Source organism: Anolis sagrei, chromosome 2, assembly GCF_037176765.1.
Source record: "Anolis sagrei isolate rAnoSag1 chromosome 2, rAnoSag1.mat, whole genome shotgun sequence".
Taxonomy (NCBI): Eukaryota; Metazoa; Chordata; class Lepidosauria; order Squamata; family Dactyloidae; genus Anolis; species Anolis sagrei.
In genome coordinates, this window is record NC_090022.1 from 260,015,900 (window position 1) to 260,236,944 (window position 221,045).

Here is a 221,045-nt window from a genome sequence, read left to right on the forward strand (position 1 = left end):
ATTTGGGAGATGTAGTTACTGGGATTTGTAGTGCACCTACAATCAAGGAGCATTCTGAACCACATCAATGACAGAATCGGGGCAAACTTCCCACACAGAACCCTCATAACCAACAGAAAACACTGTGTTTTCTTGTGGTCTTTGGTGACCCTTCTGACACCCCCTCACAACCCCCCCCCCCAGGGGTCCCAAACCCCAGGTTGAGAAAGGCTGCCTTAAGGCCATCCAGTCCAATTCCCTTCACCAGAGCAAAAAACATAATCAAAGCCCTCCTGCCAAAGGGCCATCCAGCCATCCACACACAAACATGTATGTATATGACAGATGCAGTTTCAGAGATTTGAAAGGGACTCCTAAAGAAGGACAATGATATGTTGCATGTTTCAGAGTAGGCAAACCAGACAATCTCCACAACACTGGCAAAGAAACAGCAAGAAATACTGTTTACCCACAAGCATAAAGACATTTTCTCATTACTTTATTTCCCATATCACCAGACTGGGCCACAGCAATGAGTGGCAGGGGACCACTAGTAACTAAATAAATATTAAATAAATAAGTGCATCCAGCACTATTGAGCATAATGCAAGACTTTGATGAGTTTTCAACAGTTCTGCAAAACAGCTGTGGGTAAACATATACAATGATTTTACATGTGGACTTAGGCTATAGGACAGAGATTTTTTTCCCTCTTAAATGTTGTCAAAATGTCTAATGCTCTTAGTTTCTTTATTTTACAGGTTCCCCAGAGGAACATCTGGATTCTCGGGCCTAAATCCAACCTCTGGTCCCAATGAATCAATAAAATATACTATTCCACTACTGAGTCAGTAATTCCTATTCTAAATAAAACTACCAATAGCCTTGCTTAGTGTTTCTATTATTCTACAGCATAGGCTTCATTTTCACATTATCACCCATACATGGAACTTGCACATACATAAGGGCTTTTATTTATTTCATGATTTCTGTTAGCATTAGAAGTGCACACTGGATGTTCCAATATATATGGACATTTACTGGAGAAGCATCAGTAATATAGAAACCAATGTTAAGGTCCAACATTGAGGAATGAAATCAAACAGAAAAACATCTAAACAAAAACAATGCCAGCCACCTCTTCAAAGCATTTCTTGAGGATCTTTTCACTGACCTTAACCAATAAGAAGGTTAATAATAGGCCATATTAATACTAGTATCAATGAAATAAAAATAAACTTTGGACACAGCCTGACCGTCAGTCGATTAATTGATTTTGATACATGGCCCAGACACGTGGAATCATTGGCAATGAATGCTCTCCATTATTAATGAAGCATAAACTCTTTTGTTGGATTTCACTAGCATTAAAAATACAAATATACATGTGTTGAGGTCATTGCATAACAGAGGTTTCCTGCCTCAAAGAAGTCAGGATTGACACATTGCAACAGAAAGTACCACAAGCAATTGACAGAGTTTGGAACTGGTTACAAATAATACCTTCGTTTCTCATTAGTTCCTTTTTCCAATAACTAAGGCATGCTCAAGTCATATTACAATTACTATCTAAGAAGGATAACATTGTACTTATGAAAGCATAACTGTTTTGATTACTTTGATGTTACTTTTATATTTACAGTGGGGAGGGCTGATTCTTTAGATATGCTTTCTATTACAGGGTTGTGGCTTATAGCACTGTGGTATTTTAAAAAGTTACTAAGAGGTACTAATGTATTTTTTTTCTGTTAAATGACAAGATCAGAAAAGTTAGTTTTAAAATTAACTGTCCTGTCAGTTTATTTACAACAAGTCTTTGATATCTACTGGGATTTGGTTCCAGGACACCCACCTCACCCAACCACACATATCAAAATCCATGGATGCTTATATACAATAACATACAAAGAATAATAGCATAAAGATATGTTTGCATTTTAGATTTTTTTTAAAAAAAAGATGTGGATGGCTGAATTTGTGGATGCAGAGTCTATGGAAATGGAGGACCAACTGCACATATGATTTAGGCCATTGCCCTTTTGACCCACATTCTTCCCACAGATACAACTAAAATTTTACTTATTTCACAGAAATTTACAATATTTAGTGTCATTATCTTCCATTCGTATCCTTCCACCATGTATCCTGGTCTTGCTGGTGGTCCTGATAGTTGTATTCCAAAGCATCTAGAGGGTACCAGGCAGAGAAGGAGGCTGAGGATCACAGGTAAATGATGTCATTGTCTTCCATTTATAACTTTCCTGTGTTTTCCTACCTTCTGACACACACATACACATAGATAGGAAGACACTTGGAAAAAGACCAAATATATGCGCAATGTGTTTTGACTGCAACTTCTGGCACCCCATTGACAAACCACTCCAGAAACATGGGATGCTATCCAGAATGTTAGCAGCTGAAAGAGGAAACCCACTGTGTGTGCCCTTCCATGCCCATGTGGATGAAGCCTGTTCTGTTCAGACAGAGAGCTCTTTGAATCTGGATAAAGTAAACAGTCTACTGTGGCTGCAGTCAAAGTGTTCTTCATTCCCTCTTTTTGGAAAAAAGAAGAAAGCATAGTCAAATATGTTTATTGAAGCTTGACACAGCCTTCTGAAAACTCACACTTATATGCATCTTTCTGTAAGTTTTAAATAAAGTGCAGCAGTTGTTGCAAGTCAAGTAAAGGCCATAACTCAGTAGAATTAACCAGAACCAAGGAAAGAAAGCACTGCCAGATTATTCCAATAAGCCTCAGACTACATATGTCCTGGTCTTGCTGGTAGTTAAATTCTAATATATCTGGAGGGCACCAGGCAGACAAAGTGGTTAGAGGTCACTGGTAGAATGCCTAGCATCCTCCACAATGGGCTCAAGTACACTGGGCAGGTTAATCTACTAAACTTCATCATACAGAGCTTAAACAGGTGGCACATGGTAGTTAAGCCCTAGGTCAACCACAGAGCCGACCGGCTCCCATCAAACGATGCAGATGAACTTCTGATGGGGCTCTGTGGATAGTTCTAGGACAGAGCTGGCACATGCCACCACCACAGCAATATGGGAGGCTTCCCATGTTGTCATAGGAAGCAATGAGGGGAAGCCATTCAGTCGACGATTCCCCCATGGGATCTGCTTCCTCAGGAGCTGGGTGATGCATGGTATGGGCCTGTGCCCCCCCCCCCCCAATGAGGATCACCAGAATCACCACAATGCATGGTGATTCTGTTGGCCATGTGATGAGGTTGCAAGTATTAATCTGGCTCAGAGTAAGGTCATTTTCCAGTCTTGCAGAATTACATAAATCCTGTTGGGCTGTCACTTTCTTCATGCTGCCACTACTCTCATTCTTATATTGTCAAGGTGTTGGCTGCTTCGCTACCACTGTCATGTCTACTGAAGTCAAAATGGGGTGGCCACATGACCAGTAAGAAGAAAAGGTTTGATCTTCCTTCCTTCTTTTTGTTTAAGTAGGTGGTGGGGAAAACATAGGGAAACAGTAATGGCAGTTGTGTGATTCTGGACACTGGATTGGGCTAAATTGGACCTAACTCAGCTGCCCAGATTGCCCCAAAGCTCTGGGATACTCAGAAGTTTCAAGCAAACCCCGGAGTATCTTCTGACTTTGGCTAAAACTGGGCAAATTCCAAGCATAGCTTAATAACCTAGGATACTCACCAGAAGCCATTATGAAGACTGTCATCATTTTTGGCCAATGGACTCAGGTCCTAAATTTCCCATAATTGACAATCATCATTGGCCAATGGGCAAGGATTTGGGGGGGGGAGAGTTGTTTTAAAAATATCTAGAAAGCACTGAGTTGTCTTTCAGTAGAAATCCATTTCTTTCTTCTAAAGATTTGTCATTTACTATTATTTACTATCATATGAATATATATATATATATATATATATATATATATATATATATATATAGCAGATAGGTTCCCTGAAGAGGACACTTGGAGGACCCTGGACCAGTTCATTACCTTTCCACTAACTTTCCTTATGTTTACTATGAGAACGAGTTCTTTTCATAGGATTACTGTTGAAGTGAAAGAATAGAAAAAGACTTTGCATACAAATATGAGTCTTTTGTGAAAATAATCTTTTGGGTAAAGATGATGCATATTTACTTGACCAGTAAGTAATTTTAAAATATAGCAAAACAATGGTATTACTCATTAAACTATGGACTCCATTGCGCATTTTATTCCTATGAATTCACCCTTTAATCTACATTCCAAAAGACTTAGAACATTGGTTTGTATTTCTGAGTAATTAATACAAGTCTTCTCCCCCTCATGTGTTTCACGATGATACGTTACCCAAGTAAACATCCTTCTAGTGCCCTAGAAATGTTACTGACATCCAAGAATCTTGTTACCAGCATATTCTATTACCTATCCATTACACATTTGTGGGATTGCATGCTCAGCACAGGTCAGTGTTTCCGATCACAGCCCTGACTTTATAAAGTATTTAAATATTTTATTAGAGTATTTCGGCACAGAAGATACTGCTTTTTTGTTGTTTTTGCTTCAAAGAAGTGAGCATGAGTTAGGAAAGAAGACAAACCTGCATAGTCTACTTCAATATTGTAGTTTCTCTCACTGTAGTTAAAAATGCAATGGCTCTCAGTCAGCATTCTGTTCCTAATGGTAGCTGCATACAGAATTTTTTGTATGAAATACATGCATGTGTTCTTCAAATACATTTATTTATCCCAGCTACAGGGCACAGTTTTGACAAATGGCATAATATGTCATCTCATCCTGTTTAGGATAATAGAATAATAGAGTTGGAAGAGACCACATGGGCCATCATTCTAGTCCAACCCCCTGCTATGCAAGAAAACTTGAAAAGAGAACTTTGAGGTTGACTGGATTGTGAAAAATGTCTACCTTTGTGTGAGATGAAATCGTATGCATCTTTATTCATAAATACATCTCACTATGTTAAATGGAGCTTTCTCCCATGGAATATGTTGAAAGATGGTTGGCTCGGTCACGTCACTATTAAGCAAAGCTCTGAATTCATGTTTCCTAGTTCAGGCCCAGCACTCTGTGCATTATATTACACTGAGTAAGAGTTCAGGCAAGCCCTGATGTTTGAAAGCTTCATAAGATGCAGATGTTTCCCAGATGTTGCTTAATCTAGAATCTTTACTGGAAAGGGAGTTCTCTTTTTCCAGTTATTTTCTATAGAAATGCTGTATCAAATTGCAATAACTATTTAGTGTGTATTTTAATTTTCTTAATGGTTTAAAAAAGACATTACATTGTAGTGTTGTGTTTTTATATTTCTGCCATTAGTGGGACATGCTCAATTTATACTGAGGAAACAAGATTCTAGGGATAAATAGTACACTTCAGTCTGAACATTTCAGTCTGAATTAAGGCAGACAATGAGCTGTGTGAAAGAAAGGAAGTATTAATGCCCCAATAAGCCCTAGCTTCCATATATTATCAAGATAACATTAACACACCCTATACTGTATTGAGAGAGTCAGCACAGTGTAGTGGTTGACTTAAACTACAACTCTGGAGAACAAGGTTCAGTCATGAAACCCTAGTGGGAAACCTTGGGCAAGTCAGTCACTTTCAGCCTCAGAGGAAGTAAAAAAAAATTGCCCAAACAGTTCTATGATAGATTCATCTTAGAATCACCATAAGTCAGAAATTACTTGAAGGCACAAAGTAACAGCAGCAACAGCAACATGCTGCCTTGAAAGGCAACTAAGATGTTGTGACCTGCTATGTGGACAAAGAAGAAGGTCAAGTGACACTGGAAATCTCCCCGGCGCTGCAGGAGAAAGGTCTAACAATGGCCCCATTCACATTGCAGAATTAGAGCACTTTAATCCAACTTTAGTTTCAGTTTGAGGAAACACTAGAGAGAAGAGGTTCTCAGCCTTTTATACTTCAACTTATGGCCAATAAAGACAGATTCTGCGCTATGAAATCCAAAACATCAGAAGGACCAAATGCACTGGACTAAAGGTCCCTGGCATAGAAGTCTAATGAAACTACAGTTCCCAGGACTCCATAGGATGGAGCCATGGCAACCAAAATGGGACCAAGAACTATACAGCTGTGTGGAGTGAAAGGCACACACTGACAAACACAATGATTTTGTTAATCACATATGTGCTAGATCTTTTTGCCTCATTATAGATGCTTTAACCAGGACAGAGGTATTCGCCTGTATGTGCAATTCTCTTTGTGTGTATGTGTGTGCCTTCCCTGTGCCGCACTGCTGTTCCCTGACTCATCCAGTGCCAGTTGAAGACAAAAGAGAGTGCAAATATTTGAATTTGTCCTATCTGCAAAACAAGCAACTTTATGAGTTCTCTGACACATAATTTCATCCCATGAGAACATTTTAGGTTAGAATTTAGGATCAGATCCCAAGCTCAATTGCAATAACTGAATAGCTTCCATTGTTTGCTTTTACTGAAAGGAAGGTTGGAGTCATACACATCCTTCTTACTGTCCAACACATCGTAAAGATTTGCTTGGTCATCTCAGAACAAGCTGGCCAGGCCCTTGAAGCCCTGATGGGCATGTGTCAGCACAATCTGAGCCAGAAAATAATCCAGAATCATGTGTTTAACATTCACCCTTGGAACACATGAAGTAAAAAATGAAAAAGACTTGGCATGTTCATTCATTTACATCACATCTTTCTTTCCTAATGGAACTCAAGAGAATTTCAAATGCATTTTAAATCCAGGCATTGGCCAAGGTTGCTGTATTGACATGCTTTTGGACCATGTCCTGGGTGTTCCTCTGAACTTGTGATACGCAATGTCTTTTGCATTGAATTATCATAAAAGAACCACACCTGTATGTGCAGGAATGATACCTGCACTTTCACTCACCCACATCTGACAAAATTTATATTCTCCAGAATCTTCTAGGTCCTCCAGAGTATCTCTGTGGTAACTTTTGGCAGAAGTAATTCATTTTTTGTTCTACAAAAAAGCCCCGAGTTCTGCATATTATATAAATAATATTAGTACATCTTATTCCTACATTTTTTATGTACAAGTGTTCTCCCCTAGTCCCTAGCTCTGGTAGAGAACAAGAGAAAAACTCAACCAAATTCAGCCAAGCATTGCAGTGTGTTTAGATTTCCAGTCCAATTAAGTCTCCTATACATAAGCAAACACTTCTCTTCTTGCCAAGAAATAAAAGCTTTGATTGTCCTTTTGTTTCTGCCACAGAGGCAACAAATGAAATTAACAGAATGTTTGATTGTATAAAGAGAAAATGGCATCAAGATGCAACAGGAAATGTAACTATAACCAAAATGTCTCTTGTTTTTCCACCAACAGTCCCTGAACTTGGCAGGAGGCTTCATCATACCACTAAGAAGAATTTCTGGAAAGCTCTTGGTCCCTGATTATGTAAAAGGGATGATGTTTTTGTGTAACTCTTTGCCTTCTCTTACTTATAGCCACATTTTCAAACATACCCAGGAATGGTCGACCAGATTTCCACAATTGTGCCAAGGGCCCTCCAGATCATTTTGGTTATTTGTTGAATTCATAATGTCTTACTCCAAAGATGGAATTTAAGGCAGCTATATGGTGGCTAAGTCAGGCTATTCATATTAAGGATAATTAAGCCTGTGTGGCACACTATATTCAGAAGATGTAGCACATTATATTCTGTTAGTTTCCTTGATTAAGGAGTGGCAGCTTCTCTACAACATATGATACTTATGATACTGTAAACCACCACCTCCTCCTGAGAAAAATGTATAATATCACAAAGGACTACCACCTCACCCGCCTCATAGGAAACCTGCTATAAAACTTGCTATAAAACAGGAGCTTTTTTGTTGAGTTTCAGGGCCAGAGTAGCAGATGGCAGAAACAGAAGATCGGCCTGCCTCAGGGGAGCGTGCTTGCTCCATCCATGTTCAACATTTACACAAACGACCAGCCACTGCCAGAAGGGACAGAGAGTTTCATCTGTGCAGATGATCGTGCCATTATAGCTCAAGCAGGGAGCTTTAAGATAGTTGAACAGAATCTCTCCGAAGCTCTAGGTGCTCTTGCTGCCTATTACAGGGAAAACCAGCTGATCCCTAATCCATCTAAAACGCAGACATGTGCTTTTCACCTCAAGAACAGACAAGCATCCCAAGCTCTGAGGATTACCTGGGAAGGAATCCCACTGGAGCATTACAGCACACCCAAATACCTGGGAGTCAATCTGGACCGTGCTCTAACCTACAAGAAGCACTGCCTGAATATCAAGCAAAAAGTGGGCACTAGAAATAATATCATGTGAAAGCTGACTGGCACAACCTGGGGATCACAACCAGACACAGTGAAGACATCTGCACTATGCTACTCTGCTGCTGAGTATGCATGCCCAGTGTGGAACACATCTCACCATGCTAAAACAGTAGATGTGGCTCTTAATGAAACATGCCGCATCATCATGGGGTGTCTGTGCCCTACACCACTGGAGAAATTATACTGTTTAGCCAGTATTGCACCACCTGACATCTGCGGGAAGTAGCAGCCAATAGTGAAAGGACCAAGGCAGTGACATCTCCAGCTCATCCCCTGTTTAGATATCAGCCAGCACGCCAACGGCTTAAATCAAGAAATAGTTTTCTAAGTTCTACAGAGACACTCGCTGGAACATCTCAGCAAGCGAGAGTCTAAAAGTGGCAGGCTCAAACCCAGAACCTCAACCAATGGCTGATACCAAGTGAGAGACTCCTCCCTGTGCACACAGAAAACTGGGCAACTTGGAAGGCACTGAACAGACTGTGCTCTGGCACCACGAGATGCAGAACCAACCTTAAGAAATGGGGTTCCAAAGTGGAATCCGTGACATGCGAGTGTAGAGAAGAGCAAACTACAGACCGCCTGCTGCAATGCAACCTGAGCCCTGCCACATGCACAATGAAGGACCTTCTTGTAGCAACACCAGAGGGACTCCAAGTGGCCAACTACTGGTCAAAGCACATTCAATCAACTACCAAGCTTGCAAACTTTGTGTTTTGTTTGTTTGTTAAAAAATGCAGTGCACTTGTCTGGTCTGCTTGTGACACGATAAATAAATAAATACAACATATTTTAAATCCTTTTTCTAAGCACTCATGATAAAAAATGGAAAAAGAAAAACTTAAGGCAAACATAGACTGATTGATCTATCGATTTATCAATCTATCCATCTATTGATCTATCCATCTCTCATCTCTCCATCTATATCTGTACAATTTTACTAGAAATTTTAAACCCTTTTATATTGACTAAGTAAGCCTGTAATATAGCCATTAAATGTTTCAAGATGAAATTATTTTTATATTTTATTCAGCACTAGAAAAAGGCACCTCTGTGTTGCTTTACAGTGAAAAAGGATGTTTTATCCTCAATATTGCAGTGAGCTTTCTTTGGTGACATTTTCGACATTATTGGGTTCAATTTACTTTGGGCTAAGGAACAATTTTGGACCAGGATCTTGATTCAGCACTTGGAATAGTTACATTTTAAGACCCTTCCCAGCTAGAATGTGGGAGTTGGAATATAAAAAAAGCATTTTCCTCCAACTTTGTTTTTATGAAATTATCTTATTGACTTAAAAAAACAAAGCATTTTTTTATTATATGGTGAATGAGAAGTGTGTTTACACTGAGGATGCTTCTATACTGTAGCAGCTTAACACAACTTAACTGCCACAGCACTGTATTATGGAATCATGAGATGTGTAGTCTTACTAAGTCTTTTGCTCTCTCTGCCAAAAAGTTGTGATACCTCAACAAACTACAACTTCCACGATTCCACAGTATTGAGCAATGGCAGTTAAAAGGGTGTCAAACTGCATTAATTCTGCACTTTTGCTGCAGCCATTGACTCAAATTGCCTAGAATTGTCAGAATACCAACAAATGGCCAGGTTCATTTCTATATGCAGTTGTTGAAAAATACTAGATTTGAGGAAAGCAATCTCATGCATGGAAAAAAAAATATTTGTTTATCTTATAGTTGATTAAAAGAAGTTTCAGTTTTGATTAGGAAAATGAAGCCTCTTAAAAATGTCTCTGCCTGTCTTCCCTTTCTTTCAGAAAACGTGAATTTGCTCCAGTTAGGAAATTTGAACTCCTACAGATTTCAAATGATGAATCAAACACCTTCTTTCTTATACTGACTGAATAAGCTACATAAACTTGTTCTTGGCAAAAATGATTCCAGCAGGTTAGCCAACAAGCAAAATACAGTCACAGTGTGTCTTTGTCCTCCATTTTCAAGCAAACATCCAAAATAACGTACCACTTTCCTCAACATATTTTTAGGGTGTGTGAGGAAGGTGATTCCCTTGCCACACCCTTAAATAAAACATTTACACAGGACATTTCTGCCGTTACCTTCAAGAGACATTTTCTAAAACTATTTCAGACTAACTGTGGTAGGAAAAAAAGCCCTGAAACTGTTTCCCTTGACATTTTTGGCTGTGATCATCATGGTTTGGCTTGGCGTTTGCAGCTGGTTTTATATGATGTGGATGTGACCACACAGTGAAACCAATTAATCAAAAAATTACTTTGTCTTCACAATATACCTCTCTGTTCCACTTCCAGACTATCTCCATACAGGCAAAGTAAGACAAGATGTTAAGCCTGGGAAGCTTTCTTAAATAAGACTCAATGGCTCCGTTTGCTGACCTGTAAAAAGGTTGGGGCTGTGAAAATTCTGTAAGAAAGAACAGGTTCCAAATATAGAGGACATAAAAATCCACTTTTTATGTGTTCACAATTCTTTATTTGCTCATAAACTACATTTATGACATACTGCAGGCAGCTTAGGTTTACCCAGGACTTTTGCTATGACAGTCAATGAAGACTGCTTTTGTAAAGGAACTCAGGAAATGTTTCCAGTTTGCCACCTAAAGCATCACCCACCCATATGTCTTATTGCTCATGCAGTCATATGGTAATGTGCTATTTTGAGGCTTGCAAATCTTTAACAAGTTTTCATGTGTTCTAATGAAGAAAGAAACCCATCATAGCATGTTGTTTGTGTACGGCATTGCAAGTCAGTCTCCATTTCACCTGAATATAGCTGAAATAGTGGCACCATATTCTTTTACTGTGTGCCCGTCCAGACAGTACCTGTATCCCAGGAGCTTCTGCAGCAAACAGAAGGATGGCCAGACACCATTCCCTGTAAACTTTTGTAATCACTACAAAAGACAAAAACCGCAAAATTTTCAAGTGTGGAAATACAACTATTTTGAGCCGAATATCTGTATCTTTGAATGTCTATATGTCCTTGCAATTGGAAATCACTGGATTTTTTTTATCTGGGTTTGTTCCCAGGTTTTAGTTGTTTGTTCCCAGGCCTGTAGCCGGGGGGGGGGGGGGTGTTAGGGGTTCAACTTTCCCCCCTGAAATTTTTCAGGTTAAAAAAAAAACCTGGTTTACTCATTAATTTTAACTGGTTAACCAAATCCCCATGCTAAGTCTATGAGACACAAAAAATTAAGAGTCCCTCCAGAACTGCAAGCACTATCTCAAGCAAATATTGACAATTTATTCACACTGTCATTACTTGCAGCAATAGCCGATGTAGTGAAGCAACCAAGTTGGGGGGGTGGGTGTTGAATGCTCTCATTAAGGAGGCTAGACTTGGTGGAGGTGGTTGACAGGGGCGAAGCTGCAGGCTATTGAAGGCTGCTCTGCCCCCTGCTGTGCTCTTTGCTTCAGCGTGACCCCTGAAATTTTCAACCCCCCCCCCCCCCCTGAAATTTTCAACCCTCCCTGAAATTTTTTTCTGGCTACGACCCTGTTTGTTCCTGATTGGTCAGTTCCTAAAAAGGAGATGACACTTGGGTAGAAGGCAAAAACTTTGTGTGCCAGAAACTTCATGAAACCTGTGGAAAGCAGTTTCTCTAGCAGGACAAAGAATGGAACTTTTGCAGTGATTCACTGCAGTGACTCTGCATATCCGCATTTTGATTTTTTTAAAAACTGTTGAAGTTTCCGGTGGAAGTCCTGCAGTGGCCATTTTGGAAGCCTCTAAATCTTCCAACAAAGCATCAAGTCTGGGCAATGAAGGCAGAAATCCCAGGACTGACAGGGTCCTGGGTCTTCTGAAGTCCTGGGATTTTTTGCCCCTGTTTAAAACCTGTGATTTAATGCTGTCTGGAAGTGCCCTGTAACAACCTATAGGAAGGTTTTGCTTCTGAGTATATGAAGTCTGGATTGAATTTGGTAAGATGCAAGTTCAATGCCTCATCTTGAGATTAGAAAACATAGACAACTGTAACAAAGATTTACCAACACCAGAAGCATGATGGAAAAAATGTGAGGAAACAACCGGAGCTTGGAAAAGTTACATTTGGGTGCCACCATTCCCATAATCCAAATCCTTATGCATAGTGACCATTCTGGTAAGGAATACTGGGAGTTGTAGTAAAAAATAATGGCTAGAAGCCTGCATCATCAGCCATCAGATATAACAATGGTGCTTTACCATCATAACTATATGTCTCTGTTCAATGCCCGTCATAACCCACTTAATAAGCTAGGCAGATATAGCAACAAGGAGTTCTGAGACAATGAAGAATGGGCATTATAGGATCACACTGTCAGCCCACCTGCAAAGTATTGTGTAAATCAGCATTGGCAGGGGCACATGTGAGGTCATGTTTCAAGACTGTTTTCCACACTCCACCATGCTAATGCAAGGGTGATGGAAATATTATCAATCAGGGCCCTTCTCCTCAGAACTCTTTCAGTTGATTCTGAGCTGAGTTTGGAGAGACATTTGTAGTCATGGCAATGAAGCCACAACTGTAAATGTGAATTGGAATATTTACAGTGTCATAAGCCTGCTATCACATCATAAACTTTAAACAGGATGCCAGATGGATATGTTTTTACATTTTAAAGACAAAATCAGTGAGATTAATGTCTTAGAAATACATTTTGTTATACTGACAACCTCTAAGACAGTGCCTACATGCCCAAAATAAAGTGGACTGACTGTTCAGCTGCTATGGAGAGTTCACAATGTACAGCTGGATTCACAACAAAACTGCTGCATCCCACCATTAATTCACATCTATGGTACATGGAATATACTTCCTGGAAGGTCCAGAGTGATTCTGCAGATTTGGAGGTTTGAGCCACTGAATCGAGATAGATCCAGCCCAATCCACCTTCCAGGCCAACAAACTGATTGATGCATTACCACCATCATGTAGTTCCTTTCATGAGACTTTCTGGTCATGTCACATTTCTACTGATATAATTTCTTGTGATAAGATATGTGACCAGAAATGCAGTGTCACCAACAATCTTTTGAAAGAAACCTGCTTGCTGGCAGCAACTCAAGCTCCTTCCAAACAGCTGTATAAAACCCACATTCAAAGCAGATATTATGGATTATCTGCCTCGATATTCTGGGTTATATGGCTGTGTGGAAAGGCCCTCAGCCCCAAATGAGCCCTCTAATAAGCCAGCCATGTGGATGGCCAAGAGGTTTTGGCTGCAATGGAGCAGCTCCAGAATGTTTTATGCCAGATGTGTACAGTAGGTGTAGATGCAGTCTGAGCTAGGAGCTGGTCAGTAAATATTACAGTTTTCTATGAATTAATTTTGAAAAATAAATACTGAGCTTCCATCGGACCTACATGAAAATGGGGACCTTTTTGTCAAATATGTTTCTCCATCTAACATGACATCTGAAGCACCAGCTGTAGTCTAGCAGCTAATGTTATTCATCTTCTTAAAATGCCTGGCTTCCTTCTCCTCGTAACATTATCCACCAGTAATAAATTATTGATTTGATTAAAGAGCTATTTTATAAGTTTACTTGACAGAGAAACTGTTCTGCGGTGCCTTCAGGCAAAGGCCATTAATGCCTAACTTTGTTCTCCATAATCAGATAATTTATACATAACCTTTTAATATTCACATATAAAGGCATGTTCCTAAAGGTTACAGCATCAGTAATGGAGCTCTCTCTCTCTCGCTCTCCCCCCCCCCTCTCTCTCTCTCTCTCACACACACATACTTACTTACTTTATGTCACAGCTGTGTAGGGTTATAGGGCCATACAAAATCAAGTTTATAGGTCACCACTTTATAATCTTTTGTTGGACAATATAAAATTAATCATGTCAGAATCAAATGTTACACATACAGAGCTTGCCCTTTTCATTTGTACCTATGTAAATTCAAAATCCAGACATTAGTTTTCACTTCACTTTTTAAAATACCTATTCCACAATTGAAAGCAATACACTTTATTTTATATTCATTACTAAACCCAGAGAGTATAACAGAGATTTGAGTAAATTAACTAAAAACTAATAAACAAGGCGGCAACCAAAAACATAACAAAAGGAGGGAGAAAAGCTAGAGAATTTGGAACAGTCCAAAATCTACTTGAAAGAGTGTCTTTCCTTAAAAGCAAACATGTTCACTTTGTTTCAGACTTGGAGCTGCAAACTGTACTTGTTGACAATATTATTTTGAAACATCAAGTTTGTGTCCCTGGGAGAGTCTGGCTGTAGATGTTGGAAAGCGAACAGAATCTAACTTCAGACCCATTAAAAACTAGCAAAAGGTATTCCATGGATTCTGTTGGGACCCTTTAAAAGCACAATTATCAATAAATGTAACCATTTTTCACTCTATAGAAAAAGGCTGGCACGCACATCTCAAAGCAATCTCCCAACAGACACAGTGCAATAAACTACTTGTGTCTGACACCTAGTGGTTGTGTGTTCAAATTACAGTTTGTAGAAGAATGATATGTTGTTCATTAGGCCTGGGTAACAACGGAAAAATTTGTTTCTAAAATCGATTCGTTTTTTTTGGGGGGGGGGGGGGGTTGCGTTTCGATATTTAAAAGAATTCCGAATTTTTTCTTTTAAAAAGTTCGATATTTACGAATTTTCGTAAATGTTAAAAAAATTATGAAACATTAACGAAACAAATACGAAACAATAACGAATTGATTCGTTAATGGCGGACGCGACCACGCAATACGCTAAAAAACCTCCAAATGGGACAGGGGGAACTTCTGAAGCTTCCCTCTCCCTCTGTTGTTGACTGTTGGTGTGATATTATAATTTTTTTTCACTAATTAAACAAAAAACAACTATAAAACTTGCCCCAGACATGCGGAAATAATAACGAAACGACCTCAAACTGATAACGAAACGAATACATAACAAATCCAAAGCATTTACGAAACGAATTTAAAAATTCATTTCGTTTTTAAGTTGCTCCAGAATGGTTAGTTATCACTTCGTTATAAAAAATAACGAATTTTTAACGAATTACGAATTAACGAAACGAAATCGCCCAGCCCTATTGTTCATAATCATGTTTCTAGAAGGGTACAAAGGGAGAGAGGACTTACATATAGTAGATCATGTTGCATGAATGGTTCTTTTATTCTGCCTTCATAGTCTGAGATTCTATATCAAATTGTTGGACCATAACATTCCACCTGTGCAATTCAATCTCTTCCCCTAGCTGTTATCAAACACAAGGAGGTGTCCCTGCTGCTTGCTGTGGAGAAGAAAGGGGGGCAATTCAGATGATCCAAAACTAGCTGGTTTCAGTTTAGAGGAGGAAGGATGGAGTGCACCTTCTTTTTTTCCCCCTGCTCAGAGTCCAAACCACCTGCCTTTAACCCAAATTGTTCCTTCACCTCTCTGTTCCTACCAGTATGAAGTGATAGCAGACACCATCAAAGCTTGATAGCTGCTGGGATGAGGTTTAGGACTCACTGCAAAGGGTTAGAGCATAGGTCTTAGCTTCCCATTCAAAAAGAGACATTTTCAAGCATACTTTGCACTGCCACACACTTACGTCACTAACTATATTATTGTTCCTATGTGCCTTCAAGTCATTTCCAACTTATGGAAACCTTACTGTGAACCTATCATGGGGTTTTGTTGGCAATATTTGTCCAGAAAGGAGTTATTTTTGCCTTGTTTGGAGTTGAGAGGGTATGACTTGTTCGAGGTCACTTTGTGGGATTCCATGGCCATTCTTAGTCTCCAAAATTGTCCAATGCTCAAACCACTATACACTATGCTGACTTTGCACTAGCAGAGTATCACTCATAAAATGCTGAACAATATTCCTCTTTTATATGTTTATATTTTCCCCCTTTTTACATTCACAATAGGACTTAACAGAGTGTTTTCATATGCTTCCTTTCTGCAGGTAGAACACTGCAGGGTTGTACGTATGTAACATTGAACAAGTCAAAGGTTGATCTTGGCATGTGCAACATCCCACTGTACTTTTCCCATCCCACAATACAATTTTCCAAATAACAGATGCAATATAGATTGATGGCCAGCTGCAAAGGAGGGCAGCTGTTTCTAACAGTGATTTCAGCAGGTGGACCTTTGCAGTTACCTTAGTTTAACAAGGTGCATTGGTGAAAAGTTACTTCCTCTTCATAGCCTCTACATACAGGAAGATAGCAACTCCCTTCTTTACATCAGTCACTTCCAAATCACGCCAAAGTCTTTCAAGCAGAGTTTGCAAATGTGACATGTTTGGATTAAAACTCACAGAATTCCCCTTGCCAGTTGACCACAACAAGTTTTAGGAAAAGGTCCAAATAAGAGGACGTTTTACAAGCTTTTCTCCAAAACACATGTAGCCCAAGATTTAATATTACCTTGGGGACCATCAGTGCCCCTCAACTTAGAAAAGTGTGACAATAGTTGGAAAGAAACAATTTTATCCTGGAATGAGGACAAGATGGATTACCAGATGGAAAATCTGACCTCTCATATGTCTTTGTCTAAAGGTTATGGAGACAAAGGCTCCAACTAGAAGATGGTCCTTTAAACCATTCTTCTAATAGTCAATGTTTGGTTGCTAGCCTACTGAAAAAAATTGAAGCATCACTTGTACAGTACAATGTTTTAAACACTAATGGCAACCATATGCTGTAATGTTTCTTGGCTTTCATTCTTTGCCTTGGATGCATAGAGATTACATTTGGAAGCGACTTTGGCACCATAAATCAAAATGTCATCAATATATTTGAAAACTTCCTTATTAAACTTGGCTTCCCCTCCCTTTTATAACAACAAACCTTTTTTATATAAAAAACATGAGGGTATAGGAATGATACCATTTATTTTCCCATACTTTGAATGAAAAACAATGTCATAGTCTTATTGAGTTAAGCCATAGTTGATTATATTATAAACTATGGTGGTCTTGAATTTAAGAGGCAAATATAATCGTGTAATCAATACTTACTTTTTCAAAGAATCAAATGTTATCTTGGAAGGGGAAAAACTGCAGCTCAGTGGTAGAGTATATGTTTTGCATGCAGACTGTTCCAGGTTTCAGTTTGGCAGATCTCAAAGCATATCTAAAAGTTCAGAGAACTACTTGATTCTCTTTATCTCCAGATTTTGTTCTTAGATGCCTTCAGTTGGATTTTCTTAGCAGGATAATTCAGAGGTTTACCATTGCTTTCCTCTGAGGCTGAGAGTTGGCCAAAATCACCAGTCAGATTTACATGACTGGGTGGGAATTTGACCTTGTCCTCCAAAACCCTAGTCCAGCACTCAAACCACTAATTGCACTTGTATTCCTCTTGTCTAGATGAGGAAAAAAATCTCAGTGAACTACACTGGAGCAGGAGGGTTTATGTAGACTAGCTTTAAAGCATGGGTAACCAGCTCCACTTATTTCCTGCTGGCATCAAGGCTCTGTTGCTCACCACAAAAGTGTTCCCATGTCTGTTGTTCTTGAGCATCAAAACATTCACATTCACCCACATGCACACAAAGTAGGGCAAAGGGGGTGTGTGTGTGGATGCATGGGCTTAGGCCCATAACACCATTTGGAGCATGGTAAGGGTCCCAGGTAGCACTGCGGCATACGAATCTTTTTTTTTTCTATAACATCAGTACAGCGTCTGGACCAACAGCAACCCTTTCAAACCTCTCAGTATCATCATGAACTCTGGGGAAAATCCCTATGTGTTATGTGTGTTGTAGGTAAAGTCACTGAATGCAAGGCCTACTAGCTTGTATCATGATGCTGCTAATAGACACATTTTTCCATCTACTCAGGCACCAAAATGTCCTCCCTTCCTCCCAGCACCCTAGGTTGCCATATTACTTTATTAACTAGATTTTACTCTTAGAATAAAAAGGGAAAGCACTTTGAAATGTCCAAGAACCTGCAATGAGGCGGCTCAACCTTCCCCTCCCAGCCTTAGTCCTTGAACAGAATTTTGGACTGCTCCCACCCACCCCTTATCGCAGATTCAAATATTTCCAGCAAGAAAAAACATTGTCATAGGTGGAGATTGAGGGATACCTGAGAACTGTCTGGCACATTCTATAGGCACATTCTCTGGGACCACTGGTATACTCCCAGGTGGTCTCCAAATATGTCTTGTTGTGCATCTAACTATAAGACATGGGATGACCTATATCAAGGGATGAGGGGCTACATGAGAAAGGCGGGTTTTCAAGGATTTTTGTTTCACACACAAGGAAGAGAATTCCATCTTTCACAGTGACAGTGAAAGGAGACATAAATTGGATCTAAACTTGCATAGGTTGCTAACAAGGTACCAGTCCACATGGTACTGAGAGAAAGAGAGAGGGTTGAATGTAGTTTATGCTACTGGAAAAGCAATAACTTCCACAATCTTTTGGTTTATACATTTTATGGTACATTTTTAATTTTTAAAAAAAATAGCAATCTCAACACATAGCAGAAAAGGAGTTTGTATATATAAACCTCTACTTCTTGGAAAGTCCTCAGCATACTGAGAAGCCAGATGCAACTTAGCAATCATGGTATTCTTGACATTTACGCCTTCCATGAATATATTTATCTATATAAACCTTTTCCTTGTGGTGTAGTTAAACTGTGAGATGGCACTGGATTACTATTGTGATTTAACATATAATGTGGAAAAGAGTGATTGGCTATTAACAGGGAAAATGTTGACCTCTCACTCTTGTTAAATGTGTGGGAGGCAATAGATAATGTCATCCTCAAATGAGATGTCAACACAAAAATTCTAGCAAGCCAATTTTTATTTTCAATAGGCTGTCACATCATTAGGACAGTCATCTAGTTGGATCCGGACTTATGAAGCCATTAAACTTAATTCGGTTTTGCAGTTTCCTAAGAAACAACAGATTCTAAAACGTTGAAACCCACTTGCATACATGTTTGAAGGCATTTTGTTTGGTGGAACAATACCCAATAAACAAGAAATCATCACTAGATCCAACAATTAACTTTTAATGAACCTGGAAATCACTGCTATTTATTCTGGTACTGTTCCAAAAAAACACTGCCCACATGTTTGCCCTTTGGTGCTGTTAATGTGAATTTAATTCTTTCAAGTTTTGCTGTCTCTGCATGTTCTCTAGAAGATCAACTGCCCAGTTGGGAATTAATAGATTTTGCCTCTAGTGTGCATCCTTATTGTTTACCATCATGTGGCTGCTATATATTGTATAAGAATTATATTAGGTTTCAGATTTTTCTGAGTATGCATGGAATTGGACTTTTCCCACTTGCACTTGCTAGATATATGGCCTGTCTTGCATGCATTTGATGTGATGTTTGGAAGAGCTTCCCTGTGTTACTATAGACTCAATCCTGATTTTTCAAGGATTCCTAGTTGTTTATATGATTTTCCACATATGACACCAAAAATGCACAGAGCAGAGGCACACAACCAGGAACAAAAATTGTACAATCATGCTTCCTTCTCTAAGGAATTAAGAGAATATATATAGCTTCAAATTTAGATTCAGTTTTTAAAAATATTTAGATGTCTCTTAGTAAAGATGGAAAAGAAATTTGTACTTTTTTTTACAAATTTATTTCATAATTGACGGTGATGATTGTATGCAGTGGAGATCCCGCATCATCAATGCAACGATGACAATGGAGTCCCACAGTTAAGTCATAGTGATGCCACCGCCGCAAAGAAACCTTTGTTTCCTGACAGCACTCTGACCAAAATATTTGCAAGGCACTGAAGAGTGGGGCACTGGAGTATTTTGTCTATAGTACCCTTCCAATTGTTGGCCACATTGATGGCAGACAGCAGTAGAGATGAGAACACTGTAGGCACCCTCCTATAGTGCCCTGATCTCCAGTGCCTCAGAAACATTCCAGCAATTGTGCTACCAGGCTGTAAAGGTGTTTTTGATGTCACATTCAGCCATTCACAACTGTAAATATGAATTACCAGCAGTTACAAAATTGTAAGACCACCTTACAATCTTTTTAGCTGCTAAACAAAGGTGCCAGAGGTGCATTTCTTTGGGGTTGTACCAGTTTCTTCATTGGGTGGGAATCACAAGCATCAGTTTCATCTAAAAATAAATATTATAGAACAGGGAAAGATGCAAAAAAGAATAAATGATAAAGGAATTGACAAGGTCCCTGTAAGGAAATGTCATTGAGTTTGAGGCAGTTTATTTTAAACATAAGGTCAAGTCAGGGAAGACATGATAGAGGTTTATAAAATGGTCCATGGAATAGAGAAACTGGACAAATAGGTCTTTGCTCCCTTTCCCATGATACTAGCACAGGGGTTCTAGTATTGTGTGTTAAATTGGAAGCATAATCCAGTGCTGCCTCGTTGTTTAATTATACAGCAAGGAAAGGATTTGCACATGTAAATAAAACAGTGAAAGATATAAATGCCACAAATTCCATGACTTGTGAACTAGCACTTGAGTTCCCAGTATGCAAAAAATCTTTCCAAGAGAGAGAGAGAGAGAGAGAGAGAGAGAGAGAGGTCCTTCTTCTACCATGAATTAAGATTTATAAAATAAATATTTCTTTGAATTAAAAATCAAAATAAATGGTAGGATATTAAGAATACATAGGCAAATGGAGCCTAACTACACTATTGAATTCAGTGCTGCAGGATACAGTTACATTGCCAGTTACATCTTAGAAAACAATACTCTTGGAGGACCATCATCCTCGAGCAATGAGGGCTACAATGGCAACAATTAAAATTGATAGAAAATGGGATAAGATTGTTTTTGCTGCCCCAGCAACCAGAACATGATTTGATTCAAATTTCAAGAAAAGCATTTTCATGCAAACATTAGGAAAGTCCTTCTGACTGAAAGACCTATGGGTCAGTGGGCAGAAAGAGCTATGGGACAGTGGCATGGACAGCCTTAGATGATCTTTAACCAAAGCTTGGATAATTATCACTCAGAAGTGTTTATTCCCGGTGTGGTTTATTCCCACATGGCAGGATTGGGACAAGATGGCTCCTGGAGTCCCTTTCAAATTTATTACTCTGATTCTAAATCACCTTCAGTATCAGAGGCCACATAACTCTATATATTAGTTATCTGACAGTGCAGTTTCAGGCTTCTTACTGAACTAGATATGCAGTCTAATCATATATTTTCTCTTCATATAATCTTTCTTCTTTAAATTACATGCAAGCAAATGTAGGTGACTGAAATGCTAAAAACACAGTAAAATTCATAATTAATAATGTGTACAGAATAAAAAAATGAAAACCAAATTACACACAAATTTTCATGTAGGAAAGAAAAAAAGATCTTGCCACTGAGTAGATAACTTAGACAGGATAAGAATAATGATGGGAATCTAAGAAATACAATGAAATTAAATCAAAGATTTTTACCCAAACTCCTTAATGAGTACTGGTAATATATCTTGTAGCAGTATGCATGTGGAAGACTTACAGAAAGATTGGCTGAACAAATTCCCATCAATTCAATAACTCTATTCTACTAGGGACTAACAGTTGCATTTAAACCAGTAGTTCTCAACCTGTGGGTCCCTGGGTGTTTTGGCCTACAGCTCCCAGAAATCCCTGCCAGTTTACCAGCTGTGAGGGCCAAAACATCTGGGGACTCGCAGGTTGAGAATCACTGACTTAGGCCAAGCCAGATGCAAAAGGCAAAAAAGTTCTCCTTTGCTAAAGAGTATATAAGGAAAGGTACTGGTTTATTGACTGAATCTTGAAAGGTGTGATATACATTTAAATAAATAAAATATGAATAGATAACTTTTATTCTAGAAAGACGATGTCAGTTTCCAAATGCTTGAAGACTCCTTGTGACATTTATTTAGCTGAGATGCCATTCAGCAGGTCTTTGATTCTCTTTCTCTCACTTACCTTGTTTTGACTCCCAGCCTGCAAAGCACGAAAGAAAACCAGGAGGAGCATGTGAGCCAGTATCAGAAAAAACAAGATGTGTATTTTGCACAAATGGTGAAAAAGAGACATACATCCTACACTGCCATGGTTTTTTTATACAAAATGATGTATATATACTGTTTATTGATAATAATCTCTTTACACAATATTTGTTATATCTATATATAGGTGGTATACTATAAAACAGGCTTCATAAATCATCTGTATCTAATCGGCTGTGATCAAATCAATTTCTCATTCAAAGTCTATCCAAAAAGTGACCCTGGTTAATCAGCTAAAAAGTTATTATTAGAAATGTTTAAAAAAATTATAAAAGTGTTTCCATCTTTTAGTATTTGCTGTTCTCAGTTACGTAAGTTGACTCATCAGCAGAACATGACATTACATAGACTTAAATGTGAAGACATGCAATAAACAGGACAGGTCACAGTAGAGCAAAACAAGGTTTCTTTGGTGAGCCAGAAGCCAATATATAAAAAGTTAACAGCATTTCTAAACTTTCTTTCACAACAATGAAACACTCACATTACATACTATACAAAACAGAATACACTGAGTGGCAAATTATTCCATGTAGGAAAGGCAGGAATTATAAACCAAAACAATGCCTACTTTATCTAAGAGACTATGGCAGGCCACAAAGAACGGGTATAGTCCAGTTCTTCTCAGGGTAATTTCACATTTCACAAAACTAGAATAAAATTGTTCCAACGAAGGCCCCTTCCACACAGCTGAATAAAATCCCACATTATCTGCTCTGAACTAGAATATATGGCAGTGTGGACTCAGAAAACCCAGTTCAAAGCAGATATTGTGGGATTTTCTGCCTTGATATTCTGGGTTATATGATTGTGTGGAAGGGCCCTTAGCACACACTGGCCCATTTCTGCAAGGATGAAATTAACATCTGTGTAGCCAAATGACAAGATTCCTTAATATCTTCATTTTACACCTTTGTACAGTAAGCTCAACCACCATTAATCAAATAACAGCATTTTATTTTAAATGGAAGATTTATTCAATTTCACCAACAAAATAGCAAGGTGTTTTCCCCCCTTTGCTTATCACTTTTTAATAATAATAGTGAGTTTTGTTTCTCCTTAAACTCTGGCTTTTGGTTTTTGTTGCAGTCTTTAAGCAAATATCAATGTTTGGCTATTTCATATGACGCAATTCCCTTTTTTGTATAAAATTATTGCATAAGGGCAAAACCGTTGCATGAAATCTCATAAATTCACACAATATAAGATACATTGATTTTCAAGTCATCTCAAGTCAACACAGAATGGGTTAATTTGGCAAAATGAACCATTAAGTGATGAGAAAGTGTATACTGCATACAGAATACCTGCCAACATCAAAATGAACCCTAGTTTGGTAGTTGCACATTTGAGGTTGCCTTCAAAAGGAAATACTTGCCACACAGAATTAGTATGACATGTAAAATCACCTTGTTTCACCCATCAGAGCCAGGTCCTTGACATGTGAAAGTATGCATAGGGTCCGTTCACAGCTACATCTATGACATATACTAAAAACACATACTGAATTATATTATAAAGAGGTCCGTCTACGAGCTAGCCCTTATTATCTTCTACTCTTCTTATAAACTTCACATGCACTGATACAACTAGAATATTTTTCTTCTTAATGGTGTTCTAACGCTCAAAGCACAGAACATTTGAAATCTTCCCTTTCCAATTATGCTTAAAAAAACACAAAGAGGTTATTGATAGTTGGGTAGATTTAGGATGGATTAGACAATACTTGTTGGCAAATATATTGTGGACACCTGGCAGATATAGGGTCCTAACCCACCAGGTGTGTCTATCCCATATTTAACGCCATTATCAGAGACCCACAACAATGTGCAAATTCAAAGTGGGTCTGTGCATTTAACAACTAAAATATATAAACCTATATCTATGAGATTAACATACCAGGAAAAGCTCCAGGTATGATCCGGGCTTATTTACTGCATGAAAACACGTTGGAACATTATGCCAGTGCAGAGATGCCTGGAAACTTCAGCAGAAGGCAGGCATGTCAAGAAATGTAAAGGACGAAGGCTTACTTGCCACCCATCAAATATATGAGATAGGTCCAGCAATACCACATCCAAACTGTTTTTTAAAACTACTATTTTCTGCAGCTATGATTTTCCACCAGAGCTGCATCCTCCCACTCCCAATATACACATCCTCAGTTGTGTCTACTATGAAGAGAAAACTTACAATACTTCTATGGGGGCATAAATATTATTCACAGATAACAAAGTTGATTATGTACAAGATACTCAGCTCTCACTCATGTCCTGACAGACAAATGATCCCATTTATTAGTCCCCTGCTCCCAAGCCAAAAACATTTGAAGTCAAATCTGATTCTTTCAAATGTATCACAGGAACCTGGTAGCTATCAATAAGCCACCTAGCTATTTCAAGATAAAAAGAACATCCAATAAATTATATCAGTATGGCTTACTTCATTTATTTATGTACGCTTCACAGCTGCAGCATCCATACACAAACATTCATTACTTTATAAAAGGATTAAAAATGGTTATATATATTTATATATACAAAATTATTTACTTTTTATTTTATTTTTCTATTTTTTTTTACAAAAAATGTAGGCCTATCTGTCTCCATCTGAAAATGCAGAGAGCTGTAACATAGACCCACGGTTAGAGTTGTAAAAGTTATCTTTTTAAAAAGTGGCCCTGGTTGAGAATTACTGTATTAGCACTTTATTATTGTTACTGTTATTCCTACGGACCCTCCTTGTCATTTAAAAAGAAGACAAAATCCTTCAGGCAAGTCCCTTTCAATCAATGCCAAAGCTGGAAAGGGAAAAAAAGTCAAGTTCCATATCGCAGTCCCTTGGTGAGAGTTGTTTCCATTTGTCATTCTCCTTAAGTGGGTTGACATCACATGGTTCTCTGTGGACCTCAGTTGGGGAGTAGCAGTGTTCTTCAAGCAAGATGCCCCTTTTGTTGCTCATCTTCACACAGATATAGCCATTTTTTCTCATGTTTATGAAAAAAGAGAGCAGACAACAACTTAAAACTATTCCCAGCTTGGTGATGTATCTCAAGACAAACAGAATAAATGACCTCTGAGGCCAAATAGCCATAAATAAGCCTGAACTTAATGTGACATCTCGTTGTATATACAGGGTTTTTTTTCTTTCAAAACAACACACACTTAAACACCATTAAATCATCTTATTTACATTATCATTGGTGCTAAATGGAAGAGTTTAATTATTATAGGATGCTGGGATATAGAATCAACTGGTCCCTCACAAATCATGTAGAAAGTAATGCACTAGATAGGCTGGAAATGGCTTTTCAAAACTTTCGTCTGTAGCAATCACTGGCATGTACTGTGAATACTGAGGTCCTTACGTTTTCTCCAACATGCTTGGTAATACTCTTACAATTGATTTTTTTTTAAAGGCACGGTAAGCTAGGACTTTGGCTAGCATGGCAAACATCTTGTTTTAACCAGAGTGCATTCAGCGCCTTGAATCCTGCCATGTCCTGATCCAACGATGATAATGTTTTGCTGAATTTAATGAGTTTCCCTTTCCCGGTGGAGAATGTTTATAATAATATTTCTTAGAATAAGTCCTTTGGAATGAAGATGCTGAAAACAAAAGAGAAGAAAGAAAAAAAGGAAAGTGTTGTAAATGATCCAGCAAAAGGACAAGCAGGATGAATGGATACAATAGGTTAGACTTATAGAATCAGGTGATGACATTCACTGATTTAGGTCTCCATGCACAGCCCCATGTAGAACTTAAAGTAACTAGTTATTTGTAATTCATTCATTTCCCCAAGAACTGAAATATAACAACATAATGGAGCAGGGTACAGGAAACGTACACTGCAGCAGGGTACAGGGAGTGTACAACCCCCTTTTTACACCAGCTCCACTGGCTGCATATTAGCTTCCAAGAACAATTTAAAGTGCTGGTCTTGACCTATAAAACCCTAAATGGTTCCAGCCCAGCTTACCTGTCTGGATGTATCTCCCTCTACAAACCCCCAAGGCCCTTAAGATCATCTGGAGAGGCCCTGCTCTTAGTCCCACCACCATCGCAGTTGCGCTTGGTGGGAATAAGAGACAATACTTTCTTGGTGGTGGTCCCTCAGCTGTGGAACACCCTCCCTAATGAGATCAGATCTGCCCCCTCCCTCATGACCTCCCGGAAGAAGCTCAAACCCTAGTTATGGGATCAAGCATTTGCAGAGTAGATAGTTTTAATGGACTTTTTAGCTGACAGCAATGAATTGATTTGGAAGACGACATGAAACGGCACACTGTTTAAATGTATCTATAATTGTTTAAAATATAGGTCAATTGTATATTACGCTTGTTTTATTGTTTGGCACCCAATGGTGCCTGTTGGTAGCCATCCTGAGTCCCTCTTCAGAGGTGTGAGGGACAGGATAGAAATGCTCCTAGTAAATAAATAAATAAAGTTGTGATAGCAAGTTAACAAGAAATAACTTCACTCCTGTGGTGCAACGAGAATTTTATTTTAATTATTTTTATATTTATGGGGTTGAGCTTATTAAATGGTGGAGGAAGAATATCACCAGGTTTGATTGCTGACTCCTGCTTTATTTTGGGTGTGGAAGCAACAATGAGGTGGACATAGACAAGAGGCGAAGTATTTTTGTACGAAGTGTAATTATGGTTGTAACCTCGGGGAGATCAGACCTACAATTGTAACGAGTAATTTTTTCAAGGCAGCTTTCCCAAACTCTTATCCCAATTACTCAAGTATGGAGGCCAGGCAGTCTGTGTGGAAACTCACTCAAATGGCCAGTTTTCACAGCATTTCCACCTCATATAATGCATGGATAGCAAATGAGCAATCAAGATGTGTCTCTCATTGACAAAGGAAGACTCTTACCAGGCTGGTAAACACCTGATCTGAATCTTTGTAAATCATAGATTTCTTCTCAAAGGAAACTTACGAATCATGCAGGTAATTTTAGGCAAATCCCATCGACCATTTCCTTGGCAGCGGATGACTGGAACATGGCGTTGGATAAACCCATCTTTACAGTGGTATCTGATCAGTGAGTTAATTTCATAACGAGGCTTCATCTTCCCAAAAGTCTTTGCATTTTCTACAACAGGCGGCTGGCCACAGGCCACTGGAAGCAGAAATATAGGCTTATTGTTAATTTTCCCTGCCCCAAACTCTAATATACTGGATTCCAAATAAAAGAAAAATACTATATCCAGAATGTGTACTTAATTTCTAAAAGTTAAACAATTTATAAAAATGGAAAATCTTTATTTTTCCCGGTTTGATTTTTTAAAATTTTATTGCCATAATAATAATAATAATAATAATAATAATAATAATAATAATACCCTGCTTTATCTCCCCAAAGGGAACTCAAAGTGGCTTGACATAAAAGCATTGGTATACAATTTAAAATATACAAATATACAAACCTTAAAATAGAATTAAACGCAAACATCACTAAACAATTCACAGTTAAAATCCATCAAAAACATATTCAAAGTTTAAAAACCACAGCACTCCCTGACTAGATCTTAAACACCTTCATCTTTAAAAGCCTGCCTGAATAAAAAGGTTTTCACTTGCTGCCGAAAGGATAGCAGGGAGACGGCTATTTTGGCTTCCCTGGGCAAGGAGTTCCAGAATCGTGGGGCAGCCACTAAAAAGGCCTGCTCTCTCATTCCCACCAACAGAAGCTAGTAGACAAAAATTCATAAATACTTTCAAACTATAACATTCTAAAAGTCATATACCATATGATAAATCAACTGAGCAAACAGTGTGTTGATTGTAGTACACAAAGATTTATGGATCTATCTAAGTTGCTGCATTTCAGAATAAACAGCAGAAGCCTGGTGTCCCTTTCTTATGTAGGATCGACCCTTCTAAGACCAAAGCAAGATCCACCTTTGGAAAAGATGATGTAACTTTGTACAATGTTTTCTTCCCACCCTATGGAAACATTTTATTAATTTCTTCTCAAATGAAGCTCATGGTCCTTCTCAAACTAATCAGTAATCTATGCTAACCCTAGTATCAATGTGAATCATTAGAAGAAAACATACCATTTAAAAATCAAACAAACAAACCCACAGCTAGATACAAAGAAAAGGAGCAAAACCCTCAAGCATTCCCTGCCTGTCCACAATGGCAGCTAGTCATATCCATATGAGTGAATCCATTCTGGGTTTTAGAATAAGCTTTAATTGATCTTTTTAATGTGCACTGTGGAACCAATCTAAGGACTGGGCTCTGTTTCTTCGTACAGTTGGGAAAAAATCCCAACAAGTTTCAGTTCATTGATATGGTCACTGCAACCGAACCAGACACTTGAATATGATAAAAGAAGAAATAAAAGAAAACAACTTTGAAATGATCAGGGTATCATCTGGGAATATGTATTTTAAACATATTTTACAGAGTAGAATGTTGAAGATGGACTTGCAACTAATCAAATGGATTTTCTCTCAAATCTGGCAGAAATATCAGTCATCCCTGCTTAATTACTGACAGAATGACATCTTATGCCCCAAAAAGTAGGTACGGGACAGTTACAAACATGACAGGAGTGTCACAATTGTCACTAATTAGTTATTGTAAATATGGAACATCTGTAACTGTTTTGTATTTGTAATCACTACTTAGTCATGATTGTGACACTCTTGCCTCAATTGTAATTCTGGAGAGAAGGAAGTAAATGGAGAACAGGAGAATGATGTTTCCATCGGGGGAGCGGGGAGGGGGTGGGGTCAGGCCAGAAGAGATAATTTAATTAAGTAAGCTAATAAAGAGTATAGACCATAATAATTTGGATGCGAGGGTTTCTAAGGCCTGAAAATTATTTCAAGGATTCCTCCAGGGTAAGAACAATTGAAAAAGGCTACTGTAAATGCTAGTTGGGGGAAGCAAAATAGCCACACAGTAAAGCTTTTCCTGTGTATTGGCAATGATAGAAGGAAACAGTATCCAGAGCCAGAAAATTATAAGAGGAAAATGCAGGAAAGTTAATATTATAATTAAATATTCATTTGAGCATTTATATATTTGTTTCAGAACAATTTTAACAAAACAGCATAACAGGTGCATTTGCATAGCAAGGGCTAATTTATTTTTCATTAAATAAACATTACTGCTGCCTGTGGTGCAACATGCCACTTTAGAGGTACAAAGATTTGAAGTTTGTTAAAACTTTCCTTCTGTATTTCCAGTGGCAATTGCTGATTCCAGGATGAAATTCTTTACCTGTGCCTTTCTTGCAAGTATAGGTGAGATGATAGTTGCATGGTACATCATTCCACTGGCCATTTTCATGCCAAATTATAACAACACAGTCTTCTCCGGAAGAAAAGAAACTGTCTGGCTGGTTTGGCCTCCAGTTTTCATATTGCTACAGAAGAGAGAGAGAGAAAAAAAACACTAGTCAATGGAGGATTCAGAAAATTCAAATTTCTGTATTTCAACTCAGAACACTTGGCATGGTATAGTTATTAGAACAGTGATTTACAACTGGAGACCAGGATTTGAATCCTGCCCATCCATAGAAACCTATACTCTCAGCTTCAGAGAAAGGCAACCCCCACCCCCGTAACAAATCCTGCCAAAAAAACCCCTTATGATAGGACTGCCTTCTAACTCATAAACAACTTGGCTGCATACAGCAATAATTTCTATTTGCACTAGTGAAAGGTGAACAAGGTCCAAACTGATCTGGATCAGAGCAGAGCAGGAGGATCCTGCATATCTATAATTTAGCAAAAAAAAAAAAAACCCCACAAAACTCCATAGAAACTTTCCACTCTTATCCTTTTTTTTCTCATTTGTTACTGAGATTGTCTGCTGAGAAAATATTGGCTTTACAACAAAACAATTCTATTTCTTGGTACTCCTTGATATATTTCCAAATTCCCAGCATCCTTCCAACTGGCTATAGTAGCTAGGTATGCTGTAACTGGCAGACCACGGGCCTTTTACTCTGACCACTAATGCAGGCCTGACGTGGTATCTCAACTGCTCAGTCATACCGAACATGGTTTGGCACCACCAGGGAGTCATCCTAGGGGTATCTCCAGCCCCTGTGTTGTGGTTGTTCCCAGACACTACACACCACGTGGTCGTGAGTGCACTAGTTGATGTCAGCCAGAACACATGGGAACAGGGTAAGTGAGGTTTTGTGCTGGCAACATCCACAACTTGAAAAGGAGAGGGCAACAGGGGCCTGCCATCCCCGGACAAGGCCACCTGAGCCCGGAAATGTGGGATAGCAGTGAAAACAGGTAAGCATTCGAGTTTTCCCTCAAGTTTGCTTAACCTAGGGCAAGGATGTGTTAAGGTAGCCTTGCCACAGGTTAAGCCAGAGTAGCCCCATGTGGCATTTAACTTCCACAGCGGTGATCCAACTACACACCAACCTAAGTAGTCAGTGTAAAAAAACCTTCAGCATGACCTTCAGGGCCACATCTGTCAGTCTTTTTGTAAAACATATCTCTGCAGAATCTATTATTTATATGACTGATTTTTAATTACTTCTTCATCTGCTCAGGTTCAAAAAGCAGATGCATAACAGATAAATTAATGTTTCAAAAGATCAAAATGCCTTTAAAAAGAAAAAAAAGAATGACCTTTCTCTGTTTCGGGTTCAATTAATACATATAATGTTCAAAATCTATACCAGGCCCTATGGAATTAAACAGGTATGTTCTAGAGGAAATGTCACTGCAAAGACTTCTTCGCATTATTCTTTCAAGTAAAAAGAACAGAACAAAAGAGAGTAAAAATGCTTTAAATTTTGTTTACCTATTCCTTACAATGTTACACATTTTCCTTTGTGAGTAGATTTAATAGTGGACAGATAAAATGAATGTCTAAAAGAGCAAGAATTCATCTTAAATGTCAGCACTTTCCAGCCAATCTGTCCCTTAAATGGTCATAGTTCCCAAGGCTTTTACTTAATTTCAGTGCTTATGTCTTGGAGCTGATCCACTTCTGTGCTTATAAAAGGTACAAATTGTTTTGCTTCAGTTCCTTAAAAAGTAATCCAAACACAGTCTCTCTGAACATATTTTACCACTAAAATTGATGTACCACACAAATGTCCTGCTTATTTAACTCAGAGCCCAGGAAAGCTGAATATAGCACTTGAAGTTTTTCCTACACAGTGTCAACTTATCAATCACAGTGTTTTAATTATCAAAGCAAGTGCTCTATAACATTCTAAATTGGGGTGCATTAAAATTATTGTCAGTGCCAGACAATAAAACATTTTTATTACAGAAAGACTAGGGCTGCAGTGCTATGTGCACTTTCCTCTGTGTATGACCTATTGAATTACAGAACCTCTCCCTTCTGAATAAATATACATAGGAACAAACCACACAATTATTGATATTGTTTATTCAATGCTGGATATATCATATCAGTGACCACTTAGCTCTTATAATGCCTGATCATACAAAGTGGTGTGTGTGTGTGTGTGTGTGTATGTGTCTTATATTTTATTTTCTTTGGAGCAATTTTGGAACTAATATATTAGCAGCACGCAATTCTTTACTTATTGGTCATAAGGGTTGTAAAACCATGAGCTTAGGGATATTAATGTTTTGCATGGAAAAAGGGAAGGCTTGAGCAAAGCTTGATTATGAGAAGGCTGAGAGGAGATATGATAGCCATGTATAAATATGTGAGAGGAAGCCACAGGGAGGAGGGAGCAAGCTTGTTTTCTGCTTCCTTGGAGACTAGGACGCGGAACAATGGCTTCAAACTACAAGAGAGGAGATTCCATCTGAACATTAGGAAGAACTTCCTGACTGTGAGAGCCGTTCAGCAGTGGAACTCTCTGCCCCGGAGTGTGGTGGAGGCTCCCTCTTTGGAAGCTTTTAAGCAGAGGCTGGATGGCCATCTGTCAGGGGTGATTTGAATGCAATATTCCTGCTTCTTGGCAGGGGGTTGGACTGGATGGCCCATGAGGTCTCTTCCAACTCTTTGATTCTATGATTCTATGATTCTATGCAGAATTGATCCTGGTCTCATCTAATCCCATCTACTATCTGGATGAAGTTTTGTAGTCAAGGAAAAGGAAGAGCTGTCACTTTCCTGGACTTTTAGAAGATGCACTGGAAACCAGAGACTCTGAATGTTCTCCTCTCTTCTTCCAATTGCAAACCCACAGCTGTATCATGTATAGGAATCTGGCACTTGCACAGAGTTTTGGCATTACAAAGTATCGGGTCGCTTTTCTGTAATGACCCAAAATGGAATGGGAAAATTAGCACACATCACCAACCAAAGTCCAGCTTAAATTTGACAGTTTGAAGAGAAGGCAGGACACAGACAGACTGTGAGTGCAGAACACCTCACTCAAATGCAGGCCCGTAGCCAGGATTTTGATTTTTTTTTGGGGGGGGGGGGGGCTGAGTCTGAGTGAAAGAGGGTCTACCCTAGCAAACCTTTTGTATCATTATCCCAATACCCCATGCATATGAGATATATTGGGCATGGTGATCAGATCATGATATGAATAAACATAACAGTTTAAATAATGTACCAGTAACGCCTTTTCGCAGACCACCATGATAATTTCGGGGGGGGGGGGGGGGTGAAGCCCCAAAGCCCCCCCCCCCCCCCCAGCTACATGCCTGCTCACATGCAACACTCAGTCCTCATATGTTTGAGCAAATGCCTGATAAAGGCTAAACTGAATTCAGAATGCTGAGTGAATAAACCAAATGATCTGTGAACTAACAAAAGCATGTTAGCCACCCAAGGCTTATACCACTTCAACACACCCATGATGAAATCACATTTGAATACTCCCTCAGTTTGCAAATATTAACATAAGACTAGAAGGATCTGTTCTGGATACAAAATTCATAGAAGATCAAGTCCCATGCTCTAGTTGTATCCCTTTTATAAAATGGTAAAGATCAAGATTTTCCTTTTAAATAAAAATATTTTCGAGTTTTGGGTGGTTGAATGTGGATGTAGAATACATGGAGGATTGACTGTACCTGGATGCAGAGAACGATTACATTCGACAGAAAAGATATACACTGTGGAAAGTGAGATTCTGAGGGCAACATTTAATCTCATTAAAAGAATTCTAGACCTACAGTCAAAATGAACAATCTTGAATTTTCTATACCAGACTTACTTAATTTTAACATTTATGTCAGCATAACCCATTTGATTTCTGCAGAGATGCAAAATTCAAAATTAACAAGAGGCAAAAGTTTCTTTGCAAGTCTCATCCAAAACTACCAAATGACTTTTTCTGCTCTACAGCCAAGCCTCTAACACCCTGCTCTCCTAAACACTGGGTTCTCATTTTAGTCTCCGAATTCTAGTAAGGGATGCTCGTGGTTAGTTCCTGGCAGAATTCAAAGCATTGAGAATTCAACCTATTGCTCTTGATCCAGCAAAGGTTCGAGACATTTCAAGAGCTTGTAATAATAGCTGAGATACCCTGGCTTGCCAACATTATTGGCAACGGCTTGTGGAATGGACTTTGTGGTTTCGCAAGATTGCACCATATCCCCAGACATGAGATGCTGTTGCCTCACATCTGATATCATCATTGCGCACATTTACTTTGGCTTTCTGACCCTTACATTGCTTTTTACAAATGCCAGAACCACTTAACAGAGACTCCTGGACTACTTTTCTTAACTCTCCACCCCACACACATTCAAGTTTTTCATTTCCTTATTTAGGCAAATACCACCAACTGGGAGATCGGCTTCAAAAATGGTTCTTGCAGCCTGCAGCAAAGTACAGCAAAAACAATACATTGTTGAAACACAAGCAGGCATTTTAAAATAAAACCTTTGAGCAGGAGCAGTACGAAGTGTTCCTCTTTCTGACACAGGAGGTCACACTGCATTGCTTCCCTTTAGACTTCTCTCACCACTGCTTCCTTCTCCCCAAATGTCTTGGATATTTTGGTCTGGGGAATTTTTCCTGAAAGTGAGGCACATAATTGTTCTCCATCATCCCAGACATGCTTAAAGGCCTTCCTGAAGTCCTCTCCATACAAGATGCATCAGGTTTTCTCCACTGCTTTCTCCCCTATCATGAACAATCTAACAGTATCAACAACAAAACCACAAATCCACTATTTTTGATGCTGAAATACCGTGAATCAATTACTCTTCTGTAGAAAGAGATGGAGTTGGTGAAATAGTCAGAGATAGGCCCTTATACCTTGGCACTATAACTATATGGCATTTCAGCCAGCCTCAAGGAGTCTGCTGGATCTAAGAGTATCACTAAGTACCAACCTGGTTTTTCAGAAGGAATGTAATCTTAGTCAGAATAAATTGTACATAATTCTAGGCTGATTTATCTTCTACCCTAGATGGTCTCCATTCTTGCTTCAATTTGTTAATGCCCTTTCTAAATCCTCAGTATTTCTTTCATACTACTGCTCCATACTCTTGGAATTGTTTCTCTGAACATTTACAGATTCCTGATTTCTTTGTTATTTTTCAATCTCAATTAAAACATTCTTGCTTGAGAATTTTAGTTCAATATATCGTCTTGTATATTGTTCATGTAGTGTGTATACCCACACACACACAGAGGCACACACAGAGGCAATCCCTGAGTTGCAAATATCCGACTTACATATGACTCACGGTTAAGAATGGGGATGAGACAACATGAAGTGAGAGGAAATCTACCCCTAGAAATTTACTCCGGAAAGAGGTACCATGGGGAAAAGATGTCTCCACCGAAGCTTTATCACCAATCCTTGTTTCCACGACCGCCCAAATTTTTCAAAATACATATCACAGGGAAAGAAAGTGAGATGAATTCTTCTGAACAGGGGAACTGGTAGCAAAGCAAATGTTACAGGGGTTTTAACCCTCCCCATATGCTATCCAAAGACAAGTAAAATTGAGGGGCTGGAGTTATGTACCTATTCCAACTTACATACAAATTTGACTTTAAATTAAACCTACAGAACCTTATTTGTAACCCAGGGACTGCCTGTACATAGGTCATGTTGTATGTTGTATTTTTCTCTATTTTTATCTGGTAGATTTTTTTTACAATTGTATATTTTATTCCTTCCTTTTCTCTGTGAGTATATATATATACTTACATTTTAGACTGAAGGCTTTTGGCTATATTACTTGTATAACACCATGTACACTGATTGTGCTATATAAATCAATAAATATACATACATAATACTTCAGGAAATAAAACCTGACTGCTCATTGGAGCAAAGGATAGTAGAGGCAAAGATGAAGTACTTTGGCCACATCATGAGAAGACAAGAAAGCTTAGAGAAGACAATGATGCTGGAGAAAATGGAAGGAAAAGGGAAGAGAGGGCAACCAAGGGCAAGACAGATAGATGGCATCCTTGAAGTGACTGGATTGACTTTGAAGGAGCTGGGGGTGGTGACGGCCAACAGGAAGCTCCGGCGTGGACTGGTCCATGAGGTCACGAAGAGTCAGAAATGGCTGAACAAATGTACAACAACAATAATCAATCAATAGCACAGGACCTTCAGTGAACTAAAACTGTTGTGGAAAGCTACTTCATGCCTCAAATGGAAAAGTGAAGGCTATTACAGGACCTAGAAGTAGCTGTTGTGGGCAAGAACAAACACATGTGGGTTGTGTATGATGACCTAAGTCCAATAGCAAGAAAATTATTGTATTTACCTTCAAGTACTGAAAAAAGACATTTTAGTACTCCAGAAAGTAATGTTTTGTTCCAGAAACCACAGAGAACTAGACTTACAATGTAAGCAACCATTAAGTTGTTGTCTGAACAGTTGTAAATAATGCCACACCCAAAATCTATTGCATTTGGGGTATCTTTTTGTCCCAGATATGCATCATAGAAAAAGGGCCCTTCTTTTAATGCCCAAAACATAGAAGTACACACTCTTATCAATAGGTTGGTCCTACTTGGGTTTTAGAATTCTCACTGGAATTAGGAAATATGACATTAAACCTTAATCTTGATCCTATCTATGTCACTAAGCCTGACACTCAATATACTCAGTTCAACCCAGCTTACCTGTCCAAATGTATATCCCTCTATGAATCATCACAGAGATTAATACCTTCTGGGGAGGCCCTGCTCTCAGTCCCACCTCCTTTGCAGGCGTGGGTGGTGGGGATGAGAGACAGTGCCTTCTCAGTGGTGGCCTGTGATATTCAATCAGCTCCTTCCCTCTTAGCCTTCAGAAAGCTATGGGACCAAGCTTTTGGAAGATAACTGCAGTGCAATAAATGCATGTAGAATCTGTGCAATGACAATTGGAATGGCTTTGGACTACGACCTTGGATTATGTGATTATAGTAATAGATGTAATTGTTTTAGATGTATTTAATTATTTGGTTTTTAATGTATATATTTACCAATTGTATGTTATTTTAAGGCATTGAATTGTTGCCAATATGTAAGGCCACTCTGAGTACTCTTTGGGGTTCAGAAGGGTGGGGTACAAATGTGGTAAATAAATAAATAAAATAAATAATAACTACATGGGACAAAAATGTTGAGGGATAGTTTTCATTTTTTTTAAAAAAAACCCATATTTAATTTTATTGATTGTGAACATCATCTCTTGAATGAGATCTGTAGAAGACCTTCCATGTGCTTTGCCACAATTCCCATGTGTTTGCACTTTTAACTTTATTCCTCTTCTCTATTTCTGAAATAACACGATGCAGAGAAATAGAATATTACGTTTTCAATTGTTGGCACAGCCAAATGTCTCTCTCTCAGACACATACACACATTCTTGTTCAGTTTTGCCAACCAAACGAACAGGCGAAATTTGAAAAAACACTATCCCTCAATATCTTTGTTCCAATTACTTTCCAGCACAGTAATATAGTCACATGAAAATTTGTACTCTGTAGATGAACTGTCAATTAAAAGAAGTCTCACTTTTACACTTAATCATCCTGCACTTAATCACCACAAATGCAATCCAGGTGTAGTGGCAAGATTCCACATTGTAGATCACTTTGTTGAATACATTTTGCTTGTGCAAACCAGTGCTGCATGGCATAAAAGTGGGCAAATAGGGGCAGAAATCTTCCTGCATATAGTTTATACTACATCTGGCATTTCTAAAACTTTAATAGCCTAAGGACATTTGCCTCCTAGCCTAGCCCTCCAATTGTTGCACTTTCCCTGGCTCTACTTAAGATTGGTGGCACTTAGTAATTATGAACAGAACCCAGTACTTTATTTGCTCAGCTATGATAGCTTTTGCTATCATGCATGTGTCATGGTACAGCACATTGCTGATCTATGACATTTACTGACAAGAGAGCCAGAGAGTGATAGCCACCAATTTGAAAATTTTCAAAGGAGTAGACAGTAAGACAGAAATTATCAATGGTCGCTTATCAACAACCATTGATAACTGACAGTAATATATATGGCTATATATTACTCCCAATTCCAGAGTTAGAGCTTAGAAGTAAGAGCTTCGAAATAGGGACTTAAATTTTAATATCTTGTGAATATTTCAGTTCTTGGCAGAATTGTGGGCAATAACCTTAGTCTTTGATCTTAAGAATGCCTTTGCCTGAAACTCTTGATTAAATGAGCATTATAAAACCGATGTTTAGTCCTGTGCACTAAATGTGGTGGAAGAGGAGTAGGGTTGTCAGTTCAGAATTTTCCAGGTCTTGAGGTTTCATGACCAAAATCTGATACCTAGGGATAGCTCCTGGTAATGTCATTAAACATTTTGCTTTAAGTACTAACAATGGCTGCTCAGAGCTTGTCATTCAAGAACGCATATGGACAGAACATATTTTTTTCTGTTTGGACATGAAGACAGAAATCTTAGTCGAAGGGCATATTTCCCAAATCAATGTGATATGAGGGATTATTCTTTCTTGCTTACTTATTAAAATGGAATAAGAAACATTTAATCTAGGCAACTTGCTTCTAACTGGAAGGTAGATGTAGAGAAGAGGGGAGGATGAACAACAACTAAGAAAGTAGGAGAAAACTAACTATAGAGAGAGCCCCTTGGAGTATCTTTGTAAACTGCAGCAACAAGTCAAGCCTTGCAAATGGTAGACACTGTTCTAGATGAACTGGAAATTTGCACACAGCTCTTTACTTTTGCCCAAAGGTGAGCCAATCAAAACCAAAGAATTTACACTGTCTCTTGCCTAGAAATGACCCCAGAAAACCTGGAGAATCATACTCTTGAGATCTGGTAACATTAAGAGGAAAGAAGATAAATAGGTAATCTCAAAGGGTTTAAGTGCTGCATTTGAGGCTCTTTCCATACTTCCTACATATAGAACCAAAGTATAATATCTAAACGATGACATATAACTATAAATGAAAACCATTAAAATCATACATTAAAAGCATCATTAAAAGCATCAAACATAAACAACATTCAGACAATGAAATAGAAAATTAAAACATCTTAATATTAATATTAAACATGGATACTTGGTGCCAAATAAGGGAAAAGTTAGGGGAAAACATGAAATCTACCTGTCAAATTGCAAGCAGTATATATATATATATATATATATATATATATATGTGTGTGTGTGTGTGTGTGTGTGTGTGTGTGTGTGTATACACACACATACACACACACACACACAGAGAGAGAGAGAGAGAGAGAGAGAGCAGCGAAGTATGTGAAGATTGAAACTGGGAAATCTGTTATTTCAATACTGCCATTATATCAGTTTTGATAGGTATCATTGTGAAGCCAAGACTGGTGAATTATATATTGAAGTTCTCTAAGCACATCTCCCTCTCCCTCCCTCCCTCTCTCTCTCTCTCTCACACACATACACACACACAAATATTAATAGATATATAGTTTCATTATTAATTATCATGCATTGCTTTCATCACAATAATTGTGTGTAGTAGGATACACTCAGAAATATGGGAACTACAATTAAACATTGGAGTCCAACTGGGTCCCCAGGCATGCCATGCACTATGCTAGACTGGCTGTCAAAGAGATGTTCTTGGCCAGAGTCATTACAGAGTTACCACTGGGCAACAACGGAACTATCATGACATTGAGATTTGAGTGCTGGACTATGACTCCAGAGACCAGGGTTCAAATCCCTCCTTGGCCATGACAACCCACTGGGTGACATTGGGCAAGTCTTACCCCCTCCGCCTTTGAGGAAGGCAAAGGCTAACCCCCTCTGAACAAATCTTATTAAGAAACCCCTTGTGATAGAGGTCACCATAAATCAGTACAACAACAATGTAGCAATTGCACTTGATTACACCTGAGTGTAATCAGAATTTTCTGATTTATTTTAGAACATAGTGGGCGTTTATGTGCTAATCCATCATTAGTCATATGACTGTATTGGTAGTCATGGATTGTCTCACTATCCATTTTTATTGGTTTTAGTACATTACTTTTTTAAAAAAGAAGATGAACAGAAATAAATTAGTTTTTGTTAGCCATTTGCTAGGTTTGTCATTCATTAATAAGACTAATCCAAAATATACAAAGCAAGCTCATTTATCTTGAGATCTTTGCAAACATCCTAACATGATCTGGTTTCAAAATACCTTAGTTACTTAGGTAACTAATGAGTAATCCACATGGTTCTTTTGGTGTTTGGATGCTGACAAAGAAGATATATCATGAAGAATGCAATGGGCAATGAGTCATAACATCTATCCTTTTTTAAATCTCTGAAATATTCATCAAGTGTCTGGGATCAATAGTTGAGATCTCACATTTCAGAACAGTCAATGGGGCACCATGTGTAGTGAACCTCAACTAAATCAACTGTTGATACAAAGGAATGATTATTTGATCATTCATTGTGTGAAAAAGTCAATAATCCCTTCCACTGCTAAGGTCAAGGATGCATTTACTATGACTAAATTGAAAGATTAGATATATGGGTCACTTAGTGTTCTGCATTTAGTGATGGGTCATTAAGAGGAATGAGGTTTCCATTCTCTTTTCTCCTCTGTTCCAGGCAAATCTTTGTCAGTGGCAAAAGAGGATATGAACCTTTCATAAAAACATAAACGTACATTTGAATAGGCTGCATAGTTTTTCAGTTCTATGAAGTAAAGTAAATGTAACCTATAGGCAGGCTAGTTAAAAAAAATGCGCACCAAAAACCTCAATTATGCTACAACATTCCCTAGAAATTGATTGATTGATTTAACTGTGTTCTGTTTTATTTGATATTATAAACAACTTAAGGTCTTGCACTAGGAGCAAGGTAAGAAATTAAATAACACAAATAAACTGACACATGAAGAAAATGAATACATTTGAAATTTGTACATTGCATTGAATGGAGCAATGAGTGAAAATATTCTGAAGTAATATGCAGACTTATGTGTCAGTATTCTTAGGTCAGAATTACCATCAACTAATAGCAGATTTTCTTACTACTAAAATGCTTTACTAATTTTTCATTGTTAATTTTCATTTTTGTAATCCAGTTCTCTGTAATAATTTGACTGCTTTGTGTTTGGAAATATTTCTTGCTTGCTTCCAAAAAACACTTCCAAAATAAACACCAGACAAATGTATCCTTCAGCATTACAGAAAGATACCTTATATTTCATTTTTCTACTGTTTGATGCATTATCAAATCAATTTTCAGGTTTTAAACATTTCTACATACAAGACAAGCACATTTTCCAAGACAAATTTCCTCCAATATATACCTTTTAATGAATTTCTGCTTCATGCATGCATTCTGGCAAGCAATTTCCCCTTATACCATGCATTGTATATTATTCTTATGTACACATTTTGTGATTTTCCCATAATATGTGAACACAATGTTCACATGTTTTCACCTTCAGAAATTTATCACAACATCCAGAGAAGTGTGAATATTGAAGACGGACTGCATTGTGATTCATGCACAATATTGGTTCTGAAATTGCAGGTTAGTTTGGTTTTTTCTTTAAAATGAAAACTGAATTAAATTGTTACCCAATACTATTCAGCACATATACCTTCCATGGCATATTCACAAAATGTTTGGCAAAGATTTCCCGTTATTAAATAAATAACTGCTTTATATAGGAGTATGCAATTATTAATATTTTGATAATCGAAAAAGACATACTGTACTGTAGGATAATAATAAGATATTTGAAGATATTTCTTTCTCAGCCTAACAATACAGTTTCAATGGCAAAAAGAAAAAGTTTGTCTAGCATCCTAGGAAAAATTCCAGTAGGTGGAGCTGTTTAGTCATTACCACATCAGGATAATAAATGTCCTTGATTAAATGAGGTTAAACTTTTTATTACACCGGAAAAATGTGATTCCTTTAGTGCTAAGTACAAATACCAAGGAAATCAATCACAAACTTCCTATTGACTTCTGTGAGCTTTGTCTACTGAATGGTATAGTGTCTGCATAGAACAGGAAGAAAAGATAAAAAACAAAGAGTGAAATGGGCGGAGAGTGGATTTTTAGGACAATTTACAGATTGAGATACTACTATACTTTTTTTGTATTGCTTTGCACAAAGCTTTTATATTGGAAGTGCAAAGTATGAAACTCACATTCTGAAAATATAGGTCATGTCTTAGTATTTAAAATGACAGTTTATGTGTCACCTATTTTATTTTATAATACTTACTTCATGATACTTGACAAAACAAGGGTAGGCCTCCAAATGCTTTAAAATCATAGAAAAATTACACAATAAAATTAAAAGGTCATAAAATGGAAAGGACTATTAGGAAAAATCAACTGTACATGTTATTTGCCTTGTCAACTCTAAGCATATGGCAATCCTCTCATAGGGGTTTCTCGGCAAGATTTATTTGGAGGACTTTTGCTTTTGTCTTCCACTGAGGCTGGAGGAGTGTGATCCGCCCAAGTTGGTTTCTATGAGGATTTGAATGTTGGTCTCTGAGAGTCCTAGTCCAACACTCAAATCAACACACAACAATGGATCTTACTAACATGCAATAAAAACAATTAAAGGCAAAGTGAAATAATATCAAGAATGTTTCAACTTCCCATCTAACCACCAGAATGTCTACATCTAAAACCACTGAAGAAATTATACAGTTTAGCCTGTATTGCAGCACCTAACATCTGCCATGAAGTCACAGCCAATAATGAAAGGGCCAAGGCAGTGACATCTCTGGCCCATCCCCTGTTTGGGTATCTGCCAGCATGCCAATGCCTTAAATCAAGAAATAGTTTTCTAAGATCTACTCACAGGAACACTTCAGTAAAAGTGGCAGGTAAAAACCAAGACCCTCAATCCGTAGCTGATACTGGATGAGAAACTCACTTAGCCACTGAGATTTCGGGAAGTTTCAAAGATTTTATAAACATTTCAAAAAGAAAACTACAGCAGCTATCTCCTTGAATTTTCTATACAATGACACAAGATATTTCCCCAACTTGCAGAAATATTCCTATATCTACTGATTTTAGGGAATTTTTGAAAGTTGTGACAAAAACGTTTTTTAAAAAAAAATCCAAAAAAGCCACAATGACTATCTCATTGGATGTCTCTCATATAACCAATAGAACTTCTGTTTAGGGATTTCTTCCCAGCCCAGCATAGAGATTTACTTACTAGAAGTATTTATTTATTTATTTATTTATTTATTTCACAGTTTTCTATACCGAGCTTCTCAACCTCATTGAGGGACTCAGCCCGGTTTCCAGCCATAAAAAACATATACACTCATTAAAATATCATATATCGCAATTACAAAAACAACTTTAAAAACACTATATATAAAACTACAGTGGTCAGTCGTCCTATTAAGATGGATCTACATCAACTTCCATCCAGGGTCCTATGGTGTTGTCTCATTCATCGAAGGCCTGACTCCACAGCCACGTCTTCACCCGTTTCCTAAATGTTAGGATGGATGGGGCGGTTCTGGCCTCCAGAGGGAGAGAGTTCCAGAGTCGCGGGGCCACCACCGAGAAGGCCCTGTCCCTCGTCCCCACCAGGCGCACTTGCGAGGCCGGTGGGACCGAGAGCAGGGCCTCTCCAGATGATCTTAATAATCTTGATGGTTCGGAGGGGAGAATACGTTCGGAGAGGTAAACAGGGTCGGAGTCGTTTAGGGCTTTATAGGTCAACACCAGCACTTTGAATTGTGCTCGGAAGCTAATTGGCAGCCAGTGGAGCTGGCGTAACAGCGGAGTGGTGTGCTCCCTGTACCCAGCCCCCATTAGTAATCTGGCTGCCGCACATTGGACTTGCTGCAGCTTCCGGGCAGTCTTCAAAGGCAACCCCATGTAGAGAGCATTGCAGTAGTCTAAGCTTGATGTAACCAAAGCATGTACTACCGTGGCCAAGTCAGCCCTCCCAAGGTACGGACGCAGCTGGCGCACAAGTTTTAATTGTGCGAATGCTCCCCTGACCACCGCTGACCACAGTCAGATCTCATCCCTTTATTGAAACTCTGACTGGCTGCTGCTATGGAAGGACAAATCTCTCCCTAGCCTGATTGGGGCTATCTGATGCTGAGCAGAATTCTGGGAAATGTAGTTTAGGGTAGGGACTTTTAAATTCTCTGGCATCAGGCTCCTCACCTTCCCAAACTACATTTCCCAATGAACTCTGCTTTCTCCCTGCTGCTTCCCTCTCCTAATGGCAAAAGGCCATTAAAAGAAAAAAGGCAGCCTTTTTGGCTTTGTATTGCTCCCTTGTGCTGAAAGTGAGACTGACTTTGGGAGGCTTCCAAGATTTACAAAATGCAAAAGAAAAAGTATTGTATAAATTTCAATTCTTCAGTTTTTGGTGTGGGCCATGCCTACTAATATAAATAGTGGGAGCTGTATATTTGAGAAAATTATGGTAATTTCATAAGCTAATTCAAAGATTTTTGTGAGGTAAGATTATAAACATAGTTTCTCTATGTACAATATAATGAGACAGGGGGATTTATGTCTGCTCACAGGGACATGCTTTTGAGAGATCTCACTGCCAGTTCTTACCCTATTTTATAATTTCTTCCAACTATTATTGCCAGGTTTTGTTTATTTTTTTAGCAAAGAGTTCCAAGCCAAAGACATTTGTAAAGGTTCTCATAGGCAACAGTCCACTTTGTTTCCCTAAGCAAAATACAAACAAAACTTTGTGTGAGAGGCCTCCTTATTCTTTGAGCAGGGAACATGATTTTGTTGTTAAACAATATATTTTACAGTAATTATAGCAATAGATTTCCCTCTCCTCTTTGTCAGAGTAGGTTAAATGGGTATCTTAAATAGAAGCTGAAACAACTGAAAACCAAAATATTTGTTAAGTTTTTAAAAAATCTTTTCATTCTGGGATCCCAAGGGACACTTGCACAACAGGCTTTTTGTCTGCAGACCACCGCACTCTCAAGCCCGTTTTGTTTGTTTTATTTAACTCTCACAGGCAACTTTCCTCTATAGCAGGCTCATGGGTTCCCCTTACTCACAAACCTACACTGTCTTTGTGCTCATTCTGAAAAAGGGAACAGACAGAGATTTGTGTAAGGGAGATAAAGCTAAAGAAAGAAAGAAAGAAAGAAAGAAAGAAAGAAAGAAAGAAAGAAAGAAAGAAAGAAAGAGCTTTGTTTTTTGCTAAAGCAGCTTCTCTATTTTAACACTGCCTCTTCCCATTGACACATAGAAATCACATATTACAAACACATGAAATGTGTCTATATGGAAGAGAAGCAAAATGAGAATGGGTCTCTGGGTAGTTTTAAAGTGGCAAACGGCCTGTTTCCTTGCTTACAGCAAGCTGGGAGCATGGAACAATCCTACTGTTGAGACCAGCAAGCCCGTTTAATAAAGGACTAATCTTGTGTAACATGAGTGAGCTCACAGCCATATAGAGTACTAATTATCAGCAGCATTTTCCAAAGGATATGAATAACTCCCCCTGTGAGAAAGAGACCCAAGGCACAACCCTGAGTGGCTTTAAGTGCTTAATCCACATCATGAATGGTTCCACTGCACTCCTTTACCACTCTGCCTGCTTGCAAAGGTCTTGAATAGAAAAATGGTAACCATCCAAGTTCAATGGGGAAAGTGCCAAAAACAATAACTTTCTTTTTTTTTCTATTTACATGGTTAGGCTTTGCTGATATCAAACTTGGCACTCACTGATCTAATTGAATTATTTGAAATTCAATTTCCCTACAAGGTTTTCAAACATCTCCTAATGATGTCTGAAGGGTTGGATTTACTGTGGCATGTGCATATCTTTTTTAAAAAGGCTTTAGGTAATTGAAACTGAGGAAATAGCTTCAGCAGGACTTTAGGAAATTAACCACCAGAATAGGAAGTGTTTGATTAGGGGATACACTCCATACTGTACGCTCATGATATTTATAGATATATAGATATAGATATTGCTAGGTTTTCTCCAGCTTTGGCAGCAATCCACCCTTGTCAAATTGTGAACCATAATTTCCCCTGTGATTCTAAAACAGACTCAGTGGAATTAAACTATGAGCAATTCATTAATTCACTGTTATCTTAATGGCCTATTTTGCACATAATGCTAAACGTAATTAACATTGGGGTCATGTTTACCCTTCCCCTCACTCTTTCTGCATGGTCAGAAGCTAAGCTAACTAAACTAGTGCTGTCCTGTCAGTATTTGGACCAAAGTTTGAGGTTTAAAACAAAATCTAGTTAGTTAAACAAACAAAAAAAACAGTTTGAAACTTGCCTATTTTTTTCTGAAACTCGCCAGGGTTTGTTTGAAACAAAAGCCTATGGTTCAAACATAAGGACAAACCAGTTTTCATATGAATGGGAACAAAAGTTGATAGAAGTCCTCCTCCTGGTCATAGCAAAGGAAACAGTAGGTGGGAGACTGGGAGTTTAAGGCATTGCTCAAATTTAGGACTATATATACTTGATTTTTCTAGCCCTCATTTGGGTAAGGAGAATATAAGTATAATGCAGTGGTTCTCAACCTGGGGTCCCCAGATGTTTTTGGCCTTCAACTCCCAGAAATCCTAACTGCTGGTAAACTGGCTGGGATTTCTGGGAGTTGTAGGCCAAAAACATCTGGGGACCCCAGGATGAGAACCACTGGTATAATGCCTTGAACTGGTCCTATTAACTCTGATTGACTTCCAAATGCCTTAAGAAATAAACAGTGTACAAATGGATAATTGAAGCGTGTACACACATATACACTCTATATAACCCACTCTTGTGTTTTCTGCTCCAAAAATTCAACAAAGCAATTAAAAGCATGTGTGTGTGTGCTTTAAATTGCTTTGTTGAGTTTCTGCACTTTTTACGATGAAGCAAGATACACAAGAATCGGATACATAGTTGATATTTCAAATACATATTATGCGTGATGTGGGAGAAATACTTGTTCACTAAATTTACTGTTTCAGCACATGCCCAATCTGGATTACACTGCATGTAGCCATCATGCCACATGACAGCCAGCATGGTGTGGTGGTTTGAGTACTGAACTATGACTCTGGAGACCAGGGTTCAAATCCCCACTCAAAAACCTACTGGGTGATATTGAGCAACTCACATGCTCTCAGATTTAAAGGAAGGCAAATCTCATCTGAACAACAACAAACCATACTACACAGAGTCACACACTGAATATGCATATTTAGATCTGCCAAATCTCTTTTCTATAATAATATTATTGTCCTTTATATTTAAGCAATTGACATCAAGAGTGCTTCAGGGAAGTATTCATTCCAACTGGAAGCAGATTTGCTAAGCTTGTTGAGAAATCTTAAGACATATGCAATTGGATAAACCCATTCTTATATCTTTCTACCAACAGGCAAACACCTTTGAGGAAGGATGTCCTGTATTTTTATTCTCATATGCTTTTAAATAGTTTTAAATTATTACTGTGTAATAATTTGTTTAACCAATTTATAAACTTTTTTTACAATCACTTGGTTGTAGCTGTATTTTGTTTTAATCAACGCTGTTAGCTACTTTAGTCACTTGTTGAGACAAGATGGATGGATGGATGGATGGATGGAAGGAAGGAACAAATGAACAAAGGAGAAATACTCAAAAATACTTACCAAGAAACCTAATTAATTTTAACCCTCAACCACATTGATATTGATACATTCTTTGGCACATTAAAGACAGGCCAAAAGACAAGAGGCTAGAATTCTTTCTCATGCTTCTAATTCATTAATAAATTTGTCTAGATTATTGTTACAAGATTATACTAGTTACTAGGCTTGGGTAACCACGGAAAAATTTGGTTCTAAACTCGTTTTGTTTTTAGGGGGCCCTTGCGTTTCATTTTTTTTTAATAATTCCGAAATTTTCCTTTTAAAAATTTCGAAAAATATGAAATTTCGTATAATTACGAATCGATTCGTTAATGGCGGACGCGATTGCGCAATATGCTAAAAAAAACCTCCAAATGGGACAGGGGGAACTTCTGAAGCTTCCCTCTCCATCTGTTGTTGACTGTTGGTGTGATAAAACAAACAACAACTATAAAACTTGCACCGGACATGCCAAAATAATTACAAAATAATTACGAAATAATTACGAAATAAATTGAAAAAATGTTTCGAATCTAATTTACTCCTCACACTATTCCTGCATGGCTCAATATTGGATCGTAAGCTAATTTAAATACGAATTAATAATGAATTACGAAATTAACAAACGAAACCGTCCAAGCCTACTAGTTACCTCTGCACAGCTGAATGAATTCTGAAAAGGCTTGGCCTCTCTGTCTGCATTTCATTGAATTCAGTTTTCCATCTACAACATCTGAAGAAATAAATCTAGACAGGCCTATCTGGTAGTTCTAATAATACCTTGGCTCACAATTTCCCCCCTCTTCCAGGATGACTTCAGAATATAAGTCCCTGTGTAAATGATTCATTGTGTGGACACTTTGAAGGTCTTTTAACAGCTTCTTCAACATATGAACATCAACGAGTTCTGTTCCAAAAATGTTTCCACTCGATGCAGTGCCACTTCATGTACATCACATTAGTAAGACAAAAGCTGTCAGACTATAGCTCTCTGCAGGGACATGGTTATGGAAAGAACAAAACAAGGGTATTGCCCATCCCAATAAGAATTTTGTCCTCTAAATGAAAATTTCCTTTACCACTCATACATCTAGCACTATACTAAGTTAAAACTTCAGTTGAATATTGAGAAATACATTTTGGGCATCCAAAGAAAAGGGGCAACCAAAATTACCAAAGGAATGTGAACACAGCAGATGTAAGGGTTTTGAATGATTTTCAGTGTTTCACTCTCCGCAAAGTTAGAAATTTGGGGACTAAAAACCATTTGGGGGAGGGTCAGAACTTTATTTTCAGGCAACTTTTTTGCTGGCTTTACCACAGCAGGTTAATCATCAGCTGCAGTAAATTTTGCCAACCGAAAGGTTGACAGTTCGAAGCCAGGTCAGGGTGAACTCCTAACCTTTGGCCTAGCTCCCTGCCCACCTAGCAGATAGAAAACAGCAATGTGAGCAGATGTATAGGAACTACATTAAGTGGGGAGGTATGTTAGGTATGGCATTTCATTCAGAAAAAGGAGGAAAGTTTACAAACAAAGAAAGCTTTTCAGCAAGGAAATGGAACTGAGCACAGCCTCCAAAAATGCCAAAAGATGGGGAAAAAACTATTTATAAATCTATCTGTTGTCTGTCTTGTTATTGTATAATTGGCTTTGAATGTTTGCCGTATATGTGTTCTGGGATCCACCCTGAGTCCCCTTCAGGGTGGGAAGGGTGGAATACAAACACTGTAAGTAAGTAAGTAAGTAAGTAAGTAAGTAAGTAAGTAAGTAAGTAAATATCCACATTTCTTAACAACCAACCAACCAGCCACCCCCATAGCTGTATTCCTGGCCCTTTGTTATCTTTCTCTTAATTGTTAGCAATTCTCCAGAGTTTTTTGCCTTTCACATCATTATGGACCTTATCCTACTGGGGTGTTTTTAGTCACTTACCACACTGAGTTTGCTCTTTGCAACTATTCATGATGTGGGTGAAGTGACAAAGAAGTGTTGGATTTTACTTCCTCACCACCACAATAAGCCTTGCATCACATTTTTCAGGTCTTTCCTCTGTCTGATGGAAGAAAGGACTATGTGGCAACACGCATTGCCACCCTTTCCCCTGTCATATGGGGGCAAGGACAGGGTGCCAATGTGCCTTGTCCTGATACCCCCATGTGATAGGAAAAGGAAGGAGGGTATGCAGGTCACTGCAAGGCACCACATGCACCTTCCATTTTGCTGGCAATTGCTTGCAAAATGGAACTGGGTGGCCCATCAATATGTTGAGGTTCTTGATTCTTTTCAAATAGAATAAATTTACATGGTGAATCAATAAATGTCACAAGTATGAAACTGGATCTTATAGAACTTTAGAAATTAACTGGGAGCACAAGCTTGGTAGCATAAACATTTGGACACTAAGTCTTCTTCCTCAGACACATGGAGTGAAACAAAATGTACATAGGTGTTGCTTTATCATTCACTGATTGGGTCAATTGGTCACTTCAGTTATACCTAATAGCTGGATTGAGAACCAAAGATTGAACCAATGATGTTTTAGATCCAAAGGCGGTAAATGTATACACCACATTTCCATGCAGGAATGTAATATATCCAAGTGTTTGTTTTGTTGAAGATATTAGTGACAACCATTTCTAGCTGACAATGATAGTGGTGCATGGCATGTATGCATGTCAAGTAAGAGTGTTAGTCTTGAACACATGGATACACACAGTAGAGAATCAGTAGCCAAACAGAGCATCTTCCTTGGAACCCCGCAAGGCTGGAACACTTGTGGACTTCTAGGAAAAAGGATGCTACAAACACATATTAGTCTTTGTAGATTTTAAATACCTGAACCTGGTACAATTGTATAACTGAAATTTTATTTTGAAAATTATTAATGGATTACTGTACTCAGGGCTGCCTTTGAAGAATGAGGCTGGCTGCAGGGAACACACAACTCACTTGTTGCAATGGCTCCACTGTGTGTAGACATTGAGATTCTCTCTCTCTCTCATTCTCACATGACTTCATAAGATTCTTTTAAAAAATATAAAAAACTATTACTGAAACTTGTAATACTGGACAGATGGGTGAAAATCATTTTGCTTGGCCCATGAAGAATGATTTCAGTATGACAGCTTGCAGTTGGCTCTGCAATGACCTCAACATTATTTCCCCCCGAAGCTTTGCTTGTCAATGAGTCCTCATGGATTATAAGCTTACTCAACTTACTGGAACCATTTTTGTTAACTTCATATAGTATATGGAGGAAATGCATTGCAACGTCTAGTATTTTTACAGTTGTTCATTTTGACAAATTGCCAACAGCTGATCATTTTCCTGGGAAAAAGTAATGTAAGAATTCTGAAAATGAGCAGGTATGCTCTTAATGCTACATTTCACCTAACACATTGCTTAATGAAGTATTCCTTGAACATCATAACAGTATCATTATTTGTGCAAAACTTTATTTGTACAAAGAAATGTTCAATTGAGTTCTACTGTATGATCACAATAGATTCTTTTTCTCTCCCAGATAAATTTGTCTAATTTAATGCATTAGCACAATATGTCAGCTAACAAAATAGGACAACATGACAGGAAACAGAATGGCTAATGAACAATGGCTGTCTCTAACATCTGGTTCATTAGTTGAATAAAACACTATTAATACATTTTCATGAGAAATAAGACTAATTCATATGATGAATTGTTCAACTCCAACGAGGTTATATTTTTATTTCATTGTTCAAATTACATTCTTTGTATGTAAAAGTTCAGATTTAGACTTCTGTCTTGTCACTGTAGATCATATACTGTAGACATTGTTGAATATTTGTTCCAATGTTATTTCCTGCTGAGTCTAACAAAAACCAATGCAACTCCAAACTATGATTCTTCAGGTCAAAACTTAATTCCCATCCTTCTCAAACTGTTTCTGGTACCCATTACTGCAGTTACAGATTTATGATCTAGAGTTACAGTTCCCTCACTAATCTGTATTTAGTAAGACTACATAGGCATGTCTTTGGGCCACATCCCCTGAATCACTCCAGAAATCACTCCTGGATGTTCACATGCCATTCAGGGACTTCCAGCCCCTAATTCCAGATAAAACTGATTAACCCAAATTGTACCCTGCCTTAACAGAAATCAGAAGCTCTGGAGCACCATTGCTTTTCAGGGTTGATGTGAACAGCTGGACTGGTTCTAATTTGAATCAGTTTAGATGTTCACATGGATTAGTGCTAACATTTAGTATTCCTTACAGTCCACAGCACAGGGAAAAGAAAATGGCACTCTCCTCCTTCTACCATCCTCTACCCAGGGTCACATGAGCCCCACTAGCTGGTCTGGACCCTGCTCCTGTCACTGCCATGGTTGGCAACTGAGTGTGAAAACACCTCTGTGGAATCCAGGGCTGCTTCAGTCTGGCCTCGGACATACATGCCCATGTAGATCAGCCTCAAGCATCCTCAAACTGCAAACCTTCAGCTGTTTGAGCCTTCAACTCCCAGAAGCCCTAGCCAGCTTGTTCAATGGTCAGGAATTCTGGGAGTTAGAAGTCCAAACAGCTGGAGGGCTGTTGTTTGAGAATACCTGTGTTAGCCTATGTACATGCCACCCTAGTCTGCCTTAGGAGCAAGCTGGGCAAAGGAGATCTTTTTAGCTAGTAATTGGGACACCAGATGGCATTCCCACCCTTCCTTCCAATAATGGCTGTAGCTATCAGAACCAAGAACCCTGTCACAAGTACTTGCCAAAGACTTGCTCCCTGAAATGAGATGGAAATTTTGACCTCCATACACCTTGATCATGAATTTCCATTCTCAGATTTTGAGACTGGCTCTTAGGGTAGACTGAGAGGTTGGGTTGAACCAATAATCATTACTTAATATATATGATTTTCACTCTGTCATCAGATCTGAGGTGCAAAGGATCAAATAAGTGATCATAATTCAGGTAAGAAAAAAAATAGAAGTTGTTATCCTAAAGCCATTGTAGGTACTTAATTCTACCTTTTTGCTAGATAACTATTCTGGTTAATAACCTCTTGAACACCACATCATTTTTGTTTTATATATGCTTTTAAAATATGACGGCCTATATATAAAATGTTTCTACATTTCTACATATATGACAGACTTTTTGCTCATTTGTTCATCACCTATCTATACTTGTCTCACATAAGACTTCACCAAGAAATAACATGCCAGATGGATGAAAGTCATTTTGCTTGGCCTATGAAGAATGATTTCAGTATGACAGCCATGTACTGTAGGCTTATTTCACATACAATATAGCTTAATTTAGATTCAGTGATTCAGAGTCTTCCATTCATTTAGCCCAGTAATGTCAGTTCTGATTCTCAGTGCCTCTCTAAGGTTTAAGAAAAAAAATGTTTCCTAGAACTCTTTGGAGATCTTTTGTATTCCATGATTGTCTCCAATCCAAGTTTTAACTAGGCCTCATAATGGTTTGGATCCAGGTGCACTTAATATGACTTGATGATAAATTGGAGTTTCCATCATGGCTAGGAAATCTATGTCCTTCCAGATGTTATTGGACTTCAACTCCCATCAACTCTGCCAACATGCTCAAACATCAAGAATGGTGGCAGATGTTTTAAGAAGACCACATGCCCTCTACATTTCTAATCAAAAACATTCTTTAGAATGATGATAATCTAAACCAGATATCCTATGATAAGTTATAGCTGCTTCCTCCACATGGTTTACCACATGGATGGAGAAAAGTGGAAATTTTCCATTGAATAAAGATTTAATATATGATGTGTTTCAATATGTGTATCCTTCAAGAAGCTCTCCTGTTTCAAATAACTCATTTTTCCAAGGTCTGATTCTAAGGGAATTTCAGGTGGAAACAATTTTTATCACAACAATGCCATATGGAACAGGGCTGGGATGCACACAGACTTCCTGGAACATTAAACATCCTCAAAGTATCCCATTATGGGCTCATTTTCACATGTTATTTTAACATGTTATTTACAAACTGCATTTGAGAAAACAATGAATGAAAATCTATCTATCTCTATCTATCTATCTATCTATCTATCTATCTATCTATCTATCTATCCTAATAACCTTGGATCAAATTATGTTTCTAAAGAATTACTTTTTCATGTGACGTGGAATCAAGATGATTTTTTTTCTAGATGTGAGGATCAGGCTACAGTTGAAAATCAGATATTGAACATTTTGTGAAACAACAACAACAACAAAGCAATTGCTCTTGAACTCTCTGCTATGCTTCCCCCCCCCCTCCCAAAATGTTAGCATCTTTTTTTGCAATTGGAACAAATCTTTCTTATGTAGTATTCATTTAATGTATTTATTGTAGTATTTTTGGATATCATCAGGAGCATGCAATCAAAGCATTCCTGATAGATGGCCGGCCAGCCTCCACCACACTCCAAGGCAATCTATTCCACTATCAGGTAGTTCTTACAATCAGGAAATTCTTCCAAACATTTTGGTGGAATTTCTTTTCCTGCAATTTGAATCTCTAGAGCAACAGAAAAAACTTGCCCCCTTCTTAATATGATATAATTTCAAATATTGAAACATCACTATCATGTCTCCTCTCAGCTTTCTCTTCTCAAAGCTAAACATACCCAGTTTCCCAGGTTGCTTCTCATAGGAAAGTTACCATTTTGGTCAACTTTCCCTACACATGTTCTGTTTTGTCCATATCCTTCTTGAATTGTGGTTTCCAAACTGGACACACATTATTCCAGGTGAAGTTTGACCAAATCAGAATATAGGACTATTATTTTCTTCAATCTAAACACTATATTTCTTATTGATGCAGCCCAGAATTCCATTGGGTTTAAAGCTGACACATCAGACATCACTGTTGACATATGTTCAGAGTTTGGTCTACTAAGACTCCTATATTCCTTACACATGGATTGTTTTCAAGCCAGGTATCACCCATCCTATACCTATTCCATCACCTGTCAGGAGTGCTTTCATTGTGTATTCCTGCATGGTATTGGGGGTTGGATTGATCACCTGTGATCACTTGCAATTCTATGATTGCCCTCAGAGCCTGATTTTGTGTGAATATGAAAGAGAAACTTCTCAAGAGTTCCTCCCAGGACCATGAAATCCCTCACCAAAGGAGACAAGGCCCTCTCTACTGTTCTTCAACAGCTGGCAAGGAGATTTATAGGGTATTTCAGCAAAGTTTGTTATTGATTATGATTGTAAGTTGCATTTTAATTGTATCTCATTATTGCTGGACCTTTTGAATAAAATTTTATCCATTTATTGAATTTATATTCAATATTAATTCAATAAGAAATAAATAGTAGGTCTTTTACTTGAATACCTCCTGAATATCACAGACCGAAACCATCTTCATCTCTAAGTTCTTTTTGAAAAAATAATTGAGCTAAGTAAACTAATATTCTTTGAAGCTTGTGATAGTTGGAATTATTAACTCTTTCTATTAGAGTTTTGAAACAGGCAAGACATGCAAACACTACATGTGTATACTGGAAAATCATTAAAAAATAAAATTTAATGCTAAATACTTTGCTAGCATGTATGCTTTGAAAGTTTGCATTCTGATTCACTGTTTCACAGTCAGTCCACTTTTAAAAGAAGCATTTATGTTAATAAAGGTGTTATGTGGAGTAATATTTCTTTAATGGGCAAATCCATAAATGGTTTAAATCAGGTGCAACAATGGAAACTTAGAATACAAAGAACGAGTAGAGAAATGACATGAAACTGTTTCACACAAAGGCAGATAAACTTAAGGAACAATGTACCATGTAAATCTATTGCAACAATGAGTACAAGAAAGACCTAGACTGTTTCCTTAAAGAGAAGTGGCTTTTAAAAAAACCCAAGGAAAATGGGGTGGGTATAAATCAAAAAGAGGTCTGCTGGTAGCTGCCTTTCCTGTTCACAAAATGTTTTCTCTTCTTCTTCCGCAAGTGAAAACATTTAATGTCACAAACCCAAATTAGGATTTAATTTCCTAGAGTCTGGAAGTTGGTGTCATGTGGTTCTTCACTCTCAGGCACTGAGGTTTATCACATACTTAATATTGAATAGTTTGAAAACATGCTGATCTTGCAAATAGAAGGAGTGAGGCACTAGAATTCATTTGATCACTAAGGTTGGCGGAGAAGATAAATAGGGTAAAAAGAGTATTAACAAGCTCCCTCTTTCCATGCTCTAAAAAAAACTGTGCCGCTAGGCATAATAAAGCGCATTAGTTCCAGCCATAAAGTACCCCAACAAAATGAGAAAGACAAAGTCCACTTGTCCCCAAAAGAACCTGGAGCAGTAATCAACCAAGACAAATTATTCAGTAACTTTTTTCCAAAAATGCCACGTGCCTCATGCAAAACAGATTCTTGCCTCTATTTATCTACAATACACAGACCATATTTTTTCTGGATTCCTAATGGTTTAAAAAGAAATAATATACAGGGTTAGTCAAAATGCATAGGCCAATAAGCCATTCAATTGAATGGCAGATTGGCCTATGCATTTTGACTAACCCTGTACTTAACCATGGCATCTATGGACATTCAGCTGGTTATAAACTACCCCATTTCTACTTTGGAAGCTTGGATCAAATTGTAACCAATAGTAATGCCAAGTAAGGTGTTTTATTTAGCTTGTACTTTTCACACAGCAGCCTTAGGTAGCAGAGGCTGGGCAGGTGTGCAGGGCCTGCAAGACACAACTTGGTCTGCATATCTAAGCTAGGCTCCTGCCCCTATGATGTCTTCACAGTGTCAGTATTAAAGGACTATGACCATTCTTGTGTGAGCACTTTCATGAGCATAAAGACAGCAGGTGAACACTAGCAAAAGCTATCTCTATCAGTGCAGGTAGGTTCCTGCCATCTGCTGAGGTACTTGGGAATAGGCATGGTAGGTTCCTCTCCTAATGGGAATGGTTTCCACTGCTGTTCCTTCTAGTACACCTGCTGGCTTCTAGTGCTTCCTCATGTTGACATGGTTGTGCGAGTCAACAGTTTGATGGCCCCAGTCTCTCATTGCCATGGTTTCCCAACAGTTAAAAAAAACAATTTTTGTCACATATTCAAATATCTGCTAATATTCTATCACTCCTTAGCTTCAGCACAACTACTGAGCCTTCAATCCTGCACCAACTTTCCAAGGAGTAAGCCTCATGTAATTCAGCTCGGCCTGCTTCTGAATACACATGGATAAGGTGCACAACAAAGAGTTAAGGAGGGGGTGGGTGACATTTGGATTACAGTTTGAAAAAAGAGAGATTGTTTAGTGCCAAGGGAGTGGGATGAAAGTTATTGAAGTTGTCTACAGACATTATAAATGTGACACTATAAAAAGTTCAAAACCAGACTAATCCTGGCATTTCTATTTCATGCTGTGTATTTTAAATGAAAGAAAAAAATAGGCATCTTTCCATTATGAAGGGGAGGCAGTAATGCGTTATATCTAGCTAGATCACATCTTTCCATTGTTCCTGCAGTCTGACCTATTTTTCTTTCTTAAAAGCAATGCCACATTTATAAAAATAGTTTCCAGATATCTCTTATAGGCCTCTTACCAGTACACTGCCATCAGTCCAGCGGAAGTCACTTTCATACATCTTATCATTCAAGCCAATCCACTGGTAGTCATGTCCTAAGCCTGGACAAGGGAAAGGACAAGGGAGTCTTTAAGAAAGCAACAAACATTCCCATAAAAGGGAACTGTCTCAAAATGAAGGCATTTTTTATAGAATGAATCAGGTTTCCTGTGTGTTCTTCAGAATAATTTCACATATATATTTGCAGAGCTTTTAGTTTTCAGACAGTTGTTTGTTAAAAGGTTTGTACAAACAGGAACAAATTTCTTTAATTTTAGTAATACAATTTAGTGAAAGAGTGTCATTTTGTTGCCTTGTAACAAAATCATATTTTCTAGGAAAGCAGAATGCAAGACCAAAGTTGGCATAATTTAATAGGAAATGCTCCTGTTTTATGCCAATCCTAAGTTCAGTGGTAACATTCAAAATAATTAACTAGTTCTGCCTATTATTTTAGCAAAATGTGTACATGTTAACAGTATATTGTAAATTATATAATTCATAATTGGAAAGATGTATGTAGATTTGCACTTCTCTCCAGCTGCAAAAATGGGAAATATCAGAACCAAGCACTCTCTGGATGACCCTACCTATATTTAGCAGCAGACTCTCTAGTCTGTAGCAAAACCAGGGATGGTCAGGAAAGCTTTTAACTTGCTGTTGCTGCCATTATTGGAGAAGGCAACCGAGAAAGACTCAAAGTGCATCCTAATTAAAGAAGAAGGCACAGCAAAATGTGCCTCAACAGATGGTTTGAGGAACCTCCCAAAAATTAAGAACTGGGTTGGCTGAGCTGGGCAACCCTGCTGAGTAAAACACCACTACCTAAATCCTAAAAAGTGAATTTCCACAAGAAAGCAAAGCATGCAGGGTGTGAATTCTTGGCTCTGCCTTTTCCTCTCCTCTGCTTCAGCCCCCCCCCCCCCCCCCCAATTCATAGATTTTTCTCAGTAGTGTAGATACCTTCCTTGTATTAGTTTTTGGGTGGAGCACAAAAAAACCCCAGAGGCCAGAATTAGTTGGTCTATTCCATTTGTCTGTATAGAGCTCTCTTGCTGGACTCCTCCTTTTTTTACAATAGAGCTGCAGAGAATACTGGCTTGGGAATTGTCTGGTAATCCTAGGCTGAAGCAATCCAAAAACAGGCATCCTTACACCTGCATTCAGCAGTATTGTTATACCACCAGTCCAAAGGACAACAGAAGCTTGTGACCAGCTTAAGTTTCGCAAGAAAGAAGATCAACATCGTTTATAATAATCGCTTTGCACCAGAGGCAGAAGACTCCAGAAAGATGACTGCAACCAGCAAAATCTCCTTTTGTAATGTATTGTTTTAAGTTACCTTATGATAGTCCCGGGTGGAGTTAACTCTTTATTCATCTTGTTTGCAGTAAACTCATTTTGGTTATCTTTTCACCTTGCCTAAAGTGCCTCTGTGTGCTAAGGGTCTTGATCTTATCAGAAGGTATACAGACAGCCCCTGAGTAAAGCCAGAAACAATAGTTTTGACAAAGGCTCAGCCCCCCTGGCAATGAGATTCCAGGGGGGCTTCCAAAAGTGCTATGAAAGGAAATCTTGTTTCTGAGCAAAGGTATGGATGGGTTCAACCATTAACATTGCACAAATAAGTGAGGGCCAAAAAATGATGGCAGTTATGATGCCTTCATCTGACATAAAACACTTGCAGAGTTGATGAAATAAAGCTTCAGATTCAAAAGCACTGTGAAGTGTTTAATCTTGGCTAAAATGTGACAGAAACCTTTGTTAATGAAACCTATCACAAGTATTAATGTTATTTAGATGTAAAGTGCAAGAACAGAAAATGTGACAAAGTACAAAATAACAAACATTGTGACCACAAAAGTTCTGTTGTAGTTCTCCTATTTCTTCATTACCTATAATACTCAGCTATGCCATAGTGTGCACCAATCTGTTCAAGGACTGTCCTTATTGGTGACATCATAAAAATGCTCAGAAACATTTGAAAGGATCAAGGTGACAAACCCGCTAGCAAAAAAAATCAACAACCCAGAGGATTTATAGAAGGCGACCCAGATCTGACATGAAGAAATAATGTCTTTTTTCCAAGAAGATATTCAGGCACTGAACATGTAACCCAAATATTAGTACTGCTAATGAAGGGTATTTGGAAACAAACCTTATGTGCATTAGTCTGGAATGTTACCTTTTCCCTTCAAGTATCATCTGAGACTGAAATAAATGTCAACTACTCCTCACAGAATATAAAGTAACTATTACTGCTTTGCTAGTAAGGAATAGTATTACTAAATTGTCTGGAGATGAGATTGTCTAAACAGGAGGCTGAAAAATCCAAATAAAACACCTTACTTTGGTTTTCTCTTAATCTCTTTTACTCATGAACCAAATTCTTTAGGATTGTAAAATACAACTTTTTTCAAAGATCAGCAATTTTGTTCATCCCAATTAATGAATACAACAGACCATGGGGCTAAAATGAGGGAATAAAGTAGTCAAGGACAAGAGGTTCTCTAATAATAAAGGATAAATGATAGCACACATTTTTGAAAGCAATATATAAAGAAAATCCTTAGAGGCCTAGTGGGTTGCATCTTTAAGTACTGTATTGGATAAAAATGCCACGTACGGTTCACAAAAATCTGCTCTTCATGGGAGAGGATGCTTGTCAGATGGGCTCCCTGGAGGCGGCATTCTCTCTCAGCTGCATCCCATGTCCGCCGATGGGCAAAGTATTTGTAGCACTGCCCTTGGAACTTGTGCCACCCATAATCACAGGTTTCAGTGTCTGGAACAACCAAGCACAGAACTTTTAAAATTAAACATAGGTTGGCAAAGCTACCAAATGAATATATCAGTGTCAAAAAGAAGTCAAAAGGAAGCACTCAAAGACATGACAATCCAAGAAATATCAAATATGCATACAAACAAACCTAAATTGACAATTTATAACATTTATGTTATTGTCCTTTTTGCAATTGTGCATCTCAACACTTTATCCTTTATTGAACTAGGCTTTGTTGACTTGATGGCCAGATTTGTTGATGTGATGCCCTGTACTCATGTTTGGAAAATAAAAGCACATCATATAATGCAACCAGAAGCTTGAACTCAAGAAATCTATAAACCTGTGACAAGTAGCAACTTACATGTCATCAGATCTATTTTGGAGAGGAGACATGGCTCAACACCATGAATAGCTCCTCTGAACTTCACACTATAACCCACTGACATGGAAACTGTCAGCTGCCACTCATAACATGTTGGTTTGGTACTGCTGGGAGCAATCACATTAAAGTAATACTTCCAAATGCTGATAAACATCACAGACCAAAGTATTTGCCATATATTCACAGGCATCAGCTATACTGGTCTTGGAAGGTTTTATGACAGCAACAGGCTCTCCCTGTTTTAGAAACAAGGAATATCCTAATTGGAAAAGGGTATAGGCTGCCACTTCAACAGAAGGAGTTGTGGCTGTTAAATCTTCAAAGGAATCAAGATTTATATATAGCTTTTTTGGATTAGAGCCACTGTCTGTATGTTTTCCAAATGCATATCCTTAACTATTAGTGTTAGAAAGCAGAAAGGGAATTCTGCTACACCAGATGCCAGATACCATATTCCATATGGAATGGAGGACGGAGAACAACCCTGTCAATGCCAGGTAAAAGCTAAAAGAACGATAAGGTTTTGTTAACAAGCTCCACTACAAGGAATCATCATAACTCACTAATTGCCAGGATGAATATGTTATAATTTATCCAAACAGCCAACAATAACTTTCCACTGATTCTAGGAGTGTGTGCTTCCAGACTGGTGTAAAGACATATGACTTTTCACAATATAGCTCCTTAGGGTTTTGCCAATGTCACTTACACATCCACTAATTACATTCTTTGAATGGGCTGCTTTTAGTAATTGCTAGAGGTGTTCCAAAAGTTGGTTTAAACAAGATGACACTGAGATTACCCTAATTTAGGAAGACACATTTTGATCCTCGTTTAAATTACTTTTTCTTAGAGTAATAATATTATAACAATTTCACTGACAGACTGATGGACAACAACACCATAACACTAAGAAAATAATCATAAGTTAAAAGGAAATGTGGAGAAGAAAATGAGCCTCTCTTCTTGTTTTGGAATTCATGAGAAATAAACTTTAAGGAGGGAATACAATACTGCAGCTGGTGCTGGGAAACAGTTTGGGGAAACAGAAGCATCATTTAGATACTTTTAAAGCCCTAAGAAGTATGGCAACAAACATCACGATGTCTTAACACCTTATTCCCATCTAGAGGATACCTATATAGAAACAAATCAAATCAGTGTAAAATTCACCAAATTGACTTTGCTTTCTTTCACGTATTTCCATATAAACATAAGATATCCCCAAATCTTTATTTTTAAATGGGAAGAGAACAGATACGTGGATAAGATGGACCTCATAGAAAGAAGTAGATTTTGAGTTAGTTTGACTCTGTTCCACTAGTTTCATGAATAACTTTAGCTGAGCTAGGGTGTGTGAGTTTGATTTTAGCACACGGCTGCAAGGCACGTACATTATAAGTAGGGAGAAAAATTGAATCCTGCTGGATTGGTGGGACCTAATATGGAAGTGCCTCCTACATTTTTCCCTCCCACTGCCTTCATTAAAACATTTTTGAGTTGCTCATTTCAGCAATGTGGTCTGGAAGAACCAATGACTGAAAACCACCATGAAAGAAAAGAATTCTCATTATGCTATTCACAGATGTAAAGCTGATGTGCTACCTCAAAAGAGATGAAGACTAGCCAAATTATTATTATATATCCCTAAAGGACAAAATTATAATAAACACAAGATCTTATTTGCTGAAGGCAGCTGTAAAAATGGAACATAAAATAATGAAATGCACATTGACGGATTATACTGATATGAATGCACAGTAATGAAGCATTTGTACCAGCCAATAAATTATCTCTGCTAAAGAGAAGCAAACATAAAGCTTGGAACTGGACCATTTTTAATTGGTTTGTGTCACTTGCAAGGAGGCATTTTGCTAAAATCCCAATATTCTTTTGAGTTGTTCCTATTGCCTCAGGAGATGGACTTTGGGATGGGACATATTATCAGACCTGACTACAGACTGTCACTATAGTTGTTTTTAAAATATTATTTTATATATTTATACATGGCTTTTGTACTGGCAAATACTCTATGTAACTACACACAATATACATATTTTTAAATGCACAGCTATATAAAATGGCATATTTTTACATCACCCAACCTAGCTGGAAATCATGAATGTGGTTATTTTCCTTGCACACCACTAACTAACCAGTGATATTGTGCTGCCTGGGAAAACCGTTAGAAATATTTGACAAATCCTTGCATAATCAGCATGCAAAGTACTTGTGTGGGTGTCAATTTAAATCATGAAAGGGAGTCTAGCCTGTCTATTGCATTATAATAATATTGCAAACACTGAAAGTGTTGCTTTCTGTTTTATAGAGAGCTGCTGGTTAGTTGTATTTCTGTAAATGTTGTGAAATTCTTGTGGCATTACTTCCATTGACATCATTCAATTACCGGCAAACCTGTTGGTAATTACCAGTAAGGTTGGTGTAGTGTAGTCAGTATAATGAAATGTAATAAATGTAGTCATGAAGCTAGACTTGACATAAAAGTGGCTTTAGACATCAGCACATTGGCCCACTTTCCCAGTCAAGGGGAATTATGTCTAAACTGGAGCCCCTGGTGGCACAATGGTTTAAACCCTTGTGCCAGCAGGACTGAGACCCAACAGATCGCAGTTTGAATCTGGGAAGAGCACGGATGAGCTTCCTCTGTCAGCTCCAGCTCCCCATGCAGCTCTTTGGGTTAGAAATAGGGATGAGCACCATCTCAAAGAGTTGGACATGACTAGACTTAATGTCAGGGGAAACCCTTACCTTTAGTTTATATGATACTTATGAAAAAGGTTTTCCCACAGAAACCTTATGTATAATGCCCAAAGCCCTCTGTCTACTACCCAATGCTTGTCTCTGCCTCCTCCAGTGAAAAATCTTACTATGTTCCTGACAATGGCCTTCATTTTACAAGCATGTAAGCATAAGTTGCATGCCATCTATTAAGATTGCCGTACTACTAAACTTCCTGCAATAGTAGAGGATTGAACTAAATGGCCTTTGAACTTTTTTCAACTTTTTCTATGGTTTCTATGGTTTGTACAGATTATGAAACAAGCACACAGAGGCCAGGAGCTGTCTTGTTTTTACCTTCCTGGTCTGATTATAGTCCCCCTGTAAATCCTATTCAGAGCAAGCCTAATATCAGATTCCAGAAATGGCTCCACCTTGTTGGTATTTTAAATAAACAACTATAGCAAGCCAGTCCAGTCTCTACAGAATTCAGTCCAGCCACTACAGAATGACAGAACTTTTCCTGCTCCTTTTTCATCTAGTTCTGTTCAGCTGAATGGAACTCTACTGGAGATTATTGACAGTCAGAAGTTTCTTTCCTTCTTTAACTGCAATGATTTATAGGACAACACAATGGACAGAGGGAACAGGAAATAAATACTTGGTCTTTCTCATAAACTGATCTTTAAAAAAAACAGTAATGCAAGAGTCATTTGGTTTGCTTAAGAAAGACAGAAGAATAGAGGAGAAGAGAAAGTAAAACCATGGATAGATATATTGTCCCAAAGAGAAGATTATCTGTGCACAACTGCATCTGTGAGCTTCTGGCAATAGGTTCAAATGCACAGCTGCATTTGGTAAACATCTGCATTTGCTAAGAGTATGTCTGCTGGGATTTGGGAATGTGATGGTTCAGCTTTAACATTTAGTTTAAAAGATGTGAGACTTGGAAGCAAATAAACGCATTAGACTGCCAGGAAGAAATAGCACCAAATAGAGAAACAAAGATAAAAGGGTGAAAGAAAGCATTTCCAGTCTAAACAATATGTTCTACTCAGGTTCAAGAATATTGGACTGTTGATCAGGCTACATTTTCTCACAGCATACTTTCTCCAAAGACCATTAAACTAAAATAAAAGAGATTACGTACAGCCCATTAGTTCTTCGACTGTAAATCAAGTATGGGAATTATCCAGACCTGCAGATAGTGTCAAATTGCAAGTCTCAGCATTACTCAGTGGCTAAGCTGACAAGGGTCATTGAGAGATACAATACAACAACATCTGGAGGACTGCACAGCTTCTATCACTGTTGTAAATAAATGGTTCAGTACAGAAATTTATTATGGCTATAATTTTAAACAGCTCACTCCTATGAGGGATTCAGTAGCATCTCTTCATTTACCCTGCACAGGATTCATATTTTGCAGATTGTTCAAATGACCACACACAAAGATCAATGTTTGCCCTGTGCACTGAGTAGGGTCAGATGAATCTGATGACTTGCAAGGATTTCCCCCTTAGCTTCTTACTCTTCTAGTCTTACATTTGTTCTATTTTGATTCCATGAAAACTCTGCTTGAAAGTATTGCTTTAATGCATGCCGTTCTGCTGGTACTTTCCCCTCAAATAATGCCTGGTTTGTACTTTATATTAGTGTTATGTGTATTCCAACGTAAACTTTGCCAAAATGAAATGCATTTAAGTACATGCATTTTATGGGTACAGCACTGCATGGCAAAATTTGGAGATCATGTAAAAAAAAATACCAAAGGATAACTGTGTTTTGGTTTCATATTGATTTGGGAACTGGGAAATCCCAGTAAAATGCAAACCCAGATAATTTATTCTCATACTTATCTCTAAGCAAGCATATGCCACATCTGTTTCTAGCACCACCTCCACCTTCCTATGCCACTCAATGCACGTAATTGGGCCACAGTAGTTCAGTTCTTTAAAGGAAAAAAAACATTTCTAACTGAATAAAAAATACTGTGTTCAAAGACACAGCCCCCATGGTAGGAATATTCTACCACATCCATTTCTACCAACAAAGGTCTTCCAGGAAGAGTGTAACCAATATTGGTAGTTTTCCAACAAGCGATCCTGGAATTTGGAGCTCTATGCAAAGATGAAGTACTATGGCTACATAATGAGAAGACAGGAAAGTTTAGAGAAGATAATGATGCTGGGAAAAATGGAAGGAAAAAGGAAGAGGGGCCAACCAAGGGCAAGATGGATGGATGTTATCCTTGAAGTGACTGGCTTGACCTTGAAGGAGCTGGGGGTGGCCATGGCCAACAGGGAGCTCTGATGTGGGCTGGTCCATGGGGTCACAAAGAGTCAGAAGCGACTGAATGAATGAACAACAACAACAAAACATATCACCTTGTTGAAAAAGGCACTTCCCATGAAGTTGCAATAGGGGCAAGATGAGGCTTAGGACTACATTGACCTAAACAGTTAAAGCTATTACTTCCTCATGAGTTGTAGGAACACTATTTGTGAACATATACATACATGGGCACATGTTCAAGACACCTGTCAACTTATGAACACCCCATTTATTTGATAAAGTTTTATTTGGCAAAGAATACTCATAGGTGGTTTTACCAGTTCCTTTCTCTGAAATATAGCCTACAGCACATGGTATTCACTGTTGGTTTTCCCATTCAAGGGCTGACACTGCTCAGGTTCCAAGGTCAGACAGAATCTGCTACCTTTAGAGTATTAAGAATCACTGGTATAGATTGGAAAAAAATTAGAAGTCATCTTCCATGCACACTACCTCTACCCACTATTGCTATTGGGAGAATGGATAGACGGTCAACAGTTTCCTTATTTTAGTTCTGCCTCCATTTCCACCATGGAAATTAGGTTTAACTTATCCCTGACTCATTTTTAATTCTTACGTTATTATCGATTTAATGTAGAAAGTATCAAAACTGGATAAATGTCAAGTGTCTGACAAACAGGTATCTTGTTTTACTTGCCTTGTCATAATAAATGAAAATTTTATAAGTATCTCAAATGTTATCCAGAGAATGACCCCCCCCCCCCCCAAACACCATAAGAACTAGCAATGCATTCTGGAAAATATCAGACTTGTGAAAAAAAGTATTTATTTATTATTTATTTACCACATTTGTACCTCACCCTTCTCACCTCGAAGGGACTCAAGGCAGCCTTACAACAGGCAGCAATTTGATGCCATACAGTATTAGGTACAAGCATGTTCATTTTGTGGTACAGAAAAAAAAGAGTCTTCTGTCTTTTTGGCTAAATTTTAGCTCTAATGAAAGCCAGTTCAATGGCAAGAAATTGAAACTGCTCGCTGGTCTAGTTTTTAGAAATTGTCTGGTAGAATGGGAAAGCTGGCACTAACCATCTTCCTGTGGTTCAAACCACTAAAGGACTGTGAGTGGAAGAAATTAAGTTTCCAGTGCTGACTGAGTAGAGGTCTGCTTCTTCTCAATCTCAAATGTACTCCTTAGTGGATTATAAAATACAAGTTAAAGCTATTGTGATTTTCAGACCATTTCAATGTTGTGGATTTCTTGGGAATATATATTTTCAGAAACATCCTTCTACTACAAAAACATTATCAAATTCTTGCATTAAAAACTGATTTCAAAAGGCTTTTCCAGCCTATGCTTGTCTAGTGAAAAATTTAAATGTAACAAAAGCTGGATCTAGCCCTATGTCTGAGGTTTCAGTATTAACAAAACAGAACAAAACTAAGTCCCTTCAGGCTTCTGGATGTCTTTAAAAAGCACTTGCAAATTCACAGCCTTTCACCCAGTAGGCTTAGGATGAAAGAAAAGCCTGAAGCCTTCCAATATTTATGTAATTATTTCTGGAGAACACTCTTGTTTGAGCTGTGAATAAATCTCCTCAAAGTGCGATGGAAAAAGGGAAGCAAAGTATTTTCCTACTTTTAGGATTATAGGTAAACCTTCTACAATTGAGGTTGAGGGAAATTCTGTACAAGTAGAAAGTTTGGTTCATTCTACTTGGAAATTTCCTTATTTTATTTGGATAGGACTTGAAAAATCATGCTGAGGACCTCATGTTTATTTGGTAATACCACCTTTCCAAGTATATGGCAAGGAAGGTGATACTAAAACAGAAACCAATCCCACAGCAATAGTGCTACGTAATTAGCATCTCCTGAGAGTCATTAGGTTTAACACATGACTGCTGGACCTAAGACCAGACATAGGAGGAAATAAAATATGATGTCTGTTTCAGAAACCCTTTTCAGTTTTGTTGACAACTTTCCCCCCTCACTTTACATGTGATAAGTTTATGTAGCAATGCAAGAATAAATGTTCAAAACCAGGGCTATTAAGAGTATTCATAAATGTTATCATACTTAAGGAGAAAGACTGTTTAAACACCTTGATGTGGGGAATGGATAAATTTACAATTGGCATGTGATTGCTTTTGTCACTATAGGAAGGGAAAAGGGTTAACATTTATTTTGTCTAAGTATGCACAAAACCAAAAAATATAAACCATTGCAAAATGCAAAACTTAACATCTGAAAAAAAATATAGCGATTTTCATGGAAGCAGAAGAAGAAAAGTTGTTTATGTACAGTATTTATATGCCACTTTTCTCACCCCTGGGGGGACTCAAAGCAGTTTACACAGAACCAGTTATTCTTTTCTATACATGAGAATGAAACAAGTGAAGGTCCCTACACTACAATCACTCTGTTTATGCTGTAAAAGGAAGTAGCAAGGAAGTATGATTCACTTCAAGCACATAAAGAAGAAGGAGTGGGGAGGGGAATAAATGAAAACTGAATGCTTGCTGTTGTGTGGTCATTTGGCAGGAGGAAAATCAAGGCACTGAGGAGGTCATTTTTTTAAAATCAAATGTATGATATTCATTAGGGCTGGGCAGTTTCGTTTCATTAATTCGTAATTCGTTAATAATTCGTTAATTTTTTAATTACAAAACGATAACGAACCATTCTGGAGCATTTTTTTTTAAAAAAACGAATTTTTAAATACGTTTTGTAAATGCTTCGTATTTCGTTATTGTATTCGTTTCGTTATTGTTTTGAGGTCGTTTCGTTATTATTTCTGCATGTCTGGGGCAAGTTTTATGGTTGTTTTTTGTTTAATTAGTGAAAAAAATTATAATATCACACCAACAGTCAACAACAGAGGGAGAGGGAAGCTTCAGAAGTTTTTGGAGGTTTTTAGCGTATTTCGCGGTCGCGTCCGCCATTAAAGAATCGATTCGTTATTGTTTCGGAAATTGATTCGTTAATGTTTTGTAATTTTTTTCACATTTACAAAATTTCGTAAATATCGAACTTTTTAAAAGGAAAATTTTGTAATTATTTTAAATAACGAAACGCAAAAACTCCCCAAAAAACGAATCGATTTTAGAAACAAATTTTTCCGTTGTTACCCAGGCCTAATATTCATTTATTCAATTACTGTACTAATTGCAATTAACTATCAGGATATCAAAAGAAGGTGAGATTGCTGGTCCTGGAGGCTATATTATCTGCATATTAGCTATAATTCTTGAAGGTAAATATTTGGGATGCAACATGACACAGAATCAGGCTCAAAAGAACACATTGGCTTTCTCAGTAATAGAGACTGTGGTTCTCATTCACTCACCCCATTATGACTTATCATAAGGAAGGAGAAAGCCAAAAGAACACAAAAGTAAAAAAATAAATCCTATTTAATAGATAAAAATTCTTACTCTGACATTTTGACGTGTACATAATGTCTCTCCCTTTGTTTTTTATTGTTCTTGTCATAATATGTTATACTCACACAAGAGTTTAATTGCATGCTGCTCCAAAAGTGATTCATTGAAGGATGACAATAACATTTATTACACTAACTTAACAACTAATAAAATGTGTTCAGAAACTCCTGATGGACTTACTTGTTATTCTCATTTTTCATTACGCAGACAGACACAATTGAAAATAGTCTCTCACCTTTTTCACAAAGAGCCCCAACATAGCTTGGAAGGCAAAGGCAAGTAAATGTATTTAGTCCATCAATGCATGTGGCTCCATTTCTGCAAGGGCTGGATTGACATTCATCAACATCTGTTCAAGAAAATGACAGGTGTATTTAAAATTAGGTTATTTCAGTTGGAAGTTAAAAAGCATTGTTCACACATATTAAGCATGTCAAGTCAGAAGGCTCTCTCAGTAGATTTAAAGTATCTAGTAACAGGTTCCTCCAATATATGCACATAGTGCTGATCAGCATTTACATCTCAGAATTGTGAGAACACTTCTAAACTAAAAACACACACCTTTACTGTCTTTTGGAACTATCCTACTTGACTGCTGGGTAACACATCCTCAGTCTCTACATGTCACAACTTGAACTATTTAGGGAAAGACCATTGTAATTCTTTAAAAAAATTATGGATAATTAACTATAGCTATTAGGGCTGTGCAAAAAATAGTTTGTTCATTGTATGTTGGATCTATTTCATAAGATCTGTACATATGATGCAAATTTCAAACTGCGGTGCCCATGAAATAAAATTACAATTCAAAAATGTAAATAAAAAATAAAATCTTTTTAAAATTCCCAAAAATCAGTGGATGTATAAAATGTTCTGAAACTTGGAGAGGAGCATAACAGTGGCAAATGTGTTCTACAATAGTAGCAAGTTTCATCCCGATAGCTCTAAAAAAGAGGGAGAAAAAAAAAGCCTCAGAAGCTTCGACACTTGCGCAATTACATAACAAAAAAGTAAGGAAAACTGTTATATCATAATAGTTACAATAATAATAATAATAATAATAATAATAATCTTTATTTATACCCCCCTCCCCCCACCATCTCCCCAAGGGACTCGGAGCAGCTTACATGAGAACAAGCCCGGCAACACATCAATAAACAAGAAGCAATAAGCAAAAAAAAAATACAATTAATATAACTCACATATAAACAATAACACACAAAGATTTAAAAAACCTATGGCTGGGCCAGATGTAATCGTTTAAAATTTAAGAAATAAACGCTGGACATGAACAGAGGTAGGATGTATCTGGTTGGAGGGCTTTAAAAAAAATGAAGGGAGAGCAACCCAACGAGTAGTTAAAAGTGCTTCTGAGGACATTATGCTGGAAAGTAGATATTTTAGAAACACTGTAGAAATATTCCCCCTCCCCAGTTTAGTAATGAGTATTGAACATTTTTTTGTTGTTGATCGCACACCCCTAATTGCTATAACTATGAATCACTGAACATTTGCTATGATGCATACTTAAGGGCTATAGATACTGCTATCTGTTCCCACTGTTCTTGCTTCTTCCATATCTTTTCGGTGATCGGGAAGTTTCTAAGATAGAACTTTACACATATTTCAAAATTAAAACCAGGAGACACATGACCAAACAGCACCACAGTATGCTGGCTCTCATGTCCACTTATCGCAAATTATCAGGAGCACTATACATACATTTCTGTATGTATTTCTGTTTGTTAAATCTTTTTTTGCAGAGCTGTGTCTAAAGACAGCTTACAAAGTTAAAATAAGTAGTAATGGAAGTCTACATCATGAAAACATATATATATTAAAATATAATTAAATCATACAAAGAGAATTTAAACCAATTTGAAAACATGCCCATTAAAGAAACAACTACAGATAATATATCACACCATTAAAGGTTTTCTCCCACTTTGAGGTTAATTTTTTCCTAATACCAAATGAAATTCGTTTTCATTGGCTTGCCAGTACATTGTATTGTTGTTAAATGAATGTGCATGTCTTACCCTCTACCTGATAAGTTCAGTCTGGAGCTCCTTCAGGCCTTGCTGTGCATTACTGGAATAACATTTCCTGTTCTGCACAAGGAATAATTAGACACTGAAATGTCAATAAAGCATTTGCTTCTTACCTAATTCACACTGGTCACCACTGAAACCCGGCATACAAGTGCAGATGTAGAAAGAATCCCGTGGGTAGCAAGTGCCCCCATGTAGACATGGGCTGCTTTTGCATGGATCTTGACCTGTAAAATGAGTTCATTGAAAATTGCTATATCCACAAAAAACATTTGCTGGTTCTGACGGTTCCTATGCAGAAATATATTATCTGCTTTCTAGTCATCAAAACTGCTATTGAATTTTCTGTAATTACAGCTTATGCAGTAAAACTCCCCCAACACAGAGAGCAATTCAGTATATTATGCAACAGCAACATTAAATCAATGATCACTTTTCCATGTTGGCAACACAACTTTAATCACTAGTGAAATCTTCCGCAAATGACATTTTGTATATTTTTTGACAGCTGTGATGTCTACTGAAGATTTAGTTGGCATGACATGACAATTAATTATAGCCAAAACAGTTAAAACATATGTGCACAGTGAATGAAATATGCATTTATCTGAACAGGGTTAGTTTATATGCAATGATTGGGTACACAGAACACACACTCTCATACCATATTTTTGTCTGTCATCTTTCTGGGTATCCTCAATGAGCACTGCATTACCACAATGTACAATAATATATTTCATACTATTATTTGTTTTCCACCAACTATATTCCCATCATTTTTCTTGACAGATTTATTAATGGACTAACTGAATAAGAGGCCAAAGTGATTTGGGCATATGTATGTAATATACCTGTATGTATATGCATACATACACATACATAAACTTAACTTCAGCATGGGTCACAAATATCTAGGGGCTCTTATGTTTTTAATAAAAGGTGATGCAATACACTGATTATAATATTGCATATATCAATAGTTCCTATGTACAATATAAAATAAGGTTTAACTTCTTTAAAATATCTCACACAACTACTGTAGCCTTTAAAAAATATCACATTTGAACTCTTGCTGTTTGAAGACATAGTAGCATGTTACCTATGGAATGGGCAGATTCTAGAAATTCAGGAACCAGTAGTCGTTTTCTGGAGTCATCTTGGGTCAAAAAACAATTGGTGAGCATAATTAATTTTGTTTGGTCACACCAAACAAAAGCAGAAGTAACTGGATGCCCACTTTCAGGAAAATAAAGCAAAGCACTCTGGGTGCATTATAATAAAGAAGACTGCCCAATTTGTAGGTTTCCAAGAGTAATTTTCCCAATTTACTACTGAAAAATCATCTTTCTGGTGGAGGCAATCCAGGAAGAAATCAAAGGGGTTCATAAGTGGTGGCAGAGAATTGGATTTATGTGTCATGTGTACAATATGATTCACATTTCAGCTATAAAGGCTGCAATAGAGCAAAAATCCCACATTATGTTCTTGTCCCACACAAAGTAAATTCATGACCAAATAATAACATTCACACAAAAATAGTCATGTGAATCCACCCTGCAAGAAAAGAATATGTCATGCTTCAGAGTGCCTTACTGCATTTTAAATACAAATACAACATAGAGGTTCTGTGCCCTGTACTTGTTTATTCTGTGTCACGTGCCTGAAATAAAAGATAACCAAAAATCTCCCTCTAAGTTAGTGGATTTAAAATAAGGAAAAGTCAATCCTCAGAATGATATCACATCCCACATACATTGACGATCTGTGGAGTACACAAAATTAGTCAACTACCTTTTTACAATAGTACAAAATATCCTTTTATGGGTTCTCCTTAACAGTGGGAACTTCTACATATGAAATGGTTGTACAGTCTTCACAAGCCCACACTAAAATACACAAGCAGTGCAATCTGATAAAAAAAAAAAGCAACCTCTTATGTTTGACAATGCTTACTCCCAGGCAAATTATGACAGGACTGCAGCATGTGTCCCTCTACATATGAGTAAAAATTTTAAACAAGGGGACCAGTGCAGATTTGGCAAGGGCAGTGGTGGTTGTTCTCTGTTTTCTGCAGTCAGTTGCAGTGTGGATGGAAATGTGAATTACACCAAAATGCAGCTTCCTTTTGTACATTAGGGTATCTTGGTCAAACCATACATTTGAATCATCATGAAGCTTGCAACTACAGCAACTTTAAAACATATACTAATGTCGATATGATTACAATTTCATTACTATTCTATAATTATTTTATCATATAACTAAAAATTCCTGGGCTGGCTCACACAATATTTTTCCCTCATTCATGCCATGTTATTTTTTTCTTAACACAAATTTGAAAGGATAAATGTAAGATATGAACCAAGGAAACACGCATAAAGCAACAATAATTTCCAGAGAAAGGGATGTTGTTAGAAACGGTTACCCTTGACATTCCAAATTCAAATATTACACTTTTCCAAGAGGCTATTTGCCAAAAGAAATTGGCCAGACATGAAGGAAAAATGTATTGTGTGACTTAATATTATAATCTTTATATTTTTCATATACATCTATTTAAAAGAGGAAAGAATGCAATTAGACAATATAGGTCTTACCTGGGATCTGAACTGCTGTGCCTTCTACTGATCCCTCACCTGTGCCCATCAGGAAATTTGATCCATTAGTAACATCCAAAAGCAAAAATGGTGGAGTTACAAGTTCACTTGCATTTATATCCTCTGTATTTCTTGCCTGCTTGTTATAGTCAGGTATGCTTTCAGGGCCAGGGGTTTGGGGCACATCATTAGATGAAAATGTCGGCTCCTTCTGAGTAGACTGGGGTTTCACAACTGTATCCACAGATGGTGGGGGTGAAATTGGCCATGGGCCTGCTTCTCCATCAGTACCAAAGACTCCACCAGTTTTACTTTCATGCGGTACTGAAGATGGTGTGGTGTGTATCCACAGCAGATCTCCCTCAGCACTATTTTCATCTAGTTGATGTAGCTCCTTCACCTTCTCAAAAGAAGTCCCTTCTTCAGAGCTAATTTCTACAGTTTCACTGCCTGAAGATATAAACATTGTTGGCTTTTCTTCTTTTGAAAGATATTCTCTCGAAACATTGCTTTCTTCTTCAGTAATCAGTTCCTCTGAACTCCCTGGCTTTTCTTTTGTTTTTGCTACAGGATCATTAAAAACAGGTGTGTTTTCAGTGAGTTTGCTCTCAAATTTCCATTTGAATGAAGATGTTAATGGAAACACTGTGTTAACTGAAAATTCATTCATAGAAGGTTTGTAAGTTGCTGCAATATCAGCACTAGCTTCTCTGAAGGTTTGTACCACTGATGAATCATGCTTATCAAAATCAGTTGATGATGAAGTACTTGGCACAATTTCTTCAGAGTGCTCAGAAACTCCATTGAGTAAATAAACAGTCACAGGCAACTTTGGTGTATGTGTTACTAGTAAAAAATCATCAAGATCATTTTCTTTGGATTCTGTGGTTGCAGTCTGCATATCTTCATAAGACTCCTCGATTGTTTCTTCAGAATTTGATACACTTTGGGACACAAGCTGTGTAGAAACAGTGTTCTCTTCAGATTTGTGAGTGGTCAGATCATGCTCTGGTTTAAGAGGTAGGTGTAATAGAGTGGGGGATGGTGTCATGTGTTTTTTCTTTATCAAATCTATGTGTTCTATTCCAGAAGTTATGTTCATAGGAGCAATTTCACTTTCATCAGCTATTGCTTGGTTGTCTGATAATGTTTGTAATTCAGAACTGTCTTCTATTGTACTTTTGGATTCTTTGTCTTTAGTTTCAACTCCCTTCTCCTTTTCATCTGCACCAGAGCTTGTTGGAATTGATACAGTAGAAGTGATTAGTAATGATATTGTTGGAAGTGAAGTAGATATCTGAGGTAGTTCTTGAGAGATGGGGAATTTTATTGTGAAAGGTAGGCTATCTCCTGACCCCATAGAATCTGATATTGCTGTGTGTTCAGATATTATGGATTCACTGTTTATGAACTTACTGGTTACAGAACTTCCTTGGATATCTCCAGAGACAGCAGGTGTATCATTGTTCAAAGTACCTGCAGGTGTTGCATTCTGGATTTCTATTGGTGATGTATAAATATCATATATCGAATATGTTTCAGAATCAACAGTTGTTCGGCTGCCTATGTCTTCAATATTTGATTGCAAATTATCAGCATCTATAATTGTTGTTTTATCAGCTATCATTCCATGACCTTCTGCAATAACATCAGTGAAGCTAGAGATCTCTCCAGAATAATTTCTTTTGTCGTCAGCTATTGGAATTAGTTCTTCATAGTCCTTTATGTTGTTTGTAGAACTTTCATCTGCAAATGTATATGGGAGGTCACTATCTGAAGATGGTGGTGTTTCCTTTTCTTTTCTCTGACTGGGTGATGATACTAACAGCACCCATGATCCATTCATTGCTCTATCAGGATTCACAACATCTGAACCGTTTTCCTGAGGGGTATGAGAAGTAAATGATATTTCCCTTTTTGGCAACTGAGTAGGTGATTCAGAATGTTTTTCCAACTTCTCCAGCCAGCCAGAGCCTTCTCCAGAACCATCATGATCTGTTGTACCCAGTACTGTGGGGTTTGAGGTAACTTTGGGTGTTTTAGTGGGGGTTTCAGTAAAAGAAAAAACAGTGGTTGTATGTTCAAGTTTTATCACATGAGAGGCTTCCCTTTGAGAAATTTCATCAGTAGCAGCCAGTATTTTTTCTGCATTTTCTTCCTCTTCAAAGGCATTCTTATGGTTTTCATCCTTTTCACTAATGAACTGTTTCCAGGTAGATGTTTCAACATTAGTCACCCTGGTAGTGAGGCTGGATGCAGTCGGAATTCTTTTGTCACTTGCTACAGGAAATGCCTGTGTCGTGATAAAAGAGTATTTAATATCAATACCAGAATCTTCATTTGCTTCACTGTTGTGCCTGTCAAATTCTTTCATAATATCCTCTGCAAAGTTTGTTTCTGAACTTTGAGAAGGAAGCATATAATTATTTAATGTGTTTGACTTTACAGCAGAATTTGCATCCACAGTAGTAGATTGGACAGTAAAAAAGGCATCTCCCGAACCTTGTTCTGTGAAAAATTCAGCGTTACCAATTACTGGGCTCACTGGTTTATACTCTGTAGATACAGAGAAAACCTGAGGGCTACCTTCAGTAGAATAAACACTTTGTTCCAACTGGTTTTCTTTTGATTCAAATGTAGGTGAAATCCTTACAGATTTATTTTGAAATGTTTGGGGTTTAACTGCAAGGGTTATATCATATGATTTAGTGTCAGAAGTGACATAAGATTTTATGTCTTCTACCCATGGTGTAACTGGAGAAGCTCTTCCTGACTGTTCGGTTGTAGTGTCTATACCTTTAGTGAACAATTCTTGTATGATCACTGTAGAAGTATGTGTCATTTTTTCTGGTTTTTCAGAACTTTCTTCAGCAGAATTAATTACATATTCCACAGGTGAATTTGTTGTAAAGTCTTTCCTCTCCAGTTCAACTGATGTTTCCCTTTCTATGTCTGATACATTAGAAACCTGTCTTGCACTTCCTGTATTTGTTAAGGGGATTATAGGGGCACTACTTATATTTAATGTTGAAGGAATGTCTGTAATAAACTGATCCTCTGATGTTATACTGCTCCTACTTTTTATGGTTTGATCTCTAGGTCTTTCTGTCAAAAATTGTGATAAAACTGTTGTTTGTGTAGGAGAATCTGTAAAATAGTCTATGTCTCCAGAACCTTGTTCAGTCAGTGAAACCTTAGTATTCATTATTTTTTCTGTGGGACCATCAGAGACTAGTACTATACTATGCCCAACAACTCTTGATTCTTCTCCTGAGCCCATATCTACAAGGCTAATTCCATCTGCAAAAATAGTTGTAGAAAGATGATTTGCGTTTTCTGGTTGAGCAGATTCCTTTGTTTCAGTTATGCCAGATTTAGAGCCTCTTTCAGGCTGAACGGCATTATCTACCAATATTGGAGAACTACTGGTAGAAGTTATATTATCATTATTATACTTTTCACTTAATTTGGTTGCTGACTTTATTGTTCCACCGCTGTGGGCCATAACAGTGTCAGGAAACGTGTTTGTCAAAGTCTCCATGGATGCTGTCAAACCAGATGTTGCAAATGCATCCATTTTCCTTCCCATTGCTGTAGATGTTGTCACTTCTTCACTTGATACCACAATAGACTTTTCATTAAATGTCTTCAAAAGAACTGCATCTGAGTCATGTTGTAACACTTGCTGGTTATTAATTGTACTCTTTGATACTTGATTTTCTGTTCCAGTTTCTATGGCTTTCCCGTCTGATTCATTACCTATTACTGGCATTGTAGGATCAATAACTATTGCATATTCTGAAGGTGATGCCAGGTCTAACTCCTTTACTTGTGTGTCATTGCTTCCAGACCTCAGTGGGAATGAACTTTGTGTAGTAGCTTCAATTATAACATCAATTTGTCCAGAACCTGGATCTATAAATGGGGCATCAGTACTTACCACTATGCTTGTGGGATCCCCCAAAAGTATATCGATGTCATATTTCTTCCAAACATCTGTAGATCCATCCCCAGATTCTTCGGTTATGGATGCCATCTTATCTGTGTCCTCTTTGACTTTTAAAAATGAAGCATTTGTTGTTGATATTGTTTTGATGTGGGTTTCTTGGCTCACAGCCCTGATATTGTCTTTTAAATCATGACTGAATGGCACCTTCTCAGATCCAGCAATTGCTGAAGAAATTGTGTTTGTACTATCTTCCTTATTATTCTCCACTTCTTCTACATTTTTTGAAGAACTTAAAAGTAATTCAGCAATAGTAACAGTTTCTACGGAACTTTTTCCAGATGTAGAGCTAGTAGTTTTGTACAATGAGGCATTATGGCTACTTTTCGTAGGCATTTGTCTTGCATCATCTGAGAAAATTTCCTGAACAGGAATCTTTTCTGTTTTTATTACCATAGCTGTAGATTTTGAATTCTCTTCTGGATCATCTCCTGAGCCTTGTGGTGTATGAACTGGGAATGAATGAAATGACTTGGGACTTTTTGTTGGTTCCAATAAACTCTTAACAGAAGAAAATGTATTGAGTGTAACTCTTAATACAGAATCATCTTGTAGTACAGAAGCTTCATTTTTTGGTGATGTGTTGTCATCTATGGCTATGGCTACAGTTGTGGAAGGAGGTAACCTACTTGAAGTTGACATTGTAGCAGAAAATATTTTAGATTCTTCTTTTAATGTTGGTTTACCTGTGTGAGGAACTGCATAATTGTTTAACACAGGCTTGGTAGTAAAATCACCTGAATGTTCTGCATTAAGCAAAGAGAAAACATTAGGGTATTTACTTAAGATTTGATTAAGATCTGTTCCAAACTGTGTTGATTTCTCTGTTGCGTCTGATAAAGATTTACCATGTAAAGATGTGACTTGAAGCATTTTATCTGTAGTAGATACCTCTGAATCCCCACTAAAGGACAGTTCATTTATGAGAGATTCTGCTATTGCCTTTTGGGTAACCAGTGACACAGGTTCTCCCATTATTTCTGTAGATTCATTAGGCTGTAGTGTGGCAAAGACCTCATGCTCAGATGGTATATTAGTTTCATTGATGTGGGGAAATGTTATATTTTTTGAATGTGCTAGACTTTCAATTTGGTCACTCCTTGCTTCTTCAGCTTTTGTATCTTTTGGTGCTGTAGTCACCTGTTGTTTTCCATTGATGAACTGCAGAGCTGGAGGAGTTGTGACATCAGTAGTATTTTCACAGTTTTCATCAGCACCATCATCATCATCCTCCTCCCCAAGATTGTACATTTCTGGGTAGAGATGGTCCAGAATTAAGATTTCTGCAGACTCCTCATCAGGAGTTGCTGTACAGGGTTCATCAGATGTTGATTCAGCATCTGTAGTGGGTTCATCTATTTCATGTGGATGAACTTGGTAACCAAATAAATCCCAAACTCCATATAACGGATCTGAAAAAAAAGAGAGCTTTTAATAATCCTTTTCACATACGATTCATTATGGGTAGTATCATCTGTCATAGCAAAAAAAAAGTGTACTGAAAAAGGAAACAGACTAAACAATCAAAGTTCATCCATTAGAATCTAGCTATTTAAGCACTACCAAAATGTGTGTATTATATAGGTTGTAGTAAGTTCTTTTCCGTTTTATGTTATGTTATCATGAAATAAAAATCAAACAGCTATGTCAGGCCATGTATCTAATCAGAGATTCTATAAAATTGATGGATATATTCATAAATTAGGGTTCATAAACTAGATGTTGAGAACCATACATGCATAGCTTCGGTCTGCCCAGAGGAGAGGGAATACAAAAAATTTACACCGTGTACATTAAACATCCACACATGAGAAGAATTGGAAAGAAGAGATACCTCTACAAATGAAGAGGGAAAGGGCATCAACTATCTAAAATATACAGGGTTAGTCAAAATGCATAGGCCAATAAGCCATTCAATTGAATGGCTTATTGGCCTATGCATTTTGACTAACCCTGTACATCCCAGAACTGCCTTTTCTTCTTCAAACACTACCTCTAGCTCTTCTTTTTCTTCTCCTTCCTGCTATTTCTAGCATATGGTTGCGTAATGTATCAACAGTGTCCCCACAAAAGAAAAACTTACTCAGATGGCTCAGCTTTTGGATGTACAAGTGGAACTAGTAAACTGAAGATCAGATGGGGCAGAGCTCAAGATGCAACCACTTCTTTATTATTGTTGCTATTTATTTAAAGAATTTATGTATAGCCATTCATATAAAAAGCTTTTTTAAAAAAAAACCCCTTTAAAATATTGTAAAAACAGACAATTAAAATAGAACAGGAATTTTAAGGATCAAAGACCACAAGCAATACTACTGTCTTAGCTGCCCATCAGAAGCTTAGAAGAAACAGATCCAGTCTACTATCAATGAAAGATCATAAGGTGTTGTTCTTAATATGTTTCATTGGAGTGAAGAGTGATTGTGCTGATAAGACAGTTACTATGAAGTTTGTTATTCCTTGAGTTCCCGGTTTCCATGTCAGCCAGAATCTGGGAATTATAGTACAAATAGATAACTTTTAGGAACTCTGATTGAGGGCAATAAACTATGAAAGAAAAAAGTTTAGTATTAAGAATTTGCTGTATTTAAGCAAGGATGGTCCATGAAGCTTTTGCACAACCTGCTTCAAGGGCTCAAAAAAAACCCCCAACCTTAAGTAAAAGATATAGGACATATTGCAAGAAGGATTTTTGATAACAAAATACTTTTATCTAAATTTGTTTTCACCATACAATATGGCCCTCTTATCTATAGTTTTGATATCCACAGTTTCACTTACCCATGAACCAAAAAATCTCCCCACCCACCACCCATCTCAGGAAGTGTATGTGGGTCTCTCTAGATCCCCCGAAAGTAATTCAATTGTATGCTTCCAGCTCAAGTATAGTTAATATATAGAAACTTACAATGTATTCATAGGGTTATATTGTATTATTAACTTAATACAAAGTCTGGAGAGCTCTTATTGTAACTGCAAGATCATAAAATGAAGGAAGAAGGTCTGGTAGAGTACAATCACAGCACAGATGAAAATCCCCCAAAATATTAGTGTTTTGCCACCATCCGGGCTCTAGTTTTAAACATAAAAATTCTGCTGAATCAATGCGACTTATTCATGAGTAGACATGCACAGAATTGTTCTTTGAAGTAGTTGCATGGAAATTAAAATAGTACTGTCTTGTGGTGCAGCATCTGAGATTATTGCTATTTCCCATGATGCCAGCAAAATGCTGCAATTACCATATGTGAAACACTTACAAATAATTTTCTGTATCAGGAGGAGCTATCAATAACTCCTGAAAATGCAGTTGGCAAATGTATTCATCTAGCCTTGCTCTGATTAGGATTCTGTCAAGGATGTTTTTGTAGCCCTGGATACTTCCTGGGATTGCCCTGATCAAAGAAAAGAGGCAACTGCTTCTCCTGGAACCAGTTATAGCACTCTATTCCATTTTAACAGCTATGGCTGCATCCTATGGAATCCCGTGGTTTCTAATTTACTGAGAATCCAAAGCTCTCTGGATGAGAATCTGAAACACCTCTCCTTATTCTACACTATCAGAAATCCAAAGGATGGAACAGGAAGTTGAAATGGGGTTATAATGTTAGAACTGTGCAGCTTGAAAGGCCCTAGTAGCAATGCTCCTTTTAAATATGTTGCTAGCCCTCTTTTCATTAATAAGAAACACTGTTTTCTGAAGTTACCAAACAATCTTCTAGCCATTTTGGTGGGAAAGGTTTGATTTATTACAGTCCATTCAAACCACAAAGAATCCTACAAGATCCTATAAATTAAACCCTAGATACTGCAAAGCTGGCTACCTCTTCACAATTTTCTGCTGCTGCATTTATATATACTCACAGTATAGTTCTATATGTGTGTATTTTGGAGTTTAATAAAGCTTACTCTTGAATAAGTAAGGCCTAGAAAACAGAAAAATGGGGGGACAGATTCTTTTTTCTGGAAAAACTGGAAAAAATATAGAATATGTTCTTTTCCAGTGATAAATATCTATGACGCAGTATCCAAACAATATAATATGAAGACCTTAATGAAAGATTTCTGAGACTTTTTGCTTCTACACACTCCCCCCCCCCGCCCACCCAAAAAAAAATTCTCGAAAAATTGCTTTGAAAAAAAATGGGATAAACCCAATTTTCTGGTTTTGTCCAGGCCTTCCCATCTCTAACCAGATGAAGATACTGAGTTCTGAAAACAACATACAACTGTCTGTTCAGTCATAGCACAGCTTCTCTCATTGGACATTGATGATCTTCCAGTTGAGACTGAAATGTTTTACCTTATAACATTGTCCTCATGATCTTACACTTTCTAAGTGTCTATCAACCATTTTTGTTCCATTGCACTAGATTTTAAAAAAAGTCATCCTGAGAATGTGGTTATTGCTCTCTTACTTGTCAACTATGCTATATGGTTAGTCTCTTCTAGTACATGATATTGGCTTTCCACTGACTAAATTATTTTCTTATCCTGCTTCGTTCCCTGCCATAGATCACCAGAGTCTTCTCACATTTCTTCTTCTACAACTGGTATCTAGGCAATATGTATGATAGGAAGCTGGTGACAAAAACCAAAAGAGTCTTGTTGAGTTTCATACAGCTCACTTTCCATCTGTCATGTTGACAACTTCAGGGAGTGGCACATTTTTGCTAAAGCAGAAATGGAGAACAGATTCATAAACCCACATTCACACCATATTTAATGACAGGAAAATGCTTGTTTTCTTTCCACTGATTAGAAGAGATGGTTAGAGAGGTTTTAGATTCCCTTCAGTTTCAATCTCCTGCCCACTTCTCACTTGCATATACACTTGGTTTTTGCACAAAAAGTAATGATACATTGCCAAGCTCAGTTTCTTGAAGGCAATCCTGAATAAGAAGGGGTTTTTTTTGTACAGCTGGCTTCTAAGGAAATGAAAATCAAGCAAGTTGGGTGGTCAGTCTGGTATTCAAGTCTTCTGATTCAGTTACAGATCTTGAATTACAGCATGTCCCTGTGTGTATTCCAGTGGAGGACTAAGGGGAAAGTGCATGTTTCAATTAGCAGAATCTTCTCATATTCCAGGTCTTTTATGAAGTCCTCCTTTAATTATTTGGTTAGACTAGAAACATCTGTGTAGAGCAGAATTCACCAAAAGAAATATGCTCACATACTTTGGTATTCTGATGGTTTCTGAGTCCTACAGCAGTATTGGCAGTGAACCCAGGTTTTAGTCTGAATCTACTGTCCGAGGTGCTGAATGTATTTTGAAGCTAGAATTCAGCACCCTGGATAGGTCCTTTACAGATGACTGACTCAGAGGAATTCACTGCCTTCCCCTCACAATTGGAGCCACCAGCCATAATAGTTTTCAAATATATCTTCAAATTCATTCATTTTAGTTGAACACATTTCTGGCTGGTATGTAATCTAGTTATCCTCTAATATTATTAATTAGTGTATCAGCAATACCTTAATTCATCTCTATAATCTTTACTTCATAGGTGCTAACATTTGCAGCGGAGACCTAATGAACAAGAAACCTCCAAGTTACTCTGTCATTAACATGCTTGTAAACATTTTGGAAACTCAAGGTTGCAGATCCTTGACTGTGTCTATCCACTTGTAATACAGTTTTCCTCTTTCCCTACTACCTTTTATTTTATCAAGCAATATTGTATTTTTAATTAATCATGTCATCTCATGATATAGCCAAATGTTGACATTTGTAGTCCACACACCCCCTTTTACACAGAATGCAAAGCTTGTTTTCATTCATTTGATAAAAAGGGAGATTCCAATTAAACATTAGGATGAGTTTCCTGATGGTAAGAGCTATTCTACATTAGAATAGACCAGTGGTTCTCAAACTGTGGGCCCCCAGATGTTTTAGCCTTCAAAACCCAGAAATCCTAACAACTGGTAAACTGGCTGAAATTTCTGAGAGTTGTAGGCCAAAACACCTGGGGACCCACAGGTTGAGAACCACTGGAATAGACAACTTCAGATGGAAATGGACTCTCACCACTGGAAGTTATTAAGCAGAGGTAGGCTAGGATTTCTTAGGGATGCTTTAGCATGGATCTTGGCACTGATAAGGAATTGGACTATATAACTATTGTGTTCCCTTCGATAACTTTATGAAAAGAACCAATCAAATCCCTCTGTGTTCCTAGATACCTCAATATTTGAAAAATCCTATCATAGAATGCTCCCATCCTCAGAATAAATCCAACACCTTGAAGTGGTCTTTTAAACATCAGTCTAAAATCTAGACTGGATTCTATCTGACATCAGAGTCACCAGCCTGCACTGGTGCAATGCAGGTTGAATATAGAGCCACAAATGGACTGTCATCTTTTCAGTTTTAGATATATCTACAAGTTCATAACAAAAATCACAATGAGTTAAGACAGAAGACCAAATCATCAAACAGGATAGATATTCAATGCATGGTTAAACATTATTTACTTCAGATTCTAAAGAGAAATTTATTTTTTATTCTTGATTTAAGCATTTTTAACGTTTTTGTTTCTACTGTGCTATATGTGATTTGATGTAGACTTGTTCTATACTGCACACTCCTTTTTGGCTGTGCATATTCAATAAGACTGTAATATTTTCTTGGCTTGGGTATAATGGGGTTGCACTAGATCTAATATATATTTCACTGATGTTCTAAGAACATTTAAATTGATGCCACACTTGCTAAATATTGTTGATGGCAGTACTACTTTCTTCCTGCAGCTTTACTGAATATGCAGCTGTCCAAGATATTTTTATCCTGTGACTGAAATCCTAAAACTGCTTACTGTGAAGTAGTGCCATCACACTTAGTATAGCTACTCTGTAGAAAGAAATTTAAGTAGCAGCTTATAGTGTTTATTTAATTGAAAGACATCCTATTGATGAAAGAAAGTTATAAAATTAAAAAGTAGCATTTTTAATGAATACTCTGTCTTTGGATCTATCTGGACTCATGTAGAGATAGTGTTATACTTTGAAATTACTAGCATATGTTGCTAGTAATGCTAGTTTCCAACAAAATTGATGAAAAATAAGTCTGATATGCGTTCTCACATGTATGAGACACTGTGCTGTAGTGGTTCCAGTCATACCTCTTGGGCAGGTTCCAGATGTGGTGCTAGAGAATAGCTGCTCCTTAAAAAAAGAGCTGTCAACTGGCCTCCAACAGGGTGCCATTCTGTCCCCAATGCTTTTTAACATTTACATGAAAACACTGGGAGAGATCATCAGTAGGTATGGGGCGGGGTGTTATCACCATACCAATGGCACCCAAGTATATTTCTCAATGCCTTTCAAAACAACCCTACCTAAGGATAGTGTTTCCCTTTTGAATGAATGCCTGAAGGAGGTAATGGTCTGGATGAGGAAAACAAATTGAAACTGAATCCAGACAAAACAGAGGTGCTTGCTCTTTACATTGGGCTACCTTTGTACCAAGTTCAAAAACTCCAGTTGTTTCAAAACACAGCAGCCAAATTGATAACAGGAACATCCAGAAGTGACCATACTGCAACTATACTAAGGTCACTCCACTGGCTGCCAATTAGTTTCTGGGCAAAGTACAAAATGTTGGTTTTGACGTTTAAAGCCCTACATGGTTTGGGTCCATGTTACCTACAGGAAAGCCTTCTTCCATACAATCTATCCCAAACACCTAGGACCTCTGGGGGGGGGGGGGGGCTACTCCAGCCTGCCAAACCCAACTGAACACTGCAACCCAGAGGACCTTTTCACCGGTTGCCCCACGACTGTGGAACAAGCTGCCAGAAGAGCTTCAACAGCTAGATCGGCTGTCAGAATTTAAGACATAATTTAAGATCCTTCTCTTTCAGCAGGCATACCCAGCCAGTTTTAATTATCAATTTTAAACTCTTGTCTTGTGTCCACTATGTGTTAAACATTGTTCTCTCTCCCTCTCCCTCTCTCTATATATACACACACACACAGTAGAAATACAGTTTAATATGTGTATTTTATACTATGTTGTAACCCGCCATGAAGAGAGGCTGGTAAGAAATAAAATGGTGGTGTTGGGTCACATACAACATCAACTGTAGTTATAAGACTAAGAGAGTCCCAGACATTCTTATATAATATTAATTAACATGTATAAACTACTTGATTACTTTTTTCAAGATGTATCGGGTCCTCTTCCAGTGCAATTCTATGTATGTCCACACAGAAAAAAATTCCACTGAATTCAGTGGAGTTTGTTACATGATAAATTTCTAAAAGGCCTTACTTGCTGATCCATTTGTGAGTAGATAGGGTGACCACTTAAATATTATGGAAAAAGAGGAGGAAACGTTATCACCAAAATATTACGTTAAAACTGGAAGTAATATAATGAGCAACCTTTTAAAAAAATAGTCTCTAATAGGCATTTTAGAGGCATTTCAGGAAGTATTCTAGCCTTTATCAATTTTCATTTCTTACAGAAAAATAATGGAAAACAATAGAAAAGCAACCAACAATGTAACTAATAGTACTAACAAGTTACATGGCCAACAGTAAAACAATAGTAAAACAAGAAAAGCTTCTTCTGAAATGCTGCATGAGTAATGGGAAGTCATAACTTTAAAAAGTAATTTCCATGCTGTGATGTATGCATAGTTGGCGACTTGCCTTGTTTCTAGCATGCTCTTCTTAACTTTAGGTTCTTAACCATTGTTAGGTTACAGAATAAATTAAAGAGTCAGTTAATGTTTGCTCTATTTTTTAATGAATAGTTCCACGATGCCTTCCTCAAGTCATGGGAATGCTCCCATTTCTCATTCCCATGTCTGAAGATGTAAAGGATTTGCCCTGGAAATGTTGTATATGAAGCCTCAAATTACCTTATACATTTCCTGGAACTTTGCTTCTTTCAAAAACTGTTACAGAATCATAGAGTTGGAAGAGACCTCATGGGCCATCCAGTCCAACTCCCTGCCAAGAAGCAGGAAAATCACATTCAAAGCGCCCCTGACAGATGGCCATCTAGCCTCTGTTTAAAAGCCTCCAAAGAAGGAGCCTCCACTGTACTCTGGGGCAGAGAGTTCCACTGCTGAACAGCTCTCACAGTCAAGAAGTTCTTCCTAATATTCAGACTGAATCTCCTTTCTTGTAGTTTGAAGCCATTGTTCCAAGTCCTACTCTCCAGGGCACCAGAAAACAAGCTTGCTCCCTCCTCCCTATGACTTCCTCTCACATATTCATACATGGCTATCATGTCTTCTCTCAGCCTTCTATTTTTCAGGCTAAACATGCCCAGCTCCTAGCTTGTGGCAAGGGATTCTGATTTACAACAGAAATCCCATAATGTGGAAGTCCTTTTTAAAATTATTCCTTCAGTCTTATTAATAGGCCAAAAGCTATTTTCTTATCATGCCTTCCATGAAAAAAATAGCTTGCCATCTTTGGCAAAAGAAATATTGGTAAATATGTATCCATATGCTCATGTATTTTGTGTTCTGCCACTCTGGCAGCTAAATAGATGGCCATAAAATAAGGAAGCCAGAGTTCTTGTAAGTTCTGCATCTTTTGTATGATATTGATTCCTCTCCAGCACTTCTCCTAGGGACTGGTAAAGTGAGATAAATACAAGAACGATTATCTTGTTAGAACAGGAGAATTCCTGTTATAATGAAGCTTTAAAGACCAGTGAACCCAATAACAGGTCCAAAATCTTTACACTACTTTCTCCACTAAACTCATTGAATTCCATGCTTGAGCAAGCTGGTTAGAGAGGCCTGCTCCATAATTCCCCCCTTTGGTTAATCATCCCCAGAGCAACAGTCATTAAACAGTGCCATAACATAAGTCAAAACAAAATGCAGGAGTGTCAAGACAATCAGTTACTTTTATATTTGCTTTAGATTGGAAGTAGGCTGCTTACTTCTACAAGATGAAAAAATGCTGAGAACTGCTAGCCAGGTTAAAGGAGAATCCTAAACAGCTTGGTTATCTACTGAAAGAGGAAGGAAGTCGGAAATATATCCTTTTTCCAAATATTACCTGTTGTTAATATATCACTAAAGTAAATGATATAATCAGTGTTGATGACACTAAAAAAAGTCTTAAAAACCTTTCCAGTTTAGCATTTAGGCAAACTAAGGGTCCATTCTATTTAGTTTCCAAGTAACTCATCATGTCCCTATAGAGATTAATTTAGAGACACTTTTGATGAAACTTACAGAATTTTACTAGACCAAAAGAAAAAGCCTTTTAAAAAGAGACCTTCTCTCTGGAGTGGCAAGTCCTAGAATTTTGAAGAGGAAAATATCAGACAAATGGGTCCTAATGTAAAACCAAGATGGTGAATTTCCCATGAGAACTTTACTACCTTGGAATTGGGCCCAAGATTTTTAAAAAGAAACTTTTGATAAAAGTAACTATAATCAAAGATAGGCATTAAAGAAAAAACATCACTGAAGATAGTGCTCTTTATAATGGTTATATTCATATTTAGTAAGGACAATTGGTGTCTAAATATAGCTTGCTGTGACTAATTGGAACATTCTTCATTCTTAACAAGACTACATATTCCAGTAAATTCCAGCAAAAAAAAAAAAAAAACAGCCATGCCAAGCAGCACTTTATCTGATCAACTGCGATACTGGCTGCTAACTGTAAAACTGATTGCCTTGTAAAAGTAACTTTTACATTTAGTATAAATGACTAAAGTATTCTTGCATTACCAAGAGCCAAAAAAAAATCATGTGGATCAGAATTCTCAATGTTAACAAGCTTTTAAAAACAGTATAAAAAGTTAAGAAACATTTGATCCCTTTAAAATCATAACCAGAGGCACAACTATATAATTATTTAGCATCGATATCTAAAGTTGTACTCATGATCATAATACAGTCTGCCTTCCATGCCTATGGAGTCAACCATCCACAGGTTGAACGTATCCTCACCCAACAACATTTCAAAAAGCAGATCTTGATTTTGCCATTTTATATACAGAAAACTATATTACTACACCAATGCATATAATGAGATTTGAGCATGCACATATTTTGGTATCCTTGTTGTTGTTGTTGTGTGTGTGTGTGGGGCGGGACTCTAGAAGATATCGACAGTCTATACCAGTGGTTCTCAACCTGTGGGTCCCCAGGCATTTTGGCCTACAACTCCCAGAAATTCCAGCCATTTTACCAGCTATTAGGATTTGATTTGAAGGCTAAACCATCTGGGGACCCACAGGTTGAGAACCACTGGTGTAGACTGTTGTTATCTTCTAGGATTTGGTTCCTAGACATACACACACTGGTGTATTTTTATTCCAGATTGCTTACGGTTGACTTAATTCCTCTGCTTCGCCACCATTGTGGTCAGAAATTATATTTTTAATTAGTAAAAGAAACAGTAAATTGGCAGCAAGCCCCCAAGTTTTTAATGATTCTAAATATAAGCCCTGTAAAGTACAACCAATTGTTTTTAATGGTTCCCAATATAAATCCTATAAAGTATAACCTATTGTTCCACTCCACAGCCCTGAGGTATAATCTAAGTACAGAACAATCTTAGGTCTTGTAATCTGAAAATGTTCATATAAAAAAGTACCAAATGTATCAAGATGCTGGGCTCAGTCGTAGATGTATCACAGACCTCATCCTCAAAACATCTCATTTTCACTCATTCATCTTCCTCTCATGTCTTGATCCTTTGAACCAACCCATAACAATACATTTCTGCTGCCACCCTCTGGCTGGTTTAGAAGTAATGTACAAAGAAACTTTTTAAATGTGTGCTTTACTCAAAGAAAAAGGCAACAATTTCCTTAAATGGGGATCCATAGTATGGTTTTCTTCCTAGTAGACTTTACAAAATGACGTGTGATAATTCTACTCCTGCCAGTGGCTTAATCCATCAAGACAAATTTTTGCACTTTCATGCTTCTCAACATCATCTTGCCCTATTTTTTTTTACTGCTTCATGATTAGTTCTGGAGAACTGAAAACTTATACATTGTATTTAACTTATTCTAAATAAAGGTACTGCTTGTCTGTAGCTTTTTATTTTCTTATCCTATCACCTGAAGTTATGCAAGTTGGGCAGAATATATTTTTATTTTGGGCTGTATCCCTGGAAACAAAACAAAAAATGACAAACACACTTTCTAGGCTGTCCCCTAGCCACAAAGTCTCAACTTTCCAAATGTTCCTCTTGTTGTTTTTGTAACTTTCTTGAGGAACATGTTAGAGGCTGATGAAATAGATATTTCATGTAGGTGTGTAACCATCATGTCTGTCCTAACAAAGACTCTGTGGACTTATTTACAGATGCTTGTTTCCTTGAGTGTTGAGGGTGTTTCTTTACACTGTTTATCCTACAATGTTAAAATGTCCAAAAAACTTCTGACATTAATCACATCCATTAAAGTTGTGCACATTTTTTGAAATTTCCTTGGTTCTGTGAGATTAGATATATCAGAAAGGTAATCAGAACACCTTTATTAAGGGTATATTATAATTAGAGTTGTGTGCGGAAATCTTTCCTACCATTTCTACCATTTCTTTCATGTCTTCAGGAGCACAAAATGGGAAGCTCCCTCCCACATGAAAATCTCCTTGACACATAAACCTGCTTTTGTCTGCAACCAAACATTCCTCCTCGCCTTGGAAAGAGAGTGCATGTGTGGTGGGGCAGCAGGCTCAGAGCTCGGTTGCAGGCATGCTCCGGGCCTGCCCACATGCCACGCAACACACACACTCTCTGAGAGTGTGTGTATGGCAGGACATGTAGGCTCACCCAGAGTGCACCTGCAGCTGAGCACCTCTTACTCTAGAGTAAGAGACACTTGGCTACAGACACTGATAAACAAGCATGTTTTCTGAGCCTTCCTGAATGCCCCACCACACACACGCTCTTTCTAAGGAGAGTGCATGTATGACATGGCGTGCAGGCAGACATGGAAAGTGTACATGCCTGCCAGTGCCTACAGCTGAGTGCCTCTTACTCTAGAGTAGAAACAGCAGGTGCCAGGTAAGAAGGACCAAAGCGCATGCCGGAAAGGGGAGCCAGTGGGTGGGAAGCCCCCCCCCCATAATGGTCCAATTTTTGGGGGCCCAAACTGAAAACAACCATCCTGGTTTCAGGAGGCTTCCCAAAAAATGGTTCAAGGACCCAACAAATGCCAGAACATGAAACGTGGCAATGTTTACTCCAAAAGCTTATGGATCATAATATATACTTTAAAAACCCTGTTTGTTCACCACTTTGAATTTTGTCTGAAAAATGACGTTAAAGAAAAGAAAGGATCATTATCAGCTTCTGCTTACACACATCTATTCATATTTATGATGCCAATGCTACATTCATTCTGTATTTCATTTTATTAGTTTTGTCCCATTTGCTTTGAAATGAAAATTCTCTCTGTGTCCAACTGCTTCTCCTGAGGTAACAATTAAACAACATTTTAAAGAGTTGCACAATATTCACATCTCATCAATGCATGGATATTCAGATAACATCCTATTCAATTGTTCAAAAAGGAACAGCTTTCTCAAAACAATATCTAGAACTCTAAGTAGTTTCACCTGTGGAAAACACAGACATTCACTATCAGTACAATCTCTAGTCTACACAGACACTTTTCTCTGTGTGCTTACCACTGGAATTTGTTTTAATTTCCAGACAATGACAATAAAAATAACACAGAATCTTATTATAATATAATGAATGAAATTTATATTCATTTGTTCCCTGAATATACAAAAATAAACCTCCAGTGTAAAATCCCTGTGTGTGCAATGCCACAATGTTTCCCTGGTAACAGTGCAAAAAGCCACAGAGAATGTGTACACATCATATGAAACAGTGTGCAACAGAAGGATGTTGTTTCCTAGGGTTTCGGGCTGTATGCGAAGGAATGTGAGGAAAGATCATCATTCTATAATAAGCTTCTCAGAAACAATTTACAATGAAAGCCACCAGAGTCTTTAGCCAATTATTTAAGCTCATAAATATCTGGCTAACTATTAATATGAATTAAGTTTTATTACCTACAGTTCACACTTTGCACAAGGACCTCAAACAGCACACACAACAGGTGCATCTTCTTGGTAACAAAGACCCAAAACATTTTTTTTTAAATCCCAACTTTTGCCCTTTCTGTCCTTATAGCCAGGGATATGATCCCAGGTTATCTGCTTTGAACTGGATTATATGAGTCTCCATTGCCATATAAACTGGGATAATTAAGCAGATAATATGGGATCAAATCCTGGGATATAAGGACAGTATAGAAGGAGGCTTTGTTTATATTTTGTTGAGAAAGGCACCCATAAATTAAAACAAGTATAGCAATCTCCGGGTATTAAAAATAGACTAATTTAAAACAAAGTACTTTCATTTAAGCCAGTAAAAATTATGTGAAGTGAGTAACAATTAGGAAAGTAGTTCAGCCAAGTTCAAATGTCTCTTCAGAACAGACTGATAGTCATGAGCCCCTTCCACACAGTTATATAAAATCCACATTACCTGCTTTGAATTGGATTATATGGCAGTGTGGACTCAGATAATCCAGTTCAAAGAAGATAATGTGGATTATCTGCCTTGATATTCTGAGTTATGCGGCTGTGTGGAAGGGCCCTTACTCACCCCATCAAACTTTATTCTGGTTTTTGTTGACTTTTGAAAAGAAATGTAACAGTCTGCTCTCACATTTTCTGCCTTTTCAAAAAATGAAATCATGAAAATAGAATGTGTGTAAAGTGAATGAAGACTAGAATCATAGCAACAGCCCTACCCCTATTTTTAGCTAATTGTCTCCATGTAGTAGAGATGATGACACCACTGAGTAGTATGAGTTCCTTAGCTGCTCCTGCTGAGTCTTTGGTCATTCCCTTCTCCTGAAGGATCAAGTTTGGTCCTTTAGAGCCAGTCACACACATTTAAATCTCTCTGAGATGTGATGGGCATGGCTATCCCATCATCAATATACATGTAAAATACACTTCATGTACAATGAGGAATTGGGTCCCATCTTGCCCTGCCTCAGAAAGCAAAATGCCTCGGATTGGCCCTCGTATGATATTTGTACAACTATAGATTCACACAATTTCTTTGGGAATCTTGGGACTGCCAGTGATGGAAAGTAATAACTACAATTGCTGCTATTAATACCATCATCATCATCATTCTTGGAAATGATGGGAACGAAATATGACACCAGGCTGCCACTTACTGCAACTGCATCACTGCATGAAGTGAAAGCAAAGTTCATTTTCTTTTCTCAGAAAAGAAAGACACAAACCCTTTGGAACCTCATCTATTTTGTAAAGTCCCAGCTCTCTCCAACACATTTTTAAAGATTTCATTAAACCCCTCTAAAGATTTTCAAAATGCCTCCCAAAGAACTCCATAAATGGGAAGGAGTGGGGGAATATATCACCCAACTTTATGCAAATAGGAGTCTTACAACAGCAGGGGAATTTCCAGGGAAAGCTTCCAGCAATTAAGTCAGCAGCTAGTCATTAGATTGTCTACACTGAGGAGATAATACAGTTTTCCTCATTAACAAAGAACAAGAACAGAATTCTTCAGAATGTGAAAATCACCACAGCTGTCCAAGTGATTAACTAAGATATTAACCTTTCTCTGACAAGATGACAACGTAATTACCCTTGATAGAGTAAATCCAAAAAGCAGCTAAAGGAGCTATACAATTTTCAGGCATAGAAATGTCTTCGACTATTAAAGGGAAAGCAGTATTTTGTTTTTTAAAAAAATCTGTCAGGCAAAATTAAGCTGATCAGGAACATATAATATCAAAATATGCTTCAATATCCATTTTCCCCCTGCCTGTGCAAAGTATGGAGACAAAGAATTGAGCCTTTCGATCTCTCTCTTATTTTGGTTTTAAAATGGCAGGAGAATTTGACTAAGAATTTTTTTAATCCATGTGCCTCTTGAAATAGTACAAGGCAGGAACATGAGCAACTCTGAATGTGGGATTTCTTGAGCAGTAAGACTTTATTTTCAACTTCTACACTTTGCCCCTTGTTTCTGAAATTCTTCATTTTTTGCTTGAAATCTTGAACAAAATTCTCAGTCATTTCCTTCCACTTTTTGTAAAATTATGATTCATGTGTCAAAAGCTCTGGTGGTGGCCAGGTCAATTCAACAGATTAAAATCCTTCCCTCCACACCAGTCTTGGAAATGGTTTTAACATTGATAAAAGAAGATATTTGTCCATCCATTATATTCATGGAGGAGCCCCATGTTAAACCACTGAGCTGATGGAAGGTCAGAGGTTCAAATCTGGGGAGTTTCAAGAGCTCCCACTGTTAGCCCCAGCTCTTGCTAACCTAGCAGTTTGAAAACATGCAAATGTGAGTAGAACAATAGATTCATGTATGAATTAGTTTTACATATGATTAGAGTTCCCCTCATGTTGAAGAGCTGCATGTATGTTATATTAGTATGAGTGTGGGCTCATTTTACAAATTAGCCACATGTCAAAATACATTGGAAGGTTGGTGGTTTGAATCTGCAGATGGGGTAAGCTCCCATTGTTAGCTCCAGCTTCTGCCAACCCTGCAGTTTGAAAACATGCAAATGTGAGTAGAATAGGTACTGCCTTGGCAGGAAGGTAACAGCGTTCCATGCAGTCATGCTAGCCCCATTATTTTGGAGGTGTCTACCAACAACACAGTGGCCCTTATTTCTCATGCCAGTAAGGTAATGCTCAAGATCCTGCAAGGAAGACTCCAGCAATACATGGAGCGAGAGTTGCCAGATGTTCAAGCTGGGTTTAGAAAAGGCAGAGGAACGAGAGACCAGATTGCCAATATCCGCTGGATAATGGAGAAAGGCAGGGAGTTTCAGAAAAACATCTACTTCTGCTTCATTGACTACTCTAAAGACTTCGACTGTGTGGATCATAATAAATTGTGGCAAGTTCTTGGTGGGATGGGCATACCAAGCCACCTTGTCTCTCTCCTGAGGAATCTGTACAAGGACCAAGTAGCAACAGTCAGAACTGACCACGGAACAACAGACTGGTTCGAGATTGGGAAAGGCGTACGGCAAGGCTGCATACTCTCACCCAACCTCTTTAACTTGTATGCAGAACACATCATGCGATGTGCGGGGCTTGATGAATGCAAAGCTGGGGTGAAAATTGCTGGAAGAAACATTAACAACCTCAGATATGCAGATGACACCACTCTGATGGCCGAAAGCGAGGAGCTGAGGAGCCTTCTAATCAAGGTGAAAGAAGAAAGCGCAAAAGCCGGGTTGCAGCTAAACATCCAAAAAATCAAGATTATGGCAACAAGAATGATTGACAACTGGGAAATAGAGGGAGAAACCGTGGAGGCCGTGACAGACTTAGTATTTCTAGGCGCAAAGATTACTGCAGATGCAGACTGTGGCCAGGAAATCAGAAGACGCTTACTTCTTGGGAGGAGAGCAATGTCCAGTCTCAATAAAATAGTGAAGAGTAGAGACATCAGACTGGCAACAAAGATCCACCTAGTCAAAGCCATGGTATTCCCTGTAGTAACCTACGGATGTGAGAGCTGGACCTTAGGGAAGGCTGAGCGAAGGAAGATCAATGCTTTTGAGCTGTGGTGCTGGAGGAAATTGCTGAGAGTGCCTTGGACTGCGAGAAGATCTAACCAGTCCATCCTCCAGGAAATAAAGCCCGGCTGCTCACTGGAGGGAAGGATACTAGAGACAAAGTTGAAGTACTTTGGCCACATCATGAGGAGACAGGAAAGCCTAGAGAAGACAATTATGCTGGGGAAAGTGGAAGGCAAAAGGAAGAGGGGCCGACCAAGGACAAGATGGATGGATGGCATCCTTGAAGTGACTGGACTGACCTTGAAGGAGCTGGGGATGGTGACGGCTGACAGGGAGCTCTGGCGTGGACTGGTCCATGAAGTCATGAAGAGTCAGAGACGACTGAACGAATGAACAACAACAACACCAACAACACTGTCTTAGAAATAGAACTGAGCACCACCCCCAGAGTCAGACACAACTAGACTTAACGTCAAGGGGAAACCTTTACCTATATTCATGGAATCTTTTTTAGGGTGGGAACTTGGACTACAGCTCCTTATGTCTAACAGCCATTCTGACTTTGTGTGCTGAGAGTTAAAATCCAACATTATGTTGGGAGTCATAAGTTTCCTGGCTCAATCTAATTGACTTGGCCACCACCAAAGCTTATGACACACGAATAATTCCCTTCCTCAGTCTTTTGACTCAAGTTTTCACATTTCTACTTGAAATCTAATATTGATTCATGTAACTATTAAGTGCTTGCCATCTGGATTCTAAAATGAAAGGCATATTTTATGCAAGTAAACATAATGTCCAGTCTCAACGAACATTATGAATTGTAAAGAGGACTCTTGTTCTGTTTATTCTAAAGCTCAAGGCTGTGTTTAATCTTTAGAATCTGAAAAAAGCAATAGTGTTCATCAAAGTTTCACATCCTTGCAACATCTTCGAGCCAGGAAATATGCACAGTAAAAACGAAATGGCATGTTAAGTAGTGTTTAAAAGGTTGCATTCTGTATTCATAACATGTTACAGTCCTAATGTGATGGCTGTCTTAATGTCAGACTGTCTGAAAGCTGAGGGGTCAAAAAAACACCCCTAGCTGGTGTGAAACTAGACTCCATCAAGAATGGTAAGTAAACACTCTAAAATGCCTCCTTTAAGATGCAGGTGTGCAAATTATTTTGAATACAGACAGAAGTCGTGTTCTTGGTATCCCCACAACTGCTGTTAAACAACAGTCTCACCTCAGTCCCCAGTATTTGTCACCTCATAAAAGCTTTATAAGCTGGATAAATGTTCCTTTTTCTTTGGCTGGTTCACTCTTGCCGAGCTCTTGAATCATAACTCCCCATGACTGCTTCTTTTAAGTCATTACAAGAGAAATCCCTGTTTTCCCACTGTACTAGGGCAACACTGCACAATATGTAAATATAGGCTCACACTGTGAGAGGGTTGACTATTCCTTGGTCATATGGTTATGTATTTTACAAAACTGCAACAGCAGAAATAGGGAGTCCTCTGAAAAGAAGTAACAACTCAGATAATGCAGTAATAAGCACATGTATGAGAACCATCCAAAAAGGGAAGTCTCCCCATGCTCCCATATTCTTTTTCTCATTAATTTCCACACCTGCCCTAGACCTCCCCATGACCCACAGTAATAACAAGCTTTATATTCCTCATTAACTTGTACACCTGCCTCAAATCGGTTCTTTAGGAGTATGTAGGTTGCTTGCACAATACATTTTCTCATGGAAAACTCTGGTATTCTTACATACAAAATGCAATCATTTTAATCCTTTCAGTGATATTCTCTCCCTTATCAACATTTTTGTGACACTGCCAAAATAAGACATAATGAGCTTGATCTTCAGCCAAAATTCAATCAGGTCCTTGCTTCCACAAGTGGAAATCCACAGCTTCAACAGAATTTTTGTCTGAAACAATATTTGTACTATACAAGGACAAAATAAATAAAGATTTTTTTTTAAAAAAAATCATGTCATATTAAAACACATTAATACTGTTTAAATGCACAAAATCTGCCTGTATTGCACATATTTGAAATAATAAGAAATCTAGGAAAGTAGCCCTAAATTTTCAGGAATCAGATATATAATCTGGAAACAGAGAGATTGGAGACTTCGTTTGTTTATAAATAAGACCTATACACTAGGAACTTAAGTCTTTGTTCTATTGTATTATCACATATGATGTGATAATAAATAACTTCACATTTTTGTATACTGACTGAGATTGTGAGAGTCTTCACACATTTTTCAGTATTTTTCATTTGATATCTTTTTTCGGAACTGAAATTTATGCACTTTCTTCTGTAACACCATTTATTTTGCACAGAGCATAGTTCTATGACTACCCCTCCCCCCCAAGAAATATTTTCTGCAATATTGAGAGGAGGCTATTACATCTGGAGTCATAAAACACTGCTGGTCTTTTCACTTTCATATAGAAGCCACTACAGGAGTTGCCATTAGAAACCAAGAAGTTAGTAAAACATTTGCATTTCTGTTATAAAGTAATATACATATAGAAAGATGCAGTTGTTTATTTGTTCAGTCGCTTCTGACTCTTTGTGACCTCCTGCCCCAGCCCACGCCAGAGCTCCCTGTCGGCCATTGCCACCCCCAGCTCCTTCAAAGTCAAGCCAGTCACTTCAAGGATACCATCCATCCATCTTGCCCTTAGTCTGTCCCTCTTCCTTCCATTTTCCCCAAAGTCATTGTCTTCTCATTATGTGGCCTAAGTACTTCATCTTTGCCTCTAATATCCTCCCCTCCAGTGAGCAGTTGGGCTTTATTTCCTGGAGGATGGACTGGTTTGACCTTCTCACAGTCCAAGGCATTCTCAGAATTTTCCTCCAACACCACAGTTCAGAAGCTTCTATCTTCCTTCACTCAGCCTTCCTTATAGTCCAGCTCTCACATCCATAGGTTACTACAGGGAATACCATTGCTTTAACTATACAGAAAGATGCAGACATGTTATGAATTTCACTTCCAATACTGTCACCCATTAGTAGGTGGTGAAAAATGAGGGGTAATCATTTTTTCCATTTCACAAGAAAATATCTTTCTGGTAGGAATGTTATGCTTTCAAAGAGTTGTTGTTGCTGAATTTTCACTTTTAAACCCCTTTCCCGATTCATAGTTCTGTTCTTTTTTCTATGACAGCTGTAGAACTCCCAGAAGAATATCCCAGAATGCCCCCTAATATACTCAGAATGAAATACAGAATTGTCCTGACCAAGAAAATTCATGGGTTAAGTATTGTTTTCCCAAAAGCCCTATAAATCACATCAAGTCTATTATAAATATTAGCCAGTCATACAAGAAGGCAACTATATAGAACTCCTGAATGTTAAGGAATGGATCTCCTAGTAAACATCTGTAATAGGCTGTGTTTTAGTTGTCTGGTCCACAGAAAGTGTTTCCTGATCAGATCAGAAAGCTAAGCTCAGGAAAGCGTTCACATGGACAACTTAATAGAGGAGCTCCCGATAGCAAAATGGGTGAAACCCTTATGCTGGCAGGACTGCTGAACAAAAGGTTGGCAGTTCAAATCCGGGGAGCAGGGTGAGGTCCCATCTGTCAGCCTCGGCTTCCTATGTGGGAACATGTGAGAAACCTCCCACAAGATGGTAAAACATCCAGGCATCCTCTGGGCCTTGCAGACATCCAATTATATCACACCAGAAGCAACCTGCAGTTTCTCAATTCAATCCTAACATGAAAAGAACCCAATCTAGAGTGTTCCAAAATGCCAGTGAAAACATTGTTTTCATTTGTCATGGTTATATGTGTTGGTAGGAACTGAGAACAAAGACTTAAAATGGATTTTGAAAACAAGAAAAGGATGAGGTCAGGAGTCATCTTCACCTAGCATGGCCACTTATTTTTGCAAGTAGATAATGCCAATCACATAATGCAAAAGTGCCCGTGCATTTCTAGGCAGAATGTGCATGTCCAGCTTTTCAACTATACAATGTATCCCCTTCCCTTAAAATACATTGGCCCATGTAGGTGCAGTCATAGTAGCCGACACAGAAACCTTCCTCACAACCTATGGTTTGTGTATGACTGTATGAGACCCCCTCCCAATATCCCTTACAAAAGGCACCCATAAGCTCAGGCAAAACTTCTGTATTTCTGAGTAAACAAGCATTGATCAACTAAAGCAACTAATGCATTTTTGTGTTTTTCTTAAAGCCTGTCTCCTTGGAGGACTGGGAGTTAACAGAGCAGCAGAACCCATGGCAGAAGAATAAATATTAGAGAAATTATTGTAGGTCTTTTGTACTCACTCTGGATCTTCAAGACTGAACTTGGAGCATGTGGTACCTTCCTGAGTGGCATCCACTTGCCTAATGTGGCCGACTTAGAGGAAAGATCCAATTGGCTGTAATTAATGATGTAATCATAGCAAAATGTTTCAGGAAAAGAAAATCCAAAGTCTAACAGTACAGACTGTGTTCATTTATTTTTGACAGGGCCTTCTTTTATCATAAGAAACAAAATGAAGCCTGCCTGAAAGGAATATGATGGAAGGGACAAGAAACAAAAAAATGGTTACAGTTTTGTTTCATCTCTGTGGCAGGCCCACAACTCATTTTCAGGTGCTCTGCAACATAAAATGTGCATGAAAAGACTTTTGTTATTTTTTAGAAGGATAGGTTTATGGAAAAACAAAAGAAGCAAAAAGCAGTGAGAACCAAAGCCAAAATGATGAGCTGGAATATAAATATGTTCAATGTATGGGGAGGTGGGATGGAGAATGGCAGGTGAAAGATCATCTTCCAACCAGAGTGATCAGTAAGGTGAATCTGCATAGAAGGTTGCCAGCAATATAAGAAAGGAGAACATTTAAGAGATGTAGTTTGAGGGCAGGAGCTGGAAGACTTCAATTGGGTTTACCTAGCAAAGGATGGCCACCTAGCTGCAGACAAAGAATGCCTGAGTTCTCAGGAATGATTTGAGATTAATTTCCTCAAGAATATAATATACCATGGTACGTATGTTTTGGAATGCAAAGAAAGTAGTAACGTGCTTATTATTTCCTGGCGATTCTTTTTTAATCACCATTTCATCTTAGCAATATTTTCCTGGTATGCAATGAGGACACTGATAGGATTATCTTGCCTGCCTTATGTACCAGTTTCTTTGGACTTTAAACTGATCAATATGTGAGACAAGGCTTTCTTCATTTGGGCTGTAGAATGGTTTTTCTTGAGAAACTTCATAGGCAACCTTCATGCTAAGTTTAGGTATTTAACTAAGATGACAGTCAGCTCTCCACATTGGCATGGGTAAGCATTTGGGAATTCCTGTATTTGGCCCACTGCTGTCTTAAACCATTTTAGCAAGGACTTTGATAGCACCATTGTTGCTAGGAGGAAATCAAACTGTGGGGTGGCTGAGTTGCATTCCCTCACTCATGCATATGGATAAGAAGAGGACAGGAATGGAACTAGAGCCACACAGGCCAGGGTTGGGGGAGAGAAAGAGAAAGAGATGGTTGTCCCCTTTATACCTCCTTCCATTCCCCCATCCCATCCCCCCTCTCACACTTAGGTGAATAAGCAAGCAAAGGGATGCATGCAGCCAGGTCCAATCCCCCGACCACTAGAGGTACTTTGTTACAGATACAGGTATGTTAAATATAGTTTGGGAGGCCTAAAGATATTCAGGGGTTTTTTTCCACTTTTGCAGGGGTGCTCTTTATCCAACCCATGCAAAAGTAGGGCAACTAAATTTTATTTAAATATAGTTTATTGGCTTCCTGGCTGACTGCAGTATGCTGCCTGAACAGTTTTGCTATTCAGCAGCTTTAATGTCACTTCAGCAGAAGATACTTTCAGTGAATTGTGTCACATTAAGAAGACATCACTGAACTGAATCCATATTAAAATGTGGCCAATTGTATCTTAGGGGAAGAATTTGTTTTATTTTTAGCTAAATTTGGTCACACTTTAGACTCTCAGAAATTGAAGTTGACATATTAGTCTTTATTAAAATCTCACTGACTTTAGTGGGACTAGAACATAACCTACTTAGGCTAGATCCAACTCATACAGAACCATAATAGCATATACTTGTCCATGAACTAAACCATTTAGCCCTAGATCCTATAATATCCTTGACCAAGTGCAAGGTTACGTGCAAGGACCTCATGCATTTGAACTAGCACAATAATGGTATCCAAATTTTGTTGCACAACTTCTTTTCTTGCACACTGCTTTTTTCTAGTCCATAATTCAGTGTAACGGTAGCTTTTAAAACAACTAATATTACATTGGGATTGTTTGAAAGGATACATATTATAGCTGGGATAATGAATTAGCTGATTTCATATTGTGTGTCAAAACAGACTAATTTTAACAGATGCTAATACAAATCTTGTATGCATCTCAAACAAAACAGTATGAAAAAAACAAGTAACTATGATTACTATTAAATAATGTACTATTACTTTACTATAGTAACTACTAGACAGAAGTTGTTACCATCTCTAACTAAATTGTCTGCACATAATATGAGTAAATATGCAATTAGGATGGGATATGAGTATTCCAGTGGTAATTGAAGCAGTGGTAAGATGGGTCCAGGATTAAATTTCATTCATTTAAAATTTCATGTCAGTTAGTGCCTGGAGTAATTCTCAGTTAAGCCAATCTATCATATTTACTACAATAAATATTACATATAGCAAACAGAAAATATCCTTACTCATGAAGGCAATTGAAAGAGAATGCAATATATGAACAATTATGCACATCAGGATCTCCATAATCATTTCTATAAAAAATAAAAACAATGCCATTAATGAGGTAGATTTCTTTCCAGTTGACACCTTAACAAGGAAGAAATTATCATAAAACTATTTGTTTAGTGACAGCCGATGTCTCTGTTCTGAATACCCAAAGGGTTAAAGCTGCACAGACAGTGCCCTCAGCTAAAACTGGACAAAACAAGACAAAAACAGTGAAGGTTCTTTTCGTAACCTGCCAATTTCACAGAATAACCCTTATTTTCCCCAGATTTGATACTACCCTTTGGTATAAACAAAAGAAAAAAGTCTACTACTTTGTTTAGCTGATAGCACTGTAGGTGCCATTGTTAATAGCTAGAGACTAATGGAAGGTTAACACATTCGAATGCTACACTGAGTAGTAACACATGATTTGGAAGCTATGAGATTAAAATGTCATTTTCCACAGATAATGTATATCAATACAATGATGTGACAATATCATACAAAAAGATCTCACATATCACTATTGCAAATCATTTACATTTCTGAATTGCTTATAACTATTACTAATATTTAATTATATTTCAACTATTTCCAACTTACAAAGGTGAATAAGATAACAAATCAAATATTTTTTTTCAGAAATATTTCCAAAAGACATGTTATGGCCAAATGTCCACGTTGTTGGATATCTGATCTATGAAGGAAAGGATCTTACCTGTATCATTGCCTGAAATTGCAACAACAAACACTTTAATATCAGGTCGGCTTTCCAAACCAATATCTGCATCTGAAGTAGATGGAGGTTCTTCTTGAGATTCGAAAACCTCTGTGGGTTGTCCTGTAGGCTGTTCAACTCCAATAACAGTTGATGATGTAAAATATTCTGTATCAATGTCTTGTTCTATTGTTTTGCCTGTAAAATCATCATCAGTAGTAGTTTTAATGAGAGAAATGGATTCATCAATTACTAGAACATCTATGCTTGTATCTTCATCAGGTTCTGTATAAATTAAAGGTGGCTGTGTTTTGGTGCTTAAAGGTTTCAGTGTCAAAGCTGATAGGTGTTTGTCTACTGTACCAACGGTACTGGTGGCTATGTCACTTATCACTGTTGGCTTACTTGTTGCCAAAGCTGGAAATAAAATGGGCTCTGTTTCTATAGCCTCCTCTGTTGTTCCTGAGCCTTCTGGGGTATGAGTTGTAAGAGTTTCTATTTTCCCTAAATCAGTTGAAGAAACAAAAGCCTTTGTAGGGAAAGGACCTATAAATTTGACTGTGAGTGCATCGTCTGCACTTTTTGTACTTGGCTTTATGGGAGGGACATCAGTAAGTTCCAGCTTTTGCTCAGTAATCACATCTTTTTCTGGAGACAATTCAGACTTTGTTACTGTTTCATAAACTGGGATTTTCACACCTGGGCCCACAGTATGTTCATATTTTTCTTCAAATGCAGATCCTTCAGCTACATCATGTTCTGGTGATATGGGTAGCTTTGAAGAGGCTGCTATCGAATCAGGAATTGTGGTCAGTTTTCCCATAGCTAGCTCTCTAGTAGTGAGTTCATCTTCAAAAACTGTAGTAACATCTGGTTGTGTTCCTTTGGCACCTGTTTGAGTGGTTACAGTAGCATTTTTCTCTTCTGATGCCTCAGGAACCAAGGAAATGCCAGGTTCTTTCTTTGATGTTGCACCAGGTGTTGCCATTGATGATCCATCAATAAATACAACCTGGTCTATGCCTGTTGTGCCTTCAGTGACTAGCACTGGGTAAATACTTGTTGCTTCACTGGAAACTCCTCGTTTTGGTTGCTCCTCAGGAGTACTCCCTTCAGAACTCCAATCATATTTCTGATCTGCTATTCCTTCCATCTTCTCTTGTTGCATCCCTGGTGTAGATGCTATTACATCTACAAGTTTGGTAGAATCCACTTCTGTAACAGTTAATTCCACGGGGCCTGATTCAGATCCAGATGATGTTGTTCTTTCAACTAGTAACAAAGTTGGAATTAATCTTAAATCTAAATCAGCAGGTGTTACTGTAAATTCTTCTTTGACTTTCAAGTCAGTGTGTACTGTCTTAGTTCTATCCGTTACTGTAAACGCTGGTGTTACAGGGCTCTTTATATATCCTATAGTTGGTGCGATTTTTCTTTCAAATGAGGTTTCTGCTTTATCTGGTGTAGCTGTAGCATTTTTCTCTAAGAATATATTTGTCACATTAACTACATCTAGTTTTGGTATGGTGCTAGAGTCCTCTAGTTTATGGTCAGGCATAATAATCCCATTGTCATCCCTGTCTGTAGATCCTAGATGATCCTTGAGCAGCTCTTTTGGAATGACAACAGTTGTGAGTTTTACATCACTTTTTGCTTCCATTGATTTTTTTGTTGGTTGGGTATCAATATGTGTTTCTTCTTTTGTTAATGTAACAGGAGTCTCTGTTTCTACAATTTTGCTCAAGTCTTTTCTCAGGAGAGCATCTACTGAAGTCCTTATTGGTCCCACCTCTATTTGTTCAGTCTGACTTTCAGAACTTTCCTTGCTGAAGTCAGAGACATCTTGTCTAAGTGTGGTCACTACTAGGTCACTTTGCAAAGATTTTTTTTCAGTAACATCTGACAAATCAGAAAGGTCTGTAATAGTCTGAGGTAGAACAGTAGATAAACTAATGATCTTCGGTACATTTTCTTCTTTTTTAGTCATTTCTTGTGTAACTGAAGAGATGTGGGAATAAGGTGAAGTTTTGGAAGGCATTGTCTTTTGTTCATTTAATAAATTGGCAGATCCGCTTTCCGAAAGTATAGCTGGTTCAGCAGATGAAGTTTCTGATATATTCTCCTTACCTATAAAATTCAAAATTAGAAAAAGAATTCAAAACATTTGCAATTAAAAATAACTTCATTTAGTTACATTCAATGGGCATTTTAGAAATTATGACAAAATGCATGCTCTTTATCTGTTGTGTGATAATTGTGGGTCCATAGGTCTCAACATTTATCTGGTAAGTGTTCTTTCAAGTTAAACAACAGTTCCATTTACCTTTGGAATAAAACTATTTAAATCCAGTTCTTTTCAAATATATTATTGCATGGCCTATTAATAAACTTAGGATCATAATATCATAAAGATATTAGTAACAAAGGTCCAATGCAGGGACTTCGATTGCAAAGCACAACTCTCCAGTTGTTCTTGGACTGTAGCTCCACCCATTTAGTCCTAGACATAAGCAGACAAATGCCTGAATAGAACTAGATAGATTACTCAGATATATACATTTTGCAGTAGTAGTCAAAGAGGTTAGCTGCATTCATCTGCTTTAGCACAAAATTCATAAATGAATCCAGTAGCATCTTCGAGAAGAAATTTCTACAACAATCTTTCATGAACTCAGTCCATTTCATCGGATATCTCAAAAGCTTATGCTCTGAATTTTATTCTTCCCAGTTCATTCCTAAACGACAGAACTTCTAGATTTATGTCTTCTTTGATCAAGCAAATCAAATTATTCAATAATATGTTTTACAAATCCAAAGATTTGGCACTTATGCTTAATGTGGTATTAAGCTCCATACTTTATGAATTAGAACCAATTTGAAAAAGAGAGGGAAAAAATGAGACAGATTCCAGTTAAGCACAACAAGCAAATGTCTCAGCAATCCAGGATTTAAGCTTCCCAATTAATATTTGGCCTGAAAAATATAGATCCTTTCTAGCTCTTTGGCTAGATGTTCTAACTTATTTTTGCCAATTTGCCGTGAGACTTCAATCTGGGGTCATTTCATCTTCATTGTCCAATGTGTTACCACCAATACAGTTCAGAAATTTTGGATCTTAAACCTTGTGAACTGAAGATTAAAGAAAAGATATGATGTTAAAGTTGTTTCTTGTCAAAAGGAAGAATTCCCTACAATTCATTTGTGTTTTCCTTAAAAAATCACCCACCCATAGAAGTTTGTTTCTTCTTCTTTTAAAGCAATATTGCTCAGGCTCCATCTCAGTACAGATGGTTTTCATTACTAGACTCCTTGAGTCATGTGTTCAATGGGATATCTTTTTTGTGCTGCTTTTGATGCAAGACATGAGGCAGTTTTTCCGAATAAAAATATTCACGTCTAATACAGCAAGAAAGCAAATTATCTCACCAACAGCTGCTAACATGAAAGTCTATTCTGCATTCTAAAATGTGTTCTTTTACATTATGCACAACTGAATCAAGCCAATTTTTAACAAATGCTCCACACATTAAGTATTTTCATTAGAGCAAATGTTCTACTCCTGTTCTACCTTTTTAATGTTCTACTTTTTAAAACATTAATAATATAATGATTGAACATAATGAGTTGTATCCAAATGTGATCATACTAAGAGACCAAGTGAAATTAGTGTTATTTAAGTTATCTATGACTAACTTAAGTCCCATTGATTTAGTAGCTATATTTCTTGACATTTTCATTTTGACTTCAGAGAATTCATTTCCAGAGCATATTGATTATGGAACATGTGGATAAAATCCTTCTGATCAATATTCATATTATGGAATAACAGAGCTTGGAATGTTTATTTTAGGAAGAGTAACTTAAACAACACGCTGAAGCCCTGCAAAACAGAGGTAAGAGCATGATGCTTCTGAACAGGGCTTCTTAAACCCCTTTTCTTGTGAGTTCTTTTTACATGACTTTGGGTATATAGATATGTAGAATAGGTATACAAATCAAACATTTACTGATAATAAATCATGAAGAAATGTATTCTAAAACAAATCTTTGGTATACATACTATTTTATCATGTATTAAAGATAAAAGTCCATTTTCATAGTAATGAGATAGATATGTTTGTTTCGTTTTCCATAAAGAAATAAAATTTGACTGAATATTTGAAACTGTGGGATATAGAGCATCCTCAACATTTTACATGTCATGCTGGCATGTCTGGTTTGCAGTCTGAATGGCCAGAATATACTCTGTTGGCTCTTCTCTCCTGAATTGGGGTGTCACACTGGAGTGTTTTGAGGGTCCAACCTCAACTTAAAAGGTACCAGGTTGCAGAGTGGACTATGTGCCAAAAATTGATCCACCTCCCTCTTGTTCCCATCACAGTCTGTTCACATACATGCATGCAATCCTTATCCTTTCCCCCCTGCAGAGGTTGTAGGCAGATGGTTGGCGTTTTTCTTTTTGATTGATTGTGTTTTATGGACCCAGCTTAGTTTTAGAATCAAAATTTGAAGGGAAGTCTTTCTGAAAAGGCAAAAGATCCAACAAACAAATCAACATTTGCAAAGCTTGCTAAAAAGGCAGGCTGATTTTATTGCTGCTCTCACCCAAAAGGAAGCTTGTAAGGGAGTAAGGTACTTTTGTTGCCCAAGGAGGGGATAATGGAAGGGAAAAGAAGAGGAGAAGAGAAGAGAAAACAGAAAAGGAGGAGAAGGAGAAGGAGAAAGAAAGAAAGCCAGGGATAGCCTTGCAACGAAAGCAGCAGAGGTCAACTGCTTGCCTCCGCCTATTCCAATTCCACCCCTCTCTTTTTGCCTGTGTGAGAAAAAGACTCCAGAGGAGGGGGAATTTACATGCAATATGACTTGATGATAAGGGAGGAGGAGGGGAGAAAAAGAGGGAAAGAAGAGCTAAAAGTTATGGCCTCCTTAGCTGGCTGGCCGGCATGCTGGCTGCTTGGCTCTGCACTACTTTGTTGCCTGCTCCTATGTTTTGTTTTCAAAAGGAAAAGCAGCCGCAGTGGAGTGGGGTGAGGAGGTGAGGTAATGGAATGACCCCCAGATTGAGTTATGGGGCCCCAGATGCAGTCATAACCCACAGTTTAAGAAACTTTGCTCTAGAAGGCACTGTTCAGTTACAGACGAGATCAGCATTTGTTATATTCTTAAAAGTAACTTTTCACTGTCTATTACTTCCTAATAAAACTAATAAAAAGAACCTTCAGCATGAGTTTCATTCAGGTATACAGAGAAATGTATCTAAAACCCAGGTCTCAAGTAACTTACAAAGAGGCCTATAATATTTTACATTACATCTTAGTCAAGGTATTTAGAAACCCTTTTCCCCACCTATATTAACTCCCTACCTGTGAACTAAGATGTACAGGACTAATTTATTTTAATGTTACCACCATCTAAGGTTAGATGAACTTTTACTAGTAATATTGATTAGCTTTAGAATTACCTCTGTAGGAAAATTAAGAAGACCAGTTCCATCTGTGAAGATCTAGGAACACAGTAAGATGCCAAAAGTGAGCAAAGCTCTAAATGTTACTGGACACAAAGCTCCACAGGCCCTAAAAGTAGGGCCCATAGGTTGCATTCCTCTTTCCTTAGGGTGTTGCCATTTACCAAATAAGAGTTGCTGCTCATGTCTGATATAACACTGAATTTTTTCCAGTCATATTTTGAAATAGCTCAATCTTTGCACATGTGAAAGATGACTTCTATTGCAGTGCAATGGAGTATCCTTCTGTTCGCTAAGCTTTGTGAGTTTTCATCTACTTTATTATGAGACTGACTAAATGCAAGTGTTTGCATATTGCGTATTTTGTTTTTCATTGGTATTTTTGAATATTTTATTATGGGTTTCTTGAAACCACATTCAGGGCTCTTGTGGCTGAAAGCCACTCATTTTAAAAAACCTTAGGTAATTTGAAAATATGTGGAAACCTCTTTAGTCTTCTGTACTTTGGCCAAAGGTTTCAAACAGTAGGCAGACAACTACTGTTGACTTCATTGGGGTTAAATCTCAAGAAATAATGGGAAATGTTCCAAAGTATTCCTATGTCTGCATATAAAACCACCATCCGTTAGGAACAAATTGCTTTTGGCTAGAGTAATGTTTTACTTCATTGCTAAGCTAAAGAGAATTAGGATTCACTAATCCTAAATAAATGGTTCACTTTAATTTGTTTCTTTTTACTTTTGATACATAGATCTATTAAATATATATGCAAAATTACGTTTGTGCCTTTCTGAAAATTTTAATCATAAGAATTTTAGCAATTGTAATGTAGGCACGAGTTTTTGAGAATGAGAAAAGTCTGTTGGTATTATAAGCAAAGAACAACAAAAAGAAGCTGTAGAATCCAAGATTAATGAAGTAGCTCCCATTACCTGAATTATACCAGGTGAACTATAAAATGTAAATGAATATAACTTAAATGTACCCAGGTTGCACTCCTGTTTCCCCAACTATAGAACTCTGTACAGGGAAAATCATTTGAACACCCTCCATGCTGGCTTTCAGGCAGTAAACAAAATCATTTTTGTTTCAAAGAGCTTTTACTCAATTTAGATTTCTAGTCTTTTTCTTCAGTGTGTTTCCACTTTATATGTGGTATTTTGGAGTGTTTTGGAATGTTTTTTGGTTTAATTTAAATTCTGGTATTTTATTGTCCTTTATTGCAAACTGTTCAGGAAGCCTTATAAGTAGAGAAGTATATAAATTTAATTATACATGCATGTTTGCATATACACACAAAAGAGCCAGTGTAATGATTTGAGTGTTGACTTCAAGTGTCTAGATTTCAAATCCCCACTTGGTCATGGAAACTGAGGCTGGATCTACACTGCCCTATATCCCAGGATCTGATCCCAGATTATTTGAGATTATCTGGCAGTGTAGACTCATATAATCCAATTCAAAGCAGATAATCTAGGATCAGATTCTAGGATATGGGGCAGTGTAAATCCAGCCTGGATTGAGAATTCACTCTCTCTTCCTCAGGCTGAATCTACCCTATATCCCAGGATCTGATCCCAGACTCTGCTTATTCCAGATTATCTGGCAGTGTAGAATCATATAATCCAGTTCAAATCAGATAATCTGAAATCAAATCCTGGGATATAGGGCAGTGTATATTCAGCCTAACTCGACAGCCTTCCAGGGTTTCTCACAGGATGGTTTCCTAACTCTACCTGAAGATGCTGAATAATAAATCTGACATCTCTGGATGGATGCAAAACATGTGCTTACTGTGTTACGGTCTGTTTATCTTATACTACCAACTACCAGATGTTTGACAGTAATGGCATTGAGTAGAAACACCAGTGACCCTATGTAGAAATCTGAAATTCCTGGAGCCTACCTTACAGAGGACAGCCTCTTTATAGGAACAACTGTCAGAAAATCATTCTCTAAGCAAAGGAATCCTATGTTTGAACGGTGAGGCAAACCAAATCACAAGAAAGGTTTTAATTGCCTTTAAATTGTGCATCAGGATTGAATGGCAGATCTGAACATCAAATTAAGCAGACACACATGCTTCCTTGGTCACAATATTCCTTAGTAATCACAAGTTTTCCCCACTACAATGACATAAATTGTGTCTCTATGTTCATTCTAGTAATTATCTCCAGAAATGAAAACCAGCTTGGTCTACTGGTTTGAATATTAGAACATTGGGAGACCAGGTTTTAGATTCCTATTTGGCCATACTCGCTAAGACTCGGAGGGATGAGGCAATGGGGATACCCCTCTGAACAAATCCTGCCATGGAAATCCCAGTTTATGGTTACAATAAGTCCAAATCAACTTGAAGGCATACAACAATAAAATTATGTGTGAATTTACACCTTTTCCAATTACCATTATCTTTTGAAATGCAAATCTGTTGTCTCCATTTGTACTTCTTTTGGCCATGATACATTTATTCTTTGTGATGCATTTGACCTAGCATGTCCTTTTGTTTTTATGAGGAAGCATTAAAATGCAGTTAAGTAATAGAATACAACCCTAGGGAACCGGGAAAGGACTGCAATAAGAAATGAGCTTCTCTTGTCAGTCTTTGTAAGGTAGGTGTAACTTGAAAAATCATATTGAAATAAGATTTTTATAATGCCAGAATGGTGGTGGGGTCAAGTATTTAGCCCATAATCTACTGTGAACACAAAACAGATTGTTGGTATTTTGAAACCCATATGGTTTCTGTAGAAACAATTCATAATCAACATAATTTTGGTTAATGCTTTGGGCTTTGGTTTTAAAAACAAAAAAGTGTAAGGCACATCCTAGAACAAACAGCATGCACCTCCAATTCTTTTTAATAGACCCACTTCAAGAACAAAAAAGGAAATCAGTCATCCAAGAAGGAGAAAAAACTAATATTGAAGCAAGGGAATAAAAAAAATCCACATCTGGTATATAAGGAGAAGGAGATCAAAATCCGAGACATACTATTTCAAACAGTTATATTTATTTGCCAAAATATATAGATTCTGGGCACTGAATGGGAAATCAAACTAAGAGAAAACTTAAATCTGACTCTACTGCTGTCAAGTCATATCGTCCATAATAACCAGAAACATAATTCAGGAATTAGGCATGCATGTGAAATTTTTGGAGTCAGCACACAGTCAAGCCTACAATGCCACTATGATCCATGGGAGTCAAGACCATCCAAACTGGAGCAGTCAAGGTGTGGTCTTCAAGCTTGGGTTTTTTTGGATTTTTTTTTTGGCCCTCCTCCCTAGATTCTCTTTTAGTCATACAAAAAAAAAGTCAATTGTCTCTCCTGAAACAAGGGTTGCTGCCTGCTGGATCTGTTTAGGACTGTTTATTTATTTATTTATTTACTACGCTTATATACCGCAATTCTCAGCCCAAGGGCGACTCATTGCGGTGTTTAATGTGTTTGGAAGATTTTCTTCAATAATTAAAAAAGTGAGTCATAAGGTTTTTATTTTCCTACATATATCTAGCCATAATTGATTTTAAAATGCTAATTTTTCTCTAAATAAAGGTTTTAGTCACAAGCAGCTTTAAGCACAGATGCAAGGAAAATGCTGTCTGCTTTGATGACAACTATGTTTGTTTTTCATCATTATTAAGGCAGATGCTTTTTCTGGCAAAGATCTATTTCTTTGCTGGATGTGAGAACCTGAGTGTCTAGTTGGCATCTAAGAGGCCTGATTCACTCTTCTGCTTCTCCTCCATCTACCACCAGTCCAGCACCCTGCCTTCTCATTTCTTGGCTTTGTTGCTAGTGACACTGAAATGAAAATCTTTACATGAGTTGCTCCAGAACAGGACAACACCCAGAATAAAGGGGTAAGACTTTAGCCCTCCAAATTAAAGTAAATATGTAGCATGTGTCTTAGAAGTACAAAGGTTGAGTAAATGAGAACTTCTCCTGCTTCAAGGCAAGGGGCAAGGTGACACATTTACAGGGTGACATCATTCCTTTTTACAGCATGAACATCTGTTTTACAGACTTCAGACATTTCTGCTATCTATATATCTTAATGGATTTTCCTTTCTTGGTGTTCTTTTCTGCCCTTCACCCATCCCCACAATTAACAGACTCTTAACATGTTAGAAATGTTGGTAAGCATAAGCTTTAATTTCAAATGCATTATTCACAAGAATGGTTAAGTACAGAGATGGGAAGGAAATGTAACCATTTAAGACCAGTGTGTTGGACAGTAACCTAGTAAGAACTATGAATTGATCAGGATAATAATTTTTGAAAGATTTCAGCCACTTGACGCTTACCTGAGATTCAGAAATACTCATAGATTACGTAAAGTTTATAACATTTATTTAGTATAAATGTAATCAAAGGCAAAGTCAAAGAAGCTAGATAACAGAGCATCAACCACACCAAAGTACTGGAAGGTCTCTTGGAATGAATTCTGAAACATATCTAACATCTCAAAATCTTAGAGATGTGTTTCAGAGACAACACACTAGAGAATTAGACTACTGAACATGATATCCAACAAGCTTAATGATATCTTAACCATGTAAAAATCTAATATATCTGCAAGATCTATGTTTTGACTGATCCATGCCAATGAGAGGCCCTACAAATGTGACAAGAATTTTATTATTGGTGATATCTCCATTTTGGATAGTACTTTTACAGGGACTGCAATGATTTATAAAAAAAAGTTCTGATCACTACTTTTGCTTTGCTGCACTGGAAGAGCAAATATATCTCCATCAAAACACCCCCTCCTGAATTTTGGCATATTTTCCTCTTATGAATAAAAAATGTATTTAATAAGCAGGTGTAACATTTGTATTATATAGATTGTTGGCCTTTTAGTCAGAGACTTGTGAACTTAGGTTGATCAAGATTTCTAGCTAACAATACCCCCTGACCCTTTTGGAGGGCTACAATGCCCAAGCCACACAAAAAAGTACTTTTATTCAATTAATTGGAGAAGGCTGCTTTTTCACAAAACAAATGATTCTCATAGGTTTATAAATTCATTTGTATTTCTGTCCCTGAAAAATGCAGCTCTATGGACACTGTTGAATGCCAGATTTCAGGAATGTTACTTATTCTTATTACAAATCTATCTCCCAAAATCTGGCAGTTGTAGTTCAAAAATACAATTTTCCCAGCTCATTTTACAAATTTACTTTCAAACCAAGGCTGATTCTCAAATAAAGTCAAGCATTTTTCTGTCCCAGGAACAAGAGGACAAAGGGTTTGAATACTGTGTACTTCAGACAGTAAGGGCAGAGATTAGAGGTGTTTATAGGCATGCATGTTAATTGAAGAACAGCTTGTCATGAAATAACAGTTTGGCCTCATATAAAAATGATTTCTGTCCCTGTGGAATCAAAGTAGACAAAAGTCATGTCTTTTTAATGCAGTTTTTATAGAGTGGAATGTAGCAGTTTGCTTGGCCTTTCTCTAAGGAAACGCCCTGGAAGATCACTGGAATGGTAGCTAGAATATTTCCTGCCTGCTACAAATCAGATAGCTACAATACTAACATAAATAAATCAATAAATAAATTTCAGTATTCACTAGATTCCTCTTCTTTGTAAAGGTAAAATCTTCTGCAGCATGGTATATTTTTATGTATTTCTATGTTTTAATGGTCATGTTTCAATTACTCCTTGTTTTGTTTAATGGGTCTTCAACTATATAATATAAATACATTTAAACAAAAATAGGGTTCACTGAGCAAACTGAATATTCTGCTCAATAGAATTATCATGCAAGCTATTTCTCAATTTTGTCGTCTTGCAAGGTTTCCAAACTGGCATCTAGTGCTCTCACAGCAGTTTAGGTTCCACATTTGGCACCCAAACAGGTTATTTCAATTCACTGGATGGCTAAGGAATAGATTCCAAATGTCAACCCTTACGATTCTGGCTGGGAGAAATGAGGGTATTGGGGGTAAATCATGGAGAAAGGGAAAGGAAAATATTGTTTGGAGAAGTTCTAATTTAAAGAAACTAGTGCTTACAGCTAGCCATGTTTCTATCAAATATTTCAATGATGTGTATAGGCCTTCTAAACCAGGATGGGAAGATTTTACCCTCCAGATGTTTTGGACTATAATCCTGTAATTTTGCATTATCAATCATGTCAATGGAGGCCCCTTCCACACAGCTGAATAAAGTCCCACATTATTAACTTTGAACTGGGATATAGGGCAGTGTGGAGACAGATATTCCAGTTCAAAGAAGATATTGTGGGTTATTCTGCCTTATTATTCTGGTTTATATGGCTGTGTGGAAGGGCCCTGAGTCTTCTGGGACTTTAAGTACAAAACATATGAAAGAATCGAAGTTCTCCACTTAATTCTAGAAAGTCTTCAAAAAAAAACTACTATAATTTTTCCTGGGACACCAAAAGAAGGAAAGGTTAGTTCAAATTAATACAATCTGCAATAGAATTGAGGGAAATTGTGAGCACTGAGCAGCTTTAAAATAGGGAGTTCCTAGTGGAACGACATCAGATACTAAAAAAGAAAGCTGGATGTATCCTTTCTCTAGTGCAACATACCTGTGGAACATAATGTTGAGCCTACTTGGTTTCCATGTAGGAATAAAAGTGGACTATTCTTGAAATTAATTAATTTTGGATGATCCCCTTTGGAGATCCAAGAAAACCAAGGCTATATGAGGGTGTTTTTTTAAGAGTGTGTTTAAAAACAATGTGCTTACGTTTAAAGCAGTAGGCATCAAATCTGCTGTCTGGTTCAGGAAATCCGGTTTGATTCTCGAAACGATAAAGGGTTCGCACTCCAAGTAAACCTCCACCACATTGGATTCTTGCCACAGAAACAGGGTAACGCACACTGCCATCAGCCAGCCAGCCATAGTCACACTGGTCAAAGCCTTCCCTCCAGGCAGCATGCAGGTCACCAGCCGTAGCCAGAACTGCATCTCGTTCTTCACATCCTCGTACAGCTTCTTCAAATGTTAGCTTGTTGGGAGAAGTTATATGGAAGAGATCACCTACAAGAATGGAAACAAATTGTACATTTACTTCTTTGCGAGCACACATGTAATTGTGTCACTTCCTTAAAACTGCTCAAATGAAAAAATCAGCTTCCAGCATTATTACAATAACACAATTTTGTTCATTTTTTGATGAATGTTACAGTTTCTCCATTTTGATGTAAACTGTCTTGAGCATTCTATATAACAATTCTATAGAGTGCTGATGTTGACTTGGAAGCAGCAATTTTCTGAGATACTGACTTGCTTCTTTGGATCTTCATGACCTAATCTAATAAATTCCCTTCCACTTCAAAGCATCCCTACACTATTTAATTTCATCTATTCCATATGATTTCCCTTATGACTAGTACACTTTCCCAGACTTCTTCCTTTCTTCATCCTCAGAAGCACATATCAGATTCTCCTGAAAACATTTCCTGAATCCTTTAGGCTTAGCTTTATCCACAAGCTAAATCAGACCTAATTTCTGATAACCAAAACTAATTACATGTACTCCATCCATCTAAGTATCATAAATCTTGTCCTTACCCTCTTCCATCCCTTCCCATTCCTATACAATACAACCCACATATTCATGGGAAATACATTTTTAAACAGGAAACCATAGATAATAGTGAACCCTAATGAAACAAATGACTTTTGCAAGAAGTTATCATACAGTTGCCCTGGGGGAATCTATACAATTCAAAGAGATGCAACGATTTAACTGTTACAGTAGGGGTGAGCAATGTGTGGAGCTCCAAGATGTTGTTGGACTACAACTTTCCTTACACTTAGCCAGGGTGGTGAGGAGTATGAGAAGGGAAGTCCAGTAACATCTGGAGGATTACGGTTTGAATAGACCACAAGGATCATCCAATCCAATATACTGCCTTTTTTTTTTTTTGTCGTGTTAGAAGTCGCTTCTGGTGTCTGCAAGGACATTGCCCAGGGGACGCTCAGATGATTTTGATGTTTTTATCATCCTTGTGGGAGGCTTATCTCATGTCCCTGCATGAGGAGCTGGAGCTGATAGAGGGAGCTCATCCGCCTCTCCCTGGATTCGAACCTGCGACCTGTCGGTCTTCAGTCCTGCCAGCACAGGGGTTTAACCCACTGCGCCACCCAACCAAAATACTTGGCAATCCAAGTCTCTGCTTAAAACCCTTCAAATAAAGTGACTCTCTGAGTCACTTTATTTCTGAAATTATTTTGCTATTTTAATAAAGGCACAATTTAGTCTGCATCTCAGTCAGTGTCATTAGTGGGTATCTTCTTATGATGAATCATGCTACTGAGGCACTTCCCATATACAAGCCCTCTCTCTACTTACTCTGCACCATGACTAGTAATTTGCTAATGAACGAGAATAGACAGTTGCCATATGGAATTATTCCCATGGAATAAATTCCTATATCGAATAGCAATGTATACATTACCATAAAGTTATAATTCAATGAAGGATGTGATCAGGATTTTTGAACAGTAGTTGTAATGGTTTTAGTTACTTTCATAAGTATGTGATCATGACTGAACTCAGTTGTGGAAAAGAAATATCACCTAATTCAAGGTCATGTTGCTGCCTTGTGCTGCATTCTGTTATAGGTCTTGAGATAAACATGAAGTGGGAACATATTTTGTACTACATCGTTTGCTATATTCTAATTCCATTTTAGTTCATATAAAAACAACTATTCTATTTGATCATAAATAGCCAATATTACATTTGAAAAGTATAATTATAACAGCAGCTAACTCTTGTGGCACATCTTGCAACTATAACTGAATATCCATATTAACTACATTTGAAATGCAATTTTCCAAGCTTTTCAAATGCCAAGATAGCCACACTTTGCTTCAGTGGCTCAGATGGGGATTTGCTTATCTTAAAGTACATTCTGGATAACAAGGAAAGGAATTGATGTATCAAATGCCAAAGATTCTGGGCTTCCCTGCCAGAGCACCTGACTGTGCAGTGCACAAAATTTGCATCTCAGATAATAGCACATTATTCACTAATATGGAAAAAAAAACCCACAGTAGAACCTTCCAAAAAAAACCAATGAAATGGCCAGGAAAACTAAAACTATATTTACATTGCCATTTCACAGAGTATTTTGTAAAAAACAAATTCTTGCACATATGAAGGTGTTTAATTATGTTAATGTGTCAAGTTTTGACATTCAAGCCAAACAATTACACCATATCATTTTGAAATTCCCAATTTTAAAAAACACCAATGAGACCAATAGCACTGCAACATAATATGAATACTCAAAAACAGGCAATACGTCTACAAATGTATCATCTTCCTTGAAAGGAAACTACAAATGTATGTGTCACTACAACCCCATCTGCTCCTCAATTTCTGTAATAGCCATTGTAACATGTTAACAAAACAGACAACCAGCGAGGATTGTTGGAGTCGGAAATAATTCTCTTTAATTCTGTAGTTACAATGGAAGATGTTTTCACTGTTACTTTACGGGAAATGTATGAAAATGTTTTTCAAGCCAATTTTTTAGGTAATCAAAACCATTTGCTCCCCATTTTTATTGAAATTGGTGTCTCATGAAATAGTGTTTTTGCTATGGTACATGATACAGAAACAACAAAATATACTCAAGCTTTGATCCGGGAGATAATTATATATGACAGGATCCTATTCGCTCATAGGTAAAGGTGCAGTAATAGCAAGGTGGAAAATATTGTGGATGCAGTGGCAGCAACAAAAAATGACAAAGTCAGCAGCAGCAGAAAGTGGGGGAATGGGTGCTGGCTTTAAACCTGGCTTCCAGGTCATAGGATTTGTGAAACTGAGACACTCAAAGAATCCTATGGAGATTTGGGGGGGGGGGGGGAGGGTGGACAGAAAAGATAATTGTCCAAGTTACCTCTCTTAAAATGCCTTTGCTTTTAGCATGCCAGGAATTGAGAAATAGTTGGATGCAACAGCCACCACTTTCAGTAACCATAGAAAAGAAAGTGCAACCACTACTATAATATTCAGATAGTGTTCCAACAAGAGTCCAACCAGTCATGAGTTACAACCCAATGGAGATTTGGTGAATGGGATGGTGGAGGTAAATGGCCAGAGGAGTGTACTATAGTGCCTCAAATCTGCCATCCATGTAGATGACATGGAATTGGGAAGGCTAGGAGTGTTACAAAGCTCAGGTGATATAAATACTGGCCATTGTATAAAACTTACATGAATGTTGATTTACCAAGTTCTTATTGATTCAATGGATTTACTCTAGCTAGAACTAGCAACTGGGAGCCCTTCCACACAGCCCTATATCCCAGAATATCAAGGCAGAAAATCCCACGTTATCTGCTTTGAACTGGGTTATCTGAGTCCACACTCAGATAATTTGGGATTTCCTGCCTTGATATTCTGGGATATAGGGCTGTGCAGAAGGGTCGTAAGACTGTAGAAGCAAATCCCATGGAAATCAATAGAAATATTGAAGTAAATATTATTACTTAAATCAGGATGTAAGTTTAGTAAACATTTCTGTGGTACAATGTTTGAATCTGTACTTTTTAAAGAGAGTGATAAATATATATATTACAAGACAGTATAAGAAAGATAGATTTCTAGAAAAAAAATATTCCTGGCAGATAATACTATTGGAAACAGTGCTTCAAACAAGTTTTCTCTTTACTTTCACAGACCATTGTTATTAGAGGAATAGGAAGGTTCACATAATATAGAGTTTCCTGCTTGCCTCTAACCATATTTCACACCCTCTCTCAAGTTTTTGCCTTTGCTCAACTAGAACTTGTAAAACATAGTAAGGATGAAAAGAATATTCATACACTTGAAGAATAAAATACAAGAAAGAAGATTTTTGAATGTTTGACAACTCTAACAAGGAGAATCATTCTCAGGCTTCAATACTGGAAACCAGATTGAGAGTTTCTGGATAATAATTAAGGGAACAAGGACTGAAAAAGATGTTGTTGTGGAGATCTGCTACAGACCACCAAGCCAGACAGAAGAACTGGATGAAGCCGTTCTTGACCAGATGACCAAACATGCATAAAGAAGAAGAAATATAGTAGTAATAGGGGATTCAACTACTCTGATATTGTTGGAAAACAAACTTTTCCAAGAGTACAAAGTCCAGCAAATTCCACACTTGCCTTGCAGACAATTTTAGAAGAGGCAACAAGGGGATCAACTATTCTGGATCTGATCCCAACCAACAGTGATGATCTGTTCAATGGAGTGGAAGTGGTGGGAACCTTAGAGCAGGCCTGTAGCTGGGGGGGGGGGGGGGGTTGAACGCTTAACCCCCCCCACCCCCCCGCTACAGGCCTGCTTGTTTCAGGTTAAAATAAACCTGGTTTACTTATGAATTAACCAATTCATGAGTAAACCAGGTTTATTTTAACCTGAAACATTTCAGGGGGCTTGAACACTTAAACTGCCCCCCTGGCTAAAGTCCTGAGTGGGAGTAACCATGTGCTCCTGGAGTTCTTGATACAAAGGGGGGGTGAGACTAAAAGAAGTCAAACATGCATTATAAACTTTAGGAGAGCTGACTTCAGGAAATTTAAGGAAATACTGGGCATGATTCCATGGACAGGAATACTAAAAGAGCAGGGATTTAATGATGGATGGGAGATTCTTAAAAGTGAGACACTGAAAGCAAAATTGCAAACAGTGCCAGCAAGAAGAAAAAACAGAAGTGTAAAACAACCAGAATTGATGTCCAAATAACTTTTAACTGAGCTAAGATTTAAAAGAGACATGCGCAAGAAATGGAAAAGGGGGAAATCACCGAAAAGGATTTCAAACAAATAACCAACATATGTAGGGAAAAGGTTTGTAAGGCTAAGGCACAAAATGAGCTCAAGCTTGCCAGAGAGATTGAAATCAGTTTTAAAAAAGGGTTTCTTTGAAAAAAAGAAGAAAAAGGAAACAGAGAGAGTGGTGAAATGCTAACAAGGGATAGGGAAAAGTCAGAGCGAAATGATGACCTAAGGAAGAGGGAGAAGGTTTGTTTTCTGTTGGCCTGGAAACTAGGACTTGGAGCAATGGGTTCAAATTATAGGAAAGGAGATTCCACCTGAACATTAGGAAGAACTTTCTGACTGTAAGAGCTGTTCATCAGCAGAACTCTCTGCTTCAGAGTGTGGTGAAAGCACCTTCCTTGGAAGCTTTTAAACAGAGGCTGGATGTCCATCTATCAGGGTTATTTTGATTGTGCTTTTCCTGCACGACAGGGGGCTGGACTAAATGGCCCACATGGTGTCTTTCAACTCTATTATTGTATGATTCTAATCTACTTTTTCATATTTCTCTTCTGTCCACAGACTTGAAGAATGTCAATTCACCCATTGCCAAAACATGTATTTTATGTTCTGCAGTAGGGTAGGGGACAGCCAAAAATGGATGCCTGTTGCAGCCTATGTTCCAATAGGAAATACACAATGTCAGATTCTGAAATCTTCATGAACTAGTTCACACCCACTAATCCAGTGGCATGCAAAGAGTTGGCAGGGAAAATCTTGGGAAGATTCAGCATTCATCTTACCCTATCATGTTCTGGGAATCTATTCAGCACAAATCTGCAAATGATTTGCATGGAAAACTGCATTTTTGCACAGAATAGAAATTACAACTAAAATGGAAAAATAACTTTTTGAACTGTACAACTTCCATACACACATGAGGACCACAAGACATAGTATTTGTCTGGATCAAAGAGGGAGGAGAATCACTGAATAAAGGCACTGTGCACTGGCATCTTAGGGCCCCATTTACACCGCCATATGAAATCCAGATTATCTGCTTTGAACTGGATTATATGGCAGTGCAGACTCATATAATTCAGCTCAAAGCAGATAATGTGGATTATCTGTTTTGATAATCTTAAATATATGGCAGTTTAGATCCAGCCTTATATACCAAAGGCTTAAACCCACTATAACTTTAATTCTGACATCCTGATATGTAGCCAGATTAGGGCAGTGTTTATATCACTTCTATCCACTCAGTAACAGAGAAATACTATTTGGGCCTTCAAAACAATTTCCCCAAGGATTATAATAACTGTTTGCAAATTCAATAAAAAGTGTTAAAAGTGCTGTTTCCAAGACCAGCTCTCATTCTGCTCATGGTAATGTTACAGCCCTCATTTAAGTGGCAGATTAGTCCCATCACATGGTCTGTAGTTCTGAATGATGTATCTGCATGAGCCAACGTTTCCCAACAAAAGCAGCTTTAATGTATTTTTTCCACATGTTCCAGAAAGACACAGAGAAAATCCATCTGGCAAGCTTGCGAGTTACGTAGCCTTGGCCATTACAGCAATGAAGAAATATTTAGAAAGAAGAGGGGGGATGGGAACCTGGGTTAAAAGTGATCTGCAGTGTTTTGATAGCTGGAATCCACACTGAGAGTAACTCAGCAAAACGATCAAGACAAACACCCAGGCCAAGAGCGAGAGAGGAAAGGAGCTTAGTCTGGCTGTGCCCTGCAACAAATAAAAGGGGTGACATGGAAACCATGACAATCTTTGGATTACAGACAGCAATGTGATTTCTGTTGGTTTTGGCCCCAGGTTTGGGTTGATTGCCTCAGCCCCAAAGTCAAAGCACTCTAAGAATCTCCAGATTGTCCTGCTCTGTGTATTTGCACTGCTCAGTTTTAAAAGCACCTGACTAAGCTTCTTTTTATTGCTGTTAACTACAGTAAAATAGAGTTGGCAGCCAAACTTTCTAGTTTTAAAGGAGGGTCGGAGAAGGATTCTCTACTGTCTCTCTTGCCCAAAAGTTTGGACTCAAGAGACATTATCAGTGAATATTCTTTCTCCTGAAGTTCAGGCCCCATATTTTGTTGCAAGAGAAAGAAGGCAAAGAATAAAGTAATGTAGAGTACTATTTGCAATGATCATAGAATAGAATCATAGAATCAAAGAGTTGGAAGAGACCTCATGGGCCATCCAGTCCAACCCCCTGCCAAGAAGCAGGAATATTGCATTCAAATCACCCCTGACAGATGGCCATCCAGCCTCTGTTTAAAAGCTTCCAAGGAAGGAGCCTCCACCACACTCCGGGGCAGAGAGTTCCACTGCTGAACGGCTCTCACAGTCAGGAAGTTCTTCCTAATGTTCAGATGGAATCTCCTTTCTTGTAGTTTGAAGCCATTGTTCCGTGTCCTAGTCTCCAAGGAAGCAGAAAACAAGCTAGCTCCCTCCTCCCTGTGGCTTCCTCTCACATATTTATACATGGCTATCATATCTCCTCTCAGCCTTCTCTTCTTCAGGCTAAACATGCCCAGTTCCCTAAGCCGCTCCTCATAGGGCTTGTTCTCCAGACCCTTGATCATTTTAGTCGCCCTCCTCTGGACATCTTCCAGCTTGTCAATATCTCTCTTGAATTGTGATGCCCAGAATTGGACACAATATTCCAGATGTGGTCTAACCAAAGCAGAATAGAGGGGTAGCATTACTTCCTTAGATCTAGACACTATGCTCCTATTGATGCAGGCCAAAATCCCATTGGCTTTTTTTGCCGCCACATCACATTGTTGGCTCATGTTTAACTTGTTGTCCACGAGGACTCCAAGATCTTTTTCACACGTACTGCTCTCGAGCCAGGCGTCCCCCATTCTGTATCTTTGCATCTCATTTTTTCTGCCAAAGTGGAGTATCTTGCATTTGTCACTGTTGAACTTCATTTTGTTAGTTTTGGCCCATCTCTCTAATCTGTCAAGATCGTTTTGAATTCTGCTCCTGTCCTCTGGACTATTGGCTATCCCTCCCAATTTGGTGTCGTCTGCAAACTTGATGATCATGCCTTCTAGCCCTTCATCTAAGTCATTAATAAAGATGTTGAACAGGACCGGGCCCAGGACGGAACCCTGCGGCACTTCGCTCGTCACTTCTTTCCAAGATGAAGAGGAAGCATTAGTGAGCACTCTCTGTGTTCGTCCACTTAACCAATTACAGATCCACCTCACCGTAGTTTTGCCTAGCCCACATTGGACTAGTTTCCTTGCCAGAAGGTCATGGAAATGTTCTTTCAATTTTTCCTCAACTTAGTTCAGTTACTTCAAACTCATTTCAAAGTGCAAAAGTACCCAATGGTCAATTAACTCAGGGAGGGAGAAGAGCATAGGGCAGGTTGTTGCCCTTCTCAGTAGGCTCAGGCAAACACAAACTATTGCAGCTTCTCCTAGCTTGTGCATTGCTTATCCTAAAGTTTTTGCCATCTTGAGCATGCCATGGGTTTGCTTGGCCATAAATGTCCCAGTGAACTGTTGGAGGATATGAAACATTTTAAGTAAATGGAGAACACCAGCACAAGTAACTTAAAGTTTACCATTTAATAATGATACCCTGTGCTAAGAAGTAATATCCCTGAAATTTCAGTAAGAATTCTTTGCTAGGTAAAGGGTTTGACAACCCATAGCTATGGTCGCTTCAGAATTATTGATGGTACAAATTTATCACTGGGCTATTCTGTAATCGTAGATCAATGTAAATAAATTGCTCCCTGGTGGCTAGTAGTTATGAATGCTCATGTACCAGTATTTTTAAAATACAGAAAATATACCAAAATATCTGGATTTGTATTGCTTTTCTTGACCAAAAGGCATAAAGGTACAGCCTGGGAAATTACATGTTAGAATTTTCCATTAGACATTCATAAAATAAGTTTTCTATCACTTCTCTGATTGCATATGATGTGGGCATGGCTTAATATCTGCACCATCAGTGAAACATGGAAAGCAGGCATCCTTTAAAAATCAAATATACATTTACCACTCACGCCCACCTAATATCAAAGCCATGTTTTGCAGATTACATAGATTTTAAGGGTAAAGAGTAAAGTTAAATTTCTTTAAGAATAATGTTGTAGTCTATCAATCTGATCGTTGTCTTTAAACCAACATATCACCAACACTTCTCATTGTCCTTTTATATGCCTTTGAAGAAACCATATTTGTGGAAATAATTCAACTGGAATCTCAAAACATGGTTGGTTGGGTTTTTTTGTCGTGTCAGGAGCGACCTGAGAAACTGCAAGTCGCTTCTGGTGTGAGAGAATTGGCCTTCTGCAAGGACGTTGCTCAGGGGACGCCCAGATGATTTTGATGTTTTATCATCCTTGTGGGAGGCTTCCCTCATGTCCCTGCATGAGGAGCTGGAGCTGATAGAGGGAACACATCCGCCTCTCCCCGGATTTGAACCTGCGACCTGTCGGTCTTCAGTCCTGCCGGCACAGGGGTTTAACCCACTGCGCCACCGGGGCCCCCTCAAAACATGGTAGTTGCAAAGCTTTCACAAAAGTTCCTCAAATGTTAAAAAAATCCCAGTAGTTGACATTTCCCCCTTCAATGATAGGTCTTATTGAGATATCTTATCATATTTGTTACTATCCTTTACGTGCCTATATTAAGGGGTTCCCAGTTGCACTTCTCACAGAGGTTGCAGTGGGAAAGTAGAATTGTGTATTAGTTCTTTGACTAGAATGACAGCATTGGTCACAGACTACTATGCCCTAAATCAGGCCTGCATAACCTATGGCCCTCCAGGTATTTGGGACTCCAATTCCAAGGAGCCCTAGCCAGCTTGTCCAATGGTTAGGAATTCTGGGAACTTAAGTCCAAAATATCTGGAGAGCCACAGGTTGTAAGGTCAAAAATATCATGAATATCTCAGGCCTTGAGATTTTGAAACCAACTTGAAACCTAGGGATTACCCTTCCCCCCTCCCCCACCTATCCTTGTGATGCTGTCATGGGGATGGGCCCTGACGTTACAAGGGTCATGTACGAAGGACAACCACTGCATATGTCATTAACCCATGCTACAGTTGCACAAAGTATCAATTCTAACAAATGAGGGGGGGAAACCTGTCCGAACATATCTCCCATTATGAACCATCACAAAGTTTAAGATCAGCTGGAGGGGCTATGCTCTCGGTAACCACTGCCATCGCAAACACAACTGATGGGGACAAGAGACAGGAACTTCTCAGTGGTGCCCCCCCCCCCCCCGCCGCCTGTGGAATTCCCTTCCCGTTGACATCAGATTGGCCCCCTCCCTCCTGTATTTTAGAAAGAAACTTAAGACCTGGTTATGGGACTATGCGTTTAAGCAACTGAAGCAGCAATTGGGATGATTTAATGTGATATGAATGACAATGGAGTGACCCAGAAACTGATTTTAAACTGGCGTGATTTTAAACAAATGTTTGTATTAATATAATGTATTTTTAAATGAATTGCTTTTGATTGTATTTTATGTTTGTGATTAGCACTAAAATTAGTGCTTGTTGTGAAGCTGCCCCGAGTCGTCGCCCTCTCCCCCCCCCCCCCCCCCCGGGTCGGAAGGACAGGGTACAAATGTACAAATAAATAAATAAAATCATGTAGACACACATTTGACAAGGCAATGCTCTCATTCTGAAATTCTAGGTCTTGAGTTCTGGGAACTCAAGTTGTAGATATAACTTAAAAGGACGGGCAACCTCTAGTATTTGTTTATTTAAATGTTTTTGGGCCATCTCTTCAACTACTACAGAATATACAAAAGACCAGACCAAATATATAATCACTTACAAGCAAACCACATGAAAATTTCAGCATAAAACGTTAGAAAGACATAATTCTGGAACAAGAAATATTCTCTATGATGGGGTGGGGGGTTCCTATCTTTGAAAATCTCCAGTGTTTCTGTGAAAATATGCCAATTTCATTTTAAAGGGCTGAAATCACACCACAACAACCATGTATTTATGGGTAGGACCCAACAAACTCATACAAAGAATTAATTCCAAGTAAATGAATGCTGAAATTGACTATAAAAGGGGATGGAAGAAGCTAAAATCATGACTGATTTTCATATGCCTCACTATGATGCATCTAATTAGTACAGTAAATTCAAAACATATTTCAATAAAACTCTTTTCCAAATACTCTCCACCCTCTTAATAATGCCATCTGGTATAATGCTGTTGAATACAACATTTTACTGTACTATAGCTCTGGGTGCATTATTGTAGAATAATATATACACTTTATTAGGGGTCAAATATTCACAAGTCACGTCAACCAAGATACCACATGGTGACTAGATCATCACTGCAATCAATCATGGAACATGCTCTGAAACTATGGTTCACACACATCATTTTACAAACCTGGCAGTATATTGATGGCACAGCTAATTATTTTCAGTGGTGTCTGATGTTTCCATTTCTTATAAGAAAAGGTCAACACTCTCAGAAATGACCTCTGAATTATAATGCATCATATTTTATGAAAAATTGATCTGCTTCAGTACTATGGTTGCAACGTATAAATCTCTCTTCCAACATACTTCACAGGCAAAAAAAGAATGGCCCCATGCAAGAATGATGATTTGTCCATGATGACATAACAACAGTGCTAGGAATTTTTCTAACTTCTTTCTTTCTTCTAGGACAGTGGTTCCTGTGGGCCAAAAATCTGGTCCACGAGCCTCCTTCCTCTTTATTCATTTATTTTATTTCTGTTCCTTTCACACCAACTGCTACTTCTTCCCGGTCACTGACCACGGCATATGATCTGTATCAGTAACTAGAGCTGATGTGGTCTATCCAGTGCACTTTTCTGAATCAGCACCCCAAATCAAATCTAAAGTTGAACAAAAACTGATTTGTAACCTTTTTGGTACTAATGTTGGAGAGTGGTCCCTGGTCAAATTGGTCCCTGGTCAAAAAGGGTTGGGAACCACTGTTCTAGGAGCATAGTAGACTTTCCCTTCTGGATTTCCCTTCTTGCAAAAAAATTTGGCCTTAAGATTGGTCATTGAAGTAAAATGGGATATTTTTTTGCAAAAAATGTAGCACCAAGATTGATTAATAAAGTAAAATGAGAATCTCGCAGAGGAATTTAAAATGTCAAAATCATTACTTTTTCTTATCAACTCTATTTACAAATAAGAGTGTTCAATGAAGCTTATTTACTAGCAGTAAGTATGTTTCGGACTGTAGCCTAAAAGCATGAGGGGCAATTCCAAACTGTACAGTATTTTCCCCATTATTGGTTGTATCTGTTCAATATTCCCCCATCCTCACACATACTAAAATACCCAGCAGGAGAACCTCCTACTTTAGCATCACTATTACCAGGGTTGTAATTATAAAGAAGCTCTTAACATTGGATCAAGATATATATATAGGAAAATACACAAATCTCTACAGGGGAAAGGATGAATAGGCAGAGCTACCACAGAAAGCTTAGAATTTAAAAAAAAGTTAAATGTCACCTTTGTTGTCCTAAAAAAAACCAATTTACATTTTAACTGTAAGAGCCAATAGTAGTTTTAGTGCTGAATTGTGACTATAGAGACTAGGGTTCAAATCCCATTTGATTATGGAAACCCACTGCATGAATTTGGGCAATTACACTCTCCAAGAGGAAGGCAATGTTAGGTTTGAGAGTCATCGGAAGTCAGAAATAACCTGAAGGCACACAACAACAACAACAACAACAACAACAACAACAACAACAACATTTTAACTATAGTGCTGTGAGTCTATTTCAACCATCATAGACAGAGCTTTAAAATAAGGGTATTACTTACCATTCAAGCTCCCCACATAGCAATAGACATCATAAGTTTCATTAGGAAGACGATATCCATAGGTCCGGACTCCTTCCTTTCCCATCATATCCCCATAGCAGCCAGGTCTTGGGTATATGATGGGGTATCTGCAGTTCAATAAGTGAATGGCAATTAGTGAAAGTCAAGTACTGGAGATATAGAAAAAGCTATTTAAATTATGATACTTAGTTTTATAAAACACATTGATCATCTCACCTAACACTTTGGTCAGACAACCAACCAGCATCACACTGCTCAAATCCATCTTCATATGCAGCTGTCAGCTGTTCAGGGCTTGCTATAACTGCACCATTTTCCAAACATGCCTCTTCTGCCTGCTGGAAATTCAGGGTGTATCTACTAGTTGAAGCACGATAGTGAAACACTACACCTGCAAAGACAAAAAAACCACATCGTGTTAGTCACTTATGTTACATCAACATATACTGAAAATGAAACCATCCAAACAATGGTATAGATCAGGGGTCCACAAACTTTTTAAACAGATCCCTCAAACTGTTGGCGGGCCGAATTATAATTAAAAAATGAATTAATTCCTATGCACACTGAAAATACCTTATTTGTAGTGCAAAAAACATTTAAAAACAATACAATAATTAAAATTAAGAACAATTTTAACAAATGTAAACTTATTAGTATTTCAATGGAAAGTGTGGGTCTGCTTTTGGCTGATGAGATAGGATTATTGTTGTTATTGTGTGCTTTCAAGTAATTTCATACTTAGGTTGACCCAGAGCGAGGGCCGGGTAAATGACCTTGGAGGGCCGCATCCGGCCCCCGGGCCTTAGTTTGAGGACCCCTGGTATAGATAATGGTAGGGAAGGCATTACAATGGGTTTTTTTGTGCAAAATAGCAAAATGACATAGCAACTACTAACATCATTACCTTTGTCATTTAATAAGTAACATTCATTTGTTTGTTGTAGGGTGTTTTTAGGGATAAACCTATTGTGGGACAGTATTGAGGAGAACTGAAAATGTGGGTTATTTTCTCTCTTTTTTTCTTTCCCCAAATGGAAATTCAGGTTTATTACAGCCCATGAAGCAAGATTAAGTACTAAACTATATAGAATTAATGTAATAAGTAATTACTGAGCCCCCTGTGGTACAATGGGTTAAGCCCCTGTGCCAGCAGGGCTGATGACCAAAAGCTTGACGGTTTGAATCCGGGGAGAGGGATGAGCTCACATCTGTCACCTCCAGCTTCTCATGCGTCCCCCACAGGATTGTAAAACATATGGGTGTCCCCTGGGCAACATCCTTGCAGAAGGCCAATTCTCTCACACCAGAAGTGACTTGCAGTTTCTCAAATCGCTACTGGCACACAAAAAATGGACCCAAAATGCAGTAGTAAGAGCAATGGGCAATTTAGGACTTCCTTGTCCTAAATCCTACTGTTCATTTTGAATAGACTAGACATGTATAATCAATTTGCTTTACCTATATGTTGTCTCATCATTCAACAGTTGATTGAATCGATCTATTCCAGTTGGATCTAACCAATTGGATTCTAGTCATAGTAAGTTTTCTAAACGCTCAACTTCAGCTTGTTTTTGAGGCAGAGAGGGAGGGAGAGAATAGATGGAACAGCTAGACCTATCTGATAAGTAATATGCTGTATTGGACCTATGTAATGCTTTCTAAAAGGAGAACGCATAAAGTACACCCTCACAAAATTGCTGCATTAATATAACAATAGTAACAAATGGTGATTTTTCTGAAGAATTTCCAACTCAGGACATATATATTCATTCATCATCATTATGTGTATGCTTTTTAAATAACTTTGTGGCACACAGTAAATGCATCACCTGAGATATTCAAGCTCAAACATTTTGATATGATTGAGTAGGTGCAAGATTGCAGTCAAACTATTGAAAGCAATGGGACATTGGCTTGCTGTGCAGGGATATGGGTTTGTAGCAATTCTCTGGAAAAGGTAGAATAATTCTGTATAACCAGAGAGCCTGTTCAAAATGCAGAATTCATCAACACTCACAATGAGTTTGCAAACATTTGGCCAAACCATGTTTGGAGGAAGCCTATGCCTTGCAATGGATGTAATGCTTTGAAAGCCATCTGTGCTAGATGTATACCACCCAGGAATTTCCAACACATGATTATTCAGTTTAAACAGATGTGTAATCTCTTTCTCTGATAACTCACTATCATTATAATAGTGGTTAAAAATACTGATAGTAATCTGCTATTACTGTATATTAAAATAGATGCACCCAATACTATGTTAAGCGACCAAATTGCTAGAAGTGAACATCTATGTCAATTTCCTGAAGATAGACTAAAGATCCAATAGTTCCCATATCTGAAGACTATCAGCAATCAATCTGTCCAGCTGTAAAGGGGGAGCATAAATCACTCCCACAAGAACAGAAATGCAGTAATAGACAAATATATTATTAACCACTACCTAGGAAATAACTAGAAAACGTGGAGGCAGTGACAGACTTTTTATTTCTAGGCGCAAAGATTACTGCAGATACAGCCTCCAGCCAAGAAATCAGAAGATGTTTACTTCTTGGGACAAGAGCAATGACCAGTCTCAATAAAATAGTGAAGAGTAGAGACATCACTCTGGCAACAAAGATCCGCATAGTTAAAGCAATGGTATTCCCCATAGTAACCTATGGATGTGAGAGCTGGATCATAAGGAAAGCTGAGTGAAGGAAGATAGACACTTTTGAACTGTGGAGCTGGAGGAAAATTCTGAAAGTATCTTGGACCGCAAGAAGATCAAACTAGTCCATACTTCAGGAAATAAAGCCCGACTGCTCTTTGGAGGGAAGGATATTAAAGGCAAAGATGAAGTACTTTGGCCACATCCTGACAAGACAGGAAAGCTTAGAGAAGACAATGATGTGGGGGAAAATGGAAGGAAAAAGAAAGAGGGACCAACCAAGGGCAAGATGAATGGATGGTATCCTTGAAGTGACTGGCTTGACTCTGAAGGAGCTGGGGGTGGCCACAGCCAACAGGGAGTTCTGGCTTGGGCTGGATCATGAGGTCACAAAGAGACTGAACGAATATACCACAACAACAGGAAATGTCTTCAGTTGGATTTTGACCACAAAAGAATAATGCTATTGATCTGATCAGGTTATATGTTGATTTTTGTTAAAATCCAATTGTAAGTTAAATTAGTTTTGTGACGTGTAAGAATCTGTACTTCGCAAAGATTCCAAACATAATGCACACCAATTGCAGCTTTTCCTGTGCATTCCATTGTTTCACTGAAACATGAAACAAGGTGAAATGATGTTTGTACTACCTTCTCCTTCCCAGTTGTCATTACACAGGGACATTTCCAAGGACTAAACTAGTGTTCGTAATGTGTTATATTGGCCAATGATGCAAAAAAAAAAAAAAAAAAAAAGCAAGACGGCATTAGAAGTCAGTACTGATAGAATTGTAATGACAACAACTATGCACATTTTCTCAGAAATGAATTTCTCTGATTATCGGGTCTTTCTTCCAGATATCGGCAAAACTACATGAAAGGTTGAATATCAGTAATTGGTATTCTGTGATTACAGCAATGAGTAGACTCTAGGGTTGTCATAAACTTCCTTTGGAGAAGACATCCCATTATTGGAAGTGTTGTAAGGTGCTACATCACATCTAATCTCAGAAACAAAGCTGAATTGGATCTGGTTAGTTAGCCAAATGGTGATATATGCTGAATTCAGAGAAAAGCAATGGCAAGCCATCTCCTTGCTTAAAGCAAAAAAAAAAACCTATAAAATCCATGGGTTTGTGTTCACTATGAAACAATAGTCCTCTTTTTGAAGTTTTATTCTATTTGAAGGGATGTCTGGTCTGCTTTTGATCCAAATGAAAGGGGAATAAGATTCCTGAGAAGTTGCCCATCAATAAATAGCATCTGGGTAGCAGGTTCAGCAGGCACACCATTCATTTGATCAAAAGTATGGTATTTCTATTTAAATTATAATCCTTATACTGGATGTGAATATTTCTATACAAAGTATCACATACAAAACTCTATTTTTGTTGCTATATATCCCCCTTTCGTCAATTAGTGAATGCTCAGTAGATCAGAAGTAAACTTTGGTCAAAGAAATTAAAGTTCATATATTTCACTTGGAGATAACAAAAAAGTGAGGCCACATGCTCTAGGCCAACTTTTGTCACATAAAAACATTCCCTCATGGTTTGTTTCTGTTTTGCTTTTGTTTTGTTTTGTTTACTCCTACCCATTTGCTATAAGAAAGTTCACACGGAATGAATAAGTAAATAAAGAAACCAAGGCACAGTTGTGCAGAAATTCAGGTAAACAAGATTAATCTACATTCCAGGGAAATTGCCAAGAGTGCCATAGTTCCTGGGAAATAGATACTGATGCTCTTGAATACAGCTAAATCCAAGGATTCTGTTGGATTCTATGTTGCTGTTTTATGTTTTGTAAAAATATCATATCATTACATCATACTATGAGCCCTTTCATTAAAGTGAACTTGAAAATCCACATAAAAAATATATATTTTATCTTTAAAACTTGACACAACAATTTCCTAGAGAAAATGATTCTGTGCTATTATTATTAAGGTTTTTATTTTATTTTTCATTGTCAATGATACAATAATTACCCTGTGCTGTCACACACTGGGCCTGTGCATAAGACTGTAGACAGGACATAAATTCTGTGTGCCCAACGGGGACGCCGGGGCTGCCTCAGATTAAAGGCCTTTGGATTTCCTTAAAACAGAGTCTTTAGATTGCTTAAAGGTTCAACAAAGTTCTTTATTATTGAAAACAAACAGGTACTTTAAGGCTTTCTTAAATAGTCTATTGGCTCTCTCTCACTGTTGTCCACAGGGAACGGGCACTATCTTCATAAACTGTACATTAACTAATGGGGAAATCCTTAACTTCTAATCTGGGAAGTCTGTCTTTGCCTCTGTTGGCGTGGAGCCCCTGCACCCGGTACCAACTGCTTCTGGCTTCAGCGAGTGACCCTTACCAAGCAGAGCTTTGTAGACTTCCAGGGGAAAAAAGAAGGAATTCAGGCTTTGGTGATGGCTGACTGAAGTCCTTCAGCAAAGGAGCTGTAGGGCTGTATAACCCCGACCAAGCTGTGGGCTGTATATCTCCCCGGCCAAGCCATAGAAGACAAAGCTTTCTACAGGAGCTCTTGGTATTATGTCCTGCATGAAAGGTTTCTCTGTGTGGACTGAACCCAAAATGGCTCCTATTCCCTCTAAAACCCAAAAGGGGGTGGGACCAGGGAACCTAACTATAATTGACAGGTGGCTTGTCCTATGATTGCAGCCAAAAGAAGCCACCTATCTGCAGATTCCCTGAAACTTAGGACTACAACAAACATTCAATGCAAAGCAAACCAAATTTTGGTATGGTTGTACCTGCACATTCCCTTAATCACTTCAGCCTTCTCAAGACTTTGCAAACAAGGGAATAGGGTTCCTTACAATATATAGAGCCACCTTTCAACCTGTTTACAATATATTGTTGATATGTCTATGAACTCAGTAGAATTAGTGCAGCTTGACATCAATGTAACTGCCCTGACTCAATGCTATAGAATCCTAGGAGTTGTGCTTTTGCAAGGTCTTTAGTCTTCTTTGTCAAAAAGTGCTAGTGCCTCACCAAAGTACAACTCTCAAAATTCCATAACACTGAGCCACAATAGTTAAAAGTGGTGTCAAAGTGCACTAATTCTACAGTGTAAATGCACCCACATGCCCTGGTATAGTGAAATACTAATCAGTGAATTAGTGAATAATTTATGTAGTGGTGAGCAACTGCACTAGAGCAAATTTAGGCCCACACATTTCCTTCATTGTCCATTCATACATGGTCTGGACCATCAGAAGAGAGATTTGTAGAAATGCATGTGCATGGAACTGTACACATATGCTTTTTACTGGGGTGACAGATTTGTAGATAAATAGATCATATGCTATCCAACATTTCACAGATGAAAACCAGGACACGTATGGCCATGCAACAGAGTGGTCTCAAGATGGCAAAAAATAGTTAATGAGGAAGAACACACAAGCTAGAATAAATTGCAGTAGTTTCTCTTTTTTTTTGCCTTAACCTGCTGGGAAGGAGAAACTTTATCCTTCCCTCCTCCTCTTCATTCTCTCAGGCCTCTGCTACTGCCATATAAACCAAATTATAAAAGTAGATAATCCACATTATCTGCTTTGAACAGGATTGTATGAGTCTACACTGCCACATAATCCAGGTAATTGTTGTGTCTGAAATATCTTCAAGTACAAGCTATGCATATATGCAGCCCTTCTGTTGTAGCATCTTCACTGACTACCGATATCTTTCCAGGTACAATTTACAATTGTGGTTATGACCTATAAAACTCTATAATGCTCATATCCAGATTATCTGAAAAACTCTGTTCTCTTATTCTGCCAGAATTTCAAAATCTTCAATGGAAGTCCATCACTCCATTCTATATAATGGAAATAGATAGGAGTCTTCTTGGTAGTTACTTTCAGACACTGAAACTCCCTTTATAGAAAGACTAGAGTGAACTCTGCCACAGTATCCTTCCAGCAGAAAATGAAGATTTTTCTTTAACGTTGACAGGCATTTGAGTCTACATTGGTTATTGGGAATGAACTATTTTATGGGACAAAGTTTTAAACATGTGCTGTATTGTCTGTATTTGCTGTTTAGATTTGCTTTCTACTCTGTGCATGTATGTGTCATTACAAATCACCCGTTGACTTGTGATAACCCCATAAATTCCACAGAGTCTTCTTGGGCACAGGATGCTAATGATGGTTTAATTAGATGTTAACTTTGTTAATGTTTGTAGTATTATGAATTATATGTATCTGTTTTTTTAAAAAAAACAGAAAATAATATGTTCTCATACAAATGTTATTAAATTGAATGCAAATCATGTCTTGTAATTTGTGCCCAAATTCTCTGGAACCAAAAAACAGAGTTAAACATCAGGGTTAAACGTCAGGAGAGAATGCTTCTGGAACATGGCCATACAACCCGGAAAACTCACAGCAACCCAGAGGTAAATTTAACAGGATTTTCTATTATGCAAGTCCTGTTGAAATGAACTGGAGAAGATCACTCCCCCCTACTGCGCCTATTTTTCCTCTTCAGACATAACTCTTCTAATTTGCTGCTGAATCTAATTCAAACAAACAGATTGATATCCATGAAAACTGTCCCTCCCCCTGTATCAGTCAGGGTGACACAGAAAAAGCTGATCTACTGCTGACATCCTGAGTTAATTGGATTTTAAAAGAAAAAGATAAAAGCTATATATAAAGATGTCACCTGCCACCCACTGGCAGTCTAAACCTCCATAGATCTTTTGAAGCCTTCCTTAAAGTCTTCAGTTTTCTAAGGGACCATTTCTTTTGATTGTGTGTCCTACTTGACTTGAATGACTTACTGAGTGTCACAACCCATTTCAAGCTAATGTTGGTTTAAAAAAGCAACTGGAAGCAACATGGAAAAGTCAGCCAAGTTCCTCTGCAAACTGATGTTGATGGGAAAATAAGACAGCTCTATAAGTCTAACATGAAACACAGACAGTATTAGCTCACTTGTTCTCATGATCTATAAAACCCAGTGGACTTGGCTATTTTCAGCTTCTGCATTTTATCAATTGCATTTCTTCCAATGTGTGCATTCTTTGCTAATCATTTTTATGTGTTTTATTTATTTACTTTATTTTTATACACCTTTCTCCCTGTGGGGACACAAGGCAACTAACAACCACACAATTTGGTCAAAAGTTTAAGCAAAGCAAATACAAAAAAAGTTATATAGTATGGCATGGATATTGGTTAAAATACACTTTAAATATAATAAATACAATTAAAATTGTATTTAAAACTCACACACACACACACACACACACACACACACCCGAGCCCCATGCACAGCCTCCCCAGCAGTGTTGCAAAAGGCAAGCAGGGATGGGGCCATCCTGGTCTCTCTTGGGAGGGAGTTCAACAGTCTAGGAGCAGCCACCAAAAAGGCCCATGATCCCACCAAATGCGCTTCAACAGGTAGTGGGACAGAGAGAAGGCCCTCTCCAATTAATCATACAAATTGTTGAATAGATTATGTTCCCTGACTTCAAAACATTCCTTTTCCTACATTTTGGAATGTAAGCCTGCATACATTTTATTTCCTACATGAAGGAATGAATAATTTTATTGAATTTCTTCCTTCTCTGGAAGAATACAAAGGTGTTTATATTGCACAAATTTCACATATAATACTGGTTTCTGAACAAAAATCAGGTCTCTTAGGCAAATAGAAGTATTTGGTGCAGGCACTGGTGTTTCTTGTGCAAAATGAAAACCTTTGCATAGGAAAAGTATTTTCTGTGCCAAAACATTTTTATTTGTTTGTTTGTTTTTTTAAAAAAGGATTTTAGCAAAACATCAAGTATCTACTTGAAGTCCCAAAGTGTGAAGAATCTCACAGCTGTTTTCTGTTTCCTTGGTAAGGTGTCCTGACTGTTAAGAAACCCTTTTCACATCCAGAATGCAAACATTAGCAAATACCTTCCACACCACTACTCATACCATTCAGCCCAATAACTGAGGCCTACCATCCAGCTCTTCCTTTTGAGGGATTTGTTCAGAGTGGCATGGCATAGATGTTTGAATCAGTTTCATGATGTTTTGGAAGCTCAAGCCTTCCTTGTGTAATGTTTGTTTTTCTATCATTATTGTGAAGAAGTGGCTCATCCTTTACAAATGCAAACAAAAGTAACACTATGTGTGTGTGTGGGGGGGGGGGGGGGAGATATTGACCCTTTTACCAGATTCAAAGGTTTTAAGTTCTGTTACATTTAATTGATTTCACAAGAGTGAGCAAATGGTTTTAATGATATAAGACACGTGTAAAGATTACTGCACACAACTGTAGTATCGCTCATTTAGTGCAAACTTATTTCAATCAGTTACTACTATCTAAGGATATAGCTATGGGGGAGGGAGGAAAATGGGTGCATTGCCTGCCAAAATGAAATTCTGCTCTCTGCAATACATTTTTATTTCACTCCACACATAAGTAGCATTGAAATATAGTTAGCTCTGTACATTCACTGGAATTAGATGCACAAGATTCCTGCAAATGAATTAAAAAACTGCTTTTTTTGCACAAGAGAATACCTCTCTAGGAAGGTCCAGATCTTCCTGTGTGATTCTTATGTTCTTGCAAAAGAATTACAAGGATATCATATGCCATACCTTTGAGGCATACTCAGAGACTGAAGTCAGAATTTGGAAGAAAAAAATAGGAGTATTTGCCAGAAGAAATAAAAGAAAGGCTCTAAAAATTTTCATAATTTTTGCCTTCCCTATAGCAAAAGATTTGGTTTGGATATTTAGTTTAGTTTAGACAGCTCTTCATTGCCATGTGTACATCTCAGCCTCACCATGTGCACTTCTAGGTCTAAATACAGTTGATATAACTAACTAGACAATTAAGTACTGGATGGTAAACTACTTTTGTAAATCCTATGGATTTAGTGGGTCTACTGTTGTAAGGTCTAACAATTGTATTTAAGCTCTATACATCTGTTCATGTAATGTTACAATCTGGATTTCATTATACAAATAATGAGGACATACGAAGTGTTAATATCTGGTGTGACTATGTGCAAAATTAAGTGCATGTGGCTATAATTCTGGTCACACTCTTATAACCTATTAAAATTACCACATTTCTATTTTGTTTTGGAGTTGTCTTTGTTGTTTTTTTTAAAAAAAGATCTGTATTAATTGTTAAATTCATTAACACTTTTAGAAAAGGAAATGGAAACCACAATAAATGGATACTGTTGTGTTCTAGCTGTGGTACTTGTTGATATTTTAGAACTGATAATATGAGTTTGAGAAGCTTTTATTGTACAGATCAGAATCTGAAGCAGAATCTGAAAAATAAATTCAAAAATGTATGCATTCATGATACTTTTACCCTCCCCAAAACCAACCCTAGACATTTCTTTATGATCAATATGTTTGTAAAGTTACTTATGTGTAACTTTTAAACTATTTTAAATTGTTTTTAAAATGTGAAACTAAAAATGAAAATAGAAAAAGATAGAGAGAAAAGTAGGGACAAATACCTCTTGCAATAACAAAAGTGTATTGAGCACAGCAGTTCATTGAATGATGTTATGTTTTGGAGTTTGAACAGTAAATGCACTGAGAATGTGGAAACTTACCATCAACATCCAATGAGACTATGTCTTGGGTATCTTCAATTCCATACATGACGTCACATCGGTAAATTCCAGTATCGCTTGCCCGTAAATTCTCCATAGTCAATGAGGCATCTCCAACATCTTCCGGCAGACTTGGAACTGACACTCTCCCTTTGTAGCCTTGTCCTATCTTGATATTCCCATTTTGGGCCACCAAAACTGTGGTTTCTCTCAGGTCTTTTTCACCTATATCATGTTCAAGTTTTGACCACTTAATCCGGAGGAATTCACTAGTATTGTGATAGCTGGGCGGCAAAGTAGGTGGAGTAGAAAAGAAACACGGGAGAGTGACACCTCCAGCCAGTGAGCCCTTCACCGGTGGACTTTTTTCCATTTTGCCTGCAGGACAAAAACACTGTATTAGTGAGGCATTAAAACTAATCTATATGAGATTCACAGAAGCAACAATACCCTTTCTAGTAGTGCAACTCAGCCTGATAAAAGTGCAAGAAAGCATTTTGGGATATCCTTGTTAGAACCCAGATTCCTTCATTAATCTTAAAGAATAACTATAAGGTCATGACAGTTCCAGTGGTATACATCATATATCCACTTTCATTTCAAAGTTCTGCTAAGAACTGGTCACTTTGGTATGCATATGACAATGGATTCAAATGTGTTCAGATCAGAACACATGGGTATCTTAATACAGCATATCATAGAAGGTAACGTAATTCTCTCTGTCTCATATTTCAGCCCCTAAAACTTCTTTTACAAACACACATGTTCTTTCTCCCTATAATTTCCTTCAGTTCTATAAAACAAATTATGTCAACAGTTTACTGTTCAAAATGCTTGTTTTGTTCTAATATTTCTGATTGGTACCATCAAATCTCCCAACTTGTAAACACCACAAAAACATAGAGGAGAAATAAGTCTATATAAACATATCCAAGCATGCACCATAGCTGGGATAGACATTCCTGACCCTCTAGATGTTTTCTACTTCAGCTCCCAAAAGTACCAGTCATCAAGAGCAATCATAATGTATTATGGGTTGCTATAGTCCAAAACATTTGGCAAGCCAAAGACTTCCCAACCTTTGATTAGTGGCTATTAGTATCCATGTCAGCAAAGCATGGGATCTACTCTTGTTTAATGTATTGTCGAAGGCTTTCATGGCCGGAATCACTGGGTTGTTGTAGGTTTTTCCGGGCTATATGGCCATGTTCTAAAGGCAATTTTTCTCCTGACGTTTCACCTGCATCTATGGCAAACATCCTGAGAGGTAGTGAGGTCTGTTGGAAGTAGGAAAAATGGGTTTATATATCTGTGGAATGACCAGGGTGAGACAAAGGACTTTTGTCTGCTGGGGCTAGATGTGAATGTTTCAGCTGATCACCTTGATTAGCATTCAATGGCTTGGAAGTGCCTGGGGGGAATCTTTTGTTGAGAGTGATTTTATGTACCTGTTTGTTTCCCCTCTGTTGTTTTGCTGTTGAAATTTTTGAGTTTTTTTAATACTGGTAGCCAGATTTTGTTCATTTTCATGGTTTCTTCCTTTCTGTTGAAATTTTCCACATGTTTGTGGATTTCAATGGCTTCTCTGTGTAGTCTAACATGGTGGTTGTGAGAGTGGTCCAGCACTTCTGTGTTCTCAAATAATATGCTGTGTCCAGGTTGGTTCATCAGGTGCTCTGCTATGGCTGATTTCTCTGGTTGGAGTAGTTTGCAGTGCCTTTCATGTTCCTTGATGCGTGTCTGGGTGCTGCGTTTTGTGGTCCCTATGTAGACTTGTCCACAGCTGCATGGTACACGGTAGACTCCTGCAGAGGTGAGGGGATCCCTCTTGTCCTTTGCTGAATGTAGCATTTGTTGGATTTTCTTGGTGGTCTGTAAGTGGTTTGTATGTTGTGTTTCCTCATCAGTTTCCCTGCAAGAGCTGCAAGACCGAGAACAAGCCACGAGAGTAAAGATGAAGATCCACCCAGTTTCCCTATGTGGTCAGTGGTTCCCTTGATGTAAGGCAAGAACACTTTTCCTCTGGGTGGATCTTCATCTTTACTCTCGTGGCTTGTTCTCGGTCTTGCAGCTCTTGCAGGGAAACTGATGAGGAAACACAACATACAAACCACTTACAGACCCACCAAGAAAATCCAACAAATGCTACATTCAGCAAAGGACAAGAAGGATCCTCTCACCTCTGCAGGAGTCTACCATGTACCATGCAGCTGTGGACAAGTCTACATAGGGACCACGAAACGCAGCACCCAGACACGCATCAAGGAACATGAAAGGCACTGCAAACTACTCCAACCAGAGAAATCAGCCATAGCAGAGCACCTGATGAACCAACCTGGACACAGCATATTATTTGAGAACACAGAAGTGCTGGACCACTCTCACAACCACCATGTCAGACTACACAGAGAAGCCATTGAAATCCACAAGCATGTGGACAATTTCAACAGAAAGGAAGAAACCATGAAAATGAACAAAATCTGGCTACCAGTATTAAAAAACTCAAAAATTACTACAGCAAAACAACAGAGGGGAAACAAACGGGCACATAAAATCACTCTCAACAAAAGATTCCCCCCAGGCACTTCCAAGCCATTGAATGCTAATCAAGGTGATCAGCTGAAACATTCACACCTAGCCCCAGCAGACAAAAGTCCTTTGTCTCACCCTGGTCATTCCACAGGTATATAAACCCATTTTTCCTACATCCAACAGACCTCACTTCCTCTGAGGATGCTTGCCATAGATGGAGGCGAAACATCAGGAGAAAAATTGCCTCCAGAACATAGCCATATAGCCCGGAAAAACCTACAACAACCCTACTCTTGTTTACTTTGAACCTTATAGGAGAAATCCAAAGTAAATTCCCAAACAAGTTCAGATGAAATCTTTGAACAGATACACCATGCAACTGATATGAAAGCCAGTAGGTGCTACAGCATTGTTCTACAAGTCAACTTCCTTTTCCCATTCTTGAGCCCTGTGCAGAAAAATATGGTTCAAGCAAGTGACACAGATGCCAGTTATGGCTCTGATCTTCTAAGCAATAAGCTCTGTGGATAATACTGTTGAGTATGGCTTGTCTTCAGAAGAATAAATAATCTAGTTATTCTAAGAGTTAATTAATTTTTACCATATATCAAGAGGAAACAGACACATTTCTTTTCTTTCTGTATATCTATATGTGTGTATGCACACTGCGGGCAGCTATTCACTCCCTTTTAATTATTTCCTTTCCAACTTCAAGGCTTAACTTATCTCTGAAAAAAAGGTATCTCAGTAGGAAGAAGGGGGAATTAAATAGCAGTAATGCATACAGATAGTGCCTGATAGATTAAAGGACTTTCACCAGAGTTAACATTATCTCCAGCTGCAAATATTTTACAGCAAAATGTTCCCATCCAACAATAGAATGCCTTTGAGTCTAATGCTGGCATACAGTTCATCAAACCTGCCTACAGCATGTCTGGAGACTGAATTTTATATTTGCTAACACTGTACGCCAACCCTCAATCCCTCATTAACTTATTCAATGTGGCTTGACAGTCTTCGATCCAAAAACAGCTCTGCCATACTTCTACAGTAATATCTCCCTCTTTATTCTCTGTTTTAAAAAATGAACGTATTAGTTCAAAACAACTGAAAAGTATTATAGATGTAAACTGCTACTGGGCATCAACAGTTCAGAGTAAGGAATGTGTGCTGATGATATGTTAAAGCCACGTCACTGCCTGGATATTAACTGTCTTAGAACCAATAATGTCTTTTGTACCTTCTGCTGAATCAGCTATTTAAATTTTATTTATTTTTATTTGCATAGCCTCGTACAGGTCCTGTGGAATCTGTATAGAAATCAAAACTAACATTCCTAAAATACCTAGTTTTCATCTCTCCTATGTGGAGTTTTTATTTACAGTAGATTCTCAGGGCCCTTCTACACAGCCCTATATCCCAGAATACCAAGACAGAAAATCCTACATTATCTGAGTGTGGACTTAGATAACCCAGTTCCAAGCAGATATTAGTGATGTTTTCTGAATTGATATTCTGGGATATAGGGGCTGTGTGGAAGGGCCCTCAGATCCAATGAGGTATTGAATTAATGCAGAGTACACCCGGGAAACCTGGTTTACTCAACATTTATAGGCTTTCACTGGAGCTGTCATTTGGATTCCTCTGGGAAAAGCAAGACAAATCTAGAATTAAAGGCCTGTCTGGAGGGGCCTTCAGACTGGATTTACACTGTCCTATATCCCAGAATCTCATTCCAGATCATCTGCTTATCCCAGATTATCTGGCAGTGTAGACTCATGTAATCCAGTTCAAAGCAGATAATTTGGGATCAGATCCTGGGATATAGGGCAGTGTAGATCCACCCTCAGTTCACTGGAACTCTCAAGCAACCAAAACTCCTAAGCAACTGGCATAAAGAGAAAATATATAATACTTTATAATAGAAACATGTAATTATAGTACAGTGAAACAACAAAACTGTGTTACATTACGTTTGCTTTACTTGTTTTTTAATTACTGCATTTCAATATTAATATCAAGTCAATACAGTTTGTAGTAGGTTATAGTATGACACACAGGATTTGTTTAGACCTATTTTAATAGTATTCTCAATCAACTAGAAACTATATTTATCTGACATTTACCAAACCTGATGAATGCTGGTTAACTAAGAGTCTACTCTATTTATTTTTCACCTGTATGTCATTAACTAATGTGTCTGAATAAGAAAGCATTGAGCATGTAGTGTGAAACTGGAAAAAAATTATTTTGCTGCCAACAGAACATCAATCCCACTTAACCTTTTAGGCAAAGGATGGAGCTATTAGAGATAGCTCATCAGAGTGAGGCCAGATTAAAGCTCTATAAAAGGATGGGTTTACTCACAGAAATTATTTCCATGTCTAAAGATGTGTGAAAATGTACTACCATCTCTGATACAGATTTTATCTCTGATTTATGGGTAATTCAAGACAAGGCTTTTATCATCCTTGCTCCTGAATGCTTTTGCAAAAGGGGGGGGGGGGGAGTGGATCCAGATGGCTTTTTCTTCCGTTTCTAAAACACATCACTTTTAATTTCTCACAATCAATCTGCTAAGGGGTAAAGCAAGATATTGTATTGGTAATTCTAAGAATCATCCATTTGGCTACCTGCAGGCACCAGATCTTTTCTGATCTTGGATACTAAGCACTATACCAGATGCTGTAGTCTGGAAGGAATTGTCAAAACAATTTCTGAATATTTTTTCACCTAAGCAAACCCTATGAAATCCATGGGGTCACCATAAGGTGACTTGAAGGCACATGTACACACACAAAACCAACAGATGCTTCAAAACCCTTGCTAAGCAGAGGTCATGTCTGAACAAAATATTGGAAAACTTAGTGTTTTCGACTACAGATTCCAGAATCCCTGAGGGTAAAAGCGGAGCCCCCGGTGGCACAGTGGGTTAAACCCCTGTGCTGGCAGGACTGAAGACTGACAGGTCGCAGGTTCGAATCCGGGGAGAGGCGGATGAGCTCCCTCTATCAGCTCCAGCTCCTCATGCGGGGACATGAGAGAAGCCTCCCACAAGGATGATAAAAACATCAAAATCATCCAGGCGTCCCCTGGACAACATCCTTGCAGATGGCCAATTTTCTCACACCAGGAGTCACTCCTGACACAATTTAAAAAAAAGTCCAAAAGCACTAACTTTTCCAAGGTCTATGTGAGGTCCACTCCCAAAACTTTTCTAGGAGATTCCTACCAAGCAGTGTCAGTAAGGCCCAGAAAGGTCAACCAAATCTTGCAAGGTCAATAATATAAAAGAAACAAATGTCACATAATTTCATGTTCTTTCCGTAGGTGCCCCAAAGAACAATTCCTCTTCATAGGCTAACTAGTTTCATGGTAGATGGAAAACTCAAATAAAATTAAGAGTGGAGTAGGAGTGCTTCCTCTAAGAAAAAGTGACAATATCTGCATTTAGAAAAATTGAGGAGCATAAAAACAGGATTTTTTCCCTCCATCCATCTTTTGTGAAGCTGTGTGGTGGTAATCTTCCCACTTATACATGGTTGGTTATTGGATGCTGAAATAAATAGGCTTGTGGTCCCACTCCCACATGGCTCTTATGTCCTTAATGTCAAAGGACATCTTACACACAGTCCTAAACTTTACCAAGGTCAAAACATTTTGCTGCCTGAGGCAAAGGATAAGGCAATATCTCAATCTTCATTTCATATTCAGAAGCCAACTGACAAGTCAGTCTTACTGTAATAGTATTAATGGAATATCATCCTATATTTCACCTGAGGCAACAGGTAATTTTAAGGAAGACAGGGATGGACATCTTCCAACAAAGGTTGCCACCACTACATCTTCTATGGTTGCTGCAATCTGCTTATGGGCGGGCTACTGAGTCTTACCAAATATTAGCTAGTGAACAGCAGTGTTTTGCAACCACACATAGAAACTTTTGTTTGATAGTTAGACACATAGATACACATATAGAGAGAGAGATTTGTGTGTTTATATGCTCATTGATATTTTCCCCCTTTTATGCATGTATTAACACTGCAGTAGAGACATAACTGGTATTGTCGAAGGCTTTCATGGCCTGAATCACTGGGTTGTTGTAGGTTTTTTGGGCTGTATAGCTATGTTCTAGAAGCATTCTCTCCTGACATTTATATCTGATTTATCAAGGTAGCCAATTAAAACATTTACACTTAGCTCCAACAAACAAGTTTTCTTTCTCCCACCCTGGACTTTCCAAAGATATATAAATCCCATTTCCTAGTTTCCAACAGATCTTACAACCTCTGAGGATACCTGCCATTGATGCAGGCGAAACGTCAGGAAAGAATGCTTCTAGAACATGGCCATAAAGCCCAAAAAAACCTACAACAACCCACATAACTAGTAGTTTGAGAGATAGACTACAAATCTGGAGATGAGTACTTGAATTCCCACTCAAGCATTAAAACCCACTGGATAACCCTGGGCAGGTCACACACTCTCAGGCCCAGAACACCTTATGATAAGATTGACATTTAAATTGCTGTATGTCAAAAATGTCTTGAAGGGACACAACAGTAGACTAGTAAGGATTTGTTTATGGAACAGCTAATTTTTTTAACTATTGGGGAAGCCCAAAAAGTGAGGGCCCTTTTCAGTTAAAGTACACTGGAAGAACAAACTGCAGAACAATTACCTCTTGAAACACATAGTAAGAGTTCTCCACTGAGAGAGCTAAAATATCCAGTTGCTAGGCAGTTATAATGGCTGTTGAGCTGTTTAATTAATTTAAAGGGGGGTAGTTATATAGGCAGGGAGCCTAGAGAGTAGCTATAAATTCTACACCCCACTTCCTGGAGCTCAGAGCCAGATTTTTTCTCTTTGTAAGATTCTACCTTCAATAAAATCTGTTCTCCTTTTTGACCTTAATCAGAATTCCAGCTTTCCCTTGTTTGCAAGACCCAGACTCTAGCCCTCTGGGTTAAATGTCTGTACTATAAAATCTCATCTTTCTATCAATGGTGTTCTGTCATGCACTGGGCCTGTAATAATTGTCTTTTGAAATAGGACATGCACCTTGTGCCCAGCAAGAAGCCAGGGCGCCACGAAAGAGGCCCTCAAGGATTTTCCAGAAGAAATGGTCTTTAGATGGCTTGAAAGGTTAAACAAAGTCCTTTATTATTGAACAAATTAAACAGATATTTCTCAAATCTTTAATGAGTCAAACAAATGTTTCAAGGCTTTAAATCAACTGGTGGCTTCCTTAATCTTGTCCACAAGGGACAGACAACTGTCTTCGTTAATTGTTCTTATACTTTGAGAGGAAACCCCTTTTTTAACCTCTCCCAGGCTGTCTGTTATCTAAGTTTTGTTGGTGTGGGATCTACTACCGATTCCAAACTGCATCTTGGTACCAAGTGAACCTACCAGACAAAGCTTGTAGATTTTCCAGCTGGAGTTCTTTGGGTCTGTAAAACTGTTTTCCCTCTGGAATTTCTTTAAGACTTTAGGGCTGTTTCCCTCAGATGCTGTAAGGCTGAAAGGCTGCAAGCTCCCCGGAATGTCTTGAGAAATGAAGCTTTTCTGCAGATAAAGCTTGTCCACATCCTCTAACTTAGTTTTCCTCTCTAAGACTAACTAAAAATGGCCCCTCTTCCCTTCCCATCTCCCTGGGAGAAAGGGCGGATCCAAACTTAACAATGATAGACACATGGCTTGCCCTATGACTGCAAACCAAAAGAAGCCATCCTTTTTGCAGAATCCCTGAAACTTTGGAATGCATGCAAACACTTAATAGAAAGAAAATAAAGTTGGAGCTCCTGGTACAGATGTACCAGTACAAATGGCAATTTTGTCTTTTGATTTTGAAGCTGTCCTAAGAATAAAACACTGGCCCTGGGCTAAAGAGAAAACAAATATTTTCCTAAAACTGTTGTGTCTTTTGCAGTGACCTTAGAATCACACTTATTTTCCAATTTGAAGCATTATATTGGAGCAAGTTTAGTGATGATCCAAGAAAGCCCTTAACAGAGGCCAAAATTTTTTTATGTCATTGGCACATGCCTTTTATCCACAGGAAAAGAAACTCATGTTTCTGTTTCTGCTGCTATGTGAAATACCCTGTGGCTTTGAACATTTGTCTATTTGAAGAGTTTCTGTAAATGACTGCAGTAGCAGGAAGGGATAAAGAAACAAATGGTCCTTCAAATCATGTTTAGTGAGAACAGTCCCATCTGAAGGGCTGTCAAACAACAGCCATTTATGTGAAGGCACACTTGAGGCTTTCCAGCCCAAATCTGTTTTGAAAATTAAGATCCATCTTTAGTCAAGAAAATGGAGATAATGAAGAGACACCACCTGGAAAGCAAACTGAGCAGGCAGGCACACACTTTGTCTTAGGACCACATCACATGAGTCTTGGGCTCTATCCCAAGATGCTTCCAGGACGGAGGCTGCTGGAGCCCATCTCATTACACAGGGCTTCTTCTGGCAGGGCTCCATCTTGACTCCAGTGCAACATGAGGGGTGAAGTGGGAATGTATAGAGTGGCCACTGGATGGCCTGAGCAGCAGAGACCCCTTCCTGCCTCCATGGCAGCTGAGGGAGTCCCTATGAAAACTCATGATACAGCATCTGGCACATTGAATCAGGCAAAAAAAAAAAAAAGAACCAGTGTAAATGAGGTCTTGCTTTCCTATGTAAAAAAAATAACCCGTTACCAGTCATCACATTATTTTGCAAAAGGAGTACTGTTATACTTTCCCTATCCTAAAACATAATGCATTGTGGTGATGTCATTATTTGTAGTGCATTACTTACAAGCTCTTTCTTACACAGTGCTAGTGGGTCACCAGCTGTGTACCTTAAGGCACGTGCCTTCTTTGCAAGCATTTCATCAAGTGTAAAGCAGCCCTTAAGACCACTTTGTTAAAGTATAGATTGCTAAAGCAGATATACAGGACTATTCAGGTCTACCTTGCTGAAACATGCTTGAGGCTTTGACAATGAAAGTAATAAATTGAATCCTAACAAAAACCTTTCTGTTCTACCAGATGGCTTGTGGTCTGACTTCAGTACAGTAAAGAGAGGGGGGATATAAACCAGGCGTGGTGAGCGATCAGTTACTTTGCAAGCTCTTACTGTAAATCATGCGAAACTAGGCAAATGAACATTCCATCTGCTGCAGATATATTACGGAAAGTACGTACAGAATGTAGTAGTATGAAACGCCCACATGTATGTGTATTACTATAAAACACATGATTCCTTATATTACTTGTTCAGACTGACTATTTTTAAAAATGCTGAACAGCTAGAGTATATAATCACCCTATAATTAAGTTTTCTAGGCATCTCTTACGTAAACTGCATGCATACATTTACATGCAGGATCTTTGAGTCAAAACTTCCTACTATATGGGGATGTAAACTTTTCAGAAATTTTGAAGCCATGGGAAATAAACAAGATTTTAAGAGGGGAAATAATTGGCATTTTTTGAAATATTGAATAACGCATTATTAACCCCCTCTCCTTTTTTAGACTGAAAATCACCATGGTACTCTGTTAACGTATATCCTGTTGTGTGCATTCAAATAATTTCCAACTTATAGTGATCCAAAGGTGAACCTATTTGTGAGGATTTCTTGACAAGATTTGTTCAGAGGGGGTTCTCTGAGCTGAGATGATATGACTTGGCCAAGGTCATTCAGTGGCTTCCATGGCTGAGTGCGGATTTGAATTCTTTCCTCTAGAGCTGTAGCCCAATGCTCAAAACATTACATCATGCTTTAAGGAACATAAAATGCACTGTATTGTCAAAGGCTTTCATGGTCGGAATTACAGGGTTGCTGTGAGTTTTTCAGGCTGTATGTCCATGTCCCAGTAGCATTCTCTCCTAATGTTTTCCCTGCATCTGTGACTGGCATTCTCAGAGGTTTCATTAGCATTATGTATAACTTTATTTGACATATTTGATATATTAAAAATATAATTTATTAAGAACGTAGTTACCAGGATAGCCTTTTAAGAAATTTGCTACAAATGGTGCTACAAGGCCCCAAAGTGTATGGAATACAGTGTTCCCTCACTTATTGCAGGTGTTATGTTCCAGGACCACCCGCAAAAAGTGAAGATCTGCAAAGTAGGGACCATATATGTATGTCGCATTCTGAGGGTGAGGCAGAAGCGAGGAGGGATTTAAAGGGACCGTACACTTTTTTTTTCTAGCTATCTCTGCTTTGCTTTGCAATCTCTCTTGATTTGCTGCCTCTCTCCCAAGGGGGTGAAACACCCTTCCACGCTCCATCATTGCCAGGAGACAGGATTAGAATGAAGCTCTGGGCAATGGCAACCATTCGTAAACTGGGAGGCAAAAACCCACGAAACAGCAAGTCTGTGAAAAGCAAACCACGAAGTAGCAAGGGAACACTATACCTGAACTATCAAGAAAGAGCTTTGGTTTTGCGAGTTTGAGAAACAGGCCAAAATCCATTAGTAAATCATAGATAATTCTTATGTTTCCCCTAATTCTATAACGGACAGGTCTGCTCACATAGATAAAGACAGTTCCAATGGGAAATAATAGAACCCTTTCAATTGCTGTATATATTGATGCCAAGAGAAGCTGGTCCCTTTGAATGGACATGCTCACAATTAAATGATTAATGAGGGGAAATACTATGATGATAAGGAGAAACTACACAAGTAGAATGAAACAATCCTCCAGGACTTCAAGAGACCAAGATAGAATTGCAACAATATTATCCCTCTGTGTGTGGTAAAATAAGCAATTTTTTGTTATTAAACATTTTGGGATTGAAGAAAAAGGATTATGTGTATTTTACACTTCAGTAAAAGAGGGTGTCAGAGAAGTTTTAGGAAAAATAGATTAACTGCAGTAAAGAAGTGTGGCTCTTACACATTTTTCCTCTCTAAGGGGATTTTTCCCTAACCCACACCATACCATCACAAGCATTACACCCATTAAAAAATATTTAAATTATTTCACCATTTACGTCACACTCAAATTTAGCCTGTTATTAAAGGTAACACCTTAACTACAAAGAGTGAAAACTGTGATGGAAATCTCCACCTCAATGGAATATTATAACCTATAAAATCTCCTAACTGCCTAATCCACAAGCCAGTTAAATCTGTTGAGGGAAAAAATAAGTACAAAATATCTTATACAGAAAGTACTTATGTATCTATATGAGAATGCAATCTGTGCTATTCCATGTGAACAAGAGTGTTTTGCCTTATGGGCACTTAAATAAACGCATCTGTGTGTCTAATCAACAGTTGCACATACATTCTGTCCATATAGCACTTTTCTGCTGGTTGAAATCCTATGCACACTTCTCAATTAAAATTGGTTTGAAATGAACATGCATAGAATTGCTAAGCAAAAGGATCTTGAGAATCTCATCATATGAAGGTCAAAAAGCGGGGGGAAAGCAGGGTAAACTGTGGGGCAACATAAGGCTTCATCCCCTTACCGTCGGTGGCTGTGGGTTCCTTTCCCACATTTCCCCACTGTCCCCAGCTTCCTCCCATTTCTCCCCAGTTTCTTCTATGAGGAGTCAGGCATGCACAGAACTGCTCTGGGCTCTGCTTCTCATGGAACCCTGCCAGAAGTAGCCCTGCATCATGTGGTAGGCTCCAGGAGACTCTGTGCTGGCAGTGGGCTAGCAGCCCTGAGAGGCACAGAGAAGACGTTTCTGGACCTCAATGTGATGTGGTCCTGAGAGAAATATGTTGATAGCATAAGCTTTCATAGTCTACGTCTATTTCATCACATGTGTGGGCTTCATTCCATGCATCTTAGGGTGCATCTATATTGTAGAATGAATGCAGTTTGGCATCAACTTAACTGCCATGTCTCAATGCTATGGAATCCTGAGATTTGTAATTTTATGAGGCACTCACACTCTTTGAAAGAAAAGCTAAAGATCTTGTACCTACCACGATTCCATAGCACTGGGCCATGGTAGCTAAAGGAGTGTCAAGCTGCGTTCATTCTACAGTGTAGATGCACCCTTAAGTCTATGAAAGCTTATGCTGCCAACTTGTTTTGCTCTCTTACTTTCAAAGATGCTACAGGATTTCTTTGCATCCTGATTCAGACTAGCAGAGCTATGTCTTTGAATGTATAGGGTAGCACATCTAAGTATTCTGAGTTAATTACTATATTATTTATTTATTTATTTACTGTACTTGTATACCACTGTTTCTCAGCCTAGCTGGCGACAACACGGTTTACAACAAAATACCAAATACAATAGTCAACAGTATACAATTTAAAACCATAAAAACATAATACACAATATTGGTACATCAATAACAATCCAATGCATCTCCTGACTAAAATCGTGATGCAGTTTCGTCGTCCATATTACCAATCCTTTAATCATCACATTCATTGCACCGAATTAACCAAATGCCTGTCCGAACATCCAGGTTTTTAATCTTCTTCAGAACACCATCAGCGAGGGGGCTGATCTTACCTCCATGGGAAGGGCGTTCCATAGTCGAGGGGCCACCACAGAAAAGGCCCCGTCTCTCGTCCCCGCCAGCCGCACCTGTGAAGCAGGCGGGATAGAGAGCAGGGCCTCCCCAGAAGATCTTATTAATCCACTATTGTTCAGTACCATTAGGAAACTAGTATTGCACTTTGTAATATAACTTGAGCTGTACTGAACAATGATTCAGGTTGTAATAGACTTAGTAACTGACCTTCTGGTAACAAGTCTCTGTGATACACATAATATTCAAAAATCAGCAGAGGGAACTTTTTATGTCATAGGATAGTATTCAGATGTACTACTGCTACAAGTGATAATTCAACAAGAAAGTGCTGTTGTGAAGCTGAATTAGCTGAGCATGAGTGCTCTCTTATTTGCTAACTTTACCTAAGATGGAACACAACCTGAAAGACTACTGTTGTCGCCTGTTCTTCCTAGAAAAGCCCAGAGTGCACCCATGGCCAAACATCCCTGCAGAACTCATTTTTAAAAACCCACTTTCCATGACTGATGGGGAGTTTTTTCAGTTCCATCCCCACAAAGCTGTTTTAAGTACAGTTACTTCCAAATGTGAAAACTGTGTAGATCTGGCGCTCCATTAAATTGCTTCTGTGGCTCCCAGCTATTATGAAAATACTTTGTTTGGGTGGTTTTTTATTGGAGGTATGGGTGGAGGTGCAGTCCTTCCAGATGCAGCAGGGTTATGTGTGCATTTTGGCCTCAGAAAGTTGCCCACCCCTGTTTTAACAGCTGAGATATTTAACTGATGTTGATCTTTCCCATCATTGCAAATTGGAAACAGCAAACAATGCACTTGATTGTCAAGCAGATGTTAAAGCCACACAGGAGACCTAACAAACAAACAAAAACAAATTGTGGCAAACCTTGTGATATAAAATGGTTTGCCTTCATTTTTGTTCAATTCCCATCTGAGTAAAGGACCAAAATGAGAACTGTGGATTAAAATTATAACTCTCAAGCTACAGTTCTCAGAGCACTTAGCATGTCCACTGCCAAAAATCAACAGAACAACTTCTCCAGTGCTTTCAAAAGCCAATTAAACCCAACTTACCTTTGTGGAATGCATATGTTATTGCTAAGATCCAGCACATCCATATGATGTTTTTTAACATCTTGACCTACAGATAATGAAAACACAAAGTGAGTAAATTGCTTAAGTAAATATTGTAAATATTGTAAAGTAATTCTAAGATAAGGAATACAGGATATGGTTTTGCCGGGGCTGCCCCTAATTTACTTCAAAGTTCTGATGGGATCTGCTATTTTTAGGATGTTTAGGCCCTTTGTTTAACTGTAAGAGGTGTTCTGTGGTGGAACCAATTGCCTTAGATCAGTGGTTCTCAACCTTCCCAATGCCATGATCCCTTAATACAGTTCATCCTGTTGTGGTGACTCCCAACCATAAAAGTATTTTCGTTGCTACTTCATAACTGTAATTTTGCTACTGTTATAAGTCATAATGTAAATATCTGATATGCAGGATGTATTTTCATTCACTGGATCAAATTTGGCACAAATACCTGATACACCCAAATTTGAATACTGGTTGGGTTGGGGGATTGATTTTGTCATTTGGGAGTTGTAATTGCTGGGATTTATAGTTAACCTACAATCAAAGAGAATTCTAAACTCTAGCAATGATGGAATTGAACCAAACCTGGCACACAGAACTCCCATTACCAACAGAAAATACTGGAAGGGTTTGGTGGGCATTCACCTTGAGTTTTGGAGTTGTAGTTCACCTAATCCAGAGAGCACTGTAGATTCAAACAATAATAGATCTGGATCAAACTTGGCATGAATGCTCAATATGCCCAAATATGAACACTGTTGGAGTTTGGGGAAAATAGACCTTGATGTTTGAGAGTTGTATTTGATGGGATTTATAGTTCACCTACAATCAAAGAGCATCCTGAATGCCAACAACAACAGAATTGGGCCAAACTTCCAGACAGAACTTCCATGATCAACAGAAAATACTGTTTTCTGATGGTCTTTGGCAACCTCTCTGACACCCCCTGGCAACCCTCCCCCCAGGGGTCCTGACCCCTAAGTTAATAAATGCTGCTTTAGATGTTTATGAACTTCTAAACTTTGGAGGTATTTAAACAAAGGCTGGATGGGCATCTTTCAGGAGAATGTTAATTGTGTATTTCTGCATGGCAAGGGATTTGATAGTTGCCCTTATGGTCCCTTCCAATTATAAGAATCTGTGATAACATTATTATAATTGGTAACAGTGTAATGTAATCAGTTACCCAGTAGCAATCCATCTGCACCTAGTTGAACACACGGGTCTGTTACTTTATTGTCATTACTTTCTGGTAAGGACAACAGATACATTTTCAATGACACACAGAACCCATAGGCCTCCCTCCAGGAAATGTTTTCTAGCACTACTCCAGTATATAGAGGTCCACATTTGCAAGAAGAACATATTAGGTTTCAAACCTTCACATTTCAAACAACACAATTTATAAGAATGAAAAGGGCCCATAGTAATGGTTATGAGGAACAGAAAAGGACAAGGAAAGGAACAAACATAGACAAACAATGGAGGGATGAGGTGAAATGAGCAAAGCAAGACAATGATATAAACACAAATAGGGTTTCAACTATTTATTTTTCTTGACTGCAATTCAGCAATGCAAAAGTACTATGCTCACAACCTATTTTTCAATTTCCCAACAGTTTTGATGGCTCTTCAGTCTGAACTATCAAGGCTCTCCTCATATTCTTAAAGCAGATAGTACAGCACTGATCAAATATGCTTTTCATATTCATCATAATATGGTTAAAGTTAGAGATGACATGTAATCTATATGCCCCATGTTTATGTTGCATTAGTAATTATGCGATAGTTAAGGAAGGTCTACAAACCTGATTCTAGTAACAAAGGCCTAGGGCTGCATAATTGTATTTCTCATAAATTCTGTTTCCTCAAACTGGATTTTAAGAAGTTAAACCAATTAGCAACCTTTCATATTATCTTTCATATTATCTCCAGGTTTCTGTGAGTCAACACCAATGCATTCCTTCTTACTGGAAAAACTATATGACTTTCCCTGGATTCTGCATGGATTTGCCAGATTGTGATATTTGGTTTACCATGAAGTTCTGGAATGTTAGAACTATTTGGATAAATGGGCTTTTCCTCTTTGTTTAAATTTTGTGATCGAGCCCATAAAAATACCACCTGTTTTGGAGAAAAATGCTTATATCAACTATAATCTTTGACTACTGCAATAGATGGGAAAATAGGTCAACTGTCCTGTTAGCCTGTTTCAAAGTCACAAAGAATGGTGTGGCCCATTTAACTAGCAGATTTATTATATCATGAGTTATCATGGACTACAACTCCCTTTCTCAGATGGCCTCTAGTCTAAAAAATCATGCAGCAATAAATTTGGGAGAATCACAACTCAGAGGCATAGATTTCTGGTTCCTAATAACCAAACCCCAATTACTCATCTCAGAACAAAACTATATGTGTTTTTCAGTGCTGGATTGCTGCCCAAATTGTGTCAAGGTCTCACCATTCTCAAAATTACCTAACATATTCCTCATCCATCTCCATATTATTGACAGTTTCTGGTTGAGAAAAGGGATGGTGAGACGTATGACTAATGTTACAGGTGGAATGGAAAGAAAATGACACAAAGTTGCCATTTTTAGTGACTGTGTTGTGTGCTTGCAATCTCAGAATTAAAATGCTTCAGGGCAAAATATAGCTGTTATATACTGCTTCTTTTAATAGAAAAACTTAGAAAACTAGTTTTCCAAGTTCTAATATTTATGGCAGATATTGGAAAGGTGAAAACTGCTGAACACATGCAACCACTAAACTCCTCTTAGACCCTACCATGCCCCCCAGAACACCACAACATCCCCCTGAGCCACTGAAACAGACATGGAACCTCATTGCATTGAAGTCCTCAAGCCGAGGGTCAGCAGGGGCATCTGTGGGGCAGCAGAGCACACCTCAAGACACTTGAATCAACCCCCTCCCAACACTGTCACAGACTTACCTAATGAGAACATGAGCAGCCACCCATGTTCTCGGGGTTCCCTCCTAGGATACTTCCAGGACAGAGCCCCACTCGAAGTAGCCCTGTGTCATGTAATGGGCACCGGTGTGCTCTGTCCTGGAAGTGTCCTAGGATGGAGCCCAAGCTTCATATGATGAGGCCCTCTATCTCTTCAGACTAGGAATTCTTCACCACTTGTTAGCTATTATTGTATCTGCTTGGCAATCCCTCCCATCACCTTCTGGCTACCTGGGCTCTCTATTAGTCAACAGCAGTATAGTTGATTTAGCATAAAGAAACACTATTAGGTGTTGTGTTTAGGAGAACATGCAAACAATTTATTGGCCTTTTTTATTCAAATAGACAAACACACATATATATACAAACACATACTATTATCCTTGGGGAGGAACATAGATTTCTCATTGTCTAGGCATATCACTCACATACTAACTTCATACTTTTTGTAAGTACCTTAACCAAATTACTATAAGGCAGCCATACTGTCCAAACTCTATTTATGGATGAATCTATACTGTAGAACTAATGCAGTTTGACACTACTTTAACTGTCATGGCTCAGTGCTACAAGATCATGAGAGTTGTAATGCTTCCATAGCATTGAGCCATGGCAGTTAATGTGCTGTGAAATTAGATGAACACATAGATCATTGATACCATCCATGGAAAAATACTCTTCTGTAAGCATGTATCTATGTACATTAATGTACTTATTTACTGCAGCCTATCTAATATTGAGAGCAGGGGTTCTTTCTCCTTGTCTCTTTCAAACATGTTAGTGGTTATCTGGGAGCAGCGGTGGCAGCAGCATCACAGCTGTCATAGGAAACAAGGTCTTGCTGTTGGAGACAACCCACCTCTCAATCTTTATGATGGAGGTTTTGTACTATCACCAGCATCTATCTGTCTAATAAAAGGCAAATACAACTCCTATTAGTGTCAACAAGGATTCTCCTAACCACTGGGAAATGAGATTTCACTAGCCATTTTTAAAAGTAAGATCTCCTCTGATACTCTTTGGTGCTTTCCCATGCAAGGTTGTCCACAGCCTACCTGTTTGTCTCCTCCTCCTTTTCCACTTCTAAAGGGACTGACTTCTCTGACCCTTCTCTGCCATCCAGCTACCTTTGTCTGCAGCTGGCCCACTCAGTCTTATTCCCTCTAAGGAAGCAAACAAGTGAGCTATGGAGAACCAAGAATGGCAAAGCAGCAGAGATGAACTAGAGAAAGCAGACCAAAGACAAGAAATCAGCAGCCATTCCAGGTTTCCACAGAGAGAAGGGGGATGCATGTTTCCTTTGGTCTTTCTCAGGATGGAATAAGCTACTCTCTACCATGGTGGTGGGGAAACCCCAACCAAACTTCTGGAAAGAAAGACAGTGAAGCAAGAAAGAGCTACCATCACCATTGTTTTTCTGCCCAGGTCTTGCAAAAGCAAGCTAGAGAGAGTAGAGGGGCAGCATTTCTTTTAGGTAGAGTTGTGAGGAAATGGCAGTGATGGTCTGGGACAGCCTGCTACCTGAGGTAGCACTGACATTTTTGCTTCTCCATGAAATGGATCTAAGGAGCCCCATGACGAGTCTCGATGTTTTACTTATCTATGGGTCATATCAAAATCCATAATTTTAGCACCCAAACCTATCCTTATATATCAATATACAGTCATTGGTTTTCAAATTGTAATTGAGGAAACAAATATTCTATATTTAGTTCTCTTTTTTAACCAGGTGCCCTCAAACCTACATGTAAAATGAGCTGAAGAACTTGTCCAAATGGCAGCCTGCTTGACTCAATATTTTACTTCTATTTTTACATAAAGTCTCTGTCTACCCAAACCCCATCACAATCCCTTTCCTTTGTTTTCAGAGGATGCATATATTATCTATACTACTTGCTCCAACTTGAAGGAAGACAAAGTTTTAAATCAGTATTACTTTAAAATAAATGTAACAGTGCATATCTCTATGTGTTTTGCTGAAGAAAAGTATCAGTCATATTTGCACTGATTTATTGAGTGATTGGATTTATAGCTCATCTTTCTTGTAGATTTTTATTCAAGGTGACAATAGTGCAGTGGTTCCCGACTTTTGGGCCTTCGGGTATGTTGGACTTCAGCTCCCACAGTTCCCAACAGCTGGTAAGCTAGCTGGGATTTCTGAAAGTTGAAGTCCAAAACACCTGGAGGTCCAAAGATTAGGAACCACTGCTATAGCATATGAAAGCTCCAAATATTCATGTATATTACAAAAAGTCTAATCATTCAGGGTGTGTTTATATTAATCTCATTTGCTCTTAGCCAACCAACTTTGGTAATAGGAGGAAAAAATACAGAGATGGGGGGGAAAGTGTGTGTGTGTGTGTGTGTGTGTGTGTATACACACACACACACTATCAAATACTTCCCTCCATTAAAATGATTCAGTTTGGAAAGGTTGCTCTTTAAGACTATAGCTCAAATATGGCCAGAGTATTTAAAAAATAATAAAATGAAAAGGCTTGGACTGATTCAACTTCTGTTTTGGTCATTTGGAAGAAACTGATCAAAATAAGGTTGACCAACTGGCTGTTTGGGTTTTTGGATGTTTCTCCCCTTCTCCAACATATACCCATTTTAGGATCTGATTATCTTCACCAAGCAAAAGGGAGATAGAGGAAACCATTTCATGGTCTTGAACCTTCACAAGGATTTTCATGTTGAGGTGCTGAAAATGCATAAGTGCTGAGTACATGCCTTTTTAATGTACAAGTTTTTAAAATGTGCATCTGTATAGTTCTGAAGTTTCCCAGTCAATGTTACATAAAAACCTGAGGCAATCAGGAGATGCTCGGAAATACATGTGTTAAAGCTGGGATTATCTCCAATGGCAGTGAGAAATAAACAGAAATATACTCCATTAAAATAGAGAATAGTGAAAATTCTATTCTTAGTTTGACATACCGCTTGTCAGATCCAACTGTCTAAAAGAAAAAAATAATGTTTTGTTGCCCTGCTTCTGCTTTGCAACCATCAAAGAGCTGCAGGAAACTTTCTTTCTGTATATTTTTAGCCTAGGGATCTAGAGAGATTTTAATCTCATTCTCCTTATAATAGGCAGACAGATGTTGTTCTTTCTGATTTAAGTAATGATTAAATCTTACCCTTAGGTCTATTATGTGAATGTACAAGAGGCCTAAGCAGAGCTTGGATCCTCAGCCATGCAAACTAAAGGTTCTAGGACCCATAATATACAAAGTCATGGCTCTTGGATTTTAGGTGAAACTGACAACTGCCTTCATTATACCTGCCTTCAGGAGAGTAAGTAGGGGAGTGAAGAAGTGAAATGCAGTAGCTGCATTTTTGTTCTTTAATCCCTCACTGAGTATTTCACCTTTCTGTTAACTGTTTGTTTGTGATGGTTCAAGCCCCACAAATTGCAGAAAATGTGATCTGAAGCAGATTCTTCAAGCTCACGTAGACTTCTACCCTAACAAGTTCTTCTTTGCTTTGGGAGAAGCTGAAAGGTCTTGATATTGGCATTATGGACCATTGGTAATAGATCAGGCATAGCCTAACTACAGTTCTCAAGATTTTGTTGGCTGCAATACACATCAACCAATGGTGACAGAAGCTGGACAACTCAGCAATATATGGAGATTCACAGGTGCCACACCTACAGTACATCCAAAGGAAACACTTTGTGACCTGATCAGTTAATAAATTATACTGGAAATTAATGCACTCACCAAGTCATACACTTGTTCCCATTATTACATCATTATCACTCATATGCAGTCTTTTTAGAGAATCTGATGGACCGCTAATTGCTTAACACTGATTAGCATCATTATAAATCGCACTGCTTAAATATTCCAACCTCCATTTAATTAACTTTGCCAGTTTTACAATGTTACTGCCAGTTGATTAATTGCTCTGTTGCTCACAGTTGGTTAACTTGGACTACATACAATTACTCACTGTCTCTTGATTAACTCATTATCACTTCCTGAGTTTTCTGTATGGAATGCTGGTACTGAGATGATGAATCCCAAGTTTAGAATCATATATAGATTAGACGAGACCACATGGGAACCCGTCATGCAGGAACACACAATCAAAGCAGCCATGTCAGATTGCCATCCAGCCTCTGCTTAAAATCTCCAGAGGAGACTTCACACACACTGAGGCAACATACGCCTCTGCAGAATAGCTCTTACTGTCAGGAGGTTCTTCCTAATGTTTAGGTGGAATCTCTTTTCCTGAAATTTGAATATACTGCTCCGTGTCTTGGTCTCCAGAGCAGCAAATACAAGCATGTCCCTTTCTCAATGTGACATCCTTTCAAATATTTAAACAAGGCTATCATGTTCCCTCTCAGCCTTCTTTTCTCCAAGCTAAACATTCCCAGCTCCCTAAGCCATTTCTCGTAGGACTTCATTTCCAAACCTTTGATCATTTTGGTCATCTTTCTCTGGACACATTCTAGATTACCAATATCTTTTTTGAATTGTGATGCCCAGAACTGGACACAATATTCCAGGTGAGTTCTTACCAAAGCAGAATAGGAATACATTGATCCTTCCTGTTCTTTTCATACCATATAGAATTTCTCAAAGTTTAGGAATGTTACTTTTCTAATTTACAAATACTAGAATCCACTGGCATATATGTCAACTAGCTATGCTAGACGTGACATCCTGGTACTTGGAGGCAGTCCATGAAAGTAGGTTTCCCATAGCCTGATATTTTCTTATTAGGAAAATTTCATAGAAGTTCAAAACCAAGCACAGTCTACCAACCACATTTGGCAGTCTGTCAAGGGCTCAGAGCTGTCGGTTATTAAGATGCTTGATTAAAGTGAAAAAGCATGAGCATGGTCAAGTTCTGTCAGGTTATAATATAATAGTAGGGTTGTCATTGGGTTTGTATTCCACTGTTATTTAAATTGATTCAAATATGTGGCTATCAACACTTATTCTAGAGCATTGTAAGTAAAACATGCCACCTGTGTTCCAAGGTCATCGCCCTAAATTGCTAGTTCTAACTAGAGTAGACTCATTTAATCAATGTTAATTTTAGAGAATCAACAACATTTGCACAAAGGAGAAAACTAAAACCAATTGACTGCGCCATAGGCACAGATATAGTTGAAATAGCAGACTAAGACTGACATCCTGTTAGTGCCATATACAGATGCTAAGTCAATTTCATGACTGTGTTTGTTGTATGTGAGATTGCTCTTCATACATCACTCAAAGTCTTCCTCAACTTAAAACAGAGTCACTGAAACCTCGGCCCCACCAATCTATGTCTGGTGACAAAGACTGGGAGATCAGAGAAGCATCTACTATGTCACCAGCCAGTTTCAAAGGCATCCACTGAGATTCCTTGATGATATCAGAGAATGTAATAATTTCCTGTCTGGATCTAAGATTATTCTCGGGGGGGGGGGGGAATCTCACCAGTAAGAGAATGGCTAGGGGCATGCAACAAATTTACAAGAGGTTCAGGAGTCAGTGAATGGTCAGCTATAGCTTACATTATGTTGGACCATACAAGATTATACCCTGTGGGACAGAAGTGATATTCCCAATTGAATGGCTGGGTTTAATTTTTCTGTGATGTGAGTCTGAAAACAGGTGTTAATATGTCTAATCCTTTGGCATAGCTCTGATGGTACAAACTTCAACTAAATTTCAAATGTTCAGATGCCTTAAAAACTTAGACATATGCATAATTGCTAGTGTGGTCATACCACTGGAGGCTTTTTTTGGCTAAACTTATAAATTTTAATGTTTCTTAATTTATTGGCTTTTTTCCTAGATAAATACAATGTAAGGATTTCTGCAACTGAACAGGATAGCCAAATGTTGGAATGAGGATTGTGAATCTTAAAAAGTAACAGTAGATGTTGCTGTACAGGACCATTAATCTATTTTACTTTGTAACATCTATAACAACTAGGAGCAACTCTACAGGGATTCAATCTGATGTCTTTCAGTCTTACCTGGCTACAACCCAATTGCTGTGGTGTAAGTAGAAATATAATAAATCTCACCCAGAGCTTGGAAAGTTACTTGTTTGAACTCTCAGGGCCCTTTCACACAGCCATTTAAACTGAATATCAAGGCAGAAAATCATCACAATATCTGCTTTAAACTGGGTTATCTGAGTCCACACTGTCATATATTCCTGTTCAAAGCAGATGTAGAATTTTATTCAGCTGTGTGAAAGGGGCCTTGTTATTGTTGTTTATTCATTAAGCCACTTCCGACTCTTTGTGACCTCATGAACCAGCCCATGCCAGAGCCCCCTGTTGGACATCACCACCCCCAGCTCCTTCAAGGTCAAGCCAGTCACTGCAAGGATACCATCCATCCATACTGCCCTTGGTCAGACCCTCTTCCTTTTTTCCTTCCTTTTTCCCTAGCATCATTATCTTCTCCATGCTTTCCTATCTTCTCATTATGTGGCCAAAGTACTTCATCTTTGCCTCTAATATCCTTCTCTCCAGTGAGCAGCTAGGTATTATTTCTTGGAGTATGGACTGGTTTGATCTTCTTGGGTCCAAGGTACTCTCAGAATTTTCCTCCAGCACAACAGTTCAAAAGCCTCTATCTTCCTTCCCCCAGCCTTCCTTATGGTCCAGCTCTCACATCCATAGGTTACCACAGGGAATACTATTTTGCTTTAACTATGCGGATCTTCGTTGCCAGTGTGATGTCTCTACTCTTCACTATTTTATCGAAATTGGTCACCGCTCTCCTCCCAAGAAGTAAACGTCTTCTGATTTCCTGGCTACAGTCTGTGTCTACAGTAATCTTTGTGCCTAGACATACAAAGTCTGTCACTGCCTCCACATTTTGTGGCCTAAGAGTCCACAAAAGTAACATTTCCAAATTGATCTCACTGAAATGGGGAAGACTGACCAGGTGAATTGTATATCTGTTAACTCTGACATCCATGTTGTAATTGTTAATGAGCAAATTAAAACCCTCTATTGTCCTCCTTATGATTATGCAGAAAACACTTTAAACCACAGACTGTCATCTCACAGCCCTTAAGCATAGAGCATTCCCTTCTGCAAAATAAGAATTGACCACCATTTATTTTATTTTTGGGTAAATAGCAGTTTTGTTATGGAAATTATTTTCCCCTTGTAGAATATCATTGGATTTAACTCTTTGTAAGGAATAGATTTTAAAACGGTACTTTTCTAGCTTGGTGTTAAGTTACATTGTATATCACCTGTTGGATATGTGGTTTTGGTGGTGGGGGATATTTGTGTTAAATTAATTAATTGTAATTGAGTGTCTTATTGTTCATTGTGCTTAATTTTTTACTGTCAGTCTGGAGCCATTTCTCAGCCAATGCTGCAAATTGGAAATAAATACCCCCTCTCTAGGCAGATATCAACTATCAAAAGATTTGTCAAATGCAAAGGACTGTTATTTGAAGGGAAACTGGTTTAATATCCTGTCCCTTCTCCTCTGCCATTCACAACCCAAGTTCTTATCAGCTGAGACACAAAAGATCAGATAATGGCCATACCAGGTGGAATAAATTAACCCCAGGGGATTTCCCACTGCATGCATCTCTTATTAGGCTCTGACAGCCTATGTGTTTAGAGCCATTACATTTGATTGCTCTTTTGCCTGCTGTGGACTTTCAAACAAGCTTGCATATAATCCACACTTGGAAGCATTAGATGCCTGTTATGCAATGGACTTGGATCTCTGGAGGAAAGTAAATTCTCCTTCCTTTTGACAAAGCAGTTTGTGTCCTTTTTGAAAACCAGCAATGCAGAAATTTTAATATTTATGTTATAGAGTGATCCATACCCAACTCAGCCACTGAATATTCACAGTGTACACAAATAAATGCATTGTAGTTTGCATTGTAAATAGTCACATAAAGAGAGATATCTACCTAAATACTTAACTATGCATTAGTAGGAGCAGCGCATTCGTTGCTAATGTGTTTTTATCACACCTTTCCTGCAATATCATCAAGGTTATAAACCTGGCTCTCCTCCTTCCCACTTATTCTTGCAACAATGTTGTGGGGTAGCCTGAGAATGAGCATATTATCCAGTGCATTTCATGGTTTGTGGTTGAACCTGGGTCTATATAGTCTCATTCCAAGACTCTCAATGCCTACATCATCTTGATTATTAGTATTATGGGTCCATGTGCTTAGTTCTGTGTCAAATACTAGACATTCTACTTCATATTACAGGTATATTATGTGTTCAAAGGGTTACACAGAAATAGTAAAAGTTAAGATCTTCAGCAACAATTTCAAATCTCCTTTCCTGAAACTAGAATATTATTTTGTACTGAAGTGGGCTAAATGCAGCCTGACAAGCCCGACACCCTTCTCCCACAAAAACATGACAATTCATTTTTTAAACAATTCTTAGGACCCCTCTGCACTCTTTAACATTATTTCAAATATCCCTTCTTTAAAACCAGGATTAGACTTCTAGCTATCTGAAGATCAGGTTAATGAACTGGGTATGGGCATGTTTACCTTGGAGCAGTGTTTCTCAACCTTTCTAATGCCGCGACCCCTTAATACACTTCCTCATGTTGTGGTGACCACAAAATTATTTTCATTGCTACTTTATAACTGTAATTTTGCTACTGTTGTGAATCATAATGTAAATATCAAATATGCAGGAAGTATTTTCATTCACTGGACCAAATTTGGCACAAATACCCTATTTGCCCAAATGTGAATACCGGTGGGGTTTGGGTGGGGGGATTGATTTTGACATTTGGGAGTTGTAGTTGCTGGGATTTATAGTTAACCTACAATCAAAGAGCATTCTGAACTCCACCACCAATGGAAATGAACCAAACTTGGCACACAGAACTCCCATGACCAACAAAAATACTGGAAAGGTTTGGTGGGGATTGACTTTGGGTTTTGGATTTGTAGTTCACCTACATCCTGAGAGCACTGTGGACTCAAACTATGATGGATCTGGACCAAACGTGGCATGAATACTCAATATACCCAAATTTGAACACTGGTGGAGTTGGGGAAAATAGACCTTGACATTTGAGAGTTGAAGTTCCTGGAATGTATAGTTCACCTATGATCAAAGAGCATTCTGAACCCCAATAATGACAGGATTGGGCCAAACTTCCCACACAGAACCCCCATGCCTTGAAGGGACTCGCTGGTGCGAGCCTACCTCCCACTTCTCTCTCTCTCTCTCACCCACACATGTGTATCACACTGCTATACGTCAAGCATGCCTGCTCTGTCCCCCCTGCTTGGCAAAACAGCCCTCCCTTTGGCTGAGAGGCCAGTTGAGAAGCCAGCCAATCACAGCAGAGGATGGCTTTTGGTGGGATAATTCACTATCTGTTTCCAAAATGGAAGAGAAGGAAGAGAAGGACAGGCAGAGAGATCTTTAGCCTTCTCTGCCAAAAGGGTTCCTATATGTTTTCTGATGGTCTTTGGTGATCCCGCTCCCAAACCCCCTTATGACTCCCCCCCCCCCCAGGAGTCCCAACCCCCAGGTTGAGAAACACTGGCTAGCAGAAAGAACCCGATAGATGAAATGATGACCATTTTTAAATAACTAAAGATAAGTTAGGTAGAAAAAAATGTTTGCTGCTGCTCCAAAAACAAGGACACAATCTCATAGAATTAAGCTGCAAGAAAGGAGATTCCTCTTGAAGTTTAGGAAAAACTTCCTGACAGTAAGGGTTATTCAACAATATAATGACCTAAACAACTTCCTTGGAAAATGATGATATCTGCTTCATTCGTGGTCTTTAAACAAAGGTTGAATTATCTCTCAGAAGTGCTTTAGCTGCCTGTCTGCATGGTAGGTGGCCCTTGTGGTAGCTTTCAACTCTCTGATTCTATAAACTACTGTGATCCTCCAATTCTTAGTGAACTTGTCTTTCTATATCCATCACGATCAACCATCCTGGTTAAGTGCAATGAAGTTGCAGTCCGACAAAACCTTGGAGGCTACACATTGCCACTCTTACCTTAAGAATTAAATCATTGCTAGTTGCTACCCATCCATCAATGATATTCAGCAGACTTAAGAAAATTGCAAACTCCATTTGAATTACCAGTCTGACATCTCTTTTAGCAAGAGATTACCAGAGTCAGTGCATCAGTGTCAACCCTGGTCATATTTGCTCTTGCACTCTGGCCCATTTCAGAGAGTTTATTGGCCTCCTGATGTTTTCAGACTAAGACTTTGAAAGCATAATGATAAATCCATGCTAATGATGGGATCTAATCTATTTCCAAAGTCACCATCTGCATGGGAGAACTCAGAGGAAAGAGAGGCGGGTCTGCTGGGGCATAAACGATGCGATGCTAACTGTGCTTTCTCTTGCTAATGTACATTTTAACAGTATTATTAAGATCTTGCACTAGAAGACCACTTCTGAGATGTAGTCATGATACTATCCTGTCCAACCTCCCCTAAACTCCACATTTTTGCAGCAGCCTCAAACCCAACCATTTCCTTGTCCATAGGGAGCAGGGAGGGTAGCATATTATTAATTTATGTATTTATGTATTTATTTATTTACAGTATTTATATTCTGCCTTTCTCACCACACAGGGGACTCAGGGCAGATCACAATGCACATTTACATGGCAAACATTCATTGCCATAGTCACACAACATATATAGACAGACACACAGAGGCTATTTAACTTTCCAGCTTTATGAGGGTATGATTGAATTCCAGCCACTGGGGGAGCTGTCACTTCACCATCACTTGTGACACAGATGGAGTACTTCCTCATTCTTTTGCACACTGCTGGAGATGTTTATGGAATCGTAAATAAGTTAAATTAGCCTCTCTGCATAAGCAGCACCTAAATTTCCTACCCAACAGATGCAACTTTTTTTTCGGCCTGCAAAGGTCAACAGCAAGCTAGACAAATGGTCGGGAGCTTACTCCGACCCAGGCTGGCTTTGAACTCATGACCTTTCGGTCAGTAATGATTTAATGCAGCTGACTCCCAACCAGATGTGCCACAACCCAATGAACATCCACTTATTTATTTATTTATTTATTTATTTATTGTATCACTGGATACACAACAGCAAGCATCTGCAGGGACTTTCATTGGTTCTCTGAAACTCCCTGCAAATAGCGGCATTGCTCTGCATTCAGCTATAGAAGTAGTTCCCAATGCTTGGTCCTCCACGGTTTGCATATAAGGTCCCAGAATTCCTGACAGTTGACCAAGCTGGCTAGGATTTCTGGGAGTCCCAAACATCTAGAGGACTCAAGAATGGAACCAAATGAGCTATATAAGAAGATCATTGGATTTATGTCTACTGCTTCCTCAACTCTCCATAAACTCAAAAGTGGTCAGGTTTGGAAGGTCACAGACGAGAAAATATGAGTTAGGAGAGTGGATTTGGACACTGTGTAGTTGGCAGAGATTTTCCAATTTCCACAGTAACAAAAAATGAATTGAAATTGCATACGCAAAAGTTAAACCACTGTAAATTCACCTACTGATGCCAGTTCCCTGGAAGCACCAAAATTACTTGCCAAAAACAGTGATACACAAGCCATGACATAATCCTTCAGAATCCTGAATTTAAGGAACTAGAGTTAAGAATTATATGTATGAGTGATGGAAGCAGTACCTACTGGAAATCCTGGGAATATCAATAAGAATCTCCTGGTAAGTGGGGATGCCATAGGATGTGCTCTAGTATAGTTGCTTGCAGACCCTAAGTCTCTAGTAGACAGGAATTAATGTTCTTAGCAAAAGAAGTCCCAAATGCTCTTGCATGTGAGCAACAAATTTGCCATACCCTTGTTCTTTGGTCACGACCAATGGCTCTCAAAATTTGTTTCTCTGTGTGTTTGGAGCCTCTGTCTCCCAAAATTTGTTTATTGACTCTGTTGGCTGAGGCTTCTTGGAGTTGGACCAAAACATCTTGAGAACAAAATGCTTTAAAACCATTTGTCACAAAAGGTTTCCATGTTGGCCTTCAATAACAAAAATAGGAATTTTGCAGTGATTTCTTACATAAATATTATTCTTAGAGAGCCCTGTGTCTCACAGCATGCATTTTTCAAAGCAAGGATGACTTCTTTGTCACCCCTTGAAATTGCTAAACAGTTGTCTAAAGAGTTAGACAAATTCATCATGGAAACATCCATCCATGGAAATTAGTCATGCTAGTGAGACAAAACCCCAGGCACAGTGGCAGTATATCTCTATATACCAGGCAGTGTGGATGAATAACTCCAGGTGCTTTTTAATTGTCTTTTCCTGCATAGCAGGGGGTTAGCTTGGATGGTCCTTGTGGTATCCTCCTACTCTCTGATTCTATGAATCTACCTTTACATCTTGTCTTCACAGAAGCATCTGGGTGGCTACTCTGGAAAACAGGATACTACCCCAGACATGTCCCCTGCTCTGAGTCAGCAGAACTTATTTAGTCTTACCTAAGACATGTTTTGTCTGCCTCATGCTTGTGAAATAAGTTTCTGACTCTCTCCCATGAAAGTCTCAGGGACTGGGACCTTCTGAACCCTTCAATTGAGACAAACTAATTGGTTCTGGTAAATGTTGCAAATGCTTAAGGAACCTATCCAGAATTAGCCCCTCCATGAGATAGAGTGAGGCAACAGTCTCAAACAGTTGTTTGGGTTGCCATAAATGGGACGGCTAATTGCGAGTGGTTTAATTTCATGAACTGGTATGGGATTTCTGTTGGCAAGACAGTGAGGAGAGGTGCTTCTGGGATTATTCTGCCTCAGCCACCAAAATCACTTGGCTCAGTGTTGGGTGCAATGTGCTTCAACTGAGCAGGCAGGAGCCATTCACTGCTCCACCTCAGGCAACAAAATGACTCAGGCCGACCCCTTGGACACCACTGGAGCTTCTCTGAATCATGCATGGGCCCATGCTCATTACCCTCTTTGGCTGCATCATAGGCTTGGCCCACATTTTGACTGGACTGCCAAATGAATTTAACTTCAAGATTGGTCATAGGATAGCATCTTTCACAACGCAGAAGTGCAGTTTAGGGCCAGGACTCATGACTCACTGCTCTGTCCTCCAACCGAGGGGAATGAAAGGAGGATTTGGCTTGCAGAAGAAAAGGCTGAGAGAAGACATGATGGCCCTGTATAAATATGTGAGGGGGAGTCATAAGGATGAGGCAGCAGGCTTGTTTTCTGCTGTCCTGGAGACTAGGATGGGGAGCAGTGGCTTCAAACCATAGGAAAAGAGATTCCACCTGAACATTAGGAAGAACTTCCTGACAGTAGGAGCTGTTCAACAGTGGAACTCTCTGCCCCCAAGTGTGGTGGAGGCTCCTTTTTTTAGGGCTTTTAAACAAAGCCCGCGGTGACGCAGTGGGTTAAACCCTAGTGTTCAGCTGTACTGATGACGGACAAGTTGGAGGTTCGAATCTGGGAAGAGTGCAGATGAGCTCCCTCTGTCAGCTCCAGCTCCTCATATGGGGACATGAGAGAAGCCTCCTACAAGGATGGTAAAACTTCAAAACATCAGGGCATTCCCTGGGCAACATCCTGGCAGACAGCCTATTCTCACACCAAAAGCGACTTGCAGTTTCTCAAATCTCTCATGAAAGGAGAGAAGAGAAAAAACAGGCTGAGTGGCCTTCTGTCGGGAGTGCTTTGATTGCAATTTTCCTGCTGCTTGGCAGAATGGGGTTGGACTAGATGGCCCACGAGCAGGCCTGTAGCCAGGATTTCGTTTGGGGGGGGGGGGGCTAAAAAATTTTCAGGGGGGTTTCAGGGGGGTGAGTTTTGGGGGGGGCTGAGCCTGAGTGAAAGAGGGTCTACCCTAGCAAACCTTTTGTATCGTTACCCCAATACCCCCATGCATATGGGATATATTGAGTATGGTGATCAGATCATGATATGAATAAACATAACAGTTTAAATAATGCACCAGTAAGGCCTTTTCGAGAACCACCATGAGAATTTCGGGGGGGGGCCCTCAAGCCCCCCCCCCCCCCGCTACATGCCTGCACGAGGTCTCTTCCAACTCTATGATTCTATGACTAAAGAGGGAGAACCAGGTCTCCCCCTCCTCAAGCATTTGTCACCTGAGGCAGCTGCCTCATTCTGCCCAAAGTAAGGCGGGGTCCTGCTGCAGTGTTTAATGGCTCCCTTGCTATCAAAGCAACAAGCCAACTTGCACTCGTGCAAACCCTTCCCGCCTCCATCGCTGTGGCCTTGGGGTGGCAAAGCAAATCCTTCCTTCTTCCTTTGGGATCTATCTCCACGCCTTCCAGCCTCATTCTCTCAATCCCTCGCTCCCCTCGCCCTTCTTGGTCTCTCTGGGAGCTCAACAATAGGCGCCCGGCAATGCTTCACACCCCAAGACGAGGAAGGACAAAGAAGCCTTTGCGCCGCTGGGCTGAACCCTCCGCTCCACGTGGCGCCCCGAGAAGAAGACCTCCCAGGCTCTGGCTTCCTCTGCCTCATCTCCCCGCCGGGAAAAGGAAGGAGTGGGAAACAGGAGAGGAGGAGGGAGGGAGGCAGGGGGCGGGGACAGGATGGATCCGAAGCCCTTGGAAGAAATCCCTTCGGAGCTTCGTGGCGGGCGGAGAGGTGAGCCCAGGAGCCGCCCAAGAACGGGGAGGGACCTCCAAAGGTAACAGAAAAGGAGTTCTCCACCCGCTTCCTCTACTTATGGTCCTTCTGACACACAGAGGAAGGCACGAGAGTGGGCGCACGTCCGCCCTCGCCACCATCCGAGATGCTGCTGGAAAGAAAAGGGGAAGGGGCTTTTCTCTCTCTCTCTCTCTCTCTCTCTCTCTCTCTCTCTGCAAGGAAACCTGCCTTGGAGACAGGAGCAGAGCCAGCTCCAGCAGCAGTTCGAGCAGAGCAGGACGCTTCAAGATGCATCTACACCAGGCATGGGCCCCAACTTGATCCCTCCAGGTGTTTTGGACTTCAACTCCCACCATTCCTAACAGCCTCAGTCCCTTTCATTTCCCCCCTCAGCCGCTTAGACTTTTCACCTGGCAACTGGGCCTCCCCAAGGTCAGCAGCATTCTTCTGCTCTTAAGTATCTTTGCATGAGTAGAGTGAAATTAAAAATGGCTCATTATCCTTTTCACATTGTGAGCTTCTATGTATCCAGTACAAGTTTGGACAGCTGTTCAAAAGCATTCTACAACAAATGATATGCTCTTCACTGCTAACAAACCAAGTCTGCCATATCAACCAAGCAAAGGAGCACAATATTTCTGAAGGAAAAGGTGGTGCAGTGGGTTAAACCCTTATGCTGGCAGGACTGCTGACCAAAAGGTCGGCCATTCGAATCTGGGGAGTGGGGTGAGCTCCTGTCTGTCAGCTCCAGCTTCTCATGTGGGTACATGAGAGAAGCCTCCCACAGGATGGTAAAACATCCAGATATCCCCTGGGCAACGTCCTTGCAAACAGCCAATTCTCTCACAGCAGAAGAGACTTGCAGTTTCTCAAGTCACTCCTGATACAAAAAAAAAAAATCCAACCACAGCAGGTTTAAAAGAAATGGGACCCAGCTTGGTGTGGAGATTTGAGTGGCTCTAGGACTTTTCATGAGACCACAGTTTGAATTTTTGCTGAGCTATGGAGACCCCTAGATGACCTTGGCATCTCTCACTTTCTCAAAGAAATGCAAAGTCAAACCAGTTTTGAACAAATCTCACAAAGACAACCCTAGAGTAGGATTGCCATAAGTCAGAGTTGACCTAAACACCCCTAATAACTTTGTGCACTGTATAGAGCAGGCATGGGCAAACTTGGCCCTTCAACTCCCACAATTCCTAACAGCTGGTAAATTGGCTGGGATTTTGGAAGTCCAAAACACTTGGAGGGCAGGAAGTTTGCCCATGCTTGGTATACAGGCTCAGGACAAATGTCTGGAGCAGCTTCCACCATCAGTATAGCCTCAATGTGTTATCTAAGGCTTTCGTGGCTGCAATCACTGGGTTGTTGTGAGTTTTCTGGGCTGTATGGTCATGTTCCAGAAGCATTCTCTCCTGATGTTTCACCCACATCTATGGCAGGCATCCTCAAAGGTTGTGAGGTCTGTTGGAAACTAGGCAAGTGGGGTTTATATATCTGTGGCATATCCAGAGTGGGAGAAAGACTGCTTGAGACAGGTGTAAATGTTGCAGCTGTCCTGATTTTAGAGTTTTTAAAAAATACTGATAGCCAGATTTTGTTCATTTTCATGGTTTTTTCCTTCTTGTTGAAATTGTCCACATGCTTGTGGATTTCAATGGCTTCTCTGTCTAGTCTGACATGCTAGTTGTTAGAGTGGTCCAGCATTTCTGTAAAATCAGGACAGTAGATAAAGAGGAATACCCAACAAGCAGGGGAATTCCAGACAAGAATCAATCAGGGCCAGAATACACCTCCCAACAAAGGATCCCACGGGCAGCAACCAGCTAGGCTTTGAAGCTGCAAGGCAATTAAATGTTAATCAAGGCCAAACTACAACATTAACAACTGCCTCAAGCAGGCAAGAGTTCTTTCTCCCAACATGGACATTCCACAGATATGTTAATCTCACTTGCTTGGTTTCCAACAGACCCCTCAACCTCAGAAGTTGCCTGCCATAGATGTGGGCAAAACGTCAGGAGAGAATGCTTTTGGAACATGGCCATACAGCCCGGAAAACTCACAGCAACCCAGTATAGCCTCAATTTCTACTGCCTGAAGTGACTTTCTCACTAACTGTCTTCATGTGATCACATCCAGAAAGAGAGATTCCTTCTTGGTCAGAAAACCTGGGCCCTCATTTCAGACACAAAGAGAGGAAAATGGAAGTAGAAAGGGAGGGGAGAAGGACCCAACTTACTAGGGTGCATGCGTATTTGGGATTGCAATCTTAGGAACCCTAGTTTGAGGAGGCATGAGGAGTTTGGGGTAGAAAAGGCAGAACTCATCAAAACACAACTCCCAGGATTTCATCACATTGACTGATTTCAAACTGCATTAATGTGACAATATGGAAGCTCTTCCCTAGTGTTATTGCCTTCCCCCCCCCCTCCTTCTCCAATGGGGGAGGGGGGTGATCCTGACCAATGGAGGCATCTTCCTTGCCTGAGTGAACTTTTCTTTCCACGCTGCTTGCCCAGTAGGGGGCGCCCCGATTCCATCCCAAACCGCCGGATTCCTCGATTTCGGGCTCAGTCCTGGCTGAGAGCGCGCACTGCCCGTCTCGGGGCATCTCTTGGCCAGGAGCCCGAAATCGAGGAATCCAGGTCTTCCTCTGAAAAAGGGGGATACTTTGGAGGGGCCCAGAGTCCCATAGCAAAAGCCTGTGGCTATGAAAGTGGCGTTAGACACCATTCTATAGTGTGGCTTCGGAGGGAGGGGAGGTCTGTCTAAAAAGAAAACAGCTGTGCTGGAGGAAAGCGGTGCCTTGCACAGCTGAGGACGAGAACCTCGACTTTTCCCGCGGCATGTCTTCGGACACTTTGGATCCTGGTGAAGTTTCCCATCTCTCCTTGCCTTGAGACGTTGTCTCCCGGTTTCTCCCCGCCCCGCCAGGCAGAAATCCCCTTGGCTGCCACAAAACTCCAGAAAGAGGCAGACGCGTCGAAAGGAAAGGATCCCACTTGGCAAAAAACACACCCACTCCCCCTCTTCCCAAGGCCGGTGGAAGCAGACAAAACAAGAAGGCTTTCGTGGCGGGGTTGTTGTAGGTTTTTCGGGCAATATGGCCATGTTCTAGAAGCATTCTCTCCTGACGTTTCGCCTGCCTCTATGGCAGGCATCCTCAGAGGTTGAGGGATATGTTGGAAACTAGGAAAGTTGGATTTCTATATCTGTGGAATGTCCAGGGCGGGAGAAAAAACTCTTGTCTGTTGGAGATAGGTGTGAATGTTTCAGTTGGCCACCTTGATTAGCATTTGATGGCCTGGCAGTTTTTTGGAGTGGTTTGTTACTGCCTGGGGGAATCCTTTGTTGAGAGGTGATTAGCTGTTCCTGATTCTTTCCTGTCTTGAGTTTGAGTGTCGTTTTACTGTTATGATTTTAGAGTGGAGCAAAGACTTCCTTTGCTCCAATCCCAAACACACACACAGAGAGAGAAACACCCCACAACTCTTTCTTCCTTTCTTTCTCCCCAATGGCTCTCCGCCCCCTGCTTCTCCTCCAGCGCCACACCCACCCCATTCCCTCCCCCCCCCCCATCTTTCCAAGTCTTCGCTCCGCTTTGGACGGACTTTTGGGGAAGGAAGCCTTTTGCAATCTGGATCAGTAGGTCAGGCTGCTTGCGGGTGTGCAGATGTGCGTCTTTCCCCCATCCAAGCCAGAGAACTCTCCCGGCAACTTTCCCACAAAGCTTTTTCCAATCCTCCCCGACTCCTCTTTCAAACCTCATGTTTGAGAGAGTGGGGTTTGAGCAAGTAGGCTTTCTCTCTCTCTCTCTCTTTCAATTATTCTTTCAATCTAAGCCAGAAATCTCTCCCGGCAACTTTTCCGAGTCTGTTTCTCAAAACTCGAGCTAGAGACGGGAAGCAAAGTGAATGAATGAAGAGGCGCAACGAGAAAGATCTCCGGCGCCTTTTCGAAAGTTTTCAACCAGAAGCCTGTACCAAAGCGGTTTGCATCGCGCCGGCTTTCTTCATTTGAGCTTTCCCCGCCCGTTCAAAGTCCCACATTAGTAGTCTTAGGCAAAGGGAAAGAAAGAGAGAAAGAGGCTGGAAGGGATGGCAAAGGAGAAACGAAGATGGAAAGGTTCCCTGAGACCAGTTAAGGCCGGCTGGAGAGAGATGTAGGGGAGAGGGGGCGGGCTGGCTGGCTAGGTGGGTGGGGGTCTGGGCAGCTCTCCGGGAAGAATTGTGTCTGAGTAGGAGGTCACCAGGATCCCCATCTACCAACCTCCCGACCTGGAGAAGAAAGAGCTGCTTCCCAGGAATCCCCCATGGAGTCACCTTCTCCCACCTCGTCCCCTTCGTAGCCCCAACCTGAGAGCCACCGCCCCCTTCCCCCTCCTCCTCCAGCGCCGCTTTGTGCCTCCCAAAGCCCCACAAAGAAGACTTTTCCGCCGGGCCATGTAACCCTTGGCGCGCCGCCCCTTTCCCCGCGACCCCCTCATCCCCACTTTTCCGCTCCCCTTGCCTGCCTCCTCAGGCCACACACCCAGGCGCTCCCTCCATCCGAGGGCCCTCTCTCTTTGTTCTCTGCCCTCCAAAGAAAAATGACCCAAGAGCCCCGAGAACCAGAACCATTCCGCCTTCTTCCTTACAAAGAAACTCTTTGTCTTCCAGGTGGACCCCAGCCTCAGACCTCAGGGGGGTTGAGAAAAAGGGGGTGCCCCTGCCTTCCCCCTCCGAACACAAAAGCGGGAAGGGGGGGACATCACTTTAGCAAAGCCTGGGGAGCAAACACAGGGTGCCCGCCCCCCGCCGTCCCTTCTTCCTTCTCCTCAGGCGAACTCTGAACATAAAGGCGGGGAGTGGACCATTGCTTCAGGACCAAAGGAAGGAGTGGAGCCTTACCTTCCAAAGCAGTGGCAGGCAGGAGCTGAGACCCCGAGGAAGGGGCGGGAGGGGGCGGGAAGCGGCAGGAGCCCCACCGTCAGGGCGAGAGGCTTAATCCAGAGTTGGCCTCGGGGCGAAGAGAGAGAGGGGCTGGAGGTCGCCCGCGTCGTCCTTCTTCTCCTCCTCCTCCTCCTTGCCCTGCCCCCTTCTCTCTCTGCTCTTCCTCAGTGGGGGAAACACCTGACTGGTGTCCGCTTGGCAGTAGTGGGCTCTGGGCCGGCTCTCTTCTTTCTCTTTTTCCTCCTCCTCCCGGCGTTCAAGAAGCCCCCTCCGCGTTGCCTCGCAAGTTCAACTGCGGGCTCGTCCGCCACCGCCACCCATCATTATTAGTACCGTCAGCGCTCCAGAGGAGGGGCTCTGCCCGGCCTCTCGGCGAGAAGGAGAGGAGGGCTCTTCTGCCTCCACACACACACACGCACACGCACACGCACACGGGCCGGGGTTCGCCCAGACGGAGCCCAGGAGAGCCCAAGGAAGGGGGCCAGCGGGAGGAGAGAGGAGGAGGGGGCTTCCTTCTCCTCCTCTTCTCCTTCCCTTCCCAGCAACGCCTCCCGAACTCCCCCGAAGTCCCAAGAGGCTCTGCTGTCGGAGCCCCGCTTCTTCTCCTCTTACTGAGTGGAGCGAGGGTCCAGGGCTTGCTACCTTCCCCAGTTGAGAACCGCAGGCTTCAAGGCAGAGGGGAAGCAAGGCAATGCAGAGTGGAGAGTCCTGTGTGTGACTTCTTAGCTCAGGAGGGGGTGCCCTTCCTAAGAGAGGAGGAGAGGGTCTCTCGCAGCCACCACCACCATCTACCCCCCCCCCCCCGGAGAGAAAGCGGGGCAAAGTCTCTCCTCACAGCCTCCCCCCTCCCCATAGATTTCCCCCTGGCTTGACTCCCTGAGCGCCCCTCTTGGGATACTGGAGTCTGGCCGGGGATCAGGTTTGGGCCTCCACTGCAACACCTTCACACAGACAGGCACACCCGCCCCTCCTCAAGGGTCGCCTTTGCTTTCCTTTGGAAGCTTGCATATATTTTTTCATAGGGACCAAAGGCATGGGATTTATTTATGGAAGAGAAATTAAAGGCATGTTATAGGAAAGTCATTGCCGCGGTATGAGGGCTCTTTCCTTATCTTGGAAGCCAAGCAGGTTGAGCCCTGGTAAGTGTTTGGATGGGAGACTCCCAACAAATCAGGTAGTGTGGGCTCTATTTCAGAGGAAGGAACTGGCAAAACTACCTCTGAATATTCCCTGCCTCAGAGAAACCTTATGAAATTCATGGGACATCATCAGTCCATAGAAGGCTGCCTTTTGTGGTGATGACTACCTTTGGATATGTATGTATATATGTGTGTGTGTATATATATATATACAGCTTGTTGATCGAAAGGTTGCAGGTTCAAATCCAGGGAACAGCGTGAGCTACCGCTGTCAGCCCCAGCTACTGCCAACCTAGCAGTTTGAAAACATAAAAAAACAAACATCCAAATGTGAGTAGATCAATAGGTACCGCTCCGGCAGGAAAGTAACTGCGCTACATGCAGTCATGCCAGCCACATGACCTTGGAGGTGCCTACGGACAATGCCGGCTCTTCGGTTTAGAAATGGAGTTGAGCACCACACCCCAGAGTCAGACACGACTGGATTCAGTCAAGAGAAAACCTTTGCCTTTATACACACACACACAAGTATGCTTTCTAGAAGAGAGTTTGGTCCTAGCATTAATCAGAGTGAGGGGGGCTAGTATACAGCTGTCCATCAGCATAGTTTCTACAGGTAGAATAGGAGGAGGAAGTCATTTTCTCTTGAATACAACACAGGAAGCAAACTGATTCTGGCTGGATTTGTCAAATTTGGTTGAATCAGAAGGTGGTATTTTGTACTAGGAATCCCTTGCCCTGTAGTAAAATAGCTGATCTACCAATAGTTCTATCCATCTTCTATAACAGTAGTTCTCAGCCTGGGGGTCCCTAGGTGTTTTGGCCTTCAACTCCCAGAAATCCCAGCCAGTTTACCAGCTGTTAGGATTTTTGGGAGTTGAAGTCCCAGATTTCTGGGGATTCACAGGTTGAGAACTACCGTTCTATAGGCTTGCATCCCCATAGCAAACATGGGACGTGAGTAAGCTTTGTGGCTCACTGGAAGCTTTGAATTCAGGTCTCTCTTATCCAGTGGTTCCCAACCTTTTTTTGACCAGGGACCACTCTCCAAAATTAGTACCAAAAGAGTTACTACATTAAGGGACCAGATTCAGTTTGGTTATTTGGGGTGTTGATTCAAAAAATTGCATTGGATAGACCACATCAGCTCTAGTTTCTGATACAGAACATGTGCCATCCAGAAGTCACCATCTGCTTGTCCACAGAAGACCACATTTAATAATCTATAGCTGATGTGGTAGTAGTAATCTTTTATGGGTAGTCAGCCTCTCCCCTCCCGATATCCCAATTGCCTCAGCATTATAAGAGGCTTTTGCAAGACAAGTCACTCTCATTGCCTCAAGACAACAGTGTAGCAATTGTGAGGCCACAGACCACATTTTCATTCTTGGGGACCACTGGTGGTCCACGGACCACAGGTTGGGAACCAGTGCTCTAATCCATTGAGCTAGAATGGTTGAAAGGCAGTTTTTACCACTTTGGAATTATGACCTAGGCTGCCAAGGTCTCTACCAATGCTTCACAAGTCCTTCTCATCTTCAAACAAGCATGTGTATTATTGCAAGATCTGAAATGTGTGGAGCAAGGACAAGAATCAGTTGAAAGATATTTCTCATACATCACCCTGTTTAGGATCCTTATTAAAGGCTGGGTGCTTGCTGTTGATTTCAATATGGCTAGACTCAGTATCTGCTGATCTAGGCCCATTCTTTTCCATCCCAGTCCAAACTCTAAATCAAGAGTCAAGAATCCAGATTATATACCATCTCTGTTGACTTGCATTAGGGAAATCCCAAAGGCTATAACTTTACACTTCTGCATAACGTTTGGAGTTATGATAACTCCACCCTTAGTTCAGACAAGTAACTCCTGGTGTTTTTGTGCTAGACATCTGTAAACTTTACATTTTAAGCCAAATTTTAAATGCTGTTGTTGACTGCTCAGTTGTGGCAATTCATTTCATACTTCTTTCTTTCTGGCACTGTTCCCAGAGCATCAATCAATTAAGTCAATTACAGTTTAACAAGATATATTATAATGATAAGGAAATGACAGCCGAATGGAAGAAAGGTTGGGGTTTTTTTTCTTCTACAAACAAATCAAGTGTTGCAATTTGGTGGTGCAATTTAGGAGTGTGACAACATCATGCAGATCTTATTATCAGCAAGGAAGCTGGTGGACCCCCTAGTCTTAATGACCCCCTTGTTGTCTCTTCAAACTTCCCTCTCATGGCCTCGTGCTCCCTATGCCTGCAGGAGGGGAAGAGACTGAGAAATTCTGGGGCCATCACCTCAGCCTCAATGTTTCTTGAAGTCAGGATAGAGCTTCTTGAAATAGTGTATTGTCTTAGGTCCCATCTACACCATCTACATATCATCCAGTTTCTGAATCCAGATTATCTGCTTTGAACTGGTTTATGGCAGTGGAGACTCATAATAATAATAAATGTTATATGCAGCACTTGGAGCCCCGGTCACGCAGTGGGTTAAACTACTGAGCTGCTGAGCTTGTTGACCAAAAGGTTGCAGGTTCAAATCTGGGGGGCGGTATGAGCTTCTGATGACAGCCCCAGTTTCTGCCAACCTAATAGTTTGAAAACATGCAAATGTGAGTAGATCAATAGGTACCACTCCGGTGGGAAGGTAACGGCACTCCCTGCTATCATGCCAGCCACATGACCTTGGAGGCATCTATGAACAACGGCAGCTCTTCGGCTTAGAAATGGAGATGAGCACCACACCCCAGAGTCAGACATGACTGGACTTAATGTCAGGGGAAAACCTTTACCCTTTTCCTATATGCTGCACTTGGAGTGCCTTGTAAGGTGCCCCAAGTCCCTTTGGGGAGATGGTGGCAGGATATTAATTAACTTTATTATTCTATTATTATTACAAATAGTCTGGATTCCAGAGAATCCTGGTCTTTTTAAGGAGAGTATTAAAAACTGGTTTAAAACACCCGTTGACTGGTAGGCTGTTTTGTGTTGTTGTATGCCTTCAAGACATTCCTGACTTATTGTTACTCTAGGGTAAATGTATCAGAGGTTTGTCTTGGTAGAATTTGTTAGGGAGGGTCAGTGCCCTTGTCTCCTCTGAGGCTGAGAAAGTGTGACTTAGCCAAAGTTAAGGTTTCCAAAGTTAAGGCTCAGCAAGAATTTGAACCTTGTTCTCCCGGTTATACAATGGTTGACTAGGAAGTCAAACATTCAAATTACTATCCCATGCTGACTCTGTATCATATGTAGCGATCTTCATGTATTATGTAACAAAGTTCTGACCAATTTATTATATATTTGTTATGTAGCAAAGTTTTGTACTTAGGTTTGTTAGAACTAGCTAAAATATATTATTCATTATATGTAAAAGTAAAATCATTCCTATTTGTATTCCTACATTGCTTTCATAATGGTTTGATTGATACTTTTAAAAATAACTTATCAGAACAGACTTTAGTTATTAGTAACAATAATTCCAAACTGTGTGTTTTATGTGCATAAATGAAGAAAATTCAACAACAACTGGCTTTAAATGCCCAGAAAATTTTTCCAGTGGCAACCGGTGGGGCTATGACTCCAGCCCAAACTTTAAAGAAGTGATTAAGCATACTGAACCAATTTGGAGAAAGGTTTCAGCAGACTCTTCACCCCAAATATCTTTGACCTGAATACATTGTCAATCCAGTCTAGAATAAACCTACTGATCTACCTATATGTTGATACACTTACAATTATCTCAATGGGACCAACCAATAAGATTTTGGTTTTATGTACTCAACAGAGAGCCTACCAATATGCTTGGAGGTTAATCTGATTCACATAATCCAAATATATTTTTACATAATGCATCTTAGTTCTCCCTGGAAATATTTTCACATAGAAAATTAACCAGGGGACATTTTCACACAGGGAACCAACAGGGCGTGAAAATCATTTCTGCTAATGCAGATGAAGCACACAGTACTATTATAAATGTACAAATAAATATATAAACAAACATTGTTTCTCTTATGCATGTCTGTCTGTATCAAAAGAACCTGTTGATTGCCCTTGAGCCAACCAGAGCTTCCAAAAGGATGAAATAGATAGAGAAAAATATTATTTTAAAATATTATTTCAAAAACGTTCTTTAAAATGCTCTCTTTAAATTTTGTTCTTTAAAGAAATGATTTTAAAAGCTAAACATGATTTGAAAAGAAATTGAAACAAGCCCAAAGGCAAGTCTAATTTTAAGGACCAAAATCTACACGGAACAATGAATTTGAATGATGGTCAGAAACCCAAGAGGAATTGAATTAGCTCACTTGCCATTTGGAACAAGTTCCGCAACTGAGATGCTGATAGAACAGTGGTTCCCAACCTTTGGTCCTCCAGATGTTTGGACTTCAACTCCTAGAAATACCAGCCAGCTGACCAACTGTTCGGATTTGTTGCAGCTGAAGTCCAAAACACTTGGACGACCAAAGGTTGGAAACCACTGTGATAGAGAGACTTGTGTACCACTTACCTACCTATTAACTTGGGATGGTGGGACACTCAAGGAGAAGCTTATATAGCAGAAAGAAATTGTCTTTCCATTCCTGACCCAGAGCTATTTAGAATGTAGCCCTCCTGATGTTGTTGGCATTCAAGTCCCGGCATCCTTACTCAGCACAGCTAATTGTAAGGGATGTAGGAAGTTGCAGTTCAACATCTGGAGCGCCATACACTCTTCACCCCTGGTCTTTGTCATCACAGCCTCACTAAAAGCATGAGTGTATTGTTTTTATTGTTTCATATGTGGGTCTTGAGTCTTCTTGTAAAGCTGAATCAGTAGAATGAAATTGTTTATGTCCCCAGACTCTAGGATATGAATTAGCTGGAGATATATTTTCCTCTTTTGTTCAGGGCAGGTTTCATCTCTCTTTATAGTCTTGCAAAACAATAAGTAGTGAATGAAAGCACTCTTGGGTCTCCCTTCTGGTTTTCTTGTGCCAGTAAAAATGGAAAGAGGTTGAGGGGGGACAGAGTTAAGAAAGAAACATTACTGTCCCATTTCCCACTTAGAAGGAGTTTTAAAGAAAAATAAATTTGTAATTGTTAACTTCATCCTTTTCTGTGCCAGAATCATGGGCAGGCCAACATTCACAGCTTTCCTAGCCAGAGGCGTTTCCCTCCGAGGGTTAGTAATCTCCAGTCCTCGAACACCACAGTTCTTGTGGACTGCTGTGGGCAGTCTTCCTATGGAGACATAAACAGTTATTAGAAGAGAAGTGACCTTGTTCCACAAATATATATTCTGTATAACTTCCAAATAAACATGTTCAGTAAAGACCCATCTCTCCTCACACATAATATCTTAATCAGCTTTGACTCTATTGTGTAACAGTGATGTCAATTGCTGAAGTTGGTGTTCCTTTGCCAATGTGCCATCCATTTCTTGTTGATCTCTAAGCACACTAGGCTACTCCCATTTTCATTAATTCATTGAGTCTTGTGTTTGGATTGGGTTTTGTTTGTTTGCCCTTAATTAAACTTGGAGAGGTTCGCACTTTTTGTTTCTTGGCCCAGGAAACTTTGTTTACAACAAAGGTTGAAGACTTCTGTTTTAAATCATTCAGTCCTGCTACACCAAGTTTCTTGAATGTGCTCTGCGGTCTGGTTTTTACCTTATGAGAGTTTCTTCTTTGTGGTTTTTACCCATTTCTCTCCTGTAAAATTAGAAGAGTTAGGTCAGGTGGAGAGATTGATAAAGCGACTCTATCCTTTATCATTATTGGAGACTGAGTGTACTGGGGAGCTAAAATAGCAAGTAACTATGCTCCCATATCATTTCAGATCCTGATATGGGTTTTATGAGATTTATTTTTTGTAACAAAACACACATTATATGAATTATGGGACACTTTCTGACCACCGTGAGACTTTTGGGGTTTTAAGGATTAGGAGTGTTTTATGTACATTTCATCTTGGGTGGATTATTTTCTAAATCTAATGTCATTTCATTCTATTCCGCATGCTTTTTATCATCTACAAATAACTGCTGGGTGAGGTAATCTGGAGTTGTGGAGTTTGGTGCCATCTGTACACAGCTGACACTCAACTCTACTACTCCTTTCCACTGAATTCCAAGGAAGCCTCTCAGACCCTGAACCAGTGCTTGGCAGAAGTGATAGATTGGATGAGGCTAACAAGTTGAAACTTCATCCAGACAAGACAGAGGTTCTCCTGGTCCATTGCAGAGCCAATCAGAGTATCAGGTGGCAACCTGTGCATGATGGGCTTACATTCCCCCTGAAGACACAGGTCCGCAGCTTGGGGATCCTCCCCAACTCCGCGCTGAGACTTGATGCCCAGGTGTCAGCGATGGCCAGGAGAGCACACAACGCCCCTACTAAAGCAGCTCCGCTGGCTGCTGATAAGTTGCTGGTCCCAATTCAAGGTGCAGTTTATGACCTACAAAGCCCTAAATGGTTCGGGCCCTGCCTATCTTCAGGATCAGATTTACCCCTATGAACTGGTGCAGACTCTAAGATATGCCTGAGAGGCCCTTCTCTCGCTCTCATCACCGTCACAGGCACGGTTGGTGGGGACGAGGGAGAGGGACTTCTCAGTGGTGGCCCCCAACTTTGGAATTCCCTTTCCAGAGAGATTAGGCAAGCCCACAAGCTGTCCTCCTTCCGTAGGGACCTGAAAACCTGGATGCTTCAGCAGGTTTTCAAGAATGATTAGTCCCTTGGCCCTTCCCTTGACCATCAGCTAGGACCCTGCACTGCACTTTATCCACTTCCCCGGTCCTATGATACTTCGTTCCACTAGCCCTTACTCAACCCTTTCATAGTTGGCTATGTCCATTTTGTAATTCTGGACATTGGTATTTAAGAACCCATCTGATGGAGTTATAATGAAACTGGTTTATAAATTTTTGAGTTTATTTTAGCAGGGTTTTATGTTTGTGTTTTATGATGTTTATCTTAATTTGTTTTCCTTTCTGCACTTGAATGTTTTGTCTTATATTAGAGACCGCCCAGAGTCCTCTTATTTGGTGATAGGGTGGTATATAAATAAAGTTGTTGTTATTATTATTATTATTATTATTATTATTATTATTATTTCAATTGAAAATGTTTAAATCTCCATCCAGTGAGGCTATTCCTGCCTTTCTCCTGATATAGGATCCAAGTTGTCCCAAAATGGGGCATTTTTGTTACTGTTCTTCCAATTTATTTTATAGCCAGGAACAAAAGAGTATTTCAATGGCAAGAAGCAATAGATTTCCTTGATATTTTTGTCCCTGTAGTTATTGTTTGGTTCTTTGTAATGTTATATGAAACAGAGTTTGTAAGGACCAGTGATTGAAATTCAGGAAATATGGAGAAACCTATTTAATATTGTCCAAGTGGAAATCTTGCAGAATGCCTAGTTTTTTGTGGTTTCAGTAACAATATGGGTCTCTGGGAAGCTAAAATGTCCCATCCTGATATGTAAGGGTTAGCATTACCATAGCAGAGTGGAGAGCAACCATGGGGGAACACCAGTATTGCTGCTGTTGTAATATAAGAGCTGACCTGCGCTGTGAGGATGTCTAGCTGGCTCTGTTATAGGGATTCCCGCTGAGGCCTCATAGGAGAGCATCTGTTAGTGTTTCCATGTGTAGGTCTGCATTTCATTATATCCAGGAAAAAAATTATGAAGCCTTATATTGTTTTCTATGGTTGCTGCTAAGTTCCTGGATCTTCTGTCCATTGTTAAACACTGCTGGTCCTTCTTTCTTGCTCAATTCCAGCACTTCATAATAAGAGAATGATTATACTGCATTTTCCTGTTTTCTCCAGAGGAAAGTTAGAGAACATGGAAAATACTGTATTGTATCCCATGGCTGAGAGAGGCAGAAAGGTGTAGTGGTTTGAATGTCAGACTAAGTTTTGGTGGGACCAGGGCTTGAATCCTGGTGCAGCCATGGAAAATTGCTGGGGAAATCAGACACTCTCAGAAGAAAGAAATGGCAAAGTCTTATCAAGAAAACCCCATGATAGGGTTTTATTAAGTGGGGATCAATTCGAATGGACTTAACAACAACAAATCCTATGGCTAAAATCAAGGATTTGTTGGGCACCAGCATCACACCCCAGCAGGGGACCAATTGCTAAATGATCTATCTCTGCATCATAAATTGTCTGCCTGTGCTTCTGAAACACTGATGCGATAGAGCTGTACTGCTCTGATCTTTCCCTCTTTATGACCCTGCAGCCTGATACCAGAAGAAGAAGAGGAGGAGGATTTATTTATAACCCCTCGAGGAGACTGAGGGCAGTTTCCAGCAAAAGTGACAAAATGACAAACATTCAATGCCTAAAACAACAGCAAATCAAAACAGTGGACAAAATAATTTCAATGTAAAATTATAAAAACTAACAAAAAAAATCGAAAAATAAACTTTAAAGAAGAGGGCAAGCAATGGTTTGGCTTGTTTAAAGTGAGCCAAACGAATGCTCATCCATTTGATACAACATCTATATTCTGGACCCTGGCCTGCTCATGCAGGGAGCCAGCTCTAAGGTATCCAGGCATTTGTGTTCAAAAATGAATCCTAAAACAGTGGCCACCCCTTTAAAATGGGTATTCCAAGCCCCTTCAAAAAAAGTGCAATATCTTGTAAAAATAAATACTCAATTTCACACTGAGGACTAGATTTTGCAATGATCTTACCAAGAGAGTAATGGAAGCATAAAGTCATGTTTGTGCAAACACTGGAAGTATCATGTGATGCGGCAGGATCCAGAACTCAGATGATTTCCTTGGTTGGACTGCAACTACCAGAAAATACCCACCAAGGAATTTAACCATCCACCCATCCCTCAAGCTGGACTAACATATGGCCCCATACAGTTGATCACTGGGGAAGACGTTGAGGTCGCACTGAAGCACATGAAGCCAGGTAAAGCGACCAGACCTGATGGCCTAGCAGCAGATCTGTGGAAATTGAGATGCTGGAATCCTGTTGGATGGTTGATGCAATTGTTCAATCAGATTATTGCTGAGAAAAAGACACCCATGGGCTGGCAGCAAAGCATGACCATACCAATCTGTAAGAAGAAAGGCAGCCCTATGTACTGCACAACTTACTGGCCGATCCGCCTGCTATCCCATACTATGAAGATTTTTGAATATGTCATCAGCCACAGAATTTGCAAAATTGTCCATCTTATTACCAACCAATGTGGTTTCATCTTCAGTTGCGATACCATCGATGCAACTCACACCACTCGACTCTTGACCAAGAAACACTGTGAGAAATGAAAGCCACTTCATGTCTCATTCCTCAATTTGGAGAAAGCATTTGATCCCGTCTCTCATGAAGTTATTTGGTATGCATTACGACAATATGCTGTTCCTAAAGAACTGGTCAACTGAGTCCAGATTCTGTACAGAGATCTAAAACACAGGGTGCAGGCTGCTGCTGGTACATCATCGGAGTTCCCTATTACCATCAGTGTGCATCAGAGCTTAGCCCTCTCTCCACTCAAAAAGGTTGTTGTAATGGATACAGTTACTAGAGATCTGCAGAAACCAGCACCTTGGACTTTGCTGTATGCTTTCATGTATCTCAGATCGACGATGACTTCAGATGGCAACTTTTTTGACAAAGTCACTGCATGGATTAACATGGCTTGGATGAAATGGCACTTGGTAGTAGGTGTACTCTGCAACAAGAAGATGCCCGATCACCTGAAATCAAAAATCTGTTGAATCATCATAAGGCCTGCTGCAATATATGGGGCTGAATGTTGGCCAGCAATAAAGGAAGCAAAATGCTGCCTCAGTTATGGATATGAAGATGTTATGACTTACAGCTGGTGTCACACACCTTAACCACATCTGCAATGATGACATCCAGCAATGCTTTGACATTGCTCTAGTTGCTGACAAACTATGAGAATCAGACCTCAGATGGTATGGTCATACTCTATGAGGTGAAGACAAGTCCATTTGCAAGATTGCTTTTGATTTAGAAGTGCCTGACAGGAGACCAAAGAAATGACCAAAGCAACGTTGGCTGGACACGTTGCACAACAATCTGAAAACTGGTGGCCTACACCCTGATCAGGCGCACAACCTGGTGAAAAGGCACCAACAAACTAGTAAAATGGACCCTACCATCAAGCAGGACAAACACTGAAGAATAAGAAGAATCATGTGATTAGAAAGTTGCTACCAATACTGTCTAAGAGATCATGCCACACTGATCCCAGAATCTGCTCCATGTGAGGATGATATTATGCAGAGATGACAACCTGGTGATGGACAACAGCAACTTTGCAGTCATGGTCAAGTGTCATTTGTTTGTTTCAACCCAGAGTTCATGAAGGAAAAGACCAGGATGCTTTTCTGAATTGATGTTGCAACAGAAGCTGTGGTGTAGTGAATCAGAGATTTCCGCTTCCTTTGTTGTGTTTGTAGCTCATAGAAACAGCTATCTTCTGTACACTCATGACTTTTGTGGAGAAAGTAACTAGCACCAGCATTTTTATTTGTGAATCAAAGTAACATTTTAGATGTCTTTACATGATATGTGCCTAATACAGGACAACCAAGAAAATCCCCAAATTGTCATTTTTTTTCTCTTCAGATACCCTTTTCTTTTACTGTTCTAATTGCAGTTTTTTTAAAATAATTTAAAACGCAGGTTTTAGAAATACAGCCTAAGGATCCAAATACACAAATGACAAAATGACAAAAACAAGAGATTAAAGTGCAAATAATGTTATCATAAAAAAACAGCTACTTGTTTTGATGTTTTGGTTGTACATATTCACTTGCTGTAGTTAATTTGTACATGGGAGGTCAAAACATTTCTGGCAGGACATAGGATTGTTCCATTTCCGTATTCCTATCCTAACTATGGTATGTTCTCCTCTCCTATTACTGTGCTGCATAAAAAGGATCCCCTACCTCCACCCCAGGAAAAGTTGAATGAAGGTAATATTGACTTAATTATCATAATTCTTGATAATAAGCATTCATTCCTAAGCACTTTTATATGAACACATGCAAGGCTTTATAAAAGAGCAATTGCACAAAGGAGCATTCTTGACTAGTTGCTTATGTTTTTTATATGTGAGGAATCTCGTCTGCCGCTTAAAGTCAGTAAATTTAGTAGGCAAGTGTCTTACTGACTGACTGTGTGTAGTCAGTGAGCACATGAAGAATGTGATCACTGACTGGTTTTTGCATTTTCAGATTACAAGTTTTATTTTGACTTAAATTCTTGAAACTGTTTATATTGGTTTGGCCTACAACTCCCAGAAATCCCAGCCAGTTTACCAGCTGTTGGGACTTCTGGGAGTTGGAGGCTGAAACATCTGAGGACCCGCAGGTTGAGAACCACTGCATAGTTGTTTTATATCATTTTTAAAGTCACCTCACTGATTGTCAGCTTGGTCCTTAAAACCAGCTCTTTTTGAACAGAATATTGGCTTCTGAAGACAGTTTGTGAAAGTGTTGCAATCTGTTTTCAAAGAAAGTCTGTATCTGTTGTATTTTTGGAGTCTGGGCAGATGAACAGGTAATAAAGGGTAAGGGATTTCCCCCTTTAAGATAGGGCAGGTTAGCAATTTAAAATTCCACCCATCAATCAATTAGCCATTAAAGGGGCCAGTGTTTGTAGGGGTTTGAGTGTTGGACTCTATGGAAACTTATTGAACAACCTTGGGCAAGCCGTGCACTCTCAGACTCTGAGAAAGGCAGTGACAAACAAAGTTGACTTGAAGTCACACAATAATAAAATCCAATGATTTTTTTTATTTAGACAGATTAAAGCAAAACCTACATACAAACATAGAAAAAACCCACAACATCATCAACAACAAAAGATTAAAAGTACATTTTCTAGAATAATACTACTGTATTGTCGAAGGCTTTCATGGCTGGAATCACTAGGTTCTTGTGGGTTTTTTCGAGCTATATGGCCATGTTCTAGAGGCATTTCTCCTGACGTTTCGCCTGCATCTATGGCAAGCATCCTCAGAGGTGAGGTCTTTTGGGAACCCCTTCCCAATCCCAACAGACCTCACCTCTGAGGATGCTTGCCATAGATGTAGGTGAAACGTCAGGAGAAATGCCTCTAGAACATGGCCATATGGCCCGAAAAAACCCACAAGAACCTAATAATACTACTGCATCCAAAACAAACAAACAAAACCAGTAACTACAAACTACAAACAATCTATGTTATTTAATCTAAGGGCTTTACATTCTCTATCTGGTGGTTATATTCTCTCAGTTTTCTACAGCCATTTAGTGATAAGGGACCAATGGTAAATCCTTTAAAGTAAAATCAACAATTTCATTGGTCTGCTATAAAATACATATAAACATATCAATCAGCCAATCATTCAAATAAGCCCAACAGAAATTTATGAATCATTGCATACAACTGGACCTAAGATAAATTCATGACTGTGATCAAACAATACATCTAATTGGTTCTTTCATATGTGAAATTTGTCCTATTGTGACCTTGGCCTCCTGACCCATGACTATCTGCCACTTCAGCTTACTGACCTTCCTCTTCTTTCCACACAGCAAGCACAGATAGCTCTCTCTCTCCCTTACTTGTTCTGTAGTTTTTTCTCTTGTGAAACTAATATTATCCTTCCCTTTTCCTCACATCAGCTACACTAGCTCTCTGTATTACATGACCTTTCCAGCTTAATAATTAGACTGACTTTTTAATATCACAGCCCCTCAGCTAATTATATATCTGTTTTGAAGGTGGAAAGTAAGCTTGGATGGGGAGGGGGAGGACATCCAGATGAATGACAGTTATTATCATGTACTTAATAGGCCATTTATTGGGTCAGTCAGAGAGTTCCCATTCAAGAGACACTGATAACCCTAGCAGTCATGACAACAGCATGTGGTTTTGAAATGTAGGAACTGGAGACTGGATAAGGCCATCACCCCACTTTTGAGAATCTCGTCTTTTGATAATTTGTATCTACAACCATGCTAGCCTCCTCTGACACTGTATGTTGAGGAAAGCTTGCAGGAACTGATGGCTATTTGAATGGCAGCAGTGATGAGAATAATGTGAATATTGAGGAAGAAGTGTTTGAGATGGATGGACTGGCATGTTTTCTGTCTCAATCCAATTCCTTTCATGTTAACAAGACAGTGAATCTGCGGTATGTTTTACTTCAAACTTCAAAGACACTATCCAAGGTACTTAAGCTATCTTAAGTATACTGTTCAGTACATTGGAGGGCTTTTCTAAAGTTCAGCCTAAAACCCAGAGGAAGTTCAGTCTCTATAGACTCTCTCTAGGAAAGAATAATGTGTGAAATCCTGGTCAGCCACTGCCAATCAGAGCTAAATAAATCAATGGTCTTACTTGGTATAAAGGAGCTTCCTAGATTCCTTAATGTCTGTTATTATTTTTAGCATTGATTCTTATGTGCGCCAACTGCACCCATACCTTGGGAGGTCAGACTTGGTCACGGTAGTCCATGCTCTGGTTACATGCCAAATAGATTACTGCAATGCACTCTACATAGGGTTGCCTCTGAAGACTGTTCAGAAGCTTCAACTAGTCCAACATTCGGCAGCCAGGTTGCTAACAGGAGTGGGATATCAAGAGCGCACAATGGCCTTGCTACTCCAGTTGAACTGGTTGCCTATTAGTTTTCGAACACAATTCAAAGTGCTGGCGTTAGCCTATAAAGCCTTTAACGGTTCTGGCCAAGTTTACCTGTCTGAACAACAACAAAAGATTAAAAGTACATTTTCTAGAATAATACTCCTGCATCCTAAACAAACAAACAAAACCAATAACTACAAACTACAAACAATCTATGTTATCTAATCTAAGTGCTTTACATTTTCTATCTGGTGGTTATATCCTCTCAGTTTTCTACAGCCATTTAGGTGGGTAAAAATAAGGTGGGTAAAAATACATATAAACATATCAATCAGCCAATCAATCAACGTATCTCCCACCACGAACCACCTAGGAACTTAAGATTGTCCAGGAAGGCCCTGCTCACAGTCCCCCCACCATCGCAATCGTGGCTGGTGGGGACAAGAGACAGGGCCTTCTCTGTGGTGGCCCCTCAACTATGGAATTCCCTCCCAAGTGAAATCAGATCCTTTCCTTCCCTCTTGACCTTCCAGAAAAAGATGAAATCCTGGCTGTGAGATCAGGCGTTTGTGGACTAGACCGATGTGATGGTAGAGCTATCGTTTAATGGACTCTGATGGACTCGAATGGACTGTGTGTAGGACAATGAATTAATTCTGGTATTTTTTCTAACATTTTACTGTTTTTATGATGTTTTTATAATGTTTTATACTGTTTTTACCTAAGATGTATATTTATGCTTTTGTTATCAGCCATCCTGAGGCGACCTCCGCCCTGTGGAGGTCGAGATATGACGGGTTATAAATGTGTGAAAAATATAAATAAATAAATAACAACAACAACAATGTTATGATTTAAATGTTAGACATAGACTTTGGAGGCCAGGATTGGAACCAGTGCTTAGCCATAGAAACTCCTTGGTGACCCTAGACATGTTACACTCTCTCAACATCAAAGGCAAATCCTTCTGAACAAATCTTACCAAGAAAACCCAGTGATAGGTCTGCATAAGTCAGGGGCCTGTTCTCCTGTCAATTGGGCCACAGCAGACTGACATTTCACCCCTCCAACCCATGAGTGATGTTTGGTGTGGCAGAAGCAGGATCCCTGTTGCAAATTCCTCGTCCCGCTGGAAATAGTTCACAGGAAGTGGGTGAGAATGTCAGTTTGCTATGTCCCGACTGAAAGAAAAGCAGACTTCCTTCACTCACTGCAACTGCGGCCCAATAAATGAGGACTGAGAGGACTCAGATTGGGAGATGCTACTGAGCCATGCAACTAAGCTGTGCATATAGAATTTAGCATTAGTATTTAGTTCTTGTGTGCACGCTATAAACTATTCTATTCATTTCAGTCACAGATATTATATTATTGCCAAACCCATCAATGGTGATTGCTGAACAGTTTTCCCTATTCAACATACTCTACATTCACATCTGCTTTGAGACAAAGTAATATTTGATTGCATAATTAACAGTTGCTCAGCTTACAGTAAGATGTTCAATTGATGTCTAATTTGTTAACATGATCAGGGGGAAATGCCATTCTCAAAGAATACTCAGAGGTGGTTTTGCCAGTCCTTCCCTCATATGAATCCTGGAAAAAATGTATCTTTTTTCATTTGGTTCAAATGCTGGAAATGAAACTAAGCTACTAATGTATTAACAATTGAAAAGTTGATGTATAAGAATTATGTAACTGCACTGTTTTCCTTAGATGGCCTGAATATGTCTCTGGTAATAAGATCCAGCAGCAGCTCTTTGATCATACAGTCTATAATGCCTTAAAAGCAGAGCATACAAATAAAAATAGAATAACCAGTTGACATACCTACATAATGAAAGCAATAGAGACTAGAGATTCCCTTACTATGTGCTTATTTCCTTTATTTTCTATCAATTCCAGGAAGGGTCTGCACCATGGATCCTTTTTCTTTTTCCTGAGGCCCTATCGGCTGCTATGCCTAAGCACAATGTAGCGATTAAAGGAGAAACTTTCAGCTTTCACTTTGAATTTCCTTGCAGATGTTGGCTTAAGCCAACCCCTTAACCTTTCTGCAGCATAGTTTGTGTGTGTGTGCATTTATGAAGCCTCTCTGTTCCCTCCCACCACCCTCCTCCAATTCCCCTCCTCTCTTGACTGTAGATCAAACGCTTCTATGACATATGGGTAAAGTATTTGCCAAGAAATTGCTGCTCTCACGATGGGAAATTGCAGCTCCATGCCTCCCTCATTTCACACACCAACAATGTTTGGGTTCCCCCCACCAATCCCCCCAGCACTCTGCCTTAGCAGCCCTTTGAGCAGAATGGGTATGAATGGGAATCATTTCCTATTGCCACCCTTACCGTTTTGTTTTTACAAGGAGATCACTCTACTGTTCTTCCCCCGGCCTCTTTGTTGGCCTGTGGAAGAAGAAAGCCATCTCTAACCTCAGAGAAAAAGGAGGGAGGGAGGGAGGGGGAGACGTCATGAAAAGATATTCATTATCTTTACAGTTCTGTTAATAGCTAGTCCCCAAGGCCTATTTAAAATATCATTAACAATGGATCTCAAAAGAGGTATTAATGTCAGAATATGACCAAGGTCTGGCTGCTTTTTTATAGCCCTACTGTGCCTTTCTTATTAGGAATTTCATGGGTTTGCTTTATTTTGCACCTACTGTTTGTGCCTTAGGTATACACACAGCACTGTCCTTCCATTTTCCCAAATAGCTGCTGTGAGAGAGAGATTCCATGAACTGTAGTGATGGAAATAAAATTAAGGACAAGGACAGTATTAATGTAACAGAAATGGTCCCATTACCAGGTCCTGAAAAGTGGGATGTCCTTAATTTTGGAACAACAGCACCTACAGAACAAAGCTTCTTTCAGACATTAGAACAAAGAGTGTGCCAAACCATTTTCTGGTAAGTAGTTCCATCCCACGACACACCCCACTACGCAGATAACACATGCTTGGCAGCCCTGAAGACCGCAAAAGATCAATGTTAGTTTTACTGGGAGACGTCCAACATGGTGCGAACGGAGAACTGCTCATGCAACAGGACTCCCTTGTCTTTGCTTCCTTGCTGCATCTTCCTTCTCTGCAAGTCAGGTCTGGATGATTCCCCTCCCTTAAATCTTTGCAGCATATCCCATTAATAGCGACCTACTAGCAAATAAACACAATTGAATACAACTCAGTATTTTTGATAATTTAGTCTCTCACTATAAGTCAAAGTTGACTTGACAGCAAATAACAACAAATCACAAAGTTTCAGTTTCTACTTCTTTTTAAAAAGGACATTGCTTGGACCATAATGCCTAGAAACCTTTACAGTATTCCAGAGTTTTACTGACTGAAATGGTGGTGACTTGTGTTCAAAAGCTTTTTAAACATTTATTTGCTGCTTAGTGAGTATGAGCATACTTTAGTTGTTTTGTTGATTGGGTTGCATTATTATCACAAGCCAGACACCAAATTATATGAAGAAATGTACCAACTTTTCTATAGCAGTATATGAACTTAGGGCTTGACTACCTGAAAGGCACCAGATCCTGTCTGAACATGTAAGCTAAGTGGGGTCAGCCCCAAGTAGTACAATGAATATCAGGTGCTGCAGGCTATATTTCAGAGGAAGGAACCACCACTGAGCATTCCTTGTCTATGAAAATCCTATGAAATTGATGGAATTCCCATTAATTGAGAGATGGCATACACACGTCAGGGAAACTGGACTGAATATCCTCTCAATTTGACATAGTGCATGCTTACAATCTGGTTACCTCAAAAAATGGCATTCCTTCCTTTTCTAAAGAAAGGAGGGTTGGACTGAACATGAACTGAATTCCCTAGGATCTCTGTTCTCTCATGGCCATTATCTGAGAAAAATCACATTTTTCCTTCTCTACAAAAAGTGTATGGGATTGGACCAGATTCTACATTTACCGATACGTTGTCATAGTAGTTACTTTTCTGAGGAGTGGGAAATGCAGTTGCAGCCATGAAATATCATTATATTTCATGTAAACAGTGGGAGCCCAATCTATCTTTCTGTCAGGTATAAATGATTGCCTGTTTTGCTCTTATAGAATTTAGTCTGCATGTTTAAAGAATAGACTTATTGTATCTTATAGTGGGAGCCTTTAGAGAAGGGTTTAAAAGGTCATGAGCTACTTGTTCCCTTCTGCACACTGATCTGAATGGAAACAGAGCACAGTCAAATGAAGGAGAGAAACTTATCACTTTCAAGCGGACCCAGTCACAGTGAAGTACTGTGTTAATCCTTACTGTCTCAGACTTCCTCAGATAAATTTCACCCTGGGCTCATATTATTTTTATTTTGATAACGCAGAGACTGTATAGTACAAGTCAAGCAGAAGTAATACTGAACCATCAATTGTGGGTTTGTTCTTTTCCCTTGCTTTTACCTCATATGACCAGACTTCCATAATTTATGATAATGATGATGCCACAGTTGTGTAAAGACCAAGTCTGGTTCCACACTGATAGGGAAGCTCTTGACACCAAGTAATAGAGAGTGCCAGCCCCATAATCTTTTCCCCCAAGTCTCACTGCGTCTCTGCTCAGTGTTACAAGAGACAGAAAGTTCACTCAATTGCATGCAACTCGATGGAAAAGTATAACCTGGCACAAATGGCAATGTTAGGAACATTCCCATATAAACCACCCTAAAAAGAATGGCAGCAACATATGAGATTTGTATGGTATTCTCTTTCATTGTACCAATGGCTCTTGTTTCCAGTTTTGAGAATACATGTCTTCCTTCATCTTCTGTTTGCAGATTCATTTCTTGCTCTTTTCAGGTACCTTCTTTAATGCACTGCTCCAATCCAAAATGGAATAATAACCCTATATACATATTTATTTCACTTAATGTCTGTTTTTTAACTCAAGTTCACAGGGCAATTACCTACAATCAGGCATGTAGCTGATTCTCAGGGTGGTCCGCGAGAAGGCCTTACGGGTACATTATTTAAACTGTTATGTTTATTCATATCATGATCTGATCACCATGCTCAATATATCCCATATCCATGGGGTTATTGGGATAATGATACAAAAGGTTTGCTAGGGTAGATCCTCACCCCCCCCCCCCCCCAAATCAAACTCAGCACCCCCTGAATCAAAATCCTGGCTACGGGCCTGCCTACAATAATTAGGAACAGTTACATACCCAGTCAGCTTCCATCATCTGTGTGTCCTCCAGCAGAAGGACTGTATTGTATCCCTTAGTTTGGTGACTAATTTTTATTAGTCTTGGATCCAATGCTCACAAAGAGTCGATGAGCTGGTAAATTATATTTTCTGATGACAACTCATCAGATGGAACATTAAAAACATCATGATGCAGTACATAAAGGACTTGAAAGAAACATATTAGCATGTTGAATTTAGGCCAGAAGAAAAGTGACAACTGTTAGAGCTCATATAACCCTAGTGTTGTATGCTCTCAATAAGTACCAATAGGAATGAACTTATTTGCTGAACAAATTGTCAAGTGGAGAGGTCACAAGGCATTTGCCACAATGTTTAGATGTCTATGGCTAGCATCTAGTTAGTGACAAACGCAAGCATACCTTGAGCTATGGATGTGGAATTATTTTGAGGAAACAGGAAATAATGCAGAACAGTCTTATCAAGCTGATAGTGTCATAAGTAGAGTTACATATGTGAAAACATCCAATACAGAGTAGCACATTAAAATATGTAGAATCATGTGTGAATATGAATTGCCTCTATGTCTTTGTTTTGAAATCTCACAATGGGCTATCAGCCATACACATTCACCATTGCTCCATGCATATTATACCATGGTGTACATGTTGTGTAATGTAACCCTACTAGTGAATATTTTATGCTGTATTGATATGAAGTAGGATAGTGGTCATTTTCCCAGGAAGGAGCACAGCTGGTGGGTCTATTAAAGAAAATTAAAAGTGTTCCGGCTGTAATGTGTTCATTCAAAAGAAGATCTGGATCCAAGAATATTCTAAAAAATCCTTTCTGTTGGTATTGTTTTGGACAACTATATCTTGTTTGTATCAAGTTTCGGTTTATCATTCAGTCCATTACTGATGCCATGCAGAGTGTCATTGGCCTGAATCCTGTATCAGCTTATACTTAACTAAGTTCTTAACCAAGTAATTTCTCTGAACCCTGACCTTTCTCTAACCTGATGTAATATCATTCAAAGGTGTTTTACTCATTTGAAGAATTGACTTCCTTCTCCCCATGCATCTGATGTCTGGTAGAGTGGAGGTGGTTGGGGGAGTTATGATTGCAGCAACAGTGTCAAAATCATGAGGAAGTAGTGATTGTGAATATGGAACAGTAACTGAGCATCTTTTGTAAAAAAGTAAGGTAAAGGTTTTCCCCTGACATTATGTTCAGTTGTGTCCAACTCTGGGGGTTTGTGCTCATCTCCATTTCTAAGCCAAAGAGCTGGAATTGTCCATAGACACCTCCAAGGTCATGTGGCTGGCATGACTGCATGGAGTGTCGTTACCTTCCCGGTGGAGCAGTAACCATTGATCTACTCACATTTGCATGTTTTGAAACTGCTAGGTCAGCAGAAGCTGGGGCTAACAGCGGGAGCTCACATTGCTCTCCGAATTTGAACCACTGACCTTTTGGTCAACAAGCTCAGCAGCTCAGCACTTTAACCCACTGCCCATAAATTATTATCACGTCAACATTGAGTAGTACCATCATATGATTTATACAAAATGACAACAAAAGGCAAAACATTGCCAGAAGAATAAACTTCAAAACTATCCTTTGTTATATTTTTAAATTGAATTCTATTAATCCCAGAAGGATTGTGGATAGTTTCCCTGATACAAAATATAGACAACTTTATTGCTATAGCTATTGTTTATATTTAAAAGTCTCAACAACTACTTAGAACAAACATCAGCAGAAATTGATCCATTGGAAAATATCTAGATACTTGACTGCCAAAACTGATGGCTCCCTGTTATTTAATAATAGTATTAACAAAGTGGTTTCCCTGCCCAGGCATCCTAAACTGTACCACAGGGGAAAAAAGAGAAGACAGTATTTTACAGGGCTACTCTATGGGCTCAATTCAATTCTTTTATCTAAAACCAATTCCAATTTAAGGATAGGGTCTTCAACCCTGGGCTCTAGTTGGCTGGTCTCAGTTTTAGCATTAATGAATGAATGAATTTTTTTAAAAAAATAACCAAAGTAGTTCCCGTAAGCTGTCTGTCCACCTTGAACTTTTCTAAGAATTTTGACCACTAGGTGGTGCCTCTTCGCTTACATTGCCTACTATAATTATGGTGTAAATATGTAATGCTGATAAGGATTATCAGCACATCTTTTTTCCTAGGTAATAAAGGACACTTATGTTACTGTTTTGGTAACTGTGCAGGAAGCAAAGTGATCACTAATTAAGGTCTTAGGCAAAGCTAACTTCTTAGATTAGAGGATCTTAGAACTTCTGGAATGGCCTCAATCAAAGCTCACTGACTCCAGTTCTGCATTTCAGCCACCACATCAAATGCAACAACTTACACAGCAGAAAATACAGCCCAGCATCAATCGAATTTTCACCAAGGTTACATTCAGATAATTACTGTGTGGATTTATTAATTTCTGAAGACTGAATTTTACTGATAATTTATCCAGTTATGTACACAATGTTCAGAAACTGGAAGGTGGTCCTTTTGAAGGTGCAACTCTGTGCTTCCTAAATTTAGAGTAAGAATTTCAGTTTATCATATTATATCAATATAGCAGGTTTGGGTGTGAAACCAGTTGTTCATTCTAAGAGGAAAAGATCTATTAAAACACCGGAATTTCCTTAGGTGTATATTTTCCATTGACTTGGTCTACTGCAGATGTCACTGGCAGATGGGGTTAAACTTTGATTTTTATGGAATCAAAATTTGAAGAGACTACAAGGGCCATCCAGTCCAACCCATTGTCATACACAAATGCACAATCAAAGCACCCCTGACTGATGGCCACCCAGCCTATATTTAAATGTCTCAAGAAAAGAAGTGTTTCTACACAGCCACTTAAACTGAGTTAGGAAGTGGATTTAAAGGAACTGGTTCCACTGCAGAGTACCTAAACCTAAACAGAGTACCTAAACTCTAAACACCTTCGCAGAAGCATACACGAAGCTTGGCCTGTCACCGAAAACCGAGAAAACCAAAGTGCTATTCCAGCAGTCACCAGCCATCCCCTCCCCAATGCCAGAGATACAGTTTAATGGTGTAACATTAGAAAGTGTTGACCATTTCCGCTCCCTTGGCAGCCACCTCTCCACCAAAGTCAACATCGACACCGAAATACAACACCGCCTGAGCTCTGCGAGTGCAGCATTTTCCCGAATGAAGCAGAGAGTGTTTGAGGACCGGGACATCTGTAGGGATACCAAGGTGCTTGTCTATAAAGCTATTGTCCTCCCAACACTGCTATATGCCTGCGAAACGTGGACTGTCTACAGACATCACATGCAACTCCTGGAACGATTCCATCAGCGCTGCCTCTGGAAAATCCTGCAAATCTCTTGGGAAGACAAGCGGACAAACGTCAGTGTGCTGGAAGAAGCAAAGACCACCAGCATTGAAGCGATTATCCTCTGCCATCAACTCCACTGGGCCAGCCACGTTGTCCGGATGCCTGACCACCGTCTCCCAAAGCAGTTGCTCTACTCTGAACTTAAGAATGAAAAACGGAACATTGGTGGACAGGAAAAGAGATTTAAAGATGGCCTCAAAGCCAACCTTAAAATCTCTGGCATAGACACTGAGAACTGGGAAGCCCTGGCCCTTGAGCGCTCCAGCTGGAGGTCAGCTGTGACCAGCAGTGCTGCAGAATTCGAGGAGGCACGAGTGGAGGGTGAAAGAGAGAAACATGCTAGGAGGAAGGCACGTCAAGCCAACCCCGACCGAGACCACCTTCAACCTGGAAACCAATGCCTTCACTGTGGGAGAAGATGCGGGTCAAGAATAGGGCTTCACAACTACCTACGAATCCACAAGGAAACCCATCATGGAAGACCATCTTACTCATCCAACGAAGGATCGCCTAAGTAAGTAAGTAACTTAAACAATTGTTCCAGGAACCTGTTTGGAGTTGCAACAGTGGACACAATATCCATTGTATGTGGATAGGAACTACACCCAGGGGTGCTTCTGACTTACCCGGTTGACCAGGATGCACAGATATGCATTGCCATGACTGTTCAGGATCTATGCTAGATCATGGCAGGGCACAGGAAAAGGAGACAGAAGGGCAGAAAGCTAGTGTTCCCAAGGAAATCACATTTTTTTGGTCTTGAATTCCAACCAGGATATACTTTGATCAGCTACAGCAGGTTTTGCGGCTTGTTCTAGACTTTCTGGTGAGTTTATTTAATGTGTTGTTTTGGGCTTAATGCTTACTGCAGGATGCATTGGGTGTGTGTGCTTTATAAACACCCAGACCTTGAGCCACCTTCAAGCTGCATAACAGTGCCAGTGTAAAACCGCCCCAAAAAACTTCATAACTCCTCAAGGCAGCATATTCCATTGTCAAAAAACTCTTACTGTCAGGAGATTCTTCCTAATATTCTGGTGAAATATCTTTTCCTGCAGTTTGAACCCATTTCCTTATGGCCTGCAATATATTAATACTGTTGAAATAATGTGGTTTGACCCAATTGTAACTGCCATGGTTTAGTGCCACGGAATCACAAGAGTTTTGAGCCATAGCAGTTAAAGTGATGTCAAACTTCATTATTTCTACAGTGTAGATGCAACCCATGTCTTTTGAACAGGCATCCTCAAACTCCGGCCCTTCAGCTATTTGGATCTCCAACTCCCAAAAGCCCTAGCCAGCTTGTTCAATAGTCAGGAATTCTGGGAGCCAAAACAGCTGGAGGACTAGAGTTTGAAGATGCCTGCTTTAGAACATAGAGCAATGGATTCAAAAAGCAGGAAAACTTGTTTTCAAATGATTTAACAACTTTTATCATGTCACTTATGGCATGAATCAGGAATCCCTCCAGAAGTTGTTGAACTACAAATCACTTCTGATTGTCATAGCCAATAGTGAAAAATACTTGAATCTGGAAGCCAATAACATGTGGAGAAATGCCTGATTCCTATCTCTGAGGTTGCTAATCACACCCATAATGTACAAAGTCACTCAACTCTGAATTCACTACTCCTTTTTAATAGCTCAAAAAGGGGCAGAAGCAATGCACTATGACCTAAATTCTATTTCAGTTCTTACTAGAATAGATTCATTGAATCCATCAGATTTGTCTATGTGTTAACTCACCATTCCATGGGTTTATTCCAGTTGGGACTAACCAAGGGAATGCCAGCCAACGAGTATCACAACTTTCATTTGAATGAAGACAGTTCCATATAGACAAAGAATTGCAGTGAGGTGAAGATTATTTTTATTTTATGCTCTGGCCTTGCTCTTCCTCCTCAGTCATAACATATGGTTTCCAGACAGTCACCAATCAGGGCCAGATCAGTTTTTTTAAAAAAATCATTCTTCGAGTCAATGAGGAACTCCTTCTTAGGAAGAAACAGCATAGAGGCAGTGAAAAACATATGGGCCTTCTTTATTTTGGTACAAACTCACCACGCATTGCTTCTCTGCCAAATAAATATAATGGAAGACAATATAATAATGATGATGCAAAAGAAAGAAGTGGAACAAATTCAGGGAACACTTTTTTGCCATTCTTATGGTAATATAATAACTAGATGCATAATAACCACAACAGGATTACAATTTAGGGAATGATGGTGCTAATGCCAGATATTTATTTTAAATGTGTATAGAGTGCCAAATTGGCAAATGCCTTGAGGGCAATTTACACACACAAAAATGGACCATCTCTTATACAGTTTGGCAGAATACCATAGTTCTTCCTGCTGTTGAAAGCAAAATTTCACAAAACAACTGGTCCACATTGAAGATATCTTGTTCTCTCACACCATGCAACCATTCATTGACCATCTTTTCTTGGATGCTCTACTTATGAATTTATACAGCAGCTTTAAAGATTAGCATGGCTATAAAAGCACAGTACTTTGATTTGGGGCCCTTCCAGACAGGTCCAAATTGTGAAAGGAACCAGGATTTGAAATCCTAATTCCTTTTGTGATTTAGGCCACACATAGGTCCTAAATCCCAAGTTTTCCCTGAGAGGTGGTGGCTACATGATCCTCAGGGCCCTCGAAGAAAGCTTCAGATGTGTCAGAAATTTTCTCTGAGGGGCCTAAGGATGCAGCGAGGCCCCTCCGGTAAGTTTACATGAGAAACAGGGGGCTGGGAAGGTAAGGTGGGGATGCCATCCTGTTCCTTTGGGTTCTTAGAGCCTGGGGAACTGGGTGACAATGGGAATTGGATCTTGGGATCATGGAAGGTGGTCCTGAGAGTCACTCCCCACAGACCCAGTACCTGAAAAGACCTGGCCCTTGCAGCAGGCCTGTAGCCAGGATTTTGTTTCGGGGGGTGGGGCTGAGTCTGAGTGAAAGAGGGTCTACCCTAGCAAACCTTTTGTATCGTTACCCCAATACCCCCATGCATATGGGATATATTGAGCATGGTGATCAGATCATGATATGAATAAACATAACAGTTTAAATAATGTACCAGTAAGGCCTTCTTGCGGACCACATGTGGTCCGCGAGAATTTGGGGGGGCTGAAGCCCCCCAAGCCCCCCCCCCCCCCGGCTACATGCCTGCCTTGCAGTAGTTTGGATGCCTCAGTCTAATCCAAAATCTATCATGGGTTTTGGACCTGTTTGGAAGGACCCTTGGACTCTTCACTTGAAAAGTGCCAGCACCTGCCATATATCTTTGTTCAGTATTGCTCAATAGAACCAATCAAAGTAAATGGGGGAAAAGGTTATCCTATAGGTTTTCTGGTGGCCTGAGGACAAAGGATATAATCTATAGTATGAATCTAGTGCAGATGCCATCTGACTATATAGGTTAATTATTCATTCTTTCAGTTAAACTTGGTGAAGAAATGAAAGAGAGGTTTTTTTTCTAGCCCTTAGCTAGATGTGACAGATATGTTCCTACTTGCCCTGGATGCTGGAGTTTCTATATTGCATTGATTAGTTTTTCTCCAAGCAGTAAATGAAGTCACTGCCACTACTAACTCGCTCAGAGCTCCCATCCATAAACATCAGCACCAGGAGATACATTTGTTGTTGGACTGTACAATTTCATGCAAAAATTAGATAGGGTTGTGAAAATTCCTCTACATTTACAAACAAACAATATTCATCAGCCTAAGTCAGTGGTGGCGAATCTATGGTATGCATGCTAGAAAGGGCATGCAACACCCTCTATCCTGGCATGCATGCAGCCCCCCCCCCCCCCCCACCTGCTTGCCCACCTGTCTGCTTGCCTGCCTGCAATAAAATGATTCCACCCTCAATCTCTGCGTGTCATGCCAAGAAAAGCAAACCCCAATATTTTGGACATCATTATGAGAAGAATTCTGGAATGGATCCCTTGTGTAATATGCGGGCCTATTTGACATAGCTTTGACCCCATTATTTGATATTATCATGATTAGTCTGCATTGCTGCTGTGTTGATGTAGGTCATACTGCACCATTAGGCAGAGTAAGGTGGTTTCCTTAAGCAGGAGCTTTTGGACCAAAACAATTAATATAACCCAGGGTAAATGGCATTAAGCTGCTTTGCCACAGGTTAATACGAATCAGCCCTGTGCAGAGTTTAACCACTGAGCGGCTGATTGCTTTGCAGCAGCTGTTGGAAACTAGAGTCCACAAACAACTAAATAGTCCCAAATTCCTCAGAGTTGCAAATCACAGTGTTATGCAGGAGGCAGAAAAATAGGCAATCACACAGTTAAGGATCTCTGCCCCCTTCTACATTGTCATATAATCCAGATTATCAAAGCAGATAATCCACATTATCTGGTTTGAACTGGATTATATGAGTCTACACTGCCATATAATCTAATTCAAAGCAGATAATCTGGATTTTATATGGCAGTGTGCCTTTGTCTCACACATTCACACACACACACACACACAACTCAGAGTGTGACCAAATACAAGTAATATACTGAGATGAGATCTGTCAGCAGCTCTGAAAAAGAACATAACTGGAAGAAGGAAATAGAGTTAAGACATATGATCTCCATTATAACTTGTAAGCAAGTCTAGTCAACTCAGTTCAAGAGGAGGAAGCATTACTTAAAACCATAATGCTTCTCATCTCGATGTGACCTGCAATTTTCCCCCATTCTTTAATCAATGGGTATTTTTCTCAGTATGAACTAGTTAGGTTAGGACCTTAAAGTAAAGGCTATGATAATAAACCAGATTTTTCATGCAAATGGGCAGAAATGAACCTTGGAAACCAGGATGATTTTCTAAACAACTAAATGCAAGTTTACTTTAGTGACAGATCCAGATAAACAGAATAAGGCAGCTGTAAAAAGAATTCCCAGTGAAAATGTGCAGTTTTCTACAAACTAAACAGCTTTCCAATAAAGAAACCACAGACTATTTAGATGGAGCAAAGGATCTTCCTCGAGGGTGCTTCAGATTTTAAGAGGAAGAGGCACACATAAAATGCATGAAACCTCACATTTAGTCAAAGATGTCTATTTAATATTTCATATATAAATATACTCCTAATCATGTAACCTTGGAATAAAAAGGTACTTATTGTGAGTATGGACTAGACAACCATGCAAATCGGGTTCCCTGCATTCACATTTCTTTCTGTACTACTGTGAAGGAAAATTATTGCTTCACAATGAATCCATGATAAGCCTTAGCATAAAGGTCTGAGCTATCACAGTTTGAAGTGAACTCTATCTTGTACCAAATTAAAGACTTACCGGTGTTTTCAGTGCTTGAACTGCCTGGGAACTCAAGTTGTCCAGGACTTGAGATTCTTTACAATCGTATACAAATTAACATTCCCAACCCTACTCTTTGATGTTTACATTTTCATTAGTGTAATGTTACACACTCTTCAACTGTACTAATATTTTTAGCTGCTTTTAAAATGTTCCAGTATCTCTCTGTTCCTCCTACTTTCTCCCTTTTTTTCAGTTTACTTCAATTGTTGCAAAATGAGTTTAAAGTACAAAAGTAGATTCCACTCTATTAAAGGAGGTTTAAAGAGCTGGGCATGTTTAGCCTGAAGAAGAGAAGTCTGAGAGGAGACATGATAGCCATGTATAAATATGTGAAAGGAAGTAATAGGGAGGAGGGAGCAAGCTAGGTATCTGCTGCCCAAAAGACTAGGATGTGGAACAATGGCTTCAAACTACAAGAAAGGAGATTCCATCTGAACGTTAGGAAGAACTTCCTGACTGTGAGAGCTGTTCAGCAGTGGAACTCTCTGCCCCGGAATGTGGTGGACTTCTTAACACCTTTTGCTGTTTTGATAACATTCTGATATTGCTTAGCCACAGATGTCCATTTTTAATCTGTGAAATGTTGGAGGGCATGACATTAGCTCAAGGGATTTGATGGAAATACCATGGTCAAAATCCAATTACATGTCCCATCCAGTGTAGATAGTGGGATATATTGACTTACCATTCAGGAATTAATTCAATTGGTCTGCTCGTTGTTGGATTTAGGATGATGTTCTTACTTTTTTGATAATTTCAAATAAATATGAAATTGTAAGAACTTAGATCTGTGTTGCATATCTTGCTGCACAGAAACACAGATCTCAGATTCCATAGCTATGGGCCTAACAACACAAAATGTGAACAATGTGATTGTGCAGGTACAGCTGTACCAGGAGCTCCAATTTTGTTTGCTTTGCATTGAATGTTTGCTGTAGTCCTAAATTTCAGGGAGTCTGCAGATAGGTGGCTTCTTTTGGCTGCAGTCATAGGGCAAGCCACCTGTCAATTATAGTTAGGTGCCCTGGTCCCGCCCCCTTTTTGGGTTTTAGAGGGAATAGGAGCCATTTTGGGTTCAGTCCACACAGCGAAGCCTTTCATGCAGGACATAATACCAAGAGCTCCTGTAGAAAGCTTCGTCTTCTACAGCTTTGCCAGGGATATACAGCCCCACGGCTTGGCCAGGGAGATATACAGCCCACAGCTTGGCCGGGGTTGCACAGCCCTACAGCTCCTTTGCTCAAGGACTTCAGTCAGCCATCACGGAAACCTGAACTCTTTTCCCCCTGGAAGTCTACAAAGCTCTGCTTGGTAAGGGTCACTCACGGAAGCCAGAAGCAGTTGGTACCGGGTGCAGGGGCTCCACACCAACAGAGGCAAAGACAGACTGCCCAGATTAGAAGTTAAGGATTTCCCCATTAGTTACAGTTATGAAGATAGTGCCTGTTCCCTGTGGACAAGATTGAGAGAAAGCCAATAGACTGTTAAGAAAGTCTTAAAGTACCTGTTTGTTTTCATTAATAAAGAACTTTGTTGAACCTTTGAGCAATCTAGAGACTCTGTTTTAAGGAAATCCAAAGGCCTTTAATCTGAGGCAGCCCCGGCGTCCCATTGGGCACACAGAATTTATGTCCTGTCTACAGTCTTATGCACAGGCCCAGCATGCGACAGCACAGTGATTAAGAATTGAGTCATGTGACTTGAAGGCACATGCGTACATACACAGGAAGAAATATTTTTTAACATAACCACAGCATGTAACTTCTAAAATACATATAAAATCAATATAAGTTTCCTGTCCACAGCAGTAGTCGCCATGAAATTTGGCCAAACAAGTGACATTATTATATTTTAAAAGCTCCCATTGATGCCAAAAAAATTAAAATCCCCTCTTTCCTGAAATTATGTTATACAGTTTAGTTTTCTAGAATGGCAGACTAAAATCTGGAACCTCAATCCATGCCTGATACTTTTGATGCAGCCCAAAATCCCATTGGCCTTTTTAGTTGCTGCATCACATTGTGTGCTCTTATCCACTTTTTGGTCCATGAAGACTTCAAGGTCTTTTTCACATGTACTGTTATTGAACCAGGCATCACCCATCTTTGAATTTCATTTTTTCTGACTAAGTATAGTATCTTACATTTGTCTTTGTTTTCTTAGTTTTGGCCCAACTCTCCAATCTGTTAAGGTCATTTTGAATTGTGATCCTGTCCTCTGGAGTATTAGCTATCCCTCCTAATTTGGTGTCATCTGTAAACTTGATAAGTACGCCCTATAAACCTTCATCCAAGTCATTAATAAAGATGTTGAACAGTACTGGACCCAGAACCAAACCCTGTGGCACTCCATTAGTCACTTCTTTCCACAATGAAGAGGAACCATTGGTGAGCATCCTTTGGGTTTGGTCACTTATCCAATTGGGTTAATCTAAAATGTTACTTCTCCAAGCTCTGCCATTTATATTATATGTATACTCTTTGAGTTTATTGTAGAAGATGATATAGATATACTGAAAATATGTTTGGTCTGTATAGTGTGAACTGTAATGTGCAGTGAATCTAAGTTGGATACCTGCTTCCTAGACCCTGAGAAACAGGATACACACACACACCCCACAGAATCCTTATAATATCTTCAGTGTCTCCAGCTGAGGTCTTTCAGTTTGCAGTCACCAGACACCACCATCTGGGCATGACTAAGCCAGTTTCACACCAGATAAGCCCAAGTGATATTTTTGTTCACTTCACAATGTATTTGGATTTTAATGAGCTAGTGTGAGAGGCCAACAGAAAATCAGATTCTACAGCTATATGTCCTTCTAAATTGCCAGGACTAATAGGAGAAAAGAATGAAAGTAATAATCTTCCTAACAGACAAAGCAACAGATAGACAGGGAAAGGGAAAAGGCAATTCCTGGAGATAAACCCTTGCTTTTGGGATTACAGCCATGTCTTTGCAAGAGCCATAAATTTAGAACATGCATCTTATTGGCAACATTCATATTAAACAATCCCAAAGCATTTCTGTTCACAGATATTGTATTACTTCCCCATGGGGTACTGTTTCCTCTGGAATGGAAAGTAGCAACTGGACAATTGTGCATACCATTGATCTACAGCAGGGGTGGGCAAAGTGTAATTCTCCAGATGTTGTTGAACTGCAACCCCTAACAGTGTTAGCAAGCATAGCCAACGGTGTAGAATGTTGGGATTTGCAGTCCAGTAACATCTGGAGGGCTGACTCTTGCCTATCCCTAGGTATAGCACTGGAGAAATGTATGTGTTACATTATGCATAAGTAATAAGGAATTAATTAGCACCGGGATTGTGGCGCAGCTGGCTGAGTGTCAGCTGCATTAAGATCACTCTGACCAAAAGGTCATGAGTTCGAAGCCAGCCCGGGCTGGAGTGGGTGTCCAGCCATTGTGTAGCCCGTTGTCGACCTTTGCAACCCAAAAGACAGTTGCATCTGTCAAGTAGGAAAATAAGGGACCACCTTGTGTGGGAGGCTAAATTTAACTAATTTATGAGGCCATAAAGAAAAAAGACTCCGGGGAATGTGGAATGCGGAAGAACTTCATCGGTGTTGTTGATGGACGATGAAAAGCAGCAGCTCCCCTGGCGGCCAGAAAAAAAAAGTTAAATAGCCTTTGTCTGTTAAATGTTGTTTGTCAAACTGGCATTGAATGTTTGCCATATATGTGTTTACTGTAATCCGCCCTGAGTCCCCTGCGGGGTGAGAAGGGCGGAATACAAGAACTGTAAATAAATAAATAAATAAATAAATAAATAAATAAATAGTACAGGACCAACTTGGAATTTGGCCCAAGGTGTCAGGCACTTAAACCACTGCTTTTAAGAAAAGAGCCCTGCACCAAACTACAAAATGCACTAAATTAATATCCCCAAATATCGTCCATGATCCATAGAGCTGCAGATATTTGTGTGTGTGCATGTGTGTGAATTCACAAACATACAAGAAATGTTTGTATAATTAGCTTAAAAGAAGGTATTCACATTTTATCTGCCTGCTCTTATACAGCCATCTTTCCTCTAAAACTAGGGTTTTGAGTAAACATAAAGACAGTATCAGACTATCTGTGTGAATTCATTTGTCAATGGCAAGATGTCTAATATTATCACTAAAGACTATTTTTGTGAATAGCCATGATCAGTAACATATTTATTGCAATCTCTTATTTTTGTTATGCTTTTTCCTTCTGGCAACATTGTGTGTTTATTGCCTATATTTATCCTTTATTTATTTTGTTTCAAAAACTTATATCCTCCTATTTGGCTGAAACGAAACTCAAGGCAGTGAAGTGAATGTGGTGAATATGGCGATACATGTTTCAACCTGACCAAGAAACATAAAAACCTAGATAAATAAACAGCAACACCTGATTTATATTAAAAGGAGCAATTAACCCATAAGAGTAACAGTATTGCTACCTCTTCCCCATCACCTGCAACCATCTGTATATCGGCTTGTTCAGAATGGAACAAAGTTTCTGAAGTATTAAGACATTCGAGTTCTTTTAGTTTTGATTTTGCCTGCATATTTTTGCATCCAAATGCTTTCTTAAAATACTTCAGGTTTCTTCATCTGTTTAGTTCTTCCTTCTCCCATTCCAAACCATGATATGTCATATCTTGACTCAGGCAATGTTTCAGAAGCTGACTTTTCCCAATTTCCGCTGAGTTCTTTTAAAATATTAATCAGAATGTAAGAGTCAAAGCATTGGAATGCTTTAACAATATTACATTTGTTACTAGGATTGTGCATTTCAGCTGAACTTCATTCCATTTCTGCTGGCTGGAGTCTGGCAGACCCCTGGTTCCGTTTTCACATACCTCCCAAAGATGGGAGGGTAGCCGGATAGCCGTTTTTGGTCTGCAGCCAAAAAATGCAGTTAGATCTGGCCCATTGACAGCAATGAGAAGAGGCTTTCCGGGTTCACTTTCCTGACATTTTAGGGCCATTGGGATAAAAATGACCACACTTGGAGGACACATCTACCACTGTTACCACCGTTAGCCCACCAAGTTTCACAATGCTTGAGTCATCCCCTGATTTTTAGGAATTTTTCTTTTTAGAAATAAAATCTCCTTTGAAAATCCCCAAAAGATATCCCTCCACTGTCCCCACCATGTTACTTCTCCAGGAACAGCAGCAGAGCACCATTCTTTCCTGCAAAATGTCAAAGATGCACTTCCACACATCACACAGCCCCACTATTTCACTTTCTTCTTTACTAATAAAAAACAACAGCAAGCAGCAACAAGCCTAGCAACAGCCAATACTTCTTCTTCTTCTTCTTCTTCTTCTTCTTCTTCTTCTTCTTCTTCTTCTTCTTCTTCTTCTTCCTCTTCCTCTTCCTCTTCCTCTTCCTCTTCCTCTTCCTCTTCTTCTTCTTCTTCTTCTTATTATTATTCCTTGAAATTCAGGAGGCAGAGAGCACAGAGCAGCTTGCACAGAGAGAAATATAAACAGAGAGAACTTGTTTGCAAAGAAATGGAATTATAGGTAGGTAGAAGTTTTCTGAGAATGAGGGTTTCCTTTGTTTGTTTAGGGATTATTATTATTATTATTATTATTATTATTATTAATAATCTTTTAGAAGGATTTTCTGAAGGAGAGAAGGGGAGGAGAAAAAGAAGCTAAAAGGGTGACTTTCCAAAATCCCCAAATGCATCTGCGCACCCACCCACATGTTCCCAACTCCCAGTCAGTCCCACTAAATAAAAACTATCAAGAAAATGAAAAAAAAAATCAAGTCAGAAGCTAATACCAAGCCAAACCAAAAAAAAAAAAAATACAGCTGAGAGTGAGTGGCAAGGCAATTGCAGTGAAGCATGTCTCTAGAGCCAGGATGCAACTGAGAGCAATGGAGGTGGTCACCCCATTGAATAGACACAGCTTGCATAAAACAGTTACTGCATTATTCTATTTTGATTGGGCCCAACAGGCAGGGTTCACAAGGAAACCCCGTGCGAGCAGCACGTGGCAGCCTCTTTGCGAGCCACATGATATTGAATAGGGGAAGAGAAGCTGTGATCCAGTTATGAGCAGAAAGACGTGATGGCTGAGCCAGGCCCGTAGCCAGGATTTTGTTTCGGGGGGGGGGGGGGGGCTGAGTTTGGTTCGGGGGGGGGGCTGAGTCTGAGTGAAAGAGGGTCTACCCTAGCAAACCTTTTGTATCGTTACCCCAATACTCCCATGCATATGGGATATATTGAGTATAGTGTTCAGATCATGATATGAATAAACATAGCAGTTTAAATAATGCACCAGTAAGGCCTTCTCACGGACCACCATCAGAATTTCCTGGTTACATGCCTGGACTGAGCTTTACCATTATGACCATCTGACCAAGCCGAAGATGCCAGATTGGCCAAAGGGAACCAACCACTCTGAATCCATGTGCATGCCTGCTTGTTACGCATTAGGATTATTTCCTTATATTACTAAATTTTATCTTTCTCTCATTTGATCTCTTGCATTGTTGCACTGGAAATGATTGCTATGTTCCTTGGTGGTAGGTTACATTAAATTGACCTGTGGAGTAGAAATAAAATACCCTTATAAGTGCTGTAAATTTGGTGACTTTCTGGTTTTTCTGGTCTATCTGGCCATGTTATCATACAATAATATAATCACAGAACAATAGAATCACAGAGTTGGAAGATACTACAAGAGCCATCTAGTCCCTTTCATGATAATACTTCATGTGTCTGGTGAAAAGGACTAGAGTATATGGATGTTTATTGCAGTAATAAAGAAATTAGCCATTTGATTCTCAGGTGTTTTGGCTGCCCTCTCTGGACCCTTTCCCTTGGTAGTTTGTAGCCAGACTTTGCTTCTTGAAGCATGTGCCCAGTTTTGAACTGCTCACTTCAGTAATTCATATAGTAATTCATATTCTAAAGTGCACTCATCCAACTTTTTAAAAAGCAGTCCTCACTTCTTTTTTCTTCTCCTTTTTCTCTGAATAGGTTTTAGAACTTCCAGATGTACTAAATCTCATTTGTTTATTTTTGATGTGATGTTATCATCCCTGACTCATAAATTTCCTGCTGTACTTACTTGGCCCTAGGAAGCTTTGCATTCACACACCTAATCTTGGAAGGGCCAGCAAGGACACTTGTTGCAGTCTTGTCCAAGAAGCAGCGGTGGAAATGTTGACATCATCTCACAATGGCAGCAATGAGAACTGAACTACATGTCCAGAATTTCTGATTAAGGCAGCTGTCCAGGGAACACTTTGGAAAGTACCTTCTCAGCATCCATGCTGAGAAGATATTTTCCTGCAGTGTCTTGGGCAGTGGTGGAGGTTATCCTGAAGAGGAATCACTCGACAAATGGCATTGTAGTTTCAAGTTTTGCTACATATCTCCTGTGTGCCAAAACAAATTAAGCAATTGTAGTTGTGCCTTATTCACTCATTCTGGACTTCTCTCACTCTATGTATTCTTAGCAGGAAAAAGAGAAAGGCAAAGAAGAAAGAACAGCTGTTGCTTCATCATACTCCCCTTTGCCCCACAGCTATCTTCATATAACACACACTGAGGTCTATGCTTCAATATCCCCAATATCCCTAAATCACAGTTTATGCTAGTGAGAGAGCAGACCAGCTAGAAGACAAAAGGGAGCAAAATATGCAACACATCCATTTAGGCCTCTTTCTTGTCCTGTAATGGCAAACCATATGCAAATATAAAAGAAATAGATCTCTTATAGCTTCTCTGGAACAATACTTTCTTTAATCCCTCCTGAATGTGCTGTCAATTGTTTTTGTGGGGTAACCTAGATTTTGAGCATTATGGGAAAATAAAAACAAAAAAAACCAAAATCTGCTACTGTACTTTCTACATACTATTCAATAAACTTCTATTGTCACCTCATCCAATTGTATTTCTTTTAAGTTAAAGAGACACATTTGTGCTAGCTGTTCTACTAGGCATGGATAGAGCCGCTTCGGATTACTTGTTTCTCGTAATAATTTAGCTAAAGTTACCTTTTTGAAGTGATTTTGAAGCACTTTAAAAACCCAGAAATTCCTTTGCCCTTCCGAAGCTTTCTCCACCATTTTTGTTCCGACTCAGGAAGTGAGTTGGAAATGATTCAGTGTTTTTTTAAGCCCTCTAGCTTGCTGTGAGGCTCCTTGCCTCCCCTCGCAGCCAATCAGGGGAGAAGTATTGGGGAGGGGAGGGGTTTTGGCACTAGTTGCCATTGCTGTATATAAAGGGGAGCACATGGCTCAGAGGGTCATTCACAGATGGGAAGGGAAGGGAGAAGAGGGAAAGGGGAAAGGGAAAGAGAAATAAAAAAAAAAAGACCAAGGGAAGGGAGGTTGGAAGAAGAGCATGGTGGGCAAGCAAGCAAGCACAAAGGAAGAAGGGCTGGGAGAAGGGCTGTTGCCAGCTGTGCTTGGCTGCCTGCCTGTTCCTTTTTTTTCTTTGTTTCTTTGCTGTGAGTTGCCGAAGAAGACACTAGAAATTCCATATTTTCTTTCCTGCCTATATTTCCCTAACTGGTGAAATTAGCTCAAAAGGCTCCAAAAGCTCTAAGTGCTGTTTGGTTTTTTTTTTTTTTTTGTTTGCTGTGAATTGCCTAAGAAGACACTAGAAATCCCATACTTTCATGTCTATGCTGTTTTTTGCGTATTGCGCAATCACATCAGCCATTAACAAAGTGATTCAAAAATTTTGGAAAGTTCCGAAATTTTTTTCAGAAAAATTTGGAATTCAATTCCAAATTGAACCACCAGGGCCCCCTATATCCAAAACGAGTTTCGAACCATTTTTTTTTATCAACTACGCCTATTTTCCACACATGGGAAGTGTTCAAACCCTTATGATCACTTTGATTGCACTTTATTTATTTATTTGCAATATTTGTATACCATCCTTCTCAACCCCAAAGGGGACTCTTTGAAGTCCAGAATGCAGAGACGTGGCCATCTATGCATCTGGAGTTTTGCTTTTGTCTCTGGGAATGAAGTTTGTGGCTAAATTGTAGCAATGGAGTGGGACGGAGATAAGGGCAGTGCCCCATGCAAAATAATAATTCTTCTGTAAAATTCTCCTTCTGACTCCAACAATTTGGCATTGGGGAAGCTTAAAATTTCAGTTAAACATTTAGAAAGAAAATGTAGGCATCCAAGGAAAAGGGGAAAGCAAAGTTATCAAAAGCATTCAAGCACAGCAAAATGTTCTAGGTCATGATGATTTTCAGTATCTCACTCTGCTATGTTTTGGGATGGGGTAGGGTGGGTGGAGGTGTAAATACTTTCAGGGCATGGATGACTGAATCCAACTGTACTTGGCCTTCACATAATAATCACCATAGCTACTATTAGCTCTTTAAGGGTCTATGAATTTTGGAGCCACCTTGAATATTTGTGTTTAAAGTAATCAAAGCTATCTGCTGGTCACTGTCAATTTCAACAACAGCAGTCACCCTTTCCTCTCTGGCTGCTTTTACTTGCTGCGTTCATTTCCCTGTTTTAGAGTTGCCAACAACAAGCCTTCACAAATAATAATGCATGCCTATCAATGTTTCAATATCAATATTATGTATGTATGTATGTATGTATGTATGTATGTATTTCACTTGAATTGTAGGTCAATTTTCTGTAGGTTTTTTAAATTACTCTCTTAAACCAAAATAACACCAGGGAGACAAACCACGAATGGGGGTCAGGGACTGTTGTCTAATAACATAGAGGGAGATTTGTTGTGTAAGAAAAAATATGCTTGACACAGTTCATTTGTATTATAGATCTGAATTTTATTCTACATGAAAAATTAACTTTTGCTACCTTTTATTTGGATCATTATTCTGCCTTTTTTTCTGCAAGAAAGGTTAAGTCATCTTTCATCCTACTTTTCATTCATGCTTTCATTACATTTTGTTATAGTGGGAAAGTATCCGGTGGTTTGGCATCAGAAAACATTCTTGCTGTTTTCAGATTAGCATGTCACGATTAATGGCATATAAACAAGATTGCCATGTTGCAGCTCTGCCAGCAAAATGTGTGTCAAGAGCAAATTGAAAGGGAATCTGCTTGCATTGCATCTCTTGGCTGAGTTGGCCTCATAAATCAGAATCATTCTCACCTTGCCTGATGGCTTCCCAAAGTCAAATGGGAAGAAGGAACACACTTAACCTGATTCATTATTCTGAAGACTGCCAATTTGCCATGGATTTCCAGAGCCCTCCAAGTGTAAGGGAAACTGGCTGTACAATTATCTCCATAAATCACCACTGATTACTGTATCCAAAATGTTGCTGAGCTTGAACATCTCAGTTGCACTCATTTTTCTGGGGCCACATTTTACTGGCAGAAGGACAGAAACATCCAGGGTCATGCATACAAACCTATGGATTTCTTTCTCACCTAATTCCAATAGCAACAGCTGCCAGGACTCATATGAACAGAAAGTTGCTTTAACCTTTCCCAGACTCTGGTCTGTGTGTGTGTGTGTTTTAAAAACAGTGATGTAGCAAAGGGCAAAAACAGGAGGTTGCTCCTCTAAGATGTCTTTCATATGGGAACCCTCCTTGTTTTTCCCAAATACGTACACTGATAATGAAGCTTTCAAATTTGTCTATTATTTGTTGCAAAACCCTAGAAGGGAAGTAACATGGTCTTCAAGCATAGAATGAATACCTTTCTTTGATGAAATGACTGATTCAGTTTAAATCAGTGGTTGTCAACCTTCTTAATGTCACAAACCCTTAATACAGTTCCCCATGTTGTGGTGACACCAACCATAACATTATTTTTGTTGCTACTTCGTAACTGTAATTTTGCTGCTATTATGAATTGTAATATAAATATCTGATATGCAGGATGTATTCATTGGACCAAATTTGGCATGAATACCTGATACACCCAAATTTAAATACTGGTGGGGTTGGGGGGTTGATTTTGTCATTTGGGAGTTGTAGTTGCTGGGATTTGTAGTTAACCTACAATCAAAGAGCATTTTGAACTCCATCAACAATGGAATTGAACCAAACATGGCATACAGAACTCCCATGACCAAAAGAAAATATTGAAAGGGTCTGGTGGGCATGACCTTGAGTTTTGGAGTTGTAATTCACCTACATCCAGAAAGTACTGTGGACTCAAACTTGGCATGAATACTCAATATGCCCAAATGTGAACACTGGAGAAGTCTGGGGAAAATAGGCCTTGACATTTGGGAGTTGTAGTTGCTGGGATTTATAGTTCACCTTTACTCAAAGAGCACCCTGAACCCCACCAATGAGAGAATTGGGCCAAACTTCACACACAAAACTCCCATGACCAACATAAAATGCTGTGTTTTCTGATCATCTTTGGCAACCCCTCTGACACTCCCTCACTCCCCCCCCCCCCGGGGTCCCGATCCCTGGGTTGAGAAACACTGGTTCAAATGGTCACACTTCCCTGCAAAATTTGTTTCTGTTCATAATTCAACCACACAAAGATATTTTGTTAATTCTCATTTAGTTTTGTTAATTTTTACAGTGTTTTGAATGCAACTTATTGTTAGGGAAACATTGGAAAAAGTAGATGTTTACAACAAACCTTTTGCATACGTAGACTTCAGAACTTCTGTCTAAGATTTCAAAGAAGTAGCTGTATTAGTCCGTTTCGGAAGGCAGAAGGAAGAAGGATTTATTAAAGAAATAAAATAACCAGTCTCGAAAGTGCCAATTTTGCCTCTGATTTTGTAATGATCAACATTTTATCAGATTCCTTATACAGAAAGTCAGAGTTAAGAAATGACAGAGTGCCTCTCATCTGGCACCATGCCTCGCCTTTTTGAACATGTCCAAGGCCTGGATATTCATCCCCCGCTTTCTGTGCTGCCTCCCAGCTGAGATGGTTCTTTTTTGCTGGGTCAGAGAGAAAGGGATATCACTGTGGTGATGACATTGCTAGGCAACCAAAGCAGTCATCACCAAACACCAAGGACTTAATTTCTAAAATTTAGAGGAACCAGAGCACAGGCTTTCCTGGAAACCTCTTCCCTAATTTGAGAAATGCAACCTCTTCCCTATTTCTCATGTGCTAAAATGTGCTGGATAAGATGAAAGCAGGGGTGGCAAAGTATAGCCCTCCAGATGTTTTTGGACTAAAATTCCCATCTATAGCTAATGGCAAAGAATGCTGGGAGCTATAATCAAATACAGTGAAAAGGGCTGCATTTTACCCAAGTCTTGTATTAAAAGAACTCATGCATTGCTAAAATATTGAATTAATTTTAATTTTATTAATTCATGCATTGGATAGCAAGACTTCTAGCATTAAAATAAGACTGAAGGCCAAGCTATATCTCAGATTAACGTGTTTAAATTTAGATTGATCTCAGAAAAAGATGTAATGCATCGCTTCTCAGTCTTTTAGCTAAGATCAAGCGTGGATAAAGATGTAATGCAATTTTGAAGTTAGGCCAGGTTTTTCCAAATTAAGCAGATGCTGCCTGACATTAAGGCTACCTTAAGTCTGTGTGCTGTAGATTATTTTAACAATTTTAAATTATTTTGACAGTTTTTAATTGATTTATATATTTTAATATTTGTATGCTGTAGATGAAAGTGCAAAAGCTGGGTTGCAGTTAAACATCAAAAAACCTAAGATTATGGAAACCAGACTGATTGACAACTGGCAAACAAAGGGAGAAAACATGGAGGCAGTGACAGCCAGGAAATCAGAAGACATTTACTTCTTGGGATGAGAGCAATGACCAATCTCAGAGTAGAGACATCACACTGGCAATGAAGATCTGCATAGTTAAAGCAATGGTATTCCCCACAGTAACCTATGGATGCAAGAGATGGACTATAAGGAAGGCTGAGCAAAGCAAGATAGAGGCTTTTGAAAACTGTGGCGCTGGAGGAAAATTTTGAGAGTGCCTTGGACCACGAGAAAACCCAACCAGTCCATACTCCAGGAAATAATGGCCAGCTGCTCATTGGAGGGAAAGATATTAGAGGCAAAGATGAAGTACTTTGGCCACATAATGAGAAGACAAGAAAGCTTAGAGAAGATAATGATGGTGAGGAAAATGGAAGAAGAAAGGAAGAGGGATCAACCAAGGGCAAGATGAACATAAAGCTGAAAGCCCCCTCCTGACAGAATGTTATCCTTGAAGTGACTGGCTTGACCTTGAAGGAGTTGGGAGTGGCGAAGGCCGACAGGGAGCTCTGGTGTGGGCTGGTCTATGAAATCATGAAGAGTCAGAAATGACAGAACACATAAACAACAGCATGCTGTAGATTTTAAATTGTATTGCTTTTTAGCGTTGTGAGCTGCTTTGCGTCTCAATCCAGAGATAAAAGTGGGATTTAAATAATACTTATAATGATAATAATGTCTACATGTCCAACTATTTTTCATCCATCAAATGTTTTGGTGTTAACAATGATCTTTGCAAAGAAAGGGTGAGGCAAAATTATAGTTTCACTTATTCAAGGAGAAACCACAATTGTGACTGGAATTGCTCAGCCAAATGATTCATTTCCCTTTCCTTAATGCAGGCCCATCAACAGAAGTGAAACAGAGGACTAAGGGAGCTTTACTGAACCTATGGCTTATGCTTGGGGAAAACTAGGTTTTCCTCAAGAAAGCATTCAAATTATGAAGGGAAAGAGAATGAGAAAGCTTTATAAAATACCACAATCTGATTGGTGAAACGTCAGGAGAAAATGCTTCTGGAATATGGCCATACATACAGCCCGGAAAACTCATAGCAACCCAGTGATACTGGCCATGAAAGCCTTCGAAAACATTTCTACACATAACTTCTAGAAATTCCTAATAATTCCTAATGATGTGTGTGTGTGTGTGTGTGTATCTCAGGGCCAGCTAATACTTCCCAATAAAGGATTCCCCCAGGCAGGAAGCAGCCAGCCTTTGAAGCTGCAAGGTCATTATATGCTAATCAAGGTGGTCAACTGCAACATTGACACTTGCCTGAAGCAGACAAATCTTCTTTTTCCCACCCTGGACTTTCCACAAAGATATAAACCTCACTTGCCTAGTGTCCAACAGACATCACAATCTCTGAGGATGCCTGCCATTATTGTGAGCGAAATGTCAGAAGAGAAAGCTTCTGGTATATGGCCATACAGGCCAGAAAACTCACAACAACCCAGTGATTCCAGCCATGAAAGCCTTTGACAACATATATCTAATCTATTCTGTCCTATCCCTATTTTAGTAAATCATAACACTCCTTTCAAAACAGGAAATAGAGGTTATAATTGAAAACATGACTTTTCAAAGCTGTGCTAATTAGACATTTATTAATTGTTAATTGTTGTATTTCATCATTCTACTTTCACTTGACTTAGCTGATGGTTTGTTGACTGAAATAAAGGCTACTGACTGACTGACTGACTGATCATACTCTGCCTCTCACCCTACAGGGGTAGAGCCCAGATTATCTATGGGATTGCCTCTTCCGGTATAACCCACCCCATACATTCAGATCCTCTGGGAAATACTACTCCAGCCAAAGGTGTTTTGGTGGCCATCAGTTGTCCAAAGAACTTTTTCTTCAGCCATCCCTAGATGGTGGAATGATATGCTGGAATAAACTCATCAGCTGAATATGTTGTGTGAATATAAAATAAAAAGACATTTCGATTCTGGCAAGTTTATCACAGTGATTTTAAAATTGTGAATTTTAAATTATATAATGGTTGTTTTAATGTGTATTGAGTGTATATATTCTTTTAAACTGATGTTTCAACTGGATTATGTATTTCAACTGATTGTATACGTTGTATTTTAATATGTTGTCCCCCATTTCAATCCATGGGCAGAGGGGAGTAAGAAATAAGTATCATTATTACATTTCCGGTATGGTATAAGAATTTCTTCAGGCTTTTTTTTTTCAGGGCCTGTTGTGGAATATGAATGACTGACCTGCTCCCAACCGTAATCAAGATTTGAGGCTTATCATCTTTCACATGGCAGCCATGTATTTTCACAACTGACAGGGTATCAAGAGCAAGTACACGTGCAAATATAAATGTGTACATAGTTTAAAGTAGCTGTTTCCAACACAATGCTGTATGGCTGTTGAAGATGGGAATTCTAAACTTACATATTTGGAATGTGCCAAGTTGAGCGAAGATGGTTGAATGAAAAACTCCACTAGTCCATGGAAACACTTGAGTACACATTAACCAGATGTGGACACATTAAGCAGATGTGGATCCCCATACATTTTCAGATTGCAACCTCCATGATCTCTCACCATTCGTTGGGGTTCATTGGGAGCCTCCGGTGGCACAATGGGTTAACCCTTGCGCCGGCAGAACTGAAGACCAACAGGTCACAGGTTTGAAGCCGGGGGGGAGCATGGATGAGGTTCCTCTATCAGCTCCAGCTCACCATTGAAACCTCCCACAAGGATGATAAAACATTAAAACATCCGGGCATCCTTTGGGTAACGTCCTTGCAGACAGCCAATTTTCTCACACAAGAAGCAACTTGCAGTTTCTCAAGTCGCTCCTGGCATGAAAAAACAAAACAACAACAACAACAAAGGTTTACTGGAGACAGAATTCAAGAACCCTGTCCATAATTATGACCATTGCCTTGAAGCTTACTGGGCTGTTGCCACTAATATCCAAGCAACCAAGTTACACTTTCTGCAAAATGCAATTCTCCTGAAGTATCAGCAACTGGATGGATACGATTCACAACCTGGATCTGTTCCATCTCTCTCGCACATATATGACAGTCTTTTCCGCTTGTTTCAACTAGACCAGGACAACATCCAAACAGCTGACCTTCTTCAATGCACCAGCCAAAGCTGCTTTCCTCCCCTATCAAGCAACTTCTCATGAGTAGAGTTCTAGCTAGTGGAGTTTATTTTCATGTCATTTCTTTCAAGTGCTGAGCAAATCTCTAGAAAACTGACTTGCAATAATTTACAGATCATTTTCCATCCTTCTGCTTGGTCTTTCAGAATGACTGCTTTCACTAACCCAGACATAATTTTAATGCTACCTTTGCCCCGTTGAATAGTACCTCCAGGTTACTGTTAAAATAAAACTAATATTTAAAACTACACTTTAATCGTCTTGTTAAATGAAAGAGAACATTGTATAAGCTTAGCGGGGGAGAAAATGGAAACGCAAGGCTAGAGGGAAAAACAAGGGCAAAAAGCTTTGATCCAATACAGGATTCATGCTCAGCCAGCATAATCAGAACCATATGCAGAAACAACGGGATTTTCAGCTGCTCTTTAATTAAATAGCATAAAAATGACCTGACATCACTTTGTATGCAGGGGCACTTTGCATAAGAGATTAACACCAGGATAATTAGCATTATGGAAAGGCCTCTATATTAAAACAAAACACTCCTGTCCCTTCAAAATTCTGATCATATGTCTATGTGTTTGTGCGTATGCACACACACATATACACAGAGTCTAAGGGCCAATCTCCAAAATAAGGACAGGAACTCAGCACAGCAAAAGGTAGAAAATATTAGGCTATTTTACACATTGGCAAAAAGGAGAAAACCTATCACTCCCACACATATACTGGACACACAATTGTATTGAATAGAATTTGGATTTACAGATGTATGTTACAGATACATCGGACTAACCCACCATGCAAACTTCTGTAAAGGAGTACAATGGAAAATAATTTAATAGAAAACTATTGCATTTGCCATATATTACTACCTTAAGACCTGCGAGTATAATAGTAGAATCTCCCAAAGCCAAGCTATTTTCTTTCATAACTTTGCCACTACTTCTGTTTTCTACTTTGGCAGGGTTTTCCTGAGAAATTATATCAGCAGGAAGAGAAAACCACAGTAAATATATAAAACCACAGGTAACATGAAATCAGCAAGTGCTTGTTTAGTTTGTTTCACCGTTGAGCTTCTTCAGGAGCTATGGCATATCATAATTTAAACACATAGAGTGCCTTTAGTATCTGCTGGAGTTTGGGTCCATGACCTCCATGGATACCAACATCTGTGGATGCTCGTCCCATTATATATAGTGGTGTAATAAAATGGTGTCCCTTACATAAAATGGTAAAATTAAGTTTCCTTTTTTGCTTATACACACACACCTTCAAGCCATGGATGGTTAAATCCATGGATACATAAACTGCATATACAGAAGGCCAAAGGAATACCTCAGACCAATTTGACTAATATATTTCTATTTGAATATATCAGTTACCAAGCATTTAAACACAAATATACCCACAACTCATACCAGTTATGGTATCGTCAGCCTTATGTAAAGTAAAAACAGACAAACAGCTGTGCCAAAGTTTTCTTACCTACAGATCCTTATGTTGTACCCACATATCAACAGCATCTATATATTTACCTCTGTGAGCCAAGTGGGCTATTGTGGGGGTAAATGGACCAAATTAGTCATTGTGGCAGTAAATGGACTCTGTGTCCACATAAAACATAGGATCCATTTGCCACTGTTAGATGAAATGAAGTGTGTATAAGTATGAGCATCAATGGAAACTAAGTGTAAGCAAGATGTTGCAATGTTAAAACAATTACAAATATTATGGGGGGTGGGGGAGAGATCAATTTGCCACAATGCAGGAGAAGACTATATTTGTATGATGCTGCCCCTTTAAAAACATAGATGCTCCAGAGTTTCCCTGAAGCTCCAGGTCCTACCCATGCTTTGTGGCAGTGTGAACAGTTGGGCTGTTTCGTATTTGGAAGCAGCAATTTACACAGTCATTCCGCTGCCTGAGCCTGAAGACAGGGGATGGCACTTACCTTCCACCTGTCATTCTGGGCTTAGTGTTGACCACCGTGCATGAAACTGGTGGTGATCATTGCTCATCATATGTACTGATGTTAGCTGAAGCAATGAAGCAAGTAGAGAAGGGAGGACAGAAAGGAGGGAATAATTCTATCATCTTGCTTTGTCACTCTGGCTAATGTAACTACATGTGATGAGGAATGATCACTACCAGTTTTATGCCATTTTATCCCTGCTAAGCCCAGAACTACAATTAAGATAGGTATACTTGACAATTTGCTATCAGATACCTTCCCTCTTCTCCTATTATACGTAGCCAACAAAAGGAACTTACCTGAATTCTAAGGTCCTTAGTAGAAGCCTTTTTACCTGACCCAGCACCCCACAAGATTAATTTCATGGATACATATGGCCAAGTTCATGCTATTGGCAACACCCCAACTGTGGAACTCCACTTCCAAGTGAGGTTAGCCTGGCTCTGTCCTGTAGGAATACTTGGTATCTAT

General features: G+C 39.1%; 1 protein-coding gene across 2 annotated transcripts; it reads right to left on the bottom strand.

Annotated features, from left to right (window-relative positions):
- Positions 1–22,626: 22,626 nt before the first annotated feature.
- Positions 22,627–174,757, bottom strand: VCAN (versican). Of its 2 annotated transcripts, XM_060761735.2 has the most exons (15): positions 174,067–174,757; positions 151,598–151,664; positions 137,485–137,862; positions 127,449–127,623; positions 127,212–127,339; positions 114,344–114,637; positions 102,151–104,277; positions 73,123–78,540; positions 70,639–70,752; positions 68,710–68,823; positions 59,454–59,612; positions 56,807–56,889; positions 29,489–29,633; positions 27,189–27,371; positions 22,627–25,848 (listed from the first exon to the last, which is right to left on the bottom strand). In XM_060761735.2, exons 2-15 carry the CDS (start codon positions 151,656–151,658, stop codon positions 25,718–25,720), a joined length of 9,510 nt encoding a protein of 3,169 aa, XP_060617718.2. In that variant the 5' UTR covers positions 151,659–151,664; positions 174,067–174,757; the 3' UTR covers positions 22,627–25,717. The 2 variants fall into 2 exon arrangements, with proteins under 2 accessions (XP_060617718.2, XP_060617719.2); XM_060761736.2 differs by lacking the exon at positions 73,123–78,540.
- Positions 174,758–221,045: the final 46,288 nt, after the last annotated feature.

Bases quoted from the DNA above. Each gene is read 5' to 3' on its own strand.
- VCAN (XM_060761735.2), bottom strand. From the start codon at position 151,658: ATGTTAAAAAACATCATATGGATGTGCTGGATCTTAGCAATAACATAT. The intron at 137,863-151,597 runs GTAAGTTGGGTT...TTTGTCCTGCAG, and splicing joins AACATATGCATTCCACAAAG to GCAAAATGGAAAAAAGTCCA. The intron at 78,541-102,150 runs GTAAGATCCTTT...CTTTTTTTTCAG, and splicing joins AATTTCAGGCAATGATACAG to ATCCGTTATATGGAGTTTGG.